At 42.9% G+C, this 288358-nt stretch overlaps 1 protein-coding gene across 6 annotated transcripts; it reads left to right on the top strand.

The window, feature by feature from the left end:
* Window positions 1–54066: 54066 nt before the first annotated feature.
* Window positions 54067–285068, top strand: ANO1 (anoctamin 1). Of its 6 annotated transcripts, XM_040328141.1 has the most exons (27): window positions 54067–54693; window positions 118996–119147; window positions 174309–174641; window positions 192757–192855; window positions 197688–197839; window positions 199099–199153; window positions 201241–201292; window positions 207590–207645; window positions 217382–217420; window positions 222186–222250; window positions 222348–222482; window positions 225430–225590; window positions 242741–242823; window positions 247319–247330; window positions 247749–247820; window positions 255277–255354; window positions 260980–261054; window positions 265690–265891; window positions 266036–266147; window positions 268095–268152; window positions 268357–268457; window positions 271864–272000; window positions 272648–272800; window positions 278042–278094; window positions 280409–280593; window positions 280683–280788; window positions 283903–285068. In XM_040328141.1, exons 1-27 carry the CDS (start codon window positions 54630–54632, stop codon window positions 284164–284166), a joined length of 3054 nt encoding a protein of 1017 aa, XP_040184075.1. In that variant the 5' UTR covers window positions 54067–54629; the 3' UTR covers window positions 284167–285068. The 6 variants fall into 6 exon arrangements, with proteins under 6 accessions (XP_040184075.1, XP_040184076.1, XP_040184077.1 ...); XM_040328142.1 differs by lacking the exon at window positions 247319–247330; XM_040328143.1 differs by lacking the exon at window positions 255277–255354 and having other exon boundaries at window positions 54068–54693.
* Window positions 285069–288358: the final 3290 nt, after the last annotated feature.

Raw genomic sequence — 288358 nt, 5'->3', positions numbered from 1 at the left:
CCAGTAACCTGGGTGATGTATTTCACAAAATCTTCAAAATAGCTGGTATTGTATATAGTTACATAGTTAGTCAGGTTGAAAAAAGACACAAGTCCATCCAGTTCAACCACAAAAAATAAACAAACAAAATAAAAAACACAGTACAATCCCATACACCCAACTCCATACCCACAGTTGATCCAGAGGAAGGCAAAAAACCCCAGCAGAGCATGATCCAATTTGCTACAGCAGGGGAAAAAATTCCTTCCTGATCCCCCGAGAGGCAATCGGATTTACCCTGGATCAACTTTACCTACAAATCTTAGTACTCAGTTATTTTATGTACATTTAGGAAAGTATCCAGGCCTTTCTTAAAGCAATCTACTGAGCTGGCCAGAACCACCTCTGGAGGGAGTCTGTTCCACATTCTCACAGCTCTTACTGTGAAAAAACATTTCCGTATTTGGAGGTGAAATCTCTTTTCCTCTAGACGTAAAGAGTGCCCCCTTGTCCTCAGTGTTGACCGTAAAGTGAATAACTCAACACCAAGTTCACTGTATGGACCTCTTATATATTTGTACATGTTGATCATATACCCCCTAATTCTCCTCTTCTCAAGAGTGAATAGATTTAGTTCTTCTAATCTTTCCTCATAGCTGAGCTCCTCCATGCCTCTTATCAGTTTGTTTGCTCTTCTCTGCACTTTCTCCAGTTCTCCGATATACTTTTTGAGAACTGGTGCCCAAAACTGAACTGCATATTCCAGATGAGGTCTTACTAATGATTTGTACAGGGGCAAAATGATATCTCTGTCTCTGGAGTCCATACCTCTCTTAATACAAGAAAGGACTTTGCTCGCTTTGGAAACCGCAGCTTGGCATTGCATGCCATTATTGAGCTTATGATCAACTAAAACCCCCAGATCCTTCTCCACTACAGATCCCCCCAGTTGTACTCCCCCTAGCATGTATGATGCATGCATATTCTTATTCCCTAAGTGCATAACTTTACATTTATCAACATTAAACCTCATCTGCCACATAGTCGCCCAATTAGACAGAGCATTGAGATCGGCTTGTAAATTGGAGACATCCTGCAAGGACGTTATTCCACTGCATAGCTTGGTGTCATCTGCAAAGACAGAAATTTTACTTTTGATCTCAGACCCAATATCATTTATAAATATATTGAAAAGTAAGGGTCCCAGCACTGAACCTTGGGGTACACCACTGATAACCTTGGACCATTCAGAGTAAGAATCATTAACCACGACTCTCTGAATTCTGTCTTTGAGCCAGTTTTCTATCCATTTACAAACTAATATATGCAATCCTGTAGACCTTACCTTACATATGAGCCGTGTGTGCCCAACTGTATCGAACACTTTTGCAAAATCCAAATATATCACGTCCACAGCCATGCCTCTGTCCAGGGTTTTACTTACCTCTTCATAAAAGGAAATCAGGTTTGTCTGACAACTTCTGTCTTTCATGAATCCATGCTGTCTGCTGCTTAAATAGTTTTTTTCCAGCAAGAACTCATCCATGTGATCTTTTATTAAACGTTCCAGTATCTTCCCAGCTATAGAAGTTAGACTAACAGGTCTATAGTTACTTGGTAAAGACTTTGTTCCCTTTTTAAATATGGGCACCACATTGGCCCTGCGCCAATCCAGTGGTACTATTCCTGTCATTAATGAGTCCCTAAATATTAGATACAGTGGCTTTGAAATGACAGAGCTCAACTCACCTAGGATCCGTGGATGGATGCCATCAGGTCCAGGTGCTGAATGCATGGCTAAAGACCTGGTGTAGGAAGGAGGGATTTGGGTTTCTAGAGCACTGGGCTGACTTTTCATTGGGGTGCAACCTATATGCTAAAGACGGTTTGCACTTGAATGGAAGGGGGTCTGCTGTGCTGGGGTGGAGGTTTATGGGAATGCTGGAGGAGTATTTAAACTAGGATTGAGGGGGAGGGTGAACTAGAATTACATCGGGCACACAGGTCAGCTAGGGGTCAGACATTAATGGAGAGTGGAATGGGGATAGATGGGGGGAGGGTTATGGCAGGTGACAAGAAAGTTCCCATGTTGCAAACAGTCATTGGAAATAATAGTGCCATTTGTACTACTATAAATTATATGAAAAACACCAGAGAAAAATGTAACAATACATAATATATGACTCACTTAAGTGGCAAATATTCCCATTACCATCAATGCAGGAGAAAAAATATAAAGACTTTCATGTTGCAGTATCAAAGAACGCTCACCATTTATCAAAGGATTAAAAATACTCACAATCAGTGCACTTGTACTATTCAGTGCACCAGATAGTAACGCATACATAACGCATACAAGGTAAAATGTTTTTCCAATGATTAAGTCAGGGGTCAAGTGACAAAACGCATCAGAAGGCGGAGCCACATGACATCATCATGCCCAAAAGTGTGATTTCAGCCATCTCTAATGTTTTTCCAGAGACGTTTATCCTTAAAGTAGAACCATAGGCAAAACTTTTTTTTCCATTTTGAATAGCGCAAGGTAGGGAAATAACCCCTTGTCAGATTTTGTTTTATCATCTTTATCCCATTGGTAATAATTCCCTTCACTTCCTGTCCCATAGCCAAACAGGAAGTGAGAGGAAATCCCTGCAAATTAAAGGAATTCCATGGGGACCCCCAGGTCGCCAGAACTAGTGTCCCCACTGGAAGATTTCCCCTCTGCTACTACTTTTCTGGGGACAATCCAAAATTTGGGATTTTTTTTTTTTTTTTTTTTTACTTTCAATGATAATGGTAAATATGACAAATATAGAAAGTGAATCTCCTTAACCACTTCAGATCCGCGCTATAGTAAAAATACGTCTGCAGCGCGGACCTGAAGTGCCAAGTGGCCGTTTTTAAACGGCCTGCCGTTTCTCTGCTGGAAGCGCGTCCCCGCGAGCGCGCTTCTGCAGAAAACTGTGTTGGCCGTGTCCCTCGGACACAGCCAATCACAGATCGTGCTGAATGGCCAATCACAGCGGCCATTCAGCATTCGATCTAGCCGTCCAATGAGAGATGATCTCGAATGTAAACAAATGAGATCATCTCTCATCGCCGGCTTTCTCTCCTTACACACAGACCGCGTGTGAGGAGAGAAAGACTTTTACAGTGCATCAACGATCGTTACAGTCAAAAAAAAAAAAGTGAGTGACACAAACACTACACACAGTCCCTGCCAGTGCCACCTTCCAGTGCCACCTTCCAGTGCCATCAGCCAGTGCCACCAGCCAGTGCATTTTCATCAGAGCCACCTGCCCCTGCCATCAGTGCCACCTGCCCCTGCCATCAGTGCCACCTGCCCCTGCCATCAGTGCCACCTGCCCCTGCCATCAGTGCCACCTGCCCCTGCCATCAGTGCCACCTGCCAGTGCTGCCTGCTCGTGCCATCTGCCAAAAGTGCAATCTGCCAAAAGTGCAATCTGCCAAAAGTGCAATCTGCCAGTGCCACCTGCCCGTGCCACCTGCCCGTGCCATCTGCCCGTGCCATCAGTGCCGTCAGCCATCAGTGCCATCAGTGCCACCTGCCGCCAGTGCCACCTGCCCGTGCCACCTGCCCGTGCCATCTGCCCGTGCCATCAGTGCCGTCAGCCATCAGTGCCACCTGCCATCAGTGCCACCTGCCGCCAGTGCCACCTGCCCGTGCCATCTGCCCGTGCCATCAGTGCCGTCAGCCATCAGTGCCATCAGTGCCACCTGCCATCAGTGCCACCTGCCATCAGTGCTACCTGCCATCAGTGCCATCTGCCATCTGCCCGTGCCATCTGCCAGTCCCATTTGCCGTCAGTGCCACCTGTCAGTGTCATCAGTGCCACGTGCCATCTTTTGTCATGGCTAAAAGATCTTTTTCACTTACGGAGGCATACGAAATTATTGCGGCCGACGAGAGCAACGGGGAGCTCTGCGATTCGGATTCCTCCGCAAGGTCAGACGCCGGATCTGATGTTGACTATGAGCCGGTAGTTAGCAGTGAAGAGGAAGAGGAGGAAGAGGAGGAAGAGGAGGAAGAAGAGGAGGAAGAGGAAGAAGAGGAAGAAGAGGAGGAAGAGGAAGAAGAAGAGGAAGAAGAGGAGGAAGAGGGTCCGCCCGCCAGACGAAGGCGTATTGCTAAGGAGGCAGTGCCATCCACCAGCACTGCTGTGCCATCCACCAGCACCGCTGTGCCATCCACCAGAACCGCAACACCTCGTCAAGCAAGGTCACGTACCAGTAGGTCCCATGCCAGCCTTCCCTATTCCCTTCAGTACCCCTTGTGGCTTCCTCCTAATTCAGGAGAAGCCAACATTCCCCCTTTCACTGCCCAGCCAGGAGTCCAAGTGGACACAGAAAATTTTGCCCCAATAGATTTTTTCAATTTAATTTTTACTGAGGACTTGCTTTCCTCAATTGTTTCCCAGTCCAATCTCTATGCCCAACAATTTATTTCCAGTCACCCCACATCCTATTATGCCCGTCCCTTCCAATGGAGACCCCTTACAGTGGAAGAGTTTAAAAAAATTTTGGGCCTCGTATTCTGTATGGGACTAAACCACAAAAACGAAGTACGTTCATATTGGTCAAAACGCCCCATATACCACATGCCCGTCTTTTCCTCAAAAATGCCCAGGTCCAGATATCAAATGATCATGCGATTCCTACACTATAGTGACAATACCCAGTGCCCTCCCCGAGATGACCCAAATTTTGACAAACTTTATAAAATTCGGCCACTACTAGATTATTTTTCCCAAATTTTCCCCCAGTTGTTTACCCCGGACCAAAACATCTGTGTTGACGAGTCACTTGTCAAATTTTCTGGCAGGCTCGGCATAAAGCAATTTATTCCCTCCAAAAGGGCCCGCTATGGAGTGAAGCTCTACAAATTATGTGACCGTGCCACCGGATATACCTATGCCTTCAACATATATGAAGGAAAGGACAGCCAGCTACACCCCCCTAATTGCCCAGACTACATAGGAACCAGCGGGAAAATTGTTTGGCAACTCCTAAACCCGCTCATGGAGAAAGGCTACCACTTGTATGTGGACAATTTCTACACAAGTTTGCCCCTTTTCCGAAACCTGTATAGAAAAAAGACACCCGCATGCGGCACTGTACGGTCGAACCGGAAGGGCTTTCCTCAAAGCCTCGTCACCAAGAAGCTAAGAAAAGGGGAGACGGCGAGTGCACGCAATGAGGAAGTTCTGGCCGTGAAATGGAGGGACAAAAGGGATGTGTACGTGCTTTCTACCATCCACAACAATACATGCGTTACCATCAGAAGGAGGAATGGGCAAATCCAGAAACCTAAATGTATCCACGAATACAATAAGTTCATGGGGGGTGTCGATTTCAATGATCAAATGATCGAGCCCTACCTTTCCACAAGACGATCATACCAGTGGTATAAAAAAGTTTCAATTTACTTATTCAATTTGGCCATATACAACACCTACGTATTATATCGAAAATCCACTCCAAGACCCAAATCCTACCTTTACTTCCAGGAGGAAATCACCACTGCCCTTTTATACACCAGCAACCCACCAGCAACCATTCGATCCGATGTGGTAAGCCGACTCTACGAGCGCCACTTCCCAGATAAAATCCCTCCCGGACCAACAGGCCGAAATTCCCAAAAAAAATGCCGGGTGTGCTCCAAAGATGGAGTGAGAAGAGACACCCGTTTTTATTGTGCCCAATGCCCTTCCCAACCAGGCCTCTGCATAGACGGCTGTTTCCGCCGTTATCATTCCTTACTAAATTATTAGTCACTTCCTGCCATTTACCTTTACACCCCTTATGCCTCTGCTTGCTCTGTATTTGACCCTGGCTTGTTATTTGACCACGATTCTGCCTACCGATTTTGTTTATACCTCTGCCTGATATGGAACTGACCCTGGACTGTTATTTGACCACGCTTTTGCCTACCGATTCTGTTTATACCTCTGCCTGATATGGAACTGACCCTGGACTGTTATTTGACCACGCTTATGCCTACCGATTCTGTTTGTTTATACCTCTGCCTGATCTGGAACTGACCCTGGACCGTTTGACCATTCTTTTTGCCTGCCTCTTGGACTGATCTTTTACCCTGCCAGTGGACTAGTGGGATTCAAAGCACAGGGGTCTCACATGTGAGGGGCTCCAGAATTGTTTTTCTGGATGAAGAAAACTATTGTTTTTGTTTTCTCATTCTAGATTAGGGTCTGGTTGCCCGGAGGCTTCAAAGAGATTTGGGTGGGAGAAGCCTCTACCCCTGTCCCCATTCTGTCCTGAACGAGGCCCTACTTCTGCCTGCTGCCTGTAGGACCTATGCCATCATGCCTGTTGCCTGGACAATTGCATTTTCTTTTGCTGACCAAGTCCCTGCCTGCTGCCTGGACCAGTGCTATCGTCCCGTGGACAACTGCGCTACTAAAACCACAGGTACATTTTTTGTTTACCCTTTGCTTAGCATAATGTATTTTGGGGTGTAATTCTTGTCATGTGTATGCTATGTGTCCCTAGAACACCGGTTGGTCTTCCTTGCATGTTGGGCCTCTGTATGTGGTCAGGCTGTGAAAAAGTCCCACACATGTGGTATCGCCATACTCAGGAGGAGCAGCAGAATGTATTTTGGGGTGTAATTTTTGCTATGTACAGGCTATGTGTTGGCAATATCTTATAAATTGACAACTTTGCATAAAAAAATTGCGTTTTCATTTTTTTTCCACATTTTCCAAAAACGTTTGGTAAAAAATGAATCGTTCAAAAGACTCATTATGCCTCATAGATTATACGTTGGGGTGTTAGCTTTCCAAAATGGGGTCACTTTGTGGGCATTTCCATTGTCCAGGTGCTCCAGGGCCTTCAAAAGTGTAATAGGTAGTCAACATGTTAGATGTGTAATTTATGCTCCTAGAACACCTGATGGTGCTCCCTGCATATTGGGGCTCTGTATGTGGTCAGGCTGTGAAAAAGTCCCACACATGTGGTATCGCCATACTCAGGAGGAGTAGCAGAATGTATTTTGGGGTGTAATTTTTGCTATGTACAGGCTATGTGTTGGCAATATCTTATAAATGGACAACTTTGCGTAAAAAAAATGCGTTTTCATTTTTTTCCCACATTTTCCAAAAACGTTTGGAAAAAAATGAATCGTTCAAAAGACTCATTATGCCTCATAGATTATACGTTGGGGTGTTAGCTTTCCAAAATGGGGTCACTTTGTGGGCATTTCCATTGTCCAGGTGCTCCAGGGCCTTCAAAAGTGTAATAGGTAGTCAACAAGTTAGATGTGTAATTTATGCTCCTAGAACACCTGATGGTGCTCCCTGCATATTGGGGCTCTGTATGTGGTCAGACTGTAAAAAAGTCTCACACATGTGGTATCGCCATACTCAGGAGGAGTAGCAGAATGTATTTTTGGGTGTCATTTGTGGTATACACATGCCATGTGAGAGAAATAACCTATTACAATGACAATTTTGTGAGGGGGAAAAAAAAAATAAAAAAAATATTCATTTTGCAAAGAATTGTGGGAAAAAATTACAACATCAAAAACCTCATCATGCATCTTACTAAATACCTTGGAATGTCTACTTTCTAAAAAGGGGTCATTTGGGGGGTATTTGTACTTTCCTGGCGTGTTCAGGGCCCCAAGAAATGAGATAGGCACCGGTACAACAGGTGTGATATTTTTTTTATGATTTGCACCATAGCTTGTAGACTCTCTAACTTTCACAAAGAGCAAATAATATCCACTAATTTGGGTTATTTTTACCAAAGACATGTAGCAGTATAAATTGTGGCCAAAATTTATGAAGAAAAATTAATATTTTGCTAAATTTTATCGCATAAACTAAGAAAAATTCATTTTTTTTCAAAATTTTCCGCCTTTTTTCATTTATAGCGCAAAAAATAAAAAGTCCAGAGGTGATCAAATACCACCAAAAGAAAGCTCTGTTTCTATGAAAAAAAGGACAAAAAATTCATTTGGATACAATGTTGTATGACTGAGTAATTAACATTCAAAGTGTGAGAGTGCTGAAAGCTGAAAATTGCTCCGGGAACGAAGGTGGTTTAAGTGCCCAGTAAGCAAGTGGTTAATAGGGGCACAGGCAGCAATAAAAACTGACAACCATTCTAATCCCCGTCCACTCTATCCAAAACGAAAACAAAAAAAAAATGTTTTGCCTTTGGTTATACTTTAAGGGGGCCATAGTATTTATCATTTATGCTTTATGTGAACTATCTAGTGCACTGGAAGGTACAAGTGCTTGTGAGTATTTTTAATCTTTTAATAAATCATGAGAGTTCTTTGATACTGCACCATGAAAGTCTTTTAATTTTTTTTCCTGCATTGATGGTGATGGGAGTATTTGCAACTTAAGCGAGTCATATACAATATCAGTCATTTTGAAGATATTTTTAGCTTAATTACTAGCGGCGGCGCAAGCCCACTCTTCTTTGCCGTCTTCCGCCTTCTTCTTTTCTTCAGATGTTGACGCGATGCTTCCTCCCGCTGTAATGCCGGGTGTCCGGTGCGTGATGATTTATATAGGCCTCTTATGACGCCACAGTCCCATCATGCTCCGGGCCCGGAGCATGATGGGACCGTGACGTCATAAGAGGCCTATATAAATCGGTGCGAGCCGCGTACCCGGTATTACAGCGGGAGGAAGTGACGCGTCAACATCTGAAGAAAAAAAGAAGGCGGAAGACGGCAAAGAAGAGCGGGCTATGTCAAGAAATTGTGTATTTTTGAAGCGGCATTGCTGCATTTCAAATAGTCTAAACAGAATTTGAATAAAATGTTTTCCAGTTGGTATATGTCCTCCCATACAAGTGCAATTGGTAACTCGGGTCCCTCATAGCATAAAATCTATCTATTTGATATAGGCTGAGGTAAAAAAAAATATGGATTTTATGCTAGGAACTATTTGAGTCGCTATTTACATCTGTCTTAAATTTTCATTGCTGGGTTGTGGAGCCTGTTGATCAGTCACCAAAGGATAGTCTTTCCAGATCAAGTAAATTGTTGGGGTAATAGCACGTTTAGATCTTTTTTTGTTGTATTCTCTGTGTGTTCCTGTCCCAATCCTTTGTCACACATGATATTTTTTTTTTCTTGTACAAGTGTGCAGGTAAAGGGCCAGGCAGTGAGGGAAGATCCCAACAATGATTTCACAAACACGATATAATTTTTAATTTTTTTTATTTTATAAATTCTTATTGAATATTCAAATTACATCAAAAGACAGTGGATGAAACCACTGCCAGAGAGAAAAACTATAAACGCATAAAAAAACTCAAAAAACATTCAAGGCAAAAATTACACTCAATAACATAGATAAAGTTCATAATTACAGACTAAGCAGGGTGCTTCAACTACGATTGGGGGGGGCACCAAAAGGCTCGATGGTAAAATATGATTAGGAGACTGTGACAAACCCTTGTCCTTAACAGAACTATGTCCGCCGTCAATGCTTCCTCTATCCAGAACCAGCACTATCCAAGACTCTCTAGCCCACCCAGTCACCAGTTGTACTTCAGTGTAGGGTAAAAACCATCAGACTCACTTTATTCAAGCACGTTACAACAAATATTCAACTCCGGCACTCCCCGCCACCCTTGGATTCAGGGCGGGTTAAACTGTCCAATGACAATTGACACACAGGTCAGGTGTCTTCAAACTTCTCTTCCGTAAACAGTGTTATCAGCAGGGGGGCTGCTGGAGGAGTCCCCTTCCCTCTTTCCTCACAGCAAACACACTTATACATCCCATAATATTTGAGGGAGACAGCCACAATAGAATAATAGAATACAGTCACACCCCAAACGATCACAGCAAAGAGTACACAACAAAATGTGACAATATATATATATATATACATATATATATATATATATATATACACACACACAACATTCCAATGTGGCTGTACCGTGAGTCCAATTAGTACAGATCATAGTGGGTGTGAAGGATGCTTCAGTTTAAATTCTCCCTGCTAAGTAAAATTGTGTGTGTGTTAAGTGTAACAGGTGATTTCAGGTGTGACTCACCCCTCTGCTAACAGGCTTTTGAAATGTTAATGACCCTTCCTCAGCCAGTCCTATTTCAAAGGGTAAATGGTCTATTGTGTGTGTGTGAAGGAGCCCTGTGTTTACTGTTTACTGTGATTAGAAGTGGCTCATGTTAATTATTCTGATTGCTTCATTGTGGTAATTAGCTCTTCTACATGCGGGGTTAGGCTGTCTAGATAATGTATTCTGTACAACTAGTAATCAACGTCACTGATGTCATTATCTAAAGAAATATCTTCAGGGTCGACTCCGAAATGTCTGCCTATCATCTGTATGGAAGCCCCAGTGTGAGGGGGCGGAGATTGTCATTGCAACAGTTTGTAAATTACATATAAGCTGTGTGTTATACCATTAAAGTCTGTCTGGTTCCAGCATTCAGCCTTGGCTCATGTATGGATGATTCTGTGATGTTCTGTTATGGGAAGAAGGGACTGTTTGACGGGGATATCATACCAATACCGTCACAGTGGGGTTCTCATTCACCCTGGGCCCCTAATGGACACAGGGTGATTTACACATAAGAGGTCGGGGAAGCTGGACAAAAAGTTTCCAGAGCTCTCCAAGGAAAGCAGAGTTACACAAACCCCCCCACCCAAAGTGACTCCTGTCACAGAGACATTATTGCATTCAACATCATAGGACAGGAGGGATAACAACAGATCGTCAAGCTTCCACAACGACAGAGGCTGAAAATCAGGTAAATAAATGAGAGGTACTGTCACTCAGAGATGCAGTTAAGAAAAAGCAACCCCAGAGGCTATACCAAAAGTGGTCTCGGGAAACCAATGAAAGGACCTTGGGAGCAGGGCTCAAGTCCCGCAGGAACGCGTGGGAACGGAGTTCCTGCACTTTTTTCACAGCAGGAACTCAGTTCCCTTTGCAGGACTAGAGCAGCCAAGAGCAGCCGAGCCGCCCGAGGCAATCCTTCACTAAGCGGCGATGCCCAGCTCGAGTCACTGTCAGGGGCAGGCGAACCTTAGTAATCCTTTATGTTACTGGCCGTTTCCTGTATATGGATTCATCAGGAGACATTGCGGCATCGAGGAAGTGACGGAATACCCGCACACTACCCGATGAATCCATATACAGGATGCGGGCAGTAACATAAAGGATTACTAAGGTACATCGGAAAAAAAAAAAACATGCGGTTTAGTAATTATGCATATGAGCGTATCATTTTTTTTTTGGTGGGGGAGTGGATCTTAGGTGGGAGTTCCCACACTTTTTCCCCCATGACTTGACCCCTGCTTGGGAGAACAATCACACTGGCGGTTCTGTAATCGTTTTGGAGGAAGGGGGTTTCAACCACAGTTTTCAGATTTTGTCAAATTTAGTTGGACCACCTCTAGCGCTGTAGGAAGCACACATTTTTACATTTTCTCTTTTCCTTACTTTGTCCATGACAAAAAAAAAAGCAAAATCATGGAGTTAGACTTTAATAATGGATTCATTGAAACGTGCATTAAAAAATGAACACAGCAGAGTTGGGAGAAGAGTAGTCAGCACATGTGTGCACAGATCCTGTGTATGAATATAGTGAGGTCAAAGATTCATCTTCATTGCCTGAAAAAATAAAAATAAAATAGATTTGCAGACAATTGACACATTCTTCTCTATGGATTCATGTTTGCATCTGGTTTCTTCCAGAGTCCATTTTATGACATTTCGCTAGAAATAATGAAACACGTCCAAGGTATACACAGATGCATCCAAAATCCATCTTCTTCTCATTACTATTAACCTACGCGAGTCTGTTTAATCTCTTTATTTGTGGTTGGGGTGTGTTAATACAAATATATATATAAAAAAAAAAAAAGAGTGTTGGTGAGTTGTTAATTCAAAGTAATTGAGGATAAAAAGGAAAATGTATATAGTAAAGGCATCATCAATATAAATCTTATTTAACCTTATAACAATGGGTGGTGTACATGGTATTAGTTTAATCCCTTTTGTAAATATCAGACATGAACAAGGCAATTGTGAGCTGGTTCCAATAAATGTTGAAATGTTTGTTTGGAAGGGTCATGAGGATTCAGAGGTATATTATCTTATGCAAAAGTGTTTGAAATGAAACTGCATGCATTGCCTATAGGAAGTAGTTATTTTTCTAGCGCATGCTGTATAATGAAGGCAAACATTTGACTGGTTGCATTATATGTGACATTGATTTCTGTGTACTCTCTGTCTGGCCTATATGTAATTGTTAAAGGAAAAATATATACAGTACCATGCAAAAGTTTTAGTAAGGTGTGAAGAGATGCTGTAAAGGAAACTTGCTGTCAAAAATATATATTTTAATTGTTTATTTGTACGAATTTACAAAATTCAAAGTGAGCGAACAGAAGAACATTTTAAATCAAATCAATATTTGGTGTGACTACCCTTTTGCTTCAAGCCAGCATCAGTTATTACGCTTGCACACTTTGTACACTTGGACAAAGTCATGGATTTTTTGGGGGATTAGAGTCAGGTACTGTATATGATAAACCAATTATACCAAGCAGGTGCTAATGATCATCAATTTCATATGTAGGTTGAAACACAGTCATTAACGTGTTAGTAAATCCTATGTTTGTATTTTTACCTACAGGTAAACTTACAATAAAGCTTACCTGTACGTAAAATGAACATCTCCTAAACGTGCACCGTTTAGGAGATATTCTAGCCAGCAACAGCCGGTGACATACCCGTTCCCTCAGAGCTGTGTGTCGCAGCCTGAGTTTCCTGTCTGCATGCGCTGGATTGAAGTCTTATACTCGAGTATATACGGTACTTATTTTGAGGGGACAGCATATTTACACTGTTATACAAGCTGTACACTGAAAAAATATAATAAAATATTTACAAAAATGTGAGCTGTTATGTTCTGATAGGGAAACGGTCCCACTGCCAGAGCACTCTGGCTACTGGTTTTCGGCCCGTGTGTATAGGGTTGTAAACCCATTTAAAAAAAAAATAACACCTGCAAGACAAAGGCACAATGAGCTAGTATGCATAGCATACTAGCTCATTATGTAATACTCACCTGGAATCGAAGCCCCTGCTGCGGTGCCTGACACAGCACCTGCCGCCAACATGTTGTTCCGGAGTTACTTCCAGGTATCGCGGCTCCGGTGCTGTGATTGGCCCGGGCCGCGATGACGTCACTCCCGGGAGCCGCCAGTCACGGCATGACCTCCTTTAAAAACGCCACAATCGTCGTTTCTAAAGTGGACCTGCCATAGACATGGCACAAGTCTCTATTGTAGATTGAAATCAATGGGTACAAGTTGCCTAGAAGTCACCTTGAAGTAGTACAGGAACCTTTTCTGAAGTCGGAGCAACTTCAGTAGTGTACATTAGGGAGGCTCTCATTCACTTCAATGGAATTTCTCATGCCTTGGGGCGACACATGTCGGATCCCAAGTCGCTGTAGTGTGAACCGGCACTTAGGGGGGCATTCCAATATTAGGCTGTAAAACAAGTGTTTTTATTTTAATGTCAATACATTGTGGATTTGTAAATAGACCATTTGTGGCACTACTGCGTTGTACTTTTAATACTTTGTATTTAAATTTGTATGATTTTAATAGCGGAGTATAATATTATATGTAGATTATTAAGCACCTATTTATAGTGTTGGTGCCTTTCTGTGAGGTTCCGGCAGTATATATTTACAAAATGTACAGTGAAATAGTGCAGCGCAAAAAGATTAAATTAAGATAAATAATACAAAAAAGAAGTCCATAAAGGAAGGTGTAAGAGAGAAATCCATGTAGATTTTCAATTAAGTGGTGCAGATTCAGACCAGGTGACCAGATAGAAGTCCTCCACCAAAAAGTAAAGATGGCCTCTCACCTCATAAATTCGACCTTAAAAAGGTCACTTAGCATAGTAATCAATCACAGGTCCTAGTAATATCGATCAGACAGTTACTTGACAACTCCAGATAACAATATGTGGCCCATAGATACCAGCACCGGTTGAGCATATGGAATATAAAAGGAAGAGAGATCTAATGCTAAGTAGCAAAAAGTATTTATTAAAAAATCAAAAAATCACATGCATCAGCACTCTCAGCCGAGTGCTAGCTGACAGTCAGGAGACACTATCGAGTGTGTACAGCGGCGATCGCCGGTGACGTCACACGCAGCTCCTCCCCTTCGTACATGTTACGTCCCGTGGGCGGGTTTTCTTCAGCGTAGGGCGAAGAGGTATCTCTTCGCCCTACGCTTCTATCTGGTCACCTGGTCTGAATCTGCACCACTCTAGCACTCGGCTGAGAGTGCTGATGCATGTGAGTGTATTAATTTTTTGATCTTTTAATAAATACTTTTTGCTACTGAGAGCATTAGATCTCTCTTCCTTTTATATTCCATATGCTCAACCGGTGCTGGTATCTATGGGCCACATATTGTTATCTGGAGTTGTCAAGTGACCGTCTGATCGATATTACTAGGACCTGTGATTGATTACTATGCTAAGTGACCTTTTTAAGGTCGAATTTATGAGGTGAGAGGCCATCTTTACTTTTTGGTGGAGGACTTCTATCTGGTCACCTGGTCTGAATCTACATGGATTTCTCTCTTAGGCCCCGTACATGACCGAGTTTCTCGGCAGAATTCAGCCAGAAACTCGATCGGAGCCATATTCTGCCGAGAAACCCGGCCGTGTGTACACTTTCGGCCGAGGAAACCGACGAGGATCTCATCGGGCCAAATAGAGAACATGTTCTCTATTTCCTCGTTAGTCAACAGGGAAACTTGGCTCGCCGAGATCCTCGGCGGCTTCACAAGGAACTCGACGAGCAAAACGATGTGTTTTGCTCGTCGAGTTTCTCGGACGTGTGTACGGGGCCTTACACCTTCACTTATGGACTTCTTTTTTGTATTATTTATCTTAATTTAATCTTTTTGCGCTGCACTATTTCACTGTACATTTTGCCTTTGGGAAGTTTTATCTGAAATTATCCTGAGTGCTGGCTAGCAATTTTCTTGTATTATTATTTAAAGTTTGTTTCCAGCGCTGAATACTTCTTTTTATTATATATTTACAGTATAAGAATTTTCATAATTCATAATAATTTTGCCTACAAGAGTTCCCTTTCAAACAAGACTTATCAAGATAATATACAGTACATGGCTGTAAATCAGTATCAGCTGCTCCCACCACAGGCAACTGACAGTCTGACAAAGATATACTTAGAAATGAGCATCAATTAGGTCAATAGACGTGGTGGTGACAAACTTATTTCACCATGCAAGCCGGCTACATTCACTGATGAAAAATAGCAGTGAAAACAGATACTTCACTGACTGTACTCAACAACGTTTCCTTTAATTTTCTTTGGTCATGGTAAGAAAATCACACAGACACATAGCATAACATCACATCCATTAAATATTGGAGGCAAGGGTTTCCTTTGTTCTCTGTCACACAAACATTGTGTTCTGTGACATGGTTCCATTAGGACCTCATCCAAACTGAGGTTATGAACTGTACCTTAAACAAAACTTCCCAACTATTTGGCTGTACAAATCTGTTGCACCCCAGTCCTCTGCCAGGCAGAGCTGGATTATGTAATGAATCTATTCGTACAAAAGATTTACAGAAGGGTAGAATCCTCGCATAGATTGGAATGGTTTGGAAATTTTATTTCACCATAAAAGGCAATTGAACATTTAAGGTATTACATTGTTTATAGCTGGTGCATGATTCTCAGGGTTTCTTATTGCAAAAGAAAACATTTCGTAAAGCTTCATGTTCAGTTGCAAATTCTGACTTTGAAGACTTTAACCATTCTTAAACAAATGTGTTGAAATTTTTTTTCTCTGTAGATTAATAGATGCACTGTTTATGTAAAAACTGATCCTTACAGACTTGACTTCTACATGACAGAAAAAGAGGTGTAAAGCTTTAAAGGAAATGTACAATCTTCACAGTTTCTTCTTAATATGCCTTGGTGTAAATTTGCTTATCAGCAGGTATTGATGTTTCAAAATTGTAAAATTTGTAATTATACTGTATATTTAGAGAGGCCATATTTAGCCATAACATATAGATACTGATTTACTAAACCAATGAGGATCTTTACTCAATACATTATGTGAAAACCACTTCAGTTATCCAACCATGCAAAAAAAAATAAAAAAAATACTGCTTACTTTGAATACCCAATTATGTGCAGATAAAATTAGGAAACATGATGTTTTTTTCCACACTATTAGGAAATTGAATGCAATATTCACACAATTCATTGAGAGATGATTTTGAATGTCCTTAGTAAATCAGCTCAGTTGTTTGCTTCCTGCTTTTCAGTTCTGCACATCAGATAGTCTTTACTCCTCCTCACAATGTGAATCTGAGGAGTAGATTTACTACAGGGTTAGAGAATTATATCTTTACACATGGAATGTTCATTTAGCTAATCAGCAAGGATGCATAGCAAGAGCATGAACCTCTAAGGCCACAAAGCAAGAGTACTAACCACTAAGGTCACACCACAACACAAGAGAGCTAACCACTAACCCTGGGAGGCAAGAGTGCTAACCTCTAAGGCTGAGAGGCAAGAGTGCTAACCTCTAAGGCTGAGAGGCAAGAGTGCTAACCTCTAAGGCTGAGAGGCAAGAGTGCTAACCTCTAAGGCTGAGAGTCAAGAGTGCTAACCTCTAAGGCTGCAAGGCAAGAGTACTAACCACTAAGGCCACACAACATCACAAGAGTGATAACCACTAAGTGTGAGAGGCTAGAGTGCTAACCACTAAGGCTACAAGGCAAGAGTACTAACCAGCAGGGACGGCCTGTCCATTAGAGGCGATAGGGCATGCACAATGCCGGATGTATGAATTCCAATAGGGGGGTGTTTTTTTAAGCATGTGATTAGAGCCAGAGGCTCTAATAGGCTTTCAAAAAGGGTGGGTTTGGGGCACAGAGCGCTGTGTTCCAAGAACACCCAGTTGTGTGACAATAACAAATGAATGAATATTCCTTATTTTCACACTGATTCTACTCCTGGCCAATCAGGAAGCGAGTCTGAGACCTGTTTTTTTGATTGGCCGAAAGGAGAAGCATTTTAATTGGCCGCCAAGGGGAAGGCAGGACGAGGGAGGAGACTGAAGCCGCCATATAGAGGAGCTGTGTTTTCATTCTAGAGCAGGAAGTGTGTTAGGACGACAGAACACCCCCTTTATCGTCATCTCCATAACTTAGAGAGGGCAGGTAATGTAGTCCACAAAGTTGAACTTTGGCAGTCAGCACGCTGAGTCTGTGAGGAACAGTGCCGGAGATTTGGTCACTGTATCAGTTGGAGCCACTTTTATATTTTCAAACTGTTCCAATGTATCTGTTTAGGCCTTATAGGACTTATATAGATTTTTATAAAATACAAAGGTTCTTCAAAAAGTTTCTGCATGTGTTTTTAATAAGTTCCTCAGCCATCTTCACCACAACTTTTATACTAAACTACAAGGTCAGCCAGCTTACCAGACAGACTAGTCACATGACACTCTCAGGCTCCTCCCGCTCTCACCGTTTCCAATAAAAATATAAAAGTGCAGAAACTTTTTGAAGACCCCTCATATTTGTTTGATTTGTCTCAGGATTTAAACATAATGCAAGGACACAGGGGTGGACTGACAACTTATGGGGCCCCCGGGCAATAGAAGATTATGGGGCCCCTGGGCTTACATATGCCCACCACGCCAGGAGGCAGTGCAGAGGCGAGGCAGCTAAAATCTCGGGATTTTCACATCAAAAGCATGTCGGTTTCGGACATATCAGGGACAGTGCCCGAGTGACTCAATGGTCAGTCCGCCCCTGTAAGGACAGTACTGTATTTAATAAAACTGAAAGTCATACACTTGTAAATGTAACTGCACTTGTGTATTTCACATCCATGTACAAAATACTTTATGTAGGTCAAGCAAGAACATTATCACTGTGAGACGTCCACAGATATATTACATAAACTGTTGAGTCTACACGTAGGAAGCTTGTGATCTAGGTGGTCTTGTTTTTTTATAAAATTTCAGTCAAAGTAGCCATCAACAAATATGTCTTTTCTTTCTGCTAGATCTTTTATGATATGTGTCTCATACAATGACCCTATACAGCAATGGTATGCTCCACAATGATTCAATCCTTCATTTAGCACATATTTTAGCTTATCTGTGCCGATAAAGCAGCTGAAAATAGAGCACATAAAATGTGTGGAATTGTATTTGTTTTTACTGTATAGGTTATTTTAAGTTTGATTGATAAAAACTGTCTGGGATTTACTGCATGTTGAACATGGTTCAACAAGGATCAGTTGCTGGAGAAACCAGCAGTTTTTGCTGAAAGTTTGTTTGGAGAATTTCATCTGATTTAAATTTCCCTAATCCAATGCAAACGTAAGGTACCCATAGCTATTTATATATCCTGGGCTCTCTTTAAAATGATAATGTCAAAGTTATTGCACATAATCTCACAATTACACCTCCTCACCTAATCAAAATCAATAGTTGTGCTTCTAATCAATATCTATCTTTCTATCCAATATCCTGTAGGCAGGTTAAAGTTCCAGCTGCCCGTTTAATCTACACCAGTTGGGAATCCCCGAACACACGATCGTAATTTCCGATGGAAATTCCGACTGTGTGTATGCCCCATCGGACTTTGTTCCGAAGAATTCCATCGGAGTTTAGATAGAGAACATGTTCCGTTTCCTTCGGAATTCCAATGTGAGTTTGGCCGGGCAAAAGCCAGATTGTGTGTACGGGGCATAAGGCCTCGTACACACAACGAGTTTCTCGGCAAAAACCAGCAAGAAACTTGCTGGGATTTTTTTTTTGCCGAGGAAACCGGTCGTGTGTACATTTTTCGACGAGGAAACTGTCGAGGATCCCGTCGAGCCAAAAGGAGAGCATGTCTTCCTTTTCTTTGACGGGAATGGAGAAACTTGCGTTGTCGAGTTCCTCGACAGCCTAGCAAGGAACTCGACGAGGAAAACGATGTGTTTCGCCCGTCGAGTTCCTCGGTCGTGTGTACGAGGCTTAAGAGTTAGGTGTGTTCCCAAGTTTTCTGCTTGGTGGACTTTGCTGGGTCTGGCCCACTGATTCCGCGTGATATAAAAGGAATAGGAGGTCCGCACTCAGGGTAAAGAGAGAAACCCCCCCCCCCCTCCGAACAAAAGGAAAGAGAATAAAGGGAATAGAAGACAACCACAGCCATATGAGGCCCAGAAATGTGGGGGTGGAATGCTGCCATGCTGTCATCAGAGCCTGGAGGACCAGAGGATTGATGAATTTGAGGTTTAACCCACTATGAACTCATCCAACTATGGATTTAATCTAAGCAGGTATTCTGGGGCAGTCACAAGTCTGTAGTTAGGAATTAAGGATGTTAGGGGAATGTCTGCACTTTATTCCAAACTGCTAATTTATTCTTCAGTAAAGCTTTTTGAAATTTTGCCCTTGTCTGTTCTGAAATTACTAAAGGGGTGCAATGCAAGTACAGTAAAACCTTGGTTTGAGAGTAACTTGGTTTGAGAGCGTTTTGCAAGACACACATTTTTTAAAAATAAATTTTGACTTGATATACAAGCGATGTCTTGATATACAAGTAGTGTCATAACTGAGTATAAAAGAGAAGAGATGTGCCTCTAAGTGTAGCAATATGGTTACATTTAATGAAGGTACAACATTTAGCAACATATTGCTGCACGTAGAGGCGCCTCTCTTCTCTTTTATACTCTGGAGCTCCGGCTGGATTTTGCTTCTAATCCCCTTGTGGAGGCTTCCATTTGTGGATGGACATTTTATGTTTACACAACCTATCACATTGCTATAATCTTTGTATATGGACTATAAACTGAAGGACCTATGAATAAATGGTTGTGGAACTAATCATTTGAGTTTCCATTATTTCTTATTGACAAAGGTTTCTCTAGCAGCCTGTCGTTAAGTGTGTACATGTGGCAGGTGAGGTGTTGTCAGCACACCTTCAGCTATGGTCCGCCTCCCATAGCAGCGGGAGCAGATCTGCAACGCCAGGAATCTCATTCTTTACACAGGTACGGAAGAGAAAAAGTGACGTGACGTGCACGCATGGAGTCCATGCTAGGTGTATGGCAGGACCCCATACCGGGATTGAGGTAGCAGTGATATGCTGGACAGGTGGAGAGGGCATTGGCACCAGGCTTCCTTCCAAAATGCACAAGTAACTATAGTGATGCTTAATACATCAAGAGAGAGTTCACGTTTAGTCACATGTCCAGATCGTAAATGTGGCCCAAGTAAATGCACCCCATGTGCACCTCAGTGACCTTGTACAAAATGCCTAGCATAGCCCAGAAGAACTCACCCCGGATGGACCTTTCATGGGACCCTTGCATGGCGCTCAATGAGGAGGCAAACATGGAGGACGTGATGACCATTCTGTCACCCTGACCTGCCCTTCAATCCCTATTACAAACAGCAAAGCGTAGAGGAAACAAGATATCACATTACAGGGGCGGAATATTGGTTTTATATGTATTTTCTTTATTTATTATGGTCAGGAGTAAAAACAAAAGTTCCAGTATGTTTATTTAGTTGGATAAATATAAAATATTGCATATTCATACTATGCATTCTCATTTTATGCCATAAGATGGAGCTTTAGGTTCCTTTTCATATGTGTTCAAGTTTTTCTTACTCCTGATGAATAAATGCCTTTTTTATAAAGCTTAACATGGTTGAAAACTTTTACATATACCCAGTGAAGTGAAAAGCCTAAGGTGATACAAAGCGATGAAACAAATCCTCCCACATACGTTGTACTTGTTTATCTGCAGCCATTTATTCTCTAAAGCATTCTAAAATAGATTTTACACAGCAATTCTCAGCTCTGAAAAGCAGGGGATGGGGGTCTAAAGTCACACACTACAGAACCCAGTAAGAGGAACACTGAGAGCTGATTAGAGGGAAGAGAAACACCCCTTCACACAGTACATAGGGAACATTCATGACCGAGGCTGGAGCTCTCCTTGCCTGCTACCAGTTATCTCTTGCCCCCTTCCCTTCCTTTCACCACCTTATTCCCCTCTTTTTGGTGCTTGTATGTATCCTTTGGTTGCCCCTTATTCTTATCCTTTCTCTTACAAAAAAATGTAAGTATTCGCCAGAGTGAGTACTATGGCGGGAATAATGCAATATTTTCTTATTACCTCCTTGATCTTAGAAGAGATGTTTCATTTATGAAAACTTATATATAGCGCAACACATGCGAACTTAATCGCCTCTGGATTTATCCATTCATGTTTTTTTGTCTAGCCCTTCATGTACATTTCATTCTGGTGAGATGCTTTGTTTGTCTTTTGTAAGATGTCACACTTACTTTGTATTGTACTGCTCTGTTGGATTATTCATATAAATAAAGAATTAAGGGGAAAAAAAAGAAAAGTACAAAGAGTTTCATAACTGACCTCTGAACATCCTGGTTGCCTGTTTGTTTCTATCTTGCAGAATGTTTTTCTAGTTAATTAATCGTAAAATCAGAAGTCCTTATCTGAATGCCTCTACAGTAAAACCTTGGTTTGCGAGCATAATTTGTTCCAGAAACATGCTTGTAATCCAAAGCACTTGTATATCAAAGCATTTTTTTTACAGGGTATAAAAGAGAAGAGAGGCACCTCTTAGAGCTGGTTCACACTATCGCGACCTGGGGGGCAACTTGTGTCGCCCCAAGACGCGCGACATGACAAATTACATGGAAGTGAATAGGAGCCGTCTTAATGCACACTACTGAAGTCGCTCCGACTTCAGAAAAGGTTCCTGTACTACTTCAAGGCGACTTCTAGGCGACTTGTACCCATTGATTTCAATGGAAGTTGCCTCCAAGTCGGATCCCCTGTCTTAACTGAAGCAACTTTACCGGAAGAGAAACTAGTTTTCTCAGGCAAACCCCTCCCTCCCACAGAGCTGATTACTGTTTGATTGGCCACTGGCAAAGTCGCCTGTCCTGGAGGCTACTTGCAGTCACCTTGTAAGTTGCCCCAAGTCGTGCTGAAGTCGCCTCGCAAAGTCGCGCCCAGAGTCGTGTTGCCCCTGTGTGAACTGGCTCTAAGTGTAGCAATAAGTTGCTAAATGTTGTACCTTCATTAAATGTAACCATATTGCTACACTTAGAGTCTCCTCTCTTCTTTTTTATACTCAGTTGTGACATGACGCTACTCTTATATCAAGACATCGCTTGTATATCAAGGCAAAATGTATCAAAACAAGTTACTCTCAAACCAAGGTTTTACTGTATTGGATCATCATCCAGACAACTATTTTTTTCAGAAGGAGAAATAAATGATGGCAGTGTGTATATTTGTCTAGTATAGTTCTTTTCGAACAGCTGTAGCTTTTTTTCAGTAACATGAATATGGATTATATAATGACTTTATAGTTATATTTCTTTGGTCTCTTTTTCTATTCAGTCATCTTTCTTTTTTTTTTGTCTCTACAGAGTGACATTATGCTGTGCTTTGCTTTATTGCTGCAGATCTTGTAGAGGTAAAGAGTCCCTCTTGACTGCTATTCTGTTTCAGCTTCTCCCACACTTTATTTCTTAGTGATAACATTGACCTTTCATATTCTGCAGCTTTGAATATTAGATGTGTCTGACTAGCTGCTGGTACCAGCAGTTACCTCCCCATATAGGTTTTCAATGCGGGATAAAATGATACTTCCAGAAGCAAAACAACATGTAAACCTATTTTGGACCAACATAGTGGGGTTTTTTTTCTCATTCCTTCTTAGGTTTTCTAATAATATATAAGCCCAGGGCTACACAGGTTATTATATTTCCTTGCTACTGAGCGATTAAACTACTTGTTCACAGCATATCACTTTCAGTGTGTTGCAAATGCAGTGGTTGTCAACAGTTAAATCCTTTACTAGCAAACAGATTATTTTAGTGTAGTTTTAGGCTAAATCTACCCAGTAACCCTAACGTTAAGGTGTATCTAAACCCAAGAATCAAAATCTAGAACAGTACATTGTAGCTTAGATGTGGTGGCTGCATTTATTTTATTCTGCCCCATTTTGGTGTGGGAGGAATAGTGCCACATCGTTGGTGTAACAAAAAACAGGAGATCGCCCTGGGACTTTAAATTAGGTGAATGCAGTTAGCCAACAATTGAGTAAATGTAGTCTTAAAATTGATTCAAATTGTCATGCAAACATAAACATGAATAATAGCTAAGCCACTGAAATTATATACCGTATATACTCGAGTAAAAGCCAACCTGAATATAAGCAGAGGCACCTAAATTTACCACAAAAAAATGGGAAAACGTATTGACTCGGGTATAAGCCTAGGGTGTCCATCTGCATGCCTCACTATGTCTCACTGTGCCCATGCCTCACTGTGAAAAGTTAAATGTGAAAATCAGAGGTGTTCTGTCACATTAGCAAGCATGTAAGGTCAGCAGGTTTGCTGCGGCTTTAAAATGTAACATGTAAACAGTCCGTCAGATTTGCATATACTGTATTTAAGCACATAAGCTCAGTTTTGTGTTGAAAATAACTTTAAATAAATACATTTTTGAGAATCGTGAGAGAATCGTGGTCTTCATTTTATGCAAAAGAATCGCGATTCAAATTTTTCCAAGAATCGTGCAGCTCTAATACTGTATATATATATATATATATATATATATATATATATATATATATATATATATATATATATATATATATATATATATATATATATGTATATGTTTATAAAATAAAAATAAATAAATAAAATGTGTAAATCCAAAAATATGACAAAAACTGTGTGATCGAGTGTGTGTCCCACATAGCATGTATCCAAGTCCGTTGTATATGTCAGCTTAGTATAAAAAATATATATGTATATACATATGAATCAATGTTGTTCAAAGCTAGATGGACTTGGAAATTGGGAGACAGTGAAATAAATGAGATGGATGTGTAGTGGTGTGTGCATAGATGAACCATGAGAGTTGGTGTAAGTGGGAGGAATAGTATCCTATCATTAGCATCATTGGGAGGGAAAGTTTCTCATCGTTAGTATCAGTGGGATTTGGAAAGCCCCCCAGCATTGTTGTTCAGGGGCCAGATGACTCCACAGCCAGAACCAGAGAAGGGGGGAGTGCACTGTTCTGCACACAGTACCTACTAATGGTAGACAGTAAAAAAAAATTGTCATGAGAAAAAAATTTAGGATGCTATTGCCGCACTCTTTCTGGAAAAGTTTGTTTCCTGGCTGTCATTCTGATATTTGGGTTCCATTAGGTTCAAGTATTACTGTGTACACTTGACTCAAATAATTATTCCAGCGACAGTCACATGAACAGAATTTTTAGAAGGACAGCAATGGTAGCCTGTATTTTCAGAACAGGTGAACTTTAAAAAAGGTTGTCATTGTGAAAAGAAACACACAAAATGCCACTGGGCAGCTTTACACTTTTGTAGTATAAGCCTCTGTTCACACCCTGTAATGCGATTTGACAGGTCCAAATCGCATGACAAGTCGCACCCTATAGTCGGCAATCGAACTGTTCAAATTGGCCGACTTATACCCCATTCACACCTAGGCGTTTTGTCGCCTGTAGTGTGACGCCGCTGCCGCCAGAGGGCTGGAAACACATTGCCCTCTATGGAGATGGTTCACATCTCCACGCCGAACGCCGGACGCCTGTCGCCTGCCGCCTGAAAAAAGGTCCCGGACCTTTTTTTCAGGCGGCTTTCGGCGTTCGGGAACCCTCTCCATAGAGGGGCACATCCTATGGGCACATCTAGGCGGACAATCGCGGCGTTTTGACGCCGCAAATCGCGGTACAAAACGCCGCTATTTGCTGCCGCAATTCGCAGGACAAAACGCCGCGATTTCGTCTGCCTAGATGTGAATGGAGCCTTAGTGGTGCCGCACTGATTTGAAACAGAAGTTCCTGCACAATTTTTGACGATTTCAGGTGCGACTTGCATAGACATCTGCAGGGCTGGACTGGGACAAAAATTTGGCCCTGGACTTCATCAACACTGGCCCACTTTGACAGGTCTCTCCCATGGCGGCCGGACAACTCCCGCACCACCCCCCCGGCCACCCAAGCCCCCTCTTCCCCTTCACTAGCTGCCACTAGCTGTTCTACTTTATTAGAGTAGAACGGCTGGTACTGGTACTCTTATAGGCAGCACCAGTGGGGAAGCTAGACATTATTTCACCCGGGGCAAAGAATCAGTTTGGTGCCCCCCCCCCCTTATGGGACAAGATTAGGCAGAAGTGAGAAACTCCCAGGCCATAGCTGTTGAGTCAGCTGTCTGTCCCCTCCCCCATGCTCCTCTGGTCCTCCCCCTGCTTCTTTGTTCCCCCCTCATGAGCGCTGCGGGAAGGGAGAGACAGAGGAGCAGAGGGGGCGGCGGTCCGCTGTCACTGAAGCTGGCCCACTGAGCCATCGGCCCACCGGGAAACTCCCTGTAGTCCCAATGGCCAGTCCATCCCTGGACATCTGTGCATGAAGTCACGCAGATGTTAGCCAAGTCGCACCTGAAGTCGCACCTGAAGTCGCATTCATATGCGACTTTGAAATCGTGCGATTTCAAATATAGTCGCACAACTTCAAAGTTGAATTCGGTGTGAACCAGGGCTCAGTGCACATTTGTTATGGTAAAATAATGCAAGCATGTACAACAGAACAACTAAAACTGTGGGTGAGAGAGAGCGATTTGCAATTTAATAAATACAGGGAAATTAAAATTTTTGAAAAAACTGTTACTAAAAAGTTAAACATGCTATAAGAGTCCGGGCCAAGTTCCCAAATTAAGCTGTAATGAATTACAGGAATCATGCAGTTTGATCCCCTATAAAAATCCCTTTAGATTTTTTTCAGTTACTGTTTTGACACCAGAGCTACTAAAAAAAACAAACAGTAGATGCTTTTTCATGGCCTGGATATCGTGAAGCCACGGCACTACCTCCACCCCTCATCGATCGCCAAATCAATTTCCACTTTTTTGATGAAAGGTATCATTTTGAGCTACTGAGCAATTTTCCATCATTGCTTAAGCTGGCCATACATCAGTGGCGTCGCTAGGGGGTGTCTTTTGGGACTATAGCACCGAATCTGGGGCCCAGAGTCCCTCAGAGTCGACCGTGGCCATGGCCTCTCTGGAGCTGGGCCGCGAGTGCGGCGGGCAGAACCAGAGAGCGGGCAGGCAGCACTGGAGAGCCATGCTTCAGCGCTGCTCCACTCTCAATGTGCACATAATCTCTCTTTAAAATAAACTCTCACTGCCCGCCCTCTCTCTGGTGACCCTGATGAAAGGAGCGGCTCTCTGGGGACCCTGATGTAAGGGGGATCTCTCTGGGGACCCTGATGTAAGGGGGATCTCTCTGGGGACCATGATGTAAAGGGGGTCTCTCTGGGGACCCTGATGTAATGGAGGCTCTCTGGGGACCCTGATGTAATGGAGGCTCTCTGGGTATCCTAATGCAAGGGGGAAGCTCTCTGGGGACCCTGATGTAAGTTGGGGGGCTCTCTGGGGACCCTGATGTAAGGGGGATCTCTCTGGGGGCCCTGATGTAAGGGGGGTCTCTCTGGGGACTCTGATGTAAGGGGGATCTCTCTGGGGACCCTGATGTAATGGGGGGGGCTCTCTGGGGACCCTAATACAAGGGGGAAGCTCTCTGGGTACCCTGATGTAAGTTGGGGGGCTTTCTGGGGACTCTGATGTAAGGGGGATCTCTCTGGGGACCCTGATGTAAGGGGGATCTCTCTGGGGACCCTGATGTAATGGGGGGCTCTCTGGGGACTCTGGTGTAAGGGGGATCTCTCTGGAGACCCTGATGTAAGGGGGATGTCTCTGGGGACCCTGATGTAATGGGGGGCTCTCTGGGGACCCTGATGTAATGGTGGGCTCTCTGGGGACCCTAATACAAGAAGGAGGCTATTTGGGGACCTTGATTTAAGTGGGGGGCTTTCTGGGGACCCTGATGTAAGGGGGATCTCTCTGCGGACCCTGATGTAATGATAATATATAATGTAATATATATATTTATATACACTCACGTATATTATATACATGTGTATGCCCACCCAAGCGTATGGCTTTCTTTACTTCGCTATGGGCTCTAGCCCCAATTCTTTTGTAGACCTAGCGAAGCCCCTGCCATACATTATACAATTTTCGTAATCGATTTATGTTAGATTTACTTTCAGATTTGTATTCCAATTTAACCACTTGCCAACCACCACAGTACATTTACTGTGGGTGGGAGGAATGTACAGGCAAAGTATACAGGCAAACATGGGGGGATGCGGATCCTGGTGCTCAAGGACCGGTGATCATGTGATTGCTATGGGATCACATGATCACAATGTCAACAAAGCTGTTATGAATCAATATGATTCATAAAAACTTTGCTTCCTTTACTAGTGAGCTGTGATTGGCCCACAGCTAACACATGGTACCTGGGCCAAATCACAGCACTCTGTACCATGTGATTATCTGTAGCCAATCACAGATCACTAGTATTCACACCTATTCATGACATTTCAAAGCATTGCTGGTACAATGATATTCATTGTACCAGCAATCAAAAAATCCCTGATTACCCCACTCCATCCCCCAGAGTAGTACAATAGACTTTTTAATGTTTTATATCCAAGAAAAAGAAAACTTTTTTTTTTCAAAATGTGTATTTATTTTTTAATGTATATAATAACAAATGGTGATCAAATACCACCAAAAGAAAGCTCTATTTGTGTGGGAAAAAAAATGTAAATTTAATCTGTATACAGCATTGCATCCGCACAATTGGCAGTTAAAACAGTTAAATAACTGCCGAATAGCAAAAAATGGCCTGGTCATGAAGGGGTAAAATCTTCCAGAGCTTAAGTGGTAAAACAGTTTATTGATCTTAATTGTTTATTTTTACTCTGTATTCCAAAGGCTGTTTCCAGAAGCAAAAGACTAGATGCTGCTCCTGCTTCCCTGCAGACAGGCTTGGAAAGATCTGGGTCAAGTGACAGCTTTATCTCAATTAGGGAATAGGTACTTAGATGTTTTCTTTTTATTAAAATAATTACAGTGCCGTCATCCACATACAAAATACAATGGACAATGTAAATTAAACAGTATGGCCCAGATTCACAAAGCACTTATGCCGACGTATAACAAGTTACACCGACGTAAGTGCAAATGTGCGCCGTCGTATCTGTGTGCCTGACCCACAAACTGATATGCGCCTAAAACCAGGCTACACCCCGCCGACTTAGCTTGCTTACGCCGGCGTAGGGTGGGCGTACATTAAGGCTGGGATCATGGTGCCACTCCCATTGATTAGCCATTCAAACATGCAAATGAGGGAAATACGGCGATTCACGAACCTGCGTGCGCCCAACGCAGGCTACGTGAGGTGCGCGTAAGTTGTACGTCCGGCGTAAAGTTATTCCCCTTAAAGGAGGTCCAACCCAGCAGCAGACATACAAAGGTCTGCACCAGGGAACACAAGCCGGCGTATTTTACGTTGGACGTGTGTCTGGCTGGGCGTAGGTTACGTTCACGCCGTACGCAGTGATCCGGCGTAGTTTAGGCAGTTGTTCCGACGTTGTTGTGAGCAGGCGCAGGGGGATGCTTCCACGTCATGGCGCATGCGCAGTTCGTGATACGTATCTGTCTGGCGCTCGGCCCATCATTTGCATGGGGTCACGCCTCATTTGCATGGGTCACACCCACTTCCACCTACGCCGGCCTGCGCCCTCGAAACCTACGCCACGCTGATGCAGTGTTGGGAGCAATAGCCTGCTGAATGCATTGCTTGCCTCTCTGCGCTGCGTTGGCGTAGCGTACATTGGTTACTCTACGGTGGCGTAATGTGCGTCTGCTCTCTGTGAATCTGGGCCTGTGTGTTTAGTATCACTTTTTGGTAAAAAAAAAAAAAAACCTTCTGTGCTACAGGATCCCCCCAGCCGACCCCCTTTGATAGATTGATAGCAGCCGGAGGTATTGGCTCCCACTGCTGTCAATCTAATTCTGTGTTGGGGGAGCGGGGCTGAGCCACCCTGGTCTGTGTCAATAGATGTCGACAGAGAGGCCCAGGATCAAGCCCACATAAGTGCCCCCATAGAAAGTGGCTTTCTATATTGGGCAATCGCTGAAGAAGCAGGATCCAGGAGAGCTGGCAGGGGACCCCAAGAAGAGAAGAATCAGTGCTGCTCTGTGAAATTCCATTGCACAAAGCAGGTAAGTATAACATGTTTGTTATTTTATTAGAAAGAAAAACAAAGCTTTACTATCACTTTAATGTCAATAGAAACTAACAGTGCCCTGAAGGGATAATTACTACATCGAGAATCTTAAAGTTCAATCATGCTATAAACATAGAAAGGTAAACTAATGACAGGTGGTCTAAAATACCCGTCTACAATTCAAATAGCATGTTCTGTTTGACAGCCAAACCCTGAGATTATTCACCCCGCGGACATTTGGAGAGTCTTGGGTAATGCATAAAATGTGGGTGTGCAAAGGTACATGACATTTAAATATGATTAATTTGTGTGCCTTTGTCAATAAAACAGCCAAATATGCTGAGCAATCTCAACAAACCCGTTCCGAAAACCCTTAAAGGCGTTGCTCCTAGGACATTGCTAAGGACGTTGCTAAGACAAACTAACTGTCACTTTTCACCTTCACCATCACAGGAGTGAGCTCTCAAATTCTGAACTTGTTGCTACTGCATCAGGGGAGAAAAAACACGTTAGGGCAGGGCTCGACAAATCCTGGTCGCCATGGCGACTAGAAATAGGATCCTGGCAACTTGATTTGTAAGCTGGCGCCATCTGGTGGTGGCCGTTGGTATTACAAGTTAAGCATTACAAGTTAAACAGCAATTCTAATGTAATTTTTCACTATTTTCACTGCCATCTTCTTCCCTCTAATTAGAACCCCCAAACATTATATATATTTTTTATCCTAACACCCTAGAGAATAAAATGGCGATCGTTGCAATACTTTCTGTCACGCTGTATTTTCGCAGCGGTCTTACAAGCGCACTTGTTTGGGAAAAATAAGACAACAGTAAAGTTATCCCCATTTTTTTTAATATTATGAAAGATAATGTTACGCCGAGTAAATTGATACCCAACATGTCACGCTTCAAAATTACGTCCGCTCGTGGAATGCCGACAAACTTTTACCCTTTAAAATCTCCATAGGCGTTGTTTAAAAAAATCTACAGGTTGCATGTTTTGAGTTACAGAGGAGGTCTAGGGCTAGAATTATTGCTCTCGCTCTACCAATCGCGTCGATACCTCACATGTGTGGTTTGACCACCGTTTACATATGCGGCCGCTGCTCACGTATGTGTTCGCTTCTGCGCGCAAGCTCGTCGGGACGGGGCGCGTTTTCTGGCTCCTAACTTTTTTAGCTGGCTCCTAGATTCCAAGCAAATTTGTCAACCCCTGCGTTAGGGGGTTTGAATCAAAGAAAGAGCTCACTCCTGTGATGATGGGGTGAATAGTAACAGTGGACATGTCTTAGCGACATCTTAGGAGTTTTCCAGTCAGGTTTCATGAGGACCGTAAATGGCCTACACCTCTAGCAAAGACATTTATTCAACTTTGGTTAAAGCTGCACAGCTTGTTTTTGTCTAAAGATGCCCCTTATCTTTTTAGTAGGGCTGTTACTGATTAAAATTTCCATGTTCGATTAATCGTTTTTTTTTTATCAACTAATTTCGATTAAAGGGGTTGTAAAGAAAATATATTTTTTTTAAAATAACAAACATGTTATACTTACCTCCACTGTGCAGCTCGCTTTGCACAGAGTGGCCCCGATCCACGTCTTCTGGGGTCCCTCGGCGGTTGTCTCTGGTCCTCCCCACAAGAACTCCACACATTAATGCGAGCTCCCTTGCATCGCGTGGAGTAATTGCGGCGCGCCACATCATTGGATGTGATTGAAAGCAGCACCAGCCAATGGACACAAGTGAATACAGCTTTGTATTTATTAATATATTTAAACGCAACCAGTGTAAGTACCCAAATTAGGCCTCAGATTATTGCAGTGCCATGTACAGCGGAGCTCTGACAAGGAGAGGGAGAAGCAGCAGAAGGAGGCAACTGTGTGTGCCTATGGGCCAACAATGAACATGTTGATAGGAGGAGATGGGATGTGGGAAGGATTGCCAGTGATTAGGGTGACCACGTGTCCGGATTGCCCGGGACAGTCCAGCATTTTGCAGTTCTGTCCCGGACACCTTCATTCCAGGACAATACAGTGTCCCGGAATGAAACTGACACAGCTACCCCCCCGGGCCAATCTGATGCCCCCAAAAAAAGGCCGCCACATCACTGCTTTACTCACTGACAGTAATTGCCCTGGCCGGGAATGCCTGGAGGAGCACAATCCCGCCCCCCTGCTTGTGATTGGAGAAATCATAAATCCCGCCTCTTGTGTCCAATCACTGTGCTGTGATTCGTTTGCGGCACAAGCTGATTTTTGGGAAGGGGGGGTGTCCCTGAATGGTCGTTTGGAAATGTGGTCACCCTACCAGTGATGCACTCCTGATTGGTTTCTCCCCGTAGTTTTTCTGTTGATAGGAGGAGAGAGCACAGTGAGGGAGAGAAATTAGCTCATCAGTCTGCTGCTTCTCCTTTCCCTGTCAGGTCACTGTCCAAGGGAGAGACATGAACTTAAAGTGTTACCTAACCACTGCAAAGAAAAATCAGGTTCTCTGCCATGCCAGGCAGAGCTATGCTGTCAGTGCCGGCCCAAGACATTGTGCTGCCTGGGACCAAGAATGAAATGCTGCCCCTCCCCCCCAAAAAAAATAACGTCATGGCTCTATACATGTATAAAGAGGACCTGTCATGGCTCTATACATGTATAAAGAGGACCTGTCATGGCTCTATTCATGTGATAAAGACAAAATTGCTTAAGGAAAGCAACCAATGGTCGGACTTTATAGGCAACACAGACATGAATAGTAAAAAATATATAATTTTATTACAAAATAGTTACATAAAACATTAAAAAGAAAACCATACAACATGTATGTTGCCTATAAATGTCCCCTGTGCGTCTACGCGTTTCGCCATGAGGCTTCTTCAGGACAGACAAGAGAGGAAAATAGTCAAAGTCATCCGAACCATATAGGCATAGGTATAGATATATCCTGTACACAGGCTGTCTCCCGGGGGCAAATGCTGCTATCCAATCTGCCATAATGAGTAATAACATTGTACCGGGGACACACACGGGGACGGGGCGGTATTAGGATCATAAGAATTTGTGGGTAGAGTAGGAGGGAGCGGCAATGCAGAGGGCTGGAGAGGCGGAGTTCCGATCGGAGCCGAGAGCTAGGGGGAACAGATTCCGACGGGCAACCATTCTCGGCACAACAGGTTCCTCAGAGGGAGCGGCGCCTGCCTTTCTCACTTGCAGACTGCTCCCCTCCTGCTGTGAGTGTCATCACAGGCAGAGGAGTGGGCTGTCTTGCGGGCGGCAGAATGCTGCCCCCCTAAAAGTGCTGCCTGGTACTGTGGGATAGCTGTGTGGGATAGCTTTGGAAATCTCAGAACTGGATGGACATAAATATGAATTCTGGAGGTAAAACATCCCTTATAGGCATTTCAATCTGTCCGTTTAACAGTCTTACAGCCTAATTCACTCTGGTTTACATTGGAAGGAAAAACACATCTTGTCATTTGCATTTCATGCAACACATGTAGGGAGGATGTTGGGGATTACACAGAGGTATTAGTAGGATGTCTATCTATAAATTATTCCACAGGGATTTATAAAAAGAAATGTAATAATTTTGTTCCCAAATATTTAATATGGGATTAGTAATAAAGCTCATTGTACATAGATCTGGATTAAATGACAAATAAAAGTAATGTAAACGTACTATTTTCCTTTTCCTCCATCACATTATTTGACAAGTGATGAGTGGAACAATCAGATAATTTGCTCTTACCTGGTTTGTGACACAAATACCTCAAGACGGTGCCCATTTTAGAACAGATTAAAAAATAATTTATATATTATGTTTAGTGAGTTTTTGGGGTTGACTTAAAGTGGAGTTCCACCCATAAATATAACATTACATCAGTAATTTAAAAAAAATTTCATTAGTCCTTTACGAATTTTTTTTTTTTTTTTTAGATGTCTTCAAAGTGTTGTTGCTAGGCAGAATAGTTAATCTTCCCACTTCCTGCAACTAGGTGCTTAATGCTTCCTAACCTACACCGCACAGACTCCTGGGAATGTAGTGGGTGTAACTTTCCAGGAGTCTGTGCACTCCCCAGTCTCAAAGAATCATGTGACTTGGACAGCACAGGTGCTGAAACCTGATCTGACACTGCCTGTGCAGCACTGAGCACGTACGAGATCTGCAAGGCTGAAATCCAGGAAGTCATACAGTCTGGCTTCATGATGCCCACACTTAAGATGGCCCCAGTCAATTTATATTTTAGTGTCTAAATGCTGTAACAACCTAACAAAACGGACCTTAGTTTACAGACTAACTTTACTAGAATACATTAAGCTTGTGTATTACAGGGGTATTTATATATAAAAAGTGAAATTGTGGCCGGAACTCCGCTTTAAGATGGCACTGCTGACAGTACAGAACTATGTTGAGCATTTTATCACTTATATTTACAAAGAGATTTTCTAGTTCCATTACATAAGGTAACACGGTTCTTATGTATACAGTACTGGTATTTTAAATTTAGTAAGGTCACTTGGTACGAAAAGACTAATAGATTTTGGTCCAAGGAAAGGGGGAGGATTGGTAGAGGAGATTAGAGTTATGGTGTCATTGGATTATATTGCTTCTCACTATTCAGTAAAGCAGAAAGCTGGTTCATGAGGTCACTGGGCTTCAGTCCTTGCACCTGCTGGGCCAGCTGTGTTCTGTGCCTACCAATCTGATCATGGCATCATTCCACTGGGCAACCCTTTAATAGCAATGAAGTTAAACTGCAGACAGGCAGAGAGTGGAACATTATCCACTTATCAGAGGACAGGTAATAATTAGGGCATGTTGTAGGAGCATGTCAGTGTTCTTCCATTGCGTGCACTGAGGAAAGACATCCTATTTCAGTGGACAAAAAAAAAAGATTGTGACTTAAAGTGATTGTAAACGATCACCTTGCAAAACAACCCATTCAGTTTAACCACTTAAGGACTGGAAGGGTTTGCCCCCTTAACCACTTAAGGACCGCCTCCTGCACATATACGACGGCAGAATGGCACAGCTGGGCACCTGTACTAGTACCCAGCCGTGGGTCGCGGGCGCGCGCCCGCGGCGCGCGCCCGCGACCCGGTTTCGAAGCTCCGGGACCACGGGTCCCGCGGACCCGATCGCCGCTGGAGTGCGCCGATCGGTCCCCGGAGCTGAAGAACGGGGAGAGCCGTGTGTAAACACGGCTTCCCCGTGCTTCACTGTGGCGGCTGCATCGATCGTGTGATCCCTTTTATAGGGAGACACGATCGATGACATCACACCTACAGCCACACCCCCCTACAGTTGTAAACACACACTAGGTGAAACGAAACTCCTTCAGTGCCCCCTGTGGTTAACTCCCAAACTGCAACTGTCATTTCCACAATAAACAATGCAATTTAAATGCATTTTTTGCTGTGAAAATGACAATGGTCCCAAAAATGTGTCAACATTGTCCGAAGTGTCCGCCATAATGTCGCAGTCACGAAAAAAATCGCTGATCGCCGCCATAAGTAGTAAAAAAAAAAATATTATAAAAATGCAATAAAACTATCCCCTATTATGTAAACGCTATAAATTTTGCGCAAACCAACCGATAAACGCTTATTGCAATTTTTTTTTACCAAAAATATGTAGAAGAATACGTATCGGCCTAAACTGAGGAAAAAAAATGTTTTTTATATATTTTTGGGGGATATTTATTATAGCAAAAAGTAAAAAATATTGCATTTTTTTCAAAATTGTCGCTTTATTTTTGTTTATAGCGCAAAAAATAAAAATCGCAGAGGTGATCAAATACCACCAAAAGAAAGCTCTATTTGTGGGAAAAAAAGGACGCCAATTTTGTTTGGGAGCCACATCGCACGACCGCGCAATTGTCTGTTAAAGCGACGCAGTGCCGAATTGTAAAAAGCACTTGGGTCATTTAGCAGCATATTGGTCCGGTCCTTAAGTGGTTAATGAGCAGGCCATTTTTTGCGATACGGCACTGCATCGATTTAACTGACAATTGCGCGGTCGTGCGATACTGTAGCCATACAAAATTAATGTTCCTTTTTAGCCAAAAAAAGAGCTTTCTTTTGCTGGTTTTTGATCACCTCTGTGTTTTTATTTTTTGCGCTATAAACAAACAGAGAGCGTCAATTTTGAAGAAAAAACAATTGTTTTTACTTTTTGCTATAATACATATCCCCCAAAAAATATAAAAAAAAACACATTTATTCATCAGTTTAGGGCGTTATATATTGTATATATTTTTGGTAAAAAAAATTGCAATAGGCTTATATTGATTGGTTTGCGCAAAAGTTATCGTGTCTACAAACTATGGAATAGATTTAGGGACCTTTTTTTATTGTTTTTACTAGTAATTGCGACGATCTGCGATTTTTATCGGGACTACGACATTTCAGCAGACAAATCTGACCCCAAATTTGGGGGCCAGTGCTATTATTACATTGATCAGTGCTATAAAAATGCACTGATCAATGTAAAAATGGCACTGGCAGGGAAGGGGATAACACTAGGGGGCGATCTAGGAGTTAAGTGTGTTCCCTAGGTGTGTTCTAACTGTAGGGGGGGTGGGCTCACTGGGACATGACAGAGATCACTGTTCCCGTTTACTGGAAACAGAAGATCCCTGACATGTCCACTGTCAGAACGGGGATCCGCTTGTTTACACCGGCAGATCCCCGTTCTACCTCTGTACTAGGTGATCACCGGTCTCTAGTAGACATCGAGTCCACCAGACTGTACGGCGATTTGTGCAGGAGAGCTGACCTGCCACCGTATGATGACGGCAGTTGGTTGGCATGATGAATTTGTGTGTGTTTAACGTGTAAAGATGCGTTCCACGAGGCAACTCCTGACTGCTGTTCCCTCAGCAGACCAGGTAGCCTCGGGCAGGGGGGGGACTGTGTGGGTCGGGGGTCAGGTCATCACATATGTCAATCTCCAGGCCCTTTCTCATGGCGTAGTTGTGCAGCACGCAACATGCACCGATGATCTGGCACACAAAGTTTGGGGAATACAACAGGGTCCCCCCGGAATTATCCAGGCATCGGAAACGGGACTTCAGGATGCCAAATGTGCGCTCCACCACTGCACTGGTGTGTATGTGTGCAGCATTGTATTTTCTCTCGCCTCTGGTTTGGGGATTCCGGTATAGAGTCATGAGATAAGCCCAAGTGCATATGCAGAGTCACCTGTTAGGGAAAAGACAGGAGGATGTTAGTCGTGCATGTGCCCCTCGTGATGTCTGCATCATGGGGTCCGACAGTCATGCCTGACACCCATGTCACTCACCAACCAGCCAGCTGTCCCTATACACGTTCTGTTCGAATTCCGCTGGGATGTTGCTTTGACGGTATATGTAGCTGTCATGGCTGGCCCCGGGGGGTTTGGCACGGACGTGCCATATGAGGCATTGGGCATCGGCTATCACCTGTACGTTGATGGAATGCCAATGCTTACGATTGCGGTATATGTGCTCTGTGGCATGGGGGGGCCGTAGTGCCACATGTGTGCAATCAATGGCCCCCACGGTGCGTGGGAATCCGGCAATTCTGAAGAAATCCTGCATTGCCTTCTGCCGCAGATGCTCATGGGTGGGTTTGATGATGTGGTGGGACATGCGTGTGAGGATTGCGGGAATAACCTGGTGCACACATCTGCTGATGGTGGATTGTGAAATCCCAGCCACGACTCCACTTGTACGCTGAAAAGATCCACTGGCAAGCAAATGCAGTGTTGCCAGTACCTTGACCAGTGGCTGCACTGCATGTACGCGTTGTGTCTGGCTGGTGATGTCATCATGCAGGGCTGTGGCTATTTGCAGGATGGCAGCAGGGCTGAATCTGAAGATGCGATACACCTCCGATTCCCCCATGCCAAAGACGTTCATGCGCGTTCGGTAGATCCTCTCCCCTGCCCTCCTCCGTGCCTGTAGACGCAGTAGTGCTATGACCACCGCTGCCCCTGGCATGTTGGCATACAGATGTGTTGTCCTGCAAGTGTGGTTGCTCAGCTCGTCCGTAACGGTGCTGCTGCAGCTGCTCTCCAGCTGACCTGTGCACATCTGTTGCTGAGTTACCCCTGCTTTATGAGGGGTAACTTTAGGCCGGACGTACAACTTACGCGCAGCGCGCGTAGCCTGCGCCGGACGCATGTACGTTTCTGAATCGCCGTATCTCCCTAATTCGCATATTTGAATAGGAAATCAATGGGAGCGCCAGATGCGTCCAGCGTAAATATGCGCCCACGATACGCCGGCGTAGGAAAGTTACGTCGGTCGGAAGAAGCCTATTTTCTGGCGTATCTAGTTTTGTGTGTACGGCGCATAGATATGACGGCGCATCCGTGGACTTACGCGGCGTATCAGTAGATACGTCGGCGTAAGTTCTTTCTGAATCCCGGCCCATGTGTTCCCTTTAATTGAATGCTTGTGTCTCTGGTTTGCAAGATGTGCAGTAATGTACAACTGTATGCAGATCTCAGAACAAATGCTCTGCAGTAGGTGTATGTTGGATAGAATGATAATCATTTTGTAGTGACCTTTAAATTTGAGATTCCCCCCCCCCCCCCTACTCTGCCCTCTCAGCTGTCCCTGTCCCTCACAGTTCACCACACTCCAGCAAGGTCATCTATTGGGGAAACACTTTGCTCGCGGTAGAAGCACACTGCGATTTATTGTGCTTATCCTATTTACATGGCAGCATCACCGATCTCATTTAATGGTATACACACAGGCGCCTTGTGCTTTTCAGTTTATAAGCCAGACAGACTGCCTTTGCGCCAGACAACAGAACGAGGTATTTCTGTCTGATTGACGCATGAGAAACATTAGGATTTAACACTAAGCGTCCCCCCTCCTCTCCTCTCCAGCCTTTGTACTGTATTCAGAACAATTGCACATATACAAAAATATTCAATACATTTGCTCACTTTATGACGTACAAACAGCCTGGGCCGAGGCGCTGCTGTCACAGCTCTCACACACAGCTTTTATTCTTCCATATATCCACCTGCCTTGCACAATAGACAACATTCTCTAGTGGGTCTGCACAGAATCACAGCACTCCGGGTACAGATAAAAAGTCAGCCTGAAAGATGCGTTAGTAGAAAATCTCACCATTAGAAGGATGTTTTAAATGATGACCCTGTTTTACACACTCATACATGTGAAATAAAAATAAAATCAGATTAGGAACTATAAAACAACATAATATATACCGTATTTATCGGCGAATAACGCACACTTTTTCCCCCTTAAGATCAGGGGAAAATCGTGGGTGCGCGTTATACACCGATCCCTGCTTTCTCTGAGCGCTGCCGACAATGACTCGGCTCGGCTTGGTCTATGTCGGCTTCTCTTGAGGTCCTGCGGGCGGAGCCAAGCGTGGCCGAGCCTAGCCGAATGCGCAGTACACTCGGCTCCGCCCGCAGGACCGCGAGAAGCCGACATAGACCGAGTCGAGCCGAGTGTACTGCGCACTCGGCTAGGCTCGGCCACGCTCGGCTCCGCCCGCAGGACCGCGTGAGAAGCCATTGACCGAGCCGAGTGTACTGGCTTGGCCACGCTCGGCTCCGCCCGCAAGACCGCGAGAGAAGCCGACATAGACCGAGCCGAGCCTAGTGTACTGCGCACTCGGCTAGGCTCGGCCACGCTCGGCTCCGCCCGTAGGACACAGTAAATCTGGCAAGACAGCAGATGGACACCTCCAAAGCCGCAGATGGACACCCACAAGGCTGGATGGGCCGCAGACGAACGCCGGACAAGGCCGCCGATGGACGCCGGGCAAGACAGCAGACGGACACCGAAAAATGTACGTTTTTTTTCCTTAAACTTCCCTTTTAAGTTTGGGGTGGGCGTTATACGCCGGCGAGCGGTATACGTAGATAAATACGGTAAAACTGTCATTTTTTATATTGGTCGGGAAAACCGGTCGTGTGTACGCTCCCTAATAGTTTTCTCTACGAAAAAAAACGCCCGCAAAAAAATTGAAACCAGCTCTCTTTTTTCTCGTCGTATTTCCCATCAGTTTTTTTCTCGTCTCGAAAAACGGTCGTGTGTATGCACGTGTGTATGAACGTGTGTATGCAAGTCAGGCTGGAGAGGAATCACGTCGGGAATTTTTTTTTTTTATATATTCCTGCCGAGAAAAATGGTTGTGTGTACGAGGCATTACAGTGAACGAAGAAGTAGCACAGCAATGGGCTTTACCACTCTGCCCTCTCAGAGTCTGATTGTCTCTTTGTACTGCTTCCTCTTCCACTCCAGCCCTGCTCTACGGGGACTGTAAGAGGCTGTTACCAGGTCAAATTTTAGTCAGCTTGCATTTAATCACTTTCCATCCAGCCACAGCACATAAATGGCTGGACGGGAGCAACGCTGATGCAGGTGGATGTACCCGTGCATCCTCCCACATCGGCCGCCACTGTGCGCTCTCTAGATTGCTTATTACAGTGATGAGACTGAAGCCTCGTACACACGCTCGGTTTTCTTGTCAAGAACCAGCAAGTAAACTGCTGGCAGGGCTTTTTTGCCGAGTAAACCAAGCGTGTGTACTAGGCTTTAAGGTTTCTCGTCAAGAAAACTGCCCAAAATCTCGACGAGAAAAATAGAGAACCTGCTCTTTATTTTCTGATCGTGCGAGAGTGTGTATACTTACCTGTCGCCATGGAAACCCGCGCATGCTCGAAATTACTTTGACGCATGCGCGGTAGCTTTCTAGGCATAGGTAAGGTGTAGCAAGATGGCGGCGACAGCATTTAATGAGATGAGCGCATGCTCGTTGTAGTCGATGACGTCACCATGTTCGTTCCATTCAAAAGAACGGCGGTTCATTTGAATGGAGTGTCTGGACACTCGGCCGGTAAAGATTTTTGCCAAGAATCTCGTCAGGAAAAACACATTTTTTTTCCTGATGAGATTCTGGGTCGTGTGTACAGGGCTTGAGACTGAAACTGGCAGTTTCTGGCTTTTGAGGGAAAAGGGAGATCTGAGGTCTAATAAACCCCAGACCTTCGTGGCCCATGCTATGACAATGAGAAAAACGTAAAGAGATGGTGTAAAGAATTATTTTAACCACTTCCCATCCCGCATATTGTAATATGACAGCTGCAAGGTGGCTCTGCCCTCCCGAGCAGGCCTCATATGATGTCCTCATCTTCCCGGCAAACTAGGGGGTGTGTGCCGCACATCGGGAGACAATGTGTGTGCCTGGTGGCAGCGATGTCCTAAAAAAAATCGCCACCATTACTAGTAAAAAAATTATGAAACCGTATTTGTCGGCGTATAAGGCGACTGGGCGTATAAGACGGCCCCCTAATTTTTCAGCTAAAATTTGGGTTTTGGGATATACATGACGTATATTCCTACTAGTCTGTCTGGAAGCTGAGGGGTAGCCGGAACAACCGCTGACAGGAAAAACTGTTGTGCCCATTACATGCCTCATTGTGCCATTACATGCCTCACTGTGCCATCAACATGCATCACTGTACCATCAACATGCCAGACTGTGCCATCAACATGCTTTACTGTGCCATCCCATGCCTCACTGTGCCATCAACATGCCTCACTGTGCCATCAACATGCCTCACTGTGCCATCCCATGCCTCACTGTGCCATCAACATGCCTCACTGAGCCATCAACATGCCTCACTGTGCCATCCCATGCCTCACTGTGCCATCAACATGCTTCACTGTGCCATTAACATGCCTCACTGTGCCATCCCATGCCTCACTGTGCCATCAACATGCCTCACTGTGCCATTAACATGCCTCACTGTGCCATCAGCATGCCTCACTGTACCATCTGCATGCCTCACTGTGCCATCAGCATGCCTCACTGTGCCATCAACATGCCTCACTGTGCCATCAACATGCCTCACTGTGCCATCCCCATGCCTCACTGTGCCATCCCATGCCTCACTGTGCCATCAACATGCCTCACTGTGCCATCCCCATGCCTCACTGTGCCATCCCATGCCTCACTATGCCATCCCATGCCTTACTGTGCCGTCAACATGCCTCACTGCGCCATACCTTATTCCTGTACTGCAGGCGTCCATTATTCAAAAGCGGCGCCTCCTCCTCGTGCTGTTCTGTGATAGGCGCCTGTGTTCCACCTATCACAGAGGTCCTCTCGTCCGAGGCCGAGGATGAGAAGACATCCGTGATAGGCGGAACACCGAACAGAGGCTCTGCTGGGAAACCAAGTTTTCCGCCTATCACGGAACAGCACAAGGAGGAGGCGCGGCTTTTGAATAATGGATGCCCGAGACAGGTACCGGCGTATAAGACGACCCCCGAGTTTTGAGGCAAGTTTTTAAGCCCAAAAGGTCGTCTTATATGCCGGAAAATATGGTAATTAAAATGCCATAAGTCAATAACCTATTTTGTAAACGCTATAACTTTTGCACAAACCAATCAACATACGCTTATTGCGATTTTTTACCAAAAATATGTAGAAGAATACATATCGGCCTAAACTGAGAAATAAATTATTATATTTATTTATTATAGCAAAAAGTTAAAAATATTGTGTTTTTTTCAAAATTGATGCTCTTATTTTGTTTATAGCGCAAAAAATACCACCAAAAAAAAGCTCTATTTGTGAGAAAAATATTGTCAAAATCTCATTTGGGTACAGTGTTGCATGACCTGCATGACGCAATTGTCATTCAAAATGTTACAGCGCTGAAAGCTGAAAATTTGCCTGGGGCAGGAAGGGGGTGAAAATACCCAGTATTGAAGCGGTTAAATAAAATAAATAATAAAAGAAAAAAAATTAACTATAGGAATTGATGGCACCCTCATGCATCTGCTAAATAGCAGCGTTGTTTGCCTGTATGCACATTCAGGTGCGGGAATACACATGATTTACACACATTTACGCTCCCGCATATATGTGAACCTAACCTAAACCTAAGTATTCGTTGTTGCAGACACAGTATTGAAACTCCCACATGACAGCAACTTCACGACAAACTAACCAAATATAATAAAACACAAATGTACACACGATTGACACTCAAATCCTCTAGGTCTGCTTCCCTTTCCCCTTATACATCAATATCATAAATCAAAACCTATAATAGGATACACAGCTAGGTAATTTTTTTCAGATGTCTACCCATGTTTGAAAGGACCAGACTGCTTGCCACATCGTTAAAAAAACTTAGCTGGGCAGACATTGCTGAAAATTTAGCTCGGCAGTGAATTTTCAGACTCTAGTTTATATTTAGGCAGTACTTTATTCATTTGTTTATCCCACTTAAAAAAGGCTTATTTTTAACAACATTACATTACAATATGTAATATCAAATAGCTTTAAGAAATATGGATTTACATTGCAGAGTAATACAACAACTTAAAAATAATGAATTACTCATTTGAGGAAATCTAAAACTGTAAAAATAATCAAATGTAAAGTACCAGTATATGTAAACCGAGTCAGTAAAATTGTTAAAAGTTTTTTTTTTTCAACAATAGATTTATATTGGGTCAGAGCCGGTTCACACTTAGGCGGCACGACTTTGGGGGCGACTCCGCAAGGCGTCCTGAAGACGACTTCAGAGGCGACCTGCAAAATTACCTCTGTATAGAAGTCAATGCAGGTCGCCCCGAGCCGCCCCCGAAGTCGTACAAGAACCTTTTTCTAAGTCGGAGCGACTTGCGTCGCTCCTATTAGAACAGTTCTATTGCATAGAATGGGACGCGACTCGTCAGGCGGCTGAGTCGCCTGACGAGTCGCCCCAGTGTGAACCGGCTCTTATGCTGCTATACATGTTGTACATTTAGTAAGAGACACAGAGCAACAAGGGTAACACTAAACCATTTTTTTAATTTTTTTAAGTCTTAACATATAGGGGCAGATCCTCAAAGAAATTACGCCGGCGTATCTCTTGATACGCCGCGTAATTTCAAATTTTGCGCGTCGTATCTTTGTTTTGGTATCCACAAAACAAGATACGACGGCATCTCGGCTAGATCCGACAGGCGTACGTCTTAGTATGCCATCGGATCTAAGCTGCAATTTTTCGGAGGCCGCTAGGTGGAGTTCCCGTCGAAATCCGCGTTGAGTATGCAAATTAGCTAGTTACGGCGATCCACGAACGTACGTCGGCCCGGCGCATTTTTTTACGTCGTTTGCATTCGGCTTTTTCCGGCGTATAGTTAAAGCTGCTGTTCTGAGGCGTACTCAATGTTAAGTATGGCCGTCGTTCCCGTGTACAATTTTGAATTTTTTACGTCGTTTGCGTAAGTCGTTCGCGAATAGGAGTTTGGGTAGAATGACGTCACCGCCGTAAACATTGGCTGGTTCCGGTTTAATTTCGAGCATGCGCACTGGGATACCCCCAGGGACGGCGCATGCGCAGTAAAAAAAAAAGTCGTTTGCGTCGGGTCGGAAATACAGAGAACAAAACCATCCTAAAAAAGGTATTTGCAGGCCTTGTTTTTGGGGTATTTATATGTATTGCATTGCGATGAGCTGTTATAACTTAATAAGTGAAAAACAGCAAAAATCGGCCGGGGTTTACTTCAGAATCGTGATCTCTATTTTTATTCTCACTTTATCCAGAATTGTGTAGCTCTAAAACATAGCTTGTGTATGTATCATTTTGTTCTATTTAAAGTAATGTATAGAAGGTAGGGCCTGAAAGTGACTCAAGCCCAGGGGCCTCCACCACCCTAAGTCCTGCCCTGCCTGCTGGAGCGCCGCTCCCGCTGTGTCCAATCAGTGGGTCTGGCAGCCGCGATGGCCACCGCAACCCGCCGATCATTCAGTGGAGAGATGGAGCAGTAGTCTGCCTATGTAAAAAAGGCACACCACTGATCTGTTAGGGAGCAAAAGAGAGATCTTGTGTTTCAGCTTTTTCTCCAGTGTATCCTTCCCCCACACAGTTAATATGCACCTCCAGGGACACACTTAACCCCTTGATCACCCCTGGGGTTAACCCCTTTCCTGCCAGTGTCATTTATACTGTGACTGTTCATTTTCTTAGCTCTGATCACACTATTGGTGTCACTGGGCCCCAAAAAGTTTCATTTATTGTCCAATTTGTCCACCGCAATGTCGCAGTCCTGCTAAAAATTGCTGATCGCCGCCATTACTAGTAAAAACAATAAAAAAAATATATCCCATAGTTGTAGACGCTATAAGGTTTGCGCAAACCAATCAATATATACGCTTATTAGGATTTTTTACCAAAAATATGCAGTAGAATACATATTGGCCTAAATTGATGAAGAAATAACCCATAACATTCAAACTAATGTTAAATAGTAGTCAGTACACACCTGCCATCAATGAAAGTGACTCTGATTAAGCCCAAATAAAGTTGAGCTGTTCTAGTACAGTTGCCTCTTACAGCAAAAGCCACTGTCCACAAAGAGCTTACAAAGCATCAAAGGGATCTCGTTGTTGGAAGGTATCAGTCAGGAAAAGGGTGCAAAAAAACTGCAAAGTATTAGGTATACTGTCAAAAACAGTGAAGACGGCCATCAACAAGTAGAGAAAATATGGCACAACAGTGGAATTACCAAGAACTGGACCTTTCTCCAAAATTGATAAAACAAAAAATCAAGAACAAAACTGGTCCAGGAGGCTGCCAATAAGTCTACAGCAACATTAAAGTAGCTGCAGGAATTTCTGGTAAGTACTGGTTGTGTACTACATTTGGCAACAATATCCAGTATTTTTGTATATGTCTGGACGGTGGGGTGGGGGGGCAAGAAAGACCCCCGATATTTCACCAAAGCCCCCAGTGGGGCTTACTAAGAAAAACATCCAAGCCTGGGTTATTTTGCAAAAAAACTACGTCAAGTCTGCCAAACGCATGTGGGAAACTATGTTATGGCCTGATGAGACCAACGTTTAACTATTTGGTTATGATTCCAAAAAGTATGTTTGGCAAAAAAAACAACACTGCTCATCACCAAAAAAACACTATACCTACAGTGAAGCATGATGGTGGCAGCATTATGCTTTGGGGCTATCTTTCTTCAGTTGGATCTGATGTTTTTGCCAAGGTGAAGGGACTTATGAACAATCATAAATATCAGTCAATTTTGGCACAAAACCTTCAAGCCTGTATTAAAAAGCTGAAGATGAACAGGAATTATACCTTTAGTCCAGGTTCACATTGATACGATTTGGCAAGCGATTTGACACAGCGTCCACCCGCAGGGATGTAGTCCCAAGGGAGGGGGCGAGCACGCTGACTAACCCACATCCAGAATGGCTCGGATGATGGGGGCAAGCTTACTGAGGAGGAACAGGAAGTGAGAAATTCAGACAAAGAAAAAAAACATTTACAAGGGAAATCGAAGGAAAAAGGTAAGTGAACCAACAATGCACTAGCTTAAAGGAACCTATTTAAAAAATAAAAAATTAACCTTTACAACCCCTTTAAGCAAAACAGAATCAAAGCATACCTCCAAATAAACAAAAGAATGGCTTCACCTGAAAACAGATCAAAGTTATGGAATGTAAAAGTAAAAACAGCATTCACTAAAAATAAACAAAATATACTCTTAAATGTACTCTTAGACCCCATTCACACCTGAGCGACAGCCGCGATCGGCGGTAGCGGCGTATTTTGCCGCGGGTGTGAAACTTTAAATTTTTTTTTTTTTTCAAAAGTCTTCCCATTGCTGTCAATGGGAAAACGCCACTGTTGCCTGAAAAAAAGGGTCCGGGACTTTTTTTCAGGCGACAGGCGTTCGGCGTCTATGAGATGTGAACCATCTCCATAGACAGCAATGGGAATTCTCCCCTCTAGCGGCAGAAGCGTCCGGCGTCGGGCGTTTTGTCGCTCAGGTGTGAATGCAGCCTTAAAGTCCCAGTCCAAAAAGTGTCCTCTCAAAGGATTTATAGCATTCCCAAGTCCAAAATGGGTGAAACAACTCTAGTGATGTCCCTCTGATGAAGTTTCTTTGTGATGTTTCCCTTCCATCTGTAAGAAATCTTGAAAGAAAAAATACTATAGATGGTGTAGTATGTCTGATACCATCAATAAATGCAATGCGTACTTATTAAGCTTACATCAAACAAATCTCCATCAGATCTCCATCAGATCCAGATGTGTTCACGTATCTCAAATAAAGCCTTTCATGATATTCGCATGCGTCTTTCGTTGTTTGTATCAACTTTCCTCCAGATGGATTCTTTCCCTCCTCATCACAATACGGTGTGTTAGAAACAGAGGCAGGATTATAAGTGCATTCTCAAAAAATCCTTTCTGATGAACTTCAATCGATCCCACATCCAAACAAAACACATACAACCTCAAGAAATAAACAATAAAAAAATGTAATACCGCTTTGAGATTTTTTTTAAATGTGCAATGTGCCAATCCACAAAAAGTGAAACATTGTTCCCAGCCACCTGGTATATATATGGTCACACCATGCACCTTACCAGAGTGTTACACATAAATGCTACCATAAATACTCTTTCTGAACCTACATTCTGAAGGGTTAGGACTCACTCATGCAAGATAAGACAACAGGGGACATAGTGCATCAGTAAAAGCAAAGAATCCAAGTTTAATGTTCACAATCTACTTACAAACAATCACTGTAAAATACGCCATAAAAAACACAGTTAATAGGGCCGCCACTGCACTTCTTGTCTGTGATAAGGTCACTTCTGGTGTCTGAAGGCACCTCCGATGGGCATATGACTGGACCAAAGCAACTTCAGAATAGGTAAGTATAGGCATCTTTCTTTTTACAGGGTAGATAGAATTGGTGTAGAATGGGGATGGGATTAGATTTAAGCTTAGTGATGCCTTCTCTTGCCTTCCACTTTAAGGGTGTTCATATAAGAGTGTAAGGTTTTTTTCTCCTAAAGATTCCAGTTTGTTTTTAATTGAATTAAACATAATATAGGCCACATTAAAGGTGGAAACAATTTCAAAAGTGATTTATCTTGGTCTGATTTATCTCAAAAACCTGTCATTTTTACAGGGGTATGTAGACTTTTCATATGACACTATAATTCACTAATAACACGATCGGTAAACCCAACTTGAGAAATGCCACTCTGCCATTGGCAGCAAAGAGAATGCAGAAAACCAGCAACACTGAGATGCAATACAGAATTAACAAAGGTAAAAACAAAGCATTTTACAAATTCTTCGGCTGTGTAATATATTGCATAATTAAAGATCCCATAGGATGCTTCCATATAGTTGGGATAAAAAAACAAGTGACTTCTGGACACTCTTTATTGTCAGTAACATGACATAAACAGTAAGATGTTAACAATTTCTTCTAATGATTTACTGTATATACTTGAGTATAAGCCGAGTTTTTCAGCACATTTTTTGTGCTGAAAATGCCCCCTCGGCTTATACTCGAGTCACCTTTTTGCGACTGATTTTCCAGACTTTGGAGACGCAGTACCAATCAAACTTGGCACACATATAGCCCCACTCTTCCTCTACAAGTGTGCAAAGTTTGTTGTCCAGGAAGCCTAGGGCCGGGGAGCACCGATTTATCAAAGCCGGGCACCCCTTCCATAGACTCCCATGTTAAACGGTAATTTCTCTGGTGAATTTGGGGACCCGGTACCGGCCGGTCGTATGTCCCCTGGGCCCAGAACTTGGCACACAGGTAGCCCAATTTCTCTCCTACAAGTGTCAAAGGTTTGTTGTCTGGGGAACCTACGGCTGGGGAGCACCGATTTTTCAAAGCCGGGCACCCCTTCCATAGACTCCCACGTTAAACGTCAGTCTAGTCATGGACACAGTGAGGCATGGGCACAGTGAGGCATGGACACAGTGAGGCATGGACACAGTGAGGCATAGGCACAGTGAGGCATAGGCACAGTGAGGCATAGGCACAGTAAGGCATGGACACAGTGAGGCATGGACACAGTGAGGCATGCACATGGACACAGTGAGGCAAAGTGAGGCAAGCAGATGGACACCCTATACAAACAGAGAGAAGATCGTGCTAATAAACATGATGAGCTGTGTGCAAAACAGCTGATTTCAAATTAAATGACAATATATATACAAATGTGTTATAGCATATATAAATACTTAGTGAAAAAATCTCTTAGTGAAAAAATATGAAAAATTCAGTGGATGATAAGTAAGCCAAAGTCCACCATGAAGAAAGTTCATAATAAAGATTTCCCCAGTGCAGGATCAGTGAAACATCCCAGGAAAAGTGATGAGAAAGGCACTTCCACCAAAGACAAACACTGCCTCTTACCGGATCCTATTGGTCTCTGTTTTAAGGAGACCCAATACAGCATGAAATGATGGTATTCAAACAGGTATTCAAACAGGTTTATCCAACTCAGAGCGCTCAGAACGATCAATGATCTCAGCCAACCCAGGGTGAATATATGCAAAGAAGAAGGACTCATATAGTGTAAAATCCTCACGTTTTAATGGAAATAAAAGGATATGCAGTAAAATCAGGTAAATGAGTAAAAGGCATCCAGTAAAATTCAAGCCGGCCAGCTCTAAAACAAACGCCCGTATCTTCCAGGTTCTATCACAATGCGCGGTGACGTCAGAACGTCGCCTCCCTACGTTTCGTCTCGAAGGGGACGTGGTCACCCTAGGCTTACACTCGAGTCAATAAGTTTTCCCATTTTTTTGTGGTAAAATTAGGTGCCTCTGTTATATTCGGGTCGGCTTATACTCGAGTATATATGGTACGTTATATCTCTGCACATCTTTTTTTCAAAGACCTAACACCAGCTTTTAAAAGCTGTTCGCACTATACCACTTTAAACCTTCGTTAGCTTTATTTTCTATAACAAGCTTCAATCTGAATGGTTGTTTTAAGAAAAAAACAACCATTCTTATGAAAAACACGCAGATGTTTAAGGCCCAAAAGAATCTGTAGAAACATACAGTTTGTGCAGTTTTCTAGTCTGACAATGAGAGAATTACAACTGCCAACCACTATGAGTGTCTGTACTCTCATAAATGGTCATATTTTCTATGAAGCTACTATAGAATCCACTTGTTTTGCTGCTGCTGCACTGTGCCAGCACCTGCCCCAACCACTGATCCCGGCTTGTTGAGATGTTGGGATTAGCAGGTGGATAATTAAATCATTATCCCCTTTTGTTTAAGGGAAATTAAAATAAATAAAAAAACGGTACAGCTCTGTAGTGAGCTCATCACTCCTAATCTTTATCTCTGAATATTATAGGCATATGGACCAATAAAGAGGTATGATATGACCTATAAATCTTAGCTATGACCCACAATCCATGAATTAGATTCCATGAATTGTTGGTATTTAGGTGAGCCTACTGCAGTTTTGTAAGAACCAGAGACAAGATATTTCTATCCTGTTAAAAAACACTTTGTGACCAACCACTCACATACTTAAAGTCATATGTGCTATGCCCCCCAGTGGTGTTCGTGTTGCATGAACAGCTGCCTTCTTAAAGCATACTGCCACTCAGAAGTGGAAGTTTCGCTTTTCTGTCTCCTCCCCCCTATCTGGTGCCACATTTGGGGGGGGGGAACGAGTACCTATTTTTGACAGGTACCGTTCCCCACTTCCGGAGACATCGGCGCTGCTCCATCTCTCAGAATTTTAGCCCTCTCATCCTCACTCCGCTGCCGGGCCAATTATAAAGCACAGCACGCATGCGTAGAATGGAACCAGCCGTGAAGCTGAAAGGCCAAAGGCTTCACTGCCAGGTTCCCTTACCAGGAATGGCAGCGGCTGCACCCGACAGCCGATCTAAGGATCGGCTAGGGTGCCCACATCATGTGATCCCTGGACAGGTAATTGTTTATATATTAAAAGTCAGCAGCTGCAGTATTTATACATTTTTTTGTGGAGAGGCTGGACCTCCTCGTTAAAGTGGAGTTCCACCCAAAAGTGGAACTTCTACTCATTTGATTCCCCCCCCTTTCCCCTTACCTTTCCCACTTCCGGGAGCCTCTGCCGCGGATATTGACATCACGGCTAGGGCTCCCTCCTCCTCCCCCTCACGCCAGGCCAGTAGGAGAGAGGCGCGGGCCTCGCGCATGCGTAGTAGGGTTTCCGGCGTGAAGCCAAAAGGCTACACTGCCGGGTACCTTTACCTGCAATGGCAAAGGCAGCACCCGACAGCTGATGGAAACATTGGCTGTGGTGCCGACATCGTTGGACTCCAGAACAGGTAAGTGTCTTATTATTAAAAGCCAGCAGCTGCCATATGTGCAGCTGCTGTTTTTTTATTTCTTTTTTTAGGACGGACCTCCGCTTTAAGGCTATGTGCCTTGGAAACAGTAAAACCAGTCTTGTTAGAGTGAATTTATCCAAAAGAAAACCAAACATTCAATAATGTACAACGAAGTACAGCAAAGGCTTCTTTAAATGTAAGATATTTTGAATATCTCCTCGACTGGCAGTACAAAAACAGTTATTTTAGGGATAGCAGATGAAGTCATACAAATCATTTTTATACCGCATTAGCTAACTGGTCCTCCATAGACACAAGCTTACAGCATATACAGACTTGCCAATTAAAAAATTTGGGCACCTCTGATTTTGCATAACCTACAGTAGGTAGCAAGCAATTGAGTTGCAAGTTTGAAAATTACTTGCTAAGCTATCGCTAGATCTGCCAGGCTTTACAAATGTGTTGCACAATTGCAGTAAGTCCGCATTGCATGATTCCAGATCAACTTTCTTTGCAAACAATCTGCAAGTCTGCTGCAAGTTTTGGTTCAGTTATGTTGTGCAATAGTCCAAGGGCAAATGGTGAGGTCAGTGGCTGGTGAGGCACTGGCTAGTATCAGAGCCAGATACACACAGGTTACAAGCAAGAGCAATAATTCTAGCACTAGACCTCCTCTGTAACTCTAAACATGTAACCTGTAAAAAATGTTAAAGTGTCGCCTATGTATATTTTTAAGTACTGAAGTTTGGCGCCATGTATGTAGCTTCTGACAGGCTGCACAAGGAGCCCCGTATCTCCGGACCCGTAGGCCCTAGGAGCCCCAAATATGACCAGTGGTGGGGTAGGACTTTGGTTAATAAATCTTTGCTTTTGCGTTTAATACTTTAAGCTAGCTTTTAGTAGAACACATTTTTAAAAAGTCAACTTGGTTAAAGCGGAACTAAGCCCACTGATTTAACTGCTTTTCAAAATAGCTACATTCAAGACATGTGAATGATAACTGTCACAAGTGCTTGTGCTCTCATCTGAATTAATAAAAGAGAAGTATGGCCAAAGCTTGTTTGATCATACTCCTCATGTGGGTCACTGAAGTGCGCTTATTTTTGCACTTCTATGACCCAGATTCAGCTCATAGCGGGCTAAAGCCCACTGTCCGCTGACTTCACAGAGTTACTCCAGACTTTGAGAGCATCACAACAATAAACTGCACCGCTGAGACAGCTGGAGGGGCAGAGCGGAGAGCAAGTGACTGGCAGTCACCATTCGGTGCTCGGAGTGGACCTGAGAACTGAGCAATCATCGGCCATGTGATTACTTAGTTCTTGGGCTTGTAGGCGGCGAGGGACAGCTTGCAGCATCTAAATGATGCTGCAGCAGGTAGGTAGGTATGTACTGTATGTTTATTATTTTCAATTCCCACACTTCTCTGTTAAAGTGGAGTTCCAGGCTAAAATGTAACTAGGTCCTGAACAATACAGGACCCCATCCCCCTTATTTTTAAATATCATTTTCTTTAAATAGTTTTGTACCTTTTCCATTATTTTTAAGCTGCCCTTCCATGAATGATGCAGCTGTGTGTCTGAAGCCGCGGACGGCTGTGCTCTTTTCAAATTGTGACAGTGGATGCAGAGAGAAGATCCCTGGCCCGCTGTTACAGGGAGGGGGGACTGGGGGAGAGCAGCAGGAGCGGGAATGCACAATATTGCTTATAAATTTGAACATTTTTCATGAAATACATTTTTCATTCCAATTGTATGTACTAATGAGGTCTGTGCCATCATTCGCATTGATTACATCCCTTATTTTTGACAACTCAAATATGTTCTATATTATTGGGAAAACCTGTTTAGTTGGTTTGCAACTCTTTTTGAACATACTGTATATACTCGCGTATAAGCTGACCCGAATATAAGCCCAGACACCTAATTTTTCCACAAAAAAATGGGAAAACGTATTGCCTCAAGTATAAGCCTAGGGTGTCCATCTGCATGCCTTACTGTGCCTCACTTTGCCTCACTGTGTCCATGTGCATGCCTCACTGTGTCCATGCCTCACTGTGTCCATGCCTCACTGTGCCCATGCCTCACTGTGCCCATGCCACACTGTGTCCATGACTAGACTGACGTTTAACATGGGAGTCTGTGGAAAGGGGTGCCCTGCTTTGAAAAATCAGTGCTCCCCAGCCGTAGGTCTCCCAGACAACAAACTTTGCACACTTGTAGAGGAAGAGTGGGGCTACATGTGGGCCAGTACGGGGTCCCCAAAGTCCGGGAGGTCAGGCGCAAAAAGTTGACTCGATTATAAGCCATGGGGGGCATTTTTAGCACAAAAAAATGTGCTGAAAAACTCGGCTTATACTCGAGTATACCAGTGAAAAAAATAAAAACAGTAAAGATATTGCTGGCGCAAGTGAAAATATATTATATTATGTTATTATATTGGGTGTGCTGCAATCAAAGAAGAGAGGGTCAGGGCACCTATTGGTGTCTGGTCCTTTAAGAAATATGTGTGGTAAGTGAATTGCGCTCCCCTTCTTTTTCCCTTTATTTATCACCACCTGTTTCTAGGTACTGATTAGATTATTGATCGTCAATACCACATGTATTGACGATCAATAATCTAATCAGTACCTAGAAACAGGTGATGATAAATAAAGGGAAAAAGAAGGGGAGCGCAATTCACTCACCACACATATACTCGAGTATATACGGTATATTGACCAACTGTCCTGACAATTTGTCAGGTTTTTGGAGGATCAATAACAAATGTGCTCCTCTATGGTTATTACATGTGTGCCAAGTTCCGGGTCCAGGAGATCTACGACCGGCGGATGTCGGGTCCCCAAAATCACTGGAGAAATGACCGTTTAACATGGGAGTCTATGGAAGGGATACCTGGCTTTGAAAAATCGGTGCTCCCCGACCATAGGTCCCCCGGACAACAAACTTTGCACACTTGTAGAGGAAGAGTGGGGCTACATGTGGACCAGTACCGGGTCCCCAAAGTCTAGGAGATCAAGTGCAAAAAGGTGACCCAGTATAAGCCGAGGGGGAACTTTTAGCACAAAAAAATTGCTGAAAAACTGGGCTTATACTCGAGAATATACGGTATAATGACCAACTGTCCTGACAATTTGTCAGATTTTTGGAGGATCAATAACAAACGTGCTCCTCCATGGTTATCCTTGCACGGGTGTAATAGCCCATGGGCTACATTTTGTGTTGTTGTATATAATATAGGGATGGAGGTGTGTCACTGGTAGAGCCAGACCTTTTCTTCTTTTTTGCTGGTGTAATAGCTGAAACACCCCTGAAGAAGTGCATCAGAAGTGAAGGCAAGAATTTCACTTAGTTTCGTGAACTGTTTCAATATATACGAGACCTAAGAATTTGCCAAACTGAGGATATTGCATCCTGCTTAGAGATTTTTACTATGGGGCAAAGCGATGAGCTTGTAGTAAAGCAAACAAAGAGAATAATGTTTAGAGAAGATTGTCTCGTTGGGGTCCTGTCTAAATATTTATCAGAGTAGTGGCAGTAAAGGCTGCGTATCTCACTGCCAGTGACACAGAGCGTCTCCCTCTCACCCCCTCCCAACCATAAAGATTCTGCTGAGCACTTTGAAAAGTGAATAGAGTGAGAGCAGGCATAGGGGAAGAGAAAGAGTCAGAGAGGAAAAGGAGAAATGTAGAAGAAGCCTGAAGGGAATGGTGACAAGCCCTACCACCAACAGAAGGGAAGATTATCCATTTGAGAGAGAGAAGATACACAAGGTATCTTAGATGGACATGAAACGACTAACTCAGCAACAATCTGTCTTTATTCATTTTTTGATGAGTGGAACTTGTTGAATATATTAGTCACAGACTAGAAAGCAGCTGTCCTTCCGAACAAGGTGGTGCTCATAGCATATCATTTTGGGACTGTGTGTCACAGCAAGACTATGCTTTGTCGCTTCACTGTCACTTGCTGAATACAGTTCTTTGACAGTTCTCATCCCTTTATTACACAAGTCCCTGACACAGGATTCTTTGCACCCATGCTTGCTGCTGTTCCTTGCACTTCCAGGTTCTGCCGATGATTTGTGCAGTTCATCTGGAGGGTGGGGACTCGTTCTGGGGATGAAGATACGTGAAGGGTGACAACTGTTTACTTTTCATAAAGCCCTAAAAAAGGAAAGTCACTGATCTCCAGTTGTGACTCAATCTGTTGGAGGCTGAGGATGGATGACAAGATGCCTGTTGACCATGAGGACCCTCCTACCATGGATGAGTGGTCAGCTGCAGGTCAGTGGATAGGATGTGCAGGGACAGAGGCTAGATTCCAGGAACTGTTTTGTGTCATTGGGGATTACAGAGCAGCTGGTGTATAATTTTGTCTCATAATTCATTGGAAGATAAGAGCATGTGCAATAATTCAACTGAGCACCCTGAATATTGCAAGGTTGAGAATAAGAATTATTTTATAAAATATGGCTAGGCAAACGCCAATAAGACGGCCAATGAGTCTAAAAAAAAGTACAGTCGGTAACTAATTCTCTGTAGCTTTTTCAGATTATTATCAATAAAAGCACAATTTTCTCGGTTCTTTAAACTCTTCGCTGTCTCCTGGGTTGGATAGAGTGACTCCTTAAATCCGCCTTAGTTTGTCCACCACTGTCATATTAGTTTGTCGACACAGGTGTCAGCGTCATAGAAAATGAAATACTGTTATAGCTTCCAACCAGTGCCGGCCCAAGACATTGTGCTGCCTGGTACCAAGAATGAAATGCTGCCCCCCCCCTCCCAAAAAAAATTACACCCACCAAAATGCCCCCACATCCATTATTTGATATCATGATAACTAAAGTGGACCTATCATGGCTCTATACATGCATATAGGAGTATAAAGAGGACCTGTTATGGTTGTTTACATGTATAGGAGTATAAAAAGGACCTGTTGTGGCTCTATTAATGCAATTAGCCCCACAGTGGAGCGGAGAGCAGAACGGGAGGAGGGGTCGGGCGGCAATTAGCCCCACAGTGCAGTGGAGAGCGGAGCTGGCGGAATGGGATGGCAGGCGAGTGGCAATTTGCTGCCCCCCTGAAAGTGCTGCCTGATACAATGGTACCATTGGGTCCCATGGTAGGGCCGGCCCTGCTTCCAACCAAAGCACAAAGTCTTACAAAGCAACTTCCAACCATAGGCTCTCTCAGCTATCTGTTTCTTATAGAATCTATTGGCAGGTTATTTGTTTTTGTGTGTATGTATGAATATATATATATATATATATATATATATATATATTTTTTATACTGTATACCTTTTTTATTATTATATATCATATTACCAGTTAACCATTTTCACATTTCAATGGCCATGAATCTGGCAATATATTATATTATGGGCCTATTTGTTGACTTGTATGTATTGTTTATTTGGGGGGTGGGGGGTTAAAAGGATTTATTTTGGTGATGGTATTTTGCTAGAGTTCTATCATTTTATAAAAATGAAAAAAAGTGAATATTTTGTAAAAATATATTTTTTCCAGTTTAAGCAGTGATAAATGTAAAATTATTATTGTTTCTCAAGAGATAAAATACCACTTTTAATACAGAATTTGACTTGTTTAACATCACACTAACATTATACTTTTAGTACAAATTACTAAGACTTTTTTTAATGAGTGTTTTTATAGATATTTATAGCAAATACAAAGAAAATAATATACACATGTGTTAGGGAGCCTGGGCACCCCATGAGATATAAAAGCGTGTATACAACAAACAAAATAAACGGGAAAGTAAACAGAACAGATCCATGCTACACAAAACAGTGGATTGTCATATAGTGGCTAAACTGGAACATATTCTTCGTAAAACCAGTGGACACTAAATCTAGGTATCAGAATTTGTGACCAGAAATCCACTCTCTCCAAGGCTGCCAGGTTTTTGAGAAGCAAGAGTACGAGTTATTACTAATGGCAAGGCCTTTTCATAGGAGAAGTTAGTTCTGACCAAAGAGAGTGCTTCTGGAGGATTGGGGGAGCGTTGGGGCTTCCAACTTCTTATGATTATGGTTCTGGGTGCCAAAAGTACATGTGTAAGAATGGTGCGGAATTCCTTTGGGCATTGCTCCACTCCTAAGTTTGGGAGCACTAGGGCAGGGGTAATGGGAATTGAAATTTCAGTAATATCTGAACACAAGACATTTTTCACCAGAAGCGAGTCAGACATTTACTTGCCCATAGTATATGGTACAGAGATCCCACTTGTCCGCATTACCGCCAACACATAGTGGAGCCAATGGAGGAAAAGGAAGGTGTTCACACTGGGATGTAATCCCACCGGGATACAATTTTTGGAGCCAATTCCCAGTGTTGGACCTTATGTGTTGCAGCATATAAAGAACCAAGAGCTCTAAGCTCTGAGCATCTGAGAACTGCTGCTTGAGGTCACGTTCTCACTGTAGCAGATTTGACAAAGGTTAGTTTGTCTTGGAAAAGTGTGTAAAAGAGTGCAATGCCTCCACGTTGAGGGTCAAGAGAATGAAAAAAATTCCATGCCTTGGGACATCGACATAAAAATTGTGTAATACGTAATAGTAATAGTGGCTCGAAAGCTGAAATGAGTTGTTTTTAATGCTTAAACTGCAAAGGCAACCAAAATGAACAAAATCACACAAAATTAAAAAAAATTGGTATGAACAGTATAATTTTCTTTTTAGGCAAAATGGACCGAGGGGAAAATTCTGTGAGTGCTGGAGAACCAATCATAATACAGATCAAAGTGTCAACTACAGAGTGTGGAATAATACCATGTGTGTAGCATTTGCAACCGCTTGCTAGATCAACTACAAACTGCTAAATTTGGTTCCAAGCTAACAGAAATCATAAAACTTTGGCTTATGCCGCGTACACACCATCACTTTATGTGATGGAAAAAAACGACATTTTCTGTGAAGTAAAAAACAACGTTTTTTAAACTTCAATTTTCAAAAACGACGTTGCCTACACACCATCGTTTTTTCACAATGCTCTAGCAAAGCGAGGTTACGTTCACCACTTTTTTCCATTGAAGCTCGCTTCATAACTAGCTTCTGGGCATGCGCGGGTTTAAAAACGTTGTTTTAAACATTGTTTTTTGCTACACACGGTCAATTTTTGTGAAACAAAAAACGACGTTTTGAAAAAACGACACATAAAATTGAAGCATGCTTCAATTTTTTTTTTGTCGTTTTTCACAAGACATAAAACGACGTTTTTCCCCACACACGGTCATTTAAATTGACGTTTTTAAAAATGTCTTTTTTTTTCATCACATAAAGTGATGGTGTGTACGGAGCATTAGATATTCCAACGAAAATGATATGTATAGAAAATGATACGACCACAATAATTTGACAACTTTTGGCTGCTTGGGGCCAATGAAAGTCAATATTTTGGTCAGGGGTTGGGGGGAGAGGGTTTTTGGGAGGGACTTTTCGTGGCACTGATACAGACAATCTGATAAAAGGTATCGATATTTATTTAACAAAGAAAATACAAATATAATACAAAAGACAATTTAAGAACAATCCCCACATTATACATCAGAAAGTAAATAACAGACTGTGTCTTAGTGGAATCGATGACCTCGACCGGTTTCGCAGTTTTACCGCTTCTTCAGGAGGAGATTATGTTCTAAAAGGTATGTATAAACAGATAAATAAACAAGCAAGATATACAATATATGTATACATTTTGTATAATTCAAAACAGCGTATTATATAGTGGAGCAAAGCACTCACCCAGGTTGGTCATATGATCAGACGTGGAGCCTGGTAAAAGCCTTCTGTGGCGCGTGGAGGGGGATATTTTATTTAGATGGGCTCTATTAGGGTAAGGAGTAGAATAAATAATATGTATAGGGGATGGTCGGTTAATTATTGAGGTATGGATCACCAGGGGGTGAAAAAGGTGTATAAGTGACCAAAAAAGACAACGAGGGGAAAGAAAAGGAGGGGAATAAAGAAAAAAGAAAAAGAAGGGGGGGGGGGAAGAAGGGGGGAGAGAAGGAGGGAATGGGGAGGTCAATAATGTATAATGTGGGGATTGTTCTTAAATTGTCTTTTGTATTATATTTGTATTTTCTTTGTTAAATAAATATCGATACCTTTTATCAGATTGTCTGTATCAGTGCCACGAAAAGTCCCTCCCAAAAACCCTCTCCCCCCAACCCCTGACCTAAATATTGACTTTCATTGGCCCCAAGCAGCCAAAAGTTGTCAAATTATTGTGGTCGTATCATTTTCTATATTCAATGGGATGTAGGCACACCCTTTACTTCTTGTACCCCTATTTTAAAAGAGGCGATACTCTCCCCTTTTTTTCGAAAATGATATGTAATTATCATGTGGAAATCAGTACTTTAACTCAGGCTTTATTACACTAAAAAATAAACCAAGTGCTTGTGCTGATATTTTTAAAATGTTTAAAGATTGTGAACAATACAAATCCATATGTTAATTGTGTAGTTATACTGTATTTTTTTCCTTTTAAAAGTTGTGTTTCTTTGTGCATTCGGGATAACAATGTGGAGAAACCAAACATGTTCTGACTTAATAGGGCTGATTTACTAAAGGAGTATGTGATTTTTATTTTTTACTTAGCGAATGATGTAAAGCTAAGTGAAAATCCACTTTCAAAAAAAAATTCTCAACCGTGTGCAAAAGAAAACTTAAAAAAAAAAAAAAATGTTGCTTGCACATGAATGGTTCAAAGTCAGCACAGCTTAATCCAATTCACAAAGCAAAGTCAAAGTTTCCTTTTCCAAGTGAAAACTTAGCTTAGTGAATGAGGCTAAGTTGTGCTGACTTCTATTATCCAAGCATGTGCAAGCAAAATCCTGTTTGTTCATTTGTGTGTTTGTTTTTATACTTCCACATGACTGGGTTTTCTTTATAACTTTTTTTTACTTTAACCTCGTTTACTAAACCAACTAAAAATTTACTTTGCAAAGCAAACATGCTATACCAGAGTTGCCAACCTACCAGATTGAAATTTACTGGCACGACACACCGAAATTTACTGGAGCAGCGACGTTTTTACTGGCACTTCACAAAAGTTACTAAATTCCATTTTTAGGTGCAAATTTCAGTATTTAGCCTACAAACAAGTACGCTAGGCAAATAGCAATGTGATTTAAGGTAGATATTAAGGTAAAAAACATATTTTTGTTATTTTCGATATAATAAGGGCAAATGATTTAGTCACATCCCCCCCTGCCTCCATCCCCCTCTGCCACCAACACCCCCTGTCTTCACCCCCCCTCTGCGGTGCCACAATCTCTCCCTGCCTCCAATCTCCCCCAGGCCCCCTGTCTTCACCCCCCCCCTCTGCGGTGCCACTAACACCCCCTGCCTCCAATCTCCCCCTGCATCCATTGCCCCCTGCCTCCATCCCCTTCTGTGGTGCCACCGCAGCCACCATCACCCCCTGCCTCCAATCGCCCCCTGCCTCCAATCTCCATGCACAGTTCCAAACCGAACCAATCTCTGCTATTTTTACTGGCACATTCCAGCAACCACTGACATTTACGAACGGGGGGGGGGGGGAGTGCCCGTTTTTACGGACGGTTGGCAACACTGTGCTATACTCCTTTTGTAAATCAACCCTACTATTTCAAAGTCATTGACATGTACTTTGTTGGGTTTTTTGGATTGAAGTTTAGTCCATATCCTGTATGTTTCCTCTCCCTATACTAAATTATTAATTACTAGTTGACCTCTAAATTGAACCCAGTGTTGGAAGTCATCAATTCCAGAATTAAGTCCCAGGGAAAGCTTTTAATAAGGAATCCCAAAACACTAACTCTGCCCTGACCAGAAACCTGAGTGGAGCTCCTATTACAGAGTAGCTGGATCTAATCACTAGGAAACCCAGTGAGTCAAACTGACTATGTAATACCTAGTGGCAATCCCTCTTGCTTAACATCTGAATGTTTTTTAGCTGAGCACAAGAAGCTTTAATTATCACATGTGAGATCTCCTCTTCTCATGTTTCTCAGTAAGCTGGGCAAACCCAAGCGGGCCTTTTGTCAATAACGTTGGGAGATCTGATTCCTGACCATTGTAGAAGCTCAACAGATTTTCACTTCCAGAGGAACCTGTGAGCTATTTTTCAGAACAGACTGAACACGATTTCCAAGTGCCCACGCTGGAACATTGCTATCACTGACACTGCAGATTTTAATCACTTCCACGTGTCATTACTTTCTTGTTTCCCATAAACTACCTGAATGGTTTGAGTATGTTTAAATTTGCTACATTGCTTATGAAAAGTTGAGGGCATGAGGGTAATGTTAGCTTCTTTAGAAATATTAAGAATGCTTATTGAACACGATTACAGGAAAACCTTGTTTTGCAAGCATAATTCGTTCCAGAAACATGCTTGTAATCCAAAGCACTTGTATATCAAAGCATTTTTTTACAGGGTAAAAAAGAGAAGAGAGGCGTCTCTAAGTGTAGCAATAAGTTGCTAAATGTTGTACCTTCATTAAAGCGGGAGTTCACCCGAAAAACATTTTTTAACCTTAGATTGATGCTCATTTTGCCAAGGGGAATCGGGTAGTTTTTTTAAAAACGAAGCAGTACTTACTGTTTTAGAGAGCGATCTTCTCCGCCGCTTCTGGGTATGGGCTGCGGGACTCGGCGTTCCTATTTGATTGACAGGCTTCCGACAGGCTTCCGACGGTCGCATACATCGCGTCACGAGTAGCCGAAAGAAGCCAAACGTCGGTGCGGCTCTATACAGCGTCTGCGCACCGACGTTCGGCTACTTTCGAAAAATCGTGACGCGATGTATGCGACCTTCGGAAGACTGTCAATCAAAAAGGAACGCCCAGTCCCGCAGCCCATACCCGGAAGCGGCGGAGAAGATCGCTCTCTAAAACGGTAAGTACGACTTCAATTTTAATAAAACTACCCGATTCCCCTAGACAAAATGAGCATCAATCTAAGGTTAAAAATTTACTTTTTGGGTGAACCTCCACTTTAAATGTAACCATATTGCTACACTTAGAGGCTCCTCTCTTCTTTTGTATACTCAGTTGCGACATGACGCTACTCTTATATCAAGATGTCGCTTGTATATCAAGGCAAAATGTATTAAAACATTTTGCTTGTCTTGCAAAACGCTCTCAAACCAAGGTTTTACTGTATGTTATTAGGCTTTTTTCTCTTTGCCCTGCGTCCAAGGCTTTTCCCATTTACCAATGTTTTCACTATATGATTTTGCCGAACAAACAAATAGGAACAAAATATTATTTATAACATTTTTAACATATAGCTATCAAATTATAATGATAACGCAACTAATATATATGTTTTTGTCATTAGCATTATTGGACACATTTTTGTATGGTGTTCAAGTTTATGGAATGTTCCATATTACCCTATTAGCACCTAACCAGCTTCTCCATTTCCTATTGGTTAATAGATGGAAGGCTACAATGGTTGGGTGCTAAGACAATGTAAACACACCGGGGTTGATTTATTAAAACTGGAGAGTGCAAAATCTGGTGTAGCTGTATATGGTAGCCAATCAGCTTCTAACTTCAACTTGTTCAAATAAGCTTTGTCAAAAAAAACTGGAAGCTGATTGGTTTCTATGCAGAGCTGCATCAGATTTTGTACTCTCCAGTTTTAGTAAAACAACCCCTCCATGTTTATATTATGGGTATGTCTGGTAAAAACTAGAATTTACTAAATGACCCTGTTGCCCATAATCAGCAATGGATATTAACCACTAGCCGACTAGCCGCCGTCATTCTACTGCAGTAGTTCGGCTCTCCTGCACAAATCGCCATAGCTGTACGTCGGGCCTTTAAACAGCTATATCGGGCACGGCGGGGGACCCGATGCGCATGGCCAGCGGGCACGATGTCCACCGACCACACGCGATCACGGGCACGAGAGCCAGAATGGGGATGTGTGTGTGTAAACACACACACATCCCCATTCTGTCAAGAGAGGAGAGACAGATCATGTGTTCCTACTAAGTAGGAACAGCGACCTGGCTCCTCCTCTAGTCAGTCACATCCCCATACAGTTAGAAACACTCACGAGGGAACACATTTAACCCCTTGATCGCCCCCTAGTATTAACCCCTTCTCTGACAATGACATTTACACAGTAATCAATGCATTTTTAAAGCACTGATCGCTGTATAAATGTCAATGGTCCCAAAAATGTGTCAAAAGTGTCTGATCTGTCTGCTGCAATGTTGCAGTCCCGTTAAAAATTGCAGATCGCTGTCAAAACTAGTAAAAAAATAATTATAATAAAAAGGACATAAGTCTATTCCCTATATTGTAGACGCTATAACTTTTGCGCAAACCAATCAATATACGCTTATTGCGATTTTTTTTTATACCAAAAATATGTAGAAGAATACATATCGGACTAAACTAAGGAAGAAATTTTTTTTTATACTTTTTTGGAGGATATTTATTATAGAAAAAAAGTAAAAAATATTGCTTTTTTTTTTCAAATTGTCATTCAAAAAATGAAAGCTGCAGAGGTGATCAAATCCCACCAAAAGTAAGCTTAATTTGTGGGAAAGAAAGGATGTAAATTCTGTTTGGGTGCAACATCGTACAACCACACAATTGTCAGTTAAAGCAACGCAGTGCCATAAAATGGCCTGGTCATTAAGGAGGCAAATTCTTCCGGGGCGGAAGTGGTTAAGGCAGGCATACAGAATGGGAAAACTCTGGGCAGACCTCACCAGTGGTGTGATACTTAATATTTTCCCAAAAAGTAAAAAAAAAAAAAACCTCCAAGGTCTGAACTGTGGTGTTATTTATATTGGATTATATAACCTGATGTTGTAGGGGTGAGTATATCAAAAGAGGGACTGTACAAAATTCGAAATAATTTGCCAACTGAAACATTCATATTTGTGATTGTGTGTATTTGACTTCAGCTAGCCTTTATTTGCAAAGAAGGATGAAAAATAGATATTATGTGTGAAAATTATGTTATATATATTTTTGGGGGATATTTATTATAGCAAAAAGTCAAAAATACAGCTTTTTTTCAAAATGTATGCTTTTTATTTATAGCGCAAAAAAATAAAAACCGCAGAGGTGATCAAATATCACCAAAAGAAATCTCTATTTGTGGGGAAAAAAAGGACGTCAATTTTGTTTGGGAGCCACGTCGCACGACCGCTCAATTGTCAGTTAAAGCGACGCAGTGCCGAATCGCAAAAAATGGCCCAGTCATTGGGCAGCCAAATCCTCTGGGGCTGAAGTGGTTAAACTAAAGCTGGCCATACACACATAAATCTATTTTGTTCAGCCTGCAGACTGAATTAAATAAATCTAACAGATTCCTTTATTTATCATAAACAATACAGATGGACAGATCCCCCGAAGCAACTATTGTTCGCTTGTGTTGGTCTGCGCCAAAATACGCAGGTTCAACTTGTGCTTTAGAGGTCTTTAACTTAGCAAACTGACACAGCTTTGTACTACAGGTGCACAATTTATCTTTGTGTAAATGTCCTTTCTAGTAAAAGGTATTGTCTTCTAGGTTTACTCTATTGTCCTTTGCTTGTAGATGCCTGGATGTTTATTTAACGTCAACACCATATTCTGAAACCATGCTTTTGTCGTTCTCTAAAGATGGTGTGCATAAAGTAAGTGGATTCTCAGCACGTAGGGCAAGACGAGGCACTGGAGCTACGAATGAACATAAGGGCATGTCTGAAATCTTTAAATACATCCAGGGGTCTATGTATGGAAAATATCACTTTGGGGATGTCTCATTTGTGCAAAGTGAACAAATAATACGTAGAATGTTTAGAATATGTGTATAGCAGTTTCTGTTTGTTGCCTTTCGCATGTCAGAAGCCATATGTTCAGTTTGGCTGCAGGCAAACGATCACTTGCATTCATTTCGAACATCGGGGCCATCCCTACGCTGCGTCTGCCTGCTTTACTTTTTACAGTAAAGGGGCTTCCAGGTTACATGGTAAATGCCCTCTGCTTCTGAAATCTGACTTCTCTATGTAAAAACATGGATATACAAATGAGTGACTACTTAAGTCTCATGACTTCTCAGTTTCATCTACATGGAAATTTGGGATTGTGTCTGCAGCACTTGCCAGTGAAATCTGGTATTGTGGTGACTTCAGTATTTAATCCTCCAGGGGGTTTTCTGTAAGAGTATATGGCAGATTTATCTCTAGGAGTGGATCTGGGAAATTCAGCTCATATCATAGACCTGCAGTTATAGACAGGCATAGAAAGGTTTCCAAGTCAGATTTACATGAAGCATTTGAGAGCCAGCTGACCCAAAAACAAAAAGTCTGCCAAAGTGAATTACAGTGAGCCAATCCTCCTACTTTCCACCTATACTCTGTGGCCCAGATTCACTAAAGAGATACGACGGCGTATCTCCTGATACGCCGTCGTATCTCTGTTTTAGGGTCTTCTTAACTATGCGACTGATTCATAGAATCAGGTGTAATTGTTTTACACTGTCGGATCTTAAGGATGCCATTCTATGCCGGCCGCTAGGTGGCGAGGCCATTGGGGTCGGCGTAGGATATGCAAATGACTAGTTACGGCGATCCACGAACGTCCGCGTTACCCGTCGCTCTAACTTTACGTTGTTTCCGTCGAGATACGCGTCGTAAAATTAGGGCTGAGCCCTAGTTGTTCTAAGCCATGTTAAGTATGGCCGTCGTTCCCGCGTCGAAATTTAAAAACCCACGTAGTTTGCGTAAGTCGTCCGTGAATGGCGCTGGATGCCATTTACGTTAACGTCTAAACAAATGACGTCCGTGCGACGTCATTTAGCGCAATGCACGTCGGGTAATTTTACCGACGGAGCATGCGCAGTACGTTCGGCGCGGGAACGCGCCTAATTTAAATGGTGCCCGCCCCATTTGAATTAGGCGGCCTTGCGCCGATCAGATTTACGTTACACCGCCGCAAGTTTACAGGTAAGAGCTTTGTGAATCAGGCACTTAAGCTGTAAACCTGCGGCGGTGTAACGTAAATGGGATACGCTACGCTGCCGTGGAGCAACGTAAATGTATCAGAATCTGGCCCTGTATTCTTACCAACCTGAAAGCACAGCTCTTTCTCTTCAGTTTCCAAACATACTTGTGTGAATCAGTACTGTTTGGACCTTGATGAAGGGAACATACCCCAAAAGCTTTTTCTGAAAAATCGTATGTTAGCGCAAATAAAAAAAGTATCATGGACAGTGCTCAATTGTCTTTGCTTCCAAATATAGAAAGTGTCCTTATGGATATTAACCCCCCTGGCGTTATTCCCGAGTCTGACTTGGGGTTACTTTTTTGTGCTGCGATCGGTAACCCCGAGTCAGACTCGGGCTTGCCTCGCAGAATCCACAGGCATGGTTTACTTACCTTGTCCCTGGATCCAGCGATGCCACCGCGCTGTGTGAGCGAGCGGGTGCTCGCCCGATTCACACAGTGCCTCTGTGTGCCGCCCAACTTTGTTCCCTGCGACGTTACGACGCACGGGGGCGGAGATCGGCGCCAAATTCAAAAAGGTAAACAAACACCTTACATACAGTATACTGTAATCTTATAGATTACAGTACTGTATGTAAAAAATACACACCCCCCTTGTCCCTAGTGGTCTGCCCAGTGTCCTACATGTACTTTTATATAATAAAAACTGTTCTTTCTGCCTGCAAACTGTAGATTGTCCATAGCAACCAGAAGTGTCCCTTTATGTCAAAAATGGTTTTAGAGCAGCTAGAAAACAGCGATAATAAATTATAATCACTTGCAGAATTGTGCGATAGCGATTTGTGGGGAAATTCGTCATAAAAAAATAAAAGTAATGACAGCGACAATTCTGCAACTGAGCAAATTTCAGTGATTTTGAGTTGATTACATTATTGAATAATTTTTATTATAATTATATTATTATTTGTTATAATTATTTATAATTATTTATTATATTATAATTTATAATTTTGTTTTTTAAAAAATGTCATACCCGGGATGCCTACTAGACTCTTGTTTGGTCAGATTTAAGTGAGTTATTCCTAAGAATTACAGGCCTACAGTATAAAACGCCAAATTTCCTTGCAAATAATGGTACCGCTTTCAGCATCTTTTTTCTGAAATAATCATACCGCCAGGGAGGTTAATCAGCCTTCTAGGATTTGTCTTTGTGTTGATATTTCTATATGTATTAGGACTCCATGCACACAGGACCCCCCCCTTTGCAACAGGGGAAAAAACACAGTTAAAAAAATACACTTAAATGCCATGTTTTGCATGCACGTTCATGTATATTTATCCACATTAATACATATGGTGTTAATGTATTCTATTAAACATAATATTCATTTATTCTAGCTATTAGAATTCATGAACATGCAAATGAGTGACTGTGCCTAAACGCGTCAAGCATTTATGCATGTTTGGTGTATTTTCCGCCCAAACTCGAATCTTCTGAACATGCAAGTGATGGGGTTCTTTTCTGCCTCCAAACGCTCCTGCCTCTAAATGGCTGTGAACACCTGTGTGGGCTTGGACACCTGGGGGGAGATTTACTAAAACCTCAGCACTCAGAATCTGGTGAAGCTGTGCAGGATAGCCAATCAGCTTCTAACTTCAGCTTGTTCAATTAAAGGAGTTGTAAAGGCAGAAGGTTTTTCCACGGCTGTCAATCAAAGTCAGTCAGCCAATCAGGGGAGAGAGGGGTGGGGCCAGGTCAGGGCTCCGTGTCTGAATGGATACACAGAGCTTTGACTCGGCTCGGTTCCCCCAATAGAGAGCTGCTGGCTGAGGGGGCACTCGATAGCAGGGAGGGACCAGGAGCAGTGAAGAGGGACCCGAGAAGAGGAGGATCGGGGCTGCTCGTTGCAAAAAAAACTGCACAGAGGAGGTAAGTATAACATGTTTGTTATTTATAAAAAAAAAAGAGCATTTACAATCACTTTAAGCTTTGACAATAAAACCAGGAAGCTGATTGGTTTCTATGCAGACTTGCACCAAATTTTGCACGCACCAGTTTTGGTAAATCTCCCCCATAGGATAACATAGAGGGGTGTTTAGAGGAAAAAATGCAAATGCCTGTAAAGCGGGCGTCCATATTTAGATACATCTTTATCATTTTAACTTACTTTTATACATAGATATTCAAGAATATATTCCCTAAAGGAGATTGTACTTTAACAAAGAGAAAAAAAAGCCTGACCAAAAGTACTCACCCTCTCCTATTCCAGATTTATATTTACCTGAATCTCATGACTAAAATCCTAATTTGTGCTGAACGTTTAATCCCCATAATCTCCTATTGGGCTTCTCCCAGTACAGGAGATGCGTGTGGGAGAACATTTATAAACAACCCACTCATCCATTATAGACCTATAGGAAATAAGGGCCAGATTCACGTAGGTGAGCGGCGGCGTAACGTATCGCAAGTTTTCATCGCAAGTGCCTGATTCACAAAGCACTTGCGATGAAAACTACGCTGGCAGCCTCCGGCGCAAGGCGGGCCAATTCAAATGGGCGTGTGCCATTTAAATTAGGCGCGCTCCCGCGCCGGACCTACTGCGCATGCTCAGTTTCGCAATTCCCGTCGTGCTTTGCACGCCGTGACGTCATTTTTTCGAACGGTGGCGCGCGTAGCGTACTTCCGTATTCCCGGACGTGTTACGCAAACGACGTTAAATTTTTAATTTCGGCGCGGGAACGACGGCCATACTTTAAACAGCAATACGATTGCTGAGTAAAGTTAGGGCAGGTCAAACGACGACTAACTTTGCGACGGGAAACTAGACTAGCAGCGACGTAGCGAACGCGAAAATCCGTCGGGAATCGCCGTAACGCCTAATTTGCATACCCGACGCTGGTTTACAACGCAAACTTCCCCCAGCGGCGGCCGCGGTACTGCATCCTAAGATCCGACAGTGTAAAACAATTACACCTGTCGGATCTTAGGGATATCTATGCGTAACTGATTCTATGAATCAGTCGCATAGATAGAAACAGAGATACGACGGAGTATCAGGAGATACGACGGAGTATCAGGAGATACGACGGAGTATCAGGAGATACGCCGTCGTATCTCTTTGGTGAATCTGGCCCTAAGAACAGAAGTCATGTAGACTACTCAGTTTTAACTTAAAGGTTACCAGGTTGATGAGTAACATTTTTTTTTTTCATTAAGAAGTGTGTTCACTTTTTTTATTGATGAGCAACCTTTCTATTTACCATATTTATGATGTATAACACGCACAGGCGTCTAACACGCACCCTAACTTTAAAAAGGAAGTTTCAGGAAAAAAACTTTCCACAGCCCCCTGCGTATAACACGCAGGCACAGTTTACCCTCTATTTTCAGGGTAAATAAGTGAGTATTATTTGCCAATAAATACAGGGGTAGATTCAGAGAGAAGATACGACGGCGTATCTCCTGATACGCCATCGTATCTTTGAGTCCGGCCCGTCGTATCTATGCGCCTGATTCATAGAATCAGATACGCCTAGATTTGACTAAGATCCGACGTAAGTCTCTTACGCCGTCGGATCTTAACTGCATATTTACGCTGGGCCTCTAGGGGCGTGTATGCTGATTTACGCCTAGAATATGTAAATCAGCTATATACGCGAATTCATGAACGTACGCCCGGCCGACGCAGTAAATTTACGACGTTTCCGTAAGGCTTTTTCCGGCGTATAGTTACCCCTGCTATATGAGGCATATCCTATGTTAAGTATGGCCGTCGTTCCCGCGTCGAATTTTAAAAAGTTACGTCGTTTGCGTAAGTCGTCCGTGAATGGGGCTGGACATCATTTACGTTCACGTCGAATCCAATGACGTCCTTGCACACTGGGAAATTCCACGGACGGCGCATGCGCCGTTCGGGAAAAACGTCAATCACGTCAGGTCAAGCCTGATTTAAATAACACACGCCCACCTCTTCAGAATTTGAATTAGGCGGGCTTACGCCGGGCTATTTACGCTACGCCGCCGCAACTTTTTTTTAAGAATACGGCACTTGCCTGTAAAAGTTGCGGCGGCGTAACATAAATACGCCTGCACAAAGAAGCGCCATTCTACCTGAATCTACCCCACAGTATTTAGAAGTGTATTCACTTTTTTTGTTGATGCGTAACCTTTCTATTTATTTAGAAGTATGTTCATTTTTTTGTTTGATGAGTAACCTTTTTTTTTTCATTTAGAAGTGTGTTTGGTTTTTACTTTCCATCCTTAAAAAAGGCTTTATCACATGGCCAGGGACAGTATTAAATGAGACCCTTTATATATTGTAGCTGGCCAGACATTTACATTGTATAGTCAAATCTCTTGTACATCTTCCACCTAATGTAGACCAGCAGTTGATAATGATAATATCACTTCATATAATGTTAGTGACATTAAACACACCTTAATTCTGGAAACAAATATAGTCCTTGCTTGTCCCACTCAGATTTCTCAGTTTTTAGTACTTTTAGGAAAAAACAAGTATGTGGTTGGTTATTGTGAAAGAGCAATGCTTTCTTTTTATTTTGTCTGATTATCCCTTTAATACAGATGACAGAAGATTTCCGCAGACCCTTGTACAGGGTCATATTGTAGAACAGAGGACACACACTTATTAAAATCTAAAGTTTCTAAGCTGGCCTGTGTGTGTTCAGCAAATGTTCACATACAGAATCAATCACAACATCCGCTCAGCAGATTAGTGCTAGCATGATTAAACACATAGACAAGAAGTCAGTGCACGTGAAATTAAGGCTGAAATCATATTAGAAAGCAGCGCAGCAATCGGCCTTGTAATCTCCACAAAACGCAAGTTGTGAGATTCACTCAAAACCTCAAAATTGCAGCTTGATGCCAGCAAATCATCCATCTGTCCTCATATTTTTTGTAGGAAAACGCGATTAAAAATGTGATCATTGGCAGACATAAAGTCCAAAGGGTTCCTCTAGAAGAAAATATTAGGGGCCAGATTCACAGCCGAGATACGACGGAGTATCTCAGATACTCCGTCTTATCTCCTAGGCCCCCTACACACGAGAGGATCCATCCGCTGGAATTGATCCGCGGACCGGCTCCAGCGGATAGATCCCCTGGTGTGTACAATCCAGCGGATCTGTTTCCGCGGATTTTTATCCCCTGGGATGGATTTCCAGCGGCTAAAAAATTTAAGACATGCTTTAAAATCAATCCGCTTGAATCCATCCCAACGGATTGATCCGCTGGTCTGTACAGACTCACCGGATCAATCCGTCCGAATCAATCCCCCGCATGCGTCGTAATGATTCGACGCATGCATGGAATTCCTTATATGACAGCGTCGCGCACGTCGCCGCGTCATCATCGCGGCGACGGCGCGACACGTCATCGCGATGGGATTTCGGCGCGGATTTCGATCCGATGGTGAGTACACTCCATCGGATCAAAATCCTCGGAAATCCTCGAGAGGATTTATCCGCGGAAACGGTCCGGTGGACCGTATCCACGGATAAATCCTCTCGTGTGTACTAGGCCTCAGAGTATCTATGCGACTGCTTCATAGAATCAGTTATGCATCCCTAAGATCCGACAGGTGTAATTGTTTTACACTGTCGGATCTTAGGATGCAGTACCGCGGCCGCCGCTGGGGGGAGTTCGCATCGTAAACCAGCGTCGGGTATGCAAATTAGGAGTTACGGCGATCCATGACGGTTTTTCGCGTTCGCTATGTAGCCGCTAGTCTAGTTTCCCGTCGCAAAGTTAGTCGTTGATTTTGGGTGCCTTAACTTTACACAGCACACGTATGTGCTGTATAAAGTATGGCCGTCGTTCCCGCGTCGAAATTTAAAAATTCACGTAGTTTGCGTAAGCCGTCCGGGAAAACGGAATTACGCTACGCGCGTCGCCGTTCGAAAAAATGACGTCACTTCGCGCAAAGCACGGCAGGTAATTCAAAAGAGAGCATGCGCAGTAGGTCCGGCGCAGGAGCGCTCCTAATTTAAATGGCATACGCCCCTTTGAATTACGCGGGCTTACGCCGGAGGCCGTCGGCGTAGGTTTTCATTGCAAGTGCTCTGTGAATCAGGCACTTGCGATGAAAACTTGCGGCGGTGTAACGTATCTACGATACGTTACGCCACCGCACTTCTACCTGAATCTGGCCCTAGGTTCCTCATCTGATTCTCCACACTGTTACCCTATGTGCATGGCTGTTCTTCAAGGGTTCTGTGCAGCACACTGCATCCACTTCTGCAATGCTATTGTCTCATGCAGTAGGTATATCTTGCTTCAAGTCAACAGATCTGTTCATGTGACATCAACACAGCAATAGGAATTTAGTTTGTTTATGTTCATCTTCCTATGTATTGCCAAGACCCTGTCATCTGCACTACAAATGACATTCTTAATTTCTGTATCCTCCATGCTCCAGCATTGGTCATATAAGCAATATCTTCATCCTGGACTGTCACCCAGTTTGAATATTATTGGATTCCTTGCATAGCTCCCAACTGTCCCCGATTTCGAGGTACTGTTTCTGATTTGGAGCAATGTCTCTCTGTCTTTCCTCCTCATGTGTCCCTCATTTTGGTCTGATCCATATAGTTGTATATAAAATGCACTTTTTATGTTTCAAAAAGGGTTTCCCAGTGCTAAACCTTTCATCCAATTTCTAAATTGCTGATAAAGTACCGTATTTATCGGCGTATACCGCGCACTTTTTCCCCCTGAAAATAGGGGGAAAATCACGGGTGCGCGCTATACGCCGATAGAGAGACTAGATTTCTACAAGAGTGTCAATGCTGCAATACACGCCGGCTGATTTATGCAATTCATTTGGGCCAGTGGCAAGGATTGGCCGTCCACCTAATAAAACTTAGTGTACCTCTCACACATACCTCGGAGGGGAAGGAGGGGGACGAGCGCCCGCCAGAAATCACCGAGCTGTCATCTTCTCTCGGCTCTCACTCGGCTGTCACACACGCACAGTCCCGCCTCCGCCACCAGCATTGGACCAGTGTTCTGTCTATCACAGGAGATGGTCCAATGCCGATGGCGGAGGCGGGACTGTGCGTCTGTGACGTGAAAGCCGAGTGAGAGCCAAGAGGAGATGACGGCTCAGTGATTTCCGGCGGGCGCTCGTCCCCCTCCTTCCCCTCCAAGGTATGTTTGAGAGGTAAGTGTACTCTGTACACTAAGTTTTATTAGGTGGACGGCCAATCCTTGCCACTGGCCCAAATGAATTGTATAAATCAGCCGGCGTGTATTGCAGCATTGACACTGCTCTCTTGTAGAAATCTAGTCTCATTATTTGGGGACATCCAATTACTTTGCCTGAACCCCATTGCGATCCAGCATAATGCATGAGAGCTGCTGCTTTGTCCCTCCCCTCCCATCTGTCAGGAAAGTCTGAGGGACACCCCAGAGACTGGCTTAGATTGCTACAAAGTTGTTTATTAAAAAAATGTGTTTTTCCAGAAAATTCCCTCTTAAAATTGGGGTGCGTGTTATACGCCGATAAATACGGTAATTTTCAAAGGAATAGTAGTGGTAAAAAAAGCACTTTTGGGTTTAACTAACCATTTTTTTATTTATATAATTCTCCTTTAAGGGGGTGTGACAGGAGGTGTACCCAATGCCTACATAATATTGCTAATAGGTGTCCCTCGTTCCCATCTCAAAAAAGTTGGGAGGTATGTCCTTGTTCTATGTACTACACAGACAGTTGAGTCAGCAAGGAAAAATTCTGGTAAGCTCAAAAATGAAGCTGCTACCAAGGCATAAAATGTGCACCTTTTTCAATGAGCATCTGAGGCTAGAGCTATTTTGAAGATAGAGATAGTTGCAGCTGTTTGTAAAATACTTGTAGGGTCTTGTATAAGGACGTTGACAAAGAACACCTTGTTCTTTTCACCTTCTCAAACTCAGGCGGCATTATTATCAGGGCTCAAGTCCTGCGGGAACGCGTGGGAACGGAGTCCCTGCACTTTTTTCACAGCAGGAACGCAGTTCCCTTTGCAGGACGAGAGCAGCCGAGAGCAGCCGAGCCGCCCGAGCCAATCCTTCACTAAGCGGCGATGCCCAGCTCGAGTCACTGTCAGGGGCAGGCGAACCTTAGTAATCCTTTATGTTACTGGCCGCTTCCTGTATATGGATTCATCGGGTATTGTGCGGGTATTCCGTCACTTCCTCGAGGAAGTGACGGAATACCCGCACACTACCCGATGAATCCATATACAGGAAGCGGCCAGTAACATAAAGGATTACTAAGATCCCGTGGATCGAAAAAAGAAACATGCAGTTTAGTAATTATGCATATGAGCGTATCATTATTTTTTTTTTTGGTGGGGGAGTGGATCTTGGGTGGGAGTTCCCTCACTTTTTTCCCCCTTTTTTTTCCCCTTTTTTCCCCCAGGACTTGACCCCTGATTATTATGTAGCTTTCTCCAACACTTCTGAGATCAGCCTGGTATCCTGCTGATCAGCCTGGTAACCATACAAAGGTTAACCATTGACCAAAAAAAAACACAAGTGGTATTCTAATATGTTTTCTTGCGTACAAATAAGAGGCAGTGTGTGGGCGCCATAATTGTTTAGCATTAACCGTGAAGTTAGAATGTCTTGGGTGGAACAAAAAGATAGGGTGCGGGTATGTTGGTGAAGATCTAAGCAGTCAAATATTCATTTATCATGCTTCTTTATAATATAAAACATGTTGATACAAAAGAAAGCAGTGACCTGAAAATACAAATCTGGATATATTTTCCTTGTTTGAATGATCTTTTCCATGTAAACAATGCTGCGTGCATTCTCTCTTCTATTTAGTCAAAGATGTTAGTCTTTTTTTTTTTTCTGTGTGTCATTCCCATGTTCTCCAGTTTAAAGCTGTTTTTGCTAAAAATAGACACGGGGAGCCCTTTAAATTGCTAATTTCATCTAATTCCCACGGAGGTTGCAGTTCCGATGGGCGCTTGTTTAAATAACCGTGCACTTACACTGGAAGCCTGCCTGTGTACAGTGCATCAGAGCTGTCACCATGAAGTACACAGCAGCCAGTATGTCTCAGAGGGAGAGAAAAAAAATGCATTCTTAAAACATCACAAAGACATAAAGCAGCTGGACTCCAAACTAAAGTAATACTATTTTATTGTATATCTCCATTGGCTCTGAGATAACATATTTATAGGATATAAACAAACCAAAAATAATATTGGCTGCACCCTCTAACCCCCAAAGGAAAAAATCCGCATGGAGATGAGTATCTGATGTAGGAACAAGAAGTGTGAGTGTGGAACCAACTGCCAGATAGGACAAGTGCAGAGATGTTATCCGGTCTACTCAGACTTATATGCTAAGACTCAGATGCTAAGGACACTGCTAAATATTTACATTCAGCATCTATAGGATCCTGCTTCACTTATGCTGAAATACACAAAGGGTACCAATATACAGTCACCAAAGTAGTATGAACAATACAGAATGTGTGTATACAGTATATATATATATATATATATATATATATATATATATATATATATATATATATATATATATATATATATATATATATATACACAGTGCCTTGCAAAAGTATCCACCCCCCTTGGCATTTTCCGTGTTTTGTTGCCTAACAACCTGGAATTAACATGGATTGAGGATTTAATTTACAGAACATGCCCACAACTTTGAGGATGTTTTTTTTTTATTGTGAAGCAAACAACATATGGGACAAAATAACAGAAAAAGTCAAAGGCCCGGATTCAGATAGCAGTTACGACGGCGTATCTCCGGATACGCCGTCGTAACTCTGAGTTGCAGGGTCGTATCTATGCGACTGATTCATAGAATCAGTTACGCATAGATTTCCCTAAGATCTCTTACACCGTCGTATCTTAGGCTGCATATTTACGCTGGCCGCTAGGTGAAGCTTCTGTAGATTTACGCAAGGAATATGCAAATTAGGTAGATACGCTGATTCAGAAACGTACGTCCGCCCGGCGCATTTTTTTACGTCGTTTACGTTAGGCTTTTTCCGGCGTAAAGTTACCCCTGCTATATGAGGGGTATCCTATGTTAAGTATGGACGTCAGGCCAGCGTTGTATTTTACGTAGATTACGTCGTTTGTGTAAGTCGTTCGCGAATAGGGCTGGGCGGAATTTACATTCACGTCGAAAGCATTTGCTTTTTGCGGGTTAATTTGGAGCATGCACACTGGGATTCTTTCACGAACGGCGCATGCGGCGTTCGTAAAAAACGTCAAATACGTGGGGTCACAATTAATTTAAATAAAACACGCCCACATCATCCACATTTGAATTCCGTAGGTTTACGCCGGACCACATACATTACGCCGCCTTAACTTAGGGCGCAAGTTCTTTCTGAATATGGAACTTGCGCCCTAATTTACGGCGGCGTAACGTATCTGAGATACGTTACGCCCGCCGATAGATACACTATTGAATCTGAATCCGGGCCAAAGTGCATAACTATTCACCCTCCTAAAGTCAATATTTTGTAGAGCCACCTTTTGCGGCTATCACAGCTCCAAGTCTCTTTGGATAAGTCTCTATGAGCTTGCCACATCTTACTAATGGGATTTTTGTCCATTCCTCCTTGCAAAACTGCTTCAGCTCCTTGGATGGTTTGCACTTGTGAACAGCAATCTATGCTGAAGTCATGTGGTGACTTTTCTGGGTTTTGACTGGACGTTAGTGATCATAGCAGAATACACAGGAGAAAATGCATGTTGGCAAGGGGAATGTAGAGGTGGGCGGGGAGTCTATTGACATCAAGACTCCACCCACAGAGCTTCGGACAACAGACCCACCCACAGAATCTGCAGTTTTTTGGGTCTCATAACAGACAGAGGGGAGACATTTGACAGATAACGATACATGCAGGAGGCATCTATATCCTTATAGAAAACCACTATGGCAGTAGTTTAGAAAGGATGAGAGTGGGTTTACATACACTTTAAAGCGGTGGTTCACCCTATAAAAAATGTCTAACACTACATCCAGTCCAGTTCTGCAAATAAAATTACACTGACCTTTTTTTTTTTGTCGCCGTAGGTAGCGTTTATTGTTAGAATTCACCGCGGCTTCCGGGTAGGGAATCCCACGGGAGTGGGCGTTCCTATTGACATGCCAATTGATTGACATGCTAAACGACGGCGCATACAGCGCGTCACGACTTCCCGAAAGAAGCTCGGGTCGGCTCGGCTCTATTCGGCGCCGGTGCGCAGGCGCCGAATAGAGCCGAGCCGACCCGAGCTTCTTTCGGGAAGTCGTGACGCGATGTATGCGCTGTTGTTTAGCATGTCAATCAATTGCCATGTCAATAGGAACGCCCACTCCCGTGGGATTCCCTACCCGGAAGCCGCGGTGAATTCTGACGATAAACGCTATCTACGGCGACAAAAAAAAAAGGTCAGTGTAATTTTATTTGCAGAACTGGGCTGGATGTAGTGTTAGACATTTTTTATAGGGTGAACCCCCACTTTAAGTATAAGGGGTAAGTGTTAAAGGATAGCTGTACTTTTAAATAAAATATAGCAAATATGGGAATCATGGTAATATGCCTTAGAATTAACAATACAGCTCTGTTTCAGATTATGATTTTATTCTCAGAGCTACCTATAAAGGAAATAGTGGACACAATGAGAAAATTAATATTGTTTTTAAACCAAGTTATTTGCTTTAGATTACCATGGCTATGCTAGCAACCAAAGCACCAGTAGCACCAGTTGCACCAGTCAAGCTTCACTGGCTTAGATCAATGAAAAGTTCCCCCCGATTTTAATTGTTTGAGCTTTCAGTGGGTTCTCCCTGCACTTTCTTAATGGACTTGTCCTTTTGGACTCCTGTGCAGTGTCACTCAATGTCAACGCAAATGTTTCAATACCCTTGGCTACTCCTTGCCTTCTAGACGTATGTTTCTTAACAGGTCCGCAAAATGGTGGAACATTCAACTTGCATTTTGGGATTTCAAAATCACTTTCCATGGTCAAGTATCAATCCTGACTATTTTGGGAGAGACCCCCCCCCCCCCCCCCCCACTATCAATATCATTTATAACATACGTGGAGAAAAAGGCAGAAGAGGAAATTACTACCAGTCCAACGAGAAAAAATAATAATAAGAAGAAAAAATAAGAGAAAGAAAGTAGAAGATTTTAAGTCCGTCCTAGATATATCCAATGACCATTCCTGGAATCAGCGCCGTATATCTGGAACCCGCAGCTAGGCAAGCCAGGGGGACCATATTTTATCAAAGAGGTCTTGCTTGTCTCGTGATTTTTTCTTATAGCATTATCCACATGAATTTAGCTTCATTAAAGCTATATCTATAACTAGGCTTTTCCATGGGGTCGCAATGGTGATTTTGGTCACTAGGAACATTAAATAAATTAAGGTCTGTGTGTGTTGCGGGACATTGTTCACTGATTTATACAGTAGGGCGATGCTTGCGTTTTTCATAGTATTAACCATTGTAACTGTAAATATAAATTAGTGCACCCTCATCCAGAAGCGCCGAACTTTAGGGCAGGTCCACCAAGCGTGCTGGAACATACTTATCTAACCACTAACCCTGAAACAGGAGCCTGAACACATTTTCCGACACAGGTTCTAACCCTTCTTCACACTATCTAAAACTAAGAAAACTGTTTTGGCTGGACTTGCACTTTAAAGAAGCCTGCACACACACATGCAAACTCAGAACTGACCTGGTTCTTGCTCGCCACCTCAAGTAGTAGACTGCAAAGCCAGGGTTTCTGCCTTTAGTTGTATGTTGCCTTCAGGGACAAAAACTGCACTCGTATTTTTTTACATTTAGAAGTAAAAGGCTTGCTTAGCAATTCAACATAAAGTAAAATAAATTGGACATGTGACATCTGTGGTCATTATTAAGGAGATCATCATCATGCTGTATACTACCCATCCATTCCCAGAATGAATTTATGTGGGCAAGAGACTACTTCATATCCTCTTATGTCAAGTGCCTGCACAAGTGGATGTACCTCCGAACAGAACCCCCCTGTTTGTCCGCAAACCATAAATAAAACCAAAGGACTGTGTCTCCAGTGAGAATGTGGAAGTGGTTTTGCTAATCACAATATTTTCTTCGTTCTACACATCTCTCCCTTTCCAGATATAATCTTCTGGTGCCTTTTTTCGCTCAGACTGTAAACATTTTTACTCAAGCAAATCTGGTAAAACATGCCCTAAAATAAACCTGCCTCTGGGATTTATTGTCAGGAATATATTTGGTGCATTCCTGATGTGCTTGGTTTAACCTGCATACAGTGGAAGGGAAGCAGAGAGTATCATTTTAAACATAATATAGCTTTTTCTTTACATCATAAATATTAGATCCCAATTGTAGTTTATCAGCAAATCTTACACTTTAAATCAGGGTTTCTCGAAATAGAAAGCGATGTGTCTCACAGTTGTTTATTTTAATAAATCTCCCCTGTTCCTGCAGAAGAGATCTATGCTCCGCAGTATTCTGCAGAGAAAGGCCGCTGTGTTCTGTGTGAGAGCAGCGGCCTCTCTATAGTAGTGTGATATATCTCCTATTCAGTTAGTCCTACAGCGCCGCAATCAACAGGGAGTGGTATTTCTACAGCGGCCTGACACTCTCCCTGTTAAGCCAGATCTACAAAACGAGTTTAAAACCGTGGAGTTCCATTGTGTAGGTAAGTATACATTACATCACCAATAACTTGCGAAAATCTGATCATCACACCTATATGAGCTTGTTGGATACCCTATTACAAAATCATGGAACATAATATAGGGTTCCCTCCCCCCTTCCCATTTTGCAGATATTACAGCCTCAACTCTTCTGGAAGGGCTTCAGCCAAAAGAGCATCAACTACTCACAAACATGTGAAGAAAAATCGCTTTGTGAAATCCACCTAATGGTGGCAATGTCTAATCATAGGATGATGGTACCTACTCCTATATGCCAAATCCCTTAGTAAAGGAAATACCCCTTAAACTCCTAATGGTGGCAATCGGTCTAGGTGTTGATGATCTCCAGAAGGTAAAGGAGAGGACATCAGGACCACTGCTGTCATGTTTCAAAGGTATATCTTCTTCCCTTCAAAACACGTCAGCCAGGATGCACAGACACATCTGCTGCTCTGAATTTGATATCCATGCCGGTGCTTGTCCCCGAATGCAGACAGTGTAAATTTAGGGACACCCACTTGCATGGGTGTCAAATTGTAAGCAGCAGCTGTGTGTGTGCATCCCATTGACATGAATTTGACTGCCTGCACACAGATGCATGGAATACCTGTGCTTCCTGTGCGGGCAAACATGGTCCTTTGGCCTTAAACTTAACCCCCATCCACCGTCAATCACAGGTTTCCTCTGCTGCATCCAGCTGATTCAGTGGATGAATTCATTCATAAAATTCTCCAGTTTCCCCTTCTTCTGTTGTGAGAGTAAGGGCTCACCAACGTATACTACAGTACAACACACAGTAATCACAAGGTACAGTTATGTTCCAAACCACTCTATTGTCTAAAGGCAGCTGAAGCAGTGGCTTACAAAAGATAAACAAAAGGACCTAGAGGTATGTCCACCCACCCTAGTAAGGACATCATTCAACCATTTATGGACAACTGTGTAAGAGGGGAATTTCCCTCACATTGGGAGATGTTTCTCACTTCCTGTTCTCTAGGGCAGCAAATGAAGGGAAATCTCCCAAATGGTACACAGACAGCAAAAAAAAAATTGATTTAACGCATACTTTTAACACTTATTTATTCTATCTGAGCTAAAGACAAACATTTTGGCCACATATACAATTTAAAGACTTAATATTTGGATTCCTGCATAAGCCCATCTACCCATAAACCTGGTAACTCACTTGTAATATGCTCAGCTACAGTATTTTAAGAGTATGCTGCATGCATTAAACCTTTTGTATTGTCTGCCTAACAGAAAACTCTTCTCTCATTTATCCTATACTACCTTCTGTCACTGTGTTTCCATACTGCTTCTAATTTAAACATTGACTACTTGATAACTCAGCAGCATAAGGACTGGGATGAAAAGATTAATGTAACATAAGCGTAGTTGTTACTGTTTGGAAAAATTGGATTTCAGTGGAAGAGAAGCTAAATCCATCTCTATAAACAGCGGTGTGGGTAGTCTGTTGTGTGTTTTGTGGTACTTGTTGGCAAGCTGAATGACATGGCAAGGAGTGAAATGGAGACGGTTGTACGGTGTCAACTTGTCTCATGCAGAGAAAAGTCACCTCTGTAAGATGATAGAAAAGTCAACACACTGGGGCTGGTTTGTAAAAATGTACACAAAGTAAATAGCTGTTTCAGATGATAACCCGACATAGTTCATCTAGAAAAAGTTAATAAGTGGGAACTAACAACTGATTAGGTGTTATGTTGGTTTTCAATGCCAAGGTCGTTTTTGGCTTACGGCTTTGGCCAAGGTTGGACAAGCTATAACACTGAGAGGGGTGCCTGTAATGTTTACCTTCAATTCCTATGGATTAAATCTTAACACAAAATGCTGCCGCAACCATTCTGGCACTGTTGTAGGTTTCCAACTCCCTGGTCTTCATGTAAATGTGGAGAAAAAATTAAATAAAGACTTAAAAGATAGCAAACAAATTCACATACTGAGTATTATCATTGCAAGTGTCAACCTTATAAAAAAAAAACATTTACAATTGCTACACAAGCCAATTTGTAATGTAATGTTATTAAATATTACCTTTCCTTTTCAATCTGCAGCCCCGATCATTGCAGCCGCAAGAATCTGCTGGTTCTTGCCGCTGGAACCTGGAGCCCACATACAACCGGCCATGTGAAAGAATTAAAAACTTCTAAAGGGATTATCATCAGGCCTCGTACACACGACTGAACATGTTTGCTGAAACTGGTCCGCGGACCAGTTTCCGCGGACATGTTCGGTCGTCTGTACGGCCGACTGGACCGGATTCCCGGCCGAGCGGACAGGTTTCCAGCGGACAAATGTTTCTTAGCATGCTAAGAAACATGTCTGCTGGAAGCCTGTCCGTCGGACATGTTCGGTCGTCGGACATGTCTGCTCGGCCGAAAGCCCTCGCATGCGTCGAAGTGATTTGACGCATGCATGGAAGCATTGACCTTCCAGGGTCGCGCACGTGGCCGCGTCATCGTCACGATGCGGCCACGTCACCGCGTATCCTGTCCGCGGGGAATTTGGTCTGATGGTGTGTACAGCCATCAGACCAAATGATCCCAGCGGACATGTCTGATGAAAACGGTCCCCGGACCATTTTCATCGGACAGATCCGGTCGTGTGTACAAGGCCTCAGACATTACAAAGTGTCCCAGCTGATTAAAATTAATTAGTCACTCCCATTTGAAATGAGTATCCATAAAACATAGTGGACAAAACAGGTAGGAATCTGCAACAAAAAACTTTGCAATGTACATTGATTGTTTTCTCAACAAAAGGGGAGTTACTCTTTAATCATTTCTACTTAAAGGAACACTAAAGGTTCGTTTTTTATTAGATCAATTGATTGCTGTAAGCTAGAGCAATTAAATATCACTTACCTCGTTTTTCCTTTTGACCTCCAAAATACAGTAATCCAGGTTTGAAAATGCCATTTCCTGTCTCTCCTCTTCTTGCTTTCCACCAGCATCTGAGCCGTTTTGTATGGTGGAAAGCAGAATGTGCTCACCCCCTCCCTATGACTGCAGCCCTGCATGAAGATGCTCTCTTATCCCTCACAGGCATGGAGGCTAAGCATAATGGGAACTGTAGTTCCCATTAGGCTGTGATGTAGCAATAATGAATGCGCACCGCAAACCAGGAAGTCAGTGAGAATAATGATTCAGGAGTGACGGAGGTGAATAAAACAGCTCAATTTCAACAGGTATCAAACTAGTTATAATGCAAAACATTACTTTTTACTTTATCAGCTACTGTCAGACTTTAATTTAAGAGGAAAATATTTTTGTCTTTACAACCCCTTTAACTTGACTCTAACATCTAACCATATCTAACATCTAACCATATAACATTTTAAATGAACACTTAACCTTGGTAAAGGGAAGAGACTCGCTCTCTCTAATTGTTTTAATTAATCATGTAAGCAGTGTTAATGCCTAAATTTGGCTTGGTATTAGCTTCTTTCAGTCCATTATTAACCCTTAATTTACTCTAATCAGCCTTATTAACTCCTTATTCTCCATCTTCATTTAATTAATATTTCCCTGCTGATTTTTTTTTTTTACTTCTATTCTATAAACTATGAACAATTAAAAAAAAAATTGTTTGCTTTGTTCATTAAACCGTTTACACCTTCAACATATATTTACACGTGTCACAAAATTTTAAAAAGCTAATTTATTTCATTTGTAAAATAAGTTTTCAATGCTTTGTACCATTTCTGACAGCTGAAGTGTAAACAAAAATGTTGCAGTAGGTGTATAATTGGTATCAGCGAGTACTAAAAAAAAAAAAATGACCCTAACATAATTTTTAATGGTAATTTGTTTATTTCTTTACACATTACATTATTTTTCATTACATTTCTTTAAATTTGATTGAAGCAAAGAGTACTATGTCTTATTTTATTGCTATCTTGTTTGATAACCTAATGTTCAGGGGTTGAAAATCTTTAAAATAAAAAAGTATATCGTGATTTTTATTCTAAGCAAAAAAAAACATGAGGACCTTCTACGGCTCTGTCCAGCTCTCCTAGAGTAACTGCCCGTCTCCTGGAATCTCCTCCATGCTCTTGAGACTCTTGTGCTGGGAGACATGGCAAACCTTCTGGCAATGACACGTATTGATGTGCCACCCTGGAGGAGTTGGACTGCCTGTGCAACCTTTATAGGGTCCTCGTGCTACCAGTAGTGACATTGACCCAAGCCAAATGCAAAACTAGTGAAAAACTGTCAGAAAAGATGAGTATTAAAAAAAAATGGCAGACACCTCCACCTGAAAAAACATTCCTGTTTTGGAGGTCGTCTCATTGTTGCCCATCTAGTGCACCTGTTTTTAATTTCAATTAACAGCAAAGCAGCTGAAACTGATTAGCAATCCCCTCTGTATACACCCCTCCCCCTCTGCTACTTACCTGATTCAAAAGTGTTCCTTTAATTTTTTTGAGCAGTGTATATATATGTATAACTTCTGCATCAAGTGTATTGTGTATACATATAATATCATTATTATTTAATTTATTTACAGCATATATGATCTCCTGTATATTATTATAGAACTTATGAGCCAGATCCACATAGCGAGTACGCCGGTGTATCTACTGATACGCCGGCGTACTTTCAAATTACCAGCGTTGTATCTTTAGTTTGAATCCTCAAACCAAGATACGACGGCTTCTGGGTTCGATCCGACAGGCGTACGGCTTCGTACGCTTTCGGATCGTAGGTGCAATACTTCGGCGCCCGCTGGGTGGAGTTTGCGTCGTTTTCCGCGTCGGGTATGCAAATTAACTTTTTCCGACGATCCACGAACGTACGCGCGGCCGTCGCATTCTCTTACGTCGTCTCTAGTCGGCTTTTTCCGGCGTATAATTAAAGCTGCTATTTTGCGGCGTATAGATAGACTTGCCATGTTAAAGTATGGCCGTCATTCCCATGTCGAAATTTGAATTATTATTTTTTTTGCGTAAGTCGTCCGTGAATAGGGATGGACGTAAGTCACGTCTAAGTTCAAAAAATTACGTCGTTGCGACGTCATTTCGTGCAAAGCACGGCGGAAAATTTCGAAACGGAGCATGCGCAGTTCAATCGGCGCGGGGACGCGCTTCATTTAAATGAATCACGCCCCCTACCCACCGATTTGAATTCCGCCACCAGAAATACACTACGTCGCCGTAACTTACGGCGCAAAATCTTCCTGGATTTGACTTAAAGCCAGGTAAGATACGGCGGCGTAGCGTATCTCTGATACGCTACGCCTATCCAATTATATGTGGATCTGGCCCTATATGTTTTTCTGTACCTAGCCCTGAAGAAGGGAACCATTAAACATTGCCAAAATGCCTTGGCATGTTTCTTTTGAAGAACTTGAGCAAGTAAAAGACAACGATATTAAATGTTTGACCTTCTATGTTTGAAATAGAAGGTCAAACTTCAACCTTAAGTTAGACACCTTTTTATATAAATCCCTTCTGTAGTGTACGGAACTGAAAATTAGCATCGTTACAAAGGAAAGTCATTGGACAGCTGAACTCAATACAGCACATACAGTACATAGTTGGAATGGACTCTTCAAAGACAAAATACAGCTTCCTTCCAAGCAGATCACTTCACTGGGGACTTTTCATTTTAAGTGTATGAGGGTTTGTGTGGAAGTCAGTGAAAGAGTCGCTAGGACAGGTGCAAGGAACTTTGCAGAAATCAACCATGCCAACCATTTTGTACTGAGTCTTAATTGAGAGGTCAGCTTTTAGATGTCTAACACTTACAGTATGAATCTAAATAGGTTATAAGATATCATACATCCTAAACCAAGACAGAATGTTTGCATGGTTATTTTAAAGTATAACTATCTCCGTGAACAAAATATGTAAAATACTGCAGCTTGCCAGTCCTAGAGGTGGTAGCATATTTATTTTATGCTAAGAACAATTTCAGCAAGTACAGAATACTGTTGATTTTGCCAGAAATTAAGTGTCACTTTCTGTAAACAGGAACAGGAAGCATAAAATTATGTTATCTTCATTCTGTGAACTACTATTCTCCCCATAACCCATGTAATGGAAATGAAAAAAGGCAGACATGTTTGAAGTCTAGCCTGGGTGGCAACCTTGGCTCCATTCATAGATACAGTGAAGTGAACGTAGCCTCCCAGGGACAGGAAGTGTGTTATTTGCAGGATTACCAGGTAAAAAAAAAGGGGGAAATTGGTCTGAAGAAAAATGCTGTCACCTCATCTAAGGACTAGTAAGCTGCAAGGTATGTTTTTTAGATCATCTTTAAAAGGAAACAAATGTCATAGTTGACGACGAGACTGCTATTTAGAAAAGTCAGCATCTCTGTTAGGTCACAGATATTTAAATAGCTTTTTCACTTATTTTTTGTACATCAGTCTTTGTTGTATCTGTTGAATGAAGGATAGCGGAGGCAAGCTGTGTGTACAATAATGCTTACCTTGCCTGCCTGTTATCCTATAATATCCTTTGTTGTGAAGTTCATCCTGAGATTTTCTATTGAACGTTTCATGTTACGATGTCTGCAGGAATTTGGTGATGGGGACTGGTGCAGTTAGAAGATGCTCACCTAGGAATTACAAATGCATATCCACCTTTACTCTTTATGTTATATCAAGTTTAAAATATTCCTTTTGCGTTGATTTATTTATTTCCAACCAACCTAAAAAAAAAAATCCAGAATAAAACAGCTGCTCTGGATTTTTATTCCAAAAGACCTTTCTGGATTGCAATTGGAAAACTTTGAGACCAAGTATAAACATAATTAATATATTCATGAGACACCCAAATATATATTAAACTTTTAACCATCCATTCCAATTTCCACTACACAGTAGGAGACATACTAATTATAGCATAATATTTCCCACTTCTAACTTGGCCAACTCATATCACATATTAGCAATATGTCTCTATTAATAGGAGATGCTTTGTCCTTAAAGGAGAAGTATGGAATTGTAAAAAAACAAACAGACATATTCACCTCCATGCTGCAGCATCGGTCTGATGCTGCACCTGTCCTCAACTGGCTATAACACCATGAACTTAGAAATTACACGACCGCTGATCACTCAGTTATTGGTCCACTCTGAGTAGAGAGAGCGGTGACTGTCAGTGCAGGGTTGTAAAAGGGCAGGAGCAGGCTCTCAAGGGCACACTGAAAGGCAGAGCCAACTACTGGTCAGCTATCTGGGTGGATCCTAACATTATTATTGGGATCCCTCGAGAGCCTGAAGCGGCTCTGTAACATGAGCCGATAGTGGGCTTTAGCCTACTGTCAGTTGATTCTGGGTCACTGGAGAGCACAAATAAGTGCACTCCTGTGCCCCAGAAAAGAAGTTTAAACAAAAAAGCTTTGGCCATAGTTCTCTTTCAAAGTTTTTTTTTTAAAATAACAAACATGTTATACTAACCTCCACTGTGCAGCTCGTTTTGCACAGAGTGGCCCCGATCCACGTGTTCTGGGGTCCCTGGGCAGCTGTCTCTGGTCCTCCCCGCAAGAACTCCACACATTCATGCAAGCTCCCTCGCATTATGTGGAGTCCTTGCGGGCGCGCTGCCGTGATACAGTGAGCAGCCATAGACGCTCACTGTATCACTGGGCCCTGCCCCTCGGTGCGCCGCATTGGATGTGATTGACAGCAGCGCCAGCCAATAGCTGCGCTGCTTTCAATCCATCCGCTCTAAGCCAATCAACGGCCAGGCTGAGCGGCGAAGAGGATGTTGGGGGGGCCTTTTGATGGGTCAGGTAAGTATAACGGGGGGCCGGAGGGGGCCGGTATAGTTGGAAGTTTTTTCACCTTAATGCATAGAATGCATTAAGGTGAAAAAACGTTTACCTTTACAACCCCTTTAAGATAAGATGTAACTCTGTTAGAAAGGTCCATGCCCTCAAATGAATTCAGGCACTGACAAAATATGGTTTAAAATGTAATGACTCAGTTACTCAACAATGTTGCAAATGCATCACTCATATGTAGATAGCTTTTCTAGTTTGCTGCTTTATATTAGATTATTTTTCTTGGTTGGTGTATTGTTTGTTTACATCAAGCCGCCAACTTGGACAGGCATGTGTAAAGTTGTGGAGGTGTTATATAGCACAAACAAATTCTTTAGTACTTTACAGAGTACGTAGAACCAATCTTCATCAAACTTGTGCTTGAAATTAACTTAGTCTTCCATTCCAGCACACTTACCCTTACAAACAGTAGGGCTGAAGTTTTAAAGCAAAAACGCTGTTTGTTTTTTTGCCTGATTGGATATTCTTTGTAAAGTGAAAATTCTGTATATTCACAGATCTGGGGAAAATGCTTTTGTAAAGTGTTATTTCCTTTTCAAAGTAAAAGGCCAATTTTAAAATTAAAAAAAGGGAAATCTGGTTCCTAAGTTATCCATATACAGATCAAATTTGTCTCATAACTTTGAACTAATCACTCTTTTTTTGAAAAAATTCGGTTTCACTAACATTTGGCACAGGCCTAAGACAACCTTTGAATCCGTCTGCATGGGAAAGGCTCCCCAAGGCCATATAATTTCCCTCATGTATTGTGTATTGAACTCAACATCAGACCCACAATCAGACAACACCAACAAGAAGTGGGAAAGGGATCTACGTATAACAATCTCTAATGACCAGTGGACTTCGGTCTTCCATCGCCTACACAAGGGCTCACTAAACGTCCTGATACAGGAAAACAGTTACAAAATATACTCAAGGTGGTATAAAACCCCTTACATTATTAATAAATTTAGTCAAAACGTCTCTCCCTTGTGCTGGCGATGCGGACTAGAGGCTGGCACTCTCCTCCATATATGGTGGGAATGTTCAGCTATTACGACTTTTTGGAAATCAGTCCATGATCTCATTGTGTCCATTACCACCTACACCCCAGACTTTACAGCTGGACAGTACCTATTACACCTCTCCTCTCTACCCAATTCAGTCTACAAGAAATCTATTATTGTGTTTCTTATCAACGCGGCAAAGCTGTGTATTCCGGTTAAATGGTCGCAAGCAACCCCTCCAAAAATTTCAGAGTGGATACGCAAAGTGGATCACATTGCATATATGGAGGAATTGATATCCCATTCTAGAGATTCTTCTAGGAATTTCCGAGATAAATGGGCTTGCTGGCACCACTTTGCGGATTCTTCTGAATACCGTATTTGTTGGATTCCTGATGAGTCCCGGAATCTGATTAATCTCCTTTGTTGTTTCTATTTTCAATAACTTTGTCAATTTGAACCACACTGCTTATAATAGGATGGTTTCCTCAACCCTCCCTCTACCTTGCCTTCCCCTACCCCTTCCTTTCCCCCCTAATTACTCTAATTTTATCTTGAATGCTTTGTTGTGACTATGATGGATCACTAACTTTAAATATTGATCCTTGTTTTATGTTCTTGAATGTAATGTCACTTATTCGACTTATTGCATACATTGTAACAAGATCGCTTTGTATACTCTTACATGTTTTAAAAACCCAATAAACATATTTGAAAAAAAAAAAATTGTCTGATACAGCGGGGGCTGGTTGAATTTCAATCCACCCATGGCTGTTCCTGTTTGTGAGAAGCTGATCTAATGGTTGACTTCTTATGACCAGGCTTGTTTGGAAATGTTTGTTCCGAACACTGGGATAATGCACAAAAAATATTGAATAGATGGTATTTGACCCCATATAAATGATCAAAAATGTATCTCTCCAAATCTCACATATGTTGGAGATGTGATGATCAGACAGCCAACATTCTGCACATATTATGGAGCTGTAAAAATCTGCAAAGCTTCTGAAAATCAATAAGGTCCATTATAGCGGATCTTATGGGAAACCTAACTAAGCTTAACCCGGCCACAGCCTTATTAGATCTTAATTTGGACATATACCCTAAAATATTTAGAACAATAGTAATTCACACACTAATAGCAGCAAGACTCACTATTACCAGCCTCTGGAAATCCAGGGACGCACCCAAATTTTCAACTGCTATAGCCAGACTAAATACTTAAAGCGGAGTTCCAACCACAATTAGCATTTTTTAAATGTATGTCCTTTCATCCTGCGTTTTTATAATATAAATCTGGTCACTTACTATTTTACAATCCGCCGCCGATCCGCATAGATATTCAAAAAAGATAGTTTATAAAACTATATCTACACCGTTGTCATTTTGCTTGTGGGCATTGTGAAGCCTACAGGCACTTACTTCCTGGAAGTCTTGGATGGGGAGTGATAATTGGACAGCGCACTGCATCCTGGGAAATGATGACACACATTTCCCAGGAGCATTAGAGGGAGACGATGTCAGAATCCTAGGTGGTTTCAAAGGCATATTTCGTGGAACCGCATAGCAACAGGCATTTCCAGATGAGTAAAAAAAAACAAAAAACTTTTTTTTTTCTTTTTTAGTCGCAAGCTACAGTTTAAAGCAAAATTGTTTTTTTGATGGAACCTCCACTTTAAGCTCAGTACAAACTTATGCTTGCTTATAGAAACTACTCCACTAACACATTCAAAAGGAATTGAAGTACATGGATATCTCATCCAAGAGCATCCAACTACTTAAAAGAGTGAAATTTGTAAATTATCCCTAAGTTTGAAATACCCCTAAGTCATATATGTGCATATTTCCACCCATTAGGGGTAGACTGGTACGGGTTAACAACTATTATACTCTTATGGAAAAATCTTTATGACCCAATGTAACTATGTTGGTTACAAATGACTAAACGTGAATGGCAATCTGTATTGTTATATAAAAAATTGCAATAAAAATGTATTGTTAAACAAAGGAAAATGTTTGTTCCATCAGTTGGCTGCAGTGCTGATCAGTGTATCCTCAATTTTAGAATACAATAGCACAATGGGGATTCCTCTAATCACCTAGCTTGTGTGGATGCCAGTTTTTCAACCAGGCGGTATTTGTGTGGGCACAGCTCAGTTAAAGTTTGAAGCTTGATATGGGGTTACTATGAAAAAGGATCACAAGCGAAAAGGGCATTGCCAATTCTGATAGAAATCCCTTCCAATAATCCCATGCAAAGAGGAATGATGATGTACAAAGCACTAGAATCCACAGCAGACAGATGTCATCTTTCCTTAGTTTAGACCAGTTGAAAAAATGAGAGATCATTACCAATTGGTTGTTGTTGTTGACTAATACATTTTCCACTCTCTTTATTATTTGACTTCTGACTATGTTTACTGCAGAGTTAGTTTTTAAAAAAAAAAAAAAATCCTTTCAAACAAGTCACCTTACAAGGGATTTCTCCTAGAAGGGGGCGAGGATTATTGTGAGTGAAAGAATTTCTGTGTCAGGTATTGACTTTGTGTTCATGTTAAGGTGAGAAATTATTTTGTAGGTTAAATTAGTCACACAAGGAGAATGTAAATATCATTGAATCCCTTATTTCTGTTTAGTTAGGGGTGTGGGTTTGTACTTTCATGTAAGTCATAGTGACTAGCTTAAAAAAAGGACATACATTTACTTATTCTCCATTGTTGTCCCCTGCAGTAATTTCTTTCCACCCTAAAGCCCTGTACACACGATCGGTCCATCTGATGAAAACGGTCTGATGGACCGTTTTCATTGGTTAACCGATGAAGCTGACCTGATGGTCAGTCGTGCCTACACACCATCGGTTAAAAAGCCGATCGTGTCAGAACGCGGCGACGTAAAACACAACGACGTGCCGAAAAAAAATAAGTTTAATGCTTCCAAGCATGCGTCGACTTGATTCTGACATGCGTGGATTTTTAACCGATGGACGTGCCTACAAACGATCGTTTTTTTTCTATCGGTTAGGTATCCATCGGTTAAATTTAAAACAAGATTGCTTTTTTTTAACCTATGGATAAATAACCGATGGGGCCCACAAAAGATCGGTTTGGTCCGATGAAAACGGTCCATCAGACCGTTCTCATCGGTTTGACCGATCGTGTGTACGCAGCATTAGACATCTTCAGTCTTCCAGGTTGGATGATGCCCATCCAACCTGGAAGACTAAACACATCCTCCCTACACTCACATACAGAGATAGAGAGAATTCCACCCTGGTGGGCAGGAAGAGTGATCCTGAAATTAGACTTTAAACTATACTATTATAACAAAGGATACTAGAAACTAGCAAAAAAAATATGTATTTTCCTGGGTGGAATCAATAAATTACAGATATTTAATCCAGGTATGTATTCATTAAAAATAAATAAAATATATGTATATCTTTCACTGTCCAATCAGCAGGTGGACCGGTGACCATATTGTATTGTATAACTTCAGTACACAAAATTGAGGTCCCTGACCTGGCTATTTCTTTATCACAATTCTGGCTAAACCCAAGTAAAAAATCTGTTGGCAAGTAAAACATTTAATATATATGTACTGTATCTCAACTGTGTATTCAGCTTTTGCAAGTAATTTGGCTTTAAAATTTACCCTGTCGGCATAGGTCTCTTGAGATTCCAACGTTTTGCTGCTATCCAGCTACTGCAAGTGTTCAGCTGGTAAGATGGGTCAAATACCTGTTTACCATGCTGAATGCAGTGGTTTCTACTTCTTTATGATCCGCCAGGAGAAACCACAGCTACCTACATGAGGCAGAAGAGTTTGCACACAGGGGTATGCATGGAGAGATTGGAGCAACAGAGGGGGATAGGAATGCTGGAGTAGGTGGGGATCGCTAGACATGGGAATTACGGAACACAGTGATTTAAGCGAAGTTCTTGAAGTGCCAATGGACCATTTGTGGAGTGGAAATTGCTCATTGTGGATAATCGGTGTATGTTAAGCCACTAGAGTGAAAACAAGAAACACTGTAAACAATAAATGAATAAAACTTTTTAATGTGACGCGCGTGTGAGTTAAATAAATAGATCAAGAGGTGATGTATGAGAATGCAAACAAAAATGTGAGCTCCAGCATAATGACAATCAAATTTAAGTAGAGCATTTATGTAAAGTGTACCTACAAATGTGAAATGATAATACACGTATTAAAAAGAAATAAAGGAATAATATGACATGAAATAACATGAGGTGAAACTGAACATAATATGAAATACTATGAAGCCTTTTTAAAAAGATGTGCAGTGAGGATAAAAATAAGCTAAAGAACATGAAAAATGTTGCAAGAGATGAATAAAACGTGTCGCCCCCGCCCCCCCCCCCCCTCTTTTTTTCTCTGCTTGAGTTGTTTTTATTTCCTTGTTTGTTGTTTTTTCGGTTTTTCCTTTTCTTTGCTGACGCCCTTGCTAAAACGTATTGGTGTCACAGTATTTACTATCTCATTCATATGGTCTGCTTTGTATTATGAGAGGCCCTGTTCTGTGGGTTGCAGAGAAGGTCGCTTAATTTCAGCTCCCATGGCACAGACTTCTACTCAACAGTATGCAATCAATGTGGCCAGTAGCTGATACTTTTATATACTAATTTTCTTCTCCCCAATCCTCATTCCTTCCCTCCTTTTCCTCTCTCCACCCTCCCCTTCCCCTTTTCCTGCTCTGACTTCCCTTATTCACTTATTGTCTGATGTGTAGATCCAGGGGAACAGTCCAGAGGCAGGAGAAAATGGCTGTTATTTTCTCTCTCTGATTTAGGGTTTTGTTTTTGTCCCTATGTATGAATGAGCTAGCTACTGTAAAACCATGCCACTTCCACTGCCAACATATTTACTGCTTATATATGTTTTTGAGTTGGGGTTTCTAACTATAAAAACTTTTATAACCACTATGTTGAAACTGATGTTTCCTGGATTCCTCCCATCTCCTTGCAGATTTTGGCACACTACAGGCATACCCCGCTTCTAAATACACAATGGGGTTTATTTACTAAAGCTGAAAAGTGCAAAATTAGACTCACTTCTGCATAGAAACCAATGAGTTTCTAGGTTTTATTACCAAAGCTTAATTGAACAAGCTGGGGTTAGAAGCTCATTGGTTTCTATGCAGAAGTGAACCTGATTTTGCACTTTTCAGCTTTAGTACTGTAAATAAACCCCATTGTCTATTTAGAAGTGGCGTATGCCTGTATTTGGCAGACTGTATATTGTACTTTGTATACCCACTTGTTTCCCCCACAGTTACTGTTTGCAATAATCCCAAACATAAACATTTGCAAGAAGATTTCCTGAGATTTAATCATTCAATGGAAGTTCAGGATATATGCTATAGTATATGCTGTGGCCTTTTATTATAGAGCTCCTATACAGGGGCGGACTGACAACTCATGGGGCCCCCGGGCAATAGAAGATTATGGGGCCCCCGGGCTTACAGATGGCCACCACGCCAGGAGGCAGTGCAGAGGCCGGGCAGCTAAAATCTTTACATGAAAAGCATGTCGGTTTCGGAAATATCAGGGACAGATGTAAAAAAACACAGATTTTTTCATACTGTCCCCGGTTTTACTGAGCCTGGCAACCCTGATGGGGCCCCCTAGTGGCATGGGGCCCCCGGGTGGTGCCCGAGTGCCTCAATGGTCAGTCCGCCCCTGCTCTTATATTATATTTTGTGTAGGGTAGTTGACACACTATACTCACTGCTCCCATGGAAGAAATTAATGTGTGTGTTGCATTTGAATGTGGCTTCACACCCTCCTTTTTGTATAATAGACAATACCGACTATTGTTGTTTCCTGGTAAAGTAATTTTCCATTTCTCATTAGATAACATGGGAAGCCGAGACCAATGCCTACTGCTTGTGCACTTGAGTAATATTCCCCACCTTTCTTCCCTGGTTGGGCTAGTAGCTTTGACTTGTTTTTAGTGTTATTATTATGCAGCAGTAACTCCCACATTACACAATGAATGGCCTTCAGGCTTAACTTTAGTCCAGTTGTTTCTTCTCCAGTGTATGGGGTAGACCCCGTCTTGTACATTAAGTTCATTGTTCTCCACACAATTTGGCTTTTTGCCTAGTGAACCCTTTTTTGGATTAGTCTGAACCTCGGGTATAATGTTTTTTAACCCAGGTTCACCCAAATAATTTGTTTTACTTTGTTTCCTCTTCCTTCTCCCTTCTTCACCTGTCACTTTGCTCTCCGCATATTCTTCCTTTCTCTAGTTCCCCCCCCCCCTTTAGTATACCATATGGCTCTTTCTCACAGGCTGTCCCCCGCAACAGGACTGATATTTCCAGAGAAAAGGTCCATGATACGCTCTGAGGTTTCTAAACACAAGGCTTAAGTCATATTTCTTCAAGAAACACATTTTAAATCACCTCAAATCACCAGACTCACGAATCATAAATGCCCTAATTTCTATCACGCATCAGTGTCTGATTCATTGACCAAGGGTGTGGAGATCCTTATTGCTAAATACTTACCATTTGTTTTTTTGGAACTGGCTGATCCTGATGGCTGCTACATCTTTTTCAAGGGTTTAGTATACAATAGACCCATTACATTTTCAAATTCAGGCCTCGTACACACGACCGAGGAACTCGGCGAGCGAAACACATCGTTTTCCTCGTCGAGATCTTGTTAGGCTTGTCGAGGGACTCGACGAGCCAATTTTCTCCATTCCCGTCGAGGAAAAAGAGAACATGCTCTATTTTTGGCTCGACGAGTTCCTCGACAGTTTCCTCGATGAAAAATGTACACATGACCAGTTTTCTCTGCAAAAAACTCTCCCACCAAGTTTCTTGATGGATTCTGCCGAGGAAACTGGTCGTGTGTACTAGGCCTCATACTGCCCTAACACCAAACAAATCCCATTCTTGCACAAGGTTGTGGACTACCTTTTCTTTGGGTGCCTTGGTACTGAGAAGAGATCTGAATGTCCCTCTGAATTCAGTTTTTTTTTACCTAACACCTTTTTATGCTTTTTTTCTGTGTCACATTCAGGGACGATTATACCTTTTTTCAGACTTTATTTTGTGATAAAAATAATAACTTCCACCTTATTTTTTTTATTATCAAAGAAAAACTAGCCAAAAATACCAAACAAATTTAATTAGTAAAATGTTAGTAGTATATTTCTTGCCATTACATTGACCCACCACCAAAGAAACAACCCAAAATAAATTATTTTACTACAAACATGCATGGAGATACCACATATGTGGATATTATTTGTTGTTTGTACCAGGGGAGTCTTCTCGGCAGCTCAGGCGTCATGCTGCAGGTGTGCTGCCACACATATTGGTACATCTAGTCTTAAGGGGTTATTGCTTACACTATCATAGCCACTTTTGTAGTTACACTAAACATAAATGGTGTAAGTCCAGCCTAACACTAAAATCCCTACATTTACAGATATCCACGACCTAACACTAATCTATCGCCCTATAAAGAAGAAATCAGTATACATACCTTTTTTAAAGCTCTGCAGAGGACACAGAAGACAACGGCTGTGAAATGAATGGGAAGTGACGTCACCCGTAGACTTACTATGGGGCTTCCCTTGTTGGCTGTGTCCTCTGCGCAAGGTTTGGGACGGGAAGAGAATGAACAGGGCCAATCTCAACCTTTACAGGAAATGTGAGATTTGGGTATAACTCAGGAGCATCATTTAAACACAGTTTTAACTAAATTAAGATTATTGGAAAATAGTGCCTAAAACAGTCTGTGTATGTCCCTCCTAATTCCCTATTTTGAACCCTTTGAAAATGTTTTCCCAACAGTAATGTTGTTCAAACAACAGTTCATGAGTTTACATGTTGATAATTCATAACAGATACTTGCCATAACATTGCCTTCTGAAGAAAAACTGTGAATCACATGATAAACATGAAGTACAATCAACTAAGTGAAATATCAGTATTATCCGGAATTATAACGTGCGTAGGAGTATGGGACGTGCAAGCAGGCAGTGCACACTGCCAGGAAGCTCAACATAAATACATTTTTATACTTATCTGGTATCACCCAAAGTTTTTTTGGTAGCAAAAAAAAAAATGGATTGTAATCACTTGTATTAATTAAAGTGGTCATAAACCTCAGACATGAAATATGAACAAAACATATGCCTCTATAGCACGTACTTGTCTCAATCCAGAGCACTGAGTGTGATTTCTGTCTGCTGCCTCCTTCCTCTGCTATCTGCATGAGTCACTTTTGATAAGTTTTCCTGACACCAAAAGCTAAAAAAAGGTGACAGGGGAGGAAGCTCCAGCTGGTTGACAGCCTCAGCTCTGTTCCTGTGTGAAGGGTGGGGAGTGTCCCTTCCCTCCAATCAGTTCTCTACTCTACTCTCCGAGTCCTGCAGAGTGTAACTTCAGCATTTTATTAGAATTGATTATGTTTGAGATAACTATCTGATCCTGAGGGAAGCTATTTTCTTGCACAGAGTTCGCTTCTCATAGGCATCTTAAGCAGATCATACATGATTAATCTGTTTTCATTCAACCAGCGCGTTGAACTAAACAAAATTAGCCGATTCCCCCATCCATACAATCGATATAGATGGGGGAATCACTTCCACTGGGCTATTGTATCCTGACAGTGGGGAAATTTGCTGGCTTGTCACGAGGGCCACGTACCTGAGGTGAGACTGAAGTAGTGGCGAGGCCTCCCTTGCACCTCAGGTCCTTGAAGCCTCTGGAGATGGAGACAGAGTCTTGGTCAACACTGAGTGGCATGGGTGCCAGGGGTGCGGAGCACCATGCAAGCCTTAATCCGAGATCCGAGCCGAGGTCAAGTTCACTCTGGCAACGAAGTTCAAAAGTGTTAATCAAAAGAAGAATGGTCGAGATCCAAGCCGAGGGTGGTTCCAATCTGGCAGCTGAGTACATAAGGGGCAAAGAAGTAGAATGGTTAGGGTACAAATCCGAGCTCAAAGGTAGGCAGCAATCAAGAGTATTCAAATAGGTTTCCAGGTCACAAGTTCAGACAGATCACACGCTAGCACAGGAACAAGGGGGATTGAAGATAATCCAGCAATTTGGCAGTATCTGGGATGGGCTTATATAGGGAAGTTTGAGGTCACTTCCTGTGCGCCTCCTGGGCATTTTCCTGCCTTTTTCCATCAGGTTGAGGTCACTTCCTGTATGCCTCCTGGGCATTTACCCTCCTTTTTCCATCAGGTCTTCTGCGCAGGTGCGAGTTGGCACACTGAGGCGTCTTTGGCGCCTGCTCAGTTGGCACAGATTTCCTCTTGCGGCAATGCACCATTGAAGCATGCGTAGTAAGCCCTGGACTCTTACATGACTACATCCAAATTGATAGATTGACTTGTGTACAACCAGCCTGCTTATACATGGATCAAAATTCAGGCCAGTCCATGTTGGACCAGCTGAATTTCGATTAATGTATGGCCGGCATTACTGAAAAGCATAGCTATTAAACTATTTTATTTGCCTTATATAGGAATCATTAGAATGTGCTCGAATAGCAGACTCAAGTGCAAACATGTCAGTCGCTGCAGGTATGGGGACATTTATGCAATAGTGCAATACACTTAAGAGGAATTTTATTTGTTTTTTACATTTGTCACTGTCATTAGATGCTCCTTTTCTATAGAAAACTTGTATTTACATTCATTGATACCTAAATAATAATTATGGTGAGTCTTTTATCTGAAATGTGGCTATGTTTCAGCTCGCAAGTCCTGCGGCACCCTTCTATAGAAAAATGACACTGGTCTCCGTGAGAACAGATGTTTATCTTGCTTGTTGTGACAAGAGTGATAATGCTTTTAGGTTACAGGCTGATCTTGTGTTTTGGGAACATGCACACAGTCCTAACATCATCATTCTTTGCGGCTTGTTTGGGTATTCATGTAGAGGGAGAGTAATGTCTTTCTTCTGTTACACTAGTCATATGTAAGTAGAACTTTTGTTAATTTTGCTTAATGTTTCTGAGCCTAATGAGGAGCACTTGCATTTTTTTGAGAGACATTTAATATAAAAATACATCTAAAGTCGTTTTTTTTTTTTACATTTTGGCTAGAGTAATGAATGGTGAAAATCCTGGACTTTTTTGTTTTTAAATAAATAAAATGTGGCGTTTATATCAAGTGTACACAAAATCAAATCCAATGTGCTATTAATTAATTAAATCAGTGCAAAAAAAAGTCCACATGATCAGTAAGTCCAAATGTTCAAAAGAGTGCAATATTATGTGACCACCAGACCAAGAAAAACATCTAAAGTTCCCAGCCACAATTGTGTCCTTTTACTCATCACCAAGCCAAAAGTATTCACCCCAAGGTTTAAGTGCTCACTCACCAGAATAAGTTGACCTCTTTATTAAAAGAAGGTCACAGTGCACTTTGGGTTAGGGTTCTCCTCTTCTTCTGCTCTTCAAGCATCTGGAGTTTTCAGTCATCACTTACGGTTCCGGCGATGTCACAGCCGGGCCGCTGCATAGGGTAATTAGAACGCATGCTGGCTCCAGTGAGAGCAGAGCGGCGGCATTTCTTTGTGTTACACCCAGGCTTCCTGTGTTGGTGCCCATTATAGGCACTCTTAAATGTGAGTGGGTTTTTACTTATTGTGGTAACAATTCAAAATTTGAGATTTCCCATCTCTTTCATTGTGGTGACAATAGTTACCTGGGAAAATAGAGAGTGTGAATCTCCTTAGTGGGGACAAAGACAGAGATAAAAACATGACAGATATAAACATGTTCTTTTTCAATTCATCTCAAATCAGGGGATTAAATATTGACAGCTACTAGCTGTTTGTGCAGTATCACATCGTTCAAGTCATGAATTTTGGTTCTGTGTCACCCTGTAGCAGGAATGAAATGTCATCCATGTACCATAACCTTTAATCCAGCTATTGTTCAAGGATAAACTGAAGATTTACCCTTAGTAATCTCCAAATCAAGTTGGAAACATAGTAAGGGCAGGGTCAGATGGGCGCAATTAGGGCTGTTAGAAATCACAGGACCCTTTACAGTCTACCTATTATCACTAAAAATACACTAAAATCATTATTAGTGGACACAAACTCAGCATAATTTACACAATTCCTGATAAATCTTAAAGATAAAACTGTTAATAAATAAAGCTCTGTTTTTTAATGAGTTCTTGTGTTTCAGTCTGTGGTCTGTGGGCTGTACAGCGTGAATCAGTGTAGGCAGGCACTCTAATTTTTTGTATTATATCACATATACTCGAGAATAAGCCGACCCGAATATAAGCCGAGGCACCTAATTTTACCACAAAGAACTGGGAAAACGTATTGACTCAAGTATTATTATTATTATTATTATACAGGATTTATATAGTGCCAACAGTTTGCGCAGCGCTTTACATCAGGGTAGACAGTACAGTCACAATACAATTCAATACAGGAGGGATCAGAGGGCCCTGCTCGCTAGAGCTTACAATCTAGAAGGGAGGGTCAAGTGGAACAAAGGGTAGTTAGCTGTGGGGGATGATCATTTGGACTCAAATGAAAATACAGTTGTTAGGTGTGGGTAGGGTAGGCTTCTCTGAAGAGGAGGGTTTTCAGGGATCCTCTAAAAGCTAATAGAGAAGGAGATAGACAGAGAGATTGGGGTAAGGAGTTCCATAGGCTTGGAGAGGCTCTGGAAAAGTCCTGGAGACGAGCATGGGAGCAGGTGATAAGAGAGCTAGAGAGTAGGAGGTCTTGAGAAGAATGAAGAGAACAATTAGGTTGGTATTTAGAGACTCGGTCATTGATGTAACTGGGGGCAGAGTTGTGGATGGCTTTGTAGGTCGGGTCTTATATTAATTTTGGCAACAAAAGACACAGTAGGGCTTTTTTTTGCGGTAGGTCTTACCATGTAATGTGCTGTCTTCTCTCCCCCTCTCCCTCCCTGCCTGTCAGGGTTCCCCGGCGTGAACCCAGTAAAAATGCTTGTAAAATCCTGTAATCCACTCTATTACAGTAATATATAATGTACAATGTGTGTACTTCTGTAATAAAATTGTGCCAAATACCTTTGTGATAGCTTTTGTGACCCGTTGGAGCTCTCTTTCCCGCACTGAGCACTGCAAGGGGGCGAAATCCCCCACTGACAGCTGGGAGAAGAGGAGGAGAGCAGCGAGAGGTCAGCTTAAATTACATTAACACTAACATTGTACATTATATAATACTGTAATAGAGTGGATTATAAGATTGTACAAGCATTTTAAACTAGGGCTTATTTTCGGGGTTGGGCTTATATTGAAGCTATCCTGGAAAAGAAAGCTAGGTCTAAAGCCTCGTACACACGCTCGGTTTTCTTTACTTCGGTTTCCGAGTAAACCGAGCGTGTGTACGAGGCTTTGAGGTTTCTCGTCGGGAAATCTGCCCAGAATCTCGACAAGAAAAATAGAGATCCTGCTCTCTATTCTCTCGTCAGGATTCTTGTCGGCCTGTTTCCCGACGAGAAACCCGAGAGTGTGTATACTTACCTGTCGTCGTGGAAACCCGGGCATGCCCGAAATGACTTTGACGTATGCGCGGTAGCTTCCTAGGCATAGGTAGGGTGTAGCAAGATGGCGCCGACGGCATCGAATGTGATGAGCGCATGCTCGTCATAGTTGATGATGTCACCATGGTTTGCGCAATTCAAAAGAACGGCAGTTCTTTTGAATGGAGTGTGTGTACACTCGGCCGGCAAGAGATTCTTGCCAAGAATCTCGTCAGGAAAAACAAAGTTTTTTTCCTGACGAGATTCTGGCCCGTGTGTACGAGGCTTGATTTTCGGGGTAGCTCTTATTTTCGGGGGAAACACAGTACTAGAAATAAGTCCAAAGAATATGTTCCCTTCCCTTTACTGGCTTAAGTGGGCACCTAAATCTGTCTGCAAGGTTCCAGGGGCTGCACAGTAATTACCAAAGGGCCACATGCACCTCTGTGCCGCAGGTTGGGCACCAAAGACTTAGGCTGTATAGACATATATGGTCAAAAGTTATCTTTATTACATGATCATCCATTTGTTATTCATCTCACTAAAAAAACGACTTCAGTGTGCAGGAGCCTTTAGTGCTACAGGAAGTGTCCACGTGCAGGCAAACCCAATCTTTCAATCTGTTGCTATTTATAATGTTATCTTCTATGGGAAAATGGCTATGAATCAAATACATAAATCAATGCTGAACAGACATCCTATTGGGGCCTCTTTGTGGCCAGACTGGAATGTATTTGTCCCTTAACTTATAAGCAAAGATAATGGTCTTTCTTGTGGTCTCCAAAGGAACAATATTGCAAAATACACTACTGGAACATAATTATAGAAGGGTCATAAACCAGAAATAGAAAAGCACAACACGGGAGCTCTACAGCATTTATTAAACAGTATGTAACCATCACAAAATGCTAAGCAATTCCTATAATAGTAAATTCATATAATTCACATAGTAAATGAAAGGATTAACGTGGCTTTTGATATTTGTTGTCTCCAGCTATGATGCCTCCTGAAAGACGTTGAAGTCTTCTCGGTATCAAGTGACATCGGCTTAAATAGCCATTCTCAAAATCGTTGTGGTTTTGTTAGCTTGCCCCTATTTCACTTTTAATAGATCTTTATTGAAAATGTTTAAGTACAAAACATAGCATAAAAATACTTTTTGTAAGTGCCAAGAAGAGGTTAGACAGCTGGAACCTAGCTGCCGAGGATGTGATAACATCCAACAGTATTAGTAACATATTAATAAGCAAAACTTGTAGCCTACAAGTTAGAGTAGGTATCAATGAGCCATTTGTTGCAGATCGTGAAACAATAAGCAGATCATAACATCAAGTCTGAAAAAACAGCATGATCTGCAACAATAAAATAAGAATGAAAGAAAGAAAGAGGAATAAAGGATGTTCAAAGTAGGAAGGTGGGAAAGAGGGGTGATGGGAAGGTGAGTGAGCATCAGGCATGTCCAAGACGAGTGTCCCAAAGCTGGACTAGTATAATGAAGTTTATCTCTCCATGGACAATGATGGATGAGCATATTGTATTCATGGGGTACAAATCCGGGAAAATGTGTTTTGCGTGTCCAGCAAGATACTGGTCAGTTTCTTATTAACAAAGAGCTTGTCAATCTTCTCATTACAGTGGTATACCACTTATACCTACAGGTAAGTCTACAAGAAGGATCAGGCCGCGTACACACGGTCGGTCCAAACCGATGAAAGCGGCCTGAAGTCCAGTTTCATCGGTCCAAACCGACCGTGTGTACGGCCCATCGGTCTGTTGTCCTTCGGACAAAAATTAGAGAACTTGCTTTAAAATCGAACCGATGGACTGCTGACCATCGTTCAAAACCGATGGTTAGTACACAAAAGCATCGGTTCAAAACCCGCGCATGCTCAGAATCAAGTCGACGCATGCTCGGAAGCATTGAACTTCGTTTTTTTCAGCACGTCGCGTGTTTTACGTCACCGCGTTCTGACCCGATCGGTTTTTGAACTGATGGTGTGTACGCACATCAGACCATCGGTCTGCTTCAGTGGTGAACCAATGAAAACGGTCCGTCGGAGCATTCTCATCGGATGGATCGACCGGGTGTACGCGGCCTCACCTGTAGGTACTGTAAGTATCTCCTAAACTTGCACTGTTTAGGAGATTTTCAGAGTGCATGTAGTCGGGGACATCACAGGCGCATGCGCTCTGAAGGTCTGGCATACAGTGCTGGACCTTCAGAGCCCGTGCTGTAAACGACGGCTCCCGAGCGCACCCACGGGAGTGATGTCATTGCGGTTTACTACCACTTCAACAAAGAACCCATCGATCAGCATGAAACTGTTTCTAGAGGTTTTGCAAGGAAACTCTTTTAAGAGTTTCTCTGAAGGCTCCCCTCGTCATAAAAAGGGTTTCCTGTAGCTAACAAGCAGTCTCAAAATATGGAGTTACATTTTATTTTTGTTATGTTTTTGGTTAAGTCATACAACCAAAAAATGATCTTTAATTTCTATGTTCTAACCCTATGATGCTGCTTTAGGATCAAAAGCAGACTTTCAAAGAAATTAAACCTGGAATGCACTTTTTGTGGCATTGCTTAATTTTCCTTTGCTGCCATTTATGTAAATGAGTCTCAGTTATCCCTTAAATTATGTCATGTTATCTCATATATGACAGGATACCGACGAAACAGAAATTAAACATTACACAGATATAAAAGTTATAGTGTACACATGACATGGGTCCAACAGGAAATGTCAGCTTTCAGGCCAAGGTTTATAAAAGCATTTGATTTATGCCTGTTAACTCGATCACCGTTGAAGTTACTATGAACTATTAACTTTTACAGGCCAGGAGGAATTATGGAAGGGGTTTGTTTAATTGATATATGTCTGCAGGATATTTGTCCATCAAATGTCTGATTATTTAATGGGTGTATCTAGCAGTTAGCCTGGTGAGATCCAGTCTGACCGGTTGCTTGGCAGCATACCCAATCTAAATCATTGTTTATTGTCTATAGAAGAGCTACCGATAAGCAGCTGGAGCAGGTAGCCACGTTCACATTTACTAAGGTAAAAATGTGATTATGATGTTTGGTATTAAGCCCATCATGAAAATATAAATTTCAGTTATTTTCCAGCAACTTTTTTTATAACATTTTACCTTTAGAAAGGTACAGTTATTATTATTATAATTGGTTTTAAAGTTTTCCCCACTATGATAGGAAAACCAATGTATGCAGTAGACTTGCATACTACCATTAGCATTATAGGACCTACACTGTCTCTGCAAACATTCTGCAAATAGCCCTTCAAAAACACAGCAGTATGTTGGGACATTTCCTTAAAGGATCACTAAAGGATTTTTTTTTTTAGCTAAATAGCTTCCTTTACCTTACTGCAGTACTGGTTTCATGTCCTTATTGTTCGTTTTTGCTTTGAAGTTGCTGTAATTCTGCTGTGATCTCCACACTTCCTGGTTGTCTGGCTCCTTATAACCACAGTACTGGGAGCTTTTCACTGTGGGTCTAAGCTGTCATTACTGTGTGTCTAAAACTTAACAGAACCAATTAGATTCATTTTAAAAACAAAACACTGCCCTGGATTTGTTTGTTTTTGTTCTGTGTGTCTCTCTAGTTCACAGGAACATGAAACCAGTTTAAAAGTGAAACTAACCTGCAGGCACATTATAGGATTGATTTTTATCTATTTGTAATCATTTTTAAAAGGAATCAGTTAACCTTTATGTCTCTATACCCTGTAAACAGTCATTTCAGCAAAAAAAAAAATTTCCTTTAGTGACCCTTTAAGTGCACCAATAAGTGTGATATAATATTACTGGAATACTGTAAATCTCTTTAAATTATGCAGTATATATCCTCAAAACACATTCTTTATTAGAGTGCAATAGTAAAAAAAAAAAAATAATAATAAACATTCGTTTTTTTATATTGGTATTACTATACTAAAAAAGGTTAAACAAAACATTTTGAAAAAAAAGGGGGAAGGAGACTCCCAGGGGCTTATGCGCAGCTGAAAAAATTGTAGACTCGACTCTTGAATAAAGTTTTTATAAATGTATTTATTAATAAGTATCAAAAATTGTTGTACATAAAAGGATGAGGAAAATAACATTAAGAGCTTGGGTATGCAGTTGATATATGATGTTCACATATACATATCTATATCTCACAATGACCATATGCAGTAAACCATATGGCTGTCACATATGGGGATCCGCATATGGTCATTGTGAGATATAGATATGTATATGTGAATGTGACAGACTCACCCGGGACATCCCCAGACCCTCTTATGTCTAAAATCATCCTATGTCCACTAGATCCCTGCTCTAGTCTAGATTTACCAATTTATTGATACCTAGGATTAAATTTCAAGCCAAAAGTAAGCTTATCTTACATAGGCCGCTTGAAAAAAAGAAAAATTAGGTCTATGAGTTTCAAATACTAAAAACAAATATATGTCCTAATGTTGAAGCTAGTGGATTCATTGATTTTATCACATTACTGCAACACATGGTATTGCACAAGATGCAGTGAGGTGCAATTTTCTATGGCTTCCCAATGCACCTAGGCTCTTCTGCACAACACACATTTTAGTGTACTTCAAGTGCACTGATATACACCTTCTGTATGTTGCGGTGTGCTGCATTGTACAAAATGCTGTATGTCCAACAAAACATGCATTGGCAGCTCATGCTGTGCATTATAGCACACAAAATACTGCACGTTAAAGCACCTGTGATAACACAACCAAACCACAACAGTCTAAATTAGAGTGACCAGACATCCCCAGTTTCAGGGGACAGTCCCCCAATTGAGGACACTGTCCCCAGACCAAGTCTGTCCCTGGTTTTGTCCCCAGATTGGATTTAATAGGGGGCAGGGGCAATTTCAAAGAAAGTCAGTGCAGAATTAAAATGAAAAAATTAGAATTACACCCCCCCCCCCCGCTCCGCCGTGCCTACTTGCATAGGGGGGTTGTATTTTTCCCATTATCTGTGCCCCTTTCTGATGATCATGTGCTGGTCGGAGCGGAGGGAATATTTCTTCAGTTTCGGGCGCATGCCCATCCAGCTTCGCTCGCATGTTCTTCTGCCTTGGCTCAAATCCTGGCCAGCCACCTGCCTATCTCCTTGCCTTCTCTGGCGGAGTGATCTTCCTCCGCTCACCATCCAGTAGTAGCCGGGGCCCGAGGAGTAAGACTTGAGAGGCTGTGAGGCGGGCGGCGACGGGCAGAGAGTCGCTGATTGTTGCCATTACTAGTAAAGAAAAAATATGTCCCCGGATTACATTTAAAAAATCTGGTCACCTTAGTCTAAATGGACTCCCCAGATTGCAAGGATAACTTGCCACAAATTTGTGGCAGTGTTGCATTGTAAATCTTGTTAGCTTGCTGCACATTTTCACTGGCATGTTGTACACTTGCAGAGCACTTGAAGCCCAAGTTCTAGTTGACACTTTTTTACAATTTGAAGCAAATTTGCATGGCGAGTCTCTAGTAAGAGCAAAGTTGCAGTGGTGAGTCTACAGCAAGCGCTCTACAGGTCACAGTGACCCCTATGGTGGGATGACTTTTGCACAACATAACTGAACCAGAACTTGTCAGAGTCATGCAATGTGGATTTGTTTCAATTGTACAACAAACGTGTGAAGCCTGTCAAGTCTAGCAGTAGCTTAGCAAGTCATTTTCAAACTTGCAGCTCAATTGCTTGCTATCTGGGTTTAAACCTATTACCAAAAACAAATGATCATATATATTATTTATAAAATGATTTTAGAGAAAATTAGAGCAATCTCTTATTGATGATATAAAACTACGAAAGCCAGTGTTTAATAGACAGCATTATAAGATGCCTCAGCGTGACTTTTCTAATGCTGCACCTGCTTTTCCACAACAGTTTAGACATGTAGAAGGAAATAAAACAAACACGGGTGTGAACACTAGATCTATGACATATGATGCTGCACAGTCATCACAGTGGAAGCAGAAGCCCCAACATGCAATATATATTTAGGTTTTTATTTAATATCCTAGCAACAGTTCAGTTTAGGAACTGCGCAACTTAAAAAAAACGTTTTATACTTCATGTAAATAAAGCAGACTTTGCATACATGAATGAATAACTGCTTAGTTTTACGGAAAATTGTATAAAAAGATTGGGCCTGATCCACAAAAACCGTCCGTAACTTAACTTTTGCCATTTAAGTTACACCGCCGCAAAATCTCTACCTAAGTGCCCGATCCACAAAGCACTTACCTAGAAATTTTCAGCTGTGTAACTTAAATTCGTCTGGCGCAAGGCGTGCCTAATCTAATGGGGCGAGTCCCATTTAAATTAGGCGCGCTCCCGCGCCGGACGTACTGCGCATGCACCCAAAGTTATTTTCCCGACGTGCTTTGCGCGGATTTACGTTGCACCGGGTTTTGAGAATCGCGACGGGCGTAAAAAAAAAAATGACAGCGACGCGGGATAGAAGGGTATACTTTTACAAGGTGTAAACAGTTTACACTTTGTAAAAGCAGCCATAATTTTGCGACGGCAAACGGCAAACTAATTCTTACGGAGAAAAAACGAAGCGTAAAAGCTTCGTGGATCTCCGTAAGTGCTAATTTGCATACCAGACGCTGGATTTCGACTCGAAATGCCCCCAGCGGCGGCCGAGGTACTGCATCCTAAGATCCGACAGTGTAAGTCCCTTACACATGCCGGATCTTCTGCCTATCTATGTGAAACTGATTCTGTGGATCAGTTCCATAGATAGAAACAGGGATACGATGGCGTATCAGTAGATACGCCGGCGTATCCCTTTTGTGGATCAGGCCCTAAGTTAATAAGTATACTTAAGCCGCGTACACACGACCATTTTTCATGTCATGGAAAAAAACAAAGTTTTTCTCGATGTGATTCTTGTCAAGCCTGCCTTGCACACACACGATCGCGAAAAGAAAATGCTCAAGCAAAGCGCGGTGACGTACAACACGTACGACGGCACTATAAAGGGGAAGTTCCACTGGGATGGCGCCACCCTTTGGGCTGCTTTTACTGATTTAGTGTAAGTAAAAGTTTGGTGAGAGACGATTCGTGCTTTTCAGTTGTCGGACAACAAACATGAACGTAGTAACATACTACGTAGTTTTTCAGCTCTTTAGCGCCACCCTTTGGGCACCTTCTGCTAATGTCGTGTTTGGTGAGCATTGCTTCCCAGCATGCGTGTTTGTACTTTGGACTTTTGTCCGACAGACTTTTTTTTTGGGGGATTTTTTGAGGGGGGTAGGGGTGGGTAGGATAAGGGAGATCTAAGGGGGAAGGGAAGTACATTATGATATATTTATATATGGTGGAAGCAGGGGGGATTGTGGAGAGCTTGTTAAGAGAAACTATGTGTTAAAAGATAATGCTAAGAAAGTGTTAAACTGTATAAATTTGTATGTAAGCCATATAGATGTGTAAAAGGATTTACTAACAACGAAAATAAAATAAAGAATTAAAAAAAAAAAGAAAATCCAACAACAGACCATTGTCCATGGAAAAATTTTAAAGCCCGCCATCCAACATTTGTCCACGGAAAATCCGACAACAATTTTCCGCCAACAGCCTGCCATTACACAATTCCCGGCGGAACATCCGATCATGTGTACGAGGCTTTACTGAGCTGCAGCAGAAACCATTATTCTGCCTTTCTGGACAGGGTTGTGCTTTGGCGACAGAGATGGTAAATCTCAGAACTGGATGGACAGAAATACAAAAAGCTGTTTGTCTGGAGTTCAGCTTTAACTGATAAGATCCTTTTCAATTATGCTTTACAAGGAAATTGTGGCAAAATATTTAGATAGCCAGATTTGTGCATTCCTTGTGGTAACTGGGTAAAGGTTCATAAAGGAACATTTGTCATTGACAGAAATCCACAGTTACACTCACTGAACTATTTATTACTAAAAATAACATTTTGGAAAAGAAAACAATCAGGAAAGTGGTTGAAGATCATCTACTACCAATGTCTGGCAGTCAATTCGAGAACAGTCAGATCTCGGATCTTTTATTGTAACCAGCTGAAAATCCACACATAAGATGGTCAGTCCACTCAGGACTGATATTGTAGCTTCAATCCACCAAAACGTTCCTTTTTTCTCTCATGGACCCTATGGGTGTAATATCTGTGCATCAATAATGCCCGATACACACAATGGGGTTTATTATAGATATAGATTTACGGACCTCTAGGCAGGCGTAGCGTATCTCCTATACGCTACGCCGCCGTAACTTTGAGAGGCGAGTATGGTATTTTCAAAGATTTTGCCGCCGAAGTTAAAGGGTCACTAAAGGATTTTTTTTTTTTAGCTAAATAGCTTCCTTTACCTTACTGCAGTCCTGGTTTCATGTCCTCATTGTTCGTTTTTGCTTTGATGTTGCTGTAATTCTGCTCTGTTCTGGACATTTCCTGGTTGTCTGTTTCCTGATCACCACAGTACTGGGTGATTTTAGTTTCGTTTTCCTAACCATCACTCTCTATGGCACTGCCCAGCACAGAGGCATTAAATTACATGCAAAAACTAAGCTAGCTGCAAAAACGAAAGTGAAACTAGAGGCACATTATATGATTGATTTTTATCTATTTTTAATCGTTTTTCAAAGGAATCAGTTAACTATTATGTCTTTATACCCTGTAAACAGTCATTTCAGCAAAAAAAAATGTTTTCTTTAGTGACCCTTTAAGGTGGCATAGCCAATTAGGGCCGGCGTAAGCCCGCCTAATTGAAATGTGGAAGCTGTGGGCGTGTCTTATGTATATTAACTGTGACCCCACGTAAATGACGTTTCGATCGAACAGCGCATGCGGCGTCCGTAGACGTATCCCAGTGCGCATGCTCCAAATGACTTCGGCAAATCGTCATGCTTTCGACGTGAACGTAAATTACGGCCAGCCCATTCACGGACGAGTTACGCAAACAATGTAAAATTTGAAAAATTCTACGCGGTTCTGACGTCCATACTTAACATTGGCTGCGCCATGTTTTTGGTGGTTTATCTTTACGCCTGAAAACCCCTTACGTAAACGGCGTATCTTTACTGCGACGGCCGGGCGTACGTTCGTGAATAGGCATATCTAGCTGATTTACATATTCCAGGCGTAAGTCAACGCACACGCCCCTAGAGGCCAGCGTAAATATGCAGTTAAGATACGACGCGTAGGAGACTTACGCCGGTAGTATCTTAGCAACATTTAAGCGTATCTCAGTTTGAGCATACGCTTAAAGTTGTGACGCCGTGGATTCGGACTTACGACGGCGTTTCTACAGATACGTCCGTCGTAAGTCTTTCTGAATCTACCCCATTGAGATCATCGGACGAATGATCGTCCGTTTTGTTTTTTTGCATGCTAATCTCAGATCAGATCTGACGAGTGTACTAAAGTCATAAAAATTCCCGTACGACATAATACAAATTTGGAAGTGATGTATTGCATTTTCGAACGATAGCTGTACTGATTAACCACTTGCTTACTGGGCACATATACCCCCTTCCTGCCCAGGCAAAGTTCAGCTCTCAGCACTGTCACGCTTTAAATGAAAATTGCGCAGTCATGCGACGTGGCTCTCAAACAAAATTGACGTCCTTTTTTCCCCACAAATAGAGCTTTCTTTTGGTAGTATTTGATCACCTCTGCGGTTTTAATTTTTTGCGCTATAAACAAAGAAAGAGCGACAATTTTGAAAAAAAACACAATATTTTTTACTTTTTGCTATAATAAATATCCCATTTTTTTAAAAAAAAACGTTTTTTCTCAGTTTAGGCCGATATGTATTCTTCTACCTATTTTGGGGGGGGGGGGGGGAATCACAATAAGCGTATAGTGATTGGTTTGTGCAAAAGTTATAGCGGCTACAAAATAGGGGAAATAATTCAGAATTTTTATTTTTTTTAGTAGTAATGGCGGCAATCTGCGATTTTTGTCAGGACTGCGATATTATGACGGACACATCAGACACTTTTGACAAATTTTTGGGACCATTCACATTTATACAGCAAACAGTGCTATAAATATACACTGATTACTGTATAAATGTGACTGGCAGGGAAGGGGGTGAGGAAAACTAGGGGGTGAGGAAGGGGTTAAATGTGTTCCATACTAGTGTTTCTTACTGTGTGGGAAGGGGGACTGACGCAAAAAATAAAAACCGCAGAGGTGATAAAATACCACCAAAAGAAAGCTCTATTTGTGGGAAGAGAAGGATGCTAATTTTGTTTGGGAGCCACGTCGCACGACTGCGCAATTGTCAGTTAGAACGACGCTGTGCCGAATCGCAAAAAGGGGCCTGGTCCTTTACCTGCATTTTGGTCCGGGTCTTAAGTGGTTAAAAAAAAAAAACGGAACTTTTAGTATCACTTTAACTGCATTTTATGCCTGCATCTAAACATATGATGTGTCTATTGTGAAGGGTTATACTCAAGAGGAGCTAAACACACAGGGGTTGAAGAGTGCAAAATCTGGTGTAGAAACCAATCGGCATCAGCAGGTTTGCTTTTGTCAAAGCTTAATTAAGCAAGCAGAAGTTAGAAGCTGATTGGCTACCATGCACAGCACAATGTCAGCAGAAACATCCAAAACTCCCAGGTGGACATGAGCATTGTTCAAAACGATGTAATTCAGTAATTTCTGTCTTACAATATCCAACACATATAATATGCCTAATGCCGCGTACACACGACCGTTTTTTATGACGAGAAAAATGCCATTTTTTAAATTGGTCATTAAAACCGCTTCGTGAAAAACGGTCGTGTGTACGCTTTAACGACGGGGGAAAAAACGCGCATGCTCAGAAGTCAGTTATGAGAAGGGAAATTTGCATAATCAGCCCAAAGGGTGTCACCAATCGAATGGAACTTCCCCTTTATAGTGCCGTCGTACTCGTTGTACGTCACCGCGCTTTGCTCGTGCATTTTTTTTTTCACGATCGTGTGTATGCAAGGCAGGTATGACAAGAATCACGTCGAGAAAAACGCATTTTTTTCCGTGACTTTAAAAACAGTCGTGTGTACGCGGCATAAGTCTGGATCACTCCACCAGGCTCCACCTATCATGGAAAGTAAAATTTTTGGATGGACTGATCTTTCAAGACAAGAAACAGGAGACTTCAAGAAGGTGACCTTCGGACCGTTCTCATCGGATGGACTGATCGTGTGTACAGGGCTTTAGGGTGCTGGTGCCTCCATCTTTGCTAAGGGAAAACTGGCAGTGAAGCTTTGCGGGTTCACAGCCGATTTCCTACTGCACATGCGCGAATCGTGCTTTGTGAATGGGCTGGCTGAAGGGGCCAAACTTCTGTCTCCCCCCCCAGACAAGAAGGCGGACAAGCGGAGCTTCTCCTTTTGGGTGAAGCTTAGCTTTAAATACATCTTACTGTAAGAAGTAGCAGGTGTAGCAAATCAAGGCAGTTATAGGTAGAGAGGTTGCAACTTTCATTGTTGCGTCATTCTTTTTTTCAGGTATTGTTATTATTAGCATCATTATCGATATCATGTACTCATTTAGAGTTTTAAAATTGGTTTGATATCTTCTGAAGTGTTCTGAATTAAAATTTATAATGGCTTAGTCCTGGCATTTTTTTGCTACAGGGGGTTAATTCTAGCTATGGAAGCACGCGTATGTGCTCTGTAGATTTACATGGATTTTCTGTAGAAAAAAAAAATCAGAATTGTACGCACCCACTCACCTTGAATGAGTCAACTGTGTACATCCAAGGTGTGCTATCACAGAAGTACACCAAGACCTAGACAAACTTTCCTCTTGATTCACCTAACATTTGTTTCCTGAAGGATGTGCTCCCTTTTGTATAAAGAAAAGAAAAGTGAAAAATCACGTGCAGAGATTTTTAGGGACGTTAGCTAATCTTTTCAGTTATTGTTTCTAAATGATAGAAGAACTATCACAACAGTTTTTAAAACCCTGTAATTTCATCAAGAGAACAATGTGCATTAAGCACTTGTTCCCATTCTAATCCATGGCTTTATTGTGCTGTGAAAGCAAATGTTTCTGTTCTGTGGCTTTGGTTCCACCCCAGGCTAAAGCCCAATTTATGTCCATTCCCATACAGCCAAGCACAATCCCTCACCCCATCTTTACACCGATTGATCTAGTATTTGGATGTGGCCATCCACATCTCCCCCTGAGCCCACATAGAAGCATCAACAGCTTACACCAATATGTGCTTGTAAAACTTTTAGACCCCATTCACACCTAGGCGTTTTTACGCCTGTAGCGCTACGCCGCTGCCGCCAGAGGGCTGAAAACAGATGTCCCTCTATGGAGATGGTTCACATCTCCACGCCGGACGCCTGTCGCCTGCCGCGTGAAAAAAGGTCCCGGACCTTTTTTTCAGGCGTCTTCGAGCGTTCGGCTAGGAGATGGGAATCATCTCCATAGAGGGGGTCATCTTGGGGCACATCTAGGCGGACAATACCGGCGTTTTGTCGCCGCAAATCGCGGTACAAAACGCCGCTATTTTTACCGCGTTTTGCGGCGACAAAACGCCGCGATTTCGTCCGCCTAGATGTGAATGCAGCCATACTGCACACCTAGGGAGAGAGACTACTGTAGTACTAGCTGCTAGCTTGTGTTGTGAATGACAGCACACTGAAGTCACACGGCATCATGCATAAAACACAAGCCCACAATGTAAGCCAACAGCTACTACTTTCAGGCAACTGAGCTCACACCCATCTGCCCTGCCTTATCCATACCTCCCAAATTTTCGAGATGGTAACGAGGGAAATCTGTTAGCAAAAGTATGTAGGCATAGGACACACCTACTGCCACGCCCCTTAAAGGAGAATTATACAAACAAAAAAAGATTAGTTAAACCCACAGGTGCTTTTTTTTACCACTTCTATTCATTTATACTGGCTTTTGTGATTTACAAATGTAGCACTACAGAAATTGGATGAAAGGTTTAGCACTGGGAAACACTTTTTGAAAAATAAAAAGTGCATTTTATATACAACTATAGAGATCAGACCAAACGAGGGACAACTGAGGAAGAAAGAGGGACAGAGAGACTTCGTTCCAAATCAGGGACAGTCCCTCGAAATCAGGGACAATTGGAAGCTATGCTTATCCGCCCTGTCTTGTACACTGAGGAAAGACTACTGAGCCTGGACCCACCTGCCTACTATTGTTGGGAGAGGGACTACAGTAGTAGCTGCCTGCTTGTGTTGTGGCCTCATCTGCAATGCACCATATTCACATAAAAAGGTAGCAGCTACTACTTTAATCCTTCTCCCCACAATAGCAGGCAGGTGGGTCCAGGCTTAGTAGTTTTTTCCCCAGTGTACAATTCAGTGCAGAGAAGGCACAGGAGTGCAGATTAGATGGCAGATGCCCCTCTCCTCTGTGTGTTCTGCCACCGCGCCCTCATCTGTGTGCGATCTTCTTGCTAGCAACGTGGTAAGAGAAAAGTGGGGGAGGGTGGCAAGTTGTTCACCATGCTACCTTACCAACCTCGGCACAGATCATAATAGGACCAAGTGATCCATACACTAGGTCCGCTGGGTGATTCCACATTGATTTAACTCCTTTAACTTTTGTATAAATTAGGCCCCTTTCACACTGGGGCGGGAGCCGCGGTGGCGGTATAGCGGCGCTATACCGTCGGATTTGCCGCGGAAATTCGGCCGCTAGCGGTGCGGTATTAACCCCCGCTAGCGGCCGATAAAGGGTTAATACCGCCCGCAATGCGCCTCTGCAGAGGCGCATTGCGGGCGGTTTTGCCGCGATTTTCCTATTGTTTTAAATGGGAAGGAGCGGTAAAGGAGCAGTATACACGCCGCTCCTCTCACAGCTCCAAAGATGCTGCTGGCAGGATATTTTTTTCTCTCCCGCCAGCGCATCGCCTCAGTGTGAAAGCCCTCCGCCTTTCACATTGAGTATGCAGTGCAAGAGTTTTTCAGGCGGTATAGCAGCGCTATTTTTAGCGATGTACCGCCTGAAAAACTCCTCAGTGTGAAAGGGGTCTTAGTTGCAGTGATAGCACCCTTATATCAGAAGCTAAGAAAACTGTTTTGGTTGCACATACACTTTAGACATTCTGTGAATGAAATTAATGGATATCCCAGGATGCAGTTGGATGTTTTTCTATTTTAATGTTTGTTTTTTCTATTTATTGCTGCTGTTTGTAAGGCTTTCTTTAGCTCGCTCCTTAACCCCTGAAGTTTTGGTTACAACATATTTATGCCTCAGATTCTCAAAATCTCCAGGGACAGAAAAGAGGATGTGAACAAAATAAATGCATCGCATATCATTCATGAACATCTCCGTTGTACGACCATTTATTTTCATTCTGCAAACGCTGACTATGTAACAAGGGCAGCCTGTTAAGACAACATTGTGTGGCAGAGCGCAGCAGGTGTAAGGCTGCATTCACACCTGAGCGTTTTGTCGCCTGAAGAGCGACGCTCAAAAACGCTAGAGGGGAAAAAATACATTATTCCCTATGGAGATGGTTCACATCTCCACTCCAAAACGCCGAACGCCTGAAGCTCAAACAAGTTCCGGACCCTTTTATTCGTGCGAATCGGGCGGTTTGGGCGTTTTTGAGTGTTTCTATTTCCCATAGAAAGTAATGGAAACGCTCAATTCAAGCGACTAGCGCGACAACGAGCGTTTGCTACGGTCGTTTTGTCGCTTTAATCAATAGAACATTTCCCCCAGGCAGAAGATAAAAAAAATCTACCAACATAGCAACAAGTGATGAAAATATGATAATTTTTCCTATTGGCTAAAATAAAAAACGTCGAAGTACAAAAACGTCAGACGACGCTGTATGCAAACGAGCAAATAAGCATGAATACGAGCGACAAAACGCCGGGAAAAAAAAGCCGGAAAAAAAGACCGAACGACCTACGCTGTCAGGGACGTTACTTACCGAGGCCGAGATGCCAAGGGCGGCTCACCTTTGCGACTCGATGCGATCCACCCGCTGGTGTTTGAGACAGAAGGAAGGACGCACCAAGAGGCACCGGGTCCAGTGGCAGAAGGGAATCCAAGGTGGACCGGGAACTGGATAGCCAAAGCTCACTGGAGGCTGTTCAGAAGCACACAGGAAATAGTCCAAACAGAAGGTGCTCAAACAGGGACAAGGCTGAAGAATAATCCAGAGAACAAGCCGAGGTCAAGGGGTTGAGAAGTCAGATAGTCCAAAGTTCAAGCCGGGGTCACAGGGTTGAGGAGAGCAGCAATCCAGAGAGCAAGCCAAAGGTCAGGTAAAACAGGATATCCACAGATAAGGTTTCCAGTAGCAAATACTCCAAACACTGACAACGAACCAGCAATTTGCAAGGAGGAAGGGGCTGGCTTAAATAGGCCGCTCAGGCCACTGATTGGTCCAAAGTAGCACGAGTTCAGAACCAGGCTCCGATGGACAGCAAGAAAAATATCACTGAGCAGTGGCTCAGAGGCAAAGACCTGGACCAGCAACGGAGAGACCCTGGGTTCAATTCCACCCAGAGCCAACTGGGGCGCGACCACGCCTCGCTGTCTGTTTGGCACAGTAGCGATCATGACATACGCTCAGGTGTGAATGCAGCCTAACAGTGCCCACAGACATAGGCTGGTTTCGGTCCGATGCACATTTGGCCAATGCAATGCATGTTTACGCCCTGATCATTCTCACAAATGATACCTCGTTACTTCTTCCAACCAATATGTCATGTTTATAGGTTCCTCCAAAAAGCATAGATCCCAACTGTCCCTGATTTCGAGGGACTGTCCCGGATTTGGAACAAAATCCCTCCGTCCCTCTTCTCTCCTTATTTGTCCCTCATAGATGTATATAAAATGCACTTTTTATCTTTCAAAACGTGTTTCCCAGTGCTAAACTTTTCATCTAAATTGCTGCATTTGTAAATTCCAAAAGCCAATACAGTATAGGAATAGTACTGGTAAAAAAGCACTTGTGGGTTTAACAAATAATTTTTTTGTACAATTCTCCTTTAGCCACTTCAGCCCCAGAGGATTTGGCTGCCCAATGACCAGGCCATTTTTTGCGATTCGGCACTAGGTCGCTTTAACCGACAATTGCATGGTCGTGCGACGTCGCACCCAAAACACAAGACTTTACAATCGCTTTAACCACATAAGGACCGCCGCGCGCCGATGTACGTCGGCAGAATGGCCAGCGGCGCGCTCGCGACCCAGTCCTGAGCTCTGTGACCGTGTCCGGCGATCGGGTCACAGAGCTGAAGAACGGGGAGAGGTAAGTGTAAACAAACCTCTCCCCGTGCTTCCTTGTGAGAGTGTCACTGATCTTCTGTTCCCTGTCATAGGGAATGACGATCAGTGACATCACACGCCAAGCCATGCCCCCCCACAGTAAGAATCACTTTCAGTCAGTGCCACATACCAGTGCCACTTATCAGTGCCAGCCACCAGTGCTGCAAATCAGTGCCCATCAGTAAGTGCCTCATATCGGTGCCACCTATTTTTTTTTTTTTAGGTGTATTTTGTGCGTGTACTCAAAAGAGGAGCCGGACTGCAGGAGTTGAGAGTAGGCAGGCCTCCCCCAGAGGCAATCTGCCACCTTTCTCCATGCCCCGGGTGGCAATGGCGGGTGTGTGAGGGGGTCCTCCCACACAGCCCGCCCTACCTGCTCCGCTTTGAAGCCCAACGAGGCAGAGGGACTCCCTATAAGGGAGTGAGAGGATCTAGCCCGCTCAACCAGCCCCGTTAGTCCTTCGCCTCTCTTTTTTTAGAGACCACGTGGTCAAAGTGCGTGCATGTTAACCCAATTTCGAGTGCGTGTAAGTGTGGTGTTTTTTTTTTTGTGGGAGGGGGGGTGGGCGTACTAAGCGCAGGCTTACCACGCATAGCACACCCACCGGGAGCCGGGCTGAGACCACCAAACTCAATTCACATGTAGCCAAGACCAGGATCCGAACCCCTAGCTGCAGAGGTGAATGGCTTGTCAGCGCAGTGCCAATCGCGTTGAGCCACCGCAGCCACCTATCATTGCCCATAAGTGTCACCTATCAGTGCCCATCAGTCAATGCCACCTATGAGTACTGCAAATCAGTCCCCATCAGTAAGTGCTACATATCGGTGAAACCTATCATTGCCCATATGTTCCACCTATCAGTGCCCATCAGTCAGTGCCACCTATCAGTGCTGCATATCAGTGCCCATCAGTCAGTGCCACCTATCAGTGCCTATTTGTAAGTTCCACCTATCAGTGCCAACCATCAGTGCCTGTATTTTATTGTGTATCTGTATTGTGCTTTGAAAACTGTCACTTGACATTTAAAAAAAGTATCGGTAATCGGTATTGGCGAGTACTTTAAAAAAGTATCGGTATTTGTACTCGGTCTTAAAAAAAGTGGTATCGGTGCAACCACAATATTCATGTGACCAAATCTGAAGACTTGGGGCCAGATTCACAAAGAATTGCCCTGGCGCAGCGTATCAGAGATACGCTACGCCGCCGTATCTTACCTGGCGGAATTTCGAATCCAGGAAGATTTCGCGCCGTAAGTTACGGCGGCGTAGTGTATTTCTCGGCATGTATTTCAAATTGGGCGGGTGGGGGGCTTGATTAATTTAAATGAAGCGCGTCCCCGCGCCGATTGAAATGCGCATGCTCCGTTTTGAAATTTCCCGCCGTGCTTTGCGCAAAATTACGTCGCACCGACGTCATTTTTTGAACATAGACATAAGTTACGTCCTTTCCTATTCACGGACGACTTACGCAAAAAAAAAAAAAAATTCTAAATTCGACGCGGGAACGACGGCCATACCTTAACATGGCAAGTCTATCTATACGCCGCAAAATAGCAGCTTTAACTATACGCCGAGAAAAGCCGACTACAGACGACGTAAGAGAATGCGACGGCCGCGCGTACCTTCGTGGATCGATGGAAAAAGCTAATTAGCATACCCGACGCGGAAAACGACGCAAACTCCTCCCAGCGGGCGCCGAAGTATTGCACCTACGATCCGAAGGCGTACGCCTGTCGGATCGAAGCCAGAAGCCGTCGTATCTTGGTTTGAGGATTCAAACTAAAGATACGACGTGGCAAATTTGAACGTACGCCGGAGTATCAGTAGATACGCCGGCGTACTCTCTCTGTGGATCTGGCCCTTGAATGTGGTCTTTGTGCTCATGGTTCCGGGCTATCTTGTACATACAGTTGATGATGCTCACGTACCTTCCACCCTAGCGGAAATCACATCGTTCATGGCCAGCAATTGTTTTGGAAGAAGGTTTTTAGTAGCAGCAATGTTTACTGGGATATTAGCTCAACACAAAAAGGGTGTCCTGGACCTGGCACGAAAGTTTCTCACCCCGAAGGAAACTTTTGACGTTTGTAGGAAGGCGCGTTGGCTGCTTCAACCCTTTACTAAACAAAACGTGTGATCTAATTAGCTCCTTGCTGAGTAATACACTTTGACAATGGATCCCTGAGGGGACTCGGTTTGACAAATGCTGCTGGGCAGAGCAAATAGGAGGACTAGAGAGGCTGAGCCTGAGGAAAGCAGGTTTTCTAGAGGCGTGGGAGAGACGGGCTCAGATCACTCTGCCTCAGCTGGATGTGTTCTTGTCTCTTACAGACCAGCCAACTGCCTGCGATCCTGGAGCTACTTTACAGCCTATGATGAGGGAGAACGAGAAGTACCATGCCACTACAGACTCTGAGAAAGGCATACACATTATCAACATCAAGGCTATCGAAGACATCGGCTACATCCAACCTGACACGCTGGTAAGTTGCTAACTTTATATAACATATGTTACTGTATATTGTATATCATAATATCAGAGCTGAGCGCAGCATTTTCTCCAGCTGCTTAACAGCTCCTTAGGGATTTCATTCGGTAATAGCTTTAACCCTTTTAGGGCCATAGGCTTGTTTATGCGTTTTCTCCAGGGAAACTAGGGCTAACGCTAAAAGTTACAATTTGTCACCAAGAAAAGAGCATTTATTTAAAGCAACATGTCAAGTCTACTAACGTCTGGATTGTTAGGGGCAGATCCACATACATAGGCTGCGCTGGCGCAGATGTGAGATACGCTGCATACCAGCGTTACCAACTACCATCCGACTGGAGTCGGACCACTTGGCCTTCAGGAGAAAGATTAAAACCCATCTCTTCTGAGGTCAAGGGGTTCCTTACCCATGAAATGGAAACAGCGCCCAGAGGCGATTCAGTTCGCATGTGTTGCACTTTACAAGTCTCTCACTCACTCACGCTACGCCGCTGTAACTTACCTGGCTTTGGTTTGAAACCTCAACGAATTTGCGCCGTAAGTTACGGCGGCGTAGTGTATCTCTCGTGGCGCAATTCAAATTGGGCGGGTAGGGGGGCATGTTTAATTTAAATGAAGCGCGTCCCCGCGCCCGAACGAACTGCGCATGCGCCGTCCGTAAAAACTCCCAGGGTGCATTGCTCCAAACGACGTCGCAAGGACGTCATTGTTTTCAACGTGAACGTAAATGGCGTCCAGCCCCATTCACGGACGACTTACGCAAACGACGTAAAATTTTCAAAATTAGACGCGGGAACGACGGCCATACTTAACATTGAGTACGCCACCAGATAGCAGCTTTAATTATACGCCGGAAAAAGCCAAACGAAAAAGACGTAAAAAAATGTGACGGCCGGTCGTACGTTCGTGGATCGTCGGAAATAGCTAATTTGCATACTCAACGCGGATTACGACAGGAACGCCACCTAGCGGATGCCGAAAAATTGCATCTAAGATCCGACGACGTACGAAGACGTACGCCTGTCGGATCTAACACAGATGCCGTCGTATCTTGTTTTGTGGATACCAAAACAAAGATACGACGCGCAAAATTCAAAATTACGCGGCGTATCAAGAGATACGCCGCGTTATTTCTTTGAGGATCTGCCCCTTAGGATGTAGTAATAAATCTATGCCAGGCATCTGCATTTTGATTTCCCTGTGTCCAGGCTCCCATTTCTTATAGTGCATTCCACTGTTGACTAAGACCTCGTACACACAATGGACCGTTGTCATCGGTCAAAACCGATCGTGTGTGGGCACCATATGTTATTTAACCATAGGTTAAAAAAAAGCCAACTTGCTTTAAAATTAACCGATGGATTGGTAACCGATAGGTCAAAACCGATCGTTAGTAGGCACAACCATCGGTTAAAAATCCACACATGCTCAAAATCAAGTCGAGGCATGCTTGGAAGCATTGAACTTCGTTTTTTTCAGCACGTCGTTGTGTTTTACGTCACCGCGTTCTGACACGATCGGTTATTTAACCGATGGTGTGTAGGCGTGACGGACCATCAGTCAGCTTCATCGGTTAACCTATGACAACTGTCCTTCAGACCGTTGTCCTCTGGTTAACCTATCGTGTGTATGAGGCTTAAAAGGTCCCCAAAAGAGCTGAACAGCTAATTTTATTGCAATGGCAGCAGATCATGCCTAGGACCTGTAGTTCCGCCATACGAGGAAAGCAGCGTTGTCCATTTCTAGTCCCGGCTTATTAAAGCCCATCTCTAGCTTTCTCGAAAAAATGTACATGCATACCTTGGCTGCATTCACTAACACTGTCTTAACCTGCCCTCCTGAAACGATTCCAAGCAGTAAATCACAGCCCTGATAAAGGGATTTTCCATTTGGCCCCTGAAACGCGTTGGATTTTTCTGCCATGAATCAATTGTATTATTAAAAACCTTGGACTCTTGAATGTTGGTTTGGCACTCTCATTGGATTATATATACAATATCTCACAAAAGTAAATACACACCCCTCACATTTTTGTAAATATTTTATTCTATCTTTTCATGTGACAACACTGAAGAAATTACACTTTGCTACAATGTATAGTAGTGAGTGTACAGCTTGTATAACAGTGTAAGTTTTCTGTCCCCTCAAAATAACTCAACACACAGCCATTAATGTCTAAATCGCTGGCAACAAAAGTGAGTACACCCCTAAGTGATAATGTCTAAATTGGGCCCAAAGTGTCAATATTTTGTGTGGCCACCATTATTTTCCAGCACTGCCTTAACCGTCTTGGGCATGGAGTTCACCAGAGCTTCACAGGTTGCCACTGGAGTCCTCTTCCACTCCTCCATGACGACATCACAGAGCTGGTGGATGTTAGAGACCTTGCATTCCTCCACCTTCCGTTTGAGGATGCCCCACAGATGCTCAATAGGGTTTAGATCTGGGGACATGCTTGGCCAGTCCATCACCTTTACCCTCAGCTACTTTAGCAAGGCAGTGGTCATCTTGGAGGGGTGTTTGGGGTCGTTATCATGTTGGAATACTGCCCTGCGGCCCAGTCTCCGAAGGGTGGGGATCATGCTCTGCTTCAGTATGTCACAGTACATGTTGGCATTCATGGTTCCCTCAATGAACTGTAGCTCCCCAGTGTCGGCAGCACTCATGCAGCCCCAGACCATGACACTCCCACCACCATGCTTGACTGTAGGCAAGACACACTTGTCTGTGTACTCCTCCCCTGGTTGCTGCCACACACGCTTGACACCATCTGAACCAAATACGTTTATCTTGATCTCATCAGACCACAGGACATGATTCCAGTAATCCATGTCCTTAGTCTGTCTGTCTTCAGCAAACTGTTTGTAGGCTTTCTTGTGCATCATCTTTAGAAGAGGGAAGACAGCCATGCAGACCAATTTGATGCAGTGTGCGGCGTATGGTCTGAGCACTTACAGGCTGACCCCTCACCCCTTCAACGCTGGCAGCACTCATTCGTATATTTCCCAAAGACAACCTCTGGAAGTGACGTTGAGCATGTGCACTCAACTTCTTTGTTCGACCATGACGAGCCCTGTTCTGAGTGGAACCTGTCCTGTTAAACCGCTGTATGGTCTTGGCCACCGTGCTGCAGCTCAGTTTCAGGGTCTTGGCAATCTTCTTATAGCCTAGGCCATCTTTATGTAGAGCAACATTTTTTTTCAGATCCTCGGAGTGTTCTTTGCCATGAGGTGCCATGTTGAACTTCCAGTGACCAGTATGAGAGAGTTAGAGAGATAACACATAATTTAAAACACACCTGCTCCCCATTCACACCTGAGGCCTTGTAACACTAACAAGTCACATGACATCGGGGATGGAAAATGGCTAATTGACCCAATTAGGACATTTTCACTTAGGGGTGTACTCACTTTTGTTGCCAGTGGTTTAGACATTAATGGCTAAGTGTGTTGAGTTATTTTGAGGGGACAGTAAATTTACACTGTTATACAAGCTGTACACTCACTACTTTACATGGTAGCAAAGTGTCATTTCTTCAGTGTTGTCACATAAAAAGATACAATAAAATAGTTACAAAAATGTGAGGGGTGTACTCACTTTTGTGATACACTGTACATACCTTGGCTGCATTCACTAACACTGTCTTAACCTGCCCTCCTGAAACTATTCCAAGCAGTAAATCACAGCCCTGATAAATGGAGTGTCTATTTGGCCCCTGAAACGCGTTGGATTTTTCTGCTATGAATCAATTGTATTATTTAAAACCTTGGACTCTTGAATGTTGGTTTGGCACTCTCATTGGATTATATGTATTTGGATTATCATCTCTGGGTTCTTGTCTTGATTCTAAGGCCCAGATTCTCATCCCGCGGCGTATCTCTGCGTCGGCGTAACGTATCCGATTTACGTTACGCCGCCGCAACTTAGACGGGCAAGTGCTGTATTCTCAAAGCACTTGCTCCGTAAGTTGCGGCGGCGTAGCGTAAATCGGCCGGCGTAAGCCCGCCTAATTTAAATTTGGATCAGGGGGGCAGGTTTTATGTAAATATACTGTGACCCGACGTGATTGACGTTTTTCCCGAACGGCGCATGCGCCGTCCGTGGAATTTCCCAGTGTGCATTGCTCCAAATTACGCCACAAGGACGTCATTGGTTTCGACGTGAACGTAAATGACGTCCAGCCCCATTCACGGACGACTTACGCAAACGACGTAACTTTTTCAAATTTCGACGCGGGAACGACAACCATACTCAACATTGTTACGCCGCATTTACGCCACCATATAGCAGGGGCAACTATACGCTGGGAAAAGCCTAACGTAAACGGCGTAACTTTACTGCGTCGGCCGGGCGTACGTTCGGGAATTTGCGTATCTAGCTAATTTGCATACTCGACGCGGAATTTGACGGAAGCGCCACCTAGCGGCCAGCGTAAATATGCAGTTACAATCCGACGGTGTAACACAGTTACACCAGTCAGATCTACGGGAAATCTATGCGTAACTGATTCTAAGAATCAGGCGCACAGATATGACCGTGCAACGCAGAGATACGACGGCGTATCTGGAGATACGCCGTCGTATCTCTTCTGAGAATCTGGGCTTAAGTGTCCCGTTTGCCGAACTGGAGCCAGTGTACCTAGTGGCAGTTTCCATGATTCTTAGAATATTTGAGTTTGTTTGCTGATTAATAAAAAATAAATAAAATTGACAGGTGTAGTAACTGAAACAAACCTTTTTATTTCTGCATTGTCTGGGCAAATGCTTGAGGTGTTTGTCATGTAAAAGGAAATGTAAAAGGAGACGTACAAACCCAATTACCACGCAACCTTGTATCCAGAATGCAGAGTTGTCGGTGAGAACAGTAGCTACATCTCTGTTTACAGTGCCATGGTAATATGAAAAATTGTAGTATGTTTATTTGGGTACGAAGGAGACTTAGGAAGGTCGAGGAAGGAGACAGGTAGTGAGACAGGTAGTAAATCATATATACAATATGGCTTATTCACTGCCTTTCAATATAATGTCAGATTTATAAAAAATAAAAAAAAGGACAAACTTTAATCCCTTCCATGTTCTGTAGAACTAACTGGTAATGAAAAGGTTGAAAAAAAAAAAAAGATTTTGTATTTGATTATCCCAAGTGCCCTTTCTATGAAGAATGTCCCTCTCTCCTACAAATAGATTGTCTTGTACTCGTGGAATAAAATAATCCAATTATCACTTGGCATTCATGTATGAGACAGTTGTTTCTCACTTCCAAAACTTTCCTGTTAACCAGACAAGTGCTTCTTCTGAGCACCCTCTACAAGCTACCAAACATTCAAGACGCTGTTTGCATTATCATAGTTTTAACATACCGTATATAATCGAGTATAAGCCGACCGGAATATAAACCAAGGCACCTAATTTTACCACAAAAAAATGGGAAAACGTATTGACCATCTGCATGCCTCACTTTGCCTCACTGTGTCCATGCCTCACTGTGTCCATGCCTCACTGTGCCCATGCCTCACTGTGCCCATGCCTCACTGTGTCCATGCCTCACTGTGCAGATGCTTCACTGTGTCCATGCCTCACTGTGCCCATGCCTCACTGTGTCCATGCCTCACTATGTCCATGACTAGACTGACGTTTAACATGGAGTCTATGGAAGGGGTGCCCTGGTTTGAAAAATCGGTGCTCCCTGGTTGTGTGTCCATGCCTCACTGTCTAAGGAAGGGTGCCCGGATTTGAAAAATCAGTGCTCCCCGGCCGTGTGTCCACATGCATGCCTCACTGTGTCCATGCCTCACTGTGCCCATGCCTTACTGTTTCCATGTCTCACTGTGCCCATGCCTCACTGTGCCCATGCCTCACTGTGTCCATGCCTCACTGTGTCCATGCCTCACTGTGCCCATGCCTCACTGTGTACATGCCTCACTGTGTCCATGCCTCACTATGTCCATGACTAGACTGACGTTTAACATGGGAGTCTATGGAAGGGGTGCCCTGGTTTGAAAAATCGGTGCTCCCTGGTTGTGTGTCCATGCCTCACTGTGTCCATGCCTCACTGTGTCCATGCCTCACTGTGTCCATGACTAGACTGACGTTTAACATGGGAGTCTTTGGAAGGGGTGCCCGGGTTTGAAAAATGGGTGCTCCCTGGCCGTAGGTCCCTCAGACAACAAACTTTGCACACTTGTAGAGGAAGAGTGTGGCTACATGCGTGGTCCAGGGGTCACCCCAAAGTCACCAGAGAAAAGACTGTTTAACATGGGAGTCTATGGAAGGGCATGCCCGGCCATAGAAAAATCTGTGCTCCCCAGCCATAGGTCCCCCGGACAACAAAATGTGCACACTTGTAGAGGAAGCGCTACATGTGTGCCAAGTTTGGGGTCCCCTGGCCGATTCCGGGCCCCCAAAATCTGGGAGATCAGGCGCAAAAAGGTGACTCGAGTATAAGCCGAGGGGGGCATTTTCAGCACAAAAAAATGTGCTGAAAAACTCGACTTATACAACACTTTCCCCCCAGTTCTCCTCTGAATGATTCAGATTTTCATTAGCAAACTTTAGATGGGCCTGTACATGTGCTGCAGGATTTCAGTCCTTCACAGTGTAGTGTGTACCAATTGTTTTCTTGGTGACTATGGTCCCAGCTGCCTTGAGATCAACAACAAGATTCTCCCGTGTAGTTCTGGGCTGATTCCTCACCGTTCTCATGATCATTGAAACTTCACGAGGTGAGATCTTGCATGGAGCCCCAGACCAAGGGAAACAGTTGTTGTTTTTTTCTTCCTTTTACGAATAATCGCACCAACTGTTGTCACCCTCTCACCAACCTGCTTGGTGATGGTCTTGTAGCCCATTCCAGCCTTGTGTAGGTCTACAATCCTGTCCCCGACATCCTTGGTCAGCTCTTTGGTCTTGGCCATGGAGGAGAGATTGGAATCTGATTGATTGCTTCTGTGTACAGGTGTCTTTCATACATGTAACAAGCTGAGTTTAGGAGCACTCCCTTTCAGGCCGGGTTCACACTTGTACGACAAACGCTCCGACATTGGGAGCTCATGTCGCATGACGTGTGCAAATCAATGTTTCCCTATGAGAGCTGTCTTAACTGGTCCGACACAAGTCGGTCCTACTTTGAAAATGCTCCCTGTACTACTTTGGTCGGACTTTGATCCTACTTCAGCCCATTGAATATCATTGAAGTTGGATCAAAGTAAGATCCTTGTCCTTACCATCCGACTTTTGACATCCGACATGTGATTACAGCAGCAGTAAAAGGAATTTATCTCACTCTGGGATTTATTTTGATTGGTCAAAGAACAAGTCAGACTATCACAAAGTTGGATCAAAGTAGTATCCTGTTCATGAAAGTAGGATGGATGTAGGACCAATGTAGGATCAATGTAGGACCAATGTAGGACCGATGTAGCAGCGCAAAGTAGGATGAAAGTCGTGTAGTATAGTGTGAACCCAGCCTGAGGCTGGGTTCACACTACTACACTACTTTCATCCTACTTTGCTCTGTGTTCAATGTTTCCCTATGAGAGCGTCTTGTAGTGTCCTACACAAGTTGGTCCAACTTTGAAAATGCTCCCTGTACTACTTTTGGTCCTACATTGATCCTACTTCAGGCCCATTGAAAATCATTGAAGTCGGACCAAAGTAGTATCCTGTTCATGAAAGTAGGATGGATGTAGGACCAATGTAGGATAAATGTAGGACCAATGTAGCAGAGCAAAGTAGGATGAAAGTAGTGTAGCCTGAGGCTGGGTTCACACTACTACACTACTTTCATCCTACTTTGCTCTGCTACATTGGTCCTACATTTATCCTACATTGGTCCTACATCCATCCTACTTTCATGAACAGGATACTACTTTGGTCCGACTTCAATGATATTCAATGGGCCTGAAGTAGGATCAATGTAGGACCAAAAGTAGTACAGGGAGCATTTTTAAAGTCAGACCGACTTGTGTAGGACGCTACAAGACGCTCTCATAGGGAAACATTGAACACAGAGCAAAGTAGGATGAAAGTAGTGTAGTAGTGTGAACCCAGCCTGATCCTACTTTGCCCTGGACTTGAAGTCCGACTTTCAATGAGCAGGGATCCGACTTGGATCCCTGCCAATATCAGGCACTGTGTTTGATATGAACTCCACACCAAATTTTAACAAAAAAAACGTCATGGGTTCCCCCTACAGGAGCATACCAGGCCCATGGGTCTGGTGCGGATTTAAAGGGGAACCCCCCTATGCCGAAAAAACGGCGGGGGTCCCCCCAAAATCCATACCAGACCCGTATCCAAGCAGCAGCCTGGCCGGTCAGGAAAAGGGGGTGGGGACGAGCGAGCGCCCCCCCCCCCCCCTCCATAACGGCTCGCTCGCAGACCCATGGGCTTGGTATGCTCCTGTAGGGGGAACCCATGCCGTTTTTATTGTTAAAATTTGGTGTGGAGTTCCCCCTCAAGATCAGTAGAAAACATGTCGCATGCCAAAGTCGGAGCGTGCAAGACTGCGTTCCGACTTTGATCCTACTTCAATGATGTTCAATGGAGTGAAGTAGGATCAAAGTCGGATCAAAGTAGTACAGGGAGCGTCTTCAAAGTCGTAATGACTTGTGTCGGACCAGTTAAGACGGCTCTCATAGGGAAACATTGATTTTCACACGTAATGCGACATGAGCTCCCAATGTCGGAGCGTATGTCGGACTAGTGTGAACCCGGCCTGATAGGGAATCAAATACTTATTTCACTTATTAAGATGCAAATCAATTTATAACTTTTTTTCAAATGCATTTTTCTGGATATCTTTTTTTTGTTATTCTGTCTCACAGTGTCAAAATAAACCTACCATTAAAAATAATAGACTGATCATTTCTTTGTCAGTGGGCAAACCAGCGGGGGGGTCAAATACTTTTTCCCCTCACTGTATATGCTTGTGTTTACAGACAGTCGGCGACTATGACTTAAATGTCAGTAAATGGGCGCTGCTGGTCGCATCATTTTACATGGATTCTGCAGGTGCTTTTGTAAACACAGAGATTCAGCATCTGCCGAGACCTTTTCTCCTGTGTCAATATGTACATATGTATTTCATATCCTACGATTGTTGAAGAATAATACTACTAAAGCCAAGCCAACCATCCACCTAGGTACAAAATGTGTCTAAGTGTACAGCCCTAGGGATGAGATCAGCACTTTCACACAGGGGTCAGTCTGCTGTCACAGAAATGTTTACATTTTTGGAAAGCTTAAGAGTGTACATAAGCCTAAAATCTGTTTTTCAGTTGGTTTGGCATTGTATCTCAATGTAAAAATAAAAGTTAAGAAACCTTTTTTTGTGACTCTTTCTAACCCGGAGATCCTACCAGTAATGCCGCGTAGACACGATCGTTTTTCGGCATGAAAAAAACCTGATGTTTTTCGGCATAAAAAAAAAGGACGTTTTTCCTAGGCATGTGCAAAAGGGAAAAATTTGTTTTGTTTCGTTTTAATTCGTTATTTGATTAATTTCATTAAGTTAGATTCGCTACATGTGTTAAATTCGTTTTCGGAATTCGTTCGTTTTCGATCGAATTTCGAAAAATCCGGTCGAATTCAAAAATATTTCGACCGGATTCGAAAACAAATTCTAGTCACCAGAGTTATATATATAAATGTAATTATATATATATATATTATATATAATTACATTTATATATATAACCATCTTCTGAAATTCGAAATTCATATAGAATGAACTCAAATTCGAATAGAAAAATATTAGAGTAGAGTAGAATAAAATATATTTATATATATATATTTTATTATTCTACTCTTCTAATATTTTTCTATTCGAATTTGAGTTCATTCTATATGAATTTCGAATTTCAGAAAATGGAAGATAGATAGAAGATAGAAAGAAGAAGCCAGGTCATATTCTATTGTATTTGATTACATTCTATTAAATTCCATTCTGTTCTTTACTATTTTTTGATTTTCATTCTATTGTTTTATTATTTTATATTCTATTTTATTGTATTCTTTTTTAGAAATCGATTTATATTTTTTAGATTTTGATTCAAATTTGCTTTAAATTTTCATTCGAATTTGTTTTCGAATCGAATTGTTTTCGAATTCGATTCGAATAGAAGTTGTTTTCGATGTTCGATCGAATTTCGTCCGCGGGTTTTCGATTCGAAAACGTTCGTTCGGATTTGGTAAAATCGTTAATATTACAATTCGGGAATTCGTATGCATCCGAATGTCCGAATAATGAAAAATTAGTCCGAATTTCGATTCGGAACGAAATGCACATGCCTAGTTTTTCCAACTTCATCATTAAAACGACGTTGCCCACACACCATCGTTTTTAAAAAATGCTCTAGCAAAGCGCGGTGGCGCACAACATGTACGACGGCACTATAAAGGGGAAGTTCCATTCGCCTTTGGGCTGCTTTAGCTGATTCCTTGTTAGTAAAAGACGATTTGCGCTTTTCTGTCTGTTACAGCGTGATATATGTGCTTACTCCATTATGAACGGTAGTTTTACCAGAACGAGCGCTCTCGTCTCATAACTTGCAACTGAGCATGCGCGGGTTTTTCACGTCGTTTTAGCCCACACACGATAATTTTTTACAACCCGAAAAACGACATAGTTTAAAACGACGTTAAAAAATGTTCGATTTTTTTTTGTCGTTTTTCAGAACCTGAAAAATGATGTGAAGCCCACACACGATCATTTTAAATGACGTTTTGGAAAAACAAAGGGCCAGATTCACGTAGAATCGCGGCGGCGTAACGTATCCTAGATACGTTACACCGCCGCAATTTTTCATCGCAAGTGCCTGATTCACCAAGCACTTGCGATGAAAACCTACGCCGGCGGCCTCCGGCGCAAGGCGGGCCAATTCAAATGGGCGTGTGCCATTTAAATTAGGCGCGCTCCCGCGCTGGACCTACCGCGCATGCTCCGTTTCCGAACTCCCGCCGTGCTTTGCGCAAAGTGACGTCATTTTTTTGAACGGCGACGAGCGTAGCGTAATTCCGTATTCCCGGACGGCTTACGCAAACGACGTTATTTTTTACATTTCGACGCGGGAACGACGGCCATACTTTACACAGCAATACGATTGCTGTGTAAAGTTAAGGCACCAAAAAAACGACTTACTTTGCGACGGGAAACTAGACTAGAGGCGACGTAGCAAACACGAAAAACCGTCGGGGATCGCCGTAACTCCTAATTTGCATACCCGACGCTGGTTTACGACGCGAACTCCCCCCAGAGGCGGCCGCGGTACTGCATCTTAAGATCCGACAGTGTAAAACAATTACACCTGTCGGATCTTATGGCTATCTATGCGTAACTGATTCTATGAATCAGTCGCATAGATAGAAACAGAGATACGACGGCGTATCAGGAGATACGCCGTCGTATCTCATTTGTGAATCTGGCCCAAAGTTTTTTCAAGCCGAAAAAAGTGATCGTGTGTACGCGGCATAAGGCTTCTTGTTGCAGGCTGATAACTCAAAACCTCTGCCTTGCAATTAGTAGCTTAGTCAGCTTTCTGTGTGTGCTCTTTCGGTTGAACATTGGGTTACCTATCATGTCCCTGATAAGCAGCTCAATGGCCAATTAACAACTTCAGCCCCGGCAGATTTGCCCCCTTAATGACCGGGCCATTTTTTGCGATTCGGCACTGCGTCGTTTTTAACGGACAATTGCGCATGGGGTGCGACTTTGTACAAAAACAAAATTGGCGTCCTTTTCCCCCCACAATTAGAGCTTTCTTTTGGTGGTAATTGATCACCTCTGCAATTATTTTTTGCCCTATAAATAAAAAAAGAGCGACAATTGTGAAAAAAAAAAACAATATTTTTTCAATTTTTGCTTTAATAAATATCCCCTAATTAAAAAAACAAAAAAACAAACTTCTTCCTTCAGCCTCGCACACACAATCAGTCCATCCGATGAGAACAGTCTGAAGGACCGTTGTCATAGGTTAACCGATGAAGCTGACTGATGGTCCGTCGCACCTACACACCATCGGTTAAAAAAACGACCGTGTCAGAACGCGGTGACGTAAAACACAACAACGTGCTGAAAAAAACGAAGTTCAATGCTTCCAAGCATGCGTCGACTTAATTCTGAGCATGCGTGGATTTTTAACCGATGGTTGTGCCTACTAACGATCGTTTTTTTCCCATCGGTTAGGGATCCATCGGTTAAATTTAAAGCAAGTTGGCTTTTTTTTAACCTATGGTTAAATAACCTATGGGGCCCACACACGATCAGTTTGGACCGATGAAAACGGTCCATCAGACCGTTGTCCTCTGGTTAACCTATCGTATGTACGAGGCCTTAGTTTAGGCCAATATGTATAGTTCTACATAAAAAAAAAACATTCAAATTCAGTACATCTCACATTTCCTGGTGGTTTGTCTCTTTAAAAATACTACAAGTACAGAAAAACACCTGTTGACTCTGCCAGAAATCCAGCAAGCTCATAACTACCTGTTGTAAACAACCCTACTTCTGCTTCAATGAATCTCAAACAGTGTAATCAATTCTATCTGCTGGACTACAGAACACCTCCCCTTATGTTATGGAGATGATGAAAATGCGAGGTCCCACATTGTAACTGTGCGAGAAAAACCCAGTATTGCAGAATGCAGCCCCTTACCAGGAAACAGCAGATTTGCCATATATCCTGAGATACTCCTTTTAGCCAGTGTAGTCTTCACTTACAATAAAAGTCCCTAGACAGACTCAGTGTAAATTGAACATTCTGCTGCTAAGTGGATATATTATTTTTTCTAGGTGACCCACATTTATAGTGTGATGAAAAAAAAAAACATACAGTGATATCAAATATTTTTTTTATAATAATGACAGTAATATGCAGTTATTAAGACACTCCCCTTGGTATTTTCACATAGAAGTGTGCGTTCATTTTATTATCACAAAAATATGTTTCTACTTTTAGAATTATTTTTAAGTTTGTGGTGACTGAGATGGTAATCATCTATATATACGTCGCCAGATATTCATTTGTGTTGATTTGAACATAGGGGTAGATCCACAAAGAAAGTACGCCGGCGTGTCTAGTGATACGCCGGCGTACTTTCAAAATTCCCGCGTCGTATCTTTGTTTTGAATCCTCAAAACAAGATACGACGGCATCTGGGTTAGATCCGACAGGCGTACGTCTTCGTACGCCTTCGGATCTTAGATGCAATTCTTCGGCGTCCGCTGGGTGGCGTTCCCGTCGATAATCCGCCTAGAGTATGCAAATTAGCTATTTCCGACGATCCACGAACGTACAAGCGGCCGTCACATTCTTTTACGTCGTTTCCGTTCGGCTTTTTTTGGGCGTATAGTTAAACGTGCTATCTGGTGGCGTACGCAATGTTAAGTATGGCCGTCGTTCCCGCGTCGAAATTGAAATTTTTTATTTAGTTTGCGTAAGTCGTCCGTGAATGGGGCTGGACGCCATTTACGTTCACGTCAAAACCAATGACGTCCTTGCGACGTCATTTGGAGCAATGCACCCTGGGAGTTTTGACGGACGGGGCATGCGCAGTTCGTTCGGCGCGGGGACGCGCTTCATTTAAATTAAACACGCCCCCTACTCGCCACATTTGAATTCCACGCCCTTACGCCGCGAGAGATACACTACGCCGCCGTAACTTACAGCGCAAATTCTTTCAGGATTCAAACCAAAGCCAGGTAAGTTACGGCGGCGTAGCGTATCTCAGATACGCTGCGCGGGTGCAGATCTTTGTGAATCTGCCCCTCAGTCTTTAAAGTGGAGCTCCACCCAAAAAGGAGAAACTCACATTGAGTAGAGTTAAAACAGGCTTGTCATGTAGGGAAAACCCGGGATGTCAGAGGTGAATGTCCATTAAACAGACCCCCAGGGTCCCCTGCCACATGGAGGAGGCCGGACTTCCTTAATGTAAGTTGCCCCCTTGTCATTTTAACCACTTCAGCCCCTGAGGATTTGGCTTCCCAATGACCAGGCCATTTTTTAGCGATTCACCACTGCGTCGCTTTTATTGACAATTGCGCCGTCGTGGCTCCCAAACGAAATGTACGTTCTTTTTTTCCGACAAATAGAGCTTTCTTTTGGTGGTATTTGATCACCAGTTTTTTTTTTTGCACTATAAACAAAAATAGAGCGACAATTTTTAACTTTTTGCTATAATAAATATCCTCCAAAAATATATAAAAAAATTATAATTTCTTTCTAAATTTAGGCCGATACGTATTATTCTACATATTTTTGTCTGTCGTTCATTGTTTCTTTTTCGTAACGTAAGACTTGTGTGAGATCCCGGGAGAACTCGATCGCTCTAATTATCTTATAATAATAGAGACAGTTCCATTCCAACTTTGATACTTATAAATAAAGTTTGTTCATTGTTTAGCGATTAAGAAATACTTAATCAAGTCTGGAAATCTGAAAGAGAAATTGTTAAATGAAAAACAAGGATGCAAGCGAAAGTACAAAGAAGATTACAATCGCTTCAATCTGATTTGCTATCGAAAGCAGGCACATCCTTCACATTTTAATTTAAAATTAAATATATATGTAAAAACACTTGTAGTCTATTGTAGGCCTATTCTTCCCCACTGTGCTGTAAAGTCAGTACTATATTTCACTCATAATTAAAGTGGATGTAAACCCAATTTTTTATTTTTATTTTTTATGTCACAATGTAGAGTATAAGATTTCCTATCATCTGTGCCCAGTCTTGCCACACAGAGTTAATCCAGCTCTGAGCAATCCTCTTTTATAGCTGGATTCAGGATGGCGGGCGCATAGTTGCGGCGGCGTAGCGTATGACATTTACACTACGCCGCCGTAAGTTTGCATGGCAAGTACTGTATTCAAAAAGTACTTGCCTGCAAAGGTACGGCGGCGTAGCGTAAATGCGGCAGGCGTAAGCGCGCCTAATTCAAAATAGGCTGAGGGGCGTGTTTTATGGTAATTTGGGTTGACCTGACGTGATTGACGTTTTTTTGGAACGGCGCATGCGCCTTCTGCCTACATATCCCAGTGTGCATTGCGGCTAAGTAAGGCTGCCCCTGCTATTAGCAGGGGCAGCCATTGCTACGTATACCCGTCGTTCCCGCGTCGCGAAATTTTAAATTTACGTTGTTTGCGTAAGTGAATCGTGAATGGCGCTGGACGCCATTCACGTTCACTTTGAAGCAAATGACGTCCTTGCGACGTCATTTACCGCAATGCACGTCGGGAAAGTTTCCCGATGGAGCATGCGCACTACGCTCGTCGTGGGAACGCGCCTAATTTAAATGATCCACGCCCCCTACGGGATCATTTAAATTGCGCGCTTACGCCGGGCATTTTGCCGGAGCGCCCACGCAATTTACGGAGCTGCTGCTCGTGAATCAAGGGCAGCGCAGGTAATTTGCGGAGGCGCAGCGGCAAAACGGTGCGCTGCGCCTCTGTAAAAACTGTGCAAATCTACCTGAATCTACTCCTATATTAGCAACCCCTGGCTACAGATCTTTTTGGTGCGCTGCAAGACAAAAAAAAGTTTGAGAAACACTGTTATAGACTGATGGAACACTATGGACTATTGATTGGTATGACCATTTGATTATTAGCGACTGCTAATAATACGCAAGGTCTAAGTCACTGTGTGGCGCCTAAGTGTGGATGTCACACCACTTCCTAAATCTGAGCTCATAATATCCTTCCCTCCCCTCAGGCCAGGGTGCTCGGTGTAATCCTGGAGCCTGACCTGTCCTTTCAGCCCCAAATCTAATCACTGTCCAAATCTTGCAGTATTCACATTCTTGACATTTCCAAAATAAGCCCGTTCTTACCCAACAAAGTCACCAAGCTACTCATTCACTCTCTTGTAATCTCTTATACTGACAATTGCAAGTCCCTCTCCTCAGGCTATCCAACCTTCAGTCTATCATGAATGATGCTGTCAGACCCATCTACCTTACCAACCACTCAGGGCCAGATTCACGTAGAATCGCGGCGGCGTAACGTATCCTAGATACGTTACACCGCCGCAATTTTTCATCGCAAGTGCCTGATTCACCAAGCACTTACGATGAAAACTACGCCGGCGGCCTCCGGCACAAGTCGGGCCAATTTAAATGGGCGTGTGCCATTTAAATTAGGCGCGCTCCCGCGCCGGACCTTACTGCGCATGCTCCGTTTCTTAACTCCCGCCGTGCTTTGCGCACCGTGACGTCATTTTTTTTGAACGGTGACGCGCGTAGCGTACTTCCGTATTCCCGGACGGCTTACGCAAACGACGTTAAATTTTGAATTTCGACGCGGGAACGACGGCCATACTTTAGACAGCAATACACTTGCTGACTACAGTTAGGGCACCAAAAAAAACCGACTAACTTTGCGACGGGAAACTAGACTAGCGGCGACGTAGCGTCGTGGATCCGCCGTAACTCCTAATTTGCATACCCGACGCTGGTTTACGACGCAAACTCCCCCCAGCGGCGACCGCGGTACTGAATCCTAAGATCCGACAGTGTAAAACAATTACACCTGTCGGATCTAAGGGATATCTATGCGTAACTGATTCTATGAATCAGTCGCATAGATAGAAACAGAGATACGACGGCGTATCAGGAGAAACGCCGTCGTATCTGATTTGTGAATCTGGCCCTCAGTGTCCTACTATGTCTACTTTAGGCGATTCCTGAAAATACATCCCTTTCCCTGGGGAAGCTTATTTGTAGATTGTAAGCCATCATGATTAGCGCTTTCCAACCCTTCTGTCTTGAATTTTTTTTTTTTTTACTTGAATTCTACTTGTACCTTTATATAGGGCCATATTCTCAAATAATTTACGCCGGCGTATCAGCAGATACGCCGACGTAAGTCCGATCCTATGTTTAAGTGTATTCTCAAACTGAGATACACTTAAACATGCCTAAGATACGACGGCCTGCGCCGTTGTATCTTAGGCTGCAATATTTACGCTGACCGCTAGGTGGCGGTCAGCGTAGAATATGCAAATGACTAGTCACGCCGATTCTCTAACGTACGCTTGCCCGCCGTAGTGTTTTAACGTTGTTTCCGTAAGCGATACGCGGCGTAAAGATAAACATGCCCCCTAGGTGGCGTACTCAATGTTAAGTATGGCCGTCGATCTCGCGTCGAAATTTGAAAATTTAACGCCGTTTGCGTAAGTCGTCCGTGAATGGCGCTGGACGCCATTTACGTTACAGTCAAAACAAATGACGTCCGTGAGACGTCATTTAGCGCAATGCATGTCGGGTAATTTACCCGACGGAGCATGCGCATTACGATCGGCGCGGGAGCGCGCCTAATTTAAATGATCCACGCCCCCTACCAGGATCATTTGAATTAGGAGGGCTTGCGCGGGTGGACTTTACGCGACGCCGCCGCAAGTTTACAGGTAAGTGGTTTGGGAATCAGGCACTTGCCACTTAAACTTGCGGCGGCGTAACGTAAAGGACATACGTTCCGCCGCCTCAGATCTTTAAGAATATGCCCCATTGTGCTCTACAAACTGTTGGCGCTCTATAAATCCCATATTATAATAATAATTATACATAAGCTTTCTTTAACCATATACCTATATCAACTATCATATACTGTGCCTCGTACACGACCGTTTTTTCCAGACGAGAAAAATGCCATTTTTTTGATTGGTCGGGAAAACCGGTCGTGTGTAGGCTCCATAGCCGTTTTCCCAACGAGAAAACTGCACGCAAAAAAATTAGAACCCTATTTTTTACCGTCGTGTTTTCCGTCAGTCTTTTTCTCGAAAACCGCTCGTGTCTACGCTTTTCCGAGGGGAAAAAAACGCGCATGCTCAGAATCAAGTATGAGACGGCAGCGCTCGTTCTGGATAAACTAGCGTTCATAATGGAGATGGCACATTCATTACGCTGTAATAGACAGAAAAGCACGAAGACTGAAAAGCGCAAATCGTCTCTCACCAAACTTTTACTGACACGAGGATCAGCAAAAGCAGCCCCAAAGGGTGGCGCCATTTGAATGGAACTTCCCCTTTATAGTGCCGTCATACGTGTTGGCCGTCACCGCGCTTTGGTCGGGCGTTTTTTTTTACTTAACATGTGTATGCAAGGCAGGCTTGAGAGGAATCACGTCGGGAAAAAACGTTGGGTTTTGGCATGCCAGGGAAACCGGTCATGTGTATAGGGCATTAGATGCAGGAGCAGATTTAGATGGACTTACTGTAACTAACAGATTAAAGCCAGAACTCCAGCTAGGAAATCACAACAGCATTTTTTTTTTCTTTTGGGATAAAGTTTTTACAAGAAATGTAAATGTAGTTGACCTTTGTAAGCACTCCTGTCAGTGTTACATGGTTTGTCTAAAAACAAAAGTCTAATAGCTGGATTCAGGTAGGGCGGCTCACTTTTGAGGCAGCGTAGCGCATCGCATATACGCTACGCTGCCGTAAGTCAGAGAGGCAGGTGCTGTATTCACAAAGCACTTGCCTCCTAAGTTACGGCGGCGTAGCGTAAATGGTCCGGCGTAAGCGCGCCTAATTCAAATGAGGATGAGGGGGGCGTGTTTTATGTAAATGACTCGTGACCCGACGTGATTGAAGTTTTTTACGAACGGCGCATGCGCCGTCCGTGGACATATCCCAGTGTGCATTGCTCCAAAGTACGCCGTTCCGACGTGAACGTAAATTACGTCCAGCCCGTTTCGCGTACGATTTACGCAAACAGCGTAAAAAGATAGGCTTGTTCCAACACCCATACCTTCCATGGGCTGCGCCACCTAGGGACCAGCTTTATCTTTTCGCCGGCGTATCTCTAACGTATCTCTAACATAAACAGTGGGGTAGATTCAGAAAGCAATTGCGTCTGCGTAACCATAGTTACGCAGCGCAATTGCTTAGTTGCGCCGGCGTATCGACTGCTCCTGATTCAGAGAGCTCGATACGCCGACTGCAGCCTAAGATATGACTGGCATAAGGCTCTTATGCCGTCGTATCGTAGGCTGCATTCTGACGCTGGCCGCTAGGTGGCGTTCCCGTAGTGGTCAGCGTAGAGTATGCAAATTGCATACTAACGCCGATTCACAACCGTACGCGCACCCTACGTATGCAGTTTACGTCGTTTACGTTCGTCGTGTTCCGCATAAGGCTGCTCCTGCTATTAGCAGGGGCAGCCAATGCTAAGTATACCCGTCGTTCCCGCGTTGCGATGTTTAAAAAATTACATCGTTTGCGTAAGTGAATCGTGAATGGTGCTGGACGCCATTTACGTTCACGTTGAAGCAAATGACGTCCTTGCGACGTCATTTGCCGCAATGCACGTCGGGAAAGTTTCCCGACGGAGCATGCGCACTACGTTCGGCGCGGGAACGCGCCTAATTTAAATGATCCACGCCCCCTACGGGATCATTTAAATTACGCGCCCTTACGCCGGGCTTTTTTAAGGAGCGCCCGCGCAAATTACGTAGCTACTGCTTCATGAATGGTACGCTGCGCCTCCGTAAGAGGGCGCAAAAGGTACCTGAATCTACCCCCAGTGTAACTAATTGTGCACGTACGTTCGTATATCGGCGTATCTAGTCATTTGCATATTCTACGCCAAACTCAATGGAAGCGCTACCTAGCGGCCAGCGTAAATATGCACCCTAAGATACGCCGGCGTAGGAGACTTACGCCGCTCGTATCTTAGCCTAATTTAAGCGTATCTGGTTTTCAGAATACGCTTAAATTTGCAACGGCGTAAATTCAGAGTTACGACGGCGTATCTACTGATACGCCGGCGTAAACCTATCTGAATCTAGCTATCAAAAAACAAATGCAGCCATCACATGTCAGCATTGCTAAGCTGCAATATATAATATACTTTTATGCTTTTGGTTTTAATACCACTTTCATTTCCTAACAATAAAAATTGCTAGTAAAGGTTTTATGCTTGTACATAATGTAAACAGACATGCTCGATTGGTAGACTGCAGTTTGCAGAGCAGAATTAGTGTGTTGCCTGCATCTATTTTTATAGCAAACCTGTCACATACCTGAAACATTCAAAGTAAAGTTTGCCTTCTGTAAATACAGAACATTAAAACAATAAATACATCCAGCGATATGGGCAGATGAAGTTACATGCAAATCTTAAAGTGGTTGTTAATCCTTACATATACCTAGTGAAGTCACGGGCCTCACGTGATACACAGAGATAAAGCAAATCCTCCTACATACGTTGCACATGTTTATCTGCAGCCACCTCTCCTCTACATCTGTTCATAGTGCACAGTTTATACAGCATTTTGTAGCTCCAGGGGGTGGGGGATCTGATGTCATACACTGCACAACACTAAGGCCCCGTGCACACGACCGGATCTCCGCTGGAAACGGTCCGCTGGACCGTTTCCAGGGGAGATTCCTCCTCCGGATTTGGATCCGATGGCGTGTACACACCATCGGATCAAAATCTGTGCGGAATTCCTCTGCGGTGACGTGTCGCGCCTTCGCCGCGACGATGACGCGGCGACGTGCGCGACGCTGGAATGTAAGTACTTCCACTCATGCGTCGAATCATTACGACGCATGCGAGGGAGGGTAGCGGACGGATTGATCCGGTGAGTCTGTACAGACCACCGGATCAATCCGCTGGTCCCGATTCAAGCGGATAGATTTCTTAGCATGCTAAGAAATTTCTATCCGCTTGAAATGGACCGGCCGGACGAATCTCCGCGGATAAATATCCGCTAGGCCGTACAGACGACCGGATTTGTCCGCTGGAACTGATCCGCGGATCAATCCCAGCGGATAGATCCGGCCGTGTGTACGGGGCCTAAGGGCTAGATTCAGAGAGAATTCATAGATACGCCGCGTAAATTCAAATCTGCGCCGGCGTATCTTCTTTCTGTATTCAGAAAGCAAGATACGCCGAAATTAGGCTAAGATCCGACTGGCGTAAATCTCTTACACCGTCGTATATTAGGGTGCATATTTACGCTGGCCGCTAGGTGTCGCTTCCGTAGTTTTCGGCGTAGAATATGCAAATGACCTAGATACGCAGATTCACAAACGTACGTGCGCCCGGCGGAATTTTTTACGTCATTTGCGTAAGGCTTTTTCCGGCGTAACGTTGCTCCTGCTTCTATGAGGCGTACACAATGTTAAGTATGGACATTGTTCCCGCGTCTAATTTTTAATTTTTGACGTCGTTTATGTAAGTCGTTCGCGAATAGGGCTGGACGTAATTTACGTTCACGTCGAAAGCAATGACTATTTGGAATTTCGAGCATGCGCACTGGGAAAACACGCCCACATCATCCCCATTTGAATTCGGCGGGCTTACGCCGGCCCACATACGTTACGCCGCCGTAACTTAGGGCGCAAGTTCTTTATGAATACGAAACTTGCGCCCTAATTTACGGCGGCGTAGCGTATCGTAGATACGTTACGCCCGCACTAAATTACGCAGGGCTATCTGAATCTAGCCCTAAGTACCTGTTTCAGCCAGCGGGGGTTGCAGGGGAGAGGAAAAAGCATTCCGAAAAACGTCTTGTTAAGCCTCGAGTGGTGACGAGACCCATAGGCTTCAATGACCTGTGCCATTTTGGCGCTCCCGCCTCTCCCCAGCAGTGGCACTGGCTGTTACAAGGGCGCAGGATCACGTGGCCAGCCAGAGCAGGCTGAAAATAGGTAATAATATATATCTTTCTTACACAGGTTAGAAATCATAGGGGTTAGGAGGGGTGAGTAATGCCCTGTACACACGATCGGACAAATTCACATCGGAATTTCCGACGGAATTCCATCGGAGGAAAAGAGAACATGTTCTCTATGTAATCTCCGATGGGAATGCATTGGAATTTCCGATGGAATTTCTCCGATGGGGCATAAACGGGAAAAACACACACCTTCTGAATGTCTGCTTTATTTTTTATCCCAGTGTAAGATGACCAGATTTTTATAATAAAATCCTGGGACATATTTTTTTTTAATAGTAATGGCGGCAATCAGCGACTCGCTGCCGCCCACCTCATAGCCTCTCAAGTCTTACTCTCCACCCCCTGGTTACTACTGGGTGAGGAGCGGAGGAAGATCACTCCACCAGGGAAGGCAAGGAGATAAGCAGGCAGGCGGCTGGCCGGGATTTGAGCCAAGGCAGAAGAACATGCGAGCGAAGCTGAATGGGCATGCACCTGAAACTGAAGAAATGTTTTCTCCGCTCCGACCAGCACATGATCATCAGAAAGGGGCACAGATAATGGAAAAAATACACCCCCTAAGCTAGTAGGAGCGTCAGAGCGGGGGGGGGGGGGTGTCATTCAGATTTTTTTTTAAATTATGCACCAACTGTCTTTGAAATTGCCCCAACCCCTGTTCAAATCCAATCCGGGGACAAAATCGTGGACAGACTTGGTCCGGGGACAGTGTCCTCATTCCGGGGACTGTCCCCTGAAACCGGTCACCCTTTCCCAGTGGGGATTTTGTATTGCAAAAACTGCACTGTAACTGTAAGCAAAATGTGCAAGCTACAAGAATGCAGCACGCGCCTGTTGATATCAATGGGAGAGTTTGACAGGAGGCGCCACCTGCCAAATTCTGTGAGCCAAGTTGAAAATTTGCCCAGAGCATCATAGCCATGGCATGCATAAAGCCTTGTCTGACTGTAATGTTAAATGTCTGTTTTTACCGCTCCCCCTGGCTGCCTGTGTGAAAGAGCCCTTACGCTAGGTTCACACCTTACCATTTTTGCGGCCCACGTTTGCACGGGCACGGCAGTCCATTAATTTCAATGGTCTGCCGTGTCTGCTTTTCCCACAGAAAAAGCTGCATGCACCTTTTTCAAAACTGCAGCCCACGAAAATCACATATTCATTTTGACCATGAGGTTTCCTGTAGTTCCTGCACCTCAACACACACTGCAATTTCACATGCGCGGGGGGTGCCATTCAGAATGAACACAAACTACCAATAGTGTTGTTAAAGTTTTTTAGTTTGTATTGTAAGCTTGAGACCGGGACTGAGGCTGCGATTTGCCCTTTTTTCAGCCACTTAAATTGAATCCAGGACTTTATAAACCTATCCAATGCGTGACCAGGTACGCTTCCTGATGACGTAATCTACAACGAAACGTACGTCGAGGCGCACACTGGTCACGCTTATACACGCTACTTCTGGGTCTGTGGTTGGTGGAGGTGGAACGCACACCAACACACACGGAGATACACGGAGACCTGCTCTCTTTGATCGATATAATATGCAGTAGCCTCAGTGCCGGGACTTGGGCACCGGATCAAGTAAGGAGCCATTTGGCTGTCCTTTTGCTTTTATATATTTTAAATAAAACGGTATTATACTATTGCGGCATTTCTCTTTTATATTCGGTGGGATGTGAGATCTGTTGTCTGGAATACTGTCGCTGATTGGATTCTCCTTGTCTGCAAAAACCATTTTACCTTGTGTAAAACAAGCCCATTTGACCTCTTTTTAGTTAAAGGGTCCAATAGTGTTGGTAAGGAGCCAATTTATTTATTCACGTCGGGTGAATGTCCTATGTTTGGTGAAGGCTTCACTGTCTACCTGTCTACTCAAGATATCTGCTTTCTTCATGCAATCATTATATATATTACTAAGGACTTTGTGATCACGAATTCCTTTCTTTTGCACAATATTGGATATTGTATTTCTATATATATATATATCTTATATGGACTTTATTTATATCAACATTGAACATTTTTTTGATATTATTATTTATTTATGCACTGTTTAATTAAGCGCCCCTTTCCCTCACTTTTCTTCCACAAACTACCAATACCACAGCGCTCTCAGAAGATCAAACCAAATATAGTCAAATATTATTCAGTGCAATAAATGTCTAAACACAAGTATGTCAATATAAAGTAAACAGTCCCATGTGTTCAAAAGTCCATCATAAACTGTATTCTTCCATTATAAAGTGCTTCATTAGGCAAGTAAAGTGTTTTCCCTGTCCATATAAACTTCTTGGTGTTACACACCATATGTCCCGCCCAACGAGTTTCGCCAACCAAGCAGGCATCTTCAGGAGCAGGGACCCCTCCTCCGTGAAGACGCCTGATTGGTTGGTGAAATGTGCTGGACAGAATATCCGGTGACGTCATTTCTAGTCTATGGAATGCAGGCCGGCGGTTTTACATCTTTTTACAAGCTTTTCATGTGAGTGTATTTTAGTATGTACATATATTTTAATAAAAAACGATACTGCACTATGTGGGTTTCCCCTTTTTGTCCCCTTATCTAACATTGGAGGTACACAAGTATTAAGGAGGAATATGAGAACATTGGGAGAGGAGAACTAAGGAGGAGAGGCTGAACCTTGCTGCCAGAATACCCAGGAGGGTTGTTCCCTAGAAGCATGCAATGACTTGTGCTGAACAAGCATAAAGTCCACTTGATCCGGTGAGTGTGTGGAAGCACAGTATTGCATGGAGCACTTTGTGGCGCACTAAGGCGTTTATATGGGCACGGAGCACTTTATAATGGAAGGATACACTTTGTGATGGACTTTTGAACATACGGAACTGTTTGTTTTATATTTGCATATTTGTATTGAGACAATCATTGCACTGAATAATATTTGACTATGTTTGGTTTGATATTATGACAGCGCTGTGATAGAGGTAGATTAGATTAGAAAGCATTGGCTGTTATATTGTAGAGAACTGCTAAAAACATCATTGTAATGTGACCTCCATAGTTTAAAGAGGAACTGCAGCCTGCTCCCATAATTTGTAATAAAAACATCTTTGCCATTCCGAAGCTTCCCTCAAACCACTTTGTATATTATTTTATATATTTAGGACCAGATTCACTTACAAAATCTTTGCGGCAGGGGAACGTATCCGATTTACGTTACGCCTCCGCAACTTAGACGGGCAAGTGCTGTATTCTCAAAGCCGTAAGTTGCAGCGGCGTAGCGTAAATCGGCCGGCGTAAGCCCGCCTAATTCAAATTTGGATCAGGGGGGCGTGTTTTATGTAAATGTACTGTGACCCGACGTGATTGACGTTTTTCCCGAACGGCGCATGCGCCGTGCGTGGAATTTCCCAGTGTGCATTGCTCCAAAGTACGCCACAAGGACGTCATTGGTTTCGACGTGAACGGAAATGACGTCCAGCCCCATTCACGGACGACTTACGCAAACAACGTAACTTTTTAAAATTTTGACGCGGGAACGACGGCCATACTTAACATTGGTACGCCGCACTTACGCCACCATATAACAGGGGTAACTATACGCCGGGAAAAGCCTAACGTGAACGGCGTAAATGTACTGCGTCGGCCAGGCGTACGTTCGTGAATTCGCGTATCTAGCTAATTTGCATACTCAACGCGGAATTTGACGGAAGCGCCACCTAGCGGCCAGCGTAAATATGCAGTTACGATACGACGGTGTAACACAGTTACACCAGTCGGATATACGGGAAATCTATGCGTAACTGATTCTAAGAATCAGGCGCATAGATACGACCGCGCAACTTAGAGATACGACGGCGTATCTGGAGATACGCCATCGTATCTCGTTTGAGAATCTGGCCCATACTGTTTTTCTGTACTTGCCAAATATGCTGCAGAAATCTCCCTCCACTGAACCTGACTGCAACCATTTAACTGTGAAAGGACTTTATATCATCATACACCATACTTCAAGAGACCTGGAAGGCTAGTACCTCTAATAGGACAGCATCCCCCGAAGCCCGAAATATGGGCGAAACATGTTGGGAACTCCATTCTACAGTGCTGTATCCATTAAATTGTATTGAAACGTGCTTTCCAATTGTTTTTTAAAAAATTTTTATTCTGTCTTTCAATAAAACTTTTTATACCATATTTTGAGATCACTGGACCTTATTCTGCACCTTATTAAATTCCTCTATATCTACCTATTTTAACTGTGGGCAGCTGAAGCTGCTGCCTGTTTAATTCTTGGATTTACACAGAGGCACACCTCCAGATCTGCAGCTCTCATTGGCCCTCTTATGACTCATCTCCCCTCCATTCCTGGCAAACTCTCACGAGAATGGGAGAGAGAGCTGTGCATGATGTCATAAGCCTAGGCTTTTGACCAGACAAGAAACAGGAAGTGGGCTGTATAAGGTATTTACTTGCAGAAAAAATACCGTATTTATCGGGGTATTGCGCGCTCCGGCCTATAGCGCGCACCCCTAAAGTGGACCCGACATTCCTGTAAAAAAAGATTTTTGTACTTACAGTTTTGGTGTCTTGCGCAGCGTCCATCGGCGGCCTCGTCGGGTCCGGCGTCTGTCTGCGGCTTCGGGTGTCCTCTTCGTCGGGTCCGGCGTCCTTCTGCGGCGTCCTCCCCGCTCGATCCCTGCTTTCCCACGCCGAGTTTGAATACTGCGCCGGCATATACCGATCGCATTACACTCGTGTATAGTTGGAACAGGCTCGGCTACTCTCGCGCTCACGTCCTGTACGTCCAGGACGTGAGCGCGAGAGGAGCCGAGCCTGCCCGACTATACACGAGTGTACTGCGCTCGGTATATGCCGGCGCAGTATTCAAACTCGGCGCGGGAAAGCGGGGATCGCGTATATCGTGCACGCACAATTTTGCCCTGATTTTCAGGGCAAAAAAGTGCGCGGTATACGCCGATAAATACGGTAATTGTTTTACTATCCAAAGTTAAAACAACAAGGGCAGAAGATTTAATAGATGGAAAGATGAAAAAATTACTGAAGGTCTGCTTTAAAGCAGAAAAAAGTACTCTTATCCCATACCCCATGTCAAGAAGTACTATGCATTCCAAATAGTCGAGCACCCCAAGTAACTTCACAAGAGATCCTGTTATCTTCTTCTTATTCTTCATCTTCTTCTTATTATTATTATTTTATTTTTATTTTTTTACTAGCTGCAGAGTTTGGAATGAAAATCCCATCAGCGCTCAATATATCTTCTGTTTTCTCTTTCCAATTGTAACTCTGTTTTCTAAAGACGCAATGTTTTTTGTCTGTAGTCGCACTACATCCCCTTAATGTAATGTGACTTGTTCTTGGTATGAGCCATACATAAAGAATTTATTAAAAAATATTGTAAGAACCTCATAAAACAGTTTTATACGCTTCCTTTGCATCCTGTCTGAATCCGTCATCTACTTATCATATGGTATATTTTTCCCTAACCAGTCCGGCTCGCCAGTGTGCGTGCGTTTTAGCACGAGGATTCACATATTTTATATATATTTGCATTTTTTGCTAGTGAATAAACCCCCTAAAATATGTGTGCCTGTGATATATAATGCATTAAATCTGAATTCAGAAATAACGCAGAAATAAAGGAAAAAAAAGAATGCAGCTCTGTAATCATTACATGCAACACAATTTATTAAAAAAAATGTAATTAACCACTTAAGACCCGGACCAAAATGCAGGTAAAGGACCCGGCCAGTTTTTGCGATTCGGCACTGTGTCGCTTTAACTGACATTGCGCGGTCGTGCGACGTGGCTCCCAAACAAAATTGGCGTCCTTTTTTTCCCACAAATAGAGCTTTCTTTTGGTGGTATTTGATCACCTCTGTGGTTTTTATTTTTTGCGCTATAAACAAAAATAGAGCGACAATTTTGAAAAAAATTCAATATTTTTTCCTTTTTTCTATAATAAATATCCCCCAAAAATATATAAAAAAAACGTTTTTTTCCTCAGTTTAGGCCGATACGTATTCTTCTACCTATTTTTGGTAAAAAAAATCGCAATAAGCGTTTATCGATTGGTTTGCGCAAAATGTATAGTGTTTACGAAATAGGGGATAGTTTTATTGCATTTTTATAAAAAAAATATGTTTTACTACTAATGGCGGCGATCAGAGATGTTTTTCGTGACCGCGACATTATAGCGGACACATCGGACAATTTTGACACATTTTTAGGACCATTGTCATTTTCACAGCGAAAAATGCTATAAAAATGCATTGTTTACTGTGAAAATGGCAATTGCAGTTTGGGAGTTAACCACAGGGGGCGCTGAAGGAGTTAAGTGTGACCTCATATGTGTTTCTAACTGTAGGGGGCGGGGCTGGACGTGTGACATCATTGATCGTGTTTCCCTATATCAAGGAAAAACACGATCAATGACAGCACCACAGTGAAGAAAGGGGAAGGTGTGTTTACACACAGCTCTCCCTGTTCTTCAGCTCCGGGGACCGATCGCGGGACTACAGCTTGGGACCGGGTCGCGAAACCCATGGCTGGGCACTTAAAGAGGACGTACAGGTACGTGCTTGTGCCCAGTCGTGCCATTCTGCCGACGTATATGCTCGAAATGTCATGCTCAAAATTACTTTGACGCATGCGCGGTAGCTTCCTCGGCATAGGTAGGGTGTAGCAAGGTGGCGGCAACAAATGTGACGAGCGCATGCTCGTCGTAGTCGATGACGTCACCGCGTTCGTGCCATTCAAAAGAACGGCGGTTCTTTTGAATGGAGTGTGTGTACACTCGGCCAGCAAGAGTATTTTGCAATGAATCTCGTCAGGAAAAACAACGTATTTTTCCTGACGAGATTCTGGGCCGTGTGCACAGGGCTTAACAGAGAGATACATTTATCACTGTGCTGCTTCTTCACTGTTCAGTCACAGGCTGAGGATGGGTGCATGACAACAGAAGAAATGGCTAAATGATGCTAGACATCCTTCAACCCAGAAGACTAGGGGTGGAAAATAAGTACTGCAGGGACAGCCCCTACTAAAAGGTGAGTATTGCCGCAAAACAGTTTTTTTAAATATATATTTTAATGGAATGTTTTTTTTTTTTCTTTGTTGTTATGCTTTAAACTATAGGGTACTGGTGCTTAGCAGTTTTATACATGTCTAAAATATTTTTATTATTATCGTTTTCCTGATTATTTAAAACATACTTTAGTGCAATACAGGAATTGTAGTTCACCAAGACATCGACTTGCGCGATAGATTCATAGTTCAGACACATACACATATAAGGCAAGGTTATGCTGGTATTTTGACATGCTTTGCTTTTGTTAACACAAGAAAACTATGCAAAATGTACATTTTTTTTCTGACTTTGTATATCTGACTTGGCAATTCCAGCAGTATGGGGGCTGAAGGGATTAGGCCATTTTAATCATAAAAATGTTAAAGTGGAAATCATTTTTCTCGTATCAACATGAACTATTTTATAACTTTATGCTGCTAGCATTAGTATATAGATAGTAATGCCCCGTACACACCATCACTTTATGTGATGAAAAAAAACGACATTTTCTGTGAAGTAAAAAACTATGTTTTTGAAACTTCAATTTTCAAAGACGAAGTTGCCTACACACCATCGTTTTCTCACAATGTTCTAGCAAAGCGAGGTTACGTTCTCACCACTTTTTTCCATTGAAGCTCGCTTCATAACTAGCTTCTGGGCATGCGCGGGTGTAAAAACGTCGTTTTAAACGACGTTTTTTGCTACACACGGTCAATTTCTGTGAAGTAAAAAACGACGTTTTGAAAAACGACACATAAAATTGAAGCATGCTTCAATTTTTTTTTGTCGTTTTTCAGAAGACATAAAACGACGTTTTCCCCCACACACGATCATTTAAAGTGACGTTTTTAAAAAACGTCGTTTTTTTTCATCACATAAAGTGATGGTGTGTACGCGGCATAAGGCATAGGACATGTCTGGCCAGCCTAAAGTCTCGTACACACAATCGGATTTTCCGACTGGAATTGTGCGATGGCAGGATGTTGTCGGATAATCCGACCGTTTTGTACGCTCCATTGGACAATTGTAGTCGGAATTTCCGACAACAAATGTGGGATAGCATGCTTTAAAATTTTCCGACAACAAATGTGTGTTGCCGAATTATCTGATCGTGTGTATACAAGTCCGTCGGAAAAAAATCCAAAGTACAAACACGCATGCCAAGAAGCAATGCTCACCACAACAATAGCAGAAGTTGCCCAAAGGGTGGCGATAAAGAGCTGAAAAAAAAAGGGGATTCGTATGTGTTGGCCAACAATTCTTTGCCATTTGTATGCAATACAAGTTCACGGCCAATGCCCTTTGGAAAAAAGTCTGATCGTGTGAAGGAGGCTAAAGGCTCGTTTCACACCTAAGCAGTTCGCTTTTTTAACCACAATTTTGCCGCGATTTGCGTTTTGCATTTTTAATGCTTTTTTTCTTTGTAGCGCTACCCCCGAAGGAGCCGCTGGTTGATTTGGGACCAGACTACCAAATTACCCTGGCAGTGTCTAGGGGTGTAACTGTGAGGCCTAGTACACACGAGAGGATTTATCCGCGGATACGGTCCAACGGACCGTTTCCGCGGATAAATCCTCTCGAGGATTTCCGCGGATTTGGATCCGATGGAGTGTACTCACCATAGGATCGAAATCCACGCCGAAATCCCATCGCGAGGAAGTCGGCACTGTGCTGCGCTAATCACAGGCAGTGAGACATTGTCCCGATGCGCGGCTGCAGAGATCGGGAAATCCGGAGCTCATCCTTAGTATGAACCAGGTCTTTAGACTACGGTGACCAGACATTCCTGGTTTCAGGGGACAGTCCCCGGACCAAGGCTGTCCCCGTTTTTGTCCCCGGATTGGATTTGAACAGGGGCTGGGGCAATTTCAAAGAGTGCAGAATATATATTTTTTTACCCCCGCTCCGCCGCTCCTACTAGCTTAGGGAGGTGTATTTTTTCCATTATTCAGTTTCGGGTGCATGCCCATCCAGCTCCGCTCGCATGTTCTTCTGCCTTGGCTCAAGTCCCGGCCAGCCGCCTGCCTGCTTATCTCCTTGCCTTCCCTGGCAGAGTGATCTTCCTCCGCTCCCCACCCAGTAGTAGCCTGGGCCCGGAGTGTGAGACTTGACAGTGGCGACGGTGGCTAGAAAGTCGCTGATTGCCGCCATTACTAGTAAAAAAAAAAATATGTCCCCGGATTTTATTTAAAAAATCTGGCCACCTTACTTTAGACCCCATACACACTATTAGATTTTCTGCAGATTTTTGTCTTCAGATTTACCAAGCGTCCATGATTTCAAAGCCGCGCCGTCTTCTCAGCGTGTCCTGTGATTGGCGGAACACACATTTTCCCAGTAGCGCCTCTGTTCTGTGTTTCGCCAATCACGGATGCCTTCTCATCTCGTCCGAGGATGAGAAGGCATCCGTGATTGGCGGAACACAGAACAGAGGTGCTGCTGGGAAGATTTGTGTTCCGCCAATCACAGGACACGCTGAGAAGACGGCGCGGCTTTGAAATCATGAACGATCGCAGCTGCACGGAGACCGTACCCGGCGTATAAGACGACCCCCGACTTTGGATGCATTTTTTTGCATCCAAAAAGTCGTCTTATACGCCGGAAAATACAGTAATATGAGGTCAAATCTTAAGAGTTTTAATTTGTATGCAATCAGGCAGGCCCCTGCACTACATGTTTTTTGGTAAATTTGAAGACAAAAAATCTGCAGAATGTCTAAGGGCTCTTTCACACGGAGCGGATCCGTATTGATCCGCTCCGTTAGCCCGTTTGGCTCAGTGGGGATTCCTCCGTAAATCCCCGCTGAGCTGTCGGCGGACAGGGCGGTCCTCGCACACAGTGCAGAGACCGCCCTGTCTCTCCTCCACTCTCCCCTATGGGGAATCGGATGAATACGGACCGTGTGTCCGTATTCACCCGATCCGTTCCGCCGGTCGGAAGAAAAATAGGGTTTTCTTCCGTCCGCAAAAGCGGATCTTTGCGGACGCGGATGGTTGCGGACGTTAGCAGATGCATCATCCGCTAACGTCTGCAATCCCATAGGGATACATTACAAGTCCGTAAACGGACTGTTGTAACCGTTTGTCCGTACGTGTGAAAGGGCCCTAAAAGTGTGTAGGGGGGCTCAGACAGCCCATTCAAATGAATGCAACTCAGCCCCATACTGCTGCTTTTTCAGCATAGACTGGTAAATCTCCCCTGTGCTCCCAGGCTGACTCCAATTCCAGGTAACGATGATCTCTCTGGCTTTAGTGGTAACCTATGAGCAAGTTGATCATGTGATCAGCAGAATGATGGGTGTCATGGCTTCCTCTTGTCTTTGAGGAGAGACTTTGTAGGATTTGTGGATTCAGTGATAAGAGGATGATCTAGTGTCTCGGGATCATTGTGCTATTCTCATTGATTTTAGTGGGAGGTGTACAGCTACATTTAGAAATCTGGTTGCATTACCTGTAACTAGTGTCCAGCTTTCATTTTGAAATGGCCTCAACAGAAGTTGAACTATGTGTATACGAGTCTCCACTGCCACCCACCCCAACTAATCCACCCAAGAAGATTGGATTAGCACAAGTAAGTAATAATAAAATATATCGGTGCAGCATTAGACGAGGGTGTGATTTACCAAAGGCAAATCCGCTTTGCACTACAAGTACAAAGTGCACTTGAAATTGCACTGAAAGTGCAATACAAGTTCGCGGCCAATGCCCTTTGGAAAAGAGTGTGATCGTGTGTAGGAGGCTAAAGGCTTATTTCACACCTAAGCAGTTCGCTTTTTTACCGCAATTTTGCCACGATTTGCGTTTTTGCATTTTTAATGCTTATTTTCTTTTTTTGGGCCAACTTCTTGCTGGGCAGATAAAAAAATGCAAAACGCAAATCGCGGCAAAAACACATTACATGCTTTTCTGCAGCTTCTCCTGCAAATGAATGGAACCCCTTGGGGGACCCCCAGGTCATCAGTGCTAGTGTCCCAAGAAAAGTAAATTGAGGGGAAACCGTTCAATGGGAACGACCCAGAATTTGGGATTTTCTTTTACGTTCAATTAAAATGGTAAACCGGACAGACTGAATCTCCTTTCCGTGGGGGGGTGTTATAATCCATCTCCACTCTATCCAAAAAGAAAAAAAGTTTTGCCCTTAGGCCACATTCACACCTGAGCGTAGCGTTTTCGGTCATTTTGTTGCACGTATTAACACGTATTTGCGCGTTTGCATACAGCGTTGTCCGAAGTTTTTGAACTTCATCGTTTTTTATTTTAGCCAATAGGAATAAATGCTCATCTCTTTCATCATTTGTTGCTATGTTTGTAGATTTTTTTTTTTTATCTTCTTCCTGGGTGAATATTCTATTTCACAGAACAGATTAAAGCGACAAAACGCACGTAGAAATGCTCGTTGCCGCGCTAGTCGTTTCTATGGGAATACAAACGTGTTAAAACGTTCAAAAATGCCCAAATCAGCCCGATTAGCTTGAGCTTCAGGCGTTCGGCTTCAGGTGTTTTGGAGTGTAGATGTGAACCATCTCCATTGAGAATAATGGATTTTTTCCCCTCTAGCGTTTTATAGCTTCAGGCGACAAAACGCTCAGGTGTGAATGCAGCCTAAGGCTCGATTCACACCTATGCATGTTGCTTTTGAGCGTTTTTGTGGTGCTTGCTGCATTTTTTGACGTGCGATTTTACCAAGTTTTGCTTTTTTTATTTATTTTTTACCATCAATTTTTTTTTTTTTTACATTTCCTTTAACAACCAGCTATAAACAGGTAAAAACGCGGTACTTGCGTTTTGGATGCGGGTCCATTGAATTCTATTACATGCAAAACGCTGCTTTTTGCAGGAAAAAAGCCCCCGACCCTTTCCAAAAACGCAGAGGCACAAAAAAGCATTGTTGTGAACATGTTCGATAGGAAACCATGTTAAAAAATTTCCCTGCATTTCTGCAAAATGCATCAAAAAACGCATTAGTGTGAATGGAGCCTTGGTGGTATTTTAAGCTTCGCAGAGTAAAATACTGAGTGGCACAAATGAATGTTTAGGTTTCTTCCAAATGGCCTGATGTACATTAAAAAGAACCACATGTTTTGTGTCACCAGATAATGGCGGGGAGTGTGCTCCACACTTATAAATCAGCCCCCCCCCCCACTGTTCATTTTCCAGTCTTCTGGTTACCAAGATAGTGCAATAACTTTGGGACTTCATCACTTCAAAAACAGACACATTTTTAGCAGCACTGTTAAAAATAATTAAAAATGCAGCATAAAAAATGATTCTGATGAGTGGTAAAATGATTTGGTGGTGTTGTGTGGACATTGAAAGATCGCCTCCCTATTGGAGAAGGTGGTGGATGTCACGTGCTTGCATTTGGATGAGCTCTATTACAGAGGCTTTCTTACCTCTCTATCATTGTCAATACATTTTAGTTTGATATTTACTCTTTTATCTAGCCATATGGTTTAGCTATTATGATTTAGCATTTTTTTTTTTTTTCACCGGATGTACTCTCTAGATATGCACTTTTGATTTGTATTCGATCGCATTTATAATTTAATTTCTTAGGCTCTGCAAACATGCTATTCAACTGCTCTTTATAAAAGTGGTTCTGCTGCCTATGGGTCAGTACGGGTCCAAAGAACTGCTTTTGTAGCATCTATAGACTACTAAATTTGTAGTGTGATCTTGGGACCAGGGCCGATCCTAGGGTCACAGACGCCTGGGTGCAGAAATATTGCTGGCACTCCAACATGGACGTGGTCCATCTTACTAACTCCTCCCCTAAGAAGTCTTCATTAGTTTCCTCCATCAGAGCCGCCCCCAGCAGGTGTCCCCCATTAGAGACCCCCCCCAGCAGGTGTCCCCCATTAGAGACCCCCCCCCAGCAGGTGTCCCCCATTAGAGACCCCCCCCCAGCAGGTGTCCCCCATTAGAGACCCCCCCCCAGCAGGTGTCCCCCATTAGAGACCCCCCCCCAGCAGGTGTCCCCCATCAGAGACCCCCCCCCCAGCAGGTGTCCCCCATCAGAGACCCCCCCCCCCCAGCAGGTGTGCCCCATCAGAGACCCCCCCCCCAGCAGGTGTGCCCCATCAGGGCCCCCCCCAGGAGGTGTGCCCCATCAGAGCCCCCCCCAGCAGGTGTGCCCCATCAGGTGTCCCCATAGATCAGTACCTGTCCAATAGATCCCTGTAGCTCGGGCGTGCTGGGAGCAGAAGCACATTACAGGGGGCGGGGCATACGTGGCATATTTGGTTACTAGGAAGGTGGCACTCGGAGAGCATTTCTGGGAGTGCATGGGATGATTGGCAGCAGCTCCGGCCAACCCAGAAGCCTCTCATCACACCGCCTATGGGAGAAAAGCCGACACACGCAGAGACGGCGGGGCAGACAGGGGACTGCTCCACGCGCACCTGACAGAATTAGTTAGTGGAGCCTAGGCTCCGCTGCGGTACCCTACCCGGATTCTGGGGACAGCGGGAGGTATGCGCTCTTGTCAGTTGCCAGCTGAGAGAGCAAGCGGGATGGGGAACAGCAGCACCCGCTACATGCGCTCCACCTCTGGACACGGACAAGAAGGAGGGAGGGGAGCACTTTGGAGCTTCAGCGCCCCCTCCTCGGCGGCGCCTGGGTGGGGAGCATCCAGCGCACCCTGCCTAGGATCGGCCCTGCTTGGAACTGCAGAGTTGGTGCTCAGTGCCTTATCTTAAGGGGAATGCAAAAACATTTTGGGTTGCACTACAGCATTAAAGAGGCTAATCAGGTTTGATCCTATATAGCAAGTTAGCATTGCCCTTGGTGAATGGAAATAGACACTTTTATATCTACTGTGCTTGTGTTGAATGTTACCAATGTGTACATACCTGGTGTATTATGTTGCTTAAAGGGGTTGTAAAGGTTCATTTTTAATTTTCTAAATATGTTCCTTTAAGCGAGTGCATTGTTGGTTCACTTACCTTTTCCTTCGATTTTCCTTCTAAATGTTTTTTTTTTCTGTGTCTGAACTTCTCACTTCCTGTTCCCCCTCAGTAAGCTGTTCTGTCTGACTAACCCCCAGCCAGATGACGGGGGCAAGCTTACTGAGGAGAAACAGGAAGTGAGAAATTCAGACAAAGGAAAAAACATTTAAAAGGGAACTCAAAAGGAAAGGTAAGTGAACCAACAATGCACTAGCTTAAAGGAGCCTATTTAGAAGATAAAAAACAAACCTTTACAACCCCTTTAAGAGTGGTTCCTGGAGAATTTCTCCTTTGTGGTGGCAATATTAAGACCTTTAGCCTTGGTTCACATTGATGCGATTTGACATGTCAAATCGGTGACAATGGCAGCTTCCGAATTGGTGCCGCATTTTTCTGTACTACTAATTTTAGGGTGCGATTTCTATTGACATCTGTGCAGAAACCTGCACAGGTGTCTCTGAAATCGCCCCTGTAGTCGGTTCAACAAAACTCGCACAATTTCGTTCCGCTGTTAGTGTGGACCATGACTGAGACCCCATTTTTCACAGGCGGCAAAGTGGCGGTTGGTTGATTTGTCCTTTTACAGTCCCCCGGCTGCCCACTTAAAATCTATCCTGGCAGCTAAAGGGGTTCATAAACAATTCTACAGCTATGACAAATGTATGTTGAGTTTGACAGGCAGCACCATCTGTCAAACTCACCCAGTAGAGTCAGTGGGGCCATGCCACAACCGCAAGTCACATGCTTGAGACTGCTGCCCATGTAAATCAGCCCTTATAAAGGTATACTCCATGTTTCTGACTATGTTACACAAATATTTTAGGGTGTAACATAAAACATGATCACTTTTCCTAACACCCCACCCTCATTTGCCTGATTCTGTGTAGTACCCTCTAGTGTGCTACTGGTGTTTTGTGCAGGCAGATCTATGTTGTGCCTCATGGTTAACTTGTGATTCTGAAATTGGGTCAGGGTTTACTGCGGGTCAGGCTGGATGACTCACAGATGCAGGTCTCTGGTACCTCCCTCAGGTTCTGGAAGTTAGGAGAAACTTCTTTATTAGTGGGCAGAGGCCAGTAGATCTGATCTACATAATTGACGCTGGGTTCACACTGATGCCAGATGCTGCTTGCAGCGGGGGTCTGGTCCTCACTCCAGTGCAAGCCGCCAAGGAGATGTGTGAACTGGCTCCACAGAGAGCTGGTCACAATCTCCTGTCATGCAAATTGGATGCAGTGAAAACCGCATCCAATTTTCACTAGTGTGAACCCAGCCTACAAATACTGTAGCTGCTGACTATTAATATAAGGACACTTGCCTGTCCAGGGAGCCCGCAATGTCGGTCCAGGTTTTGGCGTCAGCATCCTTACTAAAGGAAACGAAGCCTTGCGGCTTCACAGCCTGTTTCCTACTGTGCATGTGTGAGTCACGCTGTGCTTCCTGAATGGTCCCGCTGTCTTCTGGAACCTTTGTGTCTCCCAGAAGGCAGTGGAGGGGAGAAGGAGGGGCCAGAGGTTTCGTAGATCACTGCACAACGATGCAGCGATTTTACATGGAAGTGGGTGTGTATACCTGGTTTTGACAGGCATCAGACCTACCCTGAAAGGTGGCAGCAGGGGAGGGTGTAAATAAGTGGAGCTTCCACTTATGGGTGGAATTCCACTTTAACCACTTGCCGCCCGCCAATGACAAATTGATGGCGGCAAAGTGGTTTCAATATCCTGAGTGGACGTCATATGACGCGCGGCGATCGTTGTTTCAGGGTGTCAGTCTAACACCCCGCGACACCGATCTAGGTAAAGAGGCTCTCACGGAGACTCTTTACCACGTGATCAGCCGTGTCCAATCACGGCTGATCACGATGTAAACAGGAAAAGCCGGTAATCGGCTTTTCCTCACTCGCGTCTGTCAGACGCGAGTGGAGGAGAGCCGATCGGCTGCTCCTGTGACGGGGGGGTTTGTGCTGATCGATTATCAGCACAGCCCCCCCCGAGGATGCCCACTGGACCACTAAGGATGCAAAAAAAACACAGGTATGCCACCCTAGATGACAATGACACAGGGATGACAATGACACAAAAAATGGATGCCAATCAGTGCCCGCAATGGATGCCAATCAGTGCCCACAATGGGCATCACTGATTGGCTGGCATTGTTTGGCACTGATTGGCATCCATTAGTACAACACATACGATAGTGCCCATCTATGCCTATCCGTGCCGCCTATCCGTGCCGCCTATCCGTGCCCATCTGTGCCGCATATTAGTGCCCATTAATGCCACCACATCAGTGCCACCTCATCTGTGGCCATCAGTGCCGCTTTATCATTGCCCATCAGTGCAATACTATCAGCACCCATCAGTGAAGGAGAAAACGTACTTATTTACAATGTTTTATAACAGAAAAAAAAAATACTTTTTTTTTCAAAATTTTCGGTAATTTTTATATATTTTTTTGCAGAAAATAAAAATCCCAGAGGTGATCAAATACCAGCAAAAGAAAGCTCTATTTGTGGGAACAAAATAATAAAACTTTAGTTTGGGTACAGTGTAGCACGACCGCGCAATTGTCATTCAAAGTGCAACAGCGCTGAAAGCTAAACATTGGTCTGGGCGGGAAGGTGTATAAGTGCCCTGTATGGAAGTGGTTAAATAAACATCTTAAATCGTATCTATGGTAAAAATTTAGAATCATCACATTAATTTCCACATTGCCTTTTAATTAATTCTTCCCTACTCCTTTTAATCTGAATGATCTTGAAGTTTGTAAACTTGCTTTGTGAAGATCCCAACAAAGGAATCGCTGCTTGCAGAGGCACTAAAGTCCCATGAGATATGTAGTTCCTAGAAATGAAAAGTAAACAGTGGTGGAGAATGCAGGAAGTTGTGGAAAGAGATGACCAGCAGACAGGCAGATAACATGAAAGCATAGCTCCCAACTGTCCCTGATTTGGAACAAAGTCCCTCTGTCCCTCTTTCCTCCTCATTTGTCTCTCATTTTGTTCTGATCTATAAAGTTGTATATAAAATGCACTTTTTATCTTTAAAAAGGTGTTTCCCAGTGCTTAACCTTTCATCCAAATTTATAAATTGCTTTTATTTATAAATTTTAAAAGCCGATAAAAAGCAATAGTAGCGGTAAAAAAAAGTCCATTGTGGATTTAATTGACCTTATTTTTTGGTTAAAGCTGGAGTTCACCCGAAAAAAAAAAAAAATTTTAACATTAGATTGATGCTCATTTTGTCTAGGGGAATCGGGTGTTTTTATTAAAATCGAAGCAGTACTTACCGTTTTAGAGAGCGATCTTCTCTGCCGCTTCCGGGTATGGGCTGCGGGACTGGGCGTTCCTATTTGATTGACAGTCTTCCAACGGTCGCATACATCGCGTCACGAGTAGCCGAAAGAAGCCGAACATCGGTGCGGCTCTATACGGCGCCTGCGCACCGACGTTCGGCTACTTTAGGAAAATCGTGACGCGATGTATGCGACTGTCGGAAGCCTGTCGATCAAATAGGAATGCCCAGTCCCGCAGCCCATACCCGGAAGCGGCGGAGAAGATCGCTCTCTAAAACGGTAAATACTGCTTCGATTTAAAAAAAAACACCCGATTCCCCTTGACAAAATGAGCCTCAATCTAATGTTAAAAATTAACTTTTTGGGTGAACCTCCACTTTAATTCTCCTAAGGAGGTGTGGCAGGGGCGTGTCCTATGCCTACATATATTTGCTAGTAGGTGTCCCTCATTCCTATGTCAAAATGTTGGGCGGTATGTGAAAGGAGATTAAATTGGATTGTTATTATTACGTCTTGTTTGTAATGCCATTACAATGCTGATGTTCTAAAATGAAAGTGTATGCTGTTACCATATAATTTCTTTAATGGGAGTGTTGACTGTCATTTTAAACAAGCTGCTCAGGCTTCTGTAGGCTCGTAACAAGCTTTAAGGTGTTACTAAACCCACAACAGTAAAATCAGTCTGTATATGCAGCATAGCATGCTTGTTATACTCACGGTGGAATGTAAGGGGTTAATCCTCTGCATTGTGTAAAAAGTCTGTTTTATCCTGTATGCCCAGATCCTCCTCTTCTTGCATTGTCTATCTGGGGAAGGCCAGCTAACACAGGCAGGATAGCCAACCTGCATGTGCTCAGTTGTGTATTTTATGCTGGAGAAAACACATGCTCAGTTTGGTCTCTATTGCTGGAGAGAACATTTCCTGGTTGATCAGAGATAGCCAGGTCACATGATATTAACATCACACATGTGGGGCGTGTATCCAGGCTGCAGTGGAAATCTCCTCCTACCTGCGCTAGAGAAACGGCACAGTTTATCACTGACTGTGGTATGCAGATCAGCCAAAAAGGAATACAGTGACAATATTTTAATGTAAAAAGATGATTTATAAGCTGTGTGTGGGCAGATAAAGTGTTACTAAACCTAGTAATAAGAAAATAGTTTAAGTAGTGCTGATGCCTGGTAGTAGCTTGTGTATAGCCAAAAAGTTTTTGTTTGCGATAGAGTGGAGAATGATAAAACCCATTGTCGGTTTATTTTTTGTTATCATTTGTGAAATTTTCTCTTCTTCCTGTCCCAGAGATGCATCAGTAAGTTAGAAAAAATCTTACCAATATGAGGGGAATTCCAGGTGTCCCTGTTAGAGGTTCAGCTCTATCCTCTTATTCTGGAGACCGCTCTAAAATGTTGGATTATCCCCTCACTTTCTTTACCAGTGACCATGGTCAGTAGAGACAGAGGGATGAATCTCCCTAAAGGGGAACCCTGCTCCAATCTAAGGGTCTACCCCTTCCCGGAAACATATTATTGCTGTTGGGAATGGGCACTGCTCTACTCTTAGGCTTCATTTCCATGGACGTTTTTGGACGTTTTTACAGCCACTTTTCTGAGCTTTTTTTGCAGCTTAAAAACGGCTCTCCATGTTAGTCTATGGCCTCATGCCCACTATGACGTTTTTGAGCTGCAAAAAAAAAACAGGACCAGTGCGTTTTGTAGCTCCGGCCTTAGAGCTGTAAAAACACCAGACGTTAAATGCGCAAAAACGCTACTGCGGCGTTTTTGAGCTCCAGCTCAAAAAAAAAAAAACATGGGACAGGTGTTTTTAACCACTTCCTTACTGGGCACTTCCTGCCTAGAGGACTTTTTGCGATTCGGCACTGCGTCGCTTTAACTGACAATTACGCGGCCGTGCGACGTGGCTCCCAAACAAAATTGGCGTCCTTTTTTTCCCACAAATAGAGCTTTCTTTTGGTGGTATTTGATCACCTCTGCGGTTTTTAGTTTTTGCGCTATAAACAAAAATAGAGCGACAATTTTGAAAAAAAAAATGTTTACTTGTTGCTATATATATTTTTTTTATCCTCAGTCTAGGCCGATACGTATTCTACATATTTTTAGTAAAAAAAAAAAATCGCAATAAGCGACTGGTTTGCGCAAAAGTTATAGCGCCTACAAAATAAGGGACAGAATTATTATTATTATTTTATTTTTTTTACTAGTAATGGCGGCGATCTGCTTTTTTTTTTTTTTTTTTTTTTTTTTTTTTACTGCGACATTATGGCGGACACTTTTGACACATTTTTGGCACCATTCACATTTATACTGCAATCAGTGCTATAAAAATGCACTAATTGCTGTATAAATGTGACTGGCAGGGAAGGGGTTAACACTAGGGGGTGAGGAAGGGGTTAAATGTGTGTCCTATATAGTGTCCTAACTGTGTGGGGGAAGGGGGGTGACTGGGGGGTGACCGATCTGTGTCTCTATGTACAAGAGACACAGATCGGTCTCCTCTCTCCCTGACAGCACCGCTGTCAGTGTGAGCCAGCAATGAGAAATGATCTCATATGTTAACATATGAGATCATCTCTCATTGGCCGCACAGAACGCCTAGCAAACTGCCGCTCCGATTGGCCGTTCACGGCGATCTGTGATTGGCTGTGTCCAAGTGACACGGCCAGCACAGCAGTGTGCGGGGAACGCGGAAAGGGGGGGACGTCAATTAACAGCGCCTCAGAGATGTAGAACCACCCTGCGACCGTCAATAGTCGTACGGCCGTCGGGAAGTGGTTAAGCTGTAAAAAAGGCTAAAAAAGGTGGCTGTAAAAACGTCCATGGAAATGACGCCTTAAACTCTTGTGATTGCACAGTCATGCACTGTACCTAAACAAAAATTCTATATATTCTATATATCTTTTACAACCCCTTAATGTTAAATTTTGTTTGAGCATTATAAGAAGAAGAAAAAGGCAAAAAGCACTATATAATTCCATTTAGGAAGCCTGAGCGTGTCTGACTTTTACACCAAATAAAAATTGACAGCACTAAGGGGTCAGGGGCTACTCGGTGCAGTAGATGGCAGTGCCTGACCAGGGTGTTCAGTACAGGCTGGTATGAGTAAATGCCTCATTAGAAAGTGTGTGATGTTATCAGAGTCACACAAGGAGCCAGGAGGACCTGGCTGTCTGTACAGTGCATAGTTTATGTTCACAGAGGATTTTTTGTGTAACATGTCTGTAGTATGAGTAAACGGTTTGGGTTTATGAGAAGTGTTGGGTGACGCTGAAGCACACCCACTTCAGGTTGATCTAGCTGTGGTTAGGTTTCCAGAGTCACAACCTGCCTAGACTGCACGCCCTGAAGTCAAGACGCAGACCAAGCTGAGGTCAGAGAGCTCAATGGTATCAGCAACTGTGAGTATTAACTACTTTTCATTTGTGCACTTTTATCAGTGACTGGCATGAGGGTATCGCTATTTTGGTACCTTTTTTTTATACATTTCAAAGTTTTCTCCCAATTTTTTTTTTTTTTTTTTTAATACAATTTTTGCATTTATTTAGAACGTGCTACTTTTGGTTGACATCTATTTCCATGTCTTTTTCTTTAATTAACTGGAGGCAGTCAGCTTTTTTTATATTTTAAAGTAAAAACCAGGAGTGAAACTCTTCTGGGGATCCAGAAAAAAGGATAACTAGGTTCCATATAGCACTTGATAACTTATAGTATTTTTTACTTGGTAGGTTAACCCTCGGGGCTCTGGGGGTCCGGTTAGGTTTCTCATGTTATGTTAATACGTGCATGGCAATCCTTATGGCCATGATTTACATATTTTTGTACGTACTTTATTGGCCGGCAGAATATTATTGTATACAAATTGTACTTTATTTTTATATGTACTGATATACTCTATTTTCTCTGCCATTGTATACTGGGTGATATGTATTTTGTATTATGAAAAATAAATATAAATAAAAAAAAAAAGGTAAAAACCGCAGAATAGGGATTATTTACTAACGGCAAATCCACTTTCCACTACGAGTGCAAAGTGCACTTGAAATTGCATTAGGAAGTGCAATCGCTGTAGATTTGATCGGGACATGTAAGGAAAATAAAAAAACTGAATTTTAGCTTGCACATGATTGGATGATAAATCGGCAGCGTTTCCCCTAATTTCAGATCTACCCCTTAGATTTACAGCAACTGCACTTCCAAGTGCACTTTTAGTGCAAAGTGGATTTGCCTTTAGTAAATATCCCCCAATGTGTCAGTAACTGATGGCATCAAATCTTTTTCTGGGTACTCCAAACAAAGCTGAATGTAGTTGCTATAAGTAACTCTGAGATCTTTTCTCATAACTGCTTGCTAATAAGTGCATACTCTTACTGACTATTTTTGATGATCCATGTTCCAGGGATATCTATCTATCTATCTATCTATCTATCTATCCTCCCTGGAACGTGGATCATCAAAAATAAGTAGTCAGTAAAAGTATGCACTTATTAGCAAGCAGTTATGAGAAAAGATCTCAGAGTTACTTAATTTTATTTTTATTTTTTTCATGCACAGCAAGCCACCAACCTAAAATTAGGCGATGCTAGTTTTTAAGTTGTGAGGTTGATATACATATTCATTAGTGAGTAATTCATTATGTAATAAGAGTATGACAAAGCTGAATCATATACCTCCAAAATAAAGTCACTCACCAGCGGTATCTCATGTAGTTCTTCTATGACAGGTTGTCTTTAATATGCTAAAGAGAAATAGAAAAACCAAGTTGTTTTAAGCGAAATAAAGTCACAACATGACGTGCTTGGCACTTGTAGTTCTGCTCCAGCTTGGAAAGTCATACTCTTGTGCTCCAGCAACACAGGCTAGGTGTGCGGAAGAAGCAAGTTCTCATTTTTCGAATAGGAGTGCGAAAAAAAAATTCAAACTTGAAATTTTTTCTTTCTTTGTATTATCAGGCAAAAACATAAGCCTGAGGCAGAAACGGAACAACGTGGGCTGTGCTGCAATATTGCTGTTGATGCTTATGGACACACAGAATGACACCATAGATAAGAAGCACGTTGCAAGGATACTATTCTCATTATCATTTTGTAACACAGAGACTTTCTTTCTTACCCTTTTTGTTTTTCTTTTGTTTTTTTCTTTTCTTTTTATCCCTCAGCTTATTGGCAAGGCTAAATATATTTTAGAATTACCAAAGCAATTGAGCAGTTCTGGGTTGGATTGGGGTTTGTTGGAGTGAAACACTCTTAGGCCATTATTAGAGGTAATGGATAATGTTAAGGATAGAAGGTTTTTTTGCATCTTTGTCGCTTCCCCTTCAAGGTCTTTTTGCCCTCTTTCAGCCCCCCAATTGTTTAATTTAAAGGAAGAGCTCTTGATTTATTTGTGGTTTTCCGTGGAACATCATCTTTCTTTGAGTTGATGGGGTAATGCTCATGTCGTACTGTATTTCAGCAGCTCTTCTAGGCTGCCTAGTGATGGTACCAAGTCATCTACATACAGCAAGAGAATCACTGTAATGTCATGTAGAGTTAGCCTGGGTTCACACTACTGCGGACACAGACATTGCATGTGATTTGCAGCGCATTGCTGTGCAGATCACATGCAATGTCTGTGCGATGCAAATTCGGACAAACAGTTTGTATGGCGGAACTTGCATTGCATTCGCATGAAAATGCTGCCAGAACGTTTTTTTTCCCGCACTGCAATCAGATGTGTGAACACCCATGCGATTCGATTCCTGTCTGAATTCACAGTTTGCTCTGGGGGTGTCATTAACTTTGTATTGACACCCACAGCGGTTTGCAGAGCGCGATGTGATACGAGAACCTGCACTAGTTCCCGCATTGCAATACTGTGAACTCAGGCTTAAGCTGATCGATATTTCGCCGGTGCAGCAGGGACTAGACAAATTTCGATCTGTGTGTGGCCCTTCCTGTTCGACAGAAGCCAATTGTTAGATCAGCATCTGTTGACTGGTTCTCCTGGAAAACCTTCATCAATGGGCAGCTTGCAGCCTATCCGTTCTGAAGTCCCACTGTCCCAATACAATAGCAGTGAGAAGAATTCGACCATCCACCTTGCTTGTGTAGATGCAGGAATATGCCGGTTCTTTTCCTTTCAGCCTGCTGGTTGAATGAGTAAAAACAACTTGGTGTGTACCCAGTTTCATTCCTGGTTTCTGGAGAGCATTCTAGAGATGCAGCCAGTTCATTGTTTTTTTTAAAAAAAGAGTTGAACTTGGGCTGTGGCCCTTTCTCTATGTACCTGCCAGAAGTAGTCTTCCCATTTACCTTTTATAATGCAGCTGTTCTCAGTATATGACCTTGAGGACATCATATGCTTTCCCTCCTATTCCACTCTTCAGTGGTTTGAGAAAGGTGTTGCGAAAATGGTTCTAAATGAGTCTGCGAAGGCTGTAGGTATGATCTGTGGTGCAATGGTTTGGCATGACCACTGCTTGGTTTTTCCCGATGTCATCATGGTTTGTTAGGAAGGTGAGGATTAATTTGTCTAGGATATTGCTGAAAGTTTTCCCAGCATGCTACTAACACACATCTCTGGATTTTACTGGTCTCCACTCGTATGGATGAGTCTTGGTTCCTTACTTCTCCATCCCCATCTTCTTACTCTTTTGCTCTTGCCCTCGCTCCCTCTTACATAGTTGCATGAGTTATCAAGTTGAAAAAGGACACAAGTCATCTAGTTCCACCAATAAAAAAAATCATACAATCCCATATACAGTACACAATCCTTCACTGACTTTTGATCCAGAAAAGCATGATCCAATTTGCTACAGCAGGGGAAAAAATTCCTTCCTGATCCCCCGAGAGACAATTGGATTTTCCCAGGATCAACTTTTGCTATCAATGTTAGTACCCAGTTATATTATGTACATTTAGGAAATACAGGGCTTTTTTTTTTAAAGCAATCTACCGAGCTGGCCAGAACCACCTCTTGAGGGGATCTATTCCATATTTTCACAGCTCTTACTGTGAAGAAACCTTTCTGTATTTGGAAATTATCTCTTTTTCTCTAGACGTAAAGAGTGCCCCCGTGTCCTCTGTGATGACCTTCAAGTGAATAACTCAACACCAAATTCACTATATGGACCCTTATGTATTTATATATGTCGATCCCATCCCTCCCCCCCCCCCCCTTTTAATCTCCTTCTTTTCAAGAGAATAAATTCAGTTCCTCTAATCTTTCCTCCATAGCTGAGCTCCTCCATGCCTCTTATCAGTTTAGTTGCCCTTCTCTGCACTTTCTCCAGTTCCCTGATATCTTGCCCTCGCTCTTTCTTTTGCTCTTTTGCTTTCTTGTTCTCTTGCACTATACAGTGAATAACAGTATTTTCACACAAATGTCGTTTACTCAACAATCTAAGATGAGAACAACAAGCAACTGTAATCAATATGATGTCTGTATATGACTGGTATAGCAGTTCACATAGGAACAGGCTGCACATCTTGCTCATGAATCACTTTTGGTGTGTTTGTACATAATACATTTTATTACCAGCTCTTTCATATAGTGCAGATTTTTTATTACCTAATCTGTAAATTGTCCCTTAAAGGGGGGAGAGGGGGAAGTTAATGTGTACATTTCCTTCTTCTATGATATTGGAGTATGAGAGGGGTCAGATCTGTACAAAGTGTAATTCAGGTTCAGTTTCTTAGTATTTTAATCATGTCCTATCTGTATATCACACATATAAACGATGCTGGTTCTTGTGTTCTCTACATGAAAAAGGGTCACCACTGCTTTTCACATTGTATACAACTTTCACACTTTGTTTAAACATCAATCGGCCTGAAATTGATGAGTTTATTCATAGTGTCATCATTAACAATACAGCAAGGGCCATGGTAGATTTCAGATTGAATGCAGCAGATGTGGTGAACAGCAGTCTTGTGTCTCTGCTTTCTGTCTAAAATCTGAGATGGATTCTGGATTGCAGTAATAAATACTCCAGTATGATCTTTATACCTTGATACAGTTGACCTCCGGAAGACTTGCATTTTTCTGTTTTTCCGTACCTGTTGAACAAATTTCCATTAATACGTTATGTGTCGGCCCAAGTAGAAGTCTCTGGGAAATATATGACAGATAAGCAAAAAACAGGTCCTGGAAATATTTGTCACTGACGTTTTGGTGGATTCTAGCCCATCTCAAGGCCTTGGCAAACCTAAAGGAAATGGGAACTACCATCTCTCAATTTCAACAATCTTCTCCAGGTCATTGCCTCTAAAAATGTTGAAACTAATGAGTTAGCATGGCAGCCAAGCGACTACCATTTTCCAAAAAAACGGTTACCAGTGGCTAACTCCATACAGTCTTGGTGCAGTTTTTTTAACAGAAGGAATATTTATTTAAGAAAAAAACAAATGATTACATGCTTATGGCAGTCAAATAATACATAACAGGGCCACAAGGCTGCAAACAGTTGTTCTAGACAATATAAGGAAAAACACCTTCATTGTAGACCATCGAATTTGCTTATCCAGATAGGAGAGGAAAAATGGGGAAGGGGCCCACCCCACCCCACCCCATCCCACCCCATCCAGCAAACCAAATGCAGTGACCAAACCTCATACAGCGTGCATCCACAATGAGTCTCAGACATGATATTATTACCAGAACCCAAGTGTGAGGGCCCCACCATCTCATACCTTAGATCAGAAAGGGAAGGGGGAAAGCCCAGGACCACCCTGAAGGAAAAGGTCATATAAGTAGACCCATACATGTTAGACCTTCAGTCTCCTGGCAGCCACCCAAGCCCCCCAGATCTTATCAAACTTTTTGGGGCAGTTACGTCCCATGTATGTCAGCTTATACATGGGGAGGGTGTCGTTCACCAGCTTCCGCCAGGCAGACAAACCAGGTGGTTCAGCGGCCTTCCATTGAAGTAAGATCGCTTTTCGAGCATAAAATACTGCATAAAAGATAAAGAGCTTCATATGAGTGGAGGTAGGGAGGTTATCTGTGATACCCAGCAACAGGATCAGGGGATTGGTGCAGTTTTTTTTTTAACAATTAACCCACATCGCATATTTTCACATTGATCAGGCCTGTTTGTCCCGTTCAATCCCTGTTGTCTATTTTCATGGCAAGTTGGACCTCTCCATGCTGACCAATGTAGAAAGCAAGAAACTGCTCCAATGCCCTTTTCTGGCTTCTGCCTCCAATAGCTGGGCTCTGTGACTCAATGGCGCTCATTCTTGTTCCCCAAGAAAGGATACGTTCCGAAGGAAGCAACTGCACAACCACATATTCAACATTTGTTTTCAATGCACTTTATTGATCCAAGCGATTGAAACGAAATTCATCATTCGTGTATGAAAAAACGTTAATCCAAGTGGTTGAGGACAGATCTTTCCTGGAACTGGGTTTTCTCCAAGAACCTGGATCAATAAAGTTATTTGGAAAAAAAATGCTGGATATGTGGTTCCACGTTTTTGAATTTACACTTGACTTTGTTGGCTGAACGTATTCAGGAGTATTTGTTTCATCTGTGGCCAGTCACTTCACTGGGTATATGTAAGGATTTACCATCACTTTAAAGTATTGAAACAAGAGAATCAGACTAAGTCAATCAAATAAATCTGAATTACGGCAACTTGTTTCTTGAACATTCCAATGAAGTACTCAATTCTTCAATAAAGGAGCATTCATCATACACTTCTGTAACTCAAGGAAGACTGAGAAAAGAATTGCTTCCATGAGCAAATATTTGTTTTGTCTTATTGAGTAAAAGGTGCCTAGATTTGGAACAGATATTTAAACGTCAAGGGGCAGATTCATAAAGACTTACGACGGGCGTATCAGTAGATACGCCATCGTAAGTCCGAATCTGTGCCGTCGTAACTTTAAGCGTATGCTCAAACTGAGATACGCTTAAATGTTGCTAAGATACGATGTAAGTCACCTACACCGTCGTATCTTAACTGCATATTTACGCTGGCCGCTAGGGGCGTGTATGCTGATTTACGCCTAGAATATGTAAATCAGCTAGATACGCCTATTCACGAACGTACATCTGGCCGTCGCAGTAAAGATACGCTGTTTACGTAAGGGGTTTTCAGGCGCAAAGATAAACCACCAAAAACATGGCGCAGCCAATGTTAAGTATGGACGTCGGAACCGCGTCGAAATTTTCAAATTTTTCGTTGTTTGCGTAACTCGTCCGTGAATAGGGCTGGCCGTAATTTACGTTCACGACGATTTGCCGACGTCATTTGGAGCATGCGCACTGGGATACGTCCACGGACGGCGCATGCGCCGTTCGTTAAAAACGTCAAATACGTGGGGTCACTAGTATTTTACATAGAACACGCCCCCAACCAGCCTATTTTGAATTGGGCGGGCTTACGCCGGCCCAGTTACACTGCGCCGCCGTAAGTTACAGCGCAAGTTCTTTGTGAATACAGGACCTGCTGCTCAAACTTACGGCGGCATAGTGTATCTGAGATGCGCTACGCCGGCCGAAATCTACCTGAATCTAGCCCATACTGTCTAAAAATATACATACACACCACAGATGGCACATTTTAACTGGCTTTTGCTTGCCTAATTTTCCCCTTTGTAGCAGTAACATGTTCTTATAACTGTAGTACATAGAGTTTGAAGTGTTGCATAAGGCTGGAAAAAGCCCTGTTGTGTTCAACTGTTTCCAGGATCTTCTGGGAATTGGCCACGGACAATACTACCTGTTCATACAGGTTCTTAAAAGGCAAATCTATATTTTCCATTGGAGAACAGTGGCTTATTACAAAAAATATTTTTAAAACCCTGTTGGCTCCATTGAATTTTTTCAGTAATATACACACAATTCCCTATTTAATACAGATGTCTATTAACCTTACTGCTGCTAAAAATCTGGCCATAGGATAGAATTTTAGAAATAAAATTCTTAGGAAAATATTCATACCAAAATAATAAGAAAGTTCAAATGTTTGAAGGATTTTGTTTGCTTTTAAAAATGTTGATTTGGGAATGAATGGACAACACTAGCAGGATTCAGGCCAAAGCCGTGTGCAGTACCACGTTTGGCCTGAGGTGGGGGGGGGGCGCCGGCATCGGAGATGAGTGGAGCCATTTGGAAATGTTCAGAAAAACTTGGAAATACTATATTCCCAAGGTATGCCGAGGTCAGCCGAGCTGTCCTTGGGCCTTTCTGGCTGTTTCCGAGTCTCTCTGGCGCCCCCCACCTCTGGCTGCATACGGTTTTGCATGCCATTAAAGTCAATGTGGAACAAATTATTTTCGTTTCCATTGACTTCAATAGGCAAGCTCGCTTTTATGTGCGAGTACTTTGGATTACGAGTATTCTCCTGGACCGTATATGCTCGTAATCCGAGGTTCCACTGTATACTGTTAAAGTGATATTAAAGTGTTGTGCCTTTTTTTTTTTTTTTTGTTTAAAAATAACAAAAATGTCATACTTGGTGGTTTTGCACTGAGCAGCCCAGATCCCCCTCTTCTCAGGTTCCTCACCGGCACTCCTGGCCCCTCTCTCCTGCCCCCACAGCCAAGCCGCTGCTCTGTGTGTTCATTCAGACACAGAGCCACGGCTCGTCCCTTCGATGTCTCTCTCTCTGTGTCTCTCTCTCTCTGTGTGTCTCTCTCTCTCTGTGTCTCTCTCTCTCTGTGTCTCTCTCTCTGTGTCTCTCTCTCTGTGTCTCTCTCTCTGTGTCTCTCTCTCTGTGTCTCTCTCTCTGTGTCTCTCTCTCTGTGTCTCTCTCTCTGTGTCTCTCTCTCTGTGTCTGTCGCTGTCTCTCTCTCTCTGTGTCTGTCGCTGTCTCTCTCTCTCTGTGTCTGTCGCTGTCTCTCTCTCTCTGTGTCTGTCGCTGTCTCTCTCTCTGTGTCTGTCGCTGTCTCTCTCTGTGTCTCTCTCTCTGTGTCTCTCTCTCTGTGTCTCTCTCTCTGTGTCTCTCTCTCTGTGTCTCTCTCTCTCTGTGTCTCTCTCTCTCTGTGTCTCTCTCTCTCTCTGTGTCTCTCTCTCTCTCTGTGTCTCTCTCTCTCTCTGTGTCTCTCTCTCTCTCTGTGTCTCTCTCTCTCTCTGTGTCTCTCTCTCTCTCTGTGTCTCTCTCTCTCTCTGTGTCTCTCTCTCTGTGTCTCTCTCTCTGTGTCTGTCGCTGTCTCTCTCTGTGTCTGTCGCTGTCTCTCTCTGTGTCTGTCGCTGTCTCTCTCTGTGTCTGTCGCTGTCTCTCTCTGTCGATGCCTCTCGCTGTCTGTCGATGTCTCTCCTAGAATCTCGAGATTCATTGGCCGGCCTTAGAAATTAATTTGTACAAAAAACATTCCCTCCTGCTCTCATCGAAAATTACCATTGATTTGACCCACTAATAATTAGAAAAATGTACAAGCTTTCTTAAACGTTCTTTTCCTAAGACTTTTTGTTCAAATATGCATCTATGGCCAGCTTAAGAACTCCAGTCTGTTAAACTCTGGTCTTTTGAAAGTCTCATGCAGATAAGATAACGCCTAGACACAATACGATGTGTGAGCTCAACCCTACTATTGATTTATGATTTCCAAAATCTGTGGAATTGTGAAGACATTCTCACTGTTGATTTTAGACGGTGTATGTTGACATTACGGAAGACATGTGTAAGGCGCCCTTGCTTGACTTTGTATTGGCTATGACGAGGAGGTCCGGAAGGACGGTCTAACGGCTGATGTATTCCATAGTTCTAAGAAGGCATCCACCGAAAAATATTAAACTTTCTTGTTTTTGTTTTCATAGCATGTATGCTCAGTCGTCGTAGTGGTATTTGTTTTGATATGTATGAATGAGGGACTACAAACCATTGTATGAAATGTTTTGAATATATTGCACAAAAATATGAAGACTATGTCAATGGCTATTTTTAGAGGAATGTTACAACATAAAATGAATACTTTACTAGAATGCAGACATAGGTTTATCTGATCTCTGGTTCTCACTCAGGGCTTTAAGACGTCAAAACCATATATACTCAATCTACCCATCCTCCCTCCCAGGCTGTCCTGTCTGAATCCCATGTACATACTTATTCCTCTTCCCAAGTTCTGTCTATCGCCTGTTTGCAGATTGGCTGGGATGCCCGCCTCATCCCTGCATGCCAAGGGTTAGGGTGTCTGGCCACTTGAGAATCAGTGCTGTTTACCACTCTCTGGAGGGATTAGTTTCCAATGATCCTATTTCGCTCTGAAGCCCAGGCATTCTTGGAGAGCAATAAAACCACTTATAATATTTTAAATCATTTATAATTGCTATAATTTACTGACCGAATCGGGTAGTAAGTACCATAATGCCATATAGTAATTCATTCTGAACACCGTTGGCTGGAATTCAGAGCCAGACTTTGATATAAGTGGCTAAATTTTATAAAATAACAGTCCAAAGTCTGTACAACACCCAGTATAATTTGAAACCAAGGGTATAGTGGAATTAGGTAGAATTGGGATTGGAATAGGCTCTATTGATCTAATCAGAAAAACTCTATCCAGTGTAATCCATGCTGCAAGTTCCTTGTTATTTATACAGAGTCAAAACTGGATTGCTTATATTTGTATGGAGGCAACTAAAGTTGGTCATGCATTGTACAATCTCCTTTTAGGCCCTTTTCAGATGGGGCAAACTTCGTCCAGCGGGGAATTTTTGTTGTTGATCCCTGCTGAGCAGGCAGGTCTGTGTCCCTTCCGCTATGCAGAGCTGACACGGACACAGCCTGCTGTTCTCTATTGGGCAGTCTTATGAAAATTGACTGCCTGTCTGTTTCCACCTGTTTTCATCCAATCCTCCGAAACGTATGGGGAGTGGATCGGATGCCGGCGGGTGTCAGCGGGCGCATGTCCACTGACATAGAGAACAATGGGTGGTCCGATTGGGTCCGCCTGAAAAACAGACAAGCGGAATCGATCAGGCCGCTGATGGGAAAGGGGCAAAACTTTGTAATATGAGGAGAAATAAAAAATCCATTCAGTTTGTATCAAATCACACAGGCCCTTCTGCTACATTGATGGTAGATCTAAAGGTAATAGTACAGTCGGTTTGAATATTGTGGACTAAAATAAGACCTACTGCAATTTTGCCAGCACAGAGCAAAATGGGGCATTACAACGCATTTCAGTGTGCTGTAAAGCGGGTATGTTGTGAAAGTGCATTGGGTGCTATTTATAATAAATGGACTTAACTTGTTATTGCAGTGGTGTAAATAGGCCCAAATAATTTGGTGTCAATTATGGTATATTTCTGGGTTTCTAAAGGCGTTTGGGACAGCTGTAGATTAGTGTGTGTGTGTGTGTGTGTGTGTGTGTGTGTGTGTGTGTGTGTATATATATATACACTGTATTAATTACAGGAGTTTTTTTTTTTTTAAATCTCTGCGCCATAGACCAGTGGTTCACAACCCTGTCCTCAAGTACTCCCAACAGGCCATGTTTTGGGAATTTCTCTTGGATAAAATAGCTGTCCAAAATACCAAGACATTGACTCCGATTTAAAGCACATGTGCAAGATAAAGAAAAACCTGCAAACGTGGCCTGTTGGGGATACTTGAGGACAGGGTTGAGAACCACTGCTGTAAGATAACATCACTTTTCTCATTTTCATAAATTGGGCCCAATGTGTCATTAGTTAGAGGTTACTCCTGCAGCAGCAGTGTCCAGGTGATGACTTTAATCATTAGAATATAAAGGACTAACGTACTGATCTGTTATCATATGGCAATCTTGACTTCAATTCTGCACTTCTTGTTGCCTAGGGGCACGTAGACTGCCCATGCTGTTTTATACCTGACTGCTTGTACCACAGGCAACTAAGTGCCTTCTCTTTCTATGCCCCTCCTTATACTGTTGTACTGTATTACAAGTACCTGTATGTTTTAAGCAACCTACCTCTTTTCAATAAAAAGTTATTTGACAGAATATAAAGGACTGTATCAGTCAATGCCATCAATGCCTATGTTCCAACAAGCTTCCTACCGCACAATCTACTGATAAAACCGTAATTCATTATGATGGCATTTAATAATAAAGGTGTGGACTAGGTACCCAGTTTGTGTCAACAAGGCTAAATTGATTTGATATTTTTTACCGGTGAACGTAGATGAAGCATGGTAACTGAATTCAACAGAGAGTAAAGCCAAGCTCCAATAGGTACACAGACCACATTTAAACCTTGCAGAGGTTTGAACTTTTCCCTTCCCTGCTTTGGATGGAGTTGGGCTTTAAGATGTTGTATGTAATGTACAATGTGCCTTTATTTCTATCAAGCTGTCTATATCCACTGCTGTTTCTCTAGCATATGTTAGAAGCCAGAACCAGTTAACACCTTTTTATAAACCTGTTGTAGATGTTAAACACATCTTCCAACTTTCTAAGATTGGAAAAATGGTCACCACTTTAGCACAAAAATGAAACCAAGGGCACACCCCTGCAATGCTCCTAATTAATCTTTCCCTTTCCCTTTCCCTTTCCCTTTCCCTTTCCCTTTCCCTTTCCCTTTTCCTTTCCTTTTTTTCTTTCCTTTCCTTTCCTTTTTTTCTTTCCTTTCCTTTCCTTTTTTTCTTTCCTTTCCTTTCCTTTTTTTCTTTCCTTTCCTTTCCTTTTTCTTTTTCCTTTCCTTTCCTTTTTTTCTTTTTCCTTTCCTTTCCTTTCCTTTTTTTTCTTTTTCCTTTCCTTCCCTTTTTTTTCTTTTTCCTTTCCTTTCCTTTTTTTCTTTCCTTTCCTTTTTTTCTTTCCTTTCCTTTTTTTCTTTCCTTTCCTTTCCTTTTTTTTCTTTTCTTTCCTATCTATCCAGCTTTCCCTGTACTTCTGACCACTGTGGACACTATAGATGTAGCTTGGATACATTGAAGCGCTGGTGTCATTTATACAACCCCCCTCACTCCTATGCCATGCACCGAATACACACCATTCTGTGAATAGCAAGTGAGGGCAATAAAGGACACTAGCATATTGGTGTAGAAGAGCCGCAGCTCTATGGTCGGAACTGTAAGATCCAGCATAAAGAAAAAATAAAGATAGGTCAACAATCTGGCTATTGGATACACCTCAGCAGAGTTAACTATTGTTTAAATACCTAAAATAAGAAAAAGGCCTTTCTCTAGAGTCCTGGCTAAATATAGAAAGAACAGAATTGAGTTGACTTGTTATAACGCAAAATGACATACATTTTTTTTCCTCCTTTTGCAGCTACTGAACTCTCTGGGAGTGGATCAGGACTCTGCCTGTAAACATGGGCTGTGCTTCGGAGATGGTCAGAGGAAAGTGGATTATATTTTGGCATACACCTATAAGAAGTCTTCCGGTAACCGAACTCCAAGTAAAAAGTCCCACCATAACAACTCTGTGCACTCTTCCCGGGGGTCTAGAAATAGCCACCACCTTCCTGGTGGAGGTCCTGACGTAGAAACTGCAGAATCGGAACCCAGGATAGATTATCATGAAGATGACAAGAGATTCCGCAGGGAGGAATTTGAAGGAAACCTGATGGAGACCGGTCTGGAGCTAGAGAAAGATGAAGGGGTAAGGCTCCACATGAAGGCAATGCAGACACGATTCAGTCTTTCTCAGACACTACTTTTTGCTGTATATAGTGCTTGGATATTAAATAACAGATTTCATGCATATGGCAAATGAAGACAGCTACTGGTTGACCACAGTTGTGAAAAATACTTTTAAAAGAGGTTTAAAATCTTGTTTAATCACTGTTTTTAAAAATAAAATGACAATGGCCACTCCTATGTAGCCATAACCTTGGAAGCCCGGGCAAATGTTTTTGTGCCGGCAGGTAGACGGTGATGTTTATGGTGCCTGGTTGAATGGCTGCAGGTCCCACCGCCCTCCTATATATATATATTTAGGGCAATTGTATTGAGCTAATGGCTATAAATCAATGTTTTCTCTTCCTTTTTGTGAGCTTGGCTATCTATATCCTCAGATCTTCCATTTTAGAATTGAGCTGGCACTGGGTGTAGGCTGAATTAGAAGTATTGTTTAGCAGTAGCATGCTGGAATGGGCAGTTGCGCCGACTGGTGGAACAATAATTTGAGGGTTCTGCTTTGTTGTTTTATGGTTACCATGAAGTCTGTTGTTTCTGTATTGTGCAACTTTTGTTAATCATGAGATATCGGGAAGATCTTTGAAAAGGTTATGTTCCACCCATTTGATTTTCTCCACTCCCTGCTTCCTAAATATGCTGTTAAGTGTGTATACCACAGATAAGCCAGCACTCCCCAGGTGTGTCACCCTGTCCAGTGCCAGGTTTCTGGATGGTAAATCTTTTGTTTCCCATGACCACAAAATCAAGAAAGCAAAAGATAAAAAAATTGGTCGTTCTGTTAGGTGCCAGTAATGCTCCATGTTGTACATATCCATGGAAAAAAAAAAAACTCCTACGGACTTCCTGTCATTTATACAGACTGTGCTTCGCACTATGTGAGAAACCACAGATAGGACTTGGAGGAAGCAATGATGAAACCTGTTCAGCTTCACTGCTAGTGATGACCTTGTCACAAAACTAGTAGGCAGTCTCATTCTCAGAGGTTCAGGGTTTCTCTCAGAGGTACATTGATTTATAACCTGCCCCTTTTAAGAAGCCCCCCCCCCTTTTTTTATCTTTCTTCGAGTTAGCAGATGCATGCCTTCACTTCAGTGAGCTGAATGCAGGCAGCTTGGCTTGGATGTTGTGTGATGTCCATGGTCTGTGCTCACGAATTTTCAGGCATGTCATGATGTCCCATTTTCCTGAACCTTTCAACACTGAAATGTCAGAGCTGCCATTACTTAAAGGGGTTGTAAAGATTTGTTTTTTTTATTTTCTAAATAGATTCCTTTAAGCTAGTGTATTGTTGGTTCACTTACCTTTCCCTTCCCCTTCTAAATGTTTTCTTTCTTTTTGTTTTCTTTGTCTGAATTTCTCACTTCCTATTCCTTCTCGGTAAGCTGTTCTGGCTGACTAACCCCCAGCCAGAATGGCTAGGATGATGGGGGCAAGCTTAATAATAAAGGCTAGAGGAATGGACAGCCGCACTTCCAAAAAACCCTTAGGTTGTCTTTATTTGAAAAAAATGGCAAATGCACTACAAAGTACAGCAAAACAGTGGAGATAGAAGCCTACGCGTTTTACACTGCGGTCAGTGCTTAATCATGGCTGATTAAGCACTGACCACAGTGTGAAACGCATAGACTGCTATCTCCACTGTTTTGCTGTACTTTGTAGTGCATTTGCCATTTTTTTTAAATATAAAGACAACCTAAGGGTTTTTTTGGAAGTGCGGCTGTCCATTCCTCTAGCCTTTATTATTTGCCTTGTGCATTCCCGGCACTCCTGAGAAGCTATTGATTGTCCAGCATACCCACCTGGAGCGGTAACTCCCTTTTCCTATGGGGAAAAGCTTACTGAGGAGAAACAGGAAGTGAGAAATTCAGACACAGAAAAAAAATTTTTTAGAAGGGAAATCGAAGGAAAAGGTAAGTGAACCAACAATGCACTAGCTTAAAGGAACCTATTTAGAAAATAAAAAATAACCTTTACAACCCCTTTAATCTTTTTGAAGATGCATGCGCTGGGGACATTATCCTTTTTGCAGTGTTTGGGGGAAAAATATATAAAATGTACTTCATTGCAAATGCAATAGGACGTAGGATATGAATGTTCATATTGGCATATCTTGCATAAACATGCATGCTCTGGTTTAGCAACTTGGTAATCCGTGAAACATGGATGTTAGGATGCAACTTCAAATAGTTGGCACTGGTAGTTACCTGTCTTTCCTGGTAGATTTCCTTTAAATGTACACCAGCAGATTTGTGTGATTCACTTGGTGTGGTGTTGAGCATATGATTGCCATTGGTGATTTTTTTTTTTATTATTATTATTAATAATAATAATAATAATAATAATAATATTATTTAAGGTACTTTTATAGCGCCGTCAATTTACACAGTGCTTTACAAATATGTTGTACATTTGCAAATCAACAAACTAGTGTGTGGGAGTGTGCACTGTAGCGTGGCGGCAGTAACTCGCGCACACAGTCCCAATCCAATAGAAAGAACTTGTATTGTAGTCAAAATATAACTGTTTACAACAAGCCTGGTGAAAGGCAGCCCAACCAGTAACACTCAGATGCACGGCAGATGATAGCAAAGCAGATCTCAGACAAACTGACAGCATCTGCCTTAGGGGGCTGAATGCAGCCTGGCCAGTCTTTGCCCAAGCGGGAGGTTTCAAGAAGAAGTGGCAGATCCCTTGACTTTCCCTGCCACCATTGCTGTCTCTGGGTGACCTGTCCCCACACTACCTACATGCTTAAATGTGTGCCAAACTCAGGAGCAAGGGTCTTAAATGGGCTCTTCTTGACTCAAGATGGCCACTAGTTACATGGGCCATCGTGACCCAGGAAACCATAGAAGAACCATGTTCCTCTTGATTTTCTCTCCCTTTGCCCTGCTGCTGCAGTAAAGCGCCACCTGCAGTGGAGTCATAGGCTATCATGCAGGGGTGTTTTAGAGGCAGAAAAAAAATTGCAGATGCCCCTAATGGCCACGTTAATGTTCAGTGTGTGCGAAAAGAAAAATGGCAGCCACTCAATTGATTAAAACCTATGAGGGTGGGCAACTGTTAAATATAAGAATATTCTCTTGATATTCTGTAAACTTATATTGATGAGAAAAGTTCCAAAATAGAGTTCAGTTCTTGTTTAAAAAATCAAAAATGTTTTTAATGGCATAAGGTTACAAGAACGATATTAAAATATAAAATGTAAAAATATCAATAATGTAGTTAGATGAAGATTGTGAATGTGTATACAATCAGGTGTCTTTGTAAGAAGCTAAAAGATGGCTTCCCTCGTGAGTTTAGCAGTCTGCTTCTAAAAATCTTTATTCATCTCCTGTATACTCTAAAATTCAGACCCCCCACTTTCTCCTAAAATGGACTGGTTTAAAGTTCTTGTAGTTCCACAAAACTCTAGTGACAAATGTTTTGAGCAAACTTTCAATCCTCTTCCTTTCACATAATGGTGGGGGTTGACTAGAAAACTAAACTCTCAGGCCGCGATTCAGATACATTTTCGTATCTTTGAGCGGGCGTAAGGCATCTCCTAAGCGCTACGCCGCCGTAACATTGAGAGGCAAGTACTGTATTCAGAAAGCACTTGCTCCCAAAGTTACGTTGGCGTATCGTAAATGGGCCGGCGTAAGCCCGCAATAGCAAGGCAGTGGGCGTGTTGTATTGTAATGAAGCGTGACCCCATGTAAATGCATGGCAGATCGAACTGTGCATGCGCGCGCATGCTCAGAGTCACGTCGCAAATACTCCCTAAGATACGTCGGCTCAATGCTTTATCGACGTGAACGTAACATACGCCCAGCCCCATTCACGTACTACTTACGCAAACAACGTAAAATGCGACACTGTTCCGACGTCCATACCTTAACATGACTTACCCCTGCTTTATGAGGGGTAAAGTTACGCCGGACCGACGCCTTACGTAAACGGCGTAGCTAAATCCGGGCGCAAGTACGTTTCTGAATCGGCGTATCTAGGTCATTTGCATATTCAACGTGTAAATCAACGGAAGCGCCCCTAGCGGCCAGCATAAATATGCACCCAAGATACGACGGCGTAAGAGACTTGCGTCGGTTGTATCTTGGCCAAATTCAGGCGAAACTGCCTATATGAATGAGCGCATAGATACGACGGCGCTCATTTGGACTTACGACGGTGTATCTGGAGATACACCGTCGTAAGTCCTTTCCTTTCTGAATCCGGACCGCAGTCTCTATGCTTTGGCACTCCTGGGGGATAGGCAATATAACAAGTACAAGCCTCCCAATTGGTAATATGTGTAAACTCTCCCCAGAAAAGCTTAGAAATCTATAATAAAATTTATATTTTCACATAAGTATAAAAGTCGGTATATTTAAATTTTCTAGAAGAAACACATATATACAACTCAATCATACTATAAAGACCCAACCCATTCATACATATGTTAGTAATGTTAATTGGTAAATATTAGATTAAGGAAGGCTTCTAACAGCAGCCAATTAAAAACCTGCACCACACAAAGTTCTCTCGGCCCTTCAATTAAAGTGGAAGTAAACCCTTCTATAATTTTCAGTCAAAGAATCTGCCATCTTGGCCTCTGTTCTTCAACTGCCATGGTTTTGTACATGTGATCAGTTATGACTCCAAACATTGGATGGTTTGACAGTTTGGTTGAGAGCACAACCAATGTGACAGTTGCATTCTTGACACGTGCCAATAATGAAACTGTTTTTTGAAACTGCTTTAAGCAAAGTGGACCTTTCTAGCTAGCTTCTAGCTTTAAAGTTCTAGTTCCATAAATATATGTGGCTATAGATGGAACAAAATTCAGCCTGTTCAGCAGGGACCAGATGAATTTGGATTCATGTTTAGTTGTTCCCGTTTCTTTTGAAAATCAGAGATTATGTGCATTTTGTGATCCGATGGTGCCACCATTGATTTTGAAATTCAATCGACCAAGCCTTCAATTTCACCTTATGTTGCTACAGAAAATTATTTTTGTGGCTGGGAATCTTCCTTTCTTTCCCGGAATTTTTCTTTTCTTGCACTCATGTGCATTTTTTTCCCCTTTTTTTTTTTTTTTTTTTTATTTTTTTTTTAATTACATTTCTCGCACCATCATTGATTAGAAAATCGTTTTGTTTTTCAAAAAATTTCCAACATGCCCGATTTACTCAAATTCAATGGCCACACGAAAATCTGCTGTTGCTGCAGTTTACTAATAGTGCGAAATTATAAGGAAAATAAAATCCGCTTGGGTGACATCACTTCCCTGGCATTTCCCAGCCGTTGTCAGTAGGGATGAGCCAAACACCCCCCCCCCCCCGTTCGGTTCGCACCAGAACCTTCGCGCGAACATTTAGAACCCCATTGACGTCTATAGAACTCGAACGTTCAAATTCAAAAGTGCTAATTTTAAAGGCTAATATGCAAATTATTGTCGTAAAATGTCTTTGAAAACCTGGGTCTTGCCCCAGGGAACATGTATCAATGGAAAAAAAGTTTTAAAAACGTTTTTTTTTTTTTTCAGGAGCAGTGATTTTTTAATGATGCTTAAATTAAAAAAAAAAATGTAAAATTCTTTTAAATATTGTACCTGCTGGGTGTCTATAGTATGCCTGTGAAAAAGTCTTTGAGAACCCAGGTCCTGAAAAAACGACAGTTTTAAAAAAAAAAAAAAATTCCATTGATACATGTTCCCTCGGGCAAGACCAGGGGTTCTCAATGACGTTTTCACAGGCATACTATAGACACCCAGCAGGTACAATATTTAAAATAATTTTCATATTTTTTTTTTTTTTATTTAAGCATCATTAAAATCACTGCTCCTGAATCTTTCAGTGCAAACTACAGAGGACATGGGCAGTACACACCAAGTAGCTTTAGGTGCAAACTACAGAGGACACAGGCAATAAACCACGTAAGAATACTGCTGCTAGCACAATCACCTGCCTGCCAGTAAATTAGGAAGAACTGATCTAGCTAAACTATACAGTGTATAAATATATGTACACACTGTAACATTAACTGACTAGCCTGCCTGCTCTATCTACCTGCAAAAAATGACACTCTCTCTGTCCTCTCCTAACCACCGCAACACACTATACAAGGCCGACCTGCAGGCTGCCTTTTATAGTGTGGGGCATGTACTAAACCCCTTGGGCCATAATTGGCCAATTATGGCTCTCCGTTTTTTGCAAGCTGTGATTGGCCAAGCATGCGGGTCATAGTGCATGCTTGGCCAATCATCAGCTAGCGATGCCACAGTGAATTATGGTCTGTGAAACGTAACTCGAATTTGGAGCGAACGACCCGTTTTGTTCGTATTTCGACGAACGATCGAACATGCGATGTTCGAGTCGAACATGAGTTCGACTCGAATAGGAAGCTCATCCCTAGTTGTCGGCTGTCTCTTCCACACAACATGTGCCGCTGCAGAAAAAGTATTTATACCAAATTTTCTTTCTCTTTTTTTTTTTTTTTTTTCTTCACAGGGTTAGATTAGCTTTAGAATGTGGCAGAGAGTAGATGTAGTGTTGGCTTTAGGCTGAACTTCTACTTTAAGGTAAAAAAACTTGAGCCTTTAGAACCACTTTAATGCATGGAATGCATTCAGGTAATAAATGTTCTGCCTTTAGAACATCTTTAGGAATGTAAGCTAAATGGGACTTGCAAGTCTTGACATCTTCCAAAAAAGAAGTGTGCACTTAAATGTGAGCAGCTTTGATAAACAGGGAAACTGAGGATGGAGCATTTTATTCACAAAGATCATATGGACACTTGGAACATCGGTAGCAGGCCTCTTGCTTGAAAAAGCTTAGTACAGCTTCTTTTTTTTTTTTTCTGAGCTCAAACATATATTCAATTTTATCAATTTGAACATTTCGAATAAAAAAATAAAAAAAAAGTGGAAAATTTGAAAAAAACATAATACTAATTCTGAATCCTGAATACGAATCAACCAAATTTAATTAAACTAGATTAAAGAATCTAAACAAAACTAAACACTTTTTTTTTTTCATCATGCACATATATACATGATATCACATAGGGGGGGCTATTGATCCCCATATGTGTTAACAATACAGTTAATTAAAAAAAGGTTTTAAAAAAAAAATGAAGGTGCCAAAAATTCACCTCGCCCCTTCTGTAGATGACAACACAGTGCCTCTGCTGCATTAAGGCTAGGTTCACACTGCTGCGAATTCAAAATCGCGGTACAATGTCGATTTTACCGCCATTTCGCGGCTGCGGTTTTGCCGCGATTTCGGCCGCGATTTAAGAGACATCTGTGCAGGGTTCAATGTAAATCTCGGCCCAAAATCGCAAAAAGTAGTACAGGAACTACTTTTTGAAATCGGTGCAGCGCCGCAGATGCGGCGTCGCACCGATTAGGACGGTGCCATTGCCGACAATTGCCGCCGATTTGAGATGCGATTTGACATGTGAAATCGCATCTCAAATCGTACCAAATCGTACCCAGTGTGAACCTGGCCATAAATCTCAAGTTTTTATCAGCCCTAGCTTACCTGCAAACTACTGAACAACTTCCCATGATAAGGGGATTAAATGGGAGGGGGGGGGGGGCAAAGCCAGCTGCCTGGGATGATTACACTGCTCCCCCATAGAGGGAGTATGAGTAAGCTTTGTCAACCAAGGATTGGAAGCGTTAGTGAAATTAAAGGAAATTGGATGCAGCCTTTAGTACCAGAAGCCAGGTAAACTGAAAAAACGTACTGTTCTTGGTTTTGAATGAATTGTATGTGTGATGTTGTAATGGTAGTTTTTGACAATAATTATTATTTTTTTTATTGGTGTCACATCTGCTCTCAGAATGGACGGAATAGGAATCGCTCCCCTGTTCCACAGGTTTTAGGACTTGTTCACACCAGCAACGTTGTGTTGCCCAATGCAATTAGACGTCTGTCCTAAGGCTACAGTTGACATCATTTGCTGTGTTGGTGTGCACTAAAAAAAAAAATTTTTGCAGCACGTTCACATATGTTGAAACGCACTGCAGCTCATTGCCCCAGGACAGATCCAACCAGTATTAATGCAATGTTGCTATAAATCATTCTATTTACCAGGTGCAGATTAGGAAATAAAAAACATTGTTACTTCATTTTCAGTTTTCCTCCATCCCCAACGTAAACTTTTTATTACATTTTTTTAGGCTTCGGTAGCATGGCAGACATGTAGTCATTGTGAGTTTCTCTTTTACTTTTTGGCAAGTAGGCAGACTCCAGGCACGCTCACAGATGCCTGTGCTTTTCCAGGTCATGTGGAGTTTTTACAGCTTGCTAACTTTAGAAGTAATATACAGGCCTTGTCAGACCTGACGGGCGGGAGGCTGGGACAGTTCTGTATGTGTAACGTACAGACATATTTCTGCACAAATTCTAACGTTCTACGCAGATTCATGTTCCTTTCTAGGAGTCTAAGTAGTTAAAACCCAGTCACTGAACTTTAATATAAGCTTTGAGAGCTGCAGTCAGAAGTAGCTGCTAGGATAAATTGGGACAACAAAGGTAAAAAAATAAAAAGTATTCTGTTTTTAAAAAAAAAATAATTGGAGTTTTTTGGTACAGTTGAGGTATACATTTAACTCTAGGCACATTTTACATAGCTTGGACCAATACAATATGCATGTGCCATACCTGTGGAATCCCCATGGAAGATGGAAATCTCACTGTAGTATGCTACGCTACTACAGTGATTGCTGCTGGATTCTGGATCCCATGCTGAGCAGCTACCCTGTTGCTTACCGAACACAAGGGGTTGCCCCCACTCAGCCATGGGCGCCATTCAATGAATGCAAAGTGTTGGACGTGGTGGAGATCACGTGCTACCAATCCCCATCTCTCTGCCCCGTCCAATCAGAGAACGCTTTGCATTCATATGCTTGTAGCCAGGTGTGTTACCAACTATATGTGCCCCTCTCCCTTGACTTCCCTCTCCCCATCATCACTGTGCTGCAGCAGCTGCCTCTCACCCTGTTCTTCCCTTCTGTGTGAGCATTGGAGTGGTTCTGTGTGATACCCCCTCCCTCCTGGCTGCAGTGGACCTGAACCAATTGGAGGTGGGTAGACTTGCTATGCAGACACTGAGGATCATGGGATATGTAGTCTTAAAGGGGCACTGTATAATAGAGGCTAATGGTGCCATAATCTATAAGGGCCAAGAGTCCCTGCATACAGAGGAGGAAAGCTAAAGAGTTTTTGCAGGCATTCTGAGAGAGATCAGGGGAGTTATCAGACCTGCTGCCTGAGCCTGCAAGAGATTGAGCCTTTGTGAGCTCCCATAGAGCCTGAGGACTGAGCCACAGAGAGTCATGGTGTCTTGAGATCTGGCATAAGAGTGCCTACACCAAAACTGAGATATTGAGCCCTGTGGGGGTCCAAGCCGAGAGACTGAGCCGCTGGGACCTGACGCCAGAAGATTGCAGACAACCAAGTGATCTGAAATTAATTCCTGTGTACCAGGATGGGTTAGCTCACCATCTGTGCGCTTGTATAAACACTGATACAGTTAAGGCAATAGAGCATGTTCCTGGTTTTCCAGCCCACTAGCCATCTGCTGCACACTCTTAAAGAGATCGTTAAACGTGCACCACCTACAGAAGGGCTCCAATGTAAGCTGACCAATACTGACCCTTAGGCACCAGTTACTTTGCAGCCATATTCAGGGGTACACTTACCTCAGGAACGCATATGCCCACCCACCATTTGGGGCTGTATGTGTAGTGTGCACGCAAGGACCTTTATTTCCTGGGTCAGTTCATGACGATTCTTTTAATCCTGTGTTGCACCAGTTTAGTCTAATTGAACATTGCTTCAGTTCTGATGATTGCCAGTTTGAGTCAGTGATCATTTATCTAGTATGCTATATTTTAAGTCTGATTGCCTCTTCATTGATTTATGTGTGTTTTAACTGTATTTGCCATAATATATCTAATCTACTAACAAGTTACTTGTGGCCTAATTTCTGTGTATTATTATTGAATGGTAGCTTACTAACACTTAAAGCAGAGTTCCACCCTTATTGGCTTGGGTACAGTCGCCGCCATTGCAAGTAAGTGAAACCGGCAGTGGAGCCTTCAGGCTTCACAGCCAGTTTCACTACTGCACATGAGCGAGTCACGTGGTGCCTTCTGAATGGCCCCCTCATCTTCTGGGAGACACACATGACCCATACATATATTAATATGTATGTGTATGTATTTTATATATGTGATGTTATATGTAGGCATTCTGGGACAAGTCCACTGTGCAGGCCACTTTGGTACCTGTTAATATAATTACATATATCAAAGGGGACTTGTTGATGTTAATATGCAAGAATCCAGAACAAGTCCATTTTACACATAAAAAGGGTGTTAAAGGTTGTACAGGTTACATTGGTACCTGTTAATATAACTGCACATATCAGGGGACTTGTTGATGCTATTATGCAAGAATGCATATTAGGGCAGTTGATGACTGCAGCTGTTTCCGGCTGGGGGTCATTATGTCACTCTGAAAGACAGAGTGTAGATCAAAGACGGCCAATAAAATTGCTCAGCCATTCAGTGGATAGTCAATATAATCTGGAGCTCAGTCTTGTCATGTCCCATGGATATGAAGGCACAGGTCTAGGAAAAGATGGGACTGTAAAGCTACTATTCTTAATTATATATACTCTATTGGATTTTTGCAAGTATTGGACTTTGTTCGGTGTTGGAAGTCAATTAAATCTCTCTCTGGAAGAATCGGGTTGCTGCTGGAACATAACTTATATCATCATTATAATTAATCAATTATGTAACCACTATATTACTTCACTACACAAGGCTGGGACGGAAGTACTCCATGGTACTTCATAAAAGGTAAGTAAAAAAAAAAAGTATATCCAAAAGTGAGGGGTGGTCTTTAGTTTAGGACCAAGTAGTAAGGTTGGGTGGAACTCTGCTTTAAAGTGGTTGTAAACCTCAGACATGAGATTTGAATAAAGCAAGGTGTGGAGCCAAAAAAATTATTTTATTTCTATGTATTGTATATTTCTTTATGGATGAGTAAATGAGTTATATAGGAAGCGCTGCATTGTATTTTATACATCCTGGACCTGCTCCAACCTGTGACTGAACTGTGAAGGAAAAAGTGATGAAACCATCTCTCTCTGACTCTGCTTTCTCTTCCTATTGGCATGCTTCTTGTAAGCACAAGAACTGGTTGGCTCCTTGTGCTGTTTCTTTGTTTTAGTTATATTTGTACCTGGGGCTGCAGGAAACTGATACCTGGTCAAATGTATGTTCCTGAATTATGCAGGGCTGTGTTAATTTGTGTGTTTTATACGTGCCTAGACTTCAACAGTTTTCTTATGTTTAGCTCAAGTGCTAGCTTACATTTGGTGCATATAGACCATTTATTAAATTGCCAATTTATTGAAATGGTTTAAGAATTACAGTTGGGCTCCATTCAACTTTGGAGTGAAACTTGTATATGACTTTGGCTTTGTCCAGTGACGATGTACAGCTAATGCATTGTATAACATTCAGGTAAGACTTTCATGCAACGTCTGATGGTTAAAATGTAAGTCTTTGGCCCTCAAGTTGCATGAAAGTCGGACCAAAATAGTGCGCAAACTACTTTGAAGTCGCTGCAACTTTAAATCACATATACAGTACAGACCAAAAGTTTGGACACACCTTCTCATTCAAAGAGTTTTCTTTATTTTCATGACTATGAAAATTGTAGATTCACACTGAAGGCATCAAAACTATGAATTAACACATGTGGAATTATACATAACAAAAAAGTGTGAAACAACTGAAAATATATTTCATATTCTAGGTTCTTCAAAGTAGCCACCTTTTGCAGCAGACACATCTCTAGAACTGTTAAGAGGAGACTGTGTGAATCAGGCCTTCATGGTAGAATATCTGCTAGGAAACCACTGCTAAAAAAAAGGCAACAAGCAGAAGAGACTTGTTTGGGCTGAAGAACACAAGGAATGGACATTAGACCAGTGGAAATCTGTGCTTTGGTCTGATGAGTCCAAACTTGAGATCTTTGGTTCCAACCCCCGTGTCTTTGTGCGATGCAGAAAAGGTGAACGGATGGACTCTACATGCCTGGTTCTCACCGTGAAGCATGGAGGAGGAGGTGTGATGGTGTGGGGGTGCTTTGCTGGTGACACTGTTGGGGATTTATCAAAATTGAAGGCATACTGAACCAGCATGGCTACCACAGCATCTTGCAGCGGCATGCTATTCCATCCGGTTTGCGTTTAGTTGGACCATCATTTATTTTTCAACAGGACAATGACCCCAAACACACCTCCAGGCTGTGTAAGGGCTATTTGACCAAGAAGGAAAGTGATGGGGTGCTGCGCCAGGTGACTACCTCTTGAGAATGCCAAGAGTGTGCCAAGCAGTAATCAAGGCAAAAGGTGGCTACTTCGAAGAACCTAGAATATGAAATATATTTTCAGTTGTTTCACACTTTTTTGTTATGTATAATTCCACATGTGTTAATTCATAGTTTTGATGCCTTTAGTGTGACTCTACAATTTTCATAGTCATGAAAATAAAGAAAACTCTTTGAATGAGAAGGTGTGTCCAAACTTTTGGTCTGTACTGTGTATGAATGGTTATTATTGGAAAACATGGGGGACGACCTGTAACTTTGTCCAGAGTTGCATGACAAGTCTCACAAGTGTAAATGGAGCCTTATAAATCCTTATTTATTTCCTTTGTTCTACATCTATTCTGAGACATTGTACATAGCATGAATACTGTGCTATATTCTAGGATTCCAGCTTCATCAATATAATGGTATGTGATGGGGAGAGGCTCATCGTTTGTGTAATTGGTTGGTGTTTTAATCTCAATGTGTTGATCACATTGTGTACTTATGTAAGCGATAATTCAATTGTACAGAATCATTAGCACAGGTATGAGAAAACAATGCTACTCCCACATTAACCTCTGATTTTATTTTGGTAATATCTAAAACATTTGGGCGGTTCTTAAATTCCTATTACAAAATTACTGCTGTCAACCAGTTTGTGTGACTTGAAACTAATCCATATACACAAATCAGTCACTGAGTTTGTGTATAGCAAAGTTATGTAGATCTTGTCAAGCTTTCCCTACAGTCCATTGGTGACTCGGCGTATGAGTGTGCAAAAAAAAAAAAAAAAAAAATTATTTTTACCACTCTTTTTCTGATTACTAAAGCTGGCCATAGACTGATCAGTTTGCCTGGTTCTGCAGGGACAGATCAAATTTCAAACTTATGTGGCCCTCCTTAGTTCGACGTAAGTCGACTGCCAAATCGACTTCTGTCGAATGAACAAGCTGGAAAAGTTTTATGGTTCAGCAGCTGATCAGTGTATTCTGACAATGTCCTGGTGAAGGGGATTCCTCCATCCACCTCACTTGTGTATTTTTTTTTTTTTTTTTCTTTTTTGTTTAGCCCATTGGCTCAACAGGGAAAAATAAACCATCTATGACAAGCTTAAGACATCACATGTACAACAAAGGTGTCTTTCCATGTCTATATACACCGTATCTCACAAAATTGTGTACACCTCATATTTTATTATCTATTTTAATGTAACATTACTGAAGAAATTTAAATTGGTCTTGCTAAAGAAAGTGCATAAACCACAGGACGACTAAACGCTGTGAATGCCAATGTTAAAGTGTACCAACGTCCCGATAATATGTAACTGGAGATTAATCTGGGCTAATGGATTGGACTTTAGACGGTACAAGTAAATATTTTAGAAAATCTATAAATATATTTATTCATAAAAAAGGGGTATACGAAGAAAAAATGATTATATATATATATATATATATATATATATATATATATATATATATATATATATATATATATATACAGAACTTCGTGAACAAAATAGTACAATATCAGCATATTATCACAGTACACATTTTAGGAAATATTACATAAAAGCTTATACTAATGCACATATGCTTATATAGACAAGACCATACAGCACCAGGGAGTATATAAAAACGTTTAGATCCTTAGGACTGGATTGGATATGCAAAGTGATGGATGTTGCTTTTACTCAACATGTTTCGCGTTCGGGACGCTTCATCAGGAGCATAACGGTAGGCAAGATAGGTCTCCGCAGCAATGTGTGGAACAGACTGTTGGAAATCAATATGTGGCATATACAATGCTGTTACCTGACCAGCCCAGTAGGCATGTGAAAGGCTATTTAAAACACCATAGTATATGGAGGTAGAAAACTTCAGGCTAATGCACGGTTTGTAAGGGTAATAGTTGGCGAACGACAGCGGATACTGCAAATTTACACTGTTATACAAGCTGTACACTCACTACTTGTAGTGAGTGTACAGCTTGTATAACATTGTAAATTTGCAGTCCCCTCAAAATAACTCGACACAGACATTAATGTCTAAACCGCTGGCAACGAAAGTGAGTACACCCCTAAGTGAAAACATTTCCAAATTGGGCCCAAAGTGTCAATATTTTGTGTGGCCACCATGATTTTCCAGCACTGCCTTAACCCTTTTGGGCATGGAGTTCACCAGAGCTTCACAGGTTGCTCATGTAGTCCTCTTCCACTCCTCCATGACGACATCACGGCGCTGATGGATGCTGGAGACCTTGCGCTCCTCCACCTTCCATTTGAGGATGCCCCACAGATGCTCAAAAGGATATAGAAGTGGAGACATGCCTGGCCAGTCCATCACCTTTACCCTCAGCTTCTTTAGCAAGGCAGTGGTCATCTTGGAGGTGTGTTTGGGGTGGTTATCATGTTGGAATACTGCCCTGTAGCCCAGTCCCCGAAGGGAGGGAATAATGCTCTGCTTCAGCATGTCACAGTAAATGTGTAGTGAATCTGCCTTAGGGCCTGCACTCACACCTGCATGTAATCTGCCCTCAGTGTGGCTCCACCCTAGCCTCTACAGGATACACTATTTAACACCGTGCTTTCCAAGCAATATTGTGTTTTGGCTTCCTATGTGCTTCTTGCCGTGTGCACCACGTCTGATTCTGTTTACCGTCCTTGGCTTGTTCTTGACTATCCGTGTCTGCTTCATACCCTGACCTTTGGTATGTTCTTTGACTATCCCTGTCTGCTCGTTGCTCTGACCATTTGGCTTCATCTCCTGACCATCCCTTGTTGTCCCGGTCTGCTGCTTCATCACTATTCCCAAGTAGCCTACTGTGGGTGTGAGCTGGGAGACCCTGGGGGCTGTGACCTGGAGACAGTTGCAGCAAAATGCATCCAAGATCAGTGTGTGTGTGTGTGTGTGTGTGTGTGTGTGTTTCACAGATTCCTGCATTGTTCACCCCCCCAGGTCCGCACAGAGCTATGCACCTTCTGTTATGGTGCTGGGGGAATTGATTACATAGTTGCATAGTTAGTCGGGTTGGAAAAAGATAGAAGTCCATATATTTAATAAATAAACAAATTTCTAGTGCAGCAAGTTCACCACCCTGCTGCTGTGGTGGCAGATGAGACTTGTAGTATGTCCATTTACAGATACCTAGTCTCTGCCCACACAGCAGTGGTCAATTGAAAAAATAAGATGTCTGCCTTGCGATTTCTGGTACGTGTAGGGAAGGGGGGGTCGTTTTAAGGATGGGAAGTTGGGAAATGTGACTATGTTTCATGTTACAAACCAAACTTGAATGTCCCATGTACCATGGTTCAAAAGGTGGACTAAAGCCTCGTACACACGATTGGATATCTGATGGAATCGAATGCAATGGATTTTTTGTCCGATATCCGATGAAGCTGACTTTCATCAGTCTTGCCTACACACCATCAGTCAAAAATCCGATCGTGCCAAAACGCGGTGACGTAAAACACTACGATGTGCTGAGAAAAATGAAGTTCAATGCTTCTGAGCATGCGTCGACTTGATTCTGAGCATGCGTGAATTTTTGACCGATAGACTTCCACACAGACGATCGTTTTTTTATTCATAGGAAAAATTTTAACCATTTTTTTTTTCCATCGATTGGAAAACAAACCAATGGGGCCCACACACGATCGGTTTGTCTGATGAAAACAGTCCATCGGTCTGTTTTCATCAGACAAACCGATCGTGTGTACAGGGCTTAAGTCTTTAATGGCCATAGTTTTTGGAATAGGATGTTCAACAACTTTAATTTAGATGTGCAGTTCAGATGTCCACAAAAATATTGGCCATGTGGCTCACCTACTCAGAAAGTGGCTTTACCTTTTAAGCTCAGCTACTTATTCGTTTTTTATTATACATAGCTTTTGTTTATGTGCACGTATGTTATGTAGTTTTAAAAAACATATGCAAATTCTGGAAAAAAATCAATGCTTCATTTCTTTTCTTCACAATGTGCACATAATTATTCACACATCCTGTCAGAATGTGGTTATAATAAGCTTATAGCTATAGCCATGAGCTTGTTGTGTTTTTTCCAGCCGGTGATTGGCTATTTATTAAAAGTGATCTGCGGGGCTCTAAAGCCACCCAGATCACTGTTACTGAAGTAAGAAGTGCCGGCCCCCTTGTGAAAGCAATAAAGTGATATTTAATCTTCGATTTTTCTTTCTTTCTTTCCCTTTTCCTTTTCCTTTTCCTTTTCTTTTTTCCTTTTCCTTTTTCCTTTTCTTTTTCTTTCCTTTTCTTTCCTTTCTTATAACAAACCTGTCATACATACCTCCAGTGTGCAGTTTGTTTTGCACAGAGTGGCCCAGATCATCCTCTTCTGGGGTCCCACGGTGGCTCTCACAGCTCCTCCCTGCATTAGATAACCCCCTCTGGGAAGCTCTCTCCTAAGGGGGTTGCCTTGCGGGTGCGCTATTGTGTCATACACTCTGCGTCCATAAAGGCCAAGTTTCTGACTCAGTCCCGCCCCCCAGCGGCCGCGTCATTGGATGCATTAAGGTGAAAAAACATGAGGGTTTACAACCCTTTTTAAATAAAGAAATGTGTGAAAGCGCACCCATGAAAATGGGCCCTACAGGTGTAAACAGTGATTGCACCACACGTGTGAAGTATCCCAGAGTGGGAGCAATTTGCAGTCTATAGGCTTGTAAAATATCCCCCTATAAAAAATGTTACATGGCAACGTATGCACCCTTTCATGGGTGCAAGCAATGTGGAGTCTTCACATGTTTTAGTAATTTACTAGATGCAACAATATCTTATATTTTACCAAAAATTGGGTAGAACATTTGTGTTTCTCTTCATTTAAAATACATTTTAGTGTATTTTTACCTGAAATTTGCATTTCATAAATACCTGCACTGACAAACAATCCAAAACCGGCACCATTGTATTCTCCAAGGCCTCTGCTTTCAGAACATGTATGTTTGCCCAAAAATTTGCTCTGGACAGCAAGTGGTTAAATATATATGTAAGTAAAATTAAAATCAAAAAGCCGAATAATGCCAGAGGCCTATAATGTAGAGACAAGTGTGGTCCGTACAGGGTAAGCAACTGCTAGCCCTGAAGCGGTTAAGCATAATTTTAATGATATTTATCATCACACGTATGCTCATTTATCTCTAAGCTTTCTAAAGTGATGACATCTCCTACTGACACCATCTGGATGCTCTTCCGAAAATCTGTAACTTGTATGTGGAAGTGGTAGCCTTAGTGTAATTTTCAAATAGTTACACCTATGAGGGAGCAGGTGCGTATAAAACTGCATGTAATGCATAAAACGATTTATATGTGTGTTGTGATGTAGTCTTCTACTATATTTGGGGGTGTGTGTGTGTGTGTGTGTGTGTGTGTGTGTGTGTGTATGTATATATGTATATGTGTGTGTGTGTGTGTGTGTATATATGTATATATATATATATATATATATATATATATATATATATATATATATATATATATATATTTGCTGGGAAATGTTCTGTTCTAGCTTCGGCACACTACTGTACTCTGACGTTGCTGCTCAGATTTTCTCAGGATATCGTGTAACCATAAAAACATGCTTATGGATATAAAATGAATTATGATAAGCCATTAGATCCTTGAGTGTAGTTAATATGGTATTCTAAGTGAACTTTTTTTTTTTTCTTCTTCTTTCTTGGTATAGACGAAGATGCATGGTGTGGGATTTGTGAAAATCCACGCTCCCTGGAATGTTCTGTGCAGAGAAGCTGAGTTTATGAAACTTAAGATGCCTACCAAGAAGGTATGTGCTCACAACTCTCCCTGTTAATCATAAATAACCCTCGACACATTTATATATAGTGATCGCTGTATGTAGATATTGCTGCTCAATGAAAGGCATGGGCTGTCAAACATCATTTAGCTGAATTAAAATAAAGCCTACCAACAACGGGTAGGCCAAGCTCTTTATAGCTATATGTACTGTATGTGAGCTACATATGTTTCGTAGCCACAATGCGTCTAGCTAGAATGTGCTTAAAATGTTATTGTGCTGTCCCCTCAAAATAACTTAACACACAGCCATTAATGTCTAAACTGCCGGCAATAAAAGTGAGTACACCCCTAAGTGAAAATGTCCAAATTGGGCCCCAAAGTGTCAATATTTTGTGTGGCCACCATTATTTTCCAGCACTGCCTTAACCCTCTTGGGCATGGAGTTCACCAGAGCTTCACAGGTTGCCACTGGAGTCCTCTTCCACTCCTCCATGACGACATCACAGAGCTGGTTGATGATAGAGACCTTGAGCTTCCCCACCTTCCATTTGCAGATGCCCTATGCTCACTAGGGTTTGGGTCTGGAGACATGCTTGGCCAGTCCATCACCTTTTATCCTCAGCTTCTTTAGCAAGGCAGTGGTCATCTTGGAGGTGTGTTTGGGGTCGTTATCATGTTGGAATACTGCCCTGCTAAATCACTAACCCAAGTCTCCAGGGAGGAGATCGTGCTCTGCTTCAGTAGGTCACAGTACATGTTGGCATTCATGGTTCCCTCAATGAACTGTAGCTCCCCAGTGCCGACAGCACTCATTCAGCCCCAGACACTCCCACCACCATGCTTGACTGTAGGCAAGACACACTTGTCTCTGTACTCCTCACCTGGTTGCCGCCACACACGCCTGACACCATCTGAACCAAATAAGTTTATCTTGGTCTCTTCAGACCACAGGACATGGTTTCAGTAATCCATGTCCTTAGTCTATCTGTCTTCAGAAAACTGTTTGGAGTTTCAATTCATAATTGGATTTAGGTCTGGACTTTAACTGGGCCATTCTAACACCTCAATATGCTTTGATCTAAACCATTCCATTGTAGCTCTGGCTGTATGTTTTGTGTCAATGTCCTGCTGGAAGGTGAACCTCCGCCCCAGTCAAGTCCTTTGCAGACTCTTTACAGGTTTTCTTCTTAGATTTCCCTGTATTTGGCTCCCTGTCCCTGTCAAAAAAGAGCATCCCCACAACATGATGTTGCCACCATCATGTTTCACGGTGGGGATGGTGTGTTCAGGGTGATGTGCAGTGTTAGCTTTCCGCCACACATAGCGCTGTGCTTTAATGGCAAAAAGTTAAATTTTGGTCTCATCTGATCAGAACACCTTCTTTATCCTCATGTTTGCTGTGGCTTCTTACAAAATGTAAATGGAACTTCTTATGGCTTTCTTTCATCAATGACTTTCTTCTTGCCACTCTAACATAAAGGTCAGATTTGTGGAGAGCACGACTAATCGTTGTCCTGTGGACAGATTCTCCCACCTGAGCTGTGGATCTCGGCAGCTCCTCCAGAGTTACCATGGGCCCCTTGGTTGCTTCTCTGATTAAAGCTCTCCATGCCCAGCCTGTCAGTTTAGGTGGACGGCCATATGTCTTGGTAGGTTTGCAGTCGTGCCATACTCCATTTTCGTACTATGAATTAAACAGTACTCCGTGAGATGTTCAAAGCTTGGGATTTTTTTTTTTTTTATAACCTAACCCTGTTTCTCTACAACTTTGTCTAGTGTGTTCCTTGGCCTTCATGATCCTGTTTGTTCACTAAGGTCCTCTAACAAACCTCTGAGGGTTTCACAGAACAGCTGTATTTATACTGAGATTAAATTACACAGGTAGACTCTATTTTCTAATTAGGTGACTTCTGAAGGCAATTGATTCCACTAGATTTTAGTTAAAGGTATCAAAGTAAAGGGGGCTGAATACAAATGCATGCCACACTTTTCATACTGTATTTATATGTAAAAAAAAAATTAAACTTTCCACTTCACAATTATGTGCCTCTTTTTGTGTTGGTCTATCCAAATTTAATACATTTACATTTTTGGTTGTAACATATAAAATGTGAAGAGATATGAATACTTTTCTCAAGTGTATGTATGTATGTATGTATGTATGTATAAAATATATATTTTATCTTTCTTACACAGGTTAGTGGTCATAGGTGTTAGGAGAGGGGAGAGAGCACTTTTAAAAATTAAAGTTGAGCCTGGAAGTCAACTTTTCAGGAATCCAAAATGGTTTACTAAATTCCTGAACTTACTACTACATATTGCAAAATACCGTATTTATCGGGGTATTGCGCGCACCCGCGTATAGCGCGCACTCCCAACCTGGAAGGGAAATTTCAGAAAAAGAAAATACTTAGTTTGAATGCCCCTCGTCGGTGTCTTGCCCGGCGTCCATCGGCGGCCTTGTCCGGTCCGGCGTCCGTCTGCGGCCTCGGTGGTGTCCTCCCGGCGCTGTCTCTGAGTCAAATTCCTGTTCTGTGTTTGAACGCCGCCGCCGCCATATACCGAGCGCAGTACACTCGGGCACGCTCGGCTTCTCACGCATAAAGGCTAGGAGGCGTCACAGAGCGTGACCGCGAGCGAAGCCGAGCCTGGCCGAATGTACCTGAGTGTACTGCGCTCGGTATATGTCGGCGGCGCAGTTCAAACTCAGCACGGGAAGCGGGTATAGGCGTATATCGCGCACCCACAATTTTCCCCTTATTTTAAGGGGAAAAAAGTGTGCGGTATACGCCGATAAATACGGTAGGTTTTATTACATTTATGGCTAAAATGTAAAGTGTAAACTAAGAACAACTAAAGTATAAGGAAGTGACAAGTTACAATAAACTCTATTTAAACCTTATACAATGTATGAAGGAACGTGTTTAGTTTTTGTTAAATAGGATTCTGGCAAACCATGAAAGGTTCCGTCCCTGCCATATTTTTTCCTCTAATGGGGTGTTGGCTAACAGCATGGTTTCACATAAAAATAGTTGGCAAAATGAAGTATTTCGTGGAAGGTGGGTGTACCCTGTGTTATGACTAATGATGTCCTTTCCTGTCTGATTTTTTTTTTTTTTTTTGTCCTAACGAAAGAGCAACTAAACCCTTGAAACTGTACTAAACAAACAGTCAAAGGACTAGTCAAAGTGCCAGCAGCTTCCCTAAAACTAACTTGCAATGCCATGTTCTGCACCGTGTCCCTGAGATGAGGTGACCATCATGGAAGAGGTAGGATCTTGCTGTCTCATGTCAGACTCTACCAAGGAGTGAGTAGCCAGTAGTGAGATTACCGAATCTCACTCCAAATCTGGAGAGTTCAGCAGTCAGAGTCAGCAGTGCCTTAGATCTCACCCTACAGATATACAGCTATGAGACATCTTGACTTCTCGAGCTCCATTCCAATCCTTCTTTTTTTTTTTTTTTATTATTACGAGAATGCGATTTAAGAATGGTCGCAACATTTGGCCAATAAGTCAATGTAGGAAAGCAATATACAGTATGTTGGGATAGGTTGTAAACAACCTAAAAGTACTGGATCCAGAGGTGAAAATTAAGAAATGGTGGAATGAATGGGGGGTCAGACTAACGGGAAGCATGCAGAAGAAAGAAGGGGGGGCTCAATTTTTACATGAATATGTGCAATTTAGTTTAAAAAGAATGTGGAGCATCAATTGGAGAATCGTTGGTTAGGAGTCGAAGTTGATACCCCTGAGTATATTGAGAGCGTTACATTATAGATTGAGTTTATTTGGGCAAGGTTTGAACAAAAGATTCCCAAACATCAATGAACTTTTTTCACCTGTAATTGTTTATGCAGGGAGGCCTCCATCCATCCCATATGAAAAAAGTAACATAGTTGTATCTATTAATAAAGACATATTGGGGGGTTCCGGGGAGATCGACTGATGTAAAATAGTTTTTCATGCCACAAAGTAAATAAGGAGTTGGTTACAGCCCCTTGAGATTTTAATGCCCAGAGTATTGAGTAGACCAAAAGGTGCCCATTCGGGGGTTAGCGGTAGGTAGTTTTGTAAGTATGTGATTGCATAATTCACTACAGAGTTCCAAAAACTTTTAATCCTGGGGCACAACCAAAAAGCATTGAACAGGTCCGTATCTACTTGTCCAAATTTCAAGCCGCAAGAAGAGGAACTTGGGCCTCTAAGGTAGGAGGGATGCAGAGATGTACAAGTGTGCGACCTACTTTAATATTTGTGTATGTTTTGATATACAAAATTTCGCCTCACATGCTCATATATGCATATTACCATGACACATAGAGGGGTTAAGTTTATGGAGAGCTAGGCCTCAGGAAACGGTCAGGAAAAAGAGCAATTTGATGATAAACTGGGTGACAGGTAACCTTTTTGTCATTCAGGAGTTCTCTGTAGTTCCATTTCCCACAAGGCTAACATTCTGTCAGAACGTAACGCATGCATACACATTGGTTGCACCCATAGTTCCACTTTAAAAATGAAATCTATACTGTAATGTGGTCTGTCACAAACCATGTTTAATTCTCTTGGTACCCCCATTGCATGGTTGTATTACCTGCCATTAGATACTGTGCCCGCAAAGACAATTGGAGGGCTACAGACCTTTTTCAGGCCTTCGTAGGGAGACAGCTGACTTGGTAGAGGATGAGGCCTTTGCTTCCTCATGTCAGAGCTATCCTTTGATAACTGGTGATCTGATAACTGATAGAGGAATATATGTTGTTGTTTTCTTTTTTTTTTCTGTGAATGTGGTCTCCGTCTTTCTTGCTCTATGTACTTTTCCAAGCAAAACTGAACACTCTTTTGATCCTATGTATTCCAGATTTATCACATAAGTCAAAAACAAGGTCTGATGCACAAAATCAACAATGTCCTTCAGAAAATAACTGAACCTATTCAGCCCAAAGTGGCTAGCCATCGACCGCAGACAATCAAGCATCTCTCCTATCCTTTCTCCAGAGAAAAGCAGCACATGTAAGTGTGCCAAATCCAGTCTCGATACCCATTGATCTGCATGCCTCAGACTTTTTAATTGTGGATGAGAAGGTCCATTGTCCAGGCCAATATTTCAGATGTGGGTGGATTCTTGTATGATAAATCACTTAGTGACTGCTTGTATTTTGTGGAGATTCTAGGATATTCTTGCCTAAAATGATCGTAAACCCTCACCTTGTAAAACAACCCATTCAGTTTAAAATAGAAATGAATGGCAAAACATTTGGGTATAAGTATAAAAAAATAAGTGATCACATTCTCTCTGTTCTGGAGAAGCATCACTGAGCTTCCCAGAGAAAGGCTGTGTTGGGGGATAGGACAAGTCTGATCATTGGAGCAGAGTACAGAGTTCCCATCATAACAAGAGAACTGACCTCGATTGTGTTCTTAGTGTGGTCCGTTTTTAAAAGGAAAGCAGAGGGACTGGCAGAAACACCAGGGATTTCACACAAAGGAAGCAATACAAAGAGAGTAGGATACTTTCTCTTACAAGTGCATGGTACACAGGGGCGGACTGACCATTCGGGCACTGCCCGAGGGCCCCATGCCACTAGGGGCCCCATCAGGGTTGCCAGCCTCAGTAGAACCAGGGACAGTATGTAAAAATCTGTGTGTGTTTTTTTTACATCTATACATGAAATGTCCATTACCGAAATCCTTTTGGTCTAAAAAAACAACAACAAGATTATAGCTGCCCCAGTACCTTTTCAGTGTGTGTGTGTGTGTGTGTGTATGCATACTGTATGTGTGTATACTGTGTGGCCCCATGATCTATTGCCTGGGGGCCCCATAATCTCCTTTTGCCCGGGGGCCCCATAATCTCCTTTTCTACTTTCCTCTTTCTCCTCCTCCTTCTCCTCCTCCTCCTCCTCCTCCTCCTCCTCCTCCTCCTCCTCCTCCTCCTCCTCCTCTTCCTCCTCCAATATGCCGCCACTGATTAAAAACCTGTAGGCTACCTTTCTGACCAGATTATAAACCTGTTGTTTGAGTATCTCAGGCTTGAATATTTTTAGGTCACTGACCTGGAACAAGTATGCAGTGGGTGAGGTCAGAACATCTGTTCTACATACTTGTTCTAGTCTAGCAACTCCTAGTACAGAAAGAAGCCAATGGATCAACATTAGACCGTTTTGCATTTTCAGTTTTCCTTTATATGTAGATCTATATATTTATAGAACTAAAATGGTTATTTTTATCCTACACGTTCTAACCCATCTATGATCTGTATTACCCAACAGGTTCGATATGTCTGACAAAGACTCGTTTTTTGACAGCAAAACAAGAAGTTCAATTGTAAGTGTTTAAAAGTACTATGTATCCCTTGCTAATTGGGTGATAATTACTCTCCAATTAGATCTTAACACTTTCTATTCGTTTTTAACATCTTGCTATTTATACAGTGGGTACTCATCTCACCTGTGGTTTGTTATCCTCATTGCCCAGGAGAAGGGCTGAGTCCTCTGGTATAGGTTGCATATCACAGGCTTACTGTCTAAGGCCACCTTCTTCACATTTTCCGCCTCGGGAATATTTCATGTACATCCTTTTTTACCTCGGTTCTATTTACATGCATTCTTTATTTTGCCATTTCACCCTGAATTGCCAATTTTCAAATCTTACCAGCTATCTGGGGGTTCTGGAAACAAATGAGCCCCTAGGTTTGCCTAGGCTAATGCATGCACAAACGGTTGTTTACTGGAATCCCGTCACCTGATGGGTGTTGTTGTTAAGACACAAGGGCACGGATGGCAATTAACTAACCTCTCCTCACTCTGCTTAAAATATACAGTGTGTGTGTGTGTATATATACATATATATTCCATGGGCTTCAAAATCCTCTTTTGTTTTTATGATTGTTCTGGTTAATTCTGCTAGTTTTTTACATTAGCAGTTGCTGTCTATTGAACTTTTTATGGTGCAATAAACAAACTTTTTACCTTATTTAAGGATTATTATTATTTTTTTTTTAATCAATAAGTTTTATTGGTCATTGGTTCAAGATTACAAGACTTACAGCCGTTCGGTACAGTTGACAGGCATCAAACAAAGGATTATTAATTTTAATGCTATACCCATTGAGCGCTGCTTCTTTGTTTTTGTTCCTTGTTATCCATTTTTCCAGTGGTTGGTAGCTGCACTGGGGCTTTTGGCTTATTTTATATTTTCCAGAGTGACCTATCCACATATATGGCTGACAGTCTTAGCGCTGATGGAACTTTATGTATGTTCAAAATCCTCCTTGAATCAAAACCCTGTGGGCTGCAGCAACTTTTCTTGATTATTTTTTAATTTGAATTTTTTATTTAACAGGGAAAATTATTTTTGAAGATGCATTTTCAGCACTAAACATTTCAGAGGTGACCCCTGTTCTGGTTAAACAAAGAAGAAAACTTGCTGCAGCCTGGAGTGCAGAATTCCCACTAGAAAACTGCTACACAGACCGCAATAAAAACCTGATCATGGCTGTAACCCTTTTATCCAAAATGAAGTAATGCATATTGCTGGAGTAGTCAACCACATTCCAGTCGTCTTTATTACAGTATAAACCAGGGGTCTCCAAACTTTCTAAACAAAGGGCCAGTTTACTGTCCTGAAGGTTTTAGGGGGGCCGGACTGTGACCATTGGGGGTAAAAAAGGTCCCTACATCAGTGGGAAAAATAATGCCCCAAAAATCCGCACCATTATTGGTATCGGTGGGAGGAATTATGCTCCATTGTTGATGTCATTGGGAGGAATTGCACCCCATTATTAATGTCCTTGGCAGAGGCGGCTCAAGGCTTTGTGAGGCCTTAGACAAATCTGAGACATGAGGCTCCATTTACATCCATAATGGGAAAAATAATTAAAGCGATAAAAATAAACTGTATACATTGCATTTATTAAGAGTTTTACATTTTTGAACTATAAATTCGCTGTTTATAGAACTTTCCCTAACCAATTCTTTAGGCAAATTAGGCAGCCGCGAGGCCTAAGGCGACCGCCTAATTAGAGAGCCACCTCTGGTCCTTGGCCCCATCGTTGGTGTCATTGGGAGGAATTGCGCCCATCATTGGGCCCCATTGATTGTATCATTAAGAGCAATTGTGCCCCGTTCATTGGTGTCAGTGGGGGAAATTCTGCCCCATTGTTGGTATAAGTGGATGAAATGGTGCTCCAAGGGCTGGATAAACGCAAGCAAAGGGCTGCATCTGGCCCCCGGGCCACAGTTTGGAGACCACTGGTAATAAACAAAAGAAAAAGACAATCTAATTTTTCAGTGATCAGATTTAATGGGTTTTGTGGCTAAATCCCAATAGATTCAGACAAGCCTCCTTCTTCAGTTCACAACCTTGTCCCCTTCACTGTCACTGATGACCTAACTGTCGTGTTCTTCCTACAGGTGTATGAAATCTTGAAGCGAACAACCTGTACAAAAGCCAAATATAGCATGGGTAAGCATACATTCACATGATTTTTTTAAATATAGGATTCATGGTGAAAAGTTGAATAAAGGCAGCGTTATTGTTTTTGTTTTGTTTTTTTCCGTAATTGGCACAGCCACACTAAATTATAATTGTACAATTTCCTTTAGATTTATCAATAGATGTGTAGTACAGGAGCCAACCTAAACTATTCAGTTCAGTATGCCCTCACGCTACACATTTTTTGGTAAATCCAAAGGAGGCATACATTCAGATTGTAATGTTTGTGGTGAGCTTCATGCCTCATTAATTTTGAATATAGTCTGCTGTTGTGAATGGTAACTTGTATGGAAGTAATGGGATTTAATTACCTGGATGATAAAAAAATATATATTGGGGGGGCATATGGAATTGATCTAGTGTATATGCCCTTATTTGGAGTTTTCTGATCCCGAAAGACCCTAAAGTTGTGGTACTCCATGAACTGCTCAGGGGCAGACCTCACAGCTCCCAGTGGTTAATCTTTCTTTCTTTCTTTCTTTCTTTCTTTCTTTCTTTCTTTCTTTCTTTCTTTCTTTCTTTCTTTCTTTCTTTCTTTCTGCTGGAATTTGGTGGAACTCAATTCCGCCACCTCTGGCTCAGGCTCTCTGCTCACCACTATCACTTGTAAGCACAGAAGTTGTATTTTACGTCGTTTGCGTAAGTCGTATGTGAATGGGGCTGGGCATAAGTTACGTTCACGTCGAAAGCATTGAGCCGACATATCTTGGGGAGTATTTGCGACGTGATTATGAGCATGCGCCGTTCGATCGGCCATGCATTTACATGGGATCACGCTTCATTACAATACAACACGCCCACTGCCTTGCTACTTTGAATTATTCGGGCTTACGCTGGCCCATTTACGCTACGCGGACGTAACTTTGGGAGCAAGTGCTTTCTGAATACAGTACTTTCCTCTCAATGTTACGTCGGCGTAGCGCATCTCATATAGGCCCGCTCAAAGATTCGACAATGTATCTGATTTGCGGCCCCAGACTTTAGGGGGGGTTGCAGAGTGTGGCCAGTGGGAGAAGAAAATGTCCTGCCATTGTTGGTGTCGGTGAAAGAAATGATGCCCCATTGTTGGTGTCGGCGAGAGGAAGAGTTCCCTGTGGTTGGGAGGAAAAGTGCCCCAAGGACCAGATAAAGGAAAGTCGGGAGACCGCTGCTTTAAGGCTCATACACACAGTCACACATCCAACAAACTTTCCCTTGGATTTTTGTCTTAATTGATTTGTCCGGTCACACCCATAGCATACACACGGTCAGACTTTTCTGCAAACTTTTCTAAAAATTACCCAACATCACATGGTTTTTCTGCTCTTTTCTGCTCTTTACCGCCACCCTTTGGTAAACTTCTGCTATTGTTGGTTGATTTTAACATTGGTTCTGAGCATGCGTATTTGCACTTTGTCCAAAAGTTGGTTGGCTTGCTGTACACACAATCAGACAAGGCACCATCGGACTTTTGTTGCAGAAAAGTTGGTCCGTTTGCAGACCCAACTTTTTGTCGGATGAAACCCGAAAAAGTTGGTCCGATGGAGCGTACACACGGTCACACAAATTAGAAAAGTTGACGATTTTGAAGTTGGTTGGCAAAAAGTGTGACCGTGTGTATGGGGCTTTAGACTGACAAAGCCTAATAAGCGTTCTATCACTTCCCGGTCCAGTGATCTGGTTTCACTAAACACACAGGGTATCACTAGGACAGGAAGTCAGGAGAAATCCCTTCCATGGGAAAAAAAGCAGCTGTTAAAACCTCATAGACGTTCTAATCTGTCCCTATTTATGCAAAACAAAGAATATTATATTCACAGTAAGTATAGCGCATGAGCAGTGTTTAACCACAAACATTGCAACATGCCCGCACTTTTGATGTTCATTAACATGGAAAGGTGTGGAGCCCTCCGCCTACACTTCTCGTATGTCTACTCACATTGTTCATAATCTTTCTTTTTTTTTTTTTAAGAGTCTCTTTTTTAAGAGGCTGCTTCTGATATTCTCACTGTAGCATCTCCGTCCTTGAATAAAAAGCAGAGGGATTAAATGGCTTTTGACTGTTCCTTAAACTAGCCAGATTTCTAAGAACAGAGCCTGTGACCAATTTTCCTTCCCTGGACTGGTGTAATGAAAGCTCAATGTACTCTATTCATGTTGTCTGCGGTAGAGGTTCATCCAGCCTAAACCATTATATGATGCTTACATCATGTACAGAAAGTTCTGAAAAGATTATCTTATAAAGCAGCTGTGTGTACAATTAGGAATTGCTAAGAAAGTGAAATATACACTATATTGTCAAAAGTATTGGGACACCTGCCTTTACACGCACATGAACTTTTAATGGCGTCTTGGTCCATAGGATTCAATATTCAGTTGGCCCACCCTTTGCAGCTATAACGACTTCAACTCTTCTGGGAAGGCTGTCCACAAGGTTTAGGAGTGTGTCTATGGTAATGTTTGATCATTCTTCAAGAAGCGCATTTGTGAGGTCAGACACTGATGATGGAGAAGAAGGCCTTGCAGTCTCCGCTCTAATTCATCTCAAGTGTGTTCTATTAGGTTGAGGTCAGGACTCTGTTCCTCCACCCCAAACTTAATCATCCATGTCTTTATGGGCCGTGCTTTGTACACTGGTCCAAATAATTTGGTGGAGGGGGATTATGGTGTGGGATTAGCGTCAATTGGGACAAATCTCTCATCTTCCCCTATGGTCAGTTGCAGCCTAGGCCTAATACCAATACTCCAGCTCAATTGGGTTGATGAGTTTAGATACCTGGGGATAAAAGTCTTTATAACTCTACAGTCCTATGCTGACCTAATTTGTCACCCCGTCTACAATCCTTCTCCTAAACAATCAACCTACTTAAAATTATTTTCTTACCTAAATTTTTGTATTTCTTCTGAAACATTACCATTACCTAAATCCCTTTTTGCAAACGTATTCTCTTTTGTATGGGCAGGAACAACCCCTTGCCTTGCGAAAGACTCTACAACTCTTTCTTACTCTTGCCGCAAATTTGGGCTTCTCAAGGTGTCATAGCGTTAAACATTTTTATGTTTGGTGGAAAATTGATGGGCTTGGCTGAGCTTAAGGCAAAATATGGTCTCCCTAACTGGATGTTATTTAGATATTTACAGTTGCAAAATGCAGTGCTAACACAGTTTCCCGTCCCTATCACCCTCAATTCTGACCCTCTACATAGGTTACTCTCTTCAAGCGGGTAAACCTTTGTCATCTATCTTACCAATCGGCTTTCTAAAAAATGGCAGGTTGCCTGTCACAAACTGGAAAAGTATAACTAAAGGCATACCTTTTTTGTGTAGATGGATTAGAACACCTGTCAGGTTTTTATTGCGGTCTGTGCCTCCCATTAAGGAGATTTACCCTCTCGGTTTGTCCTATCTACCATTAACATTAAAGTCTAGGTTTTTTTTTCTCTAAAAAATAACAAACATGTTATGCTTATCTGCCCTGTGCAGTTAGTTTTGCACAGAGCAACCCAAATCCTATTCTTCTCTGGTTCCTCTATGGCTCTCCTGGCCCCTCCCGCATCCCGCAGGGGCTGCTGCACACAGAAAGCTTTTCATCTTAATGCATTAAGATAAAAAAAAAACTTTTGCCTTTACAACACCTTTAAAAGTAAAAGAAAATCCCCAGGTTGTTCCCAGAAAAGTAATAGAGGGGAAATCTACCCATGGGGACTCTAGTTCTGGTGACGTGGGTGGCCCCAATGGATTACCTTTATTTCCTCTCCCTTCCTGGTTTGACTTTGGCACAGGAAGTGAAAGTAATGCCGCGTACACACGATCAGTCAAACCGATGAGAACGGTCTGATGGACCGTTTTCATCGGACCAAACCGATCCTGTGTGGACCCCATCGGTTATTTATCCATAGGTTCAAAAAAAGCAATCTTGTTTTAAATTTAACCGATGGATACCTAACCGAGAAAAAAAACGATCGTTAGTAGGCACAACCATCGGTTAAAAATCCATGCATGCTCAGAATGAAGTGGAAGCATTGAACTTAGTTTTTTTTCAGCACGTCGTTGTGTTTTACGTCACCGCGCTCTGACGTGATCGTTTTTTTCATGTCCATCCGATGAAAACGGTCCATCAGACCATTCTCATTGGATAGACCGATCGTGTGTACGCGGCATAAGTCTCTGCAATGGGAAACGGATGCAAAAAAATGATGGGTTATAACCCTCCCTTACTCTATACATTATTATTACTCCAATACCTTTAATACTTGTCTCTGTTTCTGAGAGTATATGTGATGGTGTGTAAACACTATGGCCTGCTTATACTTGTAGTGTCGCTCTAAGCAAAAAATAAAAATGTTTATGGTCCTGCTGGTACTCAGGAATGGGGTGCCGGCATGAAATATCATCACCCATTAGTGTATAATATAGAAATGCCACTCTCCCAATCCAGTGTTACGTGTGAGAGATGGCCTCAGCCTTGTACTGCATGGAGTGGTTCAAGGCTGAGGCCATCTCACACATGGTAATTACACAGGCTGGATTGGGAGAGCGGCACATTTTCTAAGTATATTATACACTACTGGATGGCGTGTAAACACTAGTTATTAATTTTAAATAATACTGTACGTGTTTTGTGTCATCCCTGTGATGTAGATTATGACCACAATTTATGTTGTACTGCTTGCAAGCCCTATAAGCTTATGTGATGAATGGAGATGTTGACCGCACTTATGTAAATGCTTCTATTTCTAATAAACATTTCTTGCAGCAGACAGACTTGTAGTTTCAATAGGCTGCGAAGACGCTGATGAGCGATTTTTGTAGACCACTTCAAACAGAAAGCCAGAGGACATGTCTGCAGGAGCCCACATTGATCTACTGTTTGTGTGCAATGCTTTCCAGGCTCCTGCAGGAACAAATAATAAATGCATATTTTTTTTTACTGTAACAATTCTCCAAAAATGTACGCATTTATTATTTTTTTGTAAAGGTTATCTTGGCTTTTAACACAACTCAGTATTTATTATTCAATACATTTTATCTTTCACATGCAGCTAGTACAATTATTTCTTAAAGCGGAGGTCCACACAAAAATGGAACCTCCACTTTTCGGAACCCTCCCCCTAGGTATTTGCATCCACTTCTGGGCATAGACCCCCGCGGGGGTTATGCCACTCCCCCGCTGTCTTATGTAAAACACACAGGTCCCAGAAGACAGCAGGGACCTGTGAGCATGCACAGTAGGGATTCGGGAAGTGAAGCCGCTAAGCTTCCCTTCCTGATTCCCTCTCCGAGGATGGCGACGGGGGCAGCTGAGAGCCAAGCGATTGACATCGCGGGCACCCTGGACAGGTAAGTGACCATTTATTAAAATTCAGCAGCTGCAGTATTTGTATCTGCTGGCTTTTGTTTAATTTTTTTTTTTGGCGGACCTCCGCTTTAAATTCAGTTAGTATAAGTACCTGAATTAACCTTGGCAAAAGCCTTATATAATCCCCTGTACAGCAGCACTCATGCAAGGAGAGGAAGAGGCAGCACTGAGAGCCAATTGGGTGAACTGCATTCAGAAGTGCAGAAAGGAACACACTGACCGGGTCAGAGTACAGACTTATGACCTCATCAATCGCCTGCTGCTCCTTTTCCTATCTAATTAGCAGGCTGTGGGCAAGGAGATGGCATCACTGTATTCCTCAGCTGTAACAGAGGCAGTGATGCCATCCCCCTGGCTGTGCTGTATGGTAGATTCTTAGGACTGAATGGATAGCAACGCAGAACTTTTGGCAGGTAAAAAATTTTCATATATGGATCTTGCGTGTATTTTGATGATTACGTGGCCAGCAGCTACCATCTGGCTGCCGCCAAGCACCATATTTTATCTTCTAAATTTCTTGGGATGTACATTTTTTTGATTGCTGCAACAGTGATACCAGATGGTCCCCCTGCATCGTACAGCATTCTGACCTGTTTCTAGGCACCATTTTTCTAGAACTGGAAGGAAGAAAAGACATTTAGCAAAACATAGAATAATTATATGGCTTGGTGTGAACAACAAGCCTATGACAGCAAGGATGTGGCAGCCAGACGTAATGCGCGTCGTCTGCACTATTATTATATTTAGCTTTAATTATAAGCTAGTTTTATCTTCAGGGTGTATCGCAACTTTTGTCGATGGGGGGCCCCCAGAAGAAGCGGTATTTCTGAAGCTGCACAATGGAATTTACCAGAGATGCATAAATAACATGGACATCTTTACGATATCTTTTTATTTACATATTGTAATTGTGTTTCCCTGCTCTACAGGTATTACCAGCCTACTTGCTAATGGCGTGTACAGTGCTGCATATCCTCAGCATGATGTAAGTATTCATGAAATTTTTTTAAATTTGGACTTTGGGAATAAATCCTGCTGATTTTTAAATACACAACCATTTTCAATTCCTTGCCTTCTAATAATTGCTCCAATGATTGCCATCCAGCATTTTTTTTTTTTTTTTTAAGTGTATTTTGTGCGTGTACTCGAGAGAGGAGCCAGACTGCAGGAGTTGGGAGTAGGCAGGCCTCCCCCAGAGGCAATCTGCCACCTTTCTCCATGCCCCGGGTGGCAATGGGGGGTGTGTGAGGGGGTCCTCCCACACAGCCCGCCCTACCTGCTCCGCTTTGAAGCCCAACGGGGCAGAGGGACTCCCTATAAGGGAGTCCCTCTCAACCAGCCCCGTTAGTCCTTCGCCTCTCTTTTTTTATTAGAGACCGCGTGGTCAAAGTGCGTGCATGTTAACCCAATTTCGAGTGCGTGTAAGTGTGGTGGTTTTTGTGGGAGGGGGGGTGGGCGTACTAAGCGCAGGCTTACCTCACATAGCGCACCCACCGGGAGCCGGGCTGAGACCACCAAACTCAATTCACATGTAGCCGAGACCGGGATCCGAAACCCCTAGCTGCAGAGGTAAATGGCTTGTCAGCGCAGTGCCAATTGCCTTGAGCCACCGCAGCTCCCCGCCATCCAGCATTCTGATAAAATTGTGCACATATGCTATATCAACCCATTGATGGCAATGGCCATTTCTGTCTTCAGTTGCATAGGTAGTCTGGTTGAAAAAAGACACAAGTCCTTCCAGTTTAGCTTGATGCATATATCAAGAATGGCCACTATTCTATGGCCAAGTCTAGCACATGTGCATTATTTAACAGCCTGGGCATATCCTGCAGTAAAAATACTACTCCAATCTGATGTATGTACTTCCAAATCTGCTGAGAGGGTCGATGAAAGGTGAAATCTGAGATCTACTATAAAAGAGCACTTGGAATCTGGATCTACATTCCTGATCTGTGTGCTTATTTGGTGCGTCAATTTGCATACTTGGATGACCCAAATATACAGTACATGGGGCAATGGGGATTCACTAGAAGAACTCGGCTCAAGTCTTCCACTTTTCTCTGAGAACAGTTGGCCAACTGGGCTGTGTGCACTATTTTGGAGGCGTCTACACACAATTGCCATCTTGTCTATTGGTTTAGTCATCAGAGTTTACAATGGCATTTGTCTGGCCAAATCGGATTTAAGCAGCAGTACCCAACCTGCGGCCCCTTGGTATGTACTGTGTGGCCCTTTAGGGACTCTGCAGACAGTGGTCTGTTTTGGTTGTTGCTCAAGCTAGTGAAGGAAAAATATTCTTTATAGTTACTACTAGAAAGTAATGGTTCGGTTTGTTTTAAAAAAATTTATATATATTTCTTTATCGTACATCACGGGACACAGAGCGGCATTCATTACTATATGGGTTATATGGAGTACCTTCAGGTGTAGACACTGGCAATCTCAAACAGGAAATGCCCCTCCCTATATAACCCCCTCCCATAGGAGGAGTACCTCAGTTTTTCCGCCAGTGTCTTAGGTGTTAGTCATGGTTTAGCTTGCCTCCACATCCTTGGGATTAGGTGAGCTAACCGGTTCTGTCCAAAAAAGCCTCAGCGCTAAAGTGGTCAGTAACCAGACCCCAAACCATTGGGGTATAGCCCATAATGCTTTTCTTTTTAGAGAGCTGGACCCTGGGCCCAGAACTTAGAAACCTTTGGGTGCCTAATGTTTCTGTTGCCAGAGTGCTATATGGGCCCAGGACAGTGGATCCTTCATAGGAACCCAGGGCCTGAAGGTCTAGACATCCCCACCGAGATGGGGGAAGATTGGGCCTCTTGCTTGGCAAAGTCCTGCGGCATGGAGCAGGTAAGTGAGGGGAAAAACTTGCGGAACTTGGTTCTTAGCAGGTTTTTTCTGGGGGGTCACAGGGGACATGCCTAAAGTTATGCACTGCATCTGGCAAACTAGTCACATATCATAAAGATAGGATGGCTCTATATGTATTATTCCCCATAAGATGTGACCTCCCTTGTAGTGTTGGAAAAGCATTGAGTGGGGCCTGTGATATAAAAGTATATGTGTGTGTCAGAGAGCTGTGCTTACCTGCAAGCCTCCAGGCGATGCTCCATTCAGTCTTCCTCCTCACGGCCTGCAAAGCAGGCAAAACGCCGACCTCCTCATGGTTGCAGGCTGCAGTTTGCTGGAGCAGAGAGGTCCCTTCCTCCCAACCCCACCCCCCCCCTGTCGGGAGGGGCATTTCCTGTTTGAGATTGCTGGGGGGGAAGGGCGGGTCAGTGGCTTAAGGAAGGGGCGGCCCTTCCTTGTTTGTTCCATATAGCTCATTCAATACTTTGGAACTGAGGAGGAAAGACCAGAACGGCAAGCACGGGGCGCCGAGGACACACAGTGGCCAGAAAGAATATTGCAGTCTTCAGAAAGACTGTTTTCAAGCCTAGGAATAGGCTGTTTCTTTTCCATCTCATAGTTTTTCTTGCAATACTACTCAGGGGGACAGAATGTTTTTTCTTTCCTAGATTTGAAAAAAAAAAAAAAAAGATTTTTTTTTGAAAAAAAAAAAAAAAAAAGTGTCATCTAGGGGAGAGGAAGCATTTTTTATCCCCCAAACAGGTGTTTGGGCATTTAACTATTTATAAGTCCCAGGTACCAATAAGTAGCAGGTGTACCTCGGTATTGTACCATGGCATCAAAAAACAAGGGTACAAGAGGTGGGGATTCCCCCAGAGAGTCTGAGGTCTCGGACAATGCTATGCCGCTGCTTTCCCCACAGGGAGCCTTGGGGCCATCGGGATCTGGGGCTGGAGCTGACGCGGGTCAGTCCAACCCTAAGATGGTCACGGAGGAGGTATTACTCACCTCTTTAAAAGAGATGCAGAAAAGCATGGGTAAAATGATAGCCGCAGCTATGCGGGGCAGTAAGCGGAATAGATCTCCGTCGCCCGAGCGCGGACCCTCAGAAGAGGAGGTCCTTTCCTCAGGGGAATTGGACGACCTCTTGGACAAGGACCAAGTAGGTTCAGGGATCGAAGATCCGGATACAGAGGAGTCTGGGGCAGTCTCCCTGAGGGAGAGCTGGTGGATTCAAGGATTGTCGGACTTGGTCCATAGGGCATTCAACTTGCCAGTACCAGATCTCCAGGTATCGACGGTTTCAGCTTTGGGCTCACTGAGGGCGCCTCAAAGCAATGCTGTGTTTCCGATCCATCCTCTATTAGAGGGAGTTTTGTTCCAAGATTGGAACAAGCCAGATAAGATCTTCTTACCACCTAAGAAGTTCTCTGTCCTATATCCTATGGAAGAAAAATTTTCCAAAAGATGGGCTACTCCTGCAGTGGACGCAGCCATCTCATGTGTTAACAAATCGTTAACATGCCCTGTAGAAAACATACAGGTGTTCAAGGATCCAGTTGATAAGCGCTTGGAAGCACTACTTAAGAACTCCTTCACTACTGCAGGGGCAGTAGTACAGCCAGCTGTGGCTGCGATTGGGGTCGCTCAAGCATTATCGGATCAATTTAAGCAGATGCTTAAACTTATTCCTGCCCAGCAGGCAGAAGAATTTTCGGATGTCCCTAAGGCCATATGTTTTACGGTAGACGCAATCAAGGATTCTATCCAGCAAGCGTCACGTTTATCGTTATCCCTTATCCATATGAGAAGACTCTTATGGTTAAAAAGCTGGGAGGCTGAGCCCCCATGCAAGAAGCTCCTGGTAGGGTTCCCCTTCCATGGAGGACGACTCTTCGGAGAAGACCTAGATAAATACATTCAGACCATTTCAAACGGCAAGAGTACTCTCTTGCCAACTAAGAAGAAGGTTCAGGGGCCTGCGTTTAAACGACAGTATTCCCCTGGGCAGGGGCCCTCTAATGCCAAGCAGTATCGACGGCCTCCTGCAAAAGCAAACTTCGGCTTCAACAGCAAATCACAAGGACAGGCTGTTAGAGGCAAAAGGCAGTGGTTTCGCAAACCAGCAAAACCAGCCCCCAAGCCAACCTTATGAAGGGGCGCCCCCACCCACGAAGGTGGGGGGAAGGCTGCGACTCTTTTCAGAGATTTGGGAAGCCAGCATTCCCGACGAGTGGGTACGGTCTTCCGTGGCCACAGGCTACAAATTAGATTTCCTAAGGTTTCCTCCTCCTCATTTCCAGGAGTCGAGGATTCCAAACGATCCGCCTCGGATTCCGGCCAGTCCTGGAACAGGGGCTGGGTTTCTACTCCAACCTATTCATCATCCCCAATGGAGATGTCAGGCCAATTTTGGACCTAAAGATGGTAAATGCATATCTAAAGATCCGCTCATTTCGGATGGAATCCGTGCGGTCAGCAGCTGCCACACTCCAGAAGGACGACTTCATGGCGTCCATAGACATAAAGGATGCCTACCTTCATGTTCCAATTTATCAGCCACATCAAAGATATCTACGCTTCATGGTGGCTTCGCGTCACTTCCAATTCGTGGCGCTTCCCTTCGGGTTGGCTACGGCCCCCCGGGTGTTCACGAAGGTCCTAGCTCCGATCCTAGCCAAGCTAAGGATCCAAGGGGTCACGATCCTAGCATACCTGGACGACCTCCTAGTCATAGACCACTCGTCTCCCGGCTTGGAGCGAGCAGTGGCCCTCACGGTCCAATACCTCGAGAGGTTCGGCTGGGTCCTAAATCGAGAAAAGTCAGCTTTCCAGCCCACAAGGCAGTTGGAATATCTCGGCATGAGATTAGACACAGAACAACAAGGAGTGTTCCTACCTCTGAGGAAGGTAAAAGCCATCAAGGAATTAATCCTACTGGTTCTAAGCAAGAAAGAACCGACTATTCGCCTATGTATGAGGTTACTAGGCAAGATGGTGGCCACGTTCGAGGCGGTACCATACGCCCAGAGCCACACTCGCATCCTACAGGCAGCCATCCTGTCAGCATGGAGCAGAAGGCCACAGGCCTTGGATATCCCGTTGCCGCTCTTATCAAGAGTCCGACAAGGTCTGTGTTGGTGGTTAGACCCTCAGAATCTACTGAAGGGGAAGTCTTTCAGCCCAGTGGCTTGGAAGATAGTGACCACAGACGCCAGCCTGACGGGCTGGGGAGCAATTTTGGATGGTTGCACTCGCCAAGGTACTTGGGCAAAGCCAGAGAAGCAGTTGCCCATCAACATCTTGGAGCTCAGAGCTGCTCGACTAGCCCTCAGGGCTTGGACGTCAAAATTGCAGGGGTTCCCGGTGAGAATTCAATCAGACAATGCCACGGCCGTGGCATACATAAATCACCAAGGGGGAACCAGGAGTCAAGCCGCTCAGAGAGAGGTGAGCTTGATTCTCCTATGGGCAGAGGCGCATGTGCCCTGCATATCGGCAATATTCATTCCAGGAGTGGACAACTTTCAGGCGGACTTCTTAAGCCGCCAGACTCTATGGCCGGGGGAATGGTCTCTGCATCCACAAGTCTTTCAAGCACTCTGCCAAAGATGGGGAGTGCCGGACGTGGATATCATGGCATCGAGACTCAACAAGAAACTAGACAGGTTCATATCCCGCTCAAGGGATCCGATGGCCTGCGGAACCGATGCGTTGGTTTGCCCTTGGCATCAGTTCAAACTTCTTTATGCGTTTCCCCCGCTCCAGTTACTACCCCGCCTGCTGCGCAGGATCCGGGTGGAACACATACCAGTCATCCTGGTAGCTCCAGCATGGCCCAGAAGGGCATGGTACTCACTCATCCTAAAGATGGTAGTGGGAGACCCTTGGACTCTTCCTCTACGGCCAGACCTGCTATCGCAAGGTCCGATCCTCCACCCTGCCTTACGGCATCTAAATTTGACGGCCTGGAAGCTGAATCCCTGATTCTCAGGGGTAGAGGTCTGTCTCAGAAAGTAGTCTCTACCCTAATCAGAGCCAGGAAACCGGTCTCTAGGGTGATTTATTACAGGGTCTGGAAGGCCTATGTAGGCTGGTGTGAGTCCAAGCGATGGCTTTTCTCGCAAAATTACCATCGATAGAGTATTAAGTTTTCTCCAGCTAGGAGTGGATAAAGGATTGGCATTAAGCACAATCAAAGGACAGATTTCTGCTCTGTCAGTGTGGTTTCAGCGGCCGCTGGCCACCCACTCGCTGGTTAAGACCTTCCTTCAAGGGGTCTTACGTATTAGACCTCCAGTTAAATCCCCGCTTTGTCCGTGGGATTTAAATCTTGTTCTGTCAAGTTTACAGAAACAACCGTTTGAGCCGTTGGCTGAAATTCCTTTGGTTCTACTGACAAGGAAGTTAGTATTTTTGGTTGCCATAGTTTCCGCAAGAAGAGTTTCGGAGCTAGCGGCCTTATCCTGTAAGGAACCATATCTTGTTTTTCATAAGGACAGGGTCGTTCTCCGCCCTCATCCTTCCTTCCTACCGAAGGTCATATCCAGTTTTCATTTGAACCAGGATTTGGTATTACCATCCTTCTTCCCTAAACCTACTTCCAGAAAGGAAGGGTTGCTGCATACCTTGGATATTGTCAGGGCCATGAAGGCCTATCTTAAAGCTACAAAGAAGATCCGGAAAACAGATGTGCTGTTCATTCTACCGGAGGGGCCCAAGAAGGGGCAGGCAGCTGCAAAGTCCACCATTTCTAGGTGGATTAAGCAATTAATCACTCAGGCCTACGGCTTGAAAGGGTTGCCTCCTCCAGTATCATTAAAGGCTCATTCTACTAGAGCCATGGGCGCCTCCTGGGCAGCACACCACCAGATCTCTATGGCTCAAGTTTGCAAGGCGGCAACCCGGTCTTCTGTCCACACGTTTACAAAATTCTACAAGTTGGACGTAAGAAGGAATACTGATACTGCCTTCGGGCAGGCAGTGCTGCAGGCTGCAGTTTGAGACCCTCGGATTCCGGGGGCTCCTCTTTTTTGAGTTAAATTTAAAATTTAAAATTATTTTTCTCAACTAAGTTGGATTTATTATGATTTGAGTATATCTCTAAATTAAATCCTTTTGTCTTGGAGATGTTCTCCCTCCCCTCATTGTAAGCATTGCTTTGGGACATCCCATATAGTAATGAATGCCGCTCTGTGTCCCGTGATGTACGATAAAGAAAAAGAGATTTTTAATACAGCTTACCTGTAAAATCTTTTTCTTGGAGTACATCACGGGACACAGAGCTCCCACCCCTCTTTTTTGAGGACCATTTTGGGAGGCATACTGCTTGCTACAAAACTGAGGTACTCCTCCTATGGGAGGGGGTTATATAGGGAGGGGCATTTCCTGTTTGAGATTGCCAGTGTCTACACCTGAAGGTACTCCATATAACCCATATAGTAATGAATGCCGCTCTGTGTCCCGTGATGTACTCCAAGAAAAAGATTTTACAGGTAAGCTGTATTAAAAATCTCTTTTTTACCTATCTATCTACCATATATACTCGAGTATAAGCCGAGTTTTTCAGCACATTTTTTTTGTGCTGAAAATGCCCCCCTCGGCTTGCACTCGAGTCACCTTTTTTGGACTTTGGGGACCCGATAGCGGCCAAACTTGGCACACATGTAGCCCCACTCTTCCTCTACAAGTGTGCAAAGTTTGTTGTCCAGGGGACCAGCGGCCGGGGAGCACCGTTTTTTTTTTTTTTTTTTTTTTTTTTTTAAGCTGGGCTCCCCTTCCATACACCCACTTGTTAAATGATAATTTCTCCGGTGACTTTGGGGACCTGGTGCAAGCCGTAGGTCCCCTGGACCCCAAACTTGGTACACATAGCCCCAATTTTCCTCTACAAGTGTGCAACGTTTTTTGTCTGGGGGACCTATGGCTGGGGAGCACCGTTTTTTTTTTTTTTTCTCATAGCCGTCCATAGACTCCCTTGTTAAACGGCAGTCTAGTCATGGGCACAGTGAGGCATGCAGATGGACACCCTAGGCCTATACTCGAGTCAATACGTTTTCCCAGTTTTTTTGTGGTAAAATTAGGCACCTTGGCTTATATTTGGGTCGGCTTATACTTGACTATATACGGTACGTGTATATATAATTTTTTTTTTTTAGAAATGGCAGTGGGGCAGTCTCATGTATTGTGCTTTCAGGCAATGGCTGTCTTGTGAAGCTTGTCCCCAGTCCTCCACAATAATTCCTTCTATAGCATGTCTGCAGTATTGGGCCGTCTTCAGTTTTCTGAAGCGTTACATTTACTGAATATTGTGTACAACCCTTTGGTGATATCAGGGACAGCACTTGAGGCCCCACATAAAAAGTTATGACATCACTCATTAAATCAGAGTTGCAGTACATCATTTGTCAGAGTGTAATAGAAGGTGCTGCAATGCTTGGCAAAGCCCCTTATGGAATGAGTAATGGCGCTGTGTGTGCGCTACTTTTCAGGTATTTTACAAGTGGCGTAGGAGAGATTTGAACAACCAGAGCAGATGTAATTGGTTGGAATTTGCTGGCTGCAGAGTATCATGCAGCTGCAAGCTATTTAAGCCCATGCCAGAAGCACCCCTGATGCAGCACCAATAGGAGTGACAGCCATCTGCCCATGTTAATTAACTTATCGCTGTGTTGGTTAGCGACGTTTGGTCATCCAGTAATTAGGTTGGAGGGACAAAAGTAAATTTTATAAAAATGTGGTCATTATGCAAATTGTTAGCTCCAGCCTTTAAAGCTAGACTGTTTGTTTCTGAAATGTCAATATCTATGGATTATTGGGTTACCCCATAATAAACTCTGTGTCCTTTGTAAGCCATTAAAACCATTTCTGTGTGTAACTGTGTACTTCTTTTCGGGTTTTTTATTGCTATTGTAATTTAGGCTTCTATGTCCCATACCATGTAATGCTGGATATTTGAGCTAGCTACCTTACTTATTGGAATAAAGAAGTTCTGTGAGTTCTACCCTGTGTGTTGACTAGAGTCAAGGGGCCGGATTCAGAAAAGAGATATGCCGGCATATCTCCTGATACGCCGTCGTATCTCTGAGTCCGGCCGTCGTATCTATGCGCCTGATTCATAGAATCAGTTACGCATAGATATCCCTAAGATCCGACAGGTGTAAGTGACTTACACCGTCGGATCTTAGGCTGCAATCTCACGCTGGCCGCTAGGTGGCGCTTCCGTTTGTATACGCGAGGAATATGCAAATGAGGAGTTACGCCGATTCAGAAACGAACGACCGCCCGGAGCTTTTTTTTTTACGTCGTTTACGTTCGGCTTTTTCCGGCGTATAGTTACCCCTGCTATATGAGGGGTATGTGCGGCGTATCCTATGTTAAGTATGGCCATCGTTCCCGCGCCGAGTTTTAAATTTTTTACGTCGTTTGCGAATACGGATGGACGTAATTTACGTTCACGTCGAAACCAATGACGTCCTAGCGACGTCATTTAGAGCAATGCACGCTGGGAAATTTTACGGACGGCGCAGTTCGTTCGGCGCGGGGATGCACCTGATTTAAATTTTACACGCCCCCTACCTGCGGAATTTGAATTCCGCCGGGGGATTTACGATACGCCGCCGCAAATTTACAGGCAAGTGCTTTCTGAATAAAGCACTTGCCTCAAAAACTTGCGGTGGCGTAACGTAAATGAGATAGGTTACGCGGATCTAAAGATCCGCTCACCTATCTGAATCTGGTCCACGATCTATTGTGACAGCAAGGCATAGTCATGTATTATGAGGATCAGGGGATAAGAGATCGATCCCAAGTACTATGTTACTTTACCTTGAGGGAAATTTAATCTTCCAAATATTATTTTTCTTTTCTTCTAGGGGGATTTTGAGGATGATTGTGAACCCAATGACCGGAAGGTATGTTTCTGTGAAGTTTGAGGGTGTTCTTCAATGCCTCTGACACCCTTTGTAGCTGTCGGCTTGTAGTTCTCAATGCACTACCATGGTGCTGTGGAGGCTTTAGGTTGTATGAAGGAGCTCAGGGGCAGCATTTTGTATCTATTAAAATATATATTTTTTATTTACTCAAAACAATGTTATTTGGCAGTGCTACACAGTACATGTAACTTACTGATGTGACAATTGCATTTAATGGGAATAGAGAGAGGGGGGATTTATCAGCAAATTTAATTCCAGATCCCAGTCCTGATATTATCAAGGGCCATTAGATTCTTTCCTTTCAAGAACTTATTTTTTTTTGAACAGCATGAGCTGTGTACGGTGTTTAAACGTTTAACTTTAGACAAATCTTTTTTGCTTTGAATAGAAATGGGAGAGGTCAGAAGCACTGGCTTTTTTACTGCTTGTCTGCCTCGGTGACAAAATTATCACTAGGGTGCCCCCCCCACCATCCATGCATCCAGCCCCGTAATCTACATGAAGGGCGCTGGACACATTTCAGTAATGTTTATTTTTTATTTTTTTGAAGCACATGATAAGAGCCTGAGGTTTAATTGGCTTTAAAAAATTGTGAGCTTGGGGCGCCGAGCTATTGTGTGACAATAGCAAATTAATTTGCTATTGTCTTCCTGATTCTCCTCCCGGCCAATCAGGAAGCAGTTCCTGAGACCCGATTTGGCCCGGAAGTCTTAGGACTCCCAGCCAATCAGGTCTCAGCCAGTTCCTGTTCAGCCTGGAGGAGAAGCAATGGCCCCAGAGTGAGGAGCTGCAGCCCACATTCATGACTGCCTGTTCTGCCTCCTTCCTAAGGTAAGAAGGACTCTGATCACCGCTGCATTCCTGTCTGTCTCCCGCGGGGGGGAGGGAATTGCTGCATTCCCATCCATCTCTCGTGAGGGGGGGGGGTGTTGGTGTTGGTTTATCATGGACACACGAGAAAATATTTTATTATATGTACTTCCATGTTTTATGTTCTTGTTCCCTTTGGAGAGTTTACCTTTTTCACTGTTATCGTGACAACCTTGTTGCTGATACCGGATGTAAGGTAAAATCAGATATTGAGAGGGTAGGTAAGTTGGCATTGGATCCCCAGAAAGAGTCGGGTTCCTCAGAGTGGCGTGGAATGGGCAGATTTTTAGGATCTGTTCGTACTGAGCCAGCAGTTCTCACACACACACACACACACACACACACACACACACACACACACACACACACAGATGGGTATCTTAACCACTTAAGGACCGCCTCCTGCACATTTACATCGGCAGAATGGCACGGCTGGGCACAAGCACGTACAGGTACGTCCTCTTTAAGTGCCCAGCCGCGGGCGCACGCCCGCGACCCGGTCCGAAGCTCTGTGACCGCGGGACCCGCGGATCCAATCGCCGCTGGAGTCCCGCGATCGGTCCCTGGAGCTGAAGAACGGGGAGAGCTGTGTGTAAACACAGCTTGCCTGTTCTTCACTGTGGCGCTGTGATCGATCGTGTGTTCCCTTTTATAGGTAAACACAATCGATGACGTCAAACCTGCAGCCACACCCTCCTACAGTTAGAAACAGACATGAGGTCACACATAACCCCTTCAGCGCCCCCTTGTGGTTAACTCCCAAACTGCAATTGTCATTTTCACAGTAAACAATGCATTTTTAATGCATTTTTTGCTGTGAAAATGACAATGGTCCCAAAAATGTGTCAAAATTGTCCGAAGTGTCCACCATAATGTCGCAGTCACGAAAAAATCGCTGATTGCCGCCATTAGTAGTAAAAATGCAATAAAACTATCCCCTATTTTGTAAACGCTATACATTTTGCGCAAACCAACCGATAAACGCTTATTGCGATTTTTTTTTTTTTTACCAAAAATAGGTAGAATACGTATCGGCCTAAACTGGGGAAAACATTTTTTTAATATATATTTTTGGGGGATATTTATTATAGCAAAAATTAAAAAATATAGAATTTTTCAAAATTGTCGCTCTATTTTTGTTTATAGCGCAAAAAATAAAAACCGCAGAGGTGATCAAATACCACCAAAAGAAAGCTCTATTTGTGGGGAAAAAAAGGACGCCAATTTTGTTTGGGAGGCACGTCGCACGACCGCAATTGTCAGTTAAAGCGACGCAGTGCCGAATCGCAAAAACTCGCTGAGTCCTTTAGCTGCCTAAAGGTCCGGGTCTTAAGTGGTTAAAAGAACACTTTATGCTGAAACTTAAGAGAAGAAAAAATAGGGGAGCCACACTCAAAAGGTCCTACTTTTAATTCTAACAATACAAAACCTGACAGAGATTCTAAGTTAAGAAGTTCTACTATAAGATGTCCATAGTACAGACTAATAAATGTGATGCAGGTTTTTGTTTTATGCTTTATGTAATAGTTAGTTATTGTAACTAACCCTTACCAAGAATTCAGTGTGGGTGTGATGGGATTGATGGGAAAATGAAATACTGATACATTAGTGCTAATTAAATGGGTGTTTCCTGGCTGGCTCTGTCAGTGAACCAACAGGAGGTTTCTTGCAGATGTGGTTTATTGTTACACACCGGCAAACATCCATAGAGCTGGAATCGGCAACAGTGCGGTGTACTGCAGCTGTACAAGACCGAGCCAATGTGACGAACAGTAAATGTCAGGTTTCTTGTGCTAATCAATGCACACGGCTCTTTCACCAATTGGAAATAGCGGAACTGCACCCTATACTTTCACTTTGATGATGACCCTGCCACTGTACTTCTGGCTGTCAGGATCCAGCTGGGTTTTGTTCCTTCAAATAGATTCTATAGCTGTGTAATGTTGGGAGGTAGTGAGCCGTTCTCAGCACTGCTGACTATTTTATTGTGCGTTATGGCAGGTGTTTAAATATTTCTTATTGAAATAATTCAAACGTAACTCCAAATTTCTGATAAGTTTGGCTTTTTTTTTTTTTACGGAAATAAAGTTTGACATTTTAAAGTTAAAAACTTTATTTTTTTATAATATTTTTTTTTTTACTGAGTAGGGAATGGTTAAGGGATAGCTAAGCCCAAGAACAAAAATGCCATTTGTTACAATCCTTGGATGTGGTAGCTGTAGTTTTTTTTTTTTTTTCTCAGACTAAGCACATTTTCACCAAATACAGAAAATACACTATGGGCCAGATTCACATACATTTCCGCTACGCAGCGGCGGCGTAACAAGCACTTACCTGTAAACTTGCGGCGGTGTAGCGTAAATGCACTCGGCGCAAGCCCGCCCAATTCAAATGGGGCGGGCACCATTTAAATTAGGCGCGTTCCCGCGCCGAGCGTACTGCGCATGCTCCGTCAGGTAAATTACCCGACGTGCATTGCGCTAAATGACGTCGCAAGGACGTCATTGGTTTCGGCGTTAACGTAAATGGCGTCCAGCGCCATTCACGGACGACTTGCCCAAACGACGTGATGTTTTAAATTTCGACGCGGGAACGACGGCCATACTTAACATGGCTTAGAACACCTAGGGCTCAGCCCTAATTTTACGACGCATATCTCGACGTAAACAACGTAAAGTTAAAGCGACAGGTAACGCGGACGTTCGGGGATCGCCGTAACTAGTCATTTGCATATTCTACGCCGACCGCATAGAATTGCATCCTAAGATCCGACAGTGTAAGTCAATTATTGATTCTATGAATCAGCCGCATAGTTAGGATGGGCGGATCACAGAGATACGACGGCGTATCGGGAGATACGCCGTCGTATCTCTTTTGTGAATCTGGCCCTATATTACCAAAAGTATTGAGACGCCTGCCTTTACACACACACAAACTCTAATGCCATACCAGTCTTAATCCGTAGGGTTCAATATGGAGTTGGCCCACCCTTTGCAGCTATAACAGCTTCAACTTTTCTGGGAAGGCCGTCCACAAGGTTTAGGAGTGTGTCTATGGGGATGTTTGACCATTCTTCAAGAAGAGCATTTGTGAGGAATGTTTGTAGTCCATATCCGCAGAGCAGCTTAAGCTGACAACAACATCCCTCCTCCATAGATACAGTGGAAGAGTGATGTAACCACCCAGGGACAGAATGTGTTATCTGCAGGATTAGCAGGTGAAAATTAAAGCAAAAATCACTTTGAAAATAGAAAACAAATGTGGCCTCCATGCCCAGCACTAGTAAACTAAAATATATTACATTTTTGGTTTTGGGTTTAGTAACACTTTAGGATCCCTGTCAGATTTGTTGTTTTGCTGTGTTCCTGTCAAGGTTTCCTTTCACTTTCTTTACCTACTGGCACATTGGGGCGTAAGATGAAATCTCTTCAAAGCAAGAGGAAATTCTCTTAAGGTCATGGGGTCAGGAAGACCAACAGCAATACCCATTTTAGACATTCTCACTGTTCCTCATTCCACTAAAAAAAGTACTTGTTGCTTTGTCTTTTGCTGTTTGGAGATATTTCCTATCACTTCCTGATTTTGTATTTATTTTTTCAATATTATGCAAAAGCTGAAGCTGCACTTTAACGGCTTAGCGACCGCCCACTGTAGATATACTAGAGCAGGGCCCGCCGGCGACCCTCTCTCACTGTAATTGCACACAGCGGGATCTAATCGGCGGGTCTTGACCCCCTGATTGGAATTTAGCTTAGTCAGGGAAGGTAAAGGGGGTGGGAAGTGTATTAAAAACCTCCTGTGATGCTCTCCTTAGCAGTAATGTTTGACTCCACTTTCAAAAATATCTCAAATCCTAATTAATTTTATATTTTAGCTGCTATGTGATGAGTGGGCCAGTTATGGAGTATTCTACAAATATCAGCCCATTGACCTGGTCAGGTGAGTCATCGAAAAGTAGTTTTGTTCTTTTTAGATTTGATTTTGATGAACATATTGAAAAGAACAGTTAATTTTAAGCTATTCTTATTGATATCAGGAAATATTTTGGAGAGAAGATTGCCCTTTATTTTGCCTGGCTGGGAGTATACACCCAAATGCTTATTCCAGCATCCATTGTCGGTATCATCGTGTTCCTCTATGGCTGTGCAACTGTAGACCAGGACATCCCAAGGTATGGTGTTGCAATGTGAAGTCCTTTCAAAAACAATGACGGTATATCTGCCAACTTGTGCAGAAAATAAGTCTTATGGCTTATATCGCAATCAGAAATAAATTTTGCGGGTGGGATGAGGCATTAGGTGGTGAATTAAATAATAAGATGCCAGGATGTCTTAGTTGTCTTTATAACCCTCCTTTCTGTTACTAGCAACGTACCTAAATTATGTCCTATTATTTAATATAATAACTTAAACAAAGCGTATCCCTCTAGTCCAGTGGTTCTCAACCTTTCTAGTGAGCCCTTGATAAAATTTCCCAAGTTGTGGGGACCCCTAACAGTTAAATTATTTTCATAGTGTTTGATGTCAGCATCCAAGGCAAAACAAGTCATTTGCACCCCTAAACCACAGAAATTTAGCGCTCCCTGAGTCCCTTCCACTCGTACAGTATTAAAATACCTTCTGGTACATTTTAGGGTGTACCACTCTTTCTCTTTGTTCTCCTTTCTTTCCCTTTGATCTCTCTCTATCCTAACTTCTTGTATTTTTTCCCCATCCCTCTCTCTAACCATATTTCTTGTTTTTTCTCTTATTCTTTATCTCCCTTTTTCTTTGTTCCTCCCCCTGTTTTCCTCTCCCTTCCATGTATTCTTTATTTCATCTCTTACTCCTTGGTGGGGGAATGGGATGAGTGGCAGTGCTGGTGTGGGGGGTGTGATCAGTTCTGGGGGGAGTTCTGATCGGCAAACGTATGTGCTCTTGATCAATGTCATCTGTTGATCTGAGAGCTGTAGTGGGGACTTTTAAGGGCAACTATAAGCACAGGTAGTGTTACTCCCTGTGTCTCCGACTTTGTAGTCTCACAGCAGTGACACCTATGCCGAAATCAGGAGATAGGGTCTCCTCCAGCCCCTCCCTCTCTACATTCCTCACCAGTCAGCTGACCTCTAGTCTCTACCCCCAGTCATACCGTGAACTGAATGGGCCGCTGTGAAGAATCTGAGTGGGCGGTCGCGGGCTCCAGGAACATCCCAGTTGGGCGGCCACGAAAAGGCTGGGAGAGAGGTGTGGGCTTCAGGAAACAGCCCAGGATTCGGTGACCCCTGGCAAATTATCATTCAACCCCCTGAGGGGGAAGCACTGCTCTATAGTGTGTACTTGTCTGCGTTTAAGCTGAGCAGCGATGCGGCCGCCTTAAGCCTTGGTCCTCTCCCCCCGCCTCTCTGCGGCGCCGTCATTGCAAGTGTGGGCACCCAGCTGTGACAGCTTGCAGCTTCATAGCCGGGTGTGTACTGCACTCTTGGTGGTCAGGCAATCTTCTGTGACATGTCGCAGAAGATTGCAGCAGAGAGGGAGAGGAGGAGTAGCCTAGGTGGCAAGGCGACGAGAACAGGAAGTGGGAGCTGGGTACCTGTCAAAAAAATAAATAAATGGGATAGATTTATGGCATTTTATATTTATTTAGTCACTGACCAGTCTGCACTCACAGGTCTGGCTAAACAAAATAAATCCTTTAGCAGGTAAAACGGCTCCCATATATGAATGTATGTAAGCTGCGTATCCAGCTAAAGCCAAACTTTCTCAGTTTAAGGAAAGCCAAGAGAAATTTAAATTGTATTACGATTGGCTCTTAAGGTATAACTATAGGCATATTCATTTTTTTTATTGGAGTGGAGAGGGACTAGTACACCTGTCCCCGTTAGGGAGATTCACCCTTTCTATTTGTCCTGTGTACCATTATCACCAGGAGTGAAAGTAAAAAAACAAAAAACACTTTTTGGGGTGTCACCAGAGCGAGAATATGGGGGAAATCTTCCAGAGGGTAACCCTGGAAACAACCAGGCATTTTGTTACTCACTTGATTTCCTGATTTGACTATGGCACAGCAATAAAGGGAAATTTTACCAATGGTATACAAAAATAAAAATAACTGGCAGGGGTATAACCCTCCTTTTACTCCAGAAAAAATAAGTATAAACAGGGTACTGGGGTTAGCACTAAATACACAGACACCTTTTAGGGCTAGATTCACACTGGAAAAGAGCGTCTCACAGCAGGGGGTCCGGTGCGTCTCCATTCACCATTTCAAGTCCTATTTCAGGTTGAACTTTTGGCTGAAATCAGACCAGGAACAGGCCAGAATACGCACAGGAATCCTGTGCAATTTGCGCCGGAGCCGCTCCGGAGATATGTGAACCAGCTTTATAGAGAGCCGGTCACAATCTCCTGACATATGAAAATGAATGCAGGGAAACCCACACTGGTGTTAACCCAGCCTAAAACTCAACATTCCATCTGGCTGTGCAGAAGGCAATACATGAGAAGTCATCAATGGTGCAAGGGGAGAAAGCAGCAGACCAAGGGTTAATGGCTGGCAGTCTGCAGTGTAACAGCAAGAGACAGGGCGCCAAAATAGTCTGTGTCCAGGGGGAGAGCGGTGGCTTCTATGGCCACACACAGGGTTTAGCAGCTGTCAGGTCGATGTCAGGAGTGGGCGGGCATAACATGTTTCAGGGGCCATACCCCCTTTGTCAAATGTATTTCCTTCAGTTCTGCATTAACCAAGCAATAACAGACACATAACGGGAAAAACATCCTGTGCTGAAATGCCCATTCATAAAAATAAACCCATCAGAGACCACATACCCAACTGGAGACACAGCTCTAAGCACCCTTTCAATAATTCCAATAGCAAACGTATTTTCCATTATCATGACAAGAGACTAGACTTGTCTGACGGATCACAAACTCCTTCAGTACACTGTACAGAACTGACAAGGTTGTGCCCCCGTGTACAATTTAGAAATGAGCATGTATGAGAGCTAACAGCGTATGGAAGTTTCTTTACATCTGACAGTCATTTGTTTATAATAATTATATTCTAAATTGAACCTGACTGAGATCCTTAATCCTTTTGTGTAAACTGTGTTTGTTCTGACTTTTCCATCTTCATTATCCTAGCTTAGAAATGTGTGACCAACGAAATAACATCACCATGTGCCCCCTATGTGACAAGACATGTAACTACTGGAAGATCAGCTCTGCCTGCGCTACAGCTCGAGCCAGCCATCTCTTCGACAACCCAGCTACTGTCTTCTTCTCAGTCTTCATGGCCTTGTGGGGTAGGACCAATTGTTTTCTTAGCTGCCTCCTCTATCCTAGACAATATAGTGAAATCTTCTGTACGGTTGCTTTTTAAATTTCACTGTTAATTTTCAGTCAAATTAGGTTTTTAATAAGGTAAGGCATATGTAGGCAGCACAGTGGCTAAGTGGTTGGCACTTCTGCCTAGCACCACTAGGGTCGTCGGTTTGAATCCCAACCATTACACCACCTGCTTGGAGTTTGCATGTTCTCCTTGTGCCTACTGGGGTTTCCTCTGGGTACACCAGTTTTCTCCCACGCTCCAAAGATATGTTGATGGGTTAATTGGCTACTGTCAAAATTGGCCTTCGTATGTGTATGCACGCGTGTGAATTAGGGACCTTAGATTGTAAGCTTCCTGAGAAATTGTGTGAGCAGACTGCAGTTCCTCTTTAAGAATATGTGAATGGCCTCAGCCACGCCCCCTGATGCATTTCACCCCACTCACCGGGGGCTTAGTTGTAGGTCTTTCAACTAAGCCCCACTAGTGGTTGGAGCGCAACATGTTTTCAGGAAAGCAAATGTGAAAATTGCCATATGCAATAATGAGCTTGTTCATGGTTGGAAATGCATCCCACTGCACCATGCAGTCTCTAAGTGCTGGGACCTCATCTGAGCATCACCCCGTGCTTTCAAATCAAAGATGGACTCAGGCTATTTACTGATACACCAAGTGTGGGAATTATTTTTCAATGTTGGTAACCATTGACAACTTTACCTATATACTTATGTTTTGGTGAATAACCTTATAGCCAAGAACTGTAGAGCATGTACCTTTTGAGAATGCATTAGTAAGAACCAGCAACATGATGTATGGGTGACTTTGTGCTGCCCTGCCAAGCCCTGCTCCCCTAGGCTGCAGCTATGCAGAAATCTGGCCCCGTCCGAATGGCTAGAATTACCCGAGCCATTAGCGTTCCGTTCCTATGGCTTGCTGACAGAAGAACACTTTATGCCTTGCATGAAACGTCAACCTACAGAGAGATGCATGCTTTTATCATTTGTGGATTATATCATTTTGGGACAGGGCCATTTATTAAGTAATTGGCTGAAGGGGGAAAAAAAAGGTTGTCTTCATCTGAGAAAACATCCCAGCTGCTCTGACTTCCGATCACAGTCTGTTTCTCATGTTCTGAAATCTCTATCTCTTTCCAGGACGCTGTCCAGGGAGTATTCTACTGCTCTCTCCACTTGTCTTCTGTCCCTCCCAGGACTTGGTTTAGTGTTCTTATTTTGGCTTTCATAGCTTTATTTATATTTTTTTCTTTTAATGTGCACGATGAGGATGAAAAAGGCACATCTGTTAGTGTTTAGTTCAGGGAACCTCCAGGGATCACGGCCTCCCTATGGAATAACCTTTATAACAATTACAGTGTTTGCCATATGCTGAAGTGTTGTTCCCAGACAGACATTTTTTCTATACTTCCTCTGAGAATTTGCAGTGCATGGTAATCCAAAATGGCGTGCGTATGCATGAATATATGTATGTCTGTGTGTAATCGATGCATAGGGTGGCTGACAGGGTGCAAGGCATACCTCCCAACTTTTTAAGAAGGGAATGAGGGACACCTATCAGCAAAAGTATGCAGGCATAGGACAAACCCCTTGCCACACCCCCTTAAAGGAGAATTTAAACAAAAAAACAAGATTGGTTAGACCCACGAGTGCTTTTTTTTTTTTTTTTACCACTACTATTCCTTTATATTGGCTTTTGGAATTTACAAATGCAACCATTTAGAAATCCGATGAAAGGTCCAGGACTGGAAAACACTTTTTGATAGATAAAAAGTGCATTTTATATACATCTATATAGATCAGACCAAAATGAGGGACAAATGAGGAGGAATGAGGGACAGAGGGACATTGCTCCAAATCGGGGACAGTCCCTCGAAATCAAGGACAGTTGTGAGTTGTGGCAAGGGTTTATAAAAATATAATGTTGTGCTGTACTTTCCTTCTTGGTACTATCCACGATGTTCTATACAGTGATGTGTTATACCTGTTTAAAAAATGTAAAATTACCAATACAATAATAAAAAAAAACAGTGAATATTATATCACAAAAGTGTTAAAATAAGGTGGGCAAAGTCCATGCAATCATAATACTCTATGCTGGTGCTATTCATACATTCCTTGGTGCTGTGGATTCTTTAATTCGCAAGTCCGTGAGATGGTATCTCGATACAGTATATCCCTACCATTATACTCCATATTAATCCCGTATGTCACCACACTCGTGGGAGATCTCCTGTCTTATAGAGATAATTTAATAAGGCTGAACTAAAGCTGTAGCATTTATGATGGAACTTTCTTAAAAAACATTCTACCAAAATTCTCATCAGTACATTCAATGACATGACGAATGTCATGTTAAAGTGAAGTTTCCATCCCAAAAAGTTTTTTTCATTATTGTGCTCATTAGACCTAAAAAAAAAAAAAAGTTTTACTCATCTGGAAATGCCTGTTGCTATGCGGTCCCACAAAATCTGCCTTTTGGAATCACCTAGGATCCTGACATCATCTCCCTCTAATGCTCCTGGGAAATGTGTGTCATCATTTCCCAGGATGCAGTGCGCTACCCAATTATCACTCCCCATCCAAGACTTCCAGGAAGCAAAATGACAACGGTGTGGACATAGTTTTTTTATAAACTATCTTTTTTGAATAACTATGCGGAGCGGTGGCGGATTGTAAAATACTAAGTGACCGGATTTATATTATAAAAACGCAGGATGAGAGGACATACATTTAAAAAATGCCAATTGTGGTTGGAACCCCACTTTAAAGTACATAAAATTTCCAGTTTGCTTTTAACATTCCGTTTTGAAATTTTAATGTTTTTTCCAAATGAAAGCCACATCTAATCTTTCCACAACAGCATCCACTCAGATTTCTTAGGTAAAAAAATAATTCCCATCCTGTTCCTTTGAATTCTCTCATCACTGTGGTTTTAAAATGAACATTTTGATCTGACAATGACACCACTAACTATTTGAAACCCGAACAACATGTTCTTGAAACATTTTCCAACCAAAAATTTCTGGTATCTGGCCAGCTATAGACAAAGGACAGTGGGTGATTCTGAAGACGAATTTTGACGTAAACCCGTACAGTCATTGTAGCCAGCTGCATGTGCAGGAGACACCACGGCGGAACAATTGAGACACATCCATGTTGATCAATTCTACAGTCAGACTTGCATAGGCGTGCGCACAGGGTGTGCCTGGGCACACCCTAATCACCCTGTGTGGTACACATTGTACCGAAAAATACTACATTAAACTGGCACTAACGCACAGAAAAATACAGCATTAAACGGCACATAACACACCAAAATATACTACTTTAAACATGCAGTAATGCACAGAAATATGCTGCATTAAACGTGCAGTAACACACTGGAATATAGTGCATTAAACATGCAGTAATGCACAGAAATATACCCCCAATATTTCACCAAAGCTCTCTAATGGGGCTCCTAAAAAAAAAAAATAAAAAAAAAAAAACTACGGACACTGTCCTCTGCCCTACTGACACCGTCCACCGCTCTGCTGATACCATCAGTATACTGTATATATACACATGCAAATATGTTTGAGCTTTGGGGTGCACACCCTAATGCAATAGGCTGTGCACACCTATGCAGACTTGGAAGGTCTGCTGAGGCTGTCAGACTGTCCATAGAAATATGATTACCTTTAAGTCTCTGACCATAATGGGCCAGATCAGGTGACTGTCTCTTGTCTGTAGGTATCCTAATTTCATGATAATGAAGTAAAAGCCAATGCCAAGTATAGAGGTTCTTGGATACTGCAAATTTATAATGGGTAGACTGGTTGAGAATGAGGTCCTGTGGACTTGATTATACCCAAAATCTCCATAGCAGACTATCTGTAACACATGGATGTGTGTGTGTAGTAGAAGAGGGAATGGTGGCGAATGTCAAATTAAAATTATAAAACTGAACCTTCGGAAATTAAGGCAAAACAGTGTATATAAATATAGACAACGATGTTCCTTTAAAGTTCTAATTGTTCCGCAGGAGTTTACATGCACAGAGAACGAAGTCTCCACATTCAAGGAAACAGAGACACTTTAACAAAACATTAATTATGTGTGGATTAGTTACTTTTAGAACTTGTCCAGCATCTTGTAGGGTGCCACAAAGTTAAATAAATCCAGCTATGTTTAAATACAGATGTGTCACCAGCTTGAAGGATGGAGCTGGAAGTTGTACATTTCCTGAACTAATTTAGCCTCTTATGTACTTATGAACTATTGTACTCCAGAGCCCGGGCTCTGCTGGTGACAACTGAATTTGTACTTCCAGAGAGCAGATCTCCAGCTTGTACCTGCCAAGTACAAACATAACAGTGCTTATTTCAAGAGTCTTACATAACCCTGTATTGGATTTATTATGGGAGATCGTGCGTTTGCCTCTGCCTTCTACACTGTGTGCTAAAAGCTGTAATTTAGGCAATGGACTTGAAGCTAAATCTAGCGATAACCAACACCCTCTTAACTAGGCAGAAAGAGATGCAGTATGTATTGCAAAACTAAAAATTTTTAAATAGAGGTGCACCGAAATGGAAATTTCAGAACCGAAACAAAACCAAAATAAAAAAAATGTCAGGCCGAAATCGAAAATGACTTTTCTTCTTTTTTAAATAATTGTATGTTAAAACATACACTCGCTGTGCCCCCAATTGCCGCCTCACTGTGCCCCCAATTGCCGCCTCGCTGTGCCTCCAATTGCCGCCTCTTGTTTCTTTCTTTTTTTTTTTTTTATTACTTTATCACTTTTTTTTGTAGCTTGTCGTTTTACTTTTTTTATTTTTGTATAATTTTCTTATTTTTAATATTTTCTTTCTTCTTTACTTTGTAATTACTTATTTTATTAATTTAATTATTATTTCTTATTTTTTTTACACTTAACTTTATTGCTATCACACAGAAGAAAGTAATTCCCTGTGTGATAGCAATTGGAGGTGACAGGTTCTCTTTATTAACCCTGTCACCTCAGGAGTGGATTGGCGTCAGGGACAGTAGCCAAACTAGGCAGCCGGGGGTAGGAGGAGGGGGGGGGGGCGGGGGACAGAGTCCCGAAGATATAGCCAGCTGGAGGGAGGTATGTGATGTGGGGGGACGGGGGACGGATGGCTGCTAGAAAAGAAAGCAACTCACCGTATGCTGAAACTGTCTCCGCTCTGCTCGCACACACCCCCGCCTCCTCCTAACCCCACACATCTCAGCGTTAGACCGGCATTCTGTTTATCACAGCGTGGGTTAGGAGCAGGCGGGGCTGTGTGCGAGCAGAGCGGAGACAATTTCAAGATGTGTTTTACCGCTCTGCAGCCACTATTCATTATCGCAATTTTAAAGCTGTTTCGGCATGTCCCCAAAACCGCTGTTTTCGGCCGATATGTATCGGCCACCGATATATCGGTGCATCCCTAATTTTAAATGTAGGAAATTATTAATTGTATCAGCACAGAGTGGTCCTGTGGATACTTCTAGAAGAAACCTAACAATTTGGAACAAAGAAATGGAATAGAAGGCTTAGACTTTTTTAGGCACAACCAAACGGGTTATAGATATAAAAATAATTTTATTATACATATAAAGAATGTGTTAAAAGCATATAAAGTTATTGATGTGGATGCTTTTTTTTTTTTTTTTAATTTTTTATTTATATAAAATAGAAGACCGGCCCACAAGGACCACAGCAAGTAAACAGTACAACAGTTGACATGTGTAGGCACTCATACAAAACATGGCAGTTACATAAGAAAAGTATTGCGAGAACTCTTAAGCTGTCTGTGGAGACACCTCTCCCGGTTGGGAGTAGCAGCGCACGGCACAGAGGGCTATGTGCCATCCGTCCCGCATCGCCGTCCCCAGTTCAAAAGCCGGCACCCCATCCCATTCCGTGCTCTTGTGGTATCTTTCTACGGCCGGAAACTATGGAACCGTGTGCCAGTCCTCTACCATTTCCATTTTCTAAGTGTAGTAGAGTATAGGAAAACAGAAGTAGAAATCTGGGTGCTGCTCAGTGAGCAGTCCAGAGATAAAAAAGGGGAGAGATAGATAAATAAAAGAATAGAGGGAGAAGAGTAGTAGAAGGGTAGGTATTTAAGTGGGGGATAAGGAAGTGGGAGGGGGGGGGGATTGGGGGGGGGGGAGGTTCGCGAGCATGGATCAGCATCTCTGTCCGTCGGTTCCTTTTACCGTGGCGGCCTTCGCCGTCAGGGTTGCATGTCCAGGTGGGGGGGCAGGCTCTGATCAGGGGGTGGCGGTGGTTCTCCTCTAAGGGCCTGGCCCTCTTCGGAGTATTTAAATATTAGGACTAGATCCTCCATCCGCCCGATCTCATCCACCTTCCGTAACCACATGGCCACTGTCGGTGGGTTGGAGGATTTCCAGCACAGGGGGACACAGGCCTTGGCTGCGTCTAGCAGGTGGCGCACCACCGACTTTTTGTATACTCGCGCTGGGGTAGAGGTTGCATGGAGCAGGAAGTACGCTGGGTCATCTGGGACCTCGCGCTCCGTGAATCTTTGTGTAATTCGCCTTACTCCCTCCCAGAATGGTCTGAGGAGTGGGCAAGACCAAAAGATATGTAATAGTGTCCCCCTGTCTGATCGGCACCTCCAGCAGAGGTCCGATGTGTCCGGAAACAGTTTGTGCAATAGGTCTGGTGTTCTGTACCACCTTGTCAGCAGTTTGTAATTGGTCTCCTGGACCTTGGTGCAAATTGATGATTTATGTGTAAATGTGAGTATCTGCTGTCTCTTAGCGAGTGTTAGCTGATAGCCCAAGTCATGTTCCCATCTGTCAAGGCTAGGAATCTGAAACCCTTCTACGGGGGTCACCAGTAGCGTATGTAGTAAGGACAGGGCGTGGGGTAACGCCCCTGACTCCTCGCACATCTCCTCCAAAGTCGTAAGAGTCTGTCCAGCGGGTGGTGGGGGGATGGTTCTGAGGAAGTGGTCCAGCTGGCTGGCTCTCATAAAGTCCAGCTGATATTGACCAGACTGGTCCATCAGCTGGGTTGACGACTTCCACCGACCCATCTCACTGAAGTGTGAGGCTTGAAAAGTCCCCGACTCGCGGAGCGCAGTAAATTTGGCGTCTCTAAGTCCCGGTGTAAAGTTTGGGCTGCCCAGAATTGGGCGTAGCGGTGAGGTCTCCGTTGCCAGGCGGTACTGCTCCAACAGCCTCGCGCATACCTTGGTAGTATTCCCTATCAGTGGGTGGTGTTGTACGTCTGTTTGTTGTAGGGCACGGCACCACGGAGCACGTCGTAGCATAATGTCACTTTGTGCCTGCTCTAATTGTGGCCAAAGTTTAAGCGAACTGTGTCGATTCCAGTCTATGAGGCGGTTTAACTGCGCTGCATGATAGTACGTTCGTATGTTTGGCATGGCTAGGCCACCACATAATTTGGGTAATGAGAGGACGGCTTTATTTACTCGGGATCGCTTCCCTGCCCACAAAAAAGTCCCGAACGCGGCCTGTGTTTGCCTAAAAAACTCCGAGGGGACATGTACAGGGAGGGCCTGCAACAAGTACACAAATTTGGGCAGAATGGACATCTTCAGGATGTTGCACCTACCGAACCAGGAATGTAATCCAACGGTCCAGTGGTTCAACAGTTGTTGGACTGTCCTAAGTAATGGAGGGAAATTAAGTTGGAATACATTAGACAGTCGTGATGGGATCCGTGTTCCTAAATACGTTAGTGCTGTGTCCGTCCATTTTAGGTGAAAGCTTTGTTTAAGTCGGGTCAGTAGTGGTTGAGAAATTCCCACCCCCATCGCCTCTGACTTTGACAAGTTAATTTTTAGGTTTGATAATTTGCCGTATGAGTCAAATTCACGCATCAAATTTGGAAGGGACGTCGACGGGTCAGTCAGAGAGAACAGCATGTCATCAGCATAGGCCGAGACTTTGTATTGGTTGTTTCCGACCTCTATTCCCCTAATATTTGGGTTCTGCCGTATTTGCCGCAGGAAGGGTTCCAACGTCAGGGCGAACAGGAGGGGTGACAACGGGCATCCCTGTCTGGTCCCATTCGCGATCGGAAACGGGTCTGACTGCGTTCCATTTGCTCTTACTCTGGCCGTTGGTTTCGTGTAGGCCGCTGTTATCCATCGCATAATTTTCTGACCCATCCCTACGTGACTCAAGGTGGCGAACAAGAAACTCCAGCTCACCCGGTCGAATGCCTTTTCGGCGTCTGTCCCTACAAAGACACAGGGGACCTTTGTTTTATTAGCTACGTGGAGCAGGTTCAATACCTTGGTCGTATTGTCCCTGGCCTCCCTGGTTGGGACAAAGCCCACTTGATCCAGGTGTACAAGACCAGGGAGATACTTCTGAATTCTCGTGGCGATCACTTTTGTGAATAGCTTTATGTCAGTGTTCAGCAGTGAAATGGGTCGATAACTGCCGCATTGACCCGGGTCTTTACCCTCTTTATGGATCACTGCTATTTGCGCCTGCAGAGTGGAAATATGGAACGCGCCCTCTGTCCCCAAGGCATTGAACAGGCTCACCAAATGGTTCCCCAGAGATGGCAGCAGGGTCTTGTAGTACGTGGCCGTAAGGCCGTCTGGGCCCGGGGCCTTCCCCGGTTTGGAAGATTTTAGTGCCATCTGTATCTCTGGTAGGGTAATTGGCTCCTCCAGCTCTTCCCTCATCTCTGTTGTTAGGGTCGGCATGCTGGAGGAAGTCAGATACTCCTCCGTCTGGTTCTGGGATTGGGCGTGGGAGGTTATACAGGTTTGTATAAAAAAATTTAAATTCCTGGGAAATCTGTTGAGGGGTGGAGACCTTTCGTCCTTCACGTGTGACTATGTGCGGTATGTATGTTGCTGCGTTTTGTGTACGGAGTGCTCGCGCCAGCATTCTCCCGCATTTGTTGCCCGATTCGTAACCATGTCGCCTACATATCTGTATCGCCGCTTTGGCCTTGAAATGTAACAGATCCGTGATCTGTGTGCGAGTGGTGTTTAGTTCCGTGTTCGCTTGGGGCGTCTGGGACTGTTTATGTTGGGTCTCTAGTAACTGTAACTTATCGAGCAGTTTGTTGAGTTGGTCTGTTCTCTGTCTCTTCAGTCTGGCCCCATGCTTGATTAGAATCCCCCTTATGACCGCCTTGTGGGCTTCCCAGACTACTCCCGCATCGCTGTCTTGTGTGGTGTTAGAGACAAAGTAATGTCTCATCTCCTCCACTACCTCTGCCATGGTATCAGCGTCCTGCAGCAGGCTCTCATTAAGTCGCCAGGGACGTGTCTGGGCCGTCTGTGCGTCTGTCAGGGCATACACTAGCGTGACCGGTGCGTGGTCGGACCAAGTTATCGACCCTATCGACACTTCCTCCACTGCCGAAAGATGTCTGTGAGGTATCAGGAAGTAGTCAATCCTGGAATAGGATATATGGGGTTTGGAGTAGAAGGTATAGTCCTTCTCTCCAGGATGAAGAAGACGCCAGGCGTCCACTAGCTGTGCCAAATGTAGCGTCGTGTGTATGCGTTTACGGGAGTCCCTGGAGGTAGAGGAGAGTCCTGTCGAGGTGTCCTCTTCAGGAATCAAAGGAATGTTAAGGTCGCCTCCTATAATTAGTTGTCCCTCCGCGTATCGCATTAACTGTTTTAGTTGTCTGGATAGAAAAGTATCTTGGCGCTCGTTTGGGGCGTAGAGGTTCGCTATAGTAACCTGAACCTGTCCAATTCTGCCCTTCAGGAACAGGAATCGTCCCTCCGTGTCTAATTTAGCATCCTCACACGACCAGGGAACTCTAGCTGAGAGTAGTATGGAAACCCCCCTGGATTTTGCTGCCGCATAGTTTGAGTGGTATACAGTGGGATAGTGCCTACTTTTTAACATTGGTATGTTCCCTTCTCTAAAATGTGTCTCCTGTATCAACACCACGTCCGCACCTAAGCGACGCATATCACTCAGGAGCATTCTCCTCTTTTCTGGGATGTTCAGGCCTTTGGCGTTCAATGACACCACTGTCAGCCTGTCCATGCTCGCGAACTCGGGGAGGGTGTGTCCCCCTGGGTCAGAGGGGGGTAGGAAGATGTGGGGTGGGGGGTCAGTCCCCTCTGATATAGGGGGTAGGGTGGGTAGGAAGTATAGGAAAAGTGGGTGGAATAGGGGAAAGGAAAGATTCAAGTTAGGAGGCCACCAACAGAGCGTGTGGCTCAAGAAAAAGAGTCTAATTTAGCCTAAACAGCTAAAGGCGCTCTCCAGCTAAAAAAAAAACTGGGAACCGAGCGCAGGCCTAGGTGGGTAGGACAGGGTCTGCAAAGGCGAGCTCCCGTGTCCCCGCCCCCCCCCCCCCCCCGACCATAGGTGTCGTTGGGGCCCAAGTTGACAGTGCAATCTAAGTCATCAAACATTCCAGGTTTAGTATAACATCAGATTATTCATAATATAAAATAACCAAGCATAACAGAACAACACAGCATCACATGGTTCATAGCAACTCAGAGTCAACAGGGCAATGTAATTCTATCCTCAGCATGAAGTGACATTAATCCCCTTGTGAGGGGGACCCCTCTGTCGTGCTCTGTGCATATGGTGCTGTTTCTAACTAGAACTGGCATAGTGGTGGTGAGCCATGACATCTCCCCCCTCCTTCATTTTAAATAATACTACCGCTCCTCCCCTTCACGTCTCGGCCAATAGGGCACAGGGAGACCACCGAGGTATTCTCCCCTGATGAGAGATCCCCCCTCCACACCGAGCAGCCGCTCAGCATTCCCTCCCCCAGCGTCCAAGCGTTCCCCAGTGCCATGGCGTCCCCCCCCCCACCCCTCCAGTCCCCCCAGCTCCCCCCCGCACGGTCACCGTCCAGGCCCTCATAGGGCTCAGTTACGTCTCTGCGTACCCGTTGGTCCGGAGGCGGGGGATCCTTCACCTCCCTCCCTTCATACTGGAAAGCGGTTCCAAGTGTCACTGAAAGGGGGCCGTTGTGTGGTGTCAGCATGTCCCGTTACCAACATGGGCGGTTCATGTAACGACCCTCTGTGGGGTGGAAGCTCGAGGAAGTATCTGTCTGCCCGGCGGGGTCATAAGGGCGAGAGGACCCGTCTCTCCGGGAGGGGGAGTGCCAATTTCCAACCGGCCAAGGGGCCTCTGCAGACTGGGCATGCACATGTGGCCTACAGGGGCTGGTTGCCATCCCCCACCCCCCCCTTAACATCAAAGATCGGGCGTGGGTTCAAGATAGGACCACCTCCAGGCCCAAGAAAAGTTCACGGGCACCCCCCCCCCCGGACCGACATGGCGCGGGGGGAGGAAGGAGAACCCGACGGCGGCCCAAGCACGTCAACCCGAGTTCAGGCCCAGGGAGAAGGGGGTCAGGCGCCGAAACGCCATCCAGGGACCGCTTACAACCATCGTGCCCATTAGTGGGGCGGGAGACTGGGGTACACCCCGTTTGTCAGGCGGGGACAGGAGGGCGAGTGTTCTCATCACCTCGGCGGGGGATCATCCGCTTCAGGACGGGCAAGGGGTCTCTGCAGCCTGGGCATGTTTATGTGGCCTACCGGGGTTAGTTGCCATCCCCCACCCTCCGCTTAACATTAAACAACCTTAGTGGGTTCTGAGTGGGTGAATGGCCAGGCCAGAACAATGTCTATGGCCGTTCCCTCTTTGCCCAGGGCCGACAACGTGGGTGGAAAAAAGTATTCCTGATGACAGGCTGAACATGGCAGTTAACATTCAGTTTCAGGGAGAGGGGGGGTCAAACAGTGGGACACCATGCAGGGTCTACTCACGCTATCCCTGCGGCTCGTTTCCCGATGGTGCTCTTTGCCGTCGTCTGTTCTGTCTACGCTGTCTCGGCTGTGCGGCTGCCCTGTAGTTGGAAGGCCCCGATCGTCCGATCGCACGCGGCAGGATCTGCAACCAGTCTGGCACCGATACAGGTTCAGCTCCCAAGAACCGGAACAGTCCCGGCAGGTCCACCGGAGTCATCAGGGTGTAGGCCATACCTTCTTTCCGGAAGGTGACAGACAGTGGGTAACCCCACCGGTAGGTAAAGCCGAGTTGCTTCGCCAGATCCAGCACCGGTCTGAGCATTGCCCTGCGTCTAAGTGTTGCCCTGGATAGGTCCGGCAGGATCGTGATCCGTGCTCCCTCCATCGTCACCTCCTTGTGTTCCCAGGTGCCTCGCACTATTCGTTCCTTCTGGGCATATCTGAGAAGTCTGCAGATCACGTCTCGCGGCCTGTCCTGATCCGCCATCCTGGGGCCTAGAGCGCGGTGCGCCCTGTCGATCTCGATCTCCTCCAGCGGCTCCCCCAGCACCTCTCGGAACAGCTCCTGGAGTTTCCCCTCTAGTGCCTCCGCATCCACCGTCTCGGGTAGCCCCCGTAGCCGCAGATTGTTGCGGCGGCTTCGGTCTTCCACATCCTCCAGGTGGAGCTGTAGGGCAACCGCCGTGTCCCTGTGTTGGTCTCTCGCTCTCTCCAGGCCCGCCACCCGCTGTTCCAGGGCCGTGAATGATGCCTCGCCCGTCGTCACCCTCTCCGCCAGGGATGATACATCCGCCTTTACCTCCTGGAAGTCCCGTCGGTGGGTCTCCTCCAGTTTGAGGATCAGCGCCTCTATGTCCGACCGCGTGGGGAGGGCCTCTAGCAGGGCCCGAATTTCTCTCTCCACCGGGGAGCCCCCCGGGGAGGAGGACGGGGATTCCATTCCAAGGTCAGCGAGGCTCAGTGGTGCTCGAGAGCCTGAAGGTAAGTCCGGTGTCGCTGGGGCTAGGGTCCACTCACCGCGCTCCCGGGTTTCTGTCCGGGCTGCAGGCGCCGCACCGCGTGGCGCCGTTGCTCTGGCTCCTGGGGATATCCGCTGTTGGTGCTGGAAATACCGGTGCAAATCTCCGGACGGAGCGCTGGATCTGGTCACCCGGGTAGTAGCTTTAATGCTACGCTTTTTGGCCGATTGCATGCCGAATATAGTGGTGTTTTGGCCGGTATAGGGGAGGACAAGGCCGGGAGCTCGAGGAGAAAGCAGCTTCACTCAGCCATGTCCAGGCCACGCCCCGATGTGGATGCTTTTAACACATTTTTTTATATGTATAATAAAATTATTTTTATCTCTATAACCCGTTTTGGTGGTGCCTAAAAATGGCCCATACACACAATCCGAATATCGTACGAAATATGTCGTCCGAGGAAGAATCATACGATAATCGGATCGTTTAGTACAGAGCTTTTAAGAGCCGATCATGACAGTTCATCCGATATTATTTTATCGGACATGCACGAAAACATTTCCGGTATGGTACCAGATCGTACGATTTTTGTTTAGTCAGTACAGTTGTTGTCCAAAAATACAATACAAATACATTACAACACATGACATCGCTTCCAATTTTATTTTATTTTTTTCTGTCGTACGTGAATTTTCGTGACTTTAATAACCTATTTATAGCACTTAACCGGCTTCTGTAGCTGATACTCGGTACGAACGGCTCGCTACCTCACGAGAGGACACATAACTGGTCAAACAGACCTTTAGACATTGTCAAATATGTTAATGACCACTCCTCTAGATGTTGCTTTCGAGAATGGTCCTGCATGTATACGTGTATTAAAACATTTCTGAATAAAACTGTTATTGATTAAAAAAAAAATAACCTATTTAACTTCTACTTGCGACTATTAAGCGAAAAGTCATACGATCTGTCGTACAATATTCGGATCGTGTGTACGGGGCATTAGCGTGATTTGGCTGTGAACTGTCCATTATATCATGGAGTAGTTTGTGTCTCTAAAATGTTTGTTTCGTTTTTGAATAATAATTTTTTTTTTTTGTTATTAAACATTGAATACAAACAACCACATTTAAATCATTATTGGGCAAGAACCCCCCCCCCAAAAAGGAAAAATAAAAGTCACGTTATAATGTACATTTAATTACATTATGTTGAATTCATCAAAGCTGTATCAAATAGAAAAAACACACAATAAACAAACCTAGCACCTCTCAAACTAGAATAGCTTAACATATATAATGTTAAAATTAAATGTTTAACAAAGACAGCGTGACCTGGGTGTGTAGCAGAATCCTAATGCTATACGTGTTGGAGAAATCTCTAGTGTATGAGTAAGCTGTTCCAGTGCCACCTCGGGGTGCTTCCCAATAACATGACATGTTCCCAGAGGAAATATTCTGATGTAATCTCATCGGTAAGATGAGATGGTGTGTTTAGTATGTGTCATATAGTATATGTTAAAACTGGCCATATATGACCTCAGCTTTTACAGTCAGCCAGTGGGCTGATCGAAAATAAAATAAAAAATAGCTGAACGTATTCCCCTATCCACACAAGCAAAGTGGATGGGGAAATTCTCACTACTGTATTGTATTCTGACCGCTGGTACGCTTTCGCTGTCGGAATATACTGATCAACGCTGCAGTGCTGATCAAGCATACATTTTCCAGCAAGCCCGTTCACAAGAAGTCCATCATTGGATCGCCTTCTCTTCAATGGGAACAGCTATAAATTAATCATAATTGGTCCAGTTCCTGCTAAATCGGCCGAATTGCAATATATCTATGACCAGCTTAAAGGGGTTGTAAACCCTTGTGTAAAAAAACAAACAAAAAAAAAAAAAACTTATCATACTTGCCTCAACTGTACAGTTCATTTTGCACAAAGTGACCTTGGTCCTCCTCTTCTGGGGTCCCTCGGCTCCCCGCATCGAGTGTCCACGTTGGAGAAACTATCTCCTTGGTGGACACACATGCGGGCGCGTTCTCGAGTCCCGCATCTGTGTCCATTAACACAGAATGCAGGACTCGGCCTGGAGCAGCATCATTGTATTTGACAGCAGCGGGAGCCAATGGCTGCGTTGCTATCAATCTATCGAATCAGGACACGAGACACCAGCTAGTGCTGGTGTGCTTGTTCCCGACCACAAGGAAAATCTGGGTCAGGTAAGTAAAACGGGGGCTTGGGGGGGCTGCAGAACCACAGAAGGTTTTTCACCTTAATGCATAGAATGCATTAAGATAAAAAACCTGCCTTTACAACTCTTTTAACTACCACCTGCATCTTGCCTCAAGCTAAACAGACTTTGGAATACAGGCACACTGAGTGTCTGCACAGTATCCTGTAAAACCCCCACTTTTAGGAAAAAGAGATGCATAGTCACATGACTTTTTAACCTTGTAAAAAAAGGTACAGAAGAGGACTTCAGTGGTAACCTGTGAAGCTCTGGTGAACTCCATGCCCAAAGGGGTTAAGACAGTGCTGGAAAATAATGGTGGCCACAAAAAATATTGACACTTTGGGCCCAATTTGGAAATTTTCACTTAGGGGTGTACTTGCTTGTGTTGCTAGCGGTTTAGACATTAATGGCTGTGTGTTGAGTTATTTTGAGGGGACAGCAAATTTACACTGTTATACAAGCTGTACACTCACTACTATACACTGTAGCAAAGTGTCATTTCTTTAGTGTTGTCACATGAAAAAAAAAATATAATAAAATAATTACAAAAATGTGAGGGGTGTACTCACTTTTGTGAGATACTGTAAGAAAGATCATTTCTGAAATGACGCAAAAGCAGTTATGGTGCCTGCATAGATATAACTCAGGCCCGTCGCTACAGGACAGGCAAAACAATTGCATTACACTTCCCTTCTCGGTTACGTTTGGTACTCACCTAGAAGCGGGGACCCAGCTTGATACAGGACCCTGTCAACTATTCTCCATTGCTAGGCTACTCATAGTTCCCTCCCGCCCACAGTGTGTTCCCCTTCGGGGTGGGCGGATGTTGGAACGAAACTCAGAGGTCCAGTTTTTTATCGCACACACCGAGATGTTCCCAGTCCCTTCCCCCCCCTATTCTAGGTTTACTGACCGGTATAGTATGTACTCTCACCTTATAGGTTCCCATTAGTGTCTTAAGATTGTAGCTATAGACCGCTTGATGTATTGGTTTCTCCTTGTTAATCCTGCCTTGAACCCTCGGAACTGTTATTTTATGAGATATTCTGTGAAATGTATCTTATGTTGCATATGTACTTGCTGAAAATGTAATAAAATATTTTGAAAAAACAAACAATTGCTTGGGGCCCCGAGCTGGCCTGGGGCCCCCAACTTCCCAGGATGTAGCATGGCAGAGCCCCTCTTCCTTCCACCTGGAGTCCTGTCAGTCCGGCCGGGTACCGCGCGTGGTACAGGAGATTCAGTTTTCTGTTCCCGGCCGGACTGACAGGAAGTGCACACTGAGTGCTCACTTCCTTTCAGTCCGGCCGGGAAGACCGGAAACTAAATCTCCTGTACCGCACGGTACCCGGCCCGGGCACTATCTGATAGGGGACTGGGGAAGAGGCAGGGGGAAGAGGAGCTTGGCCATGCTACAGCGGCAGCCTACAGGGAAGAAGGGGAGATAAGAATAGAAAAAAAAAGTCTAGCGTTAATATAGACTTTGCATGCGGGGGGGGGGGTGCTTGGGGGCCCCCATTTTGCTTGGGGGCCCCCATTTTGCTTGGGGGCCCCCATTTTGCTTGGGGCCCCCAAATTCCTTCAAACGGCCATGATCTAACTATATTAGAAAGTGTCTATAACATTGTATGTACTTGAAGTACCTGGACTATCTCAAAACCTTCTCCACCTATTCAACATTTAAAACAAATTTAAAACAATGTTTCTGCTTTTTAGACATTTTCTAGGCGTAAGGATGAAGAGACAGTTTTGCTTTCACAAGGATGTATGGAAAAATGTGATATTTATTTAAACTGTTAGATTCCTGGTAAGAGTTGATCTCATGTGGGATGACAGTTTGATTACATAACTATGAGAACACTGTGTGAACGAATACTCGCCATAATCTATAGGTCAATGAATGGCTTGATGCTAAAACCACATGACTACCTAATATGGCAAAGGGCAGTAAACTGTAACCGATATAAAAATTATTTTTATGCATCTTCATTGAGCAGAAATCTGAGTGTTTGCTACGCGTTTCTACACTTTGTAAAATGTACATGTGATCGCTGAACGAGACCGGAAATGTCCATCTACACTGCGACTAAGTTTGCCTTAGATTTAGTTATTCATATACATGATTAACATGGCCGGTGTTTGTCTGATTTCAGCTGCAACATTCATGGAGCACTGGAAGAGAAGACAAATGCGACTGAACTATCGATGGGATCTCACAAGTTTTGAAGAAGAACAAGTGAGTGAGAGGGAAAGAAACTCTCCGTGTTCACAGGGCGTGAGCAGTTGGCTGTTTTTCAGTGTATTTCAAGCATCTACCACTAGTTATAAATTACTCTTTATTTGGTGCAGCCAGGGGCGTGACTAGGATTTTGAAAGACCTGGGTTACTCTTGACCACCTAGAGAAGAGGGAGCAGGCGGTGAGCTATGCGCACCATGCTGAGCTGAGGGTGTGGCCTAATTGCACGAATTATGGGAGGGACTTAAAGGAGCATGGTTAAAAATAAAAACTGAGACTAGTCCATGTATACACCCCAAAACATTCTTTAAAGGCCAACTTCATCTTTCTTTCCATGTTAGACCCATGTTTGCGGTCACAATGCTTTTGCAGGCTCCTATACAACGACACAAATTACCGTAAATGCACATTTTTTGCCCTGCAAATATAGGTGCATATATTGCTTTTTTTTGTGCCAATAGTGGACTTAGCCTTTTAATTGTGGTGCCACAAGCAACAGTTTGGGAAAAGGGAGTAATCGCTCCAGGTGGGAACCCAGACGAATATCCTCCGCTGCAGACAACTCAGGTGCAGGTCTGTGAAACTGTTGCTGGTTTCACAGACCTGCACTACAGACAGCACTACAAGTCACAGCAAAATAAAATAAAACCTGACTGCTGACACGTTTCGCACTGAAACTAGTGCTTAGTCATATGACTAAGCACTAGTTTCGGTGCAAAACGCGTCAGGGTCAGGTTTTATTTTATTCATATGCCAAACACATATACACCTATTTGGTGTGCTGTGCAAAATTTACTTCTCCAAATGCAGAAAAACCTAAATGATAATTACAATAGACTTGCAGTGATACCAGATTTTTATCAGCAAGCACGAATACCGATGTGTTCGGTGAAGTACTCACCAATACCAAGTACCGATAACATTTTGGTGCAATTTGAGCCCATACAAAATGAATGGGCTCAAAACGCACTGCAAAGAATCACATGTGCTGTGAACAGCAATGTTGTGCAATTCCTGTCTGAATCGCATGCGATTTCCCGCACCACTCCTGTGTGAACCCAGGTTGAAATCACAATGACTAGCCTGGGTTCACACAGGAGCGGTGCAGAAAACTGCATGCGATTCAGACAGGAATTGCACCGCATTCCTACTCTGTTTGCATGTCATTCTTTACTGTGCGATTTTGAGCCCATTCATTTTGTGTGGGCTCGAATTGCACCACAAAGGTATTGGCTTCAGGCATCGGAGCATTTTCACAAGTATGATACAATGTTCACCCATCAACTACTAGAACTCTACCAGGTGTCAAGTCCTGGGGGAAAAAGTGTGGGAACTCCCACCCAAGATCCACTCCCCCACCAAAAAAAAAAAGATACGCTCATATGCATAATTACTAAACCACATGTTTTTTTTTTTTCCGAAAAAATAAGCAAGTTCTTTCTAAATCCCGCGATAACTCGCGGCAGACCTCCGCAATGTCTCCTAGGAACAATGACAAAAGCTCCCAGGAGACATTGCAGCATTGAGGAAGTGACGGAATACCCACACACTACCCGATGAATTCATATACAGGATGCGGGCAGTAACATAAAGGATTACTGTACTAAGGTTCGCCTGCCCCTGACAGTAACTCGAGCTGGGCAACGCCGCTTAGTGAAGGATTGGCTCGGGCAGCTCAGCTGCTCTAGTCCTGCAAAGGGAACTGCGTTCCTGCTGTGAAAAAAGTGCAGGAACTCCGTTCCCACGCGTTCCCGCAGGACTTGAGCCCTGCTTTCAACTAAAAAGATAAAGTAGCTGAACCGTAATACTACAAGTAAAGCATAGAGTAAGGTCTGTGTCATCATTTCTTCTTCTCTGCCTGTCCAGCAGGACTCCTTGCGGTTAGTCAGGTTATCCTAACACTAAATGATGTGTGAATAAGAATTTATACTTTTATTGCTCAAGAAAGTCCAATGAGAAGACACACAAGCATCGGCATAATCTATGGGGGAAAGATCACAATTGGCCTGGAAAATCCAGCACAACTGATAGGTTTTACCTTCTTCCTCCAAGTCCAAATTGCTTGTGAAGGTCTTCTCACATCTGAATATGCCCATAGGAATTGCAGTCACCAGTCATCTGATGCCATGGGTCCGCCTTGTGTAACTTGTATTAACAACGGTTTTACAGATCTTTTTGAACCTCTAGAGTTCCCTTAACCAGATGGACAATGCACCTTGGTGCAAACGCTTACATAAGTAATATTGTGTCCTAATATTTATTCTCTCCTTTACATTACTAGCTTCTTGTTATTTGGGTTAAGGTGGTGGTGTATTTTTTGTTAAATGTTCTGTGTGGGACTGATGGTGTACATCAAAGGGTTTGTGTGACAACAGTGTCCTTATGGATGTCGATTATGTTTTATTGTGGTGTTTTATAACATTCTGTCCCAGTTCTCCTCAACTAAACATGTATGGAGCTCCTCTAAACAAGATCACATGTAGTGGCACAACCAGACATGGAACAGGTTTTTCTGTTTTGGGTGTAGTGGGGCAGGGTTCCTATACCAGATTTATGCTGCTGTCCTTGGTGGAAAGAGCTATTCTATAATGGCTGACCAAGATGGCCTTGGCATTTCAGCTAAGCTACCCTTGTCAACTGTGAGTTTTACATGCCGTTTCATGGAAATGCCACAGAAGACCCAAATGGTGTACCCTCTGAACTGACCTGTGCTCCTCCTGAGAATATCCACAATGCTTATATTGCAGTCTGGTGTGAAAACTGCTGTGATAATGTTTAGTAAATAGGTATTCTATGAAATTGAAGGTTTTGCCCGTTTTTTTTTATTTTTTATGCTAGAAGTTGAATAGTGTTATCCTATGTGTCCATGCACACTACTTTAGGCTAGTAGTATTTTTTTGATCTTCAGCATCTAGGAGCAGAAAAATAATTGTTTTTGTAGAGTTTACTGGAGCATTTTTCCAGCAGAAACGCTCCAAAACACGACTAATAGCGTTTTATTAGCATTTTTTGCAGTAAAAGGGGAAAAAGCTAGAAATACACTATTGCTTTTATATTTTCCTAAACGACTGCTAAAATGCTACTACACAAAGCTATTACCAGCATTTTTTAGCTTAAAGGGAATAAAACAATCTAGTGTGCATGGAGCCTGAAGCCCTGTACACACGATCGGTTTGTCTGATGAAAACAGACCAATGGACCGTTTTCATCGGACAAAACGATCATGTGTGGGCCCCATCGGTTTGTTTCCCATCGGTGAAAAAAAAGTTTTTAAAATGTCCCTATGGATAAAAAACGATAGAAAAAAACGATCATCTGTGTGGAAGTCCATCGGTCAAAAATCCACGCATGCTCAGAATCAAGTCGACGCATGCTCGGAAGCATTGAACTTCATTTTTCTCAGCACGTCGTAGTGTTTTACGTCACCGCGTTGGGCACGGTCAGATTTTTGACCGATGGTGTGTAGGCAAGACTGATGAAAGTCAGCTTCATCGGATATCCAATGAAAAAATCCATCGGATCAGATTCCATCAAATATCCGATCGTGTGTACAGGGCTTGAGAGTTTGTAAACATTATACATTGGGAGCAATAGTATGTGGTTTCCGTCCCTTTTTTTTATTTTAATATTTTTTTTAGCTTGTTAATATTCAACTTTGATAGAACACCATAGTGATCCACAAAGTGAGGTTTAATTGGCTGGGCTTGGTCCTCCATTGTCACTATCGGTAAACCATTCCAGAGCAATGAAATGTAGATGATGCTGGAGTGAATGTATATGTGCAGGAAGTGACTGAAAGAAGGGCTAGAAGACTGGCAAGGCCAAGATGTTAAAATGATGAACAAATCTGAAAAAATAAATTGTCAGTTGTGCGATACACAGTGCTTTACAGTGTGAACTGGGGCTCGTACACACCCTAGTACAAACATAGATTAGCGTGTCCATGGCATGAACACACATGTGTTTTTACATTGTATTGCGCTGCCATGTGTGGTTTGCATACATTACTTTGCATATATTTTTTACTTTTTTTTTGTTTTTTTTTCTATTTGAAGTTCTACTCATTTACCATGCACATTACGACATGCAAAAAAGCAACCTGACCTATTTGAAAGCTGACACCAATACAGCTCATTGGTGTGAACTTACACTATAGAAAATAAGGCTATTTGCCAAGTTTTTGCATTCAAACTGAATTGGGTAATGCCACCCAATGCTGCTAGTTTGAATAAGCCCTAAATATCATCTAGATTTAAAGGGACTTTTTTTTAAAAGTGGGTGTAAAATGAAATCCAAAATATTATGGGCATCGCCTTCAATTTTATAGAGCTCCTGTAAAAATGTATTTTATTTCCTGAATCAAATCACTGTCCTCATTTGTGTCAGCATGAATGCCCAAGACACTAATCCTAACATTTCCTGGGAAATAATAATTGTCTTTTTTTTTTTTCCTTTTGTGTGTGTGTGTGTTTGCTGTTTTCTTGTTTCCTGAAGGGCATGGTCAAGGTTTGAAAACTTATTATTAATATTATTTTTCTATCTTCCTCTTTTAGCAAGTTTACTTTGCACCCTTCTTTGAATCGCACAAATCTCTTCATGTCCAGCAAAGGACTAATGTCTATGTTGTCTACTGCACCCTTTCTGTTTCGCCAGCGCACCAAGCCAATGACTCACGTTGTTTTTGTTTCTGGAAATTCTCTATTTTGTGTCTGATATTCCATGTTGCATTGTGGCTGTACCCATCACAAATCATTGTGTATGTTTCACAGCGTTGTATGTCAGCAAGTGCTAATTGCGCTGTACCACTTTTATGTGATGATCTGCTGCCTGCGCCGACTGAGCCTTGAGATCTCTGCTGTTTATCCGACTTGTCAGGCTGCGTGCCTTATCTGTTCATGTCTTCATCCATCTTTCTCTCCCACAGGACCATCCAAGGGCAGAGTATGAGGCTAAAGTCCTTCAGAAGTCGCTCAAAAAGGAGTACAGACGCAAAGAGGTAATAATAACTAGTTATGTTTTAAAAAAAAAAGTCAATGGCCCTAGTTATATCATAACTGTACTAAATGCAAATGCTCTCCCCATTATGTGGCCGAGTTACTTCTTCACTAATGACAATTTTTGTGGCCAGTACTATTGAAAATGTATTTAAAACAATTAGTTTTTTTTCATGGAATAATGCTGGAAGCTAGGATTTGCTTACAACAGGGGTATTCAAACTTTTTAAACAAAGGACCAAGTTTACTGTCCTTCATATTTTTGGGGGGCTGGAGTGTGGCCAGCGGAAGTAGAAAATCCGTGGGAATAACAATGCCAGATTGTTTGTGTCAGTGGAGGAAATAGTGCCATATTCTTCCTGTCCATGGGAGGAAAAGTGCCCTAAGGGTCAGATAAAGGCAAACAAATGGCCGCTTCCGGCCCCCAGGCCACCATTTGGAGACCACTGGCTTTCATAAAACAAAATGCTTTGTGCTATCAGTCAGCATTTTTTTCACTAATAAGGGTCAAGTAATAGAGAGCACAGTATGGAGAAACACAATATGGCCCAAAGCTTGTGGACACCTGACCATCACCCCTAAATGAGCTTGATGAACATCCTATTCTAAATCCATAGGCAAAAATAGGGTCACTGTGACTACAACAGTCTCTACACATTTGGGAAGACTTATTATTTCCATATAATTTTGGAGCGTGTCTGTGGGAAATTGAATCTATTCAGCCAAAAGAGCATTTTTCAGGTCAGGTACTGATGTTGGATGAGAAGCATTCCAGTTTATGTCAAAGTATTCAGTAGGTTTGAGGTCAGGGCTCTGTGCAGGCCACTTGAGTTCCTCCACACCAAACTCCTTAAACCATATGTTTATGGAGCTGGCTTGGTGCATAGGGGCACAGTCCTACTGGAACAGAAAATTGCCTTTCCCGCAAATTTTTGTGACAAGGTTGGAAGCAAACAATTGTCTACAATGTAGACAATTGTCTGCATTCAACCTTGTCACACAAGTTTTGAGAAATTTCTGGAGCATTGACCGAACTGGAAACATCTAAACTCAATCATTTGAAGGAGTACCCACACATTTTTGGCCATATTGCGTAGGTGCTGTATATCCACCTAGATGTTCTTACTTAAAGTAAAAAGTGGATTTAGAAAAAGTTTTGTGTGTTACCGGCGCCAAGATGATATCAATATTCTTATTAAGTCTTGCTGCAATAAAAATGCAACCTCAAAAGTTGGGTTTAGATTTGTGTATTTGTGAAGTAAATTGCTCTAACTTATATTTATATAAACATTTTATCACGACTGATCCTGTGAACTTGTTACTCAAAAAACAAAAAGTATGTACATGTGTCTATGGTTATTAATTAATGTGCAAACAAATAGTGCAATAAATACCAATACAGTGCCCCGTGCCAAACTATAACATATGAATCTCTCAATCCATAAAAAAATGTGAACTAAATCCAAAAAGATTTCAAATATGCTACTGTTACAATCCACAGATTGAATGTGCCCCAAGAAAGCAAGAAAAATGTATATGAAAAAAATATATATATAAAAAATATACAATATATATGTATATGTATATGTGCTAAGAAAGTCCTTAATAGATCATTTCTTGCAGTGATGCCCAGCTATGTTTCCACCTTCACCGCAAATAGTGCCTACACCGTCACCGGATAAAATGGCCACCCACCAGATGGACCAAGAAATCTGCCTTTGGTTCATATGGATAACCACTCCGTCTCTCTCATGTTTATCAGCAATCACTCCCAATTAGACATGTGCACAACAAAAAATTTCGTATTTTTTTTGTTCCGTTTCGTCTCGTTCCGTAGGTTCGTAAAGATTCGTAATTTCGTAAGACTCAAGTTTTCCTATTCGGACTCGTTCGTATTTTCGTAACAGTTTTATTTTAGTTTATACTGAATGATTCGTAATTCTGTCTAATTTATTTTCGTTGATTCGTAATTTTGTTAGATAATAATTTTCATTTAATGGATTTGTAATTTTGTACTTTCGTAAATGCATAGCAACACGCGGCTAATCCATATTAAGATAGACTTTCTCTTAAGCCCCGACACACGGTCGTACTTTTTGCCAACAAACGTCAAAATGAGCGTTTTCCAAAAAATCCGACCGTGTGTGCGCTCTATCCGACAAACTTTTTTGGTTTCAAAAGTCTGGCCAACTCCCTTCAGACAAAAATCTACGGAAAAGTTTGTTTGAAGTCCGATCGCGTGTACGAGGCTTTACACTGTCCAATGTGACTCGGCACAAAAGAGATAAGCTGATTGGCTAAGATATTAAGTAATCACTCACTAACTACACTGCCCATTCGAAAGATCGATACAAGTACACAAATTTACGAACAGACAAAGAAACGGATTTACAAAACACACAAATGAAAATATGAACATACGAATGAAAATACGATCAGACAAAGGATTTAAAATACAGAATGCAAATCGTTCGTTATAGATGTCATTTTCATTATTTTGCTTTTTCGGTGTCTCGTACTTTTTAGTAAGATTGTCCAATCATACGTTTGTATTTTCGCTTGTTCGTTATTTTGCTTATTCGTAATTCCGTAATTTTCGTATTTTGGTTCTTTCAGCTTTTCGGATGTTCGAATTGATACGAATGTACGAAAACTAACAAATTCGTCCGAAAATCCCTTAGTTACGAACGGGAACGCACATGTCTACTCCCAATGCTTTGGCTGTAGTCTCGTTCTAAATCCACTCATGTAACATATAAAAGACTATCATGGTGTAGTATATCAAAGAATTTATTATGATTAAAACATATATAGTTATTCCACTCACATGTAAAAGTGCCTGGGAGCCGGCACCGAGCTAATCCAGCCGTAAATAGGAGTATACAAATGTACGAGTATGTCCTGGTCAGCACGTGTGATGCAGGCCTGTCGGAACAAGACAGGCAAAACAAGCAACTGCTTGGGGCCCCGAGCTGGCCTGGGGCCCTAGCAGGGCTGGCCCTTGCCGTCGCTTTCTATAAATGCTGCAGCCTGTAGCGTGGCCGAGCTCTTCTTCCTTGTCCCTCCTACAGTCCGACCGTGTACAGTAACAGCGTGGTACAGGAGATTCAGTTTGCTGTTCTGGCCGGACTGACACTTCCTTTAAGTCCGGCCGGGAACAGCAAACTGAATCTCTGGCCGTGCAGTATGCGGTAGGGAGGCGGGGGGGGGAGACAGTCATCGGCGTTCGGCAGCAACTCAACCCCCCCGCTTATCAGAAGAAGCATTTATGAATGAAATTGATAAAGAAAGAAGGTTCCAAAGATACCTTTTTTAATAAAACTGCTCCCCCCGCGCTTATCGACTTGCAATGACAGAAGAAGTACTCAGTGTTCGGCGGCAGCTCCACCCCCCCCCCGCGTCTCAACTTGAAACTCAGCAACACCCCGTCCCCCGCTTGTGGCCCCCAAATTCCTTCAAACTGCCCTGGTGTGATGCCTCACTTTATCGCTTGCGTTCCCAGCCTCGTTATACTCAGACTGGACATGACGAGCTGGCAATGGTCCCGTGGCCTCTATGCATTTCGCAACTTAATGCGTCATCAGGAATTGTAACAGTAGCATATTTGAAATCTTTGAGTAACAAGTTCACAGGATCAGTTGTGGTAAAATGTTTATATAAATATAAGTTAAGACAATTTACTTCACAAATACACAAATCTAGATGTTCTTATTGCCTTCGCTGCTCTATACATGAGTGACATATCTAAAGAAAGGGTCTCATTGTTACAGGCGACAGTTGTTTTTTTGTTTTATTATGAGTTCTGTGACACATTACCCTTCCACCAATGATTGCCTATTGTATGATACTGTAGTAGGTGAAGATTACTGCTATGACCAAGTGTGTTTACCTGTGTCTAGTATTTTATATAACCAGAATCCTGCGATGTGGTTACACAGAGAACAAATATGTACTTTCTACAGTTATTTAGTGAACTTCTATTCATTGTTATGTGCACAGATGTGTCTCTGGCCTATTCAGCGTATTGCCCTTTGTAAATTAGAAGCATGTTACTAACATTCACTTAAATGCAGGAGATCTACAATGCAAACTGAAAATACATCAGATTTAAATGTGAATGTAATGTAAAGATTTTCAATGGTTGTAGTGCCTGGTATACAAATAACAAAAAGGTCTTCTTTTATACCTATCGGCAGCTGCTTTTACTGCTTATTGTATGTGTGACAGACATTGAATGAGTATGTGTCACTGCCCCTTCCACAGGCACTGGTATATCTGTGTGCAATACTGAACATGCCTCAGTGTCTCTGATGGAGAAAGCTCATTATAACCTGGATGTGTACTGGAGGCATGGGAAGTTGAGCACCAATATCACAATAATAAAACTGCCCAATGCACACTAGAGGCACTTGGCCCACCCGTACCTTACATATACAGTGGAATCTCTGTTTCCGAGTAACGCGGTTAACAAGCATTTTGAAAGACGAGCAACTTTTTTTTATTTTTTATTCTGACTCGGTTTGCGAGTGTTGTCTCACAAAACTAGCAGAATTCAAGCTAATTGGGTTTGCAGTACCGTATTTGGCCTGAGGCACGCGGAGCCGTTCGGAAATACTCCGTTCCCAGGTGTTTCCGGGGGTTTCCAAGGACAGCTGAGCTGTCCCTGAGCCTTTACGAGTGTTTCCGAGGCTCTCCGGTGCCCCCACCTCTGGCCGCGGTATTGCATGCCATTGAAGTCAATGCGGATAAATTATTTTCGTTTCCATTGACTTCTCTGTTGGAAACTCGCATTGATATGCGAGTGCTTTGGATTACGAGAATTCTCCTGGAACGGATTATACTCATAATCCTAGGTTCCACTGTACATAGTTGGTCAGGTTAAATAAAGACACCAGTCCATCCAAATCAAGCTGTGTGAGTGTTTTCCTCTATGTAAACAACACAGTGGGCTGACAGAACAAATAGAAGGGATTAGCGAAAAGGTTAATACTTCTACATTTAAAAGAGAATTTCTAATCTTTTTAAAAGGATATTTGTGAATGTGATCAGGCCATCGTGAACTTTAGTGTGTGAATGATTAATAGAAAAGTCTACAACTTGGCTTTTACATGTTATATAGATTAGTCACCTTTTTCTAGTTAAAAAAAATAATAATAAATCCATTGTTGCAGTTTGTGGGCTAAGGCTTGATTCACACCTATGGCATTTTTAGTGCTTTTTGCCGATTTGCACTACAGAAGCCCTTGAGGGGGGGTGGGGGAGTGGACCCTGCATTGCAAGGATGAGTGTTTCTTCCTCACTACTTTAGGCTTCCTCTGCACAGTAAGGCCTCGTACACACGATAGGTTAACCAGAGGACAACGGTCTGAATGACCGTTTTCATCGGTCAAAACCGATCGTGTGTGGGCCCCATAGGTTAAAAAAAAGCCAACTTGCTTTAAAAGTTAACTGATAGATTGCTAACCGATAGGTCAAAACCGATCGTTAGTATGCACAACCATCGGTTAAAAATCCATGCATGCTCAGAATCAAGTCGACGCATGCTTGAAAGCATTGAACTTCGTTTTTTTCAGCACGTCGTTGTGTTTTACGTCACCGCGTTCTGAAACGACCGGTTATTTAACCTATGGTGTGTAGGCATGACGGACCATCAGTCAGCTTCATCGGTTAACCTATGACAACGGTCCTTCAGACCGTTGTCCTCTGGTTAACCTATCGTGTGTACGAGGCTTAAGACCGTCTCTTGAAGCCATTTACTTTCACCAGTGCACCAGTTGCAGGCCTTTTGACATCATCGCATACAATGCAGGACCAGCAGCAAGGGCCTATCCACATCCCTGTAGGAGAGCACTGGCTTTTGCTTTGAGTGTCCCATTGGGGAGATTATCATTCACTTCCTATTCTGTAAACCCACGAAGAAGTGAAGTAAATCCGTTTTTGGGCAGCTCTCATCAGAACAACTTGTCCTCGAGCAATTTTCCCTTTATTCCTGATCCGATGACAATTTTTGGGATATTTTCCACATTTTCAGTTTGGGAGTTCCTTCCCACCTGGAAGTGCTAAGACAGGTGATGAGCCTTCTCTACTCCAAAACTAAGAGAACATTTTTGGTTTTGGAAACCCTTTTACATGTGAATGACAAATACATACATATACACATACACACACTTGAAATCCCTATATGTTTGATGTTTAACTTGGCAAAACTGGGTTCAGCTTCTTCACAGCCTCCACTTTCATTGTGCGGTTAGCAGAGAGATGACACAGGAAGTTATAAAACTGGGGTTGGTGGTGTCACCTGCCTATGTGATGTCTGTGTATATAAGATGGGCTAAACAGAACTGCAAATCTCTTGGGAGGCCAATAGCGTGTATATATGAAATTCAGCCCACTTAGTGTAACTAAAGGCAAAAGTTTTTTTAATTTTGGATATATTGAGAAATGTTTAAAAAATATATATAGATACATATATATATATATATATATATATATATATATATATATATATATATATATATATATGTATATATGATAAGGTATTATCTGTGTCCCATTTGGAAGATTTACTTTCACTTCCTGTCCCATAGCCAAAACATGGAGAGAGAGGGAATCCCTCCAGAGTGAGGGAATCCCTGGTTGTCATCAGGGTCACCAAAACTAGTGTCCCCATTGGAATATTTCCCCTCTATTCTTCTGATGTCAACCCACAATTTGGCATTTTTTTTGCTTTCAATGAGAATGATAAACAGGACAAGTAGAAAAGGTGAAGATCCCTAATGAGGGCAATAAAAACTGACAGGTGTCCTAATCCCTCTCCACTCTATCCAAAACTAAAAAGAAAAATGTTGCCTTTTAATTACTTTGTCTTGAGTGCCACTCTAATGCTGGCCATACACTATACGAAAAATCGGGCGAAAATCGGTCGTTCAGACAGTTCGTTCGTTTTTCGAACAGTTAATGGGCACAAAATCGATAATCGTTGGGACGTTTTTGAGCCAAAAAAACGAAGGACAAGTTTGGAAATTTTCTGCCGAACAAACGATAAATCGGAAGGTTAATATGTTTCCCGTCCGAACTTTCTGCACTAGGTATATGTAAAACAAAACGAACCAATTTTTTTTTATTTATGTCCACTGAACGATTTCTCGGTCATTATATGATGGCACTATCGTTTGCGCTCACGACCGAATGTTCGTTTTTCGAAAGTTCGTTCGGACGATTTTTCGTGGAGTGTATGGCCAGCATAAGGAAAGATATATTGTAGATTTACTTTATAACATTGTATTCTTAATCCAGTTATATAAAAGATCCATTACCTGTATCTCTGACTTCACTGGGCCTACTAAGCCTGGACGTGAAGGGGCAGTGCACACATGCAACGTTTTTCATTCATTGCCACTGATTGATGCTTTATAACACTATTGCATGGTCCTTTTTGTTTCCTCTAAATGCAATCAGAAGCATCAGCCTGTTCCTGAGGACAACACAAACAAATGGAGGCAGAGAGTTAAGACTGCCATGGCTGGGGTGAAATTGGTACCTTTTATTTTTACCCAATCTCCAGAAATGGTTTATCCGAAGTGAAATCACAATCACGTTGTGGTTTATTTTGTTCAGCAAACTGAGGGGATTATGAGGAGTGCGCAACTTAATGGGTGAAGCTTGACATTACCAGGCTGGAAACAATCAGTATTAAGCCACCAGCCTGTCTTTTTTAATAATATCTGAAATGATCCCCTCGGGCTGCTATATATGTTAACATCACTTTAGTTGTCTTTCTGGTGTCACCACACTCCAGTCTCTGCATGGCACATGATCACTGTGAATGGCTGGTTATGCTGCACCTGAGCCTTACTTATGCATGTTACACCTTGTGTTAGAGGATTGCTTTACTGTTGTGTGTCAACTTTTTATTTCAAATGTATTTTGTATGAAATTAAATGTACATCATTAAATGCCATTTGTTAATGGTTCAGTCCACACACAGCTGACATTTCAGTTTTCACAGATCTGGAAACTCGCTTCATCTTATCCTTTCTTAAATTGTATGTCCTGAGTTATTACAAAAATGCACCATTTTTTTTTATGTGCACAACTTCCCAAATGTTGTGTTTTTTGTTTTATTTGACTAGTAATCCAGAATCTAGTAAGCTCCTAACTCCCTGTTGGAGGTGACAAGGTGACAACACAGTATCTTGCACTAATTTACAAGCACTGGTGTCAGCCTTGCACAGCACTCTTTAGGGGTTGTTTACATTTGTGGCTGGGCTATGTTTGTTTTTTTGTTTTTTATTTTACTGCCCCTCAACTGCTCCTCCTTTTACCTGGAAAGGCATCAAGTTGGGGATGTATATATGCACCCTATCGCAGGGCTCAAAATTTCAAGCCCTGAGCTACTAGCCAGGCCTCAAGAGTTACTCGCCTGCAGTTGCCCCACCTAATTCATACACTGCTCCACGCCTAATTGCGCCCCTAAACACGCCCTCGTAGATTATCTCATGGAATGACACTGTTAAATGTTTTTTGCAGAATCAAGTTACACAATTAAATATTACCAAAAACAACTTTAACAAAATGGGACAGGGCACTGGGGGCAGACCAGAGGGACAGGGCACTGGGGGCAGACCAGAGGGACAGGGCACTGGGGGCAGACCAGAGGGACAGGGCACTGGGGGCAGACCAGAGGGACAGGGCACTGGGGGCAGACCAGAGGGACAGGGCACTGGGGGCAGACCAGAGGGACAGGGCACTGGGGGCAGACCAGAGGGACAGGGCACTGGGGGCAGACCAGAGGGACAGGGCACTAGAACTGGATCTCTTCTCCATTCTCTTGCTGTCTCCTCTGCAACTCCCATCCATCCATCCTCTCTCTCCCTCTCCTATTCATCTCATCAGGAGCCTGTGTGTGCGGCTCCACGCTTGCATGTCCCCACTTCCCCCTTTTAGTCAGGCTGGCAGTGAGGAGAGGAGCTGCAGCACAGCGGGAGGGAGTACAATCCAGCGCCGAGATCCACACAACTGCACAGCCGTTGACACCATAGCACAGCGCACATTGACAACGCACAGCACACATTGAGACCAGTCTGCTCACAGTGCTCAGGCTGAACTGCTGGACACCTACATAGAGCACAAGGAGAAGAAAACTGCACAAACTGGAAGGCTGCCACTCATGTCAGGGCAACTTTCAGTGAGCGCTGCACTGCCTACCTGGGACACCCGGAGTGGTAATTTTCGCAATCCTCCACCTGACTCATTACTTCCTGCTCTCTGCTCTCCAGCTACATTGGTCGGGGGGAGGGGGGCAGGCTCAGAGAGGTCAAACTGTTAGGTCCCATGGCTTAATGAGAATTGTAAGGAGAGCACATGTGTACTGCTCTGCCTGTGCACGGCTCACCAGACTACTTTTCCCGAGCATGCACCTTTCCTCTTCGGCCGCCAATCGCATCAGGGCTCTAAGTGTAGGCACAGATTGGAGGGAGATTGGTCATGCAGCCCTGTCATCACTCACCCCCAGCTTAAATCCACTCACCAAATGCTAGCAGGCGAGTGGAAATTTTGAGGGCTGCCCTATTGTGTTCAGTGGGAACTACTGCCTGCCGAACGGGACCTATTCAAGTGAAAGGGGCCACGCTGCAAATGCCCTGCAACCATATGCAGTGCACATGGTTGATCAATGGTAGTCTGGCATTTAGGGGCATAAAGCAGAGTGCACAGGGAGTTGAGAACTTGCTGAATTTTTTGGCCTTGATCAACTGGTATTTTTGCAGAAAAGTATAAAACATTGGCAAATGTGGAAATATCAGAGATGTGCTGAACATGTTTTGTTTTGCACAGACATATTAAGTTGCTCATTGAGTTACTGGTGAGAACACTATGCTCAGTTTTCCAGGTCAGATGCATACCCATTACAGGGGGTTCCACTTTCTGGAATAAGAGCAGTTTGATTGTCCTTGTAGCTTGAGAAATGGATGGGAATAGAGCCAAGATTTATAGTGGAAAATCTCACCATTGCAGATGTCAGGAGATTAATAAAGGGGAGCCACATCTCTCCAAACTACATATAACTGAAATGTCACTTTGTGTGGACTGGTCCTTTAAAAAAAATGCATTTTGTCAAGATATCAAGAAACTGAGCTTGTAGTGGTCTCTAGTCAAATAGGTAATGCTAAAATGCATGACCAGAGTGGTATTTTATTGTGAATTATGCCGTCAACTTTTATTACAATTGAATTTATCTGTTTTGTCAGACTATTTTAAATTAAAAAAATTGAGGAAAGTACACTGTACTGTCTGTACAGTTTACATTACATGAAGGATACCAGCAATAATAAATGCAAGTGTATGCTCTTTATACTTCATATTTAGTCTAAATGATAAAAAAGCATCCATAGACAGGGCAAAATTGTTGCAGCAATTTAAAATATTTTAGCACAGCTTACATAAGGCTTAGAAAGACAAAAATCACTCAATAATTGACATAATAAACCAGGTCACGGAGTATAGTGCAAACTCATTTTGTAGTTGCACCATTTCAACCATAATCACACACTATGTGGCAAAAGATGTCCATTGGCGCATGGGCACCCCCCCCCCCCCCCCCATCCATGCGTCTGGCCTCCTGATCTACATACAGGGTGCTGGACTATGGATTACACTGCGCCCCGATCCCACACAGTTGTGTGACAATAGCGAATGAATGAATATTCGCTATTTGACACTAAATCTCCTCCTTTGGCAATCAGGAAGTGGGTCGTGAGACTTGTTTCCCGATTGGCCCAAACGTCAGGCAATCCTATTGGACAGATCCCTAGGAGGAAACGCATGGCGGGAGCTGCTGTGCTGGAGAAGAGGACATCGGAGCCACAACCGCTACCTAGATGGGGTCTGCCATGCTGGAGCAGAGGACACCGAAGCTTCTGCCCGTTGCCGGACTGACCGGCATACAGCTGGTGTAGTGCACCTCCCGGCCACCTGGGGGGTGGTTGTTTGCTGCCCTCCCCAAAAAAAACTCCAGCTGCCATTACCCAAAACTTGCATCTACTGCATTGTCATCCACCTAATGTGTTATTCGAAACCATATTATGTGAATAATAGAAATACACCGTGCTGAAATAATTCTGACTCTAAACCTGTAAGTCCATCAAAAAGTCAGTTAGGGCCATCAACCGATTACCCAAGGGTACCCAAGCGCCTTGAGGTGATTTTAGTTCGCATTTGTAGCGCTAAACAAGTCGCTCACTCACAAAAGGGCACTAAACAAAAGTGTTTTCTTACAAAAATCCTTAGACATGTTACAAAAGTGACGTGTAATTAAAAAGAGCAAATTCTCTAATCCACTGCAGTGTATACTGATGCATCTGATTCACATACCCATGGCCCCTTTTTTAAAGGATGCCATGAATAATTATAGCACATACAAAAGTGGCATACACATGTACAGACCTTAGGAGGCCAATATTGCAGGAAAACTTGCATGATGGCACATTTCTGACTATTAGCTAGACATCTTTATGAATGGGTTAAAACCCCTGTAATAATTTTTTTTTTTTGCTGTCTTTGTCCTATTGGGCCAGTTTCCAAAATAACAGAGGAAATATTTACAAATGACGCATAGATGACCCATGAGATTTGGAGATTTCGTTTAAAAAGAGAAGCATAGCAAAAGCTTTTTTGGCCATACTTTTCTTGAGGGTCACAGGAGTGCACTTACTTTTGCTCGCCTGTGACCCAGAGTCAGCTGATAGCGGGCTAAAGCCTGCTGTCGGCTGACATCAAGGAGTCGCTCCAGGCTCCGGAAGAATTCTGACAACGTCAGAATCCACCCAGATGCCTGATCAGCAGTTGGCTTAATGGTGGTCTGTACAGATGGATTAAATAAATCTTCCTGGCAGAGCCACAGACATCAATAAAACCTAACAGGGGTTTTAACCCTTCCCCACTCTAGAAAAAAGGGGGCAGATCCACAATCCAAAGGATTATGCCGGCGTATCTATAGATAGGCCGGCGTAATTTTAAATTTCCTGCGTCGTATCTTTGTTTTGTATCCACAAAACAAGATACAACGGCATCTGGGATCGATCCGAGAGGCGTACGTCTTGGTACGCCGTCGGATCTTAGATGCAATTTTTCGGCGGCTGCTAGGTGGCGTTTCCGTCGAAATCCGCGTTGAGTATGCAAATTAGCTATTTACGGCGATCCACGAACGTACGGCCGGCGCATTGTTTTTACGTCATTTGCGTTCGGCTTTTTCCGGTGTATAGTTAAAGCTGCTATTCTGAGGCGTACTCAATGTTAAGTATGGCCGTCGTTCCCGCGTACAATTTTGAATTTTTTACGTCGTTTGCGTAAGTCGTTCGCAGATAGGAATTTGCGTCGAATAACGTCACCGTCGTAAGCATTGGCTTGTTCCGGTTAAAATTCAATCATGCACACTGGGATACCTCCAGGGATGGCGCATGCGCAGTTAAAAAAAAGTTGTTTACATCGGGTCACAACGTATTTACATAAAACACGCCCCCATTACAACCATTTGAATTCCGCGCCCTTACGCCGCCCAAGATACACTACGCCGCCGTAACTTACGGCGTCAAATTCTTTGTGGATTCAAAATAAAATAAATAAGTTACGGCGGCGTAGTGTATCTTAGATACGCTGCGGCCGGAGGAAGATTACGCGCAGGTACGTGGATCTGCCCCAAACTGTTTTAGCCATACATTAAACCTACCTTAGTGCTCAATGCGCATTGGGCACCAGCCATAAATCTAATGTAAGTAGTAGTGTTCAGGTCTAGGTTGTTTGACTCTATACTCGAGAAGCTTTAGCTACTTAGCTGGCACAAAATGAAAGGCTGAGGGAAGCATTATGATCTACTATATATTCCAATTTTCAGAGTGATTGTGTAGGGGGGGGGGGAACTTATAATAAATTTCCAGCACAGTGTAGACATCGATTCTTCTGCAGCAAAGCTGAATGAACGCACGCCCCCTTCCTTGTACATCTGTAAACAGTTCTATGAATTCCAGACACTGACGTCTGTTTGGCTGTGGTTTCAATGTAGCTCCATCAGTTTTGTGTGTGTGTTTTCACGCTGTGATGTCATCCACCGCTATTATTTTATCTGCCATGAATCTATTATGACTCTGTTCCTCTTCTGGATTTTAGACCGAAAAGGAGAAGCTGACATGGAGGGACAGAACTCCGGCCTATTTTACAAACTTTGTTGGTATTATTTTTATGGTAAGTATGTAGTGCAAAATGATTGCTTGTTCTAAATACAAATCTAACTGTGAAACTCTTTAAGGAGTCCATGTCGGGTCTGAGAACAAACCAAAACTCCAGGTCCCCGCAACAGGAGAGGTTTTTTTTTTTCTTAAAATAACAAACATGTCTCCCCTCCCCCACCAGGACAGTATATTCTGACAGTGGCTCCTTTTTTTTAATTTTTTTTATTTTGAGTAATCTGATATAACCCGTACCAACATAAGTTTGATTCAGAATTCTTGTGTCTAATTATCTGGAAAAATAACACTATTGCCACAAATGAAATAAAGACGCCCCAACTGACTTTCTCCTACTGCTGAACCTCCAGAGGCAATTTACAGCACATGCTAATTTTGGTAGCATAGGTATTAATGTGGAATGTATGTTGCTTGCTAAAGAACATTATTTTTGATCAAGTTGTTACAGGTAAAGTTTCCTTTTAAGTACTGTATAAACTCGAGTATAAGCTGAGTTTTTCAGCACATTTTTTTTTTTGTGCTGAAAATGCACCCCTTCGGCTTATACTCGAGTCACCTTTTTGCGCCTGCTCTCCCGGACTTTGGGGACCCGGTACTGGCCAGTCGTAGGACCCCACATGTAGCCCCACTCTTCCTCTACAAGTGTGCAAAGTTTGTTGGCCGGGGAGCACCGATTTTTTCAAAGCCGGGCACCCCTTCCATAGACTCCCATGTTAAATGGTAATTTCTACGATGAATTTGGGGACCCGGTACCGACCGTTCCTAGGTCTCCTGGGCCCAGAACTTGGCACACATGTAGCCCTATTTCTCCTCTACAAGTGTGCAAAGTTTGTTGTCTGGGGGACCTACGGCTGGGAAGCACCGATTTTTTTTTTTCAAAGCCGGGCACCCCATCCATAGACTCACATGTTAAATTTCAGTCTAATCATGGGCACAGTGAGGCATGCACATGGACACCCTAGGCTTATACTCGAGTCAATAATTTTCCCAGTTTTTTGTGGTCGGCTTATACTCGAGTACAGTGGCGGCCCGTCCATAGGGGGCGCCCGGGCGCCGCCCCCCATCCCCCAGTCAGTAAAAAAAAAAAAAAATATTTAAATCTGTCCCTTTAAGAAAAAAAAATTCCAAAAAAGGGCCTTATGTGCACTGTGTCCGCGCGCCGGGCACAGTGCGGTAGGAGTAGCGCCACGTCTGTGCAATCACGGGATTGCAGACGCGGCGCTACATTGGCACAAAAAATATGCCTTTGTGGCGTTCTCCATCGCGCCACTTGTTTCCGGCGCGATGGAGTGTATTGTTATGGCCGGGCGGGTGCATACACTTTCTGCGTGCACCCGCCCGTCTCTGTGCTCGTTCCGACGTCACTGGAAAAACCGGAAGTGACGTCGGGACTGCACAAGCTCAGTGCGCCCGACCGAGGAAAAGGTAAGCTGCAGCTATGCCTGCCTGCCTGCCATGTCTCTAGCTTTGGACGCTACACAACACCCCACCCGCTTATACTAAGCATCGGCGGCAGCATCCAACCCCCCCCCCCGCGTATTCAAACTAACTGTGCAATCCTTTCAGTCTATCATTGTTTTGATGTAGCTAAACCTGTCCTTAAATGTGACCTTCAGGCAGACATAACAGGTATAATTTAATGTATACATTAGAGTGTGAGAGACCAGTAATGGTGCATCGAACTGGTTGGGCTACTGAAGTAGTGACTCCACAGGAAAAGTTAATTCTATAAAAATAAGGATCTTTAACTGCACACCTGATTCGATGTTGGTACTATTTGAGCTCAATGTCTCATGTTAGGGCATCATTCTGCCTGAAAAAAAGATCCGATGAGGTCCTGGAACATGAACCTGTGATGCTCTACAGTATGTAAATAAAGGGCAAGTTTATCACAATCCCCCCTCCGACCCCCCACTTATTTAAAAAAAAAATGTTTGCATGTAATATTCGGCGGCTGGCATCCACCCTCCACCCCCCCCCCCCCCCTGCTTAATCCAATTTTTTTTAAAATATTTAATATTCAGCGAAAATAATGCCAGGCAACAACCCCCCCCCCCCCCCCAATCAATGTTTTTTTTTAATAAGTGAAAAAATTCAGTGCGCTACTGTGAGTAAGCAAATATGATAATATAGCAGTGATATAATGATGTATAGAATGAATCTGAGGCCGCTACATCTAGGAGTGTTCACATAACACAAAATACAAATCAATAAATAAACAAATGATAAGCGCTTCAAATAGGTGATCAAATTCACAGTGAAGGATAATACCAGTGATGAGTGCACAAACACAATTGGTGATTAAATGTGATAAATACCAACTAAAATTATGTTCCAAAATTATCACAAAGGATGTGAACCTGGGAAGGTGCAAATAGACCTTGTGCAATTAAATGTCCTTCAGCAATAGATGCAAGCAACAATTGATGCAAATAGTGGTTCAAAAAATGAAATGAATCAAAAAGAAAGGAATAAATGGATGATTCAAAATATGACAGACAGTCTATATGGGATGGATCAGATGGAATCAATTTCTAAATCTCTGCTCTCTTCCCTCAAAAGGTAAGCGGATTATCCTCATAAGTAATGTAGTTCCCTTACCTGCAGGGTACTATATATGAGCATATAGTATTGTCTCCACAGCGTGATGGTCCTGCTCCTCCAAGTGTGGATAACTCCTATTGCTCCAGCTGCTGGGTCTCTCCAGGCTCCGTGATCCAGAATGAGCGGTGGGATGAGGGAGAAAAGAAAAAGTGCCTCCAATGGTGTAGTGGGTTTGAGCTCAATCCAGTTTATTGTTGTAAAAAAGTATATATATATGCAGATACATTCAGCAAAGATGGGCGCATGCAGGTAACAAATTTAAAATTCCCGGGGACGCGGCGTTCTAAGTGCCGCCTGACGTCTGATGGCCTCCGGCTTGTGCGGGTGTGTAAATATCGGTCTCAAAAATGTTTTTTTTTAGATTTAATATTATTAACAGTTAAGCTTATTAACAGTTTATTTTTTACCTTTGATTCAATTTAGCAATAAGTGGGTAAATTAATTATTAAAAAAAACTTTTTTTATAATTCATTTACCCACTTATTAACAACATTTCTTTTCTATGTAAAAATTCAATCACAAATAGCGGCCGGTAACACTACCCCACCAGACCACCCCCCCAGTTATTAAAAAAAACAACTTTTTTTATACTTGATGTGCAGGGAAAATATCGGCCGTCAACACCACACCACCCCCCGCTTGCAAATTGTCCTGCGACTTGGGACTGGAAAGTTGCAGGATAAGTTGGACCCGATGATTTCCAATGAGAACTGTTCATATCTGTGCAACTTTGAAGTAGTCCCTGCATTACTTTTGTCCCACTTTGATGTGACTTGAGGTCCATAGACCTCCAGAATACATAGGCATTGCTTCAAGTCGCTGCAAAATCGCACCAAAAAATTGTGGCAGAATCTTGCGACTTTCAGGCTACTGCAGTCTGAAAGTTGCACAATTCTACTGCAATTTTGATGTGACTTAAAGCAATGCCTGCGTATTCTGGAGGTCTATGGACCTCAAGTTGCATCAATGTGGGACCAAAGTAATGCAGGGACTACTTTGAAGTCGCACAGATATGAACGGTTCTCATTGGAAATCATGGGGTACAACTTGTCATGCAACGTTTAAGTCCCAAGTCGCAGGACAAGTAATGCCTGCAGTCTCTGGTAATCTTGTGCAGTATGTCCGCAGTCTCTGGTAATCTCCTGCAGTATGTCCGCAGTCTCTGGTAATCTTGTGTAGTATGTCCGCAGTCTCTGGTAATCTTGTGCAGTATGTCCGCAGTCTCTGGTAACCTTGTGCAGTATGTCCGCAGTCTCTGGTAATCTCGTGCAGTATGTCCGCAGTCTCTGGTAATCTTCTGCAGTATGTCCGCAGTCTCTGGTAATCCTGTGCAGTATGTCTGCAGTTTCTGATAATCTCCTGCAGTATGTCCGCAGTCTCTGGTAATCTTTTGCAGTATGTCCGCAGTTTCTGATAATCTCGTGCAGTATGTCCGCAGTCTCTGGTAATCTTGTGCAGTATGTCCGCAGTCTCTAGTAATCTCCTGCCCATTTCGAGTCCTTCATTACTAACAGTGTCATATTTTAGTTTGTTTGCACCGATCTGTAAGGCTGCGCTATATACCATGATTTGTGATGCTGGGGCTGTATACTCTGTGCTGTGACGCTGAGCTGTATACTCCTGACATTGAGTGGAATAGAGGGGACGGAGTGGTGGATTCTGTAAGGGGTGTGGCTTATGAGAAGTGGGAGGGACCACATTTGGAAGGGCGGGGTATTGCGCCCCCCCATCCTAAAACTTCACCAGCCGCCACTGCTCGAGTATATACGGTATTATAGATGCACGTTTTCAGTATTCCTTAGAATTCTGAAAGCTTGCATCTTTAATAACTTACATTGGTCAATAAGGGTTATCGTATAAGCTCTAAATTTAATGCCAAGGTATGCAAGAACAATTACCCCAAGACCCAAAAATTGTTGCTGTCAATGGAATATTGGTCTTAATAAACAGATGTGTGTACAGAAATTCTTAAATTTTTTTTGTTAAGGAAAGTTTATTTCATGTGTAATTTTTATTTTTTTCTCAATAGATCGGTATGACCTTCGCTATTGTGTTTGGTGTCATTGTGTATCGGGTCTCTACTGCCGCAGCATTAGCAATGAGCTCCAACCCTTCCGCACGTTCTAATGTCCGGGTAACAGTTACAGCAACAGCGGTTATCATTAATCTGGTGGTGATTCTGATCCTCGATGAGGTGTATGGTTGTATAGCACGGTGGCTCACTCAGATTGGTACGTCATGTGCTTTAGACTTTTTTTTCAATAATTTATGGCTTCCCAAAAACCTGCTGATTGGGTTATTCTAATTGCAATTTTTTGTGTAAATGGTTGAAGACGACTAGACGATAATTTGGCTTTTATATTTAATTTGTACAGAGGTCCCGAAAACTGACAAGACTTTTGAAGAACGGCTGATATTCAAGGCTTTCCTGCTGAAGTTTGTCAATGCTTATACACCAATCTTTTATGTCGCCTTCTTCAAGGGTCGGTAAGCAGATCTTTGTGAAATATTCGACTGCGTATTCTAAATTCTGTTATGTTCCACATACTGTATATCCAACTTGCGTCCTTGGATTTTTTTCCCCCCCCCCCCCCCCCCCTTGTTCTGTTGTACACTTGCCAGGATCCATCTAAAGATTCTCCCTTGACTGTAATGTACAGATACAAGGAAATGGGATCTGTTCTTTCTCTGTAGAGAAAAGGTGCAGTGATCAGCAGAAACTTTCCAATGTGTCTGCAAATCTGATTTTTAAAAATGTTTACAGGACAAAGTTTCGCTCATATTTTAACTCTTCCAATTACTGCAAGAAATTCTCGAAACTGTTGCATCACTTGCAAATATCAGCCTGTGTATGGGCACACAAATGTTATGAGTGAAACCAGCCCTTTTCAACCAGGGTGCCTTCAGGGATGCCTTGGAAAAATACTTGCCTAAGAACTGTATACAAGCTAGCGGGTGGATCAAGCCTGCCTATAACTCCATGACCAGGCCATTTTTAGTTTTTTAGCACTTTTCTACTTTACCTGGTAAATGCACGGTCATGCAACGTTTTACCCAAACAAAATTTATATAATTTTTTTTTCCACACAATTGGAAGTTACCTTTGGTGGTAACACCACTGTGTTTTTTATTATGTGATTTACTTTTTATTTTTTTTTATCTAATTTCTTCACTGCGACAAGTGGACATCTCCTCCTCCTCCTAGGTATCCAATAGGATCGCCTGTTCTTTCAGTCAATTAGGTAATGGGTCTCACGACCTGCTTCCTGATTGGCCAGGAGATGGATCAGTGTGAGAATAGCAAATTTTCATGTGCTATTCTCACACAACTGGGTGCTCCGAGTCCACCCTTTTTTTAAGCCTATTAGAGCCTCCGGCTCTAATCACGTGCTTCAAACCCCCCCCCATTGGAATATATGTTCCCGGCGTCCCTGTATGTAGATCAGGGGGTCGGATGCATGGATGGGGGGGGGGGGCGACTGTTTATAACAAATGGAAAACACAGCAGTCAGGTCACAATGACTGCGCAAATTGTAAAAGCATTACAAGTAGTCATAAGACACAAATCTTATTAAGCAGTTTGACATAAGTTGATATTCAAAATTCCAGATATTATTTCCAACGTGTTTCACAGAATAGATATGCTTCCTTAGGGAACTACTGTGTATATCTAGAAAGTCATCATTCCAATAGTGTATTCATTAGTATTTCACAGTTAAAACAATACATTCTTACTATACCATAAGACCAGAACCAAAATGCTCACCAACTGTATGAGTAGATTAGAAATGTTTATTCACTGCAACCCATAGAAAGGTAAGCCGCATACAGAGGCCACCTCGCCCCAGCCAAAATAAGAGGCGATCAGATGGGCACTGGACCACCCAGAAGGGAAACAGGGGCAGCCCCAAGAAAGCTCACCGCAACCGCTGAAACAATAACCAAAGTATGCTAAGCATAATAATTAAAAAGCTACGTACCAGTCCAACATCGGCACACATCCAAGCAGACAGCATATAATGTTGACTAACTTGCAGCCTTGCACATCTCAGCTAGACAATGGGACCACAGGCCCACTGCACCTGCTCCAAGGTACCCCCAGGCAATCACTCAAAACATGCGACCCACACCTCTAACACACATCCAATACCCAAACAACTCCACACGTTCACCACACACTTACCCCTCCTATTTATCCGGGGCCAGCCAACACCGACCACCCAGAAAAAAACCCACATATTCCAAAACACACAATCCAGTGGGATCTGTTGTGTTTTTTGGGTGGTCGTGTCGGCTGGCCCCAGGTAGATGTGAGCAATTAGGTTTAGCGTTTATATCCCTTTTTATATCCCTTTATTGGCCAACTTCTGTCTATCTAGAAGATGTGTTTTATAAATGGGCAAGCAAGTACAGTCCTTATTTTTTGTTTTTTAGGTTTATTGGACGACCAGGGGATTATGTGTACATTTTTGGCTCATTCAGAATGGAAGAGGTACGTATATCACTGGGGGCTAGAAAAGAACTAAGGGGGGAAATGGCCTAAGCTCTGCAGTTGATTAAACAATGTATGCTGGTAGTTGGAGTGGCATAGATTTAGCAGCTGTTTTGATAAAGGGATGCCAGCTGAATACGACTCTGATGACAGCAGAAAGATGCTTAGTGTTGTCAGTGAATTCCTGTTCTATGTTCTCCACAGTGTGCCCCCGGTGGTTGTTTAATGGAGCTGTGCATCCAGCTCAGTATCATCATGCTTGGGAAACAGTTGATTCAGAACAATCTCTTTGAGATAGGAATTCCGTAAGTGTCTCTTTTCAAATTGAATCCACTATTCCTGTTAGCGCACACACCATCTATCTATCTATCTATCTATCTATCTATCTATCTATCTATCTATCTATCTATCTATCTATCTATCTATCTATCTATCTATACACACACTGTGTTGTCAAAAGTATTGGAACACTTGCCTTTACACATGAACTTTAATGGCATCCCAATCTTTGTCCGTAGGGTTCAATATCTACTTGGCCCACCCTTTGCAGCTATAACAGCTTCAACTCTGGGAAGGCTGTCCACAAGGTTTAGGAGTGTGTCTATGGGAATAATACAAGAAAAAACTGTGCTAACCAAAAAAATCATCAAAAGCTGCAATTATGTGGTACAAATACAAATGGGGAAAAAAAGAAAACTGCGCCAACTATTATATATACTCGGCAAGCAAGGCTGGTATAAATATGACAGTATGAACAAAGTCCAAATGAGTGTTGAGTATTAAATGGACGCCTTAAATGGTAAGGAACAGGACGGACAACACCCAGGTGCACTTGATATCTGTGGAAACCACCACCACATGGAGAGCAGCTTACCAGATCGCAGATAAAGACGGCAATGTACGATAATCCAACATCGAATAAACCCAGGATATTTCAAAGCCACAGTAGGTTATCATCAAATCATGGAAGCTCAGATCCTTATCATGCAATTGATCTGTGGGTCATAAATGTAATTGAAAGAAACCGGACCATAGCGTAATAACGTTTAACCTCCCTGGCGGTATGATTCTGTCTGGAATTACGTACCAAAAGCGGTACATTTATTTTGCAAGGAAATTGGCGTTTTATACTGTAGGCCTGTAATTTTTAGAAATAACTCACTTAAATCTGACCAAGCAAGAGTCTTGTAGGCATCCCGGGTATGATTTTTTTTTTTAAAACAAAATTATAAATTATAATATAATAAATAATTATAAATAATTATAACAAATAATAATATAATTATAATAAAAATTATTCAATAATGTAATCAACTCAAAATCACTGAAATTTGCAGTTGCAGAATTGTCGCTGTCATTATTTTATTTTTTTTATGACGAATTTATCCGCAAATCGCTATCGCACATTTCTGCAAGTGATTATAATTTATTATCGCTGTTTTCTAGCTGATCTAAAACCATTTTTGACATAAAGGGACACTTTTGGACAATCTACAGTTTTTAGGCAGAAATGACATTTTTTATTATATAAAAGTACATGTAGGACACTGGACAGACCACTAGGGACAAGGGGTGTGTGTATTTTTTACATACAGTACTGTAATCTATAAGATTACAGTATACTGTATGTAATGTGTTTGTTTACTTTTTTGAATTTGGCGCCGTTCTCCGTCCCCGTGCGTCGTAACGTCGCAGGGAACGGAGATCGGCGGCACACGGGGACTGTGAATCGAGCGAGGAGGTCCCGCTCGCTCACACAGCGGGTGGCATCGCTGGATCCAGGGACAAGGTGAGTAAACCAAGCCTGTGGATCCAGCGAAAGGTAAGCCCGTACAGCCCGAGCGTGACTCGGGTTTGCCGATCCTAACATGTAAAACCAACCCCGAGTCACGCTCGTGTTTACCGTCAGGGGGGTTAAGAAGCAGGTTTAATAAGTATAAAATCTTACTCACAGACATACGTGAAATGCGAGCATGTACAAACAAGTGCCCTTCCTCCTTGTGTACAATGCAGTAACGTCACTGCATGCCGTCCCAGACACGTTTTGTCATAAGTTTGACGTTTTCAATGGGGATGGGCTCTGCAATGATTCACCGCTATATATACCCAAGCCTCGTTTTGGTCACAAGGAACAGGAAATAGAAAAAACGCCATATTGAGTATGGGAAAGAAACTAATCCAGCCCATAATGGACTAGGATAAGCACCAGTATCTACTAAAAAGTTCTTTTCAGAGAACCCCGTAAACAAAATAAAATAAACTAAAGATAAAATGGATAATAAAGACTCAAAGAATTAAGGATAAGAATTAAGGATAAGAAAAGCAGATCACTAATAAAAGAATCGGCTCCATAGTTATACGGCCAAAAATGTATATAAAATAAAAGCACCAGCAACTGATATTAGATTGCAGTGCTACCCCTAATTGGGAAAAACTAGATATCTCTCTACAACTACAAATAAACACGATCATTGAAAAGTGTAAGATGTGTATAATAATTATAAACACAATGAACTGTGAAAAACGAATCATGTGTGGACTTCACCACATCCATAGTGATCATATGACAATATATTGCAATATGTGCTAAATGTGAACATAGAAGTGAAGAGCTTACATGTCTATAATAAAAGACCATAAAGCATTTCCATATAATAAATAATGTGAATTTAAATTATTATGTTTAGTGAATAAACTAAGACCCCTTCCTAAAAAAGGGGAGTGCACGAATAGGTGTTTGGATGCCCAAAAAAACAAAAAAATCCCTTGTTGAAAAATGTAAACAACTAATTAAATTCAAACACCCGTAATCCTAATACGGTTTACATACAGAATAACCACAAAGGGTAAAAAAAAAGGGGGAGAATAGAAGAGGGGGAGCTCCCAACCTTGTGTGACAAAACCAGACTTTTACAATCATTATCAAAATCAGATCAAGCATTATTTATAAACGCATTGACGTCAGTGTCAATGTTTAAGCCATATGGTGTATAGGACTTCAACCGGTGGATCCAGGCCATTTCCATGAGATATCCAAGCTGGAAATGGCCTGGATCCTGGAACCCGATGGAACACCTTTGGGATTAACTGGAGCGGAGACTACAAGCCAGACTTTCTCGTTCAACATCAGCGCCTGACCTCCCAAATGCGCTTCTGGAAGAATGGTCAAACATTCCCATAGACACACTCCTAAACCTTGTGGACGGCCTTCCCTGAAGAGTTGAAGCTGTTATAGCTGCAAAGGGTGGGCCAACTCAATATTAAACCCTACAGACTAAGACTGGGATGCCATTAATGTTCATGTGTGTGTACAAAGGCAGGCGTCCCAATACTTTTGGCAATAGTGTGTGTGTCTGTATGTGTAATATATATATATATATATATATATATATATATATATATATATATATATATATGTGTATGTGTGTGTGTGTATATATATATATATATATATATATATATATATATATATATAGTGTATGTGTGTATGTGTGTGTGTATATATATATATATATATATATATATATATAGTGTATGTATGTGTGTATATATGTATGTATATATGTGTGTATATATATATATATATATAATGTGTGTGTGTGTGTGTGTGTGTGTGGTGTGTGTGTATATGTATATATATATTTTATAATGTGTGTGTATACGTTTTTTTTTTTTTACAAGGCCTTAACATAAATTTTATTGATTTGCTAGGAAGATGAAGAAGCTGATTAGGTACTTGAAATCAAGACGACAGGATCCTGAGGAGCATGTGAAGAGGAAACAGCGTTATGAGCTGGATTATGATCTGGAACCTTTTGCAGGACTCACCCCAGAGTACATGGAAATGAGTATGTGCCATACTGCCCAGGAGACTAACCATCTAAGGATGAGCTAGACATAAATAATGGGTTATAAATGGAAGAACAAGCAGGATCAGGGTTATTTTTTTTTATTATTTTTTTTATACTTTTTTTTTTTTCTGAATAAAACGGCATGGTGTACAAGTGTTTTCAATATATGAACTAAATAACAATCCACTCGGTTTGGATGAACTGTAATTTGAGGGCCAGTTCACACCAGAATGCAGTGCAGGAAATCTACATCCCATGTGTGTTTCCCACACCGCATTTAAAATGCACTGCATTTGTGATCTGGTAGGTGTCAATATTAAATTAATGATACCCTAAATGCAGGTTGCAAACTCAGTGCCTTTGCCCACACTGAAGCGCATGGTACAGAATTACCATGCAATCCGGTTGCAGTGACTTTTAAAAAGTGGTGCATGCACTTTTAGTTCAGTGCAATTTCAGTCCATTGAAAATGAATAGACTGTAATTGCACCACACAGAACCGCATGTGATTCGCACAGGAACCAGCCCTAAATGAATAATCTGATACTTCGCAATGTTTGGTGTTTGTATATTTTTTTCTTTATTTACAAGTGTATGCTTTTCTCTTTTTCTATGTGTTATTTATATGAATGTTTCCGTTTCAGTTATCCAGTTTGGATTTGTCACTCTGTTTGTTGCCTCCTTCCCATTGGCTCCTCTGTTTGCCCTACTAAACAACATAATAGAAATCCGTCTAGATGCCAAGAAATTTATCACTGAACTTAGAAGGCCTGTGGCTGTCAGAGCAAAGGATATAGGTAAGCATCAAAGGGCTTCATTTTTCAACAGGTTTGTACAAAGTGTATATATACAGTATCTCACAAAAGTGAGTACACCCCTCACATTTTTGTAAATATTTTATTGTATCTTTTCATGTGACAACACTGAAGAAATTACACTTTGCTACAATGTAAAGTAGTGAGTGTACAGCTTGTATACTGTACTTTTTCTGTCCCCTCAAAATAACTCAACACACAGCTATTAATGTCTAAACCGCTGGCAACAAAAGTGAGTACACCCCTAAGTGAAAATGTCCAAATTGGGCCCAAAGTCTCTATTTTGTGTGGTCACCATGGTTTTCCAGCACTTTCTTAACCCTCTTTGGCATGGAGGTCACCAGAGCTTCACACTGTTGTCCTCTTCCACTCCTCTATGACGACATCACGGAGCTGGTGGATGTTAGACCTTGCGCTTCTCCACCGCTTGAGGATGCCCAGATGCTCAATAGGGTTTAGGTCCGGAGACATGCTTGGTCAGTCCATCTCCTTTACCCTCAGCTTCTTTAGAAAGGCAGTGGTCATCTTGGAGGTGTGTTTGGGGTCGTTCATGTTGGAATACTGCCCTGCTGCTCAGTCTCGGAAGGGAGGGGCTTAAGCTCTGCTTCAGTATGTCACAGTACATGTTGGAATTCATGGTTCCCTCAATGAACTGTAGCTCCCCAGTGCTGGCAGCACTCATGCAGCCCCAGACCATGACACTCCCACCACCATGCTTGACTGTAGGCAAGACACACTTGTCTTTGTACTCCTCACCTGGTTGACGCCACACACGCTTGACACCATCTGAACCAAATACGTTTATCTTGGTCTCATCAGACCACAGGACATGGTTCCAGTAATCCATGTCCTTAGTCTGCTTGTCTTCAGGCAATTTGTTTGCAGGCTTTCTTATGCATCATCTTTAAGATAAGGCTTCCTTCTGAGACGACAGCCATGCAGACCAACTTGATGCAGTGTGCGGCGTATGGTCTGAGCACTTACAGGCTGACCCTCCCACCCCTTCAACCTCTGCAGCAATGCTGGCAGCACTCATACGTCCATTTCCCAAAGACAACCTCTGGATATGACGCTGAGCACGTTCACTCAACTTCTTTGGTTGACCATGGTGAGGCCTGTTCTGAGTGGAACATGTCCTGTTAAACCTCTGTATGGTCTTGGCCACTGTGCTGCAGCTCAGTTTCAGGGTCTTTGCAATCTTCTAATAGCCTAGGCCATCTTTATGTAGAGTAACATCTTTTTTCAGATCCTCAGAGTGTTCTTTGCCATGAGGTGCCATGTTGAACTTCCAGTGACCAGTATGAGACAGTGAGAGCGATAACATCAAATTTAACACACCTGCTCCCCATTCAAACCTGAGACCTTGTAACAATAACAAGTTACATGACACCGGTGAGGGAAAATGGCTAATTGGGCTCAATTTGGACATTTTCACTTAAGGGTGTACTCACTTTTTTTGCTAGCGGTTTAGACATTATTGGCTGTGTGTTGAGTTATTTTAAAGGGAAAACAATATATATATTTACACACACACAGACATTTGTGCTCAAAAATTTGCATACCCTGGCAGAAATTGTGAAATGTTGTCATTAATATTGAAGATATGACTGATCATGCCAAAAAACACACACAGGACCCAGCTCCGTGACACATGGCAGGAGATGCCCGCTGTGTGAGACGCACACGAGGAGAATGACCGGGAGGGAGGGGAGCGCTGCAGCCGCAGATCAAAGGGGCACCCATGCTGCTGGAGAAGATACAGGGAGGTGTCAGTGGAGCGAACTACTAGGCGTAGAGGAGGAGGAAGTTAAATCCTACTCTTGCTCCGCTCTGAATGCTGGGGCCCCACTCTCCTCCTTGTCATGACGTCACTGGTAGCTAGAAGCCAGGTGGGCCGCTGCTAGCAACCAGTTTGGGCAGTGAGCCGGACAGCGGCCGGTGGTAAATAGCGGATCTCGGCTAGGAGTACAGTACACCAGGGCAGTAAGTGGCGGTGCATTTTTAGGGTGCATCAGATTAGCCCAGGGGGCAATTTCGGGACACTGTATTGTCCCATGAGAGAAAGAGCTTGGAACACACTGCTCAAAGCCATCTGTGAAGATCTGATACACTGCTGAGGAGATCCGCGTGCCTGCCTGTTCCGCAGCCAGGGAAATCCAATAGAAACAAAGAAGAATGGCGGCATAGACGGAAGTAAAATCAAAAGAATTTATAGACAGTCCATAAAATCAAGTGAATAATGACAAACATCAATCCAAAAAAGGTGCTCAGTGGACACGTTTCACACAGACGTGCTTACTCATCACTGTATTGTCCCAGGATTGAAGTGACCTGGGACAGACCTCCCAAAGGCGAGACTTTCCCGGGCAATCCAGGACGGTTGGGAGGTATGGACACGGTGACTGTAAATTAGAAAAGATGTCAGATTTTATTTTTGCCATCTGTGTCCCAATGCAGAGATTTCCCTTCACTTCCTGTCACATAGCCAAACAGAAAGTGAGAGGCAATTTAAGGGAATTCCTTGGGCAACCCCTATTGGAAGGTGTAATGGTCAGGGGTTAACCCCGTTCACGATCTTCCATTCCACCAACCACGACAGCTTATCCGACAATCCAGCCGACAGGACCCATTCTATTTCCCAGAATAACGAGACACACAGCTCTGTTACTGGTTTCAAAATGAATGAATCTTTTAATGGTAAAACTCAGGTTTTTATACAGTTCACAACCAAAAAGCATGTTACAGGGACAATGAAACTCTCCATCCCCAACATCACACCATGGGGGCTTCAATACACATTTAGATGGGCTAATTACTAATCATTATCCAGACGGTCTGGCTCTGCGATAAGTGATCCCCACCTGTTACACAAAACACATTCCTTTACTAAACATAATTGACATGCTAATTCACTATACCTGAGAAGTCAGACATCTGACCATTCAGACTACCAACACATATCTATCATCAATAGGCTTTTCACACAAAACAGTGTCATTCGCATACACAATGAAATGGTCTGTAGAAGCAGACCTAATTAACACAATGGACACAGAATGCAATCACAGCAAGACACTTAAACATCCCACAATTGGCAGCCTTACTGGCTACCAAGCTCCAATTCACATCACCACAGTAGCAGACTTAATTAGCATCTCAACAGTCTATGAGACATTCTTATTGACCTGTTGGGGGTCAGAATAAGCAACCTGTAATATTCCAAGATCCTGCAATACACGAATTATCATTAATGTCCCATCTCATGTAATCCGAGATATCCGTTCTCAGTCATCCTATGCCCAAAAGGGTCTCCCGTTACAGAAGGTTTCTCCTCTCTTACTTTTCTGGGGACAACTTAAAATTTGGGATTTTCTTTTACTTTCCCTTTCAATGATAATGGTAAACGGGACAAATAGAGAGGGAAAATCTCCTTAATAGGGACACAGCCGGCAATACAAAATGACAGGTGATCTAATCCCTCTCCAATCACTATGGAACAAAGTTTTGCCTTGTAGTTATACTTTTTAAACACATGTGTAAAATCTGTTTTTAGTAGTGTGTGTTATTGGCTGTATCACTGAATGTGTTGCCTTGATGCTGTTTAGTGTGGCCAGTGTTCTGTATATTCAGTGTGTGTGGAGGAGACCAGCTGGAGATTGTAAAGGGAGGTTTATGGGATAATGTTCTCTGTCACTTGTAGCTTTGGCTGCGCCCCTGACATGGAGTAAACTGCATGAGGCACTTTGCATAACTTGCACCCTTGGCTATAAATAAAACGTAACATTATCTCGAAGGATCTCATTCTGCAAGTTAAACATTGTTTCTTAGGGACCTGCCCTGTTTTCATCAGAAGTATTACGCTGATCTTCAATTACCCCTGTTGACAAGAGCCTTGTAATAAAATACTAATCAGACCATCTGAAAGGCTTGTTTTTAAGCACGACATGTGTCACCACTGTGTTTCTACATGAAATATGGATATTAAGCTCAACTTGATTGTTTCTAATTATAATTTTTCAGAAGAATATCTATAGTAAAGACCTTCAAGTAACTAAATATTTGACAGTTCCTCTAAGAATCAGCTAAATATAATGTCATTGAGGTTCCTTATGGCAGACGTTCCTTAGATCGATCATCTATATTTCAAACATTGAATGCCCTATACTCCCCCTTCCAACTGCCTCTAGGCCTTAAGATGGGACTACTGGCCATCCTTCTATCGAATACTTACAAGGTTGCTGACAGCAAAAAATGGATCTCTTTTACACACCCATCAATCATGCAATGGAAAGATACAGTAAATAACTGAATGGAAATGTAAAAACTTGCCTAGCAGCATATGGGTAGTGGTCCCGGATTCCAGCGGTGGTCCAGCTGGAATCCGGGACTGCTGTGGCTCTATCTAGCCCAGTGCACCGCAGGCTAGCACCACTACCCTGATGCTTCTCTGGGACCAGCACTGGTCCCCCTTACCATACAGCACCCACCATTGCACCCCAATATGTGCCACTATTGGGCTCCTGCTCCCGGGACCCCCTTACCCATCATTACCTTCCTTGTCACTAAGACAAGCAGGTCCCTCCACACACGTGCCCTCTTTTGGCCACCGTATGGGATTCTGTCTGGTTCCGCCCGCTGCCCCCTTGTGGCGGGACTTTTTAGATCTTCTCCTGATGAAGCGGTATACACCGCAAAACTAGTTGAGAGACTGTCATGACCCTCAACCCATCGTGCTGTCTTCCCCTTTTGGGGATTTCTGTTTTGGTGCTGTTGGATGGTTGTCACAATTTTTTAATCTGTTCTGTCTGTATTTTGAATAAAAATTATCAATTGTTTTAAATCTTTACCCTTATTTTCTATTTTTGGATCAGTACCGCAATAGTCCTATTTGGTCCCCCCCTTTTCTTGATTCTCTGGTTCGGGGACCTCAGATTCAAGTATTCTATATAGGTACCATATGTATACTGGCATCACTGAAAGTTTTATACTGGTATCTGGCAGGACTGGTAATAATAATTTTGACAGTCTGGTGAAGGGGGAATGGGGACATAATTGGCACATCCATTGGCAGTCTGTGATCGTAAAATGGTTTAGAACTCCTTTTGTAAAGTTTTGTGCAATAATGATAAAGCTATACAAACCATAAATAATACATCACAGAGCAGATTTGCTATCCTGTTTATGCCTCTGGCTGAGATTATACAATATATTGTGTCTTTGCAGGTATCTGGTATAATATCATACGAGGAATCGGAAAGGTTGCGGTGATAATAAATGTGAGTTATTTTAAAGATTTGGCAGAAAAAGGTCACTCTGATCATACATTTTCCTATGTTTTATTCTCCCCACCATTTATGTTGCACGGTTGTCTGCAAATACTTTGGCATATAATCTGGGAGTCCAGCATAGAGTTGTTCATCATAGGCACCAAAGTAACAAGAAATTCCAATTCTGTATCCCTCTGCTGCACTGCTGTTTCACATTACCTCCCACTTCCTCTTCAGTAAATGTTTCTATGCATGGAGTGATTCTCGGTGTAGATGGGCAACATTTTGACTTCAACCAACTTGAGATCAACTAGAATCTGCTCAGTTCTCTAATGGCGGAGAATAAAAAGTCACATGATTGTGTTAGGATGTGTATAAGGTGCTCGTTTTGCCACTTCTGTTGTTCTAACATTAAATGGGCACAGTTGCTTAATGCCCTTGCCACAACTGCACCCTCTTTAAAGTGTATGAGCTTTTAATGGTGACCAAGAGTATTTCTTCCAGATTTCCAATGTATAGTAGGAAAATACAAGCTAATCGGACCTTTTTACATGCTGGCAAAAAAAAACGCTTAAGGCCCCTTTCACACTGACGCGTTTTTCAGACGGGTTAGTGCTAAAAATAGCGCCTAAATACCGCCTGAAAAAATCGTGCTTTGCAGTCTTCAGTGTGAAAGCTCGAAGGCTTTCACACTAAAGCGGTGCGCTAGCAGGACCACTCCAAAAGTCCTGCTAGCCGCATCTTTGAAGCGGTATAGGAGCAGGGTGTTTACCATTCCTACACCGCTCCTTCCCATTGAAATCAATGGCAAACCGTGGTAATACCGACGGCAATGTGCCTCTGCAGAGGCGCATTGCCGGTGGTATTAACCCTTTTTCTAGCGGGGGTTAAAACCGCACCGCTAGCGACTGAATATCGCGGTAAATACGACGGTATAGCGGCGCTTAAAATCACGCCGCTATACCGCCACCGCACCTCCCGTGCCCAGTGTGAAAGGGACCCAACAGTCACATGTTTATAAATTTTAATGTGGAGAGTAGATTAACAGTGTAACTAATAGTGTTTCCTATTAGTGCTTATAATTTGTATAAATAAAAAAATAAAAATACTTCTCACTTTTTGGGCACTTGGTGGTATCTGAAGACAGAAATGGGGGACGTCGCACATTTCTATCCTGCAAAGGTCTCCTGATTCTCTAGACGTTCATAAATATCCCAATATCGCTTTCATGTGTTCCCATATAACAGATACACTTTCAAGGCCAACACACCATCTGTGCTGTTACATTCTTCCTCCTGATATACTGCTTCAGGTCCTGTATGCTGTCCTACAGCTACATGGTGACAGTTCTTAGAGTGCACCAGCCACTTGTTGAGGCAGCCATTTTGTTAGGGGAGCCACTTTTTACAGTGCCTTGAAAAAGTATTCATACGTCTTGAAATTTTTCACCTTTTGGCAACCAAAAATGTAAATGTATTTTATTGGGATTTTATGTGATAGACCAACTCAAAGTGGCACATAATTGTGAAGTGGAAGGAAAATGATAATCGGGTTTTCAATTTTTTTTTTTTTATAAATATGTGAGAAGTGTGGGGCGCATTTGTATTCAGCCCCCCCGAGTCAATACTTTGTAGAACCTCCTTTTGCTGCAATTACAGCTGCAAGTCTTTTTGGGGGATGTCTCATGCACATCTAGAGAGGGACATTTTTGCCCGGCCTGTCAGTTGAGGTGGACGGCCATGTCTTGGTAGGTTTGCAGTTGTGCCATACTCTTTCTATTTTCAGATGATGCTCCATGAGATGTTCCACTAGATTTTAGTTGTGGGTATCAGAGTAAAGGGGACTGAATACAAATGCACATCACACCTTTCACATATTTGTAAAAAAATGAAAACCATTTGTTATTCTCCTTCCACTTCACAATTATGTGCCACTTTGTAGTATTATTGCTTTGCTATAGCACTAGCAATAATCGCGGTCCTCTGGCAGGAACGGTTCCCCCATCCCTCAACCAGGAGAAGACAATTGGCTGCCAGGAGGGATTCCCGCATCAACCCTGTCTGTGTTGATGGGGGAATCAAGCTCCTTTTTTCTTTTCTTTTTTCGCTCTGTGTATGGCCAGCCTTACTGTCTGAGAGAAGTCCAGAAGCCATTTCTAGCCATCAGTCGGGTCAAAGATATTTTTTTTTTTTCTGGTTAAAGAAATATTTTTTTTTAGGGTCTCTAAATAAACAATCTAAAATAAAGGTTTGCCAGTTATCTTGTGACTACATCTAATCATCAGTGATTTTAACACACCTCATGTTTTATTGTTACTGCTTAGGCCTTTGTGATATCATTCACCTCTGACTTCATTCCACGCCTCGTGTACCTGTATATGTACAGTCCAGATGGCACCATGCATGGCTTTCTGAACAACACTCTTGCCTACTTTAATGTCAGTGACTTTAAACCTGGCACTGCGCCCAACATTGAGCAGGAGCTGGAATACTCAGTGGAAATATGCAGGTAGAGACTATGAGTTTTGCATAGGTGCTTCCTTCCTAAATTTGGCTGCTATTCTTGTAAATAAAGTAAGTCATTTTTTTTTTCTCCAGATACAAAGATTACAGGGAGGCCCCATGGTCTGAGGATAAATATGATATTACAAAGGAATTTTGGGCTGTTCTGGCTGCAAGATTGGCATTTGTGATTGTTTTCCAGGTATCTGTTTTTCATAATATTTTTATGTTGACAAATGGATTCTACTTTAATGTATTATGAATATCTATCATTTCTAAAAACTACGGGCCAGATTCACGTAGGTGAGCGGCGGCGTAACGTATCGTAGATACGTTACACCACCGCAAGTTTTCATCGCAAGTGCCTGATTCACAAAGCACTTGCGATGAAAACTACGCTGGCAGCCTCCGGCGCAAGGCGGGCCAATTCAAATGGGCGTGTGCCATTTAAATTAGGCGCGCTCCCGCGCCGGACCTACTGCGCATGCTCAGTTTCGCAATTCCCGTCGTGCTTTGCGCGCCGTGACGTAATTTTTTCGAACGGCGACGCGCGTATCGTACTTCCGTATTCCCGGACGTGTTGCGCAAACGACGTTAAATTTCGATGCGGGAACGACGGCCATACTTTAGACAGCAATAAGATTGCTGACTAAAGTTAGGGCACCCAAAACGACGACTAACTTTGCGACGGGAAACTAGACTATCGGCGACGTAGCGAACGCGAAAATCCGTTGTGGATCGCCGTAACTCCTAATTTGTAAACCTGACGCTGGCCCCCTAGCGGCGGCCGCGGTACTGCATCCTAAGATCCGACAGTGTAAAACAATTACACCTGTCGGATCTTATGGATGTCTATGCGTAACCTGATTCTATGAATCAGTCACATAGAAACAGAGATACGACGGCGTATCAAACTAAATTAGATCTAAAAAATGTAGGTTCAGCTCTCTAAGATATAATTACCATATATTCAGCAATGAAGTCTGAAGTTCACATTCTCATTGCTGAAAATAATCAACGTAAAGAACAAAAGTGTTATATTTTATTGGACTGAACTTCCTCCTATTTTTGTTTGAATGGGGTAAAATGCACGATGTGCCTTTGGCAAGGTAAGTAGTATGTTTGCCTAATGATTGACAGCTGTGTAAAACCAAAAATAACAAGTATAATATGAAAGAAGAATTCCAGTTGTGTTAACTAAAAGTACCCACCTCATGAAGACCAAGGTCCCTTTTTTTTATTATATATATATATATATATATGTATGTATGTATGTATGTATGTATGTATGTGTGTGTGTGTGTGTGTGTGTGTGTGTGTGTGTGTGTGTGTGTGTGTATATATATATATATATATATATATATATATATATATATATATATATATATATATATATATATATATATATATATATATATATATATATATATATATATGTGTGTATGTGTGTGTGTGTGTGTGTGTGTGTGTGTGTGTGTGTGTGTGTGTGTATATGTATGTATATAATATATATATATATATATATATAAAAAACTGTACTTCCCCTTTGTCTGCAGTCTTTTTGCTGGTCTTCATATGTCATAGATTATCCTCCTCTGTCAGTGGGTTCAGGCAGACATTCCTCCTGTACTAAGTGGTGCTCACAAAAATACCTGTGAGTGCATCTCAGTTCTAAAGTACTGTTGGCCAAGGCTGTGTGATGATGATATACCCCCCCAGAATATGTGCCAACGAGAGGCTGGGTTCATAACAAATGGTCAGACTGGTGCGACTGTTATGCCCAGAGAGAACTCGTATTGCTGGACTAAGAACAGTGCTGGTGCATGGACAGGATAAGTAACGTTTTCGGGCACTTTTTTTTTATTTTATTTCCATTTTTATACATGTGCAGAAAACCCAAAAATTTATAAAAATGCATCATTGAAGTTTTAACTTCATCCCTTAGCAATGAATCCACTTGTAGCACCCTCTAGCTTAGTGTGCTTGGTGTAAATTTATTTTTTTGTAGTGTAGGTAAATCTGGCCTTGCTAAGAGCCAGGCCTGGGTTGAATCTGGGTCAGGGATGAGTGACTCAGGGAGGCTGGATGACTCCTCAAGCAGCACCACTGGTACCACCTATTACTTGCTGGAGGCTTGGAGAAGCTTCCAGAAGAATTGGTGGGAGGTTAGGAGGAGCTGCTTAGAGTATTGAGGGCCCCAGCTAATCTCCAAGTGTGCTGCCAGGGGACGGGCACCTCTTAAATACTCTGGGGTCATGCCAGCAGGGGCAGTCGGGTGGATAATGGAGATGGGGTGCTGAGGAGGCTGTCAGTGGCCCTTAAGGGTGCCCCCTAGTGTGAGGGGGGTGATCTTGTGACCCCACGCCTGTGGCTCAAGTGCTGGAGGGATCCTCTAAAACACGGGCGCAGGTGTGAGGACAGCATGAGAGAGTCGGCACTTCCTGGAGATAGCCGGGTGGCTGGTTAGTGTGGAGAAGTAGCCAGGTGGGCTAGTGAAAGGGGCAGCTGCGGGCAGGCTGGCAGTGCCTGAAGAGGTGGTGCTGAGATCAGTAGCCATAGGGGTTTAAGCTGGACACTTTACTTTGCTACACAATCCAAGGGGCCCGGGGTTCCTGCCTGTAAAGGGCTTTTGCTTCAAAATCTGACTGTTGCCTTTTTGTCAGGTTAACAATCAGTGTGCCAGCTAAGATTTCTGCAAGCAAGTGTGCTGTAGGAAGCAGAGGAGTGTACATAGACTGTATATAGAGTCCCTAAAGTTGTTAAAGTGGGCATCCCATAATACACCCTACTCCCCATCCAAGTTGTATCCCCTCAATAAAAATACAAAACAAGCACTGAACTGGATTCTGACTCTGGGAGCCTGTGAAATTCAGTGTGTCTGGCTATAATAACTACATTACCTTTTTTGTTGATGTTCAAACAAAATTTGATCTATAAAGTTTAGAGTCAGCTCTCTAAGATCTAATGGCCATATTTTCGGCAATGAGGCCTGAAGTTCACCAGCAGCTCCTATGTGGGGTACGCTACATGCTAAATGTCTATTTTAATATAAACTATATAGAGAGATTGATTAGACTTCTCTTGATAAAGGCTGTGAAGTCCCCAGAAAAGCTGAAGCCATTGAAAAACTTTTTAAAAATTACAATACAAAGGTCTGGGCATTAATAAACCGCCTTATTTAGAAATTTCTTTTTTTCCGCTAAGCTGAACACTTGTAGAACATCGCTGGGAAAGCCGTTTTATTTTTATACCTTGATGGTATGTTCTAAACACTTCTCCTTTCCATGTCTCATCCTCTCCCAATTTTCTGTTTCAGAACTTGGTCATGTTCATGAGCGACTTTGTAGACTGGATCATCCCAGACATTCCCAAAGACATCAGCGAACAGATTCACAGGGAGAAAGTCCTAATGGTGGAGGTGTTTTTGAAAGAAGAGCAAGGTAAATTACAAATGCTAGAAACATGGAAAGAACAATGTGACCGGAAGAAAGAAGAGAACTGTAACAATCAAAGCCCTAAGTTTTCCCGTAGTAACCGAGGGAGCACGGCATCTGCTTATTCTAATCGTGTGGATGTGTAAGAGGAAAAGCTGTTCGAAGGACACAGTGTTTGGGCAGTCATTCCACTGACAGAAATGTCATCAAGAGATGTGACTTTAGAGCCTCTGGAGAGCTCGTCTTTGTAGCCTGTGCTGGCTTCCATGTTCTGTGGACAGAGGACCACGTTTTCAGATCTAGAGCGAGAGGGACAACTCCTGTTTGGTGACTTGGATAATGCCGCTGCCATCTGCATGTTCTGTAGTAGCAATAGAATAGAATTCAACTTTATTAGATATCTCATGCCTTCTGTTGGACAGTTTGAAACTTGTTTTTCTTTTTTAAAGAAGCTACACCCTGTGACTTTTTGGGAAATCCTGCAAAACACCTGAAGCAATAATATCAAACTACAACAAGGCCGCAAAGTTTAGCGATGGACTAGATGGCTAGAGGCATGATTTCATGGATCTTTGAGCAATGATGGACAGCTATGTGCTGACATTCCTAATGCACAATTTCACACGGAGCTTCCTACGCTTGGCATCTTCCTTTAACGGCCAATCCCGTATCTGCAGGGTCTTTTTTTATATATGTTTTTTTTTTAAGCATCTAAACTACTCTGCCCCTCGATTCTATGAACATGGACACTTTCTAAACTCAGCTCAGCTGCAGAATTACCTCCAGCACTAAAGGGTTGAACTTGCAGATGAAATATTTTTTTAGACACTACTATGCAATGTAAAGATGCCCTTTTCTTTATACAAACCTTTTATACCTATTTATTGATTCAGAGTTTATAGTGAAGCCGATCAATTTCTATTTTTGGCTAGAATCCTGAGGAACAAACGTCCAAATTCTATCTCGACATGCTAAGAATTGTGGGTCGCCTTTCTGCTCGGTTTCCTGGGTTAAATTTCAGAAGTAATAACTACAATGTTCAAATTTCTATTCTGTTTTATGATGATTTTTTTTTTCTTTTTGTAATTTATGGTGATTTTAACTGTGCATCCCAGATGTTACTCGATTGAGCTGACTTTCTTGTGGGTCAGTTGCTGTCGCAATGAAATTGGTGGGAACTCCTACGTTATACTTCTGTAACATAAATGTGTCTTACCAAAAACTTGGAGCAGTTCAAGGGGTTGCCTGCCAGGAATGTCATGCTATTTTGAGGTGTGGGGACGCTGACTGTATAGCTGGCTGTACAGAGTCTGATGCAACACACGTGTTTTTTTTATCCTTTTGCACACATCTAGTCTCCTGAAACTTTGAGTGGGAATTTTGGGTGCACATCAAACAATTGAACAGACAGAAAACAGGACACATTTCAAACTGTGTTCATCACTCCTGCTGTGTTTTATGTCTTGCCAGAGTTTGGGGATTACCTTGTGTGGGGAAAGTCTACCAAAGCTGAAAAAATAATGAATGACTGAGGGGATTGAACGGACAATGCCACAAATGAGGATATTTGTGACGTGATGGATGAATTTATTGTGTAAATATCTTGTGTCCACAAATGCCGTAAATGTTGCCGATTTCTAACTCTGGTCTGTACATTTTTGAGACCTCTTGGCTGGTCTCCTTTTGGCAAAACAAAGTGTCATAGAAGTTTGTAAGGAACATCTGACATCCAGCCAGAAAAACACACAGAGAAAAGTGGCTAGGCTGTGCCAATAAACTAGCAGGTTGTAGGTAAATGTTGCTTGTACATTACACTCACTTCCTCGTGTTCCAGAAATTTCCACATACTAAAGGCTTCCCTTAAAGTGTAAGTCCAGCAAAAACTTTTATTACCAGTTTTGGAGAGAGTGGGGAAATCATGGCGGGGGGGGGGGGGGGGGGGTTCACTGCTATCTGGGGCTTCATTAGAGAGATTTCACTGGACATGAAGTGAGGCGAAATCTGCAACAAGCACACAGTCAGCACTAGATGGATATATTTATGTATGTATGTCTATGTGTGCTGTCACTTCCTGTCTGGTCAAACCATTTTCACTTGGAAGTAAAGAAGGGGAAATCTCTGTAATGGAGCCCTGGGGTTCTAATTATTCTCCACTCTATCCAAAGTGAAGACAGTTTTGAATCTAATTGCGCTTTAAAAATATAGTATTTGTAGTTATTCACGGACACAAATTGCACATCTTTAGAAAGTTTGTATCTATTCTCTGTGCATATTTCAACAGCATTATTAGGTGAATTAGCCCCTATAGCATCCTCCTTAAGATTTCACTTTATGACCGTTTCTGATTCTAGCTATGAAGAATTCATGAGAGATGGCCGATGGCATTCAAATGCCTTGGATGTAAACCAATGCTATATCAATACATCTTCCAGTACACATAAAGTGAAAGTAAATCTTTATTAGGAATATCGACAGGACAGTCCCTTCACTTTCAGGCCATGATGCATTGGATTGGCTAGCTTTTATATTCTAGAACGGACTAAGCCATTGACCCTCACACCTTACATTGACGTTTAAAGAATGACATTCCTGTATATCAAAGTGCAGCCCATGTACATCCGTAACTGCGGTAATCGAGAGAATAACATGCAATGAGTGTAACTGAAATCTGACAATTTCTGTGTAGCTAAATGACACATTATTCAAGTTCCCTCAATTTTGTGTTTCTTTTTTTTTAAGAAAAGATGTAAATCTCTATAAATCTATTCTAGATTATGTTGGAAATATATTCATAATAAATTCTAATATGCAATCCTAGATCTTTTTTTTTCTCTTCTCAAATGATCATTCCATGGTCGCCATATGCTAAGAACAAGAGTGAATTCAAGATGGTCAGGTTTGTGTTGGCTGTGCTACTGTGCACAATGTATTTGAGGCTGGGTTCACATCTCTGTGCCGAGTGGCTCACAGCAGGGCTCTGGTGCATCCCTGTTCACGGATTCAGGTCCGAATTTGGACCTGAAACAGACCAGAATTTGGACCTGAAACGGACCAGAGGTGCACAGGACTCCTGTGAAATTCACTCCGCTATCCATTGGGGGCCAGTCACAGGCTCCTGACATGCGAATTGGATGCAGGGAAACTCGCATCCAAATCCCAATAATGTGAACCCAGCCAAATCTACAAGACATGTTTGATTTGTCTGCTCTGTGAGATATATAGCATGCATACATCATTGCAATGTATAATGTTACCATATATTTTACATACTTCTTTATAAAGGATAAGTTCACCTTTCTGAACATGTTACACCCATATTTAGGGTGTAATATGTAACATGTTCAGCATCTTCCTGCTCCTCCCCTGATCCCCTCCCTCCCGTAACAGCAGGCTGGGGATCTTCTCCCTGCACCCGCTGTCATAATTTAAAAAGGAAAGCTGCTGTGCAGGGCTCTACCCACACTGCCACGTCATTCATTCAGAGTTATGTAAATTAACTACAACTACTGTCGACCTTTGCAGGCTTGTACACAGACAGAATTCTCACCGCTCCAGGTGAGCCTCGTGATGATCAGGGGTTGTTGAACCACCAGGGTGCTGGAAATGCAGTATTGGCAAAAAACAAAAGAACAAAAACAAAAGATTAAGCACTGACGCCAGTGCGAAACGTTGGCCATACTGATTTTTGTGGGCTTGCAGTGACTGTATGCACAGTTGAAAATAAAGACATCTCTTAAAGAAAATTTTGGAGTGCGGCTGTCCAGCTTTTGTTCTTTTGTTTTTTGCCTTTGCAGGCTTGTAGTTCTCCATAAACTACCAGGGCACTAATCAGCGCTCTAGGTAGTTCATTGAGCTTCCTGTCATTCAGCAACTGCCTGACCATATGAGGTACAGGCAGACAGCTACACTGACAGTCTGCAGGAGCCTGGCATTACACCCATTATCTGCCGATTATGGGTGTAATGCTTTACAGGCGCCTAAAAATAAATATTAAATGCAGAATTTTTACTTGCAAAAAAAATTGCATTTATTATTTATAATGGTGAACTTATCCTTTAAACATCAAGCATGTTGGACTGGGAAGTAGAAACCAGCCTGGCTAGCCATTATTCAGATCCCACTACATGCCAAAGTTAGGCTGAAAAAAGGTGAAACGTGCGGAAGTGTTTTATTGTAAAACATGATGGTGATCGCATATCAGCTGAACTTCGGGCAAAACAAAAAAAGTTGAAATACTTAGGCTGTGTGTGAATTTGTTTTATACCTAAAAGGAATTTTGTGGCTTTGTTCAAACAGGCTTTTGATCCAGGTAAGTGGTACAGCATTTTGCAGACCCCA

The sequence above is a fragment of the Rana temporaria genome, chromosome 11 (genome assembly GCF_905171775.1).
Source record: "Rana temporaria chromosome 11, aRanTem1.1, whole genome shotgun sequence".
NCBI lineage: Eukaryota > Metazoa > Chordata > Amphibia > Anura > Ranidae > Rana > Rana temporaria.
Note: the sequence above shows the minus strand (reverse complement) of the source record. Positions and strands in the feature narration are given on the sequence as shown.

Excerpts from the sequence above, each read along its gene's own strand:
- ANO1 (XM_040328141.1), top strand. The coding sequence starts at position 54,630 with ATGGATGACAAGATGCCTGTTGACCATGAGGACCCTCCTACCATGGAT. Across the intron at positions 119,148-174,308 it reads ACATCCAACCTGACACGCTG|CTACTGAACTCTCTGGGAGT; the intron begins GTAAGTTGCTAA and ends CTCCTTTTGCAG. Across the intron at positions 278,095-280,408 it reads AGGTTGCGGTGATAATAAAT|GCCTTTGTGATATCATTCAC; the intron begins GTGAGTTATTTT and ends GTTACTGCTTAG.